A 288,358-nucleotide genomic window follows, 5' to 3' on the forward strand; every position below is an offset into this window, starting at 1 on the left:
AGTTTTATAATCAATGAGTAATGTAGTGAGGGCCTCTAGAAAATTAATCCAACCCAAGGGGGGAGTATGAGAACACCAATTTACAGGTGATCAGTTAATGTGTTGGCAATGTTACTTGTAAGAACATCTGAAGGGATGTTCTGGAAGGTATCTTATGAGCCTAAACCCTCCAACCTTGGGATCTGATGCACTCTCCAGGTAGACTGCCTCAGAATTACACTGAATTATAGCATGTCCAGCTGTGCCCACCACAACATTGTTTACTGTGTGAAACAATCCTCACAACGTGTCGGAAGCCTTCTGTGTGGTGTCAAGTATAAAAGAGATCAGGAAAGGCACCCATACATATTGCATGACATTTCCAGACAGAGTAAATTTCTAGAGAGAAAGTCGATTTCTAGAAAGAAATAAGATGGGTGCTGCAAAGGGCAAAGGGGAGATGATCACATGGTGCGTGAAGGAGCACCTACCACCCCTCCCATGGTGTCTTCTTCCAGTTGCCATAGGAGGCTGAGGGGTAAGTTGAGCCTGGGAGCACAGGCTTTTTCAGCCCTGGCATCAGCTCTCTCTCACACACTGATAACTTCTGGCCAAATTTCAGAGCCACCCTTCTCTAATGTCCCCCCAGAGGACGTGAGAAGGTGCTCTCTTCTTTGACATGGACCTTCTGGTCTACTAGATCCTTTCAAGGAGTAATAGGAGGTACTGTTTGGGACCAGATTCATGGAAAGGCCAGCTTTCTGCTCTTCAACGTTCTTGTACATGGAAGGGTTTCATACATGGAACTTTCAGGAAGAGAAGCCCACGACTCTCTCTTTTCCACCTCTCCCTGGGTGATTATGGCTTCTATTCCTGCAGCCTGAATCCAAAAGCCATCCTGTGCATTAACATGATTGAGTTAATTCACTCTCATTTGGATTAGGCTCCTGCCGAGCTCTGATTGCACAAGGAAAGAAAATGTCATGGCAGAAGATGGTCCTCTGGGAAACAGGAAGTGTTAGGCTTCAGAAGAAGAGGTTGCTGCTCATCCCAGCATTCCACAGGCAGCAGGGGGGGAGGGGTCCTCTCCTTTACCTCCAACCCTGTGGATTTCAGAGTGTGACATCCTAGCCCAAATTGCACGTAACCATACACTGATTTTGCCCCCCTCACACTTCAAGGCTGGCCAGTGATTTTTCAGATATTCCCATTCAGACATTTTATAAGCAAATAAAATGAGACTCAATCCAGAGTTTCCCCAAGAGAAATTGTACTTTCCCTCCTAAAGAGATTGCTATGACTATGCTCATCCAATTGTTTCATTTACACAAGTATGATTCCACTGAACAGGTGTTCTTGAGATCAATAACCTTCAAGTCTGCCCCTGCCTCTAGCCTTCCTTGGTGGGGAGGGAATGCTATATGGGTGAATTCCCCCGCTGACCTCATCTTCATCCTCTCCCTACATGGGGAAGGGAGGCAGTCAGAGCCAGGCTGTATACAGGACAGAATACGCCCTGACAGGCAGTAAGCTTGTAGCACGGGCATTTTGAAGTATAAAACATACCACGGACTGAGCAGGAGGCATCTTCTCTGGAGCTCCTGTTACCAAAATGGACACTAAAGGCAGGGGTCAACAAAGATGCTAGGGGCATTAGCAGAAAAGATACGGGCACCTAAGGAACCTCCATAGGATTGGGCTGGTCCATCAGTGGCTCTGCAATACACTCGGCCAGTCACAATGTAGCATCAAGAGGTGATAGGTATCTGCTGGGTACTAGTGACTCACACTTGCAGTCCTACTTACTCAGGAGGCTGAGATCTGGAGGCCCATGTTTCTAAGCCAGGTTGGGAAAAGTCCTTGAGACTCTGTCTCCAATTAGCCAGCAAAAAGGTAGGCTGGAGGTATGGCTCAAGGAGTAGAAAACTGCTAAGCAAGCAAGCAGAACAAACTCATTAAAAAAAAAAAAAGGCATTAAGGCAGTTTAGTTTAGGAAGGTTCACGTCCCTAAAAGTGAAGAGCACATCTGAAACCTCACAAGTCTGGTGGGCACTCCCAGGTAGTTCTCTAATTCTTGGCTCATTCCTGCCTTCTGGTGTTCATGTTCAGGGCCAGCAATGTCCACCATGGACTGCTGGAATATGAACCTCAGAGCTCACCTGTCACTAGTGTACAGAGCCCAGGGCAGGCAGGTGTCCTCCAACTGGGGATCCCTGTGTGCTTGTTATCCCAGCTGTTTGCATGAAAGGATAGAAGCCAGAGGTAGTGGGAGCCTGGTTCACCTCTGTGCTCTGCCAAGGGGATGTAGGACACCCAGAAGTTTACCACTAGATTGCTCCCCCCTCTGCCTCTCTGCTTCCAGTACAAGAGCATAGGATAGAGGGAATTCTGGCTGCAAGTGGCAAGGATACTTCTTGCAGAGTTAATGCAGGAAGGGAACCGGATTCAGTTCACATACAATTGGCTTGGGAAGCCTCCACACTGATGCCCTATTGGAGGAGCTTCAGCCTAATTTTGTGTGCAAGTTCATGGAAAGCCTAACTTGAGGTGGGCGAAGGACCCCACTTATGGTGGTTGCTGAACAATGAATAGGGATCGACATCCTGTAGAGCCTGTGGATTGCGAGATAAGCTGACAGACCAAAACCTGCCTGACAATGAAATGGGTAAGAGTGCTACAAAAAAATGAGCAAGAAGGACAAAAGAACGTGGAAATAAAGATAGGATAGTAGATCTTTGGCATCATACTCTTACAGGAAACAGCAAAGAAACCCACCAATCAGAAAGCCATTTTTTATATTTATTTTCTTTATGTAGTTGTACAAAGGAGTTTCCATTCAACAAAGGATTTTGTGAATAAAATGCATCTTGATCAATGTCACTACCTTCAGCACCCATCCCTCCCCAACCACCCCTTCCCTCACTTTTCTTCATTTTATAAGCTACATATCAAAATTTTTACTGTATTCTCCCCCACATCTCTTCATTCTTCTACCTCCCTCCCCTTGACCCTCCTCTGCCCCACAAAGCCATCTTCAAGGATCCCAATTCTAACTACTTCGCCCAAGGCTAGCAAGAAAGATGGCTAAAAACTACCAAGATGACAGACATAGGCCAAAGTTTTGCCTTCTTCATGGTATATCTATGCCATGTACTCTCTTTCTCTCCCATATTTTTTTATTACTTTTCTGTCACCTTTACTTACATTTCCTTTTTGTGTGAATTCTTCTTTGGCAGTGTAAGGAACAAGGTAAACTTAACTGCCCTAAACTTTCTGGCACCATTTGTTGCATTGGTCAGGAAATTAGGGCTTATATATGTCTTCTGACTTGGACTCAATGAACAGTTACAGTGTAAGGCCTGTCTAGTGCTGGATCTCTCTGCATTCCTTTGAAGGATGGTTTGCCCACTGTGTCCCTCAGGATCCAAGACTTCCACAGGAATAGGAAGATAACACAGCTTGATACCCTGATGGTACCTGTTTCCTCCACACATCTAAGCTGACCTAAGTACTCACAAAGAAGTCACCAGCTTTACAGGAACAACACAACCATCAACACAGAACACTTGGATCACTCCGCATGAAACCATCAGTTCTGCAGTGATGCCAGATGGGCAGCCTCTAATCCAAGCCTTTCGGTGTTACCTGGACACACTGTCAGACCCCATAGGATCTGAGCAGGCATGGGCCCACTTCAGATGACAATCCCAAACCCCTCGCTGTGACTGTGATGTAAGCTGGGGCTCCTACACCCCTTCTCAGGTTTAATTAGTTTGCTAGAATGGCTCCTGGAACTGGGGCAATCATGTTTAACATATTATTGTAAAGAATAGTACAGAGTGTGCTGTGAACACAGAGATGAGACACACAGGGGCAGAGCTTCCTGTACCCTCTCTGGAGTCAAGTCCTTGCACCTGGTCAGTTCTCCGGGTGTTGACTAAAGCCTGTCATTCTGAGGGTTTATGGAGTTTCCATTACAGAGGCATGAGTAATTAAATCATTGACTTGGTGACCAGTTCAGCCTCTCCCGAGAGGCTCTGAGTGGAATTAAAAGTCTCACTCCTCCAATCATGGCTGTCCTGTCTTATCCTGAAGCCACCCCTGGGCCCTCAGCTGCCAGTCAAGCTGTTAGCATACAACATGTCATATCATTGTGGAGAGTCCAAGGATTTAAAAGTTGATAAAAAGAAAAAAATTGAGGTGTCCTAAATTTAGTTTCAAAGCAAGGAGAAGAGAAAAAAGGGAAATGAGTTAACAGCTATTGGGCCAAATGGATGAAAGCATTCCACATTCCTGAGATACCTTGGCTTCAAACCTTAAGCTGCCAATCAAGCACCAGGTACCCTGTTATCCTGCAGTGATGATCTCTGCAGACCATGAACACAACCTATCCAGAGGCACTCCTACCTGGAAACTTTCTCCAGCTTAAATTACTCTTCCCTTTCTTACTCACAGCCATCATAGGGTGAGTAAAAACAGTTAAATCTTCTTTCCCTAAATCTCTCTCTTTCTCTCTCACTCTCTCTCTCATCTGTCTGTCCATCCATCCATCTCTCTCTCTCTCTATCTATCTATCTATCTATCTATCTATCTATCTATCTATCTATCTATCTATCTTTGCTACTGGTCCTGGGGCTTGAACTTAGGGTATAGACACTTTCCCTGAGCTTTTTTTGGCTCAAAACTGGTACTCTACCATTTGAGCGACAGCTCTACTTCTGGCCTTTTCGTGGTTATTTGGAGATAAGAATGTCACAGACTTTCCTGCCTGGGCTGGCTTGGAACCATGATCCTTGTCAGATCTCAGCCACCTGAGAAGCTAGGATTACAGGTGTGAGCCAGTGACACCATTGCCCATCCCTAACTCCTCCTGCAGCTGACTTCAGGCAGCACCTGGAGGACAGTCATCTTCACTCTACAGCTAGGAAACCTACCCAGTCCCAGGGGCATGCTCCAAGTCCATGTTGTCAGATATTGATGTGGCCTCCCTGGCCTTTCCAGGCATAGAAAGGGAGCTCAAACAAGTTGCAGAAACAATATTTTAAGCCTAACTAAATTATTAGCATATGATGTAGAATCTGTTCCAGGGGACCACAGATGTCTTTAGGACTAGTCTAAAGGAATTGCTTTAAGGCTTGTCACACTACCTACAAGTTGGTATGAATAGTTCGTGTGTGAGTTTAAGTTTATTCTGGGTGATTCAGTCCCACAGCTTTTGTGTCTTTTTTTTCAGGGCGGGCAGAGGAGTAACAATTTGAACTCAGGGCCGTGTCCTTGCTAGGCACTCTTCCCCTTGATACACACTTACAGTCTTTTTGCGCTTCAGTTATTTTTCCAAGAAGCTTTTACATTTTTGCTAGAAGCTGGCCTTGAATCAAGATCCTCCTCCCTCCAGAATAGTTGGAATTACTGATGTGTATCATTCTCAACTCATTGTTGAACTGGCCTCATCTTGAGCTGGCCTAGAAGTACAACTCCTCAAATCTTTACCTCTTCAGTGGCTGGGATTACAAGCTTCAGCCATTGTACCTGGCTTTTAAGGGAAACTTTTTTATGGGCATCTTAAGGACTCTAAAGATTCTATACCACCATCAGGTGTTTTTTCCTCTTCCTTCAGAACACCCATGATTATGGAGACAAAAGTTGCAAAGAGTAACATGCATGAATAGTTACAGTCATCTTGAAATTGGTATGCCTGCTTTTCTCCTCTACTAAACTCCTGACTAGTAACAGAGTCAAGGTTAAGCCTTATTTCCTCCTACCCCTTGCCATATAGTAATGAGTTGGTTTAAGCAAGCAGAGGTTGACCCCTGGAAGAAGAAGTTCAAAGAGATTAACCAGACCTTCCTTATGCCCTGGCTGAGGAAGAATGGCTCTGTCCAAGGAGGCCAGTGTGGCCCAGGGATTCTTGTCAGTCTCCTGCCTTGTATCTTTCCCTACAAAATTCTGAAGACAGAGACCCCCCAGCCCCATGGCTGTTCTATGGATAGAAGTGATACCAACTGGGACAAGTCAGTCAGACTGAGGTGGCAGTCACCCATGCCCAGGGGTGCTACAGGTGACAAAAACAGTTCTGCTGGGAGCCAGAAGAGGAAATCTATTGTCTCTTAGTTTAAATTGAAAGTCAGGGAGTCAACCAGGTACCAATGACTCATACCTGTAATTCTAACTACTCAGGAGGCTGAGGTCTGAGGATCACACTTTGAAGACAACCAGGGAAGAAAAGTTAATGAGATTCTTATCTCCAATTAACTACCCAAGAAAGTCAAAAGTGGAGCTGTGGAGCTATGACTCAGGTGGTAGAAAGCCAGCCTTGATCAAAAAGCTAAGGGATAGCATCTAGGCCCCAAGTTCAAGCACCAGTAACAGCATGCATGTGCACACATGCGCACACACACACACACACACACACACACACACACACACGGACACAGGAGAGGAAAGTAGACAAATAGACAGAGTAGAGAAGACAGAGGTTTTGCTTAGTATCAAAAAATGTGTTTTTGCTAGGCCTTGGTGCTTCATGCTTGTGATGCTATGTATTCAGGAGGCTGAAATCAGAAAGGTTCAAAGCCATCCTGGGCAGAAGAGTCCTCCAGACTCCATCTCCAATTAGCTAGAAAAATCTGAGTTGAAGGCATGGCTCAAGTGGTAGACTGTCAGCTGTGAGTACATATTCCAAGGAAGTACTATGTTTTGAAGTCAAGCTTTGGTACCAACAATAAACAAATAAACAAGCAAGCTTTCTACCCCTTTATAACATCCCAGCTGCTCACTCTGTAAGAGAAAATAAAAGCCCTTGGGGGGGGGGATGATTTGTTGGAAACATTCATTTAAAATGTCTTGTAGTATTGACACTATCATTAGACTTTGGCAGTGGCAGCCTATTATTGCCACTCATGTGCCTTTGTGGTGAGAAAAGTCTGATTGCTTAGGAGGGAAAATAGAAGTCTGAAGATAATGTACCTGACATACAAGCCCGGAGGTAGCAAGTTAATGGTTCAGGAATAAGGAACAAGGAAGCCTCTAAGCATATTATCATCCACCATCCACCCCTAATTCTCTCTTTCTCTTGCATTCTCTCTCTCTCTCTCTCTCTCTCTCTCTCTCTCTCTCTCTCACACACACACACACACACACACACACACACACACACACACACACACACACACACGAGTTGAGCTCAGCTGGGCAGCCATCCAAATGATTCATATTAAATTCTAGCTATATTCAGCACAAAAGTCATCCCGCGTCAGAGGATCAAAGTTACATCAACTAACAAGCACTGGGGAATTGATAAGCAGCTAAAATTAGGTCATTGCATAGCAGCGGCTTTTGATGGATGAAGTGAAATTTAGCCCCGGGTTTGCTATTTAAAGATCTGTTACAGCACCCTTTCCTGTAGCCACAATGAACACACAACAAAGCAGCACGCAGCTGATTAAATGTTTAATCGTTGCTCCTTCCCTGCTGACTCTGGCAGACTTACAGGTTCCTGAGAGCATGCTTGGCTCTGGGGCCCGGCCAGCCAGTGTGTTCAAATTCCTACTTCTGCCTTCTCCAAGTGAATTCTATAAAGTCATTTTGATCACTTTTATACACATGACCTCCACCAAACATTTCAGCCCCCAAGTCCTGACCCAATTCAGTGTTTCCAAATTCTTCAAGCCTTAAAATAAATACATGTAACCCCTAAACACTACATGTGTTCATCCATTGTCCTACTGGCCTCATTTCTTGATCTTGCTCCCTTTCTTCCATTTTAGAAGCTCACATCCCTCGCAAATGGCTGGTCCTCTCTCTCTCTCTCTCTCTCTCTCTCTCTCTCTCTCTCTCTCTCTCTCTCTCTCTCTCTCTCTCTCCCCCCTCTTCTCTTGGTTTATTTATTTTTGTCTGATCCTCACAGCCAAGGATAAAATATAATTAATACAAAATATTTTTTGTACACTGAGCATAATGACATGCCTGTAATCCAGGCTACTTAGGATGTAAAGATCAGGAAGAGCTCAGTTTTCAGGGGGAAAAAGTTAGCAAGACTTCATCTCAATCAACAATCCATGGTAGTATGCATGCCTCATTCATCTGAATCAGGGGATCACAGCCTGAGACAGGGAAAATACAAACTTCATCTGAAAACCAACTAAAGAAAAAAATAAAAGAACATAAGGCATGGCTCACATGGTAGAATACGTACCTAGCAAGTATAAAACCCTGAGTTCAAACCCCTCAGTACCACCAAGAGAAGGGGAGAGAAATCCTTATGTAACCTCTGCTTTCTTTTTTTCTTTTCTCAAAGCCTTTATTTTGCTTGGCTACCTCGCTAAATTCAGATTACAATCTTCCTTGTACCGTCACTCTTCACACTGTCAGCTTCACCTCCTTTGCTTTGAGTGCCTGCTCCCTGGTCACTATACATTTCCCTGTCCATACTTTCCGCAAGGCTTGAGATTGATGTTCTCTTCACCCTCAAACACACAGCTCTCTGTATGTGTTCTTCATCTGCCTTTTCTTGACCAGTGGCTCCCCTGTTTCAATCTTGCCAAGGTCCTTATTGACTTTTTTGTTTTATATTATTGGTAGCTTTTATTTGGGGGCATATTCAAGACAGACCAGTTATCCCTGAGCTGTATAGCTGGAAAGTAATAAAAAAAAATAAACTAGATTTACCCTGCTTAGAATGTTCTGAGATTCTTAACCCACAGCAATCTTGCACTATGCACCAGTGATATGGATGGGGTCTCCCTATTATACTTGTCACTCTCCCACATAATGGTCTGCCTAGTCCAGACATATCTGTCTGCTCTTGGATGGTTCTGGCTTTGCTTTCGAGGCATCAGCTCATTGAGGCTCTCAGGGTCCATCTGTGTTCAGGTGCCTTGTTTGGTCTGGCCCTGGGATGCTTTTGCTATAACAGAGGCTCCTAGAACACTCCAGATTCCTCCTGGATTCCCATTTTTTGGTGATTCTTCTTTTTAGCTGGAGGGGTGTCAATCTCTGAGAGTCATGAAAGAGGGATTTCTCACCTCTCCTCCTTGCTCTCACATACCAGAATACACCTTCTTTATTCTCTCAGGTCTTCAAGGTCAACCATTATTTTGACAGCTGAAATATGACTATAGTATGATATAGGAATGTGCACAGAACACACTACCTATCTTGATGACTATTTCCAAACTGGAAGTCCATGTTCATGTAGCAGAATCTTCAGCTAGAGAGAAACCCTCTCCATCATCCCTTGAAGTCTCCTCTACTGGAAGCTCCTTAGGTTTAAAATTATCCACAGATCCTTCCCTCTGACAACAAGGCCCCGTGCACTCTGTTCAATAAGCAAGGAAATACATAATCATTGCATGTAGTTATATTTTACATACCACAGCAACTGGCCCACAGTAGAGTAGTACATCTCTGTATAGTTTAGAGGCCCCCAGACAAGACAAGGTGTGTACCCAAATGGATTCTTATGCTGCCATCTGCAGTTTCCAGTACAGCTGGACAGACAGATGTTACCTTCCCCATACCAAAGAAAGTATCAAAGAATAACTGGGGATTATAGAAGCCATACGAGAGACAAATTACAGATAGTCCTTGATTTACAAGAATCAAGAGTTGCCAACTGGGAAATTTTTCCATCCCATAAAGTTCCCTGTTTCATTGACAGTTCAGGGTCTTCTGGAGTCTCACCTGGGTGTCACTGCTGATGAACCATCCAGACATCCAGGGCCTTAGAGTTAATGGCAAATGTTGTAGTGGATACCATGACCCCATCCTTCCTGCAGGGACTCAGGGAAGCAAAGCTGCTGTCTTGAGCTGTGTGCAGGGGCAACACCTGCAGTGGTAGGAAGAAACCAATGCACCCTGCAACCCTTTAGCAGAGGTCATGGCCAGTCAACTCCCAGCAGAAGCCAAGCAGACAGCATAGACTGGAAAGAGAAGGCCTAGCTGAATGTGGGGAGGAAGCACTGCCAGAAGAAAGGCAAGAACCAGCAAGTCATGTTTATGGAACCACAACATTTTGAAAATGCCTGGAATGTAAAGCTGTAGCAAGTAGGCTTTAAGCTATTTGGGTTCCATCCAAATAGAAACAGAAGCAAACATGTTGTTCTAAACAGAGTAAGGAAGTGAAGGCATTCTTAGCTTAGAATGATAGTGAAAAAAGAGTGATCAGGAAGTGGTAGCAGGGGCACTGGGTAGGCGTGCTGGCAAGACCCAAGGGAAGAACGTGGTAGCTTGTGCCTGCACAGAGACATGATCATACAGGAGTGTGGGAGGTGATGTGGGAAGAACATGGTTCTTCACTAGAGGGGATGAACACGGTCACCATGGGAGGTGGGATTGCTAGCATCAGGGCCATTATTGTCCAAGCCTCTGTGGTTGGCAAAGTGATCAATAAAGAATTTAGAGCCCCAAGGAAGAGTATCACTGGAGGCCTATGAGAATAAGATGTGAGCTAATGGGTGAATCTTAAAATTACAGGTGTCACAATAGCCCCAGGACTACCTGTGATCTGAGAGGGCCAAAGGTCCCCTGCATTTTAGGAATGCAAGGAGAGTGGAAGTTTAGGGAGAATGAAGATAATTGAGAGAGAAGAGATGTACCTGGGTTGCACAGAGGGGGAGCTTCGTGTCCCATCTAGTACTCATCTACCCACTTCCTCACCTCCTTCCACCTCCCTCTCCTGGTGCCCCAAGACGGGGCCAAGGGACCCCAACACCACAGTTGTCTATGGCCTTAGACTGTGTCTCCTAGATGTACTAAGAAAGGAGCAGTGGTTTTTATACCCTTGCCCTTTGATTTTAATCTATTGGCCTAGTCTCCCAGTATCTGTTCAAAATTTCTTCTGGTATTTCTTCCAATAAACCTCCCTTCAAGTCACTCTGCAAAGAGGACTTCTGATGGATACAGATAAAGCCTCACAGAAATACATGTTTATAAAGTTCTGTACAATTCTGAACGATAACATAAACACAGTCATTTGTCTCTTATTGACTGAGATACTTCTGGGAAGTGTGTCATTGTGCAATTTCCTTATTGAGCAAACATCACAGAGTGTACTTACACAAATGTACGCAGCGTAGTCTACCACCTATCCAGGCTGCGTAGTACAGACATGGCCCCTCAGCCACAAACTAGACTTATGGATGTTATGGTGCTGAGTCCTCAAAGGAATGTGTGTATGTGTGTGTGTGTGTGTGTGTGTGTGTGTGTGTGTGTGTGTGTGTGTGCACAAGTACTAGGCTTTGAACTTAGGGCCTAGAACTGTCCCTCAGGTTTTTCATTCAAGGCTGGCCCTCTACCACTTGAGCCACAGATCTACTTCCAGCTTTTTGGTGGTTAATTAAAGAGAAGAGTTTTGTAGACTTTCCTGCCCAAACTAGTTTCCAACCCCAATGCTCGGATTGTAGCTAGGATTACAAGCATAAGCCACTAGCACCCAGCCCCTGAGGAAATTTTAACACAATGTTATATATACATTCAAACAGAGGATGGATCCAGGGGCAATTCTAGATTACAGGAATTTTCTGAGTTCGTTGTCACTCTGTGGGACCACTGTCACATGCAATCCATTGTCAATGGGAATGTCACTATACAGCCATGATCATGCAGGACATAGGACAGGCAGGGGAGACCAGAAGTGGAGATTCATTCACTCTGAAAAAGTCCTACACAGAATTTTTATAGTCATGCATTCCACACAAAACCCTCAGACAGAAAATCCTAGCTAATATAAAATCTAGGGTTCTGATAGTCTAGAAGTCCTTAGGCTTTTGCATAAAAAAATGGGACAGACATCCTTCATCTAGCTGTTGAGCTAAGATACAAAAAAGCACTATGCTGCACTATTTAACAAGTAGCTTTAGAATCCCAAAATCTAACAATGAAAAAAATTTAATGAAAATCATTTATGTCTTTACCACTGCCTAAGGATGATAGATTATTCCCCTTCATAAAACCTACAGCTATAGTCTAGATGATGAATACCAGCCAAGTCTCATGTGTTGAAGGTTTGGGTCCCAGCTTATGGCACTGTTGGAAAAAGGAGTGGGGCTAGTAGAAGGTCATTAGGTTATTGGACAGGTGTCATTAAAAGGTCATGCCCCAGCAGAGGATCTCAGCCTCTTCTCACATTTTGTTTCATGATTTCCATGAGGTAAATAGGCATCCTTGCCTTGAAACAACACAGCCAAAGCCTAGGGACTGATGAAAATCATGAGACAATAAACCTTTCCTTCCTTTAAGTTGATAATCTCAGGAACTTTGCCACAATGACAGAGAGCTAAGAAGTACACTTACTGGTAGTTGTTGAAATAAATGTGATTTATAAGTCATGCAACTACTAGCACCTTCCTTAAGAATCTCTCTTTTTCCCGCTTCCTCCAAAGACAGACCTTCCAAAGACAGACTCAACTGCCCACTCTGATGCCCATCTATTGTGGGCAGAGCAGATAACCTCTCTCTACTGTCTACTGCTCTGCATTAGGTCCAAGGCTGACCAACCACTCAGGCTAGAAGATTTGGTCATCAAGCAAGCAAAAGTCCTGCCTTCTCCAGCAGAGTGACCGAAATGGATTTCTGTCACTGACAAGTTACACAAATCTATTTCATCTTGCTATGCCATGTCTTCTCATATAGAAAGAATGGCTTCAGTGAATGATCTCCTGGGGGAAGATCATTTAATTGTTTCAATTATGTCAATTATCTACTTGAGGGGTAACATTTGGTTCCTGTGATACAGCAACTTAACTAATTAAAAAGATTAGCCTTGGATAGAAAAGTAACTTGAATTTAAGTGAATAACATGAAACAGTAACTTGCACTCAGGATAGAGAGAGGGCTATGTACATATAGGCACAATAAGACCATGCAGCCTCTGAACATGTCACCATACACTGAATGCTGAGCATGTGACACTCAGACCACCACAGCCAGCCTCAGAAGGTGACTCAGGCTGCTGGAACTTTCCATAGCTCTCAAGTGTTTAAGTCAAAACTGGAGTTTGGGTACTTGGACTGGCATTCAGAACCTTTTTCTTCCCAACACTAATGTTTTAGAGGCAACCTCCAGCTGATTAAAACTCACACAATCACAGGTAGTAAGAATGGGGAGGGAGCTGCAAAGAATGCTAGTTAGGAAGAGTCCTTGACAAAAACTATGCCCTTTTCTCTCTAGGTGAAGTGATTCTTAGCTTTTGCTACTTCTAGACTTCTCCTGGGAGCATGAAAAAAATACAAGCATTCATGGGTCACCTTGGAGCTCCTGGTTAAAGGGTTGAGGCAAGGCTTGGACCTTCCCAAACAAGTTCACAAGTAGAACCACAGCCCTAGCACATCAATCTAGTTGTGTACAGGAACCTAGTTGATTTAAATCACTTGTATTAGTCCAATTCTGTGGCTATCACAAAATATCTCAGACTGGGTAATTTATGAAGAGTAGAGGTTTGTTTAGGTAATGGTTCTATAGGCGAGGGAGTTCAAGGTCATGGTGCTGACCTCTGGTAGGGCCTTCTTATAATACATTGCAAGTGAAGAAAAGAGCAAATGTCCTTCTTCAAGTCTCTCTTTTTCTCCCTATAAATCCAATAATGGCATCATGGGATCACCCTTACAATCTCATCTAAGCCAATCTCCACGAGGCACCTTCCAAATGCCACTAATTTATAAACTGGGGGATTAAGTTTCTAACATGAGTTCTCAAAGTACAGCATATCCCTGACTTTAGGGTAACTTTGGATGGTTAGAACAGAAACACACAACTACTCAAGGTCAAATGTACTCATTCATCTAAGTAGTCATAGATAGTCACGTCCTATCTAGTGCTGAGCACCTGCTAGGCACTAAGGAAGAGACCATAAAAAACAAGAATCTAGACCCTATCCTCTATTCCTTCCTTTATCTCTTATATTACATTGTATTGTAATTTTACAAACTAGTTCTTGTGAGAACAAGTTTCTTATAAACAAAATAATCACAAGTGGTAAGCCAACAGAATTCTGATATATGAAGTAATTAGGGGGGATCTTTGAGAAATATGAGGGCAAATACCTTTGGTCTGAGGATAAGAATCACAGAAGTAGGCAACCGTGCACTCTGAACAGAGAAACAAGATCTATACAAACCCCTAGCTTCTGTTAGGGTACATACTCCCTCCTCAGGCAAGGGCATCTGAACCCCTGAGGAGCGAGCTGCTCCATGGAGAAGCCTACCTAGCCAGGAGTTCTGTCCCTTGCCCAAAGCCACAGAGGGCCCTGCCAATAGCCCAAGAGGACCTCTAAAGTGGATCTCCAAAGCAAGCCCACACCCTGGTGATAGCCTCCCAGGAGACCCTGGGCCTCCAGACACAGCTAAGATCCTGAGCCACAGAATCTGTGAGGTAAGCCACTTTGGGGTCTCTACCAGCCTATTTGGTAGTCTCTTGTCTTGGGTCACTGGACCCTGCCGTAATACTTCCTCCTTCATCCCTACCCACAATTGTCAATGCCAGTCTGTGGAGCTGTTATGCTGAAGTGATCGATATATACAGTGAACTTTATGAGTAGACTTGTCTCTGAGACCTCCTTTCTTTGAGTTGGCTTCTATATGCTTTGTCTGTCCTCATTCAGGGGATCTAGGTGGAGGCTGTGCTAGGTCCTGGTCTGATCTCAGGTGATGTCTGTGTCTTCTCCTGGAGTGATGTGATGGTTGGTCCCACGCATCACCTGATATTACCATAGGTGGGGCCCATTGGCTCAGTCAGCTTCATCATAGCCACATTCTCCATCAGCTGTATGGCTCTACCAGCCTATTTGTCTTGGGTCCCCTGTCTTGGGTTTCTGGACCTTGCCTTGGTACTCCGTCCTTCGTCCCCACCCACAATTGCTAATGCTAGCAACTCTACTATTGTTGATCTGTTGTCTCCACATTTTATGGGGGAGGGGTGACTTGTCACCAGTTTTGTTTCACACATTGGCTAGGATTCCTGGTTTTGCTGTCTGTCACTCTCTGTATGTGGAAGGTGGCATTCAGGGGAGACAATAAAGGCTAGAAAAGAGAGAATATTGAAGAATTACCTGTCAGTGTAACCATGATGCTGTCCTAAGGGAAAAGTAGGTTAAGCTCAGAGCCAATGTCTCACATCTGTAATCCCAGCTATTCAGCTGAAAGATCACTGTTCAAAGCTAGTCCAAGCAGAAATGTCAAGAGACTCCATCTTTAAAAAAAAATTCCAATTTGGATCCCCTTTATATTCTCTTCTTGCCTAATTGCTCTGGCTAGGAATTCTAGTACTATGTTGAAGAGCAGGGGAGAGAGTGGACATCCCTGCCTTGTTCCTGATTTTAAAGGGAATGGCTTTAGTTTTTCACCATTTAGAGTTATGCTTGCTGTTGGTTTGTCATAAACTGCCTTGATTATATTCAGGAATGTTCCCTGGAATCCCAGTTTTTCCAGGGCTTTTAGCATAAATGGGTGCTGGATTTTATCGAACGCTTTTTCCGCATCCAGCGATAAAACCATGTGGTTCTTTACCTTGCTCCGGTTGATGTGGTGGATTACATTAATTGACTTGCGTATATTAAACCAGCTTTGCATTTACACAATGGAATTTTATGCCTCTATCAGAAAGAATGACATTGTTCCATTTGTAAGGAAATGGAAGGACTTGGAAAAAGTTATACTAAGTGAAGTGAGCCAGACCCAAAGAAACATGGACTCTATGGCCTCCCTTATTGGGAATAATTAGTACAGGTTTAGGCAAGCCATAGCAGAGCATCACAAGGCCCAATAGCTATACCCTTAGAAACACATAAGATGATGCTAATTGAAATGAACTCCATGTTATGGAAACAAGTGATATATCACAGTTGTAACTACTTTCAACGTCCTATGTGTATGTGTAGTTTCTATTATTGATAATGTTTTGTATCACCTTCCTATGTTTGTACCTACACTATCTCTGTAATCTTATCTGAGTATATTGGAAACCGTGTTTACTGGTATTGGAAGTAGGAAATTCAAAGGGAATACCAAATTCGAGAGACACAGGGTAAAAAAAGAGAAATAACTACAAAAGCAATACTTGCAAAACTCTTTGGTGTAAGTGAACTGAACAACTGGGGGGGGAGGGAAAGGGGGGGAGGGAGGGGGGCATGAGGGACAAGGCAACAAACAGTACAAGAAATGTATCCAATGCCCAACGTATGATACTGTAACCTCTCTGTACGTCAGTTTGATAATAAAAATTTGAGAAAAAAAAATATTCCAAGCTGGAGACATGAGTCATGTGGTAGAGCACTAGATGAGCAAGTAAGCCAAGTGAGCAGGAGACCCTGAATTCAAACCCTAGTACCTGGAGGGGAAAAAAAGGAGGGAAGGGATGGGAGAGGAGATGAAGGAAAGGAAAAGGAAGGGTGACAGAAGAGGAATGGAGAGGAAAGGAGGGGAGAGGAGGGGAGAGGAGAGATCAGGTTGTTTAAGAAAACATTTTAGGAGAGAAGGAAGTCTAATATGGCTTATAACTATTTAAGTTTACAGAAATTTATTTTGCTTCCAAAATATTTACTTTCAAATGTAATTTTGTTGCCTGGGGCTATAATGTATGTGGGATACTCAATTTCCATTCTCCCTGAGCAAAGAAAGGTGTGTAGGTATGTGTACTTTCTGTAATTGAAATGTAGACTCCAAGACTTGACAATGTTATGTGTCACTGATTGAATCTGTTTGGAGTCCTTCTCTGATTGGCAAGCCAAAGCTAGATTTTTTTATTTGGATTTGCACTGGCCCATCAGAGCCCACATTTGTCAAAGGCTGTTGGTATTGGATTCAGAGGTGGCCCATATACCATCCTAACTCATAGCTGTGGTGGCAAACAGCAAGGATTAGTTGTCTGGGCAGAGTCAAAGGCCCAAGACACCTAGGTCAAAACAACGCAATTCTTCATTTTGTTTGATTACAACTGGTTTGCTTCTCTTTTCTGGTTAGCTTTCATCCTACAGTACTGGGCAGTGTCTCCCACAACCCTCTGTTAATAAGCTTTTGTTAGCTCAGTTAATTATGCCACATTCCCACAAGAGCTTTCTGAGTGTAAATGGACTGGCTTTGGGCACCTGCTTGCCAAATTTCACACATCCCTGGAGTGTCAGATGTCCTATATTCTTTCTTGTATTTCTGAAAAGATATCAGATGTCTGAGTTCTGCAGCACCAGAATAATTAGACAGAAGGTTCAGCCCACTGCAAAGGTGATCACTCTAAAATGTCACTCCAAAGGCAGTCAAGAAATGCCAGTGATGCCCAAGCACACACTCGACCCAGGAAGAGAAGCTCCACTTAATAAAACTGGGAGTATATTGGCCAATTTTATGTTGCTATAACAAAATACCTGAGGTTGAGTATACTTCGTTTTGAGGAGAAGTTTATTCAGATCATCTTTGAAGATAGAAAGTCCAAACAGAGCCCCTTGTCTGCAACAAAATATGGTGTGATATCATGGTAAAAACACATGAGGGGAACTCATGGTGAGGTAGGAAGCCAGAGACTAGAGACAGGCCAACCTGTCTTTATTATAATAACAGTGCATTTTCATCAGAAGTAACACTTTCAATACTACTTATAACTGTACCCATAGACTTAGTCATTTTCCACTAGGCCTCCATCTTTTATAGATGTCACTACCTCAACACTACCACCGTGAGCACCAAGCTTCCAGTAGGTGAACCCTTGGGAGACACTCGGATCACATGAAACTCACAGCACTGTGTGAGTGCTTTTTAATGATTCCAAGCAGGGGTCATGGCTCAGTGGTAGAGCACCTAGCAAGCACAAGGCTCTGTGTTCAAACCCCATTACTGCCACATATACATATATGTGTATATATATGCATATATGTGTATGTGTATATATACACATATATTCTCTTTTTATATTTATTTACATATGTGAATCAAAGGAATATGTGTGAGATGAATATAACAGGAAATCTTCATTAAAAGTTGGAAAAAAAAAACAAAAAACTTACACTGCAGACAAATAAATCATTCCCCATTAGAATACAAAAAAATAAAAGAGAGATGGTGATTAACCTATGGGCAGTGAGCATGGAGCTGTGTCTCAAATATCTGTTGCCGGGCTACATTTGCTTGTCCAAGGAAAATCAGAGATCTATGCAAGGAATGTTTAGGAAAGCAGCATACTGAAATCTACATCAACAGGGATGTATGGTTGCATGGATGGATGAAGAGGGGAGTGGAAAGATGAATGGGTAAGACATAGAAATGGATGGATTGACAGTATAAAGCAGGTGAGATTTTTTTTTTTTGCCAGTTCTGGGGCTTGAACTCAGGGCCTGAGCACTGTCCCTGGCTTCGTTTTGCTCAAGGCTAGCACTCTGTCACTTGAGCCACAGCACCACTTCAGGCTTTTTCTATATATGTGGTGCTAAGGAATTGAACCCAGGGCTTCATGTATGTGAGGCAAACCCTCTACCACCAGGCCATATTCACAGCCCCTAGGTGAGATTTTTTTTAAAGTTAATTTCAAGATATTAGTGATCCCAGTACAATTCTTTTAGTGTTTGAACATGTTTGACATTTTCATAGTAAAGTGTCAGAGAGAAAAATCTGTACCTGAGTATCCATCATGACATATAGCCTTTTGAGTATTTAAGAGATTGGTTCAAAAGAAAGACTATCAAGTCTTCCCTCAGGCCCCCCCATTAGAGTTGGTGGGAGTGAGACCTGGGGAGCTGCAGTTATAAAGGTCTTGAGGGAGGAGGGAAGTCCTTGAGAACCTTGGAGTTCTATAAACATCACAGAGGGGTCACCTTGGGGAAGTTCCTCACAGCTTAGCAAGGCTCAGCTCTACGTCTGACACATGAATCAACAGCAATGGCATCAAAGCAGCAGCTGCATGCTGCCACCCTGCCACCAGGACTCAAACCCAGATCATCAGCCTCCACAGAAGTAGAAACATTCTAGTCAATAGGTATTTGGTGGTAAATTTGTGAAAGCAGACCTCAAAGAGCCCAGTCCCCAAAGTGTGTTTGATCTTGGGTTTAGTTTAAACTCAGGGCCTCACACTTGCTTGGCTTGTTTTCTCAGCTGGCACTCTACCATTTCAATCACAACTCCTTCCAGTCCAGCTTTTGGCTGGTTAATTGGAAATGGAGTTTCATGGAATTTTCTGCTCGAGCTGGCCTCAAACCACAATCCTCTGTATCACAGTCTCCTGAGTAGCTAGTATTGGGAGGTACCAGCACTCAGCACCCACTGTCATTCCAATTTATAAACAGTACTAGCTCCTCCCCCTTATAGATGGCAGGAAACTCTGCGATCTCATCCCTTCCTTTTACCTTCTTCCTCTCTCCTCCCTTCTCAGTTCCAGCCAAACAACCAAGCCCCACAGGCCCCAACAGATGGCCACCAGCCACTAGATATGTGCAGCTCTGCACCCTTGCCACACACAGGCTGGACAGAATGGAAATGTGTTCTTTGTGTGAAGCACATAGCAGAGTTAGAAGACCTGGAATGAAAGAGTGTAACACATCTCACTAGTGATCTATATCAGTAACATGACAAAATTCAATATTCTCTATAGATAAGGTTTAATAAAATATATTGTGAGAATTGGTTTCACCTGTTGCTTTGTCTTTCTCTTTATTGATGTAGCCACTCAAACCCTTTAAAGAGGGTATATGGATCACATCCCATTTGGGGAGGTGGAAGGGGACTGCTCTGTCCCAGGCAAACACACCAAAGCCCCAAGCTCTCTCTTAATCTGTGCAGTTTTGCTTGGACTATTTCTCCACCTCTGTGTCCTCCTTCCACTGCCCACAGAGCCCACCCTGTCTCATCCCAAAACTCTGGCCTAAGCATATCTACTGGAGTCAAACCTGAGATCTGCTAAGCTTTGTTTTCTAAATGCAACCCTGCCTCTGGTGTGGAAGTGTATGGAGGAGCCCATCAAAGTAGAATCAAGGACGTCACCTTCCACTGATGCCTTCCTCAGAAGAATCCATATTCTGAGCAATATTTGGCATTGCAGTTGGTAGGCATATAGCTTTTCCAGATCCCCACGTGCCAGTAAAATTTGTGGTTCAGGCCCTGGGTAACGCTAGAACAGTGCTAGCAAGTCACATGGTGCATTTCCCATCTGAAGGTCCCTGGACACTGGAGAAAAATGCTTCCCAAGAAGACACATGGAGCCCTTGTCAGCAAAGACCCCCAACTTGATCCATTACCAGAAAAAATAGAGGTGACTCCTCTTGCTCTATAATCGACCTACAATATCAACACACGGACATGAGATGTTGTAGGCCTTCCTCCTCCCTCATTAAATGTAATTTATTTACTTGGACTTATATGTTAGCCTGTTTTGTGTTGCTATGATAAAGCACTCAGGGCTGGGTTACTAATGAGGTTTCTTTGGTTCATGATTCTGACCCAAACAGCATGTTACTAGTGTCTTGATTGGTGACCCCTTGGCCACATCACATGGCAGAGGACCTTATGCAGAAGGGGACAAGATACAAGGTAACATCTTCATAATAACTCTCTCTAGTGAGAATTCAGTTCTGTGAGATAGAATTAATCCGCTCAAGAAAGTAGAAACTCCATGACCTAATTTTCTCTCCCTAAGCCCTACCTCTTAAAGGTCTGCCATTCCTACACCACCTCACCACCAAGCTTTGCAGGTCAAACAAGTCAAGTTCAGAGCACCTGGTTTCTAATAGAGGCACCTAGTCCCCCCACCCCACCCCATCAACACAAAGTAGTTTTCTGACCTTAATAGTTTGTTCATTTGGTTGATCTGTAGGTTTTCCTACCCCTTTACATTTGTGTGGATACTCTTGCTATCTTTCAGCCTAGAAATGACTTGCATTTGGAAATCAAAGAAGGCATTTTTGAGACTTTTCCTCCCTAATAAGCAATACAGCAGTTGTAACCCTCACTACTCATGAGGCTGAGATCTGAGGGTTGCAATTTGAAGCCAGCCTGGCTAGGAAAGTTTGTGAGACTCTTATCTCCAATTAACTAACAAAAACCTGGAAGCAGAGCTATGGCTCAAGTGGTAGAGCACTAACTTTAAGTGAAAAAATCAAGAGTGAGTACAACGCCCTGAGTTCAAGCCCCAGGACTGGCACCAAAAAAAAAAAAAAACATTAAGAATTCAAGCCACCCTTGCCAGGCATTCAAAGTGCTCACTAGTGAGAAATACATAAAGGAAAATCTCTGTCTCTCTGTCTCTGTTTCTCTTCCTCCTCCCTCCCTTCCTTTTCTCTTCTCCCTCTCCACCTTCTCTCGCTCCTCTCTTTCTCTCTCTTACACACATATACACACCCTTTCTCTTACACACAGACACACTTTCTCAAATACAAACTTGCATGAAAAGATACACTACTTGAACTCAAAATAGGTAATGTCAGACCATCAGTTTGGGTTTTCTCCTCCAAGAGGCAGTTCAAATGGACAGACAGGAGCCAAGGACACTCACTGATACTCTTTTGGTGCTCATTATAGATCCACTGCACCCTGGGCTACTGACCTTCCTTTATGTCATTTTCATTCAGTTCCTCATTCTGTCGCAGTAAGTGTGATGACAGGTAGGTAAATGAAGGCAGAAGACACAAATAATTGTGGAATTTGCACAAGGTCAATGGCTGTACTAGAATCTACTCTGAGCTTCCTGCAGCAAAGAGCACATGCTCTGGCCATCAAATATAACTTTGCTTGAGGAAAATAGGCACAGGAATTATTCATTCATCCACTCATTTATTTTATTTGCAATTGCCTAATAGCCATTAATTAGATATCATGCTGGTTCCTGATAAGAAGTATTAGTTTGGAGCTGGGCAGTGGTTGTTCATACCTGTAATTCTAGCAACTCAGAAGGCTGGGATCAAGCGGATAGTTCAAAGCAATCATGGGCAGAAAAATCCACAAGACTTTATCTGCAATTAGGCAGCAAAAAGTTGACATCAGCTAAGCAAGTTCAAATCTCTAAGCTCAAGCTCTAGTACACTGGTGTGTGTGTGTGTGTGTGTGTGTGTGTGTGTGTGTGTGTGTGTGTAGCTTGAAGACACTGGAGTATCCTTAAAGAGTAAGTAACTGCACAAAGGCCTCTGTCCCAGCCAAACCCTGCATTTAGGAACACCTACTGCCTCTCCAGTTGACAATGGAATTAGCACAGGCTTACTTCTCCCTGCAAAGGATAAAAGCTCTACGTCATTCAGCAAGGAGGTTAATAAGAAGGGCTCACAGGGCTAGGATGTAGTTCAGTGGCAAAGCACTTCCTAACAAGTGCAATATCCTGGGTTCGACCCCAGTGCCAATAAAGAAAAGATTAAAAAAATACAGGCAAGAAGGGCCAACATTTGTGAACATTTCCTTCCTGTGAAGCTCAAAGCTAAGCACATTTAGCATTCAGAATTCCATGCAGTAGGGTGGATCACTGTTCCCAGAATCATCTAAGGAAGCTAGAGAGTAGAGGGCTCACCTGCCTGCACCACACACACATGCCCACATAGAAAGAGAGGTTTCTTGAGTGGAGTCCCCATCACCACCAAAACTAATCACAGGATCCCAAGGACTGAAGTGCTACCCAGAGAGGAGGAAGTGACAGCAGCCCTGAGAGCCTCTCCTCTTAAAACAGCTCCATTAGTTCTAAGTCACAGGCATTGACCTACTTATTTCAACATATATTAAGGGCCTGGAATGTTTAGCATGTTCCAGAAATAGAGTTCAAAATCTCCAGCCTATTAAAATGTATCATAATGTGAATCTCAGAGTCCTATAACCAAAACTCATTTATTTGAGCTGGGAATGGTAGGGTGCCAGCTAGGGGAAAAGATATCAAGACAGTATTTAGAAACAAACAAACAACAACAACCACAAGCTGGCCATGATGGTTTAGACCTGTAGTCCCAGCTATGCAGAAGGCAGAGGTTGAAGGACTGTCACCAGAGGCCAGGTCAGGACAAAAACTGGAGACCTTGCATGTAAAACAAAACAAAACCTTTAAGAGCAGAGAACTATATGAATAAGTGGTAGCGCAGCTGCCATACAAACACAAGACACTGAGTAAAACCTCTGGCATGCTTCTCCCCATTCTTTGCTATTATTGTAACTGCTTCCCAAGCATACTGGCAAAGGACTCTGCGAGGGAAGATGGGGCCCTGACACCTCCCACTCACCCCCTCCGCTTGGTAATTGAAGCATCCACCCACTCCAGAAAGCCACAAGTGACTTCCTGAGTATCCCAGGTTTTGAGAGGAAAGAAGGATAAGGGGACACAAGCTGGAGTTCAATCCTGACATGATGCCAAGAGAGACCAACCTTTAAATGCCAAGTGCAGATGTCTTGAGGGTGCCATGTCTAATGATTTAATCAGAAGAATCTTCCTAGAAAGTGCATTAGTTCATGATAGTGTACAAAATTGCCCAAGTTGGTGCATGTCAAACTTTGAGAACAGAGACAGGAAAGAAGGAAACGTCTGGAACTGCCAGCTGTGGTGATAGTTCAGGAACTCACATTGGCCACATGCCTGGTGAGTGAGTCTCCGGGGTATCAGGATTTGAGATGCTAGGTCTAGAATGGAGGAAACTCAGTCTCTGAAAGCCCAGTATTAAGTTTCTAATGTAAATAGGAATCTATGAACTCTTTGGGAAAGGCTACTGAGGGTGATGACTAGAGGAATGGATCTGTTTACCCTTCCCACCAAGGAACTGAAAGGAAGGAACCAGTAAGGTAAACAGTAAGTTGATTTGAAAGTGAAGGAAAATCCTTGAAAGAAAGTAGAAAGCCTCTTTTTCGCCCAGAGGGTCCCAAAGAGGAGTCCAATGGAGTCCTCTCAGAGGATGGTGTTTTTAGAGTTCAGACTCTTCTCATATCCCCTCCCTTGGGCTTTGCACTGAATGCCTGGTGGTTTGAGCATGATGAACCTCCCTGGCACTTGTCATAAGTTGAGTGATCACCCCAAGCATTATGGAAAGAAGCATTTGAGCAGAAGCCCAAGGCACTATAGAAACAAAAAGCACCAAGATGGATCACGTTATCTGCCATGTGTTATGACTATCACTTTTTATCCTCATCTACCTAACGGTTTTCATTTTTCTCTCTCAAAAGGGAGCCAGAGAAGGGATGGAGATGGTAAAGGACAACTCACAGCCTTCTACCGCTTCCTCTTACAAGAGGACATAAAAAGAGACCACAAGCAAAACCACAAGAAAGCTCAGGGCAGGTTTTAGTAAGTTTGTTATTGGTAAATATTCTCAGAGGTGAAGTTCCCAGATTCTTAGCACCTCCAACAAAGAATTGAATAAAGACACACACCAAAGTAAAGTGTAAATCAAGGAAGGAGTTTAGGGGAGAGACAGACAGACAGAGAATACAACTTTAAGGGAAATGAGCAAGAGTTAGGTGAGTCGAGAGAAAACATATGATTAAGTGGCTTTCAGCTTTCTAGGATTTGGGGGGAGTAGGAAGAATCTATTTTAATTGAACAGGTTGGAGAGAAACATTTCCTGCTCCCCATGCAGGAACTGTAAGTTAAAAGACTGAGAAATGGCAGTTGTCATCTGCTGTCCTTATTCTTTTAGAGCTGGGGAAATACACACAGAATATACGTAGTCATCTAGAAACTCCCAGCCAGCCATGGTTCTGGGTAGCCAAGATGCATGTCACTTATTAATCTAAAACATGGAGATGTCTCCAGGCCTATCCAAAACATAGGAACATCAGGTGAGCTGGAGGGCTTCCTGTCCTCACTACGCCTCTCACCTGCTGACGCCAACCATTCACCAAGAGTTTCCAAGTTGTTACCTTTTCAAAGGGCAGGTTTAGATAGCTAACTCTACATAGGTCTCCCACACCGTGTAACTTGGTATTTAAATGGAGGGAAGCTTAGCTGCTTTGTTAGTTGCTTCCTAGTTCTAACTTCTCACTGGGCCTTTTTATATTTATTTCAAAGAAGAGAATTTCCTTGTCTTCCCACCTATCTCTCTCTGGCCATATTTTCCCTTCTAAAGGACTTTGGTCTCTTTTCATCATAAAAGGGGTTACAGAAGAAGAGAAAGCACTGCTGAGTGTCTCTGGGGTGTGGCTAAGAGAGGGGTCTGCTTTGTGCACTCATTCCCTGTAGCTAACCCGCCTCAAATTCATTCCTTCCTTCTAATCCGATGCTTCACACCAGTTGGGAATTTGTTCCCGGTCCTGGAGGACCAGGAAGGGACAGGCCCCAGTCTGTTTGTGCTGCTATAAATATTTGTGACTGAATAGCTCCCGTGGAGCAGGAGGTCACTTCTCACAATCCTGGAGGCTGAAGTTCAAGATCCAGACATGGGCATGTGCAGGATCTCCTCTGAGGCCAAGAGTGGCCTTGAACTCAGGATCCTCACAGGGCAGAAGGCCAAAGGGCAAAAAGAGGCAAAGGCTGCATAAGTAAGTCCTCTTCTATAAAGACCTTAACTCCACTGCTGAGGGCTCTGCCCTAGTGACCTAACTAACCATCACCTCCTACTGTCATGCTGGCCCAGAGGAGATACGGGAGAAGCCCTGTACTATATAAACCACCCTCGGAGAGGACTTCACTGGATGTCTCTCCACTCTCTGGAGGGAAAGCCTCACTACTTTTTATTATGGCGTCTATTATTCTTGTTTTTTGATTCTTTCATAAGCAAAGAAAAGTCTGTTCCCCTAAATAGCATCAGCATGATGAGCTGTGCCCTTCCTTCACTTAGCCCATTGTGTGCCGCCCTCTAGCACTGTGACAGTCACAAGTCCCTGTCCCTAAAGCAAAGGTAGCTTGCCTCACGATGCAGTCAGCTTCCATCCTCCTAGAAAGCCCACACTACATTCCACACCAAAGACAGGAGGGCAGATAGATGTTCAATTTTCACACTTCCCCCTCCAACAATCCACCCTCCCTGTATGCCTGTGGTGGTTTGGAATAAAGGGGACTTCTTTAGCACGCTGTGTATTCCGAAGGGACCCAAGGGTCTCCCTCCATCGTCAGGCCACTAGACACCAAAGTCCCTCTCAGAGCAGCTGCTCCTCTGTCCAGCCAGGGTAGCTGGCTCTTGGATTACAACACCACACAGGGAATCAAGACCCCAGGATGGGGGGGCCAAGTGAGAGGCCCAGACCCTCTCTACCCAGAGCTGGCAGCCCCACAGGGCTCTCATTTCAATTCTCATTTCTTATTTTGAAACCCTTTCTGGATTTGAGGAATGTTCCGACGTGCCCAGTTTTAAGGCCCAGAGTACAGCATGGTCACGGAGTCTGGAAACAAATCGCTGTACCCAGCAGGCAGACCAGGCCCCACCCTCAGGCCTTTGAATGAAAGCAGGCAGGAGGGTGGAAGGCTCCTGTGGGTGACTGGAGTTGGCTGCTGCCAAGCTGTTGAGAGAAGCAGGCTTTGAGACTCCTGAGCAACTGTAGGCAGCGCAAACTCAGCCTTTTAAATGAGGTTAAGTACCCCAGGAGTGATGGCAAACAGAGCAGGCAGCTCTTTAAGTGGAAAGAAAGTATGTTCAGGGTTGCCATAAAGCTTTTGCAGCTTAGAGATGGGAGAAGTGGATTCCATTTGGGAGAGCTGGAAAATGAGAAAGCAGGCTCAAGAGCAATTGAAGAGGCCCCTTCAGGAAAGAAGACAGTGAGAGGAAGAGAGGCAGAGAAGACTGGGGGAGGGAAATTGGTGGATGGATGGGTTATGGGCAGCAGTGAGAAGCCACAGGTCACACTCTAACCTCTGCTGCAGCTCACCTCTCTCCATCTCCTCCAGCTGAAGTCAGCCCTTTCAACCTAAAGGAAAACAGTTGGAATTTATCATATGTGTACTCTATATGGGGTGAGAGGAGGGGGTACAGGACCGCGCACTCTCCCTTGGCTTTTTTGCTCAACCACTTGAGTCACAGCTCCACTTCCTGCTTTTTGCTGGATAAGAAACTCATGGACCTAACTGTTCAGGTCGTGATCCTCAGATCTCTTGAATAGCATGGGCCACAGCAGTTCAGCATACTGTACTCTTACCTCTAAAGATTCCTCACCCATGGAAAGATATTTTGAATAGTTTCTCTAACACCTCCCCCCCCCCCCCCGTCCCAGGAGGCAATGCAGTATGGCAGGGGGGTGGGATGGGGAGGGTTGCATTCTTTTTAACCTCAGAGCTTGTTGAAAGAACATTTCAATCTCTAGATCTCAAGGAGTGGGGGGAGGGGGGCTGCCTAGTACTTCTGAGTTTGACTGCTCACTGTCCCTCTTCCCAGAGGAAGTCAAACTAAAACTAAATTGAAAAACAAAGACAATGCCACTTTGTGTTTTCTTGGGATAATGACAAATACTAAAGGCAGAGTTGATATGGTAATGAGACTACAGGTTTGCTAGATCTGAAAGAAGCAGGATGTAGTAGTAACCTCTCCCCAAGAAGGTGGCTGCACCCCTTATCAGTATGTTTTCTTTGCTGCAAGAACGTCCATAGGCAATGTCTCAGCTCCAGCAGAAAGGTGGGTACGTGGGTACTGTTAGCTTATGCCTACAATCTTGGCTACTTAGGAGGGTGAGATCTGAGAATCACGGTTTGAGGGCAGTCTAGGGAGACAAGTCCATGAGACTCTTATTTCCAATTAACCAACAAAAAGCCAGGAGTAGAGCTGTGGCTCAAGTGGTAGTACATCAGCTTTAAGCAAAAAGGCCAAGCAAGAGTACAAAGCCTTGAATTCAAGTTACACACACACACACACACACCATGCATTTAAAAGATGAAACGGTTGATTTTCAAATAGAAGTCAAATCCTATACAAACAGCAACAACAAACAACTAGCCATTGACTGTGCCTACTTGGCGCATGAGTAGAGTGAGACTCTACTGGAGTTCCTTTTTTTCTTTTGGCAAGAAAGTGCAAAGTATTTAAAAGTTTCAAAGTGGCAAGAGATTCATAAACTTGCCTTCAAAAAATAACTTCATTCCATTCTAAAATTAGAAGTGGGGAAAGTCAAGGGAACAAAAACAAGTTGTTAGGTAGGATTAATGTTGGAAGAGGTCTTTTTGTTTGTGTGTTTTCAGCTTCTTTTATTGATCCTTGCTAAGCCCCAAGGGGTGGGGAGTCAAGCAGCTCCCCCTTAGCATAGGTGATTAATGACCTAGGTCTCAGGGTACCCCTCTCATGGGGGACAGGGAGTAAGGGGCAGGAGGCAAAGGGTAAGGGGGCCAGGGACATGGTCTGGCAGCCTCTTCCTCTCTTGGAATGCAAACTGTGACTGTGGAATGTAAATTGCATGGATGATAATTTTGTGCTTTGACTGTTGGAAGAAGCATCAGGGAAATGTGCCCTGGGCATACTTAGTTTGTTGAAAAATAAAAAATGTCACATATACGATTCGGCCACCTACTTGGCAGTGGTAACTTAATATAGCATTGTTATTTTTCTGTGGAGCCAGAATGCTAAATTGAACAGTTGAATAGTTCTGGGCTAAGTTTCAGAAGGAAGCAACTATAGTATGCTGAGCAGCTCTCTGAAAAACAAAAACAAAAAGCAAAAAACAAACAAAAAAAGGAGGTCATTTTTCTTAGGAAAAATCAACAGCACAGAGTTTTTGAGCCAGGGAAACAGTTACCAATCTGTTCTTCGATCCCCATGCCCAAGATTGAAGTAACACATCAGTGCTCTGGGCCTAGGCCCACCCTTCTGCATGCTGGAGCAGGTTCCATGCCTTAGGCATGCATCTGGGCTTTGGGGCCTGACTGCAGACATGACCACTGCAAGTTCTTCTTTTCTTCACTCACCCACCTCACTATTCTTACATTTCTGTATCTCTCTTTTCCCTCAACTGGGAATGGAATAGAGTTGTTGCTTTTTTCTTTTTTTTTTCAAATACTCCCTTCACTTCCAATCCAATGTCCTACAAAAACAATTTGTAATTCTCTAAGGCTGCATTATTTTCTACATGTTTACTGTCCACCTGTATTTTATTTTCTATATATTGCCTATTTATTTTGCCCATTTTCTCTTGCATCAGCTACACTATACTACTGTTTTTGTGATCTTGTAAGAACTCCACATATCCTGAATTCTACATCTTTGATTGTCAAATGTCTCTCCCTCTCTGTTACCTACCTTCTCTAAATGTTCCAGAGTAGTATTTTTGTGTACTTTTCTTGCAATGTAAACTTGAGTATGAGTTTGCCAATCCCAGCTGAAGAAGGAGGAGGAGGAGGAAGGAGGTCCTGTGCCAGTGAGGCTGTGAGTGGCTCTGTGCCAGTGACTCAGGCCTGTAACCCTAGCTACTCAAGAGACTGATATCCTAAGCCAGTCCAGACAGAGACTCCATCTAACAAAGAAAAGAAAACAACAACAACAGCAACAACAACTAAAGGCTGGGCTGGAGGAGTGGCTCAAGAAATAGAGTATCAGCCAAGTATGCAAGTAGAGCAAACTCAAGGTCCTGATTTCAAACCTCAATACCACCAAAAAAAAAAAAAAAAAAAGCCCCAATACATAAAATTATCTCACTTAGAGTTTGGCTGTGATTGAAATGAATGTGCACTATTGGGAAGAATTGAAATGTTCATAGTGTTAAGAGCTCTTTTCAGGAGAACAGTGTGTCTTCCCAGTTATTCAAAGTTCTTTATGTTCCTTAAGGTTCAGTTGTAGATTTGGGATAGATTGCTCCTATTAGTTTGAGGGAATACATTCTTTTAATAATTAAGTATTTATAGAATACATATGGAATTTGAACACAGGGTTTTTTCCTTGGCAGAGGTGGGGGTACTGTTATCTAGTTTGAGGTTAAGACTACACACTAGCTTCAATGAGTTGGAATGCATGTCTCATTTTCCATTTACTGGAAAAACATGATTAAGTTAAGGATTATTCCCCTTGAAAATTTGGTAAAACCCATGTGAAAAGCTTTCAAAGAGTAGATTCTCCTAATAAATGGATATTTAGGAAGCTAGTAGCCTACTTTCTCCCATAATTCTCCCCTTGCTTCCATGTGGCATAGTCTAGATTTTAAATACCCCTGCTCCATTAAAGGCCCGTGTGTTAAAGGCTTGATCACCTGCCTGTGATACTACTGGGAGGTGGCAGGACCCTTAGGAGGTGGAGCCTAGTAGAAGGAAGTTATGTCATTAGGGGGTGGGCTCTTCCTGCCCCCCCCCTTCTCTCGCATTCTGTTTCTGCTTCCTGATTGCCATAAGAGCTTTATTTTACCCCCACCACGATGTGCTGCTTCACTGTAAGAGCAAAGACAACAGTCAATCAACCATGGACTGAAACTTCCTCCTTTAAGTTGACTTATCTCATGTATCTTGCTACAGAGACAGAAAGCTAACCAACACACATGATTTAAAGTAAGTGCTTACCAGCCTTCAGTTGTGGTTGATCTCAAATCTATTTATGACAAGTGTCCTGTAATAATTATTTTATTTTATCTAAACCAATGGAGTAAATGCAAAAGAGATTTTTCCTTTGCTTAATGAAGATTAAGTTGAATACTTTAGGAGGACTATAGAGAGTTGAGTTGCTACAATGCATGGCCTAGATTTAAGTGTACTAACACAACTGGTAACAGGTTGTAAATGACAGGAATTGTAACTTTGTTACTCAAAGTGTGCTCTATAGACCCTTACTCCCTGCAGTCCTGGGAAGCCTGTTAGAATTACCAAATCTCAGAACTTCTCCACACTTTTTGGTCAGAGCCTACATTCAAGCAGATTCCCCAAGAGATTTACAGACACATTCCAATGTGAGCAGGTCATATTTGGAAATGTTCAGCCATCAGATTACATTAAGTATTATAGCAGTCTCCTTCCATAAAAACCTGAACTGGAAATTGTTGACACTGAATTACAGTGTGTATATATAAGAACGATGATGCAGGAATCCAGTCAGCAAGTCATTCCAAAGACAAAGTTTAGGCCATACATTAAAAGATCATTGAGTAAGCTGAATGCTGATGGGTCATACTTGTAATCCTAGATATTCAGGAGGTTGAGACCTGGAGGATCAAGGTTGGAGGCCAGCCCAAGCAGAAAAGTCATCGAGACCCCACTTCCAACATAACAAGCCATAAGGTAGGTTGGAGGCATGGCTCATGTGGTAGGGTGCCAGCTGAGCAAGTACATGTCCCTGAGAGAGCGAGAGTGAGAGCAAGAGAGATTGGTGAGTAGCCACTCACATGTATTTTTATGTTAGCAAATTTAAAAATGGCAAAATGTTTAGATCGGATAGACTTTTTATTGTGGTTTCTGTCTTAACACACTTTTTCTTACTTGACTAACACAGTCTGGATTGTACTAGATGAGAGATTCTATTCTAATTTACATTTTCCTTGGTTCAAGTGTTGTTTTCAAGTAAAATCTCAAGAACACTGGCATATTGATATTCAAATGTAATGTTTTTTTTGTGTGTGCCTATCCTGGGGGTTGAACTCAGGGCCTGGGTACTGTCCCTGAGTTTCTTTTGCTCAAAGCTAACACTCTATAACTTGAGCCACAGCTCATCTTGTGGCTAGTTTATGTCATGGACTTTCCTGCCTGGGCTGGCTTCAAACCATGATCCTCAGATCTCAGCCTCCTGAGCAGCTAGGATTGCAGGAGTGAGCCACCAGCATCCAGCAGTGATCTTTTTAATATGCAGTTATAAATAGTTTTCAGTTTTAGAGCTTGTATTTGTGTATTGTTACTGAGTTCTGTTTCGTTTTTTTGAAACGTTCTCTTTTGTTGTTTCTGGGTTTTTTTTTTTCTTTCACTAATACTTGTACTTTATTATTTTCCTGTCTTGGGGTCTGTTTAATCATACATTGTCTCTCTTGGTCTTTAACACCAGGAATAATTAGACTACAGAATTTTTTGGGAGGACTCTTGTGTTCACGTTCTTCTTGATGTGGTTCTCACCAAGACTTTCACTTCTAAATCTATAACACAAAGCTTTAGCTTTTCTTTTTGTTTTGAAGGGGGCTGTCTTTCTTTGCCCTTTTCTTCTATTGTGGGGTGGTGCTCAAATTCAGGTTCTCTCACTCTTGCTTGGTTTTTTCACTCAAGGTTGGCCCGTTACAACTTGAGCTACACCCCCACTTCTAGCTTTTTGCAGGAAATGGAGGTAAGAATCTCTTTGGTCTGTCTGCCCAGCCTGGCTTCAAATTGTGCTCCTATGATCTCAGCCTCTTGAGTAGCTAGGATCACAGAGGTGAGCCACCAGCCCCCGCCAACTTATTTTCTCAGTTACTGCTTAAAATATGCATTATTTTCTAAGCAGATTCCGTCTAAACAGAGGTGAAAGCTCAAGACGCAGAGCAGCCTTGCCACCCCAGTGACTTTCAGTGTAGATTTGCACAGCATCCACGGGCCAGGCTATGCTAATTCCCAGGTAATCTTTTCCTCAAATGCAAGTCTGGTTCCCAGCCAACACCAGAAGTAAAAGCCTGTGCTCATGGCTCAGGCCTCCCAGATTGGGCTATGCTGAGGAGGCGGCTCCAGTATGATAGACCTAAACCCTAAGAGGTCAGGACTACAAAAGAGTCTAGTTAAGCATGTTGCACGCTCAATGCCCATTGTCCCTGCATTATCAGGGCAAGCCCATGAGATGTCTCAGACCCCATGGCCTTGACCATGATAGTGAACCACCAATGTATGTTTCCCTTGGCTATTTTGATGGTAGAATGCTTTGTACGGTGCTGAACCATGGCCAACACCTGTGATACTATCCTTGTTCTGTTCTCCCTGTGATATGCAAGGATTCATCTTTGTGCCCAGCCTCTCATTTCAAAGTGATGCCTACATTAGGGAAGTCTCCAAAAAGCTAGAGTGTAATGCAATTGCCTGTGGCTACAGAAAACCCAAGATGAATTGCCCAATGGGTGTGTGTGCTTCAAGAGCATTGTGTACATGTGTGTTTCTGATGGTTTACCACCGAAGGGCTCTGACTTACAGTGGCTCCATGGAACAATTTTGAGACTCCCAGAGGAGTTGGTGTGAAATTTCTGGTACTGGATTTAGTAAATCATGAGACATTCAACACTTCTCTATAAGGTAGCCTTTGTGTTAGACAATTTTGCTAAACTGTAGGGTCATGTTAGTGCTCTGAATTCATTTAGAGCAGATGAAGCCCTCTAGGATGTTCCATATGGGATTTGGGCTGAGGTCTTTTCAATATACATAGGGGTTCTTTGGAAGGGAATCCATTGGAAATCCAGTAGTATTTCTGTGTGTGTGTATGTATGCAAATGTGTGTGTCTATGTGGGCACATGGACTGCTGTTTCAGAAGTGTGTGTATGATTGTATATGCTGCATTGTATAGATTGTGAGTCTTGCAAAACCACTGAGAAATACATCTAGGCTGATGCTTACTAACTCAGTGTCCAAAAGAATGTCCTGTTGTCTTTACAGGCCTGCATTAGCATACATTTTGCATTAGGGGCACTGCTTAGACTGTGCTTGTCTCTCAAGAGACACCAACACAGCCTTCAAACTCTGGAGTCTGACTAATGTGGATCACATTTAAATACAGTACCAAGACAACACAGTTAAGTGAATGAAAGCCAGCCAGGGAAGGGAGGCACTGACTTTTTTTTAAGAAAACATTTATTCCTAAAATATTTATGGATGAGTTTCCTAAATTGCTTTATAATCTACAGAGGAAATTGTCCTTTAAACATCGCCCATAAAATTAGATGTCCTTTAAAAGCCATAATCAATTTTCTCTTCCATCTACTTCATAAGTTTTCCAAGTTGGCATGAGTTATAGACTGTTCCTTTCTCTCTGCTTTTCCCTAAACTGCTGTGCAGTTCATCGGTGACCTGATATGCAATTTTCTGTGTAACTGGAGACACTGTCTTGAGAAAATCAGAAAGAAGTGTATTTCATCACATTTGTTATCAATGCAGTGGCTGGGGCTTCCCCAGCACAGAAAGTAATTTAGAAGTAAATTTGTAAATGCATTTTTGGGATGTGTGTGTGTGTGTGTGTGTGTGTGTGTGTGTGTGTGTGTGTGTGTTACTGGGGCTTAAACTCAAGGCCTCATGTACTCTCACTTGGCTTTTTCACTCCAGGCTGCCACTCTACAAGTCCACCACAGCTCTATGTCTGGCTTTTTGCTAGATAATTGAAGATAAGAATCTCACAGACTGTCTGCCTAGGCTGGTTTTGGACTGTGATCTTCAGAGCTCAGCCTTCTGAGTATCTAGTATTATAGGCGTGAGTAACCAGCACATAGCTGGAGGTGCTTTTGTAAGTGTATCTCAGTCACCATGTACAACATACAGGCAGGAGTGTCCCCAGGACTCTGTCCACCTGTGTGAAGATCTGCACTGTAGTGCCAAAAGGTAGCTTCAGAGGCATCACAGCTCACTTGCAAAGAACAGAGTTCACGGGAGCCCCTTGGGTAGGCAAGATGCAGGACAGGGCTTGAAAGCGTTGTGGGCAAGCTGCATGAAGAAGCCTGCTAGAAAGCTGCTCCTTTTCCCCTACAAAGCCAGCTCCCCTACAATGTAGCAAAAGCCACAAACTTCCATCCCCACCCCCCCTCCTCTTTAGTACTGCCAGAAATACCTGAACCCAGGTGCTCAGACACCTAGGAAATATAGGCAGCCTCCCAGCTACAGGGAGACTCATGGGAGGTTAGATGCCACCAACCTACCAGCTTGGGCCACATGATAGGAGACAGAGATAGATCAAAATACCTGATGTTCTGGGCTGGGGATATAGCCTAGTGGCAAGAGTGCCTGCCTCGGATACACGAGGCCCTAGGTTCGATTCCCCAGCACCACATATACAGAAAACGGCCAGAAGCGGCGCTGTGGCTCAAGTGGCAGAGTGCTAGCCTTGAGCAGGAAGAAGCCAGGGACAGTGCTCAGGCCCTGAGTCCAAGGCCCAGGACTGGCCAAAAAAAAAAAAAAAAACTACCTGATGTTAGATTCTTTATAAAGAAAAAACAGTTCATTTAACTCACATTTCAGGCTGTAAGAACCTCTCTAGGTATATGACATCGTGATGAATGGCTTTGTGACAAGAGTGTGTTCAAGAAGAAGAAATCAGAAAGATTCCAGTGTCCTGAGTGCTGGGATTATAAGTAGATATTACCACACCCAGCTATGGTCTTTGTTGGTTGTTGTTGTTTGGTACTGAGATGGAACTCAGGTCCCTGCATATGCTCGGCAAGTGCTGTATCATTAAGCCATATCCATGGCCTTTGTCAGTATTTTTTTCTTTTTTCTTTTTTTTTCTTTACCATTATCTCCTGAAGCAGGAAGCATAGGAGCTTCATTAATCTCTTCCAGTGCAGGTAGGACCCCAATGACATAGCAACTTCCCACTGGGCTCTACCTTTTAAAGGTCTTATACAATCCCTCTGGAAGCCAAGCTTCTAACCCATGAACTTTTGGAGAGCACTCCTAACACCCACCCCCAAATCCCAGCCATGGAATATTAGGGAAATCTAAACCAGATCTATCATTTCTAGCATTGGATCGATATTATTTCTGAATTTTGTCAGATGAAGATACCGTGGCCACATTGCTTGCCTCGTCAAGCACTCGCATGCCATTGGGCCAACTGATTCTTCACTGTCTCTGATTCCCCTGACTCTTCTACTGGGACCCCATCAATGCCAGCCAGAGGTGGGAAGCTTGAAGCACCTCATTTCTACTTCAGGAAGGATTGGAGCTTTTTTGTTGCTGTTGTTAGGTAGATTGTAGAGATCCTGCTACTAGACTTCATTACATGATAAGAGCAATACCTGATCACTGTAACAAATCAGAGAATAACACATATGGTATAAAGACACCAGCATGACTCATGCTCCCAGAATCCATTCCTACCCAGTGACAACCACAGACCTTATCAGGCAGCCCACAAAGAACTTCTCAATACTCATCCAAGCATAGGCCACAGATTTGTGTGGTTTTTCTCTCCTACCTATACCAAGAAATAACATCATAACACAAATATTGTTCTGACACTTGTTTTTTTTACCTAACAATTCATTGTGGATATTTCTTAGATATAGAGATTTATGATTCTACCTAACTTCCTATTTCAGTGTTCTGCAATACATACTATAACTGAGCCAACTATAAATCTATTGGTAAATATTCATACTAAGCCCATTTTGTGGCTACCATAAATAATAACTCTGTTATTATCTATTGACACTTTTATTTTATTAAAAATTTTGTCAGTATCAGAACTTGAATTTAGGGCCTCACGCTCGCACTTGGCCTTTTTCACTTAAGGCTGCTACTTTACCATTTGAGCCACAGCTCCAAATCTTAGGTTTCTTGTTTTTGTTTGTTGTTTAGTCAATTGGAGTTAATGGATTTTTCTGACTGGGCTAACTCCAAAACACATTCCTCCTATCTCAGCCTCCAGAGTAGGATTATAGGCATGAGCCACTGGCACCTAGTTGCGAGGATGTATTCCATAGTTGTTTGCTTTTATGTGTTTGGACAGTATACATGGTTGAGGACACTGTTCACCTGACAATAGACTGAAAATAGCGGGGTGTAGGAGATGATACAGCACCCAGGACAGAGCTCCAGTGACGTACTTCCTTCAGCTAGACGCCAGGTCCCAATGTTACCACCAGCTCCCAAAATAACAGCACCACCTTCAAGGCAGTCTTCAAGGCAAAGGCAGGAGGACCCTGCTGGCAGAGACACAAAGTTCTTGTTTTAGTGCTGGTCCTGGGGTTTGAACTCAAGGCCTGGGTACTGTCCCTGAGTTTCTTTTGCTCAAGGCTAGCACTCTGCCACTTGAGCCACAGCTCCACTTCAAGCTTTTATTTTTTATTTTTTGGTAGTTTATTGGAGATAAGAGTTTCACGGACTTTCCAGTGCAGGCTGGCTTCAAACCTCAGTCCTCACATTTTAGTCTCATGAGCCACATGTGCCTGGCTCTGTTGGTCATTCTTACACTCTCTACCAGAGCTAGGAAATGAAAATGCTTCTTGGCCCTCCCCTGGTGAAACGATTCTTTTTAGAATGAAAGGAGCTTGATTGGGGTCTAGATAGACAGCTTGATGGATAGTGGACTCCATTGCTGAGCTGCAAACATCAAGGAGACAGAGCTGAGGCTCAGGCCCCTAAGGTGTTCAAGGGAGCCTCAGGCCATGGGTCACGTGGAACTGACACCGATGACATTGGGAGGAGGCCATAGGAGGGTGGACTGACTCATCAGCTCAGATCATCAAGGTCGTCACACAGAGATAGAAGCTGAGAGGGGAAGAGGCTCAGGGAGGAACTCTGACCCTTGAGACCCCACATTTCCAAGTGAGTATGAAAGTGGAACTTGCTTACTTTGGAAGCTAAAAGGGGAACCCCAAGCAAGAACAAGATCAGCAAAAGTGGTTAATAGCAGCTCTAGGCACTCATCAGCATGGTGGGTGCTTCTGATGCAGTAGTTTGATACAGTACAATATGTATAATGACGGAGAAAGTAAAGTTTCAAAGCAAAAATAAAAGCTTATTTTTATACTATTTTATAAACTTTGCTCCTTGATGTGTGTGTGTGTGTGTGTGTGTGTGTGTGTGTTTGTGTGTGTTGCTACTGGGTCTTGAACCCTGGGCTATCCCTTGGGTGCTATCCCTATCTCTTTCTGCTCAATGGTGGCACTCTGCCACTTGAGCCATGGTTCTACTTCTGGCCTTTGGCTGGTTAAGTAGAAATGGACTTTTCTTTCCAGGCTGGCTTCAAAGCATTATCCTCAGATTTCAGCTGAGTAGCTACAATTTCAGTGTGAGCCACCAGTACCCAGCTCTCCCTGCCATTTCATAAAAGAATCAGTTACACTCAATTGCTTATTCTCACAGAGCGCTCATAGGTTCCAGTCCCCATGGGGAACACCACTGTGTCAGGGACTCCAGGGTCCACAAGGCATCCCCCAGCCACTTGCACCCATATCGGGCCTTGATACCTCCTGTGTAGTCCCCTTTCACCCTCAAGGGTAAGCCACCCGTCCTGCAGATGGCAAAGCTGGAGTGAGGGCTACGTGCAAGCCTTGGCGTGTGTGGCCGAGAGACGCGCCCCCCCCCCCCCCACCACCTTACTCGCTAAGAATAAGGAGGCACGACAAGGGGGCTGTCTCGGGGAAAACCTCTGGGAAATCCACCAGTTTACTCAGGGGAGGGGTTTATATGACAGTAATGGCGGCAGGAAGGGGAGGGATCTGGAGTCACTAGGGATAGGCTGATCTGGGCTGTCCATCACAGTGATATCACCGAACTTCCCCCAGAGGCAGAGATCACAGCCCACAGGACCACTCCCTGGGCTCCGGCCAGCGCCATTTTGACACACACACGTGCAGTGCTCCGAGACTAGAGGCGGGGCTGGTTTGGGCCTCTTCCGGTTCCAACCCGGAAGGGGGTAGGAGTGACTAATAGCCACTCAGCCCCAGGGCCGGAGAAAGGGGCGGTCTCTCAGGACCTGCCAAGCCGATGTCCCAACACACCCAGATGCCTCTGTGTCTTGCCCTTGGGACAGTTGAATCTAAAGAATGGATAGGTCCCATCTGCGACTGATGGTACCACAGAAGGGAATGATGCAGAAGGTGAGCGGCCATGACAGAGCAATGCCTTATAGGAAGGCCCACATGTATCCAGGGGGCTCCTGTGTTCTCCTTCCCACTTAGGGAATCCCATGTCCTACATCCCTAAATTCCTCAAGTCTTCACCAGGAAGGCACTTGGCTGTCACCAAGACACATCCACCCCACACCAACTCTCTTGAGAGCCTGGGGTGGAGGCCTCTCCTGTCCTCCAGAACTGCACCTCCCCTCTGGGACTTCTGGAGGCCTCTGCTCCTGCTCAGATGCCAGCTCTGTGCAGGAAGGAAGGCAAACCTGTCATTTTGTCACACACAAAGCTAAACGAAGGTAAACAGATAAAAGGAAATGTGTGTGCTCTGGTTCCAGGCAAAAGGAGCCTTCTTACCCCTTCTTAAACATGGCCGAGAGAAGGATTGAGCTGCCCCTTCCGTCTGCCTTCCCAAGGCTCACAGAGCTTTTAAATCATCCAAAAGGAAGTTTGGGGGAAGGTGAAGAGTATCAGGTGAACTTAGATGCTGACTTGATTATCTGTAAACACACACAAAACACACACACACACACACACACACACACACGGTGGGAATGAAAGCCAGTAGTCTGGGAACATTTTTTTTCCAGAAACTTCTACAGAACCGCTCACTAGGCAAGAGATGAATCATTCAAGATCAGAAACCATTACTTAGAATTTTCAGTTGTACTGAAACTACTGAAGTGTATAATATTATATTCTTCATGCATTTTGTGAAGATGAATGCCTTCTAACAAGTTCATAGTAGGATTTCCTTCATGGGACACCCAGGAAATGCTACAATAAAATATCAGAGCATGCCTTTCCTTTCTTCTTTCCTTCCTCTCTCCTTTCTCTCCCTCCTTCCTTCCTAGTGTGTGGTTCTTTCTGAGTGAAAGAAGCAATGGTTCAACTATAGAGAAAAAGGAGAAGAGGCACTTAAGTTAGGGTTTGAATAATTGTTTTCAAATGGAGAGATGATTGTAGATCCAGAGTAAACATAAGACAGCAGGATGTGCTGAAGTAGAGAATTACCACAGGCTAAAGATCTTCATTGGGGCCAGGTGTGGTAGTCTATGGCTGGTAATCCCAGGAGGTAAAGAACGGAGGTTTTGGATATGAGACCAGCCTGGGCAAATGCACAAGACTCTGTCTGAAAAACAAATTAAAAGCAAAAGCACTGGGGATGTGGTTCAAGTGACAGAGTACTTTCCTAGCAATGATAAGGCCCTGAGTTCAATTCAAATCCACCAAAGTAGTAGTAATAATAAAAACAACAAGATCTCAATTGGCTTTATTTTCAATTGAATTAGACAACATTTGCATTCTGTAAAATAATAGAGTGAGTTCTCTGGTGGGTTGAGGAGTGAAGAAAGCAGAAATTTAAAAAATAAATAAGATGGAGCTGGGACTGTGGCTTAGTGGTAGAGTGCTTGCCTAGCATGCATGAAGCCCTGGGTTTGATTCCTCAGTGTCACATAAACAGAAAAAGCCAGAACTGGTGCTGTGATTCAAGTGGTAGAGTGCTAGCCTTGAGCAAAAGAAGCTCAGGGACAGTGCCTAGGCGCTGATTTCAGTCCTAGGACTGGCAAAAAAAAAAAAAAAAAAAAAAAAAAAGTGGAGCTAGGGCACCAATAGCTCACAACTGTAATCCTAGCTACTGAGGAAGCTGAGATCAGAGGATCTTGGTTCAAAGCCACTCTGGGAAGGAAAGTCTATGAGACTCGACTCCAATTAACCACCAGAAAACCAAAACTAAAGCTGTGGCTCAAGTGGTAACGCACCAGACGTATGGGACTGCATAGCCCCTAACCTCTCAGTTCAGCCCCTAGTACCAAGATAAAAGGAGCGGGCTGGGGGGATTCATTTCAAAGTTACTTTCCTTCTTAGGCAGAATCAGGAGACAGGATGACAGGGCATTTCTGATGGGTCACTGTCAGGGCACCTCAGGTTCAGCACCGCACCCTTGAAACTGGCTTGTCGGGCAAGATGGCTGCTGTTTTTCCAGTTCTGAGTTCCTGCAAGCTCAAATACAACTAAGTGTCAGCTTGGTGACAGGAACTTCAGCAGAGGTGACTGATCTGATTTTGTATCTGGTCTTTCAGAGCCCAGTGCAGGAGTATAGTCTGAAACAGACTGGACTTCTGGAAGTTTCTAATTAATAGAAGGTACAGGACTGGTCTGGGAGTGTTGAAGCCCTAGTGGGTGATAGAGGAAGTCCTTGGGTGTGTGTACTGGGAGGGCAAGAACAGGGTTAAGGCTATCCTACATCTGTAGGTATAGAAGACCAGGTGGGTTTTCTCAAAAGGCAGTAGCATGATCTTGAATGCTATAGAAATGATTGTGACTGGCACAAAAAATGACATTTCAAAGGTAAATTTTGATCCTTGAAGCCAGTGCTGGTGTTCTCCACCTTATAAACCTAGCTACTCAGGACCTAAGATCTGGAAGGTTGCCCTTCAAAACCATCTTATCCAGAAAAGTCCACAAGACTCCATCTTCAAAGTAATCAGCAAAAAATCAGGCTGCAGCTGTGACTCACATGGTAGAGCACCATCTGTGTAATCACGAAGCCTTATTTCATACCCCTGCATCCCCCAAAAATCTTTCCTTGGTGGAAACCGACAACTTCCTTATAAACACTAAGGAGTACGCACCCCTGTGGAAGCAGGCACCCAAACACAGCCTAAATCTCATCTCTGCTTTCTGCAGGAGCCCTGGAGAGGTTGAACATGCACCTCTAAAACAGGCCAGTTTGACGTAGGGGTTTGGGTTAGCTGAGAGTAACTGAAAAATAGTAGAGGCCAGAAGTCTCTCTGCCCTTCCTGAAGGTATTCTGATCACTGCACAAATCAGCACTGCTGGGTTAACTCTCCCTCCTAGAGTTCCCCTTATCCATGCCTCCCCTCCATGCCCAGTCCCCTTTCTTCCAACCCCCTCCCCTTCCCCACACTTGGATCATTCTGTTAAAAAGGCCTAACTGGTTCTTAGGTGTTTCACTCCTTTTCTGTGGTATTACACCTAAAATTAAAGCATTAACATCTAGTGATATTTGAATGCAGACCCCGCACTGGTGGCTCATACTTGTGATTTGAGTATCACAGTTCAGAGCCAGACTGGGCAGAAAACTTGCGAGACTTTTTATCTCCCGTTAACCAACTTAAAGCCTGACGTAGAGGAATTGCTAAAGTGATAGAGCACCAGCCTTGAGCAAAAAAAGCTAAGTAAGAGCATGAGGCTCTGAATTCAAGTTCTTGTACAGGTACAGTAAATAAATAACTGTTTGAATTTGTTTTCTCTGATTTCTCTTTTGTCCATTTGGTTTGCAGGGTCACAGACACAGGATATAAGAGGGTGGAGGAAATGGGTTTTTTTCTTCCCCTATTTCCCCAACATTGTGTCTGGGGTGAACCCTTCATCCACTTTAGCTAAGGATATGGAGTGTGTGTTTCTGTGCTTGGTCTGGACATGACTCTGACACAGCCCTGAGGATGCCTGTTCTGTGCTTCCTGAAGTCCTTAGCTACCTTGAAGACAGAGTAGACCAATTATGGCACACAAGCCAGATCTGCCCACTGCCTATTTTTGTGAATTCAATGTTATCAAAGCACCCCACCCACACTGCTCCATAGTGCTAATGACTGACTTTAAAATGTCAGCGTAGAGAAGCTGAGCCAGAGGCTACATGGCCTTCAAAATTAAAACTATTTGACTCTTTGTAAGAAATTTTTCTGAATCACAATTTTAGAAGTTAATCTACCTGCAAGTACAGTTGCTCACGCTTAGAATTCTAGTTACTTGAGAGACAGACTGGGAGGACTGTGCTTCAAGGCCATCCTAGAGAAAAAAGTTCAAGAGACTCCCATTTCAATGAAAGAAGCTGGGTGTGGTAGTACATGCTTGTCATCTCAGCTGTGGCAGGAGGCAGAAAATAGGAGAATCATGGTTCAAACACAGGACCAGGCACAAGTGAGATCCTATCTCAAAATAACCAGTGGAAAACGCTGGAGGTGTGCCTCAATGGTAAAATGCCTGCCCAGCAAGAATAATGAGTTCAAATCCCAGTACCACCAAAACATACAAGTAAAGTCCATCTCCCTGCTAGAGAGAACACATAGACCCTTGGACTACAAGGCAAGAGATGAGCAGCTGGATGTTCCTCTTCCCAGTCTCAGCATGGGTGGCTCAGCCCTTTCACTGCTTTACAGGATGGATGCCAAGAAAACCAGCAGAGCCCACCCACTGGCCCCAGAAAAGACCTGCGAGAGCATGGATAATTAAATGGTGGCTTGAGGGCTGGGGATATGGCCTAGTGGCAAGAGTGCCTGCCTCATATACATGAGGCCCTGGGTTTGATTCCCCAGCACCACATATACAGAAAATGGCCAGAAGTGGTGCTGTGGCTCAAGTGGCAGAGTGCTAGCCTTGAGCAAAAAGAAGCCAGGGACAGTGCTCAGGCCCTGAGTCCAAGCCCCAGGACTGGCCAAAAAAAAAAAAAGCAAAACAAAAAAAAATGAATGGTGGCTTGAAGATTCTTCATTTTGGGCAAATCATTACACAGCAGCAGAAAACTGAAAATCACACACACACACACACACACACACACACACACACATGCTCTGAGCTGTGACTGTGAAGAGAGACAGCATCATGGAACCTAAACCCTATCCTACAGCTTAACCAGTCCCTGAAGCTGTTCATTGGCACAGTGTCATGTCACAGTTTTTCTGGAGAAATGCCACCCGTCATCATGAAACCACTATGAACCACAGAACTTCTGTTTCCTTCACCTTGGACGTCACCCTGACTCTCAGCAGTAGGTTTACCACATTTTACTCCGTAGGTTTTGCCTTATGAATCTTATCATTACAAACACCCTGAGGACCTTAATGGTCCCCCAGGTGAGAAGTCACTTTTCTTAACATACAAGTTGCATTTGGGTGTTTTATCTCATCAGGCCATACTGCTCTGAATTTCCAGGAGATGTTTTGACAGAATTTGCCTATCATTTCAAAGTATCTCCTTGCTAGGTTGGGAAAGAAAGATGGGGAAGAATGATGGAAGAGGTGACATTAATCAATACTGTACTCATAAATCCATACATTGAACTGAAACCCCTTTGAACAACCACTTAAAGATAATAATAACAAAGAACAAAATATCTCATTTTCAAGTGATATGGAGCACAATGAATCAAGCCCTGGATCTTAATGGTTTTCTCCCCTAAAATTCCATCAAGGACATCCATTCTTAGTAGACAGCAAAAATCAGAACAGGTTCTGCTGCTCTCACTTTCCTTAACCAAGTTTTGAGAGGCTCAGGAGAGTACCTATGTTTTCCTTCCAGTGACTGCTGCTGGGCTCTACCCCACAGTGGCCACCACATATGTTCAGGGCCTTCAGCCTCCCACCATCTGGAGCCTGTCCCCAGACTAGGTATGGCAAGTTAAGCCACCCCAAAGGGGCTACATTGGAGCCTGAGTGTGATTGAGTGTTACTCTAAATGACAAAAAGAAAGACTCTTCAAGACAATAAGGCTACTATTATCCTGCAACACTGGAATCTGAGTGTTCCATAGCCCTTTGACTTTTAATCTTTTTATAAAATTTTTTAAATTGTAAAGGTGATATACAGGGGGGTTGCAGTTACATGAGTCAGTTAATGAGTACATTTCTTTTTGAATAGTATCACCTCTTCCCTCATTTTCTCTCAGTTTTTTCCCTTTTGACCTCCTTCCCCCACAACTTGTATAGTTCATTTTCAATATAGTGTCTAGTGACTATCACTGCTGAATTAGTTCATCCTTTGTCCCATCATTTCTGAGCTTTTCCTTACTCTCCCCAAATCAGATGAACTTACATATAAGACAAAAGGTACAGAAATAAAAAATAGCAACAAAAGGAGGAAAACAGAAAAAAAAAACAAAAAGTAAAATAAAAAGCTTATTGTTTTAATTCTTGGAGTTCATTTTGATAAGCATCATTTTATATGATCGTATGTGCATAGCTATTGATCCTTTGTGATCCTCTCCTAAGAATAGCATCCATTGATCTCGCTGTATGAACATTTAAAGCCCTGTTTAGCTTACCATGTCCAAGTGTAAGTTTTTGTCCTTTACTATCCATTGTGTTTATATGTCGATTTATAGATATGTTCTAATTATTACAAATGAGGGGAAACATGCAACCTGTGTTTCTTTGGGTCTGGCTTACTTAGCTTAATATAATTTTTTCCGAGCCTTTCAATTTCCTTAGGAATGGAGCAATATCTTTCTTTCTGACAGTAGCATAGAATCACATTTTCTTGATCGATTTGTCTACCAAGGGACATCTGGGCTAATTTTGTATCTTGGCTGTGGTAACCAATGATGCAATGAACATGGTGGTGCCAGTGGCTTTAGTGTAGCCTGATTTGTGGTCATTTGGGTAAATGCCCAGAAGTGGGGTTGCTGGGTCATAGGGAAGCTCTATGTTGAGCCTTTTGAGGAACTTTCCAGAGTGGTTGAACAAGTTTACACTCCCACCAACAGTGTAATTAAGTTCCCTTTTGGCCATATCCCTGCCAGCTGTTTTTGTTAGTTTTCTTTATAATGGCCACTCTAACTGGGGTGAGGTGGAATCTCAAGGTTGTTTGATTTGCATTTATTTTATGGCCAGAGCTATTGAACATCTCTTCATGTGTCTATTGGCCATTCATACTTCTAAGAAGTTTCTCTTTAAGCCTTTAGATCATTTACTAATTAGGCTGCTGTTTCTTTGTGGATTTGTTTTGGGGGGTGGGAGGGTGATTGGGGGAGTAATTTGGGTAGAGGTAAGCTCTAAGTATATTTTAGATATGAGGCCCTTGTCTGATGCATAGCGGGTAAACATCTCCCATTCTGTGGTCTTTCTATTTATTTTGCTAGCTATGTATTTTGCTGTGCAGAGACCCTTCCACTTGATACAGTCTCTTTTATCCAGTCTTTCTTTGAATTGTTGTGATTCTGGATCTTCACTTAGGAACTTTCAACCTATGCCAAGGAGCCCTAGTGTTTCCCTATCCCTTCCTGTAATACTTTCATGGTATCTGGTCTTACAATGAGGTCTTTGAGGGCCTCAGTTCGATTCCCAACACCAACACCAAGAAAGAAATAAAAACATAGTAGAGTTTAACAGAGGAACTGAGGAAAGGAATGTGAAAAGACATTACCTTGTAACAAGGGGCTCCAGAGAACTTGCATTGATTGAATATACTGTAAAACATGGAGAGAGGAAGGACAAAGACCAACACTGGCTGATATCCAGAAGTGACCGAGGGATGCCTTGGTAGAGCGGAGGCCACTCCAGCAATCCTTTCTGACTTCGCTGAGCAGTCGCACAAGGCTTGCTCAGCAATTCTGTTAGAGTCACAAAAAGCTCCATAACTATAAATTGCCCTCTCCAAATAAAGCCCTACATGTGTCTTGTGTTTCTTGTTTTCATGAGGTTGTCTCAAAGGAATGAACTAGTTCTTTCAGCAGAAGACCAAAATAATGCCAACCCTCCCTTTGTTTCCCCACCGTTTTTTCTCTAAACTGGGAGGTGGCAGACAGAACAGGACCACCCCCTGAAGTGTGCCTGCCCACCCACGTTGACCTACTCACCAAGATGTTTACTATTCTAGAAGTTTCCATTCTGCATTGAGTAGAAAATCTTCAGTAGTCAGTGGTTCCATGGCTACACCATAGTCTAAGAAATTGATCCTTTTGGGGGGTGGGGAGCAGTCATGGGACTTGAACTCAAGGCCTGGGTGCTGTTCCTGAGCTTTTTGCTCAAGTCTGGTACTCTACCACTTTGAGCTACAATGCCACTTCTGGCTTTCAGATACTTAATTGGAGATAAGAGTCTCATAGACTTTCCTGCCTGGGTTGGCTTTAAACCAAGATCTTCGGGTCTCAGCCTCCTGAGTAACTAGGATTAGAGGTGTGAGCCATTGGTACCCAGCAGAATTGGTCCTTTTTATGAACTGAATGCTCATCCCCTCACACAGGGGAGTATTACCCAAGCCACTGGCGATGACTACAGAAAATGACATCAGGATTGTGTGCCCACCATCCTCCTAGACAGTGGTTTTCTGGCTCTTCCCACTCACTCTCTTCCAAATGCTGTGGCCACTCCTGGCTGCCCACTACAATGCATCTCTTTCCTCCTTCCCTTCTCTCTGACACTCTAAGAACCCAGGCAGGACCAGATAAAGTAAGAAGTCCAGCAAGGCTCCCTAGTCAGGCATCACTTCCCATCACATGTGTGTCAATCAAGTCTCCAGAGATGCAGAGCCAGCAGGATGTAGACAGCAAAGAAGTTCACATGAGGAACTCACTACCTCTGTTGAAGAGACAGAAGTCGCCAGCCCTGCTGTCTGTATGTTGGAGACCCTCTAATTCAAGTCCAAAGTCACGAGAACTGGAGCTGCTGCTAATGTGAATGCCAATCCAAGGCCAGGAAAGAAAAGAACTGGATTTCTCCTACCTAGCCTTTTCCCTCTATTCTCTTCAGGCCTCCAGTGGACTGGAAGGGAACTCATCTAGCTGGCTTTACCGGGTTCCTTGATTCAAATGCTTATCTCATGAGAAATACTCTCCTGGACACACAGAGCAGTGTTCAATCTGGGCAAAGTGACCGGTCAGAGTGTGGGATTACTCCCGGTATGGTGATGGTGAGTTTTCTGTCACAAAGAACCAAGGGCTCTTGTGCTTAAAATTGATGAATGTTTATCTAACAGTTGCTACCAAGAAGTCTGAAACTCCAGGATGCAGATTCTTTGTCCTCAAGCCTTGCAGTAGCCCCAATAAGGGTTCTGAGGTCAGGGAAAACAGAGGCAGAAAAACAGCATAAGTAGAGAGTGGTATAGCATCCTTGGTAAATTATTTGCTAGAGAATACAACAACCAATCAAACCTGAATTTTATTGGGTTTCTTTATTTTTATTAGCCTTTAGTAGTTATTAAAAAGCATTTCAATTAACATGTCAGTTTGTGAGTATGATGTATCTCAATGTCACACCTTTCATCATTCTCCCTATTTCTCCTAACCTCATCCAACCCCTCAATTTACCTAGTTCCATTTTCTCATATATATTATGGCTTCATTTGCTTACCCTTCCTCTTTTTACTGGATGTAAGCCCATTCTTTGGCGTACTAACACAAACCCACAGGGGACAAATATCAATCCATGCAATGAGATATCAACAGAAAGACAAATTAATCACCTAAAATCAGACTGTCTCAAAACACCTCCTGTTTTTGTCTCAAATTGAGAGTTCAGTTGATTCTAGTACTATTAAGATACGTTTCCTTAAGTATTTACATCACTGGTCTGCTGCAATGCACTAAGATATGATGGCATGACTCATGGGCGGAGGGGGGACTCTGCCCAGGAGGACTTGGTGGAAGAAAGGCTGTGTGTTTACCAATCACTGTGGCCTCACCTTATGATGCTCTCCTCTTAAAGTGTGCGGGAGACTCCTATTGTTCCTTCTCAAGAACCATTCTACCTGACTGGCTACCCAAGAGGGACTGGCTGACATTGGCAGCCCTCAGAAGTCTGCCATCCTTGAAATGTTCTAGGCTCCAGGGCGAACCTAGCTCACATTTTCGCGGTTTCCCCTCCACATGGAGTCACACACACAAAAAAAACTCATCTCAACATGAGGCCCTGCTGTCTCTGCAAGCTGAAGACAGGCTAGGTGAAATGTGATGTCTGACAGATGGTGGCTGTAGGGCTAGTGCTTCCCCTCCCTGAGTTGGTGGCTAAATAAAGAATGAGACTAAATATGCCCTATAAGACACATCTGGTCTAAGCCCTGTCCCTTATCAGTTCTGCCTCACCTGTCCAGATTGGGAGGCTGGCACCAGCCAGGAAGCTGACTGCACAGTCACAGCTGCAACTCCCCTACAGCGTTTTGAAAGGAAGTGGAACAGCATTTTTAAATAAAATGGAAATTGAGTGCCTGTATCTCACCCTTACAATCCCAGTTACTCAAGAAGATGAGATCTGAGGATTGCTATTCAAAGCCAACCCAGGTAGGAAAGTCCATGAGACTCTTATCTCCAATTAGCCCATCAACAAGTCAGAAATGGAGCTGTGGCTCAAGTGGTAGAGTGCTGGCCTTGAGCAAAATGCTAAGGGACAGCTCCTAGGCCCTGAGTTCAAGCCTCAATACACACACACACACACACACACACACACACACACACTTAGATGGTCTTAGCCAATAATAATAATAATATAGTTTGAGTTCAGGGCCTGCTCGAACTATATAGTGAGTTTAAGACCAATTTTGGCTACTAAGTCTCCAAAAACCCAAGGGCTAGAGATAGGATTAAGGAATGGTGCTTGCCTAATATGGACAAGATCCTGAGTTTCATCCTTAGCAAAATACACACACTTGCCAGCATCAGGCAATCTCCTGTAAAATGATAGATGATGACCAACTCTGAAGAATCACTGGGCAGCACTTTTTAACCCTCTGCTGTCCCCAGGGATTTTACAAGTGCATGCCTGTAGAGACCTAAGCAGAGTTCTTCACCATAAATACTTATACAAAGGGTTGTTGATAAAACATATAGCCAGCTCGTGGGTTTGAAAACTCAGTTCTAACAAAGATTTCCCTGTACCAGTGGGCTTTGAGCAATGAGACTTGCTCCAGACATAGTTCCTGGACAGTCTAGTAAGGGAGTGGGAGACTAGGAGCAAAGGAAGGCCAGTGTAAGTTCTTACTCACACCGTGCTTTATCCTTCAGGCATCCCCCAAATCTCCACTTGCCCATGCAAGTGTTATACACTAATCCCATCCCCACCCTCTCCCCAGATGACTGCATCAGAAAGTCTGGAGTGAATGGGCCTCATAAGTATGACTAGTGCCAGGCACCTGAGGATTGACTTAGACCTAGTAATGTCTGAGGAGTGATGGATGTAAAAAGTTACAGCTGTATGTATCACTTGAGGGTCTTTTGTTTCCCAAAAGTCAGATCTTATGTTACCTCAATCCTTACATCTGGCCAGAAAATTCAGGCAATACACAAACCTAGTGTAAGAAGTCAGAGAAAGTTTATTAAGAAAGAAATAAAGCAGAGAAAGGCCATTGCCTGGCAAATTGCATGGGAGATGGCACTTTAGTTCATCTTCAGCCATCTTCAAGATACAAACATGAGATTGAGGTTTACATAGAGGAAGAATTAGAGGGAAGAGATAAAGTTATGCATAGGTTAAGAGTCTCTGATAACAGTGGCCTGTCTGGTCATCATCTCATTTCTGGTTCTCCTGCATTATGGAGAAATTGTTAACACTGTCATCAGTTTGAGGCGAGCATTCTGCTTCCCAGGAGATGATTCCTCTGGCTCCAGAATACATCTTGTTCTTTTATAGGTAATTGTTCTGGTTTGGGCGTGATTTATCTTGCAAGGCTTTGCCGTTCCTTAGTGGTAGTTTTAGTCCTCCATCATAAAGATGATCAGTCATAAAGATTTTATGATCATCATCATAAAGATTGATCAGTCCTGTCTTTCCTGGAACCCAAAGTGATTGCAAAGTGACTGCAGAAACAGTGGCTGAGAACAATGACAAACACACAATGCAGCAGAGATGACAGGCTTTGAGCTAATATGTGGCAAAACAAAAACAAAAAACAATGTATCGGTTACAAATACACTTTAAATAGACTGAAACTGGGTTGTTGCTAGGGTGAGGACAACAACATTAACTTCTGGGGTTCAAGTACTTATCGAAATCTACAGGACTAAGGCTTTGTGTGATTTGGGATGTTTAACTGCAATATTTTTCTCTGAGCTCTTGTGATTTCCATTTCCTTCCCTTTGCATTTCTCCCCTTTGTGATCTTCTCATTGCATTTCCCAATTGTTCATGCACGACTAGCTGCTGATGATCAGTTAAAATGTGGATTCTGGCAAGGAAAGTCTGGAGCAGGCATGTTTCTAGTAAGCGTCCTCCATGCTGAGCAGCAGGAGATGCATGCAACCAGAGTTCTTGGATTTGAGTTCCAAAGTCCACGTCGCCCCCAGTGGCCATAAAACTCACGTGCTTTTTGTAACCTTACTTGAAAACAGTACAATAAATGAGATATGCCTAAGACCTAGCATCTACAGGAGAGGTCAAAGCTCTGACTAGTTTTCTCCTCTCACAGCTTACAACCTGTAGATGCCCATGGGGTGGCCCCACTGCACCCACCATCTGGGAAGGTTCTGGGAAGATTATAGAGACAGCCAAGTTGCTCTCCTGGTTTAGCTTCATCACCAAACCATATGTGCTAGCTGACCTCAAAGGAATTAGGGACTTTTGAACTTCAATTATCTTTGAATCTTTTCCAGAAACTGCCCAAAGATCTTTGACTTCCTTTGACTTCCAGGAAAAAGGCAGGTGTCCAACAGAACTTTGTATCACTGGCACCCAAACCAATGTCTTTCCAGACAGTCACCTCAAGGCGAAGCACCTTGCTGTAGGAAGAACAGTGGATCAGAACAGTGACTGCTAGGTATTTCATCCATATAGGTGGTCAGATGATCTCCCCCACCATGCAGACCAGAAACTCTCCAGCTCCACTTTCTACCTGTACCTGTGTGGTCACAAATAAGCAAAGGGGCATGCCAGTGTTCAGAGATATTACTAAAAAGCAGATCATAAGAATACAGGTCTAGGGCCGGGAATGTGGCTTAGTGGTAGAGTGCATGCCTCACATGCATAAAACCCTGGGTTCGACTCCTCAGTACCACATAAATAGAAAAAGCTGGAAGTGGTGCTGTGGCTCCCATGGTAGAATGCTAGCCTTGAACACAAAGAGGCTCAGGGACAGTGTCTAGGCCCTGAGTTCTAGCCCAGGATGAGGAGGAGGAGGAGGAGGAGGAGGAGGAGGAGGAGGAGGAGGAGGAGGAGGAGGAGGAGGAGGAGGAGGAGGAGGAGGAGGAGGCAGGTCTAACTGCAGAATGCCCGACAGTAAAGTCACTTGCACAATCATGTTCATTGTAGCACTATTTACCATTGCCAAAGTACGGAAATAGCCCAGATGTCAGATCTAGTCCAATAGATGAATGGATCAAGAAAATGTGAATATATATATATATACATATATAAATATAAATTTTACTCATCTATTAAGGAGAATGATATTGCATCATTTGCAAAGAAATAGATGGACCTGGAAAAAGTGGTTAAGTGGAAGAAGGCAGACCCAGAGAGATAAAGGACATACATTTTCTCTCATATTTGAAAGCTAGATCTAATTTATAAATGTACAAGTAAACACATACAGGGAATATGCAAGTGCACACAGACATATTAACCAAAGTCTGGTATTTGTAAGGGGGAATTCAAATGATGTAACTCCTTAGTAAAACTCAGTCGTTATCCAGCAAAATAAATATCAGGAAGCTGGTACTTGTGACGGTGGGGGGGGGGGGTTGTGAGATAAAGGGGAGGGGAACTAGAGAATGAAGAGAGGTAGGAGGAGAAAGCAATTATAATATCCAGTGCATATCCTATGGAGGGGAGGATGCTTGTATCCTAGCTTCCTCCTCCTCTTCTTCTTCCTCTTTCTCTTCTTTTTCTTCCCCATCCTCTTTTTCTTCCTTCCTAGATGCCTCATGAAGGAAAGAGCTTTCCTCCACCACAGGCTTCCAATAATGTTCTGATGCATAACAGGCCAAAACCTATGAGGCCAAGTGACTACTGATCATTGATAGACATTATGAGCCTAAATATTTTTGTCTGTTGTGTTTTGTCACAGTAATGGGAAATTAAAACATTCTAATTTGGTGTAACTGAGCCAAGTGAGGAATATGTTAGGTGAAGTTCCTTCCATAACGAAAAATATCTAACAGGCTTGGACACTAGCCAGATACCAGCATGAGGAAAGTGGCTTGGGAAAATGTCCATGACAGGTCTCCTGCCCACCTAATGCAGTCTTCTGGACTCGCCTAAGTATGGTTTTCAGGGCCTGGAGCACCCCTGCAGAGGAAGTCTCCAGAGGACAGGCTTTGCCCATGCTTCTGCCCAGGCTCCTATCACCAGGTTCCCTTCTATATTCAGCCCATCCCGAACACAGGCAGCCTTGGGAAGCTCAAAGGCAGTTCACAGGTAGCCCTATGATGACAGCCCTTTGAAGGAGCTAGAGGTGCTAGGCATGAAGCACATGGATTCTCCAGGTCAGGGGATAGACACAATAACCATCTGAGGGGTCTGGCAAGAATGACCCTCAGCACAGTGGCAGCGTGGAGGAGAGTTGTGATTATTTAGGATGAAGAGATCAAACAGAGCTCCATGGGCTTTACCACTGTGGCACCTTCTGCCTGGCCTGAGCAAAAGTATGGTCCATATGAAGGGCAAAAAAGCAGAAGGGTACAAGCTATCCTTCACAGTACTCAAATAAGGCATAATTTAAAAAGTGTGAGTTCTAGTCAAGCCAATAGTCCCAGTCACTAGGAGGCCAAGGATCACTTGCAAAAGGAATTTATCCACGACAGTTTCCACTTAATATTTTCAGATCTTGGATAGCCTGAGATAACTAAAACTACAGAAAAAGGAGGAAAAATAATAAAATATAAAATTAGGAGAGTTAATAACTCTTCTTAAATGCTCAGTTGACATCCTGCCTTTGAAGGACTCAGATCTAAAGTAACCCAAAGACATAAAGTAGATTTAGGAAAGGTACTTCAAGGGCAGGAAGGTTCTAGAAGGTTGACATGGTTTTACAGATGGAGCTGGAAGATGGATAACAACAATGGCCCCAGGTCAGACAAAAACAGCCCAAGGACCAAAGTCCAGCTTCTGTCTTCCTGGGAAGACTAATAGTCTCGTGGAAAAAGTGATGGAGAAAGCTCCAAGCACTTACCACTGTGTCCGTCAGCCTACTGTCACGTAGCGATCCATATAGATTCAGAACTGTTTGTCAATGTTGTTTGTCACCCAACCACAGAATCAAAACCACGAACTGTTCTTTATTGAGCTTCTCTGTTTGAGGTTCGGCTACAAGCTTTGTAGACAAGGATCCTTTTCAAGCTTCTAACACCTGGGTAGGAGTTGGCAGAGTCTGCATTTCACAAGTAAGACAGGGAAACCGAGAGACAGCACATGTAAGTTAGATATTCATGAGGACCTGTGTCCAGTCAGAGCCCCTATGGCCTAGATCCCTCTAGACTTGGCATGGGCATAGGACAGAGACCTGGAGGTTTTCTTCCTTTTTATTTAAAATTTTTAATTGTTATTAAAGGTGATATACAGATGGGTTACAGTTGTATAAGTCAAGTAAAGTACATTTCTTTTTGGACAATGTCAACCTTTCCCTCACTCTCTCCCAGTCTTCCCCTCCTCTCCCCACCTACAAGTTCTATAGCTCATTTTCAACATAGTGTCTAGAGTGTATTGCTGCTGTACTTAACCAACCTTTGCCACCCCGCCCCAGATAGATAAATGAATAAACAAGACAGAAAAGAAAACAAAAACAATGAAGAAAAAAACCCTTGTTTCCATTCCTGGAGCTCATTTCCATACATGTTATTGTGTGTGATCAGAGGGGCAGGGACTTTGCACCCTTGTGTTCCTCCCCTAAGAGTATATGAAGGAGGCTTTCTATACTCAGAAATCTACTTTTTATGCCAGATTGGCCTCTACAAACAAAAATTTTTCTTTTGAGATCCTTTTAGTTCCAGGGCAATCAACACAAGCTTACCAGAACTGTAATCATGCCTTTTTATTAGTTGTAGTAATATAATAGTGAAGGACTCAGATCTAAGACAACACAAATACACAAATCAAGTTTAAGAAAGATAACCCAAGACCACAAAGGCTCTGAAAGTCTGACGCAATATTGACACAGTGTTTTATTAGTGGCAGTATTGGAGTTTGAACTAAAATTAGCCTCATGCTCACTGAGCTGGCACTTTACCACTTGAATCATGCTTCTAGTCCTGCTTTGTGCTGGTTATTTTGGACACAGACTTTCCTTCCCTGGACTGACTTCCAATCATGATCCTCAAATATTGGTCTCAATATTGGATTACAGGCCTGAGCCATTGGCATCCAGCTTCACCTCCCTTTGTACCAAGAAAGGAGAACACATGTGATTTGATTTCTCCCCCATTTCCTTTCTTGCTCCATATGCTCTGCCTTGTCCTGAGTCTTTGCTGTTGAAGAGCCTGGACATGAGCCAAGCTGACTCCTTCCTGGCCACTCTTATTGGTCTCAGCAGTCTTTCATTTTGGCCTGTGTCTCCTCGTCATGTGGCAGGAAAAGCCACACAGACTGAAGTGTGAGCACGGAGTCTTCCTTTTGTCTTGGAGATAGAATGATGCCAAACTGACCCATGCCCCATCTCATAGACAAGGGGATGCAGATGCTTGAGAGATGATTATGTTCAACTGTGGACAACAGACCCAAGCAGGCCCTCTTCCTACACCAAAGGCCTCCTCTGTCATCAGAGATCTGTAGACAAAAATCTGTGTGGCTGCACGATTTGTACTGGAAGAGACCTGGATCAGGAGAGACTGGGGTGAAGTCCCCACTACCATAATGTCTGTTGGCCACAGAAAAGAGAACAGGACTTATGGTGCCAGAGTGCAGAAGGAGGGCAGAGCCCACACTCAGAACCCACAAGCCATGTTCCAGGAGCAGCGGATATATTTAGCACAGCAGGATGCTTGTGGGCAAACCAGCATTTTGCTTGAGATAAAATTCTGCAAACTGGAGGTTTAGCCAAGGATGGCATAGGCATATTTTGCTTGCCTGCTGGCAAAATGCTATTTCCTTCACACAAGCTCAGTGGGACCCAGTGTCAGAGTCATGCTGGGTGCAGAGCTCGGGGGTCTACTTGGTGTGGCTTGAGTGGAAGCCTGAGGAACTCAGAGGATCTTGTTCTGGGGAGCCCATCAGGCATGTCTGTTCTGCTACATTGCATCAGGGTGAGGTGATACTGTGCCCCTTTTTCTAGGATGAAGTCCTGTCTCATTGAATAGGACTCATGGGACCATAGCAGACCATATTCTAGGAGTGACCAGGGGACCAACTCTGCACATATTTACAACCTAGTTATGTAGCCAACAGAGACCCCTCACACCGAAAACAGGGCCCTCCCAGGGTTTCCTGTCCCTGACTTAGATTGTGTTTGGTTTATTCCACTGGTCAGCAAATAGCTATGCATACACATCTAATGCAGGGGAGAGTGTGGAACTGTAGACCACTCCAGAGGAAAGCCATGAGGGAGGCTTGTGGCCTCTATGACAGAGGAAGCTCCAAGAAGGGACCCCCTCTTTGTGAATCAAGCATACAATTAGCTATTAAGCCAACGAAAATGCTGCTTATGTGACTCGTGGGAGGTCTCCACTCAGCCACAAAAGCTCCAAGGCTTCTGCTGTGTGTGTTGGAACGTTTTGCTGAGCTGGTATATCTTCTGTTACTAATTTTGTTATGAGACTGGGTAACTGATGAAAAAAATAGAAGTTTCTCTTGATGCTAGTAGCTCATGCCTATAATTCTAGATGCTCAGGAGGCTGAGATCTGTGCACCAAGGTTCAAATCCAACATAGGCAGGAAAGTCAGTGAGACTTAGCTCCAATTATCCAGCAAAAAGCCAGAAGTATAGCTGTGGCTCAAGAAGTACAGCACCATCTTTGAGCTAAAAAGCTAAAGGATAGAACCCAGGCCTTGAGTTTAAGTCACAGTACTGACACAAAAAAAGAATCATAGATGTTTACTGAGTTTACAGCTCTGGAAGCTGGGAAGTCTGAAAACGGGGTGTTGGCATCTGCTGGAACCTAGGTACTATACCAAGGACAGGACAGGTGAATTATTCTGGCCACCTGAACTCCTGGACAAGAGGCGTATCTCAGACCAACAACGTGAGTGTAGTGTCTTGGGTGTCTGGCTCCTATAGCTGTCAGATGGTAATCCCGGGTGACATCTCAGGAGAAAAGTGAAGCCCTCTATGAGCTATTGGCCTGTGAAATTGTGAGCAAACCTAAATGGCTGTTCAAAGTCACTCAATTTGGAATGGGGTTTTTGTTGTTGTCATTGTTTTGCCAGTACCAGAGCTTCGAATCAGGGCCTTGAGCTATTGCTTAGCGTTTTTGCTCAAGGCTGGCCCTCTGTTTCTTGAGCCACACCTCTACTTTCAGCTTGTTGCTAAGTAATTGGAGATAAATCTTTCGGATTTGTCTGTCTGGGCTGGTTTTGAACCTGAATCCTCAGATCTCAGCCTTCTCTGTTGCTAGGATTATAGGTGTGAGGCACAATGTCTGGCTAGCTTCACCATTTTATACAACCTGCTGCTGGAATTTTGCTTGGGTTGTTTTAACTATACCAGTCAACAAGAACTGATGCTCATGTCTTAGTGCTATTTAACATTCCCATCTAAGGGATATTTGTTATAGTTCAAGCCTTCTCAAATCTTTCTCACAGCATTCTGCAGTTTTCTTTGAAGAAGACTTCTGTTTCTTTTGTCAAATATGTGTTCAAGTGTTTTAGTTAGGGTTATTATAAAAATAATTTCACAATTACTTGCTGCTAGTCTATTACATATACAGTTGATTTTTATTATATCCTGCCATTTATACTAGTGGTTATGTAGATTCCTTGATATTTTCTGTATAAGTAATCCTGTCATGCTCTATAGAAAGTCTTGCCTCTTCCCCACCAGCATTTGTGGTTTTTAGATTTTTTTTTCTTATTATACTGCCATAGCTCATTTCTCAGAACAATGTTGACTAGGAAAAAAAGGATGGTGTCAGGAGAAACTTCCTTATCTTGTTCCTGATGACAGAAATCATTCAATGTTAGCTGTCAGATTTTCACAGATAGCATTTATCAGATAGAAGAAGTCTCTTGCTTTGCTTAGTTTGTTAGATAAAGGAACAATCCCACTTGTAGTGGGATCTAACACTCCTCTTTCTGACACTTAATCAGTTAGGAAAATACAGTCCAATGTAGATGCTTATAATGTGAGATTCTCAAAACATTTAAAATACTAGAAATCACACAAAGTAGGTTCTCTGGGCACTATAGCATTAAATTAGAAACAAATAACCTGTCTAACACTAACATTTTGTGAATTAAACTAGAGACTTCTAAACATCCATGTGTCAAAAAAATAAATCAGAAGGAATTGAGAAAATATTTCAAATTGATTCCTAATGAAAATAGAGCATACAGAATGTTTGGAAGGCAGGGGATTGCAGACCCAGGAGGCATATTTGTATTTTGAAAGACTTAGAGAAAATCAGAGCTCAAGAGAGAGAAAAAAAGCAAACCCAAAGAGGAAAAAATAAACAGAATCCCAGAAACAGAAAATTAAAACCAGAAAAAAAATATATATATATATACAAAGCTAAGTCCTTGGGAACAGTTGCCAAGATTTGAACTCAGGGCCTCTCTTTTGCTAAGCTGGAGCTCTACTGCTAAGCTCCAGCTAAACTTGTAATTATTAGTCAAGAAAAAAGTAACATAACATAAATCACAAGTATGAAAAATATAAAACAGTGTTGCTTTAGATACTGCAGTTATTAATGGGATAGTAGGCAAATTTGTAGGGTAATTTTATGCTAATCACTTTGGCAAGCTTAATGAAGTTGATAAATTCCTTGCAAAGGGCAATTTGCCAAAATTTACACTTGATGAAAAAGAAAATCTGAATAGCCCTGTATTCATTAGAGAACTTAAATTCCTTGTCATGCACTTTCCCATCAAGGAACCTCCAGGCCTAGATGCTTTCACAAGAATTTCGCTGAACACTAAAAGAAGCAATAAAAGCACACACACTGTTCCTGGAACAGCAGGGAATACGGCCCACTGTGTTTTATGGGAGCAACTCAACCTCACACCAAAACATTACAAAACATGACCCACCAAAAAGAGTGTTCTGACCCCCTCTACACAGAAAAAAAAAACTCATAAGAGGTGTTTCATTAACATCCAACTTAATCAGCTAAATGTCACCCCAAGTGTTTTAAGAGTTTGTCATATTTGCTACTACATTTTATTTTTTGTGCTGGTCTTGGAGCTTGACCTCGGGACTTGGGCACTGTTCCTGAGCTTTTTTGCTTAAGGAGAGTCCTCTAGCACTTGTGCCACAGCCCCACTTGTAGCTTTTTGTGTGTATGTGCTTAATTGGAGATAAGAGTCTCATGAATTTTCCATACCTGGGCTGGCTTTGACCTTCGATCCTCAGATCTCAGCCTCCCGAGTAGCCAGGATTACAGGTGTGAATCACTGATGCCTGGTCACATTTTTTTTTTTTAAGAAGAGGAACTTAAATCTGAGTGAAGAATGAAAATCCCAATTACTTCTTTAGCAGAAATACAATATAGTAACTAGGACTCAGAAAAATGATCAGGAAAAGATTAACAGATGAATCATCTAGAAAAATACAAGGTACCTGTATTCAATTGAAGTATTGTATTTTGCAGAATTTAATAACTGCACATGGGAATTCCTCAAAGAAAGTCTCGCAGTTTCTATTTTGGCAGATGCCCTCAATGTGCTCTCCACCACACAGCTAAGGGACCTTCCTTTTTTCAGTATCTGAGATACAGCCATAAAATAATGCAAATGTCTTTTATTTATAGTAAGAGTTGGTGTGTTGGGCCAGGTGGAGGGGGATAGCTCAGTGGTAGAGCACTTAGGCTTACCACACACAAGACTCTAAGTTCATGTCCCCCCAGAAAAAATGGAACAAAGGGGTAGGGGTGGGGAACCAGCTAACTCCCTGGAGAATAAATACCAGTTCCAGGAGTTGAAATTGTTACCAGGACTACATGATGCTCAAGAGCCAGCATGGCCAGCAATCACACAAAGAGCTTCATCAGAAGCCAAGCACTGGTAGCTTACGCCTGTAATTCTAGCTACTCACAAGGCTGAGAGATCTGAAGATCACAATTTAAAGCCAGCCTGGACAGTAAAGTCTGTGAGATTCTTATCTCCAATTAATTACCAAAAAGCTAGATGTGATGCTATGGAGCACCAGCCTTGAGCAAAAATCTAAAGGAGAGCTTGAGGCCCTGAGTTCAAGCCCCAGGACTGGCACCAAACCAAACCAAACTTTTTTAGAGGCCCCTGTGAGGGAGGTGTACCATGCTTAGAGGGAAACAGCGTTCCTTTCTGCCTGAAAATGCATGCATGTTCTAATAGAGTCATTCTGGATGACAAGTTTGACAGCATTGGTGGTTTCTAGAAACAAGAGGAAGATTGTTCCTGGCTGAAATGGGGACAGGCATAGAGTCTCCTATTCAGGCTACCCGCTCTCCCCTGTGTGATCTATGGACTGGGCCACCAGTAAATGGCCCATCTCTGTTCCATTGCAAGAACACTGAAAGCAATGGAAAGAAACACTGAAAACTGTCACAGCAATGAGATATTCCTGCAACATCAAAGCGGTGACCACGTTTTCTCGAGTCATGTTTATTGTATTTTACAAAGCATTGATCCAAGACAGATTGGGGGAAGAAATGAAAGCAGAACTAATCCTCCTTAGGATTGTTTGTGGCATGTTCTAGAATATAACTTTATGGAGTGGCTTGAGGGTATCAGGCCTAATGCTGGATACTTTATTTTATTTGTGTGTGTGTGTGTGTGTGTGTGTGTGTGTGTGTGTGTGTGTGTTTTGGTATTGGGAGTTGAACTTGGGCTACATGCTCTTGCTTAGTTTTTGGGTATTTTTTTGCAAAGTTAGGCACGAACCACTTGACCCACATCTCCGTTGCTGGCTCTTTACTGGTTATTTGGAGATAAGAGTCTCATAGACTTTTCTGTTCAAGCTGGCTTTGAACTGTGGTCCTCAGATCTCAGCATCCTGAGGAGCCCAGCTAGTTTTCCACTTTTTGAGACTCAGAATCCTAAATACAAGTTATCCTGCTGCCTTTGCTGCCCAAACAGCTGGGATTAAGGAGTACAAGATACTGCCTTGATAGTAGTGATTAATAATATACCACAGCATCAAACTTCACAGCTGAAATAAAAATAGATTTTTTTCAACATTGCCAAAGTCTTCCTTTTGCACATTTTATTCAGATCCTCTTACTCCTCGCCTTTCTTTATTTTCTGGGCAAAAATAAAGAAGGTTTTGGTCTGCTCAGCAGGGGATACCAAATTCTGAGCTACACCCAGCCACAGGACTACAGTTAAGATACGGGAAAACATATGAAATGGCTCCAAGAGTCCCTCCACAGATAAGGGAGACACACATGGGGTGGATATGATTTTTCTACTGAGCACTCGTCTGTGTGCAGTCAACAGCCAGCTGCAGCCCTTGCTGCTCTGTCCTGCAGCCTCATACAGGGCAAAGGGCACAAGGCACAGGGCTCCATCTCCACTCAGGTCTTACAAGACTGCTTGAAACTTCTTTGTTTCTGAGTCAGCTCCAAGCTCTCCAAGCTCCACGTGACACGTTATTTGTCTTTTACAATCCATACACTGAGCTGCTGCAAGCCTCACTGTTCCGGGCTCACGTGCTCATTGGTACTGGGTGAATTTTATTTTTAATGTCCTAGAAGGTCTGATTTTAGAGTCCATAGACTGTGACTTGCTTTCATAAACCTCCCATCCCCAGTGACCCGCACCCCAGCAAGAACCATCCAAAACCCAGCCAACTTCACTGTCAAATATGATTTCATGATAAACCTATTTGTGGCTAGCCAGCCCAGCTCTGGAGATGTATTTACTAGGAAGTAAGCATGTGTCACCTCTGTGGCTTGGCAAGGGGAATTTTCTGCGTTGGGTGGATTTGGAGAAGGTCATGAGAGGGTCTTGCTGACTGGAAAAGGGTGTAGTGAAGTCCTGGTGGTCCTTGGAGTGACCACACATTAAGGAAGGTTGCTCAACAACCGACAGAGGTACAGTCAGCCAATGAGATGCAGCCAGAGGGCTCCAGACACCACACTCAGTGGGCCCTGGTGCATGGCCCTGCCTTCGGTGCCTCTCTCCCCTCCCTCTTTGGGCTGCTCAATCCCAAGGCAAGGAGACTGCCCAGAGTATGAAGTAGGCACCTATGCATCAGGACCTCCATGTACAAGGAGCTCAACCTGACATAGCAGATCCTGCCATCGCTCTCTGGCATGTCCAGGTTGTCAGGGGCATCTGTTTACAGGGGACCTCACTGCCATAAAAGGGGACATCAGATTTGTGACAAAAGAACCGTTGTGGTCTCAGCAAAGACTGACAGTAGGCAATGCCAGAGTTGCATAGAAATCAACATTACTTCTATAATCCACTCAGATTGGTCAGGAGTGCACAAACATAAAGTAAGCCACCAAGCAGAGAATGAGTGGCGGCCAGGTGCTCTGTGTGTCCCATGTCTTGTCCTCAACAAAGAGAGCCCTCCTCTGAAGCCCACAAAGGCTTTTGGCACCACCAACTAGAGGTTGTGCAGTCTGGGAGGAGAATACCTGAAGCCCCAGAGGAGCAGTCAGCTGAGGCAAAAGGGTGACAGCTTAGATGGAGGTCCCCAGGGGTCAGGATGGGGGTGCTATAACACCCACCATCACTGCCAATGACTAGAAAACAGGGAGAAAATAAGAAGGAAGCCTGAGCTGGGTGCCAGTGGCTCACACCTGTAATCCTGGCTACTCAGGCAGCTGAGACCTGAGGATCCCAGTTTGAAGCCAACCCAGGCAGATAAATAAATGCCAGAGGTTCTTGTCTCCAGTTAACCAGGAAAAAAAAAGCTGAAGTAAAGCTGTAGCTCAAGTGGTATAGCATCAGTGTTGAGCAAAATGCTAAAGTACAGCACCGAAGCCTTGAGTTCAATCCCCCACCCCCACCCCCTTACAAACACAAATGAGGAGAGAAGAACCCTCAAGAAAGAACCAGCTCTGCTGTACCCTAACACTAGCCCAGTGCAATTGATAGTGTTACTTCTAGAATCCAAAGAGAAAGAGAATAAATTTACTTTTTATAATGATTTAAATTTTTTATTACTGTTCAAGTGATACATAGATAACTGCACGTGTTTATGGAGTATGATGTGATTGTTCCATATATGTATACGTGTGTATAGTGATAAAACTAGGGTAATTAATATTTTCATCCCCTCAAACATGAATTATTTTTAGGGCTGGAAAATTGTGCTCAGTGGTAGAGTGTTCTTAGCAAGCTCAAGGCTCTGGCTTCTACTACTACTACTACTACTACTACTACACACACACTATGTATTGAGACTTCAGATTCTCTTAGTTATTGTGAAATAAGATGTCACTTATTTAGCAATATCATGTTGCACATGCACCACCATGTATATGCAGCTATGAAAATGGACAGATGGAACCCATCAAACCAAGATGCTTCTGTCCAGCTGTGGACACCCATGACTTGTCACCATTCTCAGTGGAGCACCCTGAGTACTCGGGAACTTGTTTCCTCTCCCAGCCACACTGTCCAGTCAAAGCTGCCTTATGTTGACACAGCTACATTGCTGATGGCCTAAGTTGAGTCCTGAACCTCCACCGACTCAAAGACAGATGCCATCTGCCTTGGATGGTAGCTTGGCTTGGAGGGAAAAGTTTCAATCCAGGATGAGCCACCAAAATCTTTCCCTAGTCAACTTCAACTAGGAACTGGGCAAACAAGAGCAAGCCCTTCACTAGCTTGTGTAAGAGGCAGACATGAGAGGGACTAAGTTCTGGTTCTGGGGCAACTTAGAGCTGATTGGAGGAGATCATTAGCACAGCTGGCTCTGTTCGACAGGCAAGACTTTGCCTGGACTCAAAGGACCCAGAGTGGGTGCATACAGTGTCACAGTGTGAAGGGGGCTGGTTGGTTCTTCAGCACTGCCCTTGAAGGAAGCTGGTAGGTGGATGGTGGGTTTGATTTTCTCCCAAGATCTCTGTCTGCTTCTTCATAAGGATCGGTACATCATTTCCCACTTACAGCACAGATGCCATGGGAGCGGCAGAAATGGAGGCATTGACCTCTAGTCTCATCTGCTCATCAACCCTGTGTGACCTCCACACTACCCTAGGTGAGGACCCAGGGAAGCTGGGATAAACCATGTTGTAACAAATGACTTCACACTTAATTATTTGATTAATATGATGAGCATTTCAAAAACATTACCATTTAGTCAAGTGCTGATGACTCACGCTTGTAATACTAGCTACTTAGGAGGCTGAGATCTGAGGATCTCAGTTCAAAGCCAGTCTGGGAAACAAATCCAAGAGACTCTTATTACTTTCTTTCTTTCTTTCTTTCTTTCTTTCGACTCTTATTTCTAGTTAACCAGCAAAAAGCTGGACATGGAGGTATGGCCCAGGTGTTAGAGTGCTAGCTTTGAGCAAAGCAAAACAACAACAAAAAAAAAATTACAGTGTGAGGTCCTAAGTTCAAGCCCTAGTACTGGCACATATACCAAAAAATAAAAGTTAATTTAATTAAAATATTTAATATATAATTATATAGATATATATAATTTGAAGAACTGAGGGTTCAGCTCATTTATCTCCCATTCTTGATGTCCTGGAATTTAACCAGTACTGCAGAAGAGAGAGAGAGAGAGAGAGAGAGAAGAAGAAGAAGAAGAAGAAGAAGAAGAAGAAGAAGAAGAAGAAGAAGAAGAAGAAGAAGAAGAAGAAGAAGAAGAAGAGAGAAATTTTTTAAAGGGAACAATATTAGGGTCTTTTCTACCTATGTGTGCTAATCTGATTGCCTAGTTCATGAATTTCAGTGTATTGTGGATTGTCTCTACTCCGTTTGGGTTTGAACAAAAGGAATTCAGGTACAAAACAAACTGTCAAAGCCAACAAATACATTGACAGTTCACAGTGGTGTTGCACAAGATCAGTTAGAAGGCATTACATAAATAGTGATTGGGCAAATGCAGATGAAAACAAAAGAGCATTTCCCAATGAGTGAGTGGGTGGACTTCAGTGTCTGCCTGCACGCCTGGCCAGCATCATGATATTGCCTCTCAGCAATAGTTTAGCTGTCATGAACTCTGAAGAATAAGTTGACAGTGTCCAAGACATTGAAAACTGTGCGTCCCCATCCATTCATCAAATGTGTGACAGTGAAACTTGGAAACAGTAGAAATGTCTATCAAGGCAGGAAGGGTTAGTGTCATGGCAGGCCTATGGGCAGGTTTAACCAGAAAAACGTCCCTTACCTTCTGTGACATCATAAGATGCAAGCTCTAGACCTCTATGCAGAGTAAGTATTCTTGTTTTTAGGGAGAAAGTACATGAAGTCACTTGTGTGTTACACATGTGTTGTTTGTGCACGTGTGCATGTGTGCGAACATATGCACCAATACTAGGACTTGAACTCAGGACCCCATGCTCTTGTTCTGCCTTTTTGCTCATGATTGGCACTCTACTTCTTGAGCCACACCTCACTTCCAGTCTTTTGTTGGTTAATTGGAGATAAGAATCTCTGCTTTGTCTACCCCTATTGTCTTTGAATCAAAACCATCTTATCTCTGCCTCCTGATTAGCTAGGATTACAGGCATGAGCCAGAGAGCACAGCTTCACCTATTTTCTTCTGAGCACAGAAAGAAGTCAAGAGTAGGTACCATAGTGGTGATAAATAGAAGTACTGATATCCACCAGTGAGTGCACAGTTCCAAGTTAACCTTCACAACAATGTCATAATGGGTTACAGTTGTTTCTCCATTTCATAGATCAGGAAACTAAGGCAGGGAGTAGCTAAGTAACCCACCTAAGTGGAATTCTGAAACAAGACAACTATGCCTAAAATTGTCACCAGAATCTTTCTGTTTGACTTCCATACAAAAGGCCAACCAGACTTTGTGATGTACTTTTGTAATCTCAGTACTCAGGAGACAAAGGCAAGGAGATTATATGTTTGAGGGCAGTGTAGGATCACATTTTGAGATAGTGAGACCCTGTCTCAAAACTTGAAAAAGGGGCTGAAACATACTATGAAACAGTGAAGAGGTGGCTGGGAATATGGCCTAGTGGCAAGAGTGCTCACCTCATAAACATGAAGCCCTGGGTTTGATTTCTCAGCATCACATATATAGAAAATGGCCAAAAAGTGGCGCTGTGGCTCAAGTGTCAGAGTGCTAGCCTTGAGCAAAAGGAAGCCAAGCAAAGTGCTCAAGCCCTAGTCCAAGCCCCAGGACTGGCCAAACAACAACAGTAAAGAGAATCCAGGCTTTCCTTTTTCTTCTTACTTTTTTATTTTTTCCGGGGCTGGGAAGGTGGGGAGAGGTGGAGAGTCCTGGGGCTTGAACTCAGGGCTTGGGTTCTGTCTCTGAGCTTTTGTACTCAAGGCTAGTACTCTACCACTTGAGCCACAGCTGCATTTCTAGCTTTTTTAGTAGTATATTGGAGATAAGAGTCTCATGGACTTCTTGCCTAGGCTGACTTTGAACCACAATCCTCAGATCTCAACTTCTAAGTAGTAAGGATTCCAGGTATGAGTCACCAAAGCCCAGCTTATTGTTGTTTATTGAGCATTTCTTATCTTGAAGGTTCCTAATCTAAAAATCAAACGAAGTTGCGAGTTTTCCTTTGTGTTAGCACTGTAGGATTTCTCCTCCTTGATGAGATTGTGCAAGTGAAGTGATGGGCAGAGGCCCCAAATGATGCAACCCATCCTGTCTCAGGAGATTCAGTCACCAGAGATCTGATGAAATCCTGGGAGCATAGAACTGTCAAATGGCAGGGCAGGCCACTTTAAAAAATAAAAGGGATACACCCAGCCCACACCTTGCTGTAACAACCTATAATTAATTAGAGGAAAGAAAGAAAGATCTGTCTGCTTTCAGGATTTAAACTTTCTACTCCGGGATATGAAGCTCTAAGAACTTCATTCATCTTCATGCCCTCACGTGCTCCCATCTCTTGGTTTTCGGGTTTCTATTTTCACTTCTGCTACTCAAATGAAAGTGCAAATATATCCCACATAATTTCTACACTATGTCAGAGAACTGCTATGGATATAAGTATTTGAAAGACCTCAATTCCAGCGTGAACACGGCACAGACAGTTGCATTGGCTGCCTCCCTACTGAGTCAGCCAATAGAGTTGAACTAGACCAGAAAAACTCCAGTCTGGCCTTTTCACTTCAAATGGTATGTTTATTTATTAAAGAGGTTTAAAATTCTCATCTAAGATGATGAATAAGCATGGTTTCCTTGTTTTTTTATTCTATCTATTTTTTTGTGTGTGTGCAGGTGCTGTGTCTTGAATTGAGGGCCTCATTCTCTCACTTGGCTTTTGGCTCAAGGCTGGTACTCTACCACTTGAGCCATACCTCCACTTCTGGCTTTTTGCTGCTTCAATGAAGATAAGAGTCTTAAGGACTTTTCTATCTGTGCTGGCTTTAAACCATGACCTTCAGATCTCAGCCTCTTGAGTAGCTAGGATTACAAGCATAAGCCACTAGCACTGGACTTGCATTTTTTAAAATTGTTTTGAGCAGGGTCTCTCTATTCCTCTCAGGCCTGATAGTCTTCATCTCCCAAAGCCAAGAGATCCTTGTGTCACCGCCCCCTGAGGCACAGGGGGTAGCACAAACCAAGAAACAAGCCCCCACATCTGGTTTTCTTTTGTTGATGGGAAAGGCAGGGCTCCCAGGCTCAGCTCTGCACAGCTCTGTATCCTAGAACCCAAGGCCTTGCCTACTTGACTGAAATCCATCCAAAGTGGCTCTTACCACGTTATGGTCTTAGCTGACCATGATCTAACTTGAGGAGTTTAAAAGGAACTCTTGCTAGAGTTCTACCCCTATGAGGGCACAGGGTAGAGGAGACTTGGTGAAGGACTTTCAGTCCAGGTGACTGAAATATGAGCCATGGCTCAGAACTTTCCTGACAAGCAGCTCTTAAGCACACGGTTTATCCCTCAGACACTGTCCTCTGACATACTGGGTCCCTCCATCTCCAGGGCCACCCTTCCACTCAGCCTTAAGACTCGAAACTTCCAGGGAGACACTGGCTGGGGTAGTCCAGACAGGCTCAGGATCCACCTGCCTCATAGAGGAAGATGGATGCGCCCAGGGCAGAGCTGTACATCCTGGGGCCATTAACATGTAGGACACAATGGTAAGTCCATACAGAGTGACCTGGGAAGAGGGGGGGGTGGGGGGGGTGGGAATCAAATCTTAAACCATGTTAAAGGTTGACAGAGCTTTGGGCCAGGATCTGCCCTCCTTCTGGGAGGTGGCTACTCCTATTTCCCACTCCCTCTATTGGTCCTTTATTGATCTTGGCCAGGAGACCCTGTGGAGCTCTGCAAGGTAAGATCCCTGCTCCTGTGGACAGGGTGGACATATGATGAATGTAACATGTTAACCAAAGATGCCACAGTGATACAAACTGCTTATATACATAAGTTATTTACTAAGTTTCAGGCATGTGCTTCACATTGTCTTCCCCACTTTGAATAAAATGTGGTGGACATGAACTTCTGGGCATCTGAGCCCCGGCCTTCTGTGCACACCCAGGCCTTGTGGAAGAAGGAGGCCCTGGAGGATTGGATGTTGCCTTATACATTCCCACAGAGGCCATCCCTGGCTGAATGCACCATTGGGCAGGCCCAGCTGACACCACGTAGGGCAGAACCACCTGGATCAACCCAGTCCAAATAGTGACCCACATGAATAAGGAAGTCAACACCACTGTGGTTTGTAGCATTGGAGTTAGGGGTTGTCACTGAGCAACAACCAAAACATCACAAGATTCCTGTGTACCTCCAGGGGCTCTGATGGCCCAGGCACCGTAAAAAAAAAAAAAAAAAAAAAAAAAAAAAAAAAAAGCACACATGTCTCTCAGGGAATCTCTAAGAATTTCATAACCTGAAGGTGACACTGCAGTAACACACCTATATCAGTTTGTTTTTATTGCTATAACCCAGTACCTGAGGCTAGAGGATTTATAATAAAAAGAGGTTTGTTGAGCTCACAGCAAGCTGTGGTAAGGGTGCCTGGGCAGAGCTGTTTATATAGCTCTTAAGAGAACACATTCATGATCTTCAGTCCTTTTGAATGTTGATGAATCAGCCACTTCACATTAGGCCCTAGCTAGTAAAGACTTCTCTACCTCTTCTGACCACCATGCTGGGAACCAGTTCTCCAGCATAGGAGCCCGGAGTAAGGGGCACTCAAGCTAGACCCACAACACAGCAGGGTGTGTGTCTAGCATTTTTCTCTCCATGCTTATTTCTGTTGCTAGACTTTGAGAATCAGCAAATTGGGATGTGCAGATCCCTAGACCACAAGAAGCAGTCTCCAGCAAGCAAGCCAGCCTTGCCAGAACCAAGACTAATTTTTGTGTGTGTGCCTGCACCAAGCTTGAACTCAAGACCTGGGCACTGTCACTAACTTTTGCCTCAAGAATGGCTCTCTACCACTTGAGAGCGTCACTTCTGCTTCCAGCTTTTTGGTAGTTAATTCAAGATAAGAATCTCACAGACTTTTCCTGCTAGGTCTGTCTTTGAACCATGATCCTCATATCTCAGCCTCTGGAGTAGCTAGGATTACAGATATGAGCTGCCAGCACCTGGCAAGACTATTTTCAGGATTCCAAGATATTGAAAGCCATTGGCCTATTCCATTGCATTTTCAGAGTATTTTATCCTTTGTTCTCTCTGATTGCTTTTCCTCTAAACATGGAACAAAACAACTGTTCACATGGCATTTACATTGTATGAAGTATTATTGTAAGTAATCTACAAAGGAGGAGGTGAAGGTTAATATTGTGCTGTAGTGACTCAAGTCAACAGCAGGTGCTGAGATTGCTCCTCTGGAGCCCCACCCAGCTGGCTGAGGCCATCTCTCACCTCAACCTCACCACTCTCTCCAGGCTTCATCTGACTAGCAATGAACATGCTCTGGCCAGGCTCCTAGCTACTACAGGGGGTGAGATCTGAGGATCACAGTTCAAAGCCATCCCAGGCAGGAAAGTCCATGAGACTCTTATCCAATTAACCACCAAAAAGCTGGCAGTTGAGCTGTAGCTCAAGTGGTAGGGAGCCAACCTGGAACAAAAAGAGCTAAGGGAAAGCACCCAGACTCTGAGTTCAAAAACACACACACACACACACACACACACACACACACACACACACACACACACACACTGCTCTGGCCATATCTTAGCCTCTTGTTGTAAAGCTGCAAAACCTTTGGCCAGATCCTTCATCAGAGCCAAGCCACAGAGCAGCTTTCTGGCTGAGCGCTGTCCTCCTCCACAGCTAAACCTGCTCTCCCAAAGAGACAAAGCATCGCTCTCTGGCATTAAGCAGAGGCCTGCTCTCTTCAATTTGACTCTCTTAGAATAACAGATGGTAATTTGTTGACACTTGAAGATGTAAGGAGACTCAATTACAGCCCCACTGAAAAAGCTCTCTCTAAAATAGGAAAGTATACAGACTCCTCAACGCGTGGAAATTGCTGACAGCTTTGCTTTCAACCCAGCAGGAGTAAAAATGAAGCTGACAACTTATTTTTGCAGGTTATGCTCATTCAAGTCTATTTTTAGCTCTTTTTCCTAAGTCAGGGTACCAGAATAGCATTAGATTTGAAGATCACCTTCTGTTCACAGCTCTGGGCTGTGGCTCACAGGCCTGAGCTGGCATACCTGGAAACAACTGGAGCATTTTGTGTCCCTAGAGATGATTTTTAGGGAGGCACTAAAAATAATCACAGGGATTTTATTTTGTATGCCAGTACTGGAGCTTGAACTCAGGACTTCGAGCTCTCTTAGCTCAGGCCTGATGCTCTACCATTCAAGCTACATCCCTACTTCCTTTTTGTTGTTGTTGTTATTTAATTGGAGATTAGAATTTCATAGATATTTCTTCCCAGGCTGGCTTCGAACCTCGATCCTCAGATCTCAATCTTCTGAGTAGCTAAGATTACAAATATAAGCAACCAGAGCCCAGCCAGTCCCTGGGACTTTTTTTTAAATGCCCATTAAACAACTATTAATATATGCTATTTATAAACTAAGAACCACAGCCGCTCCCCCAAAAGTCCCAGTCTTTTTTTAAAAAAGCAACTCAAATAATCCCTTGTATTTAAATATTTTTCTTACGTATTTTTATTTTTTAAAGGCTCAATCAACCTTATCTGGGTTGTTCAGATAAAAATTAACCCATGGAAAAGAAAACCTACTCAGAAAGCTATAAAAAGGCCCTTGTCCTCAATGTTTTTCCGGTGGTGGATGGCGGCTCCTCCCCCCTCTTCAGCCTCTGTGGGTGACTCATGCTTTTCGATGGAAATGTGCTTGTGCCTGAGATACTGCCAGAGGATGGAAATCTGACCCAAGTACCCCGCTGACGTTAACAAGTCGGTTACAATCACAGGGTTCTCCCTCCAGGAGGGCTGGCTGAGCTGGAGGCTGGAGGTCCCAGTGTCCAGCAGGCCTGACCCGCCTGGCCACAACTCCAGGCTATATTTAGCTGCTACTTAACTTAGTTCTCTCCACCCTCTTGAATAACCTAGATCTTTAATGCCATTTTTCACCTGACAGTTCAAAAGGAATTCTGCACAGAAGATTATAGATTAAATTGCTCGTGACAAGTATTTAAGGTTTTACAACCCAGATAATAAACCCATCCCAGTGAAACAGCTCTTAGGCCCACAAGGGCCCTTGTGGGGAACCCTCTGCCTCTGTGTCTTGGTCCTGGATGCTTGTTAGCACAAGCCCTGCATGCCAGGAGTCCTGGGACCTCACAAGGGAGCCACTTCTAGCTGTCACTGTCTGACCTCTATGATTACAAAAGGGAAAACACACACACACACACACCAGACTAGCACCAGAAACAATCCTGAGATTTGGATCCAGGGCTTGGAACTCATAGAGGGTTCATAGGAAGCACAGCAGGTGGCTTCCAGGAAGTAGCTCTGCAATGGCCTTTCAGAGCAGCCTACACGTGGGCAGCAACAATGGCCACCGAGTGAGCGAGCACCTGCTCCAGGAGAGAGAGAGAGAGAGAGAGAGAGAGGAGAGAGAGAGGGGAGGGAGGGAAGGAAACAGAGTGGGAGAGACAGGGTGTGGGGGGAGACATGGGTGGTGAGGGGAGAGGGGGAGAGAGAGAAAAGTGAGAGAAAGAAAACCATTGGCTTTGAATGGAGTCAGCATGTGAGAAAGCAGTTGGATGGGACTGAGCCCTCCCCTGAGCTAAGACAAGCTTGTTCAAAGCTCTCTCCAGGAGGCAGAGAGAAAGCCCCAGCAATCCCAGTCAGGGCTGTGATCGGAGCCACACAGCACAGCTACTTCTCCAGCCACAACCCTCCTAAGTACCCTCACACAGAACCATCAGACACCAATAGGAAAACCCAGATCATTTTCATGACTCTTAGAAGAAAAGCCTTGGAGGCCAGCGCTTCAGGGAGGGAAGGTGGCTAAGTTCCTGTTCCTCCCCCTTTTTTTTTTCAACACTTTTTCCCCCCCACAAAAACTTGCGGCAGCATTGCTGAGTGAGTCATCTTACACAGTCAGTGTTGTACATTAATTGTTCAAGAGAAAGAAGAAACACGTATCCTCTTCTTTGGAAGTTTTATTTAGCAAACAGGCAGTGTTCTCTAATGTGGTTTGATCATTTTGCAGTAGAAAGTCCCAGAACAACTCCTGAGCATCAAAAACCAAGGCTCCAATTCTTTTTTTTTTCTTTTATGAGCAAACATGAGAATGTTTTGAGGAGTTCAACATAAGAATAACTGGACATTGGTCATCCTCTGAGAAAATGCATAAAATGATGAATTACCAACATCACATGAGAGAAATCAGTACTTCACTAAAGTCCACATCTCCTATGGCCCTGGGAACTAGTGATGTATCTGTGGCACTGATACAGAACTTTCTGCTGTTGCTAGTGGCAAGCAGAGCCCACATAGCCCTTCTGGCTCCAATGTAGGCCGAGACCACTAGGGTTGACACACACCTGTTCAGTGGGGTCACTCAGCAGCAGACAATGCCTGCCATTGTTGCAGCTCTATCGCTAGTGTTCCTGTGGCCTCCTTGAGTTCATGTCTCAGGAGGTCTGATGAATGAAGTTTGGGATGATGGAAGATGAGCATAAAGAACTTCATTCAGAGCGAAGTATCTAGCTTGAAGTTCATGGTTGCAGCCAGTCTTCCATCCTCTCCTCTTCAAGTATCTCTCAAGGTCTCTGTCTCCATCACTCTGTTGGTGGCTCTGAGTTATTTCAATGGAGAGAAGCTTAACTGCTTTGTTAATTGTCTTTAGTTCTAAGTTCTGAATCTGTCCCTTTTCATATTTATTAAAAATAAATAATATGGGGGCTGGGAATATGGCCTAGTGGCAAGAGTGCTTGCCTTCTACACATGAAGCTTTCGGTTCGATTCCCCAGCACCACATATATGGAAAATGGCCAGAAGGGATGCTGTGGCTCAAGTGGCAGAGTGCTAGCCTTGAGCGGGAAGAAGCCAGGGACAGTGCTCAGGCCCTGAGTCCAAGGCCCAGGACTGGAAAATAAATAAATAAATAAATAAATAAATAAAAATAAAAATAAATAATATAATTTATCTGTCTCCTTGCCTATCTCTTCTGTTGCATTTCCCTTCTACTGGAATTTAGTACATTTCATTCTTAAAAGAGCTGCACTGTATTTGATTTTGGTACCCTGGGTATTGTATATATGTTTGTCTGAATCAGGGAAGGGAAGAGGAACATCAAAACAGTGAGACAAAGGGTAAAAGGTGAACCAATGCAACAGCAATAGTTACAAGACAATATGCTGTAAACAAATTGTACAATGGGGGGTGGGGTTTAAGAGGAGGGAAGGTGGAAGAAAAATGAGGGAAGAGGTAAAAAGTTTGACAAGAAATGAACTCACTGCCTTACATATGTAACTATAACCCCTCAGTATATCACCTTGACAAGAAAAAAGAAAGAAAAATAAAAAGAACTACAGAGGAAGGAAAAAGAACTCCTGTGTGTCTCCTAGTGTGTGACTAGGAGAGGCGTCAGCTGGGGAAGACTCAGCCATCCATTGTCAGCTTTCCTAACCATCAGCTGAGTCCCCTTTGTCAGCTCCACCCCAAAGTTCTTGCTGATGATTTTCCCTTTCAGGAATAGTGAAGAGAATTTCTTGCCTGAGGTCTTTATCACCCTGTTGCTCAGTAATTTCTATGTATGCCATTTGTCAAGAGTCCTGAGGATGTTACAGGCTATGATTAGACCCTGTAAGGCCTTGCTTGGCTTTCCAGAACAGGTGTCTGTTTCTAAGGACTAACAGCATCCGATCTAGATTGGACGGAGTCAATGGCCTTCTGCCTCTCAGCAGTTATACTTTGAAAGTGGTTGCTCTCCTCTTCTCACCTCACCTCTTCTTTCCTCTCCTCTCATCCTCTCCCATCCTCTCTCTTTTTCCCTCCCCTCCCTTCCCCTCTCCTTTCTTCCCTTTTCTGCTCTTCTTCTGCTCCTCTTCTTTTTCTTTTCTTTTCCCTTCCCCTCCCTTCTGCTTCCCTTCCTTCTTCTCTTCCTCTTCTCTTTTTCTTCTCTATTCTGTCTCTATTTCTGCCTCTTTTTTTTATCTCATGATTGTTTTGGCCTATGTCAGAGAGTAGTGGGAAGGAGAGGGCTTGGGAGACCATGAAGGGGCTACTCCTCTGTAGCCACCAAGACCAGACTCTAGACTTATCCAGAAAAGATAGACAGCTTGTCTATTCTCAACAAAGGTGTCAGCCCTGATGATCAGAGCCTGGGAAGGTGCCCACATTTGTATCAGAGCTCTCCTAGGAATGAGGGACAAACTGGGTTTGAACAAATTTAATTGGGAAAATAGTTTGTGGTCCAGCCAGTATCATGATGAAATAGGGACTTTGGGTCTGGATGGCACCCTCTTGGCCACACAGTGGATGGTAGAGTCTGGCATCTTGACTTCATGATGAGGAAAGGTGAAGCCCTACCTCCCAGGAGAGCACATGCCAGAATACCTGGAGGAAGGGGCAGGCACTTGGCTGATAGGTTACTAAAACTGTCAGTCCAGTGCCTGGGACTGAGTTTGCTGTGACCCTGCCCCCTGACCTGAGCCTATTTAGGCCTGGACCCAGCTCAGGAACCATAACACCATGCCAAGCCACGTGTCTCCATGTTCATGTTCTGTCTCCTGGCTCTTCTCCAGTCACCATGGCATCCCACTTCAGCTCTCCATTGGAACTGAATTGGTTTGTTGGTAGTGTTTTTTTTGTCTTTTCTCTCTGGCCTTCATGGCTCAATTTCCTAACAGTGCTAAGTGTATCTTCTGGCTGTTGGTGTTTGAGATAGAAGTCCACCATGCAGTCACTGGCCTTTTAATAAAGACTCCAAGATTTGACCTCTTAAAATGTGGCTTCTCCATTTTCTCACCTTATATCAATGGGGCATCTGGACCTGTGGTCTCAGAAGCTCCAGAGCCCTGCTTTTGTCATCTGGCTTCCCTTCAGGAGAGGACACACCTGTGGCTGCTCCCAGCTTCCCAGTCCAGAACAGGGTGCACTCTCTTCCCTGGACATACCTGGGCTGCAGTGGGGTGCTGTTCTAGGCATCCCTATTAGGACTCAAGAGACTGCAGTTATGAGGACAAACAAGAGCTGCCCACTATGTCTAGTTGTGTGTGTGTTTTTTTAATTTTATTTATGTGTTACTAAGGAATCAAACCCAAGGCCTCATGCATGCTAGGCAAGCACTCTACCATGAAGCCACATTCCCAGCCCTATGTCTAGTTTTTAATTCCTACAGCTGGCCATGGAGAATGTGGTGGAGCTGGTCCATATTCCTGTGTCTATCAGTGGTGAGTGTTATGCTTTCACTGTGTGTCCAGAACCCTCAGGGGATGGTTCAGGGTTCCCAGAAAAACTGTTTAACATGACCTATTACCACCCCTGTTGTTTGTTTTTAAAGAAAAATAATAATAAATAGGACTCAGGGCCACTGGACATCATCTTAGCTTAACTTGAAACAAGATGCAAAAGTGACATTGTCCCAGAACATCTGTTCTCCCTAGTCCTTTCTAGTTTCAGTAACCTTCCTGTGACTCTGGAGAGATGGTTTGCAAAGGGACTTGATAAGGAGTTAACAGCCACTCAGAATGTTGTGAGACCCGACCAATAAAGTGTTACCTTACAAAATATCTAATCATAGGAAGGGCAACCAATCAGAGCACAGGCCAGAGTATAAGAACCCCTAGAGCAAAGTGGGGCTAGCTCTCTAAAAATGCCCTCTCCTTTGAAATAATAATAACTTGGAAGCTTTGTGAATGGGAAGACAGTAAAGTGAGAGGCCTCTCAGAAGAAAGGAACCTTTAAAGCTCACCTATGTCCCCATGTTTTGGTTAGGCTCAGATCCATCTTCATCACTTAGAATACCAAATAACACCTATCTTGGCTATCTAGAACCATTGTCTAAGGGTCTGGGGCTGCTAGATGACCATATATATTCCCTTATCCCAGAAAGTATAAAGGCAGCAGGTAATAGCTGCCATTTCTGAGTCTTTAATTCCCATTTTCTACATGGGGAGCAGGAATCTCCCCTCTCCCCAACCCCCATCTCAACTCCTTGCTTTGCCACTTTCCATTTGTTTACGTGTCTCCATTCAGTTCTTTGTTGAACATGCCAAGAGTCTGGGACCTCCACCCCCCGAACTCATCAGTTCTACAAGTCCACAGACTGTCAAGTTCCTTCCCATCGTGTTTGGTACCATAAGGATGGGATCTGTGAGTGATGCTCCCCATTTGGTAGTGGCTTCCCATCTTTAAGGCTCAACATGGAGGCCACAGGATGCATGCTTTGACAGAGCCACATATACCCTCAATGGACAGAGCTCTGGGTGGCTTTCCTGAGCAACATGTTGGCTTTTGTCGCTCTGTGTGGAGAACATGCCTCCAGCTGAGTGGTGGCAACTTGAAAGAAGAATTGGGTTGAGTCAAGGTTGGCCCTTGGTGACTGTAGTTTCATGTCCAGGAAGTGTGGTGTCTCACCTCTCTGGCCTCAGGGAGGGCCTATGATCTGAGCCAGGCCCATCACAGGTCTCTCCTTGGAGTTGGTGGGTAGGAACTGAATGATGAGTGTCCCCTTCAGCTAGGAGCTATTGAGTGGAGCAGAGGCAGGCTCAAGGGAAATGGAAGATGTCCCCACAGCCCAGAGATCTTGGCTTCCTATCCCTAAGGATACTTCCATCAGGTCTTCCACTCTTGTGATTGAGAGTCAGTGAGGTTCCCTTTCATCCAGGTGACTTTGAGCTTTCACCCCTGACAGCAGAGTCCTAATACAACCATTACATTGGAGTGCACCTCATTGGTAAGATTTTTAAAATCCAGAAGAATCTAGAAAAAAATGCAGAATCTTAGCTTTACTTTTTCAGTGAGAGACTCTTTGGGATAGTCATCACTGTAACTCTCTATTGTGTGTGAGAATATGTCAGTTGTAGCTTTGTGGCTCAAAAATATGTTGGGTTGAGACAACAGTCTAGGTAGTCTTTAGCTCCTCAGATAAAGTACATTCAAGGCAGATCTGACATTTCCAGCAGCAAACTGGGACTTATAAAGGTGACCTCAAAGGGGAGCTGTTAAGATAGGTAAGGATTAAAAATGGGTGAAATAACAATGGCCAATAACATGTGTCCCATTGTGGCACCTGTTCCCATAGCGCCTTGGGCTCCTGTTTAAATGCTGCTTCTTCCCACAATGCTGTGAGTTCCAGCTCAAATGTTTTATTCCCATAATGCCTGAGGTGTCTGCTCAACCAATGAAAAGATCCATGGGAGTGCATGCACAAGCCATCAAGCAAACAGTGCAAAGCCCAGAGCAGGAGATATGAGATGAGCCCTGTACTACATGAACCACCCTCCAAGATGAGTCCTTTGGACTCCTCTTTGGAAGCCCTCTCTTGATAGAGAGCCTCACTACTTCCTTTTATGGCTTTCCTTTTACTTTCAAATAAACTTACTCTGTTTATCTTAAACACTGTTTTGCCTTCTAATTATTTAATGGGAGGAGAAAATGAATTGATTCCCTTGGATGACCAGTCTCATATGAAACTCCCACTTACTTGGGCAGCCAGTAAGAAGCCAAAAACACTCCTTTGTTGTTTCCACAGTACTTTATTTTGAAGCTCTGTTTGGATCTCCCATATTTGTGTGATGAGAGTTATGTCATGAAGTTAATCATTTCCAGGATGCTTGCAGTCCGGGTAATGAAAAACTTCTTGTGCAAGCAGCCATTAATCAGGGGGTAACATTGCATAATGTGTCCCTAAGCACGTGGCACGAATCAGAGGGTACACTGCCTGATGCAGGCCGAGTCTATGCCTCCTGCTGACCTATTCCAAGGCCTAACTGAACCATGTGATGCCTGACTCTTGCCAATAGTAATTGATTGCCAAAAATTCATTTGGATGTTATGGAGAAACAGAAATTTTGGTTCTTTCTGAGCTCCAAAGGAAGAGTCTTTGAAGTCCCTGTTTGCTGGCAGCATGTCACTGCTGGACTGGATGTTCCTTATAAAAACTATCCCTTAGCACTGAAATCAACTTTTTTTTCTGCTCAAATAGTTCCTGGCATTTGTATTGGGAAAAAAATGCACATAGCCTCACAATAAGATTATCCATAAGAAAAGCAAAAAGACAAAGATGCCGGTAGCTAGTCATACGACTAATACCCGAAATCTCTATCTACCATGTTTGTTGTTCTTGGGCAATCACATTAGCGAGAAACTATTACTTAATCTTGCCAGTATTATCCAAAGAGAACACTTGCGAAATACTTAAAACAAATATGCTGTAATTATTACATGAATAAAGAGCTTGTGTAGCGTAAACTGTTTTTGTAACATCAACACCGACTCTGTTGCTCTCCTGGAACACAGTGGTAATTAGCTTGGGCAGCAACAATGGGCACTGTGTATGAGAAGTCGAAACAGCCAGGCACATAACTCCCACCGGTAAGTCTTGTGATCCAAAGGGCTTTGTTCCAATATCACCCCAACCTGAGACTTCTGCAACTTAACCCAAGGCCAATCACACATCCTAGAAGCCAGCTAGAATATACTTGTTCCCTAATATATATTCAGAGCAATGATTCCATAAATTGCTCCTAGTTTTCTTTCTCCTTCCTTCACTGCTTCCTTCATTTTTTCCTTCCTTCTTTCCTTCCTTCCCTTTCCTTTCTTTCCTTCTTTCCTGTTTTCCTTTCTTCATTTTTTCCCTTTTATTCTTTCTCCTCTTTCTTTCTCTCCCATTCATTTTTTCTTTTCCTTCCTTCATTTTTTCTCTACTTCTATTTCTTTCTTTCTCATTTTCTCTCTCCTTTCCTTCCTTCTTTCTCCTTTCTCTTTCTCTCTCTGTGAGAAAAAGACTCCCTTAGATTCCATCACCAGCACACTTTTACTGAACTGAAAGCCTTATGCAAGAAGGTTTGGCAAGTTGAAATGAATGAATACTTTAGTCATTCTTGTATAAATGTCCACTCATAAGCATCAACTTAATTGCCTGGAAGACAATGTTTTCTTTAAAGACAAGATAGGAATTCATACTTGAAAATTAATAATTAACTTCTGATTTCTTTTTACCAAGCCACTTACAGATCGATTTGCTTTGGTTCACAGTTGTTTGTTTAGCCACTGGGAGCTGAATGAGTTCAAATACTTCACAGTCCATCTGGCTTCATGATAAGGAATGTGAGCCTTGGCTGCAGCAGGGTATTTCTATTTCTTGGATCTATCCTCAAAACCCATCTAAAAGATAATGCATAGCCAGGAGCTCATGCCTATAATTCTAGGTACTCAATAGGCTTATCTGAGTACCAAGGTTCAAAGACATGCTGGGCAAAGAAATCTGAGAGAGATTCTTTTTTTTTTTTTTTGCCAGTCCTGGGCCTTGGACTCAGGGCCTGAGCACTGTCCCTGGCTTCTTCCCGCTCAAGGCTAGCACTCTGCCACTTGAGCCACAGCGCCGCTTCTGGCCGTTTTCTGCATATGTGGTGCTGGGGAATCGAACCTAGGGCCTCGTGTATCGGAGGCAGGCACTCTTGCCACTAGGCTATATCCCCAGCCCCTGAGAGAGATTCTGATGTCCAATTAAAAAAAAATATAAGTGGTAGTGCAGCTCAAGTGGTAGAGTACCAGCTGTGAATGATAAAGCAGAGAGTGCAAGGTCCTGAGTTCAAGTTCCAGCACCAGCCTAGAAAAAAAAAAGAAAATACACAGTAAGCCCCAATCTTTGACCACAACTCAACTTTTCATGTGAGAAGCAAAGATATTAAATATTTTACCTGCAATGAAAATTATTCAATAATGTCACTGTGATGTGCCAGTAATCTAAAAATGGCCTTGCACATAGCATCCATCAGTAGCAGCCTCAGCACTTACCCACAGCAGCTGTGGAATGACCTGGGCAGGGGGAGTGACTGCAATGGCACAGACAGTAAGCACCACCAAAAAAACCCAAAAAAAACAAAAACCTGTTTTCCCCATGAGCAGGAAGAACACTGGGAATCGTGTTTGTTTTTTTTTTTGGGGGGGGGAAACTTCTTCAAAATCTCTGTTTTTTGGAACAATTTGAGAAGCTTTTATTGAAGAAAAAAGGCTGGATCTAAATGAGAACTGGGCAGTTTGTGGAACTTTAATATAACTTATGCTGTTCTATATCCTCTGCCCACCTTCATCTTGCAAACTAATACCCCAGACCATATGTCTATGTGGCTAATCCATTCCCATGGTTCTGACAGGATCCCCAGCCATATCTCACAGTCTTGAACACCAGGGAGTCTAACAGAAGATACTGACATCAGCCAGGCTCCTCTGGCTACATCATAACATGGTGTCCCATGATGAGAGGGGACAGAAGGTGCAAAAATGGCTCCCTCAAATAAAAAAAGTCCTCTCCCTGAATAACCATCTCACTCGCATGGTGACAACATTCATTCATTCATGGAGGTGAAGCCAGCATTTCTCAATCACTGTGTGTGTGTGTGTGTGTGTGTGTGTGTGTGTGTGTGTGTGTGTGTGTGTGTGTGCATGCACATGCACATGTATGCATTGGGATTTGAAATTAGAGCCTGGGCATTCTTTCTTAGCTTTTGTTCTCAAGTCTGGCACCTTACCACTTTTAGCATTTTAGTGGTTAATTGGCGATAAAACTTGCATGAATGTTCCTGCCTGGGCTGGTTTTGAACTCCAAACTTGAGATATCAGCCTCCTAAGCAGCTAGGACTACGGGTGTAATTGAGAGCCAGCACCCAGCTCTCAAGCACTTCTTAAAGGTCTCCCCTCTCAATATCAATATGGTAGTAATTAAATTTCAACATGAATTTTGGAGGGGATGTTAATACCACAGTAAAACAAAAGGGCACGTGTGAACATGTCTGTAGCCTCCCTAAAACTTTACTCCTATTGCTATCTGACCTGTCTGTTGGTTCGTTTAAGATTTAGTAATAAAGAAAACTCCACCTCACCACATATAAAAGTTTGTGATCAGACTCAGGTCCTGACTCACTAGAAACTGCTTTTTCCTGCAGTGTGTTTATGGAAACAATCACTGACAATTTTTTTTTTTTTTGGCATCAAAGCTACATTAATAGCTACTGGAGAAAATAAAGAACTGATCAAAACACTTAAAAGGAAAAACTGGGAAATGAGATGAGCTGGAAAAAGTTCTGACATATTCCTAGGAATCAAGAAGGCCATGTACAGGCTGGGTGAAAGTGGCTCATTTTTGCCTGTAATCTTGGCTACTCAGGAAGCTGAGATCTGAGGATCATAGTTTGAAGTTAACCCAGGCAAGAAAGTCCAAGAGACATGGAGCTGTGCTCAGGGTTAGTGCCCAGACTCTGAGTTCAAGCTCCAGGATTGGCCCCTTCCTCCCCCCAAAAGGAAGAAGGTCGTGTATATATGCAGGGTTGTATGTAGGCCCCAGAAAAGCCAGAAGAAGTTCTGCCTCTGCACAAGAGCAAAGTGAAGGCTAAGTAGAGTTGTCAATTGCTTTCCAATAGCTTGCCCTGCAAACCGATACCCTCAGCAAGAGCTAGAGGAATCCAAGGAAATCTCATACCAATCACTAGTTGACCATGAAGAAGGCAGAGATTTCGGGATCATATACAAAGAAATACATAGGTAGGAAAGTCAGTAAATAAACAAACAGCAATGACACCTATGAATCTGGGTGGGCTGGAAGGGAGAGGTTTGAATTTTAGATCTGCCCATGGTATTACTTTCAGTGTCCACTCATTCTACAAACATTATAAGACATGCAAAAAGCCAAAGACGACTCATAAGAAAACCTTCACCATGTCTGAGAATGTCTAGATGTTGAATCAACTAGAAAATCTTTTAAATAACTATTTTAGATATCTTCGAAGTACTAAGGAGAATTATGAGAATGATGCTTTAATGACATGAATTAATGAGATCTGACCAAGTAAGGACTTTCAATATAGAGAAAGTGGGGGAGGGAGAAAGGACTAAAGGACAATTTTAAAACTAGGAATGTAATAATTATACTAAAAATTTCACCACATGGCCTCAAAAGCAAATTTTAAATGGTAGAAAAAGAATAAGGAAACTTGAAGTCTTACAAAGAGAAACTATTAAATCTAAAAAATAGAGGAGGTGTTGGTCATTTAAATATAAAACTTTTGTTCACCCTAATATAATGATATAATATACATAATATAATAAACATAATAATTTAATTAACATAATATATTAGCCTATCATTAAACATGGACATCTCAGAAGGAGATGAGAGAGGGAAATGGGTAGAAAATACATGTGAAAGAATGGCCCAAAAGTTTCCAAATTTGTCAAAGACAAAACTTGACACATCCAAGAAACTCAAAGAAACAGCATCATAGTTAACTTTCTCAAAGGACAAAGAATGGATTTTGAAACCAGCAAGATTATGTACAAAGTATTATCCACAAGAGTGACAGCTGATTTTTCATACAAAATCATGAAAGTCAAAGACAGTGGAAATGGAAGAAGCCTGCCAATCAAAATTGTGTATCTAACAAAAATATCCTCCAAATGTGAAGCTAAATTTAAGACATTTTAAAGATTAAAACTCTAATGTATCTTTCTTATATGAAAAAATCAAAAGGAGCCCATAAGGTAAACATGAAAAGATACTTGAATGTAATTCAAATTCACATCAGAAAAATACAGAACACAGATAAAGGCAATACTTATAGGTGTAAATGTGTGTGCATGCACATGCGTGCACGTGCATACACACACACACACACAGAGTCCTCCTGGGACTTAAAGGATCTGGGCCCTGTCCCTGAGCTCAAGGCTATTAACCTACTTGAGCCCCAGCTGCACTTCTAGGTTTTTGGTGGTAATTGGAGACAAGAATCTCATGGACTTTCCTGCCCACACTGGCTTTGAACTGTGATCCTCAGGTTTCAGTCTTCTGAGTAGCTAGGATTATAGGCATGAGCCACCACTTCCTGAGCAAAAATATTTTTATAAAAGAGAGTTCAACCGGGCTGGGAATGTGGCTTAGTGGTAGAGTGCTTGCCTAGCATACATGAAGCCCTGGGTTGGATTCCTCAGTACCACATAAACAGAAAGAGCTGGATGTGGTGCTGTGGCTCAAGTGGTAGAAAGCTAGCCTTAAGCAAAAGAAGCTTAGGGACAGTGCCCAGACCCTGAGTTCAAGCCCGAGGACTGCAGAGAGAGAGAGAGAGAGAGCGAGCGAGAGAGAGAGAGAATATTTCCCATTTGTAATTATTTTCTTTTTCAATCAGAATTTAAAAATAACTTCATGAAGTAGTACTCAGTTTTTATGATGGCCTTATAATGCATAAATATTTAATTTGTATGACAAAACCATTAAGAAATCAAGTCAATGAGATCCAACTCTAATACCACCAAAGAAATTAAGGAAATTTAGTAAGATATGTAATATTATATAATACATGTAATATTAATATGCTTATATAGTATATATACTGTATATATACTGTATATATAATGTTACATATTATATATAGCAAAACACATGACAAATGAATTCAAAAGGCATGCTAAAAAATATTTGTTAAACACTAAGAAGGCAGGAATAAGGAATCAAAAAAATATCTAATATGGCTGGGAATGTGGCTTAGTGGTAGAGTACTTGCCTAGCTTGCATGAAGCCCTAGGTTGGATTCCTCAGCACCATGTATATTGAAAAAGCCAGAAGTGGCACTGTGGCTCAAGTAGAGTGCTAGCCTTGGGCAAAAAGAAGCCAGGGACAGTGCTTAGGTCCTGAGTTCAAGTCCCAGGACTGGAAAAAAAGTCTAACATGTAGAAATCAAATAGGAAAGGTGACTATAAAAATCTTCCCTTATAAAAAATTACATGAAATACAAATGGTTAAGCACTCCAACCCAAAAGCAAGATGTGTTGGCAACTATTTGTTGTAACAGACAACTATTCATTGTTGAATAATAAACAATTGAATGACAGTAATTGCAAATTCCCAACATTGCACTTTTTTTAAGTTTTTATTATAAAACTGATGTACAGAGAGGTTACAGTTTCATACGTTAGGCATTGGATACATTTCTTGTACTGTTTGTTACCTTGTCCCTCATACCCCCCTCCCCCCTCCCCCTTCCCCCCCCCTGCGGTGTTCAGTTCACTTACACCAAACAGTTTTGCAAGTATTGCTTTTGTCCAACATTGCACTTTCAAAAGTGGCTAAAACATGCACTCAGAAGACCAACAAGGAAATAAATGAAAGTAGATCTAACACAAGTGTATTGTATACTTCCTCCAACAAGAGCAGAATATATACTCCTCCAACTGCACAAAGAACCTCTCTAGGCTAGTTTATATATTGGGCAATAAAATAAGTCTTAATATAATAGAGAAGATTGAAATTCTTCAACTTTTCTTTGCCATCTGCAATAGAATGAAATTCTAAATCAGTTAAAAAATTGTGGGATTTACAAGTAGGTAGGCTGAAAAACAAAATTCTAAACAAAAACAAAAATAGGGTCAAAGATTAAAAAACAAAAAGAAAATTAAAAAATACTTTTAAGATGAATGAAAACTAAATCCACGTTAGAGGACTCCAACACCCTTTTCAGATCTGATAATCCAACTCGAAGGACACACAGGTCACAGCTCCTGGCTAGTATTCATGGCTGTGATTTCTAACAGCAAAAGGATACTGAGCATGAGCAATGAAGGGAAAAGGTGGGTAGTGAAGATCAAGGGAGACCAGTCATGGCCAAGTGTCCTCTGCGAAGTCACACAGGATGCATTTAATTTCCCCAACAATGAACTATAACACAAGGGAAGTAAGTATTGCCAAAATCTCTTTAGATATTGAATGTCCAGCATTTTCAGTGAGGACTTGTTATATAGGTACAGTCTGCCTGACAAATCCCCAAATTCTGTATTCCTAAAGAGAAGGCAGGAGCTTCACATATACCTTATTGTGTATACCAACAAGTCAGGAATGACTCTCATCAGTTCTGGAATAATGGGAACTTCCCCAAACCTAAGTTCTCAATATCAGCCAAGGGCCAAATTGTAGCCAATTGATAGACCCAGGATATCAGTTCAGGCCCACTCTGCTAACTCTCCTCTATGAGCAACATAGCAAAATGTGCAGGGTGCTATTAAAGCAGTGCTTAGAGGAAAGTGTGTAGTTGCAGATGGCTACCTTACAGGAAATAACCAGCATTCCATGTTAACATAAATTAATAAATAACAGCAAATTAACCAAAGAAGGCAAACAGAAGAATGTAAGGCTTCCAATGGGACTAAAGGAAACAAGAAGCAAAAGTATAAAGGAAAATAAAACTTTGTTATTCATGAACCCAACTAGACTAGAAAAAGGGAGATAGACATCGAGAGAGAGAATACTAAAATATTACAAAAATAAAATATTAAAAATCAGAAACAAGAGGATTAAGGTGCCAGAATAGAAAGGAGAATAAAGAAATACTATGTACAATTATATGTAGTGGGAAAAGAAGAAAAGGACAGGAAGAGAGGAAAGGAAAGAAGGAAGGAAGGAGAGAAAGAAGGAAGAAAGAAAGGAAGGAATGGAGGGAGGAAGGAAAGAATCACTGAGATGATTCTTCCTCAACCTTGTTTCCAGGTACATGCCCAAAGGATGCTTGCTGAATGCACTTGTCCCAGGCACCAGCAGCTGTGGAAAACTATTCTGGGGTCTGATGAATAGACAGTCACAGAGATGTGTTTATGTTGTGGCCTCCAAGATGAGTTTAGGGGCTGAGGATTGGACATGATTTTAAATGTTCAAATCTGCCCCCCCCTTTTTTTTTTTTTACAGGAAATCAAACATATATGGTCATATCTATACTTAAAAGCATGAAGCATATGTGGGCAGATACAAAATATAAGTCATGATATTTAAGACAGCAGACAGGACTTGGAGTTTGAGGTTACCAATCTTTTCTGAGCCTAGACTAATGGCAGGTTCACTGGGAAACAGCATACCACAAGTGATCTCAGGAGTACCAGCACTGTGGGTGGGCCAAGATAAATACCATCTGTCAGGTCTTTTTAGGAAAGTGGATTAACAATCACAAGTCAAACACATTCCCACAAAGAGCAAACTAGAAGGAAGCAATTTTCCAGTGTATTGTACACGCTTATTTAGGGGCTAAGCAAGCTACCAATAGGCCAGTGATAAAATATTAAAAATAAGAGCTGGAAAGAAAAAAAAAGATAAAAATGGGCACTGACAGCTCATGCCTGCAATCCTAGCTACTCAGGAGGCTGAGATCTGAGGATCACAGTTCAAAGCCAGCCCAGACAAGAATGTCTAGGAGAATCTTAAAATCCAGTGAATCAGCAAAAGCTAAAAGTGGAGCTGTTGTTCAAGTACCAGAGCACCAGCCTTGATTGAAAAAAGCTAAGGGACAGTGCCTAGGCTCTGAGTTCAAGCCTTAGTGTGTACACACACACACACACACACACACACACACACACACACACACACACAGAGGGAGAGAGAGAGAATCAATCACACCTCTCCAATAATCACAGTTTCTTACTGTCAGGTTGAATTATTGTCATTTCTTATCTCTTATATGGTATGTCCTGTGTATCTTCAATTATCTTTTCATTTCTTTTTCTTTTTTGTACTAGGGTTTGAACTCAGGGCCTTGGACTTGCCAGTTTGCCTACCACTTGAGCCACACCTTCAGTCTGGCTTTTTGCTCATTATTTTGGAGTTGGAGTCTCACAAACTTTTCTTCCCTGGCTTGCTTCAGACATCTTCTGGATCTCAGCCCCGAGTAGCTAGAATGACAGGTGTGAGCCACCGGCACTGGCTTTGTGGTTATATTTTTCAAGCATTCAAATCATGCCTACTCTCAAACAAGTTTAGACATCATGAAAAGCATGCTTCAAGAGTGCTGAGACAATTCAGAACTACTACTCAGTGTGGGAGAGGCCGTTAGGAGTTTGAACTTACCTTGCTTGCCAAACACTTCACTTTTGGCCCACAAAAGATTCATTCAATACTCGTTTGAGGCTGAAAGTGAAAGGGACTCAGATTGTTAACAAGGTCAAGAGAGTGACCTTGGCAACATTCAAGTTTCTCTGAAACCTTCTGTGAACATCACCACAAAAACAAAGTCCTGAGCTGCGAGACCTAAGGCCATGGACATATTTCTAATCCTCTCTGGAGTTTCTGGCACACGGTGTAATGGCTCTCAAGGCTCAATCAGGGAATACTTGACACCTGTCAGTCTTTCCAAAGATAGCTGCAGGTACTGACAGTGGAGTCAGTAAACATTGGGACTCTGAGTGCAGAACTGGAATAAATTTTGCGCTCAGCCTGTTTCTGTTTCCTCCATCCCTTTTCTTTTGTGCTAATACTGGGGTTTGAACTCAGGGCCTAGGTGCTGACCTGTAGCTTTCTTGCTCAAGGCCAGCACTCTAACACTTGAGCCAGTGATTGATAAAAAGTTTCAGAACCTTTAAAGTCAGTCCAGGCTGGCTTTAAACAGCACTCCTCAGATCTCAGCCTCCAGGGTAGCTAGGATTATAGGCGTGAACCACCACACACAGCTGGCCTGTTTCTTCCTCCTCTTTTGCCAGTCCTGGGCCTTTAACTCAGGGCTTGGGTGTTATCCCTGAGCTTCTTTGTACTCAAGGCTATCTACCACTTGATCCACAGCACCACTTCTGTCTTTTTCTGAGTAGTTCATTCGAGACAAGAATCTCATGGACTTTTCTGCCTGGGTTGACCTGCAATGGTGATCCTCAGATCTCATCCTCCTGAGAAGCTGGAATTACAGGCATGAGCCACTAGTGCTGTCTCAGCTGGTCTGTTTCTTAAACAAGAAACTGACAAACCCATTTCCCAGCTCTAGGAGTAGGAACCATATAATAACTGGTGTAGAGTGCCAAGGAGTTCTGTTACCCTGCCTGCCTGTGCTATCAGATCATTTAATAAGTACACTTATCTCTCCAAGTGATGAGGTAATTGGCAAAAAAAAATTAAGAGCAAAGGGCATCAGTCCCTATGCGTTAGCAGTTTTTGGTTAAGCTGTCTGGTTTTATCAGCTCAGTAGCAATGAGAAAGTCAACAGCTCTAGGTTCAGTCCTGGACTCCACCACACACTGCTGTGGGCATGGGCAACCATCAAAGGCCAGGAGTGACTGCAGGGAGGATATGGAGAGGAAGCAAAGCAGTGCTGTACAATGTATCAGACAGGTGTGTGGGCGTATAATTCAGTAATTTCTTCCATGACAATATCCAGCCATACTCCATCATATCCACAGGGTATGTTTAGTGACGATGCCAAAATGGCCCCGAAAACCTAGACTCTTTTTCTTTTCCTGTAGTGCTGGGAATGGAATCCAGGGCATCATGCATGCTAAGCACAAATTATATAAACAAGTTACCCTCCCACCCCCCCCCAATCTGGTTTTCTTCTGATAATTTGATTTGACATGCAGTTCTTTTAAACCCTTGTCCATCTCCAGAGAATAGCTGACTTACTCCGGAAGGGCATCTTCCTACTGGGTCTCCTCTTAATATAAGCAATGTAGACAAGTGTCCAGAGGCTGGTCCTGGCCAGGTGCACAGTCCATCTGTTTTTGGTACCCTTTATCTTCCTCATCGGGTACCCCTTGGCTCTCCCAGAGAATTAGTTCAGAAAATAATAAACACTGCCGAACAAGTTGAGGATTGGATCCTCCACTCTAAGGGGTAATGGATCTTTTAGATTCTCCCAGACAAGAATTATAAACTTTGAAAGGCAGAGATTTCAAAGAGTGAGATGCATAGATCTTCTGAGCAGAGGTTTAAAATCTTCCTCTTCCCTATTTCCCAAAGCACCCACATCACAATCTGCACAAGCGTAGCACAGCATTTACCAAAATATCAGCAACTAAGCAATAACGTTAAAATGCTATTTTTGTCTTTGGTGACATATGTATATCAGGTGTACAGTTATTCTTTAACATATTATGAGAAAAATAAACTTTATTGCTATTTTGATAAAGTCCAATAAACACTGATGTATTTATCAGTTAAAATGTAACTAGGTTGGTAGGCAATAATGACCTGATTATTTTAAAATGTTGACCTGCTGGGATCTTTGGACCCTAAAAAGAGCCAATGTAGGGCCCTATCACCCCAGGTGAAAGTTAAGGTCAAGTGATGAAGAGTTACTAGCCAGACAGTGATGAGCTCATAGGAAAACAAGTATTTTCTGTAAGAATTGTATCCAATAGGCATTCCACTACTTTGGCTCATGTACAAAGCACTTCCCTAAGTATTACTTAAAAATGACACTTCATTGCTGGGCACAGGTGGCTCATGCCTGTAATCCTAGCTTCTCAAGAGGCTGAGATCTGAGGATTGAGGATCAAAGCCAGCCCAAGCAGCAAAGTAGATGATTATTTCCAACTAACCAGCCAAAAGCTGAAAGTTGAACTGTGCTCAAATGGTAATGTGCTTAGTCTTGAGCGGAAAAAGGATAGGGCCAAGGCCCTAAGTTCAAGTCCTAGTATTTGCACCAAAACCAAACCAAACCAAAACCCTTGCTTCTTGACAAGCCAATTTTTTTGATAGCTGAAGCAGGTGAGGGGACTTGACTGATGAGAAACTAGATCCATTATTACAAAAAAAGTAACAATTCTGAAGCAATCAGAAAATTGGACTTCGAGTTTGAGACTCTTCCCTTGACTCAGAACTCTAGTCATTCAGAGACCTGTGTTTGGGAGGTAAAGTTATAAATTAGCCAGTACTGAATGCCTGCCAAGCTAGCAGGTCTCCTGCTCTGAAGTAAAGCAAAATGTTTTTCTCTTCACTTTGCTTTCATGTCCTGGATTTTAAGTGAACTTTACCAGTCCTTCCTGGGCATTCTTAACCTTCTTTCCCCTAATCTGAATGCATAGATACAGCCATCATATTTCTAGCTTGTTTCAAAAGCAACAGGGTCAGAGAAAGATCACACATAGTTCCCAGGCTGGAAGAGAAGAATACAGGCAGCTCTTGATGTCATCACAGCCATGCCCATGCAGGAGTCTTGTCCCTAAAGCAGTGAGCCCCCCTCCAGCAACAGCCAAGTGGGGTATGGCCAGAACTTCTCATCAGCAAGACTGTTCTGAGAATGAAAACCAAGGGGGAAGGGAAGACAGCCATAGAGAATTAGCTATAATTCTCACAACATTACAAATTACAGTAGAACTTAGTGACGTTAGAATTTTTCTTAAGTAGTATTGGGGCTTGAACATAGGGCTTGGGCACTGTTTCGTAGATTTCATGCTCAAGGCTAGCTCTGTATCACTTGAGCCAAAGTTCCATTTTTTGGATGGTTAATTGGAGATTAAGTCTCATGGACTTTCTGCCATTGCTGGCTTTGAACTGACATCCTCAGATCTCAACCTCTTGAGCAGCTAGGATTCCAGACCTAAGCCACAGATGCCTGGCTTAGTAGAAAATTAAAGTGATTAATAAGCAACAGTCATCTGGTGTACCTCAGGAGACACAAGTAACCTGGCATACTTTTGGGGGATTTTTTGGTGCTGGTCCTGGGGCTTGGGATTCAGGGCCTGGGCCTTGGGATTCAGGGCCTGGGTGCTCTCCCTAAGTTTTTATTTCTTTTTGCTAAAGGGCTAGCACTCTACCACTTGAACCATACCTTTACCTCCAGATTTTTGGCTTTCTTTCCTGAGCTGCTTTTAAATTGTGATCCTCAAATCTCAGCCTCCTGAATAGCTAAGATTACAGGTGTGAACCACAGGTCACTAGTACACTCTTCATAATCTCTTTTGTTAACATAATCATTTCCCGCTGTTAAAATGGAAGTGACATTTTGGCTTGCCACAGAGAGGACAAAATGGTCCTGAAATCTTTAAAGGATTATTTGCAGATTATCATGTGTAAAATGGACAGCTCAGCAAGTTTATCAGTAAACAAGCGCACATACCACCAAATACAATTGCTAGACTCTGCATATGAATTTTAATGAGCTCCTTTTATAGGACTCAGATCAGCTATCATCTACATCTGCAGCCCCTCAGGTGATGAAAAAGCAGCCTCTTACACAAGCCTCAGTGGAGACAGCCAGCCTTCCCACTTTGGTCGGGGGAAGCAGCAACTGGCAGCCATTCGCAGGCTGGTCCACATTTGCATCTTGGAATTTTAGAATTATGGTGAGAGTTCAACTCGCAAATTAAAAGGCAAAGCTTTTGAGAATTAAGTGTACATGCTTTCAAAGAGCAATGAAGTCCTGGGATAAGGATGGCATGCTCAGAGGAAGAGGCAGGATGCTGTTGTGAGAGCATCTGAACAAGGCAGGGCAGGACCTTCTCAGCTGGTGTCAGCATGACCAGCCCATGCCTGGTGCCACTTCAGAACACATTCTGCCTGGACAAAATGAACGTTAGCAAAGCCATTGCCTTCTCACAGTAGAGGCTTGGGCACCACTCTTTGATTAGAATCTGTTTGGACAAGTTGGTTTTGTAGTCTAAGACTAGGAAAGGAAGCTGCCTGATAAAATCAGCATGAAAGTTTCTCTTAAAGCCAACATGCAATAGTGTGTTCAATTCACAAAGGATGGGGTAAGAGAAAAGTTCCCAAGGGTTGTTTTCACGTATTTTATTTATATTAGGTAGTTTTCACTCAGAAGATCAATTCATTTTTCTAGTTGAGATGTACATATGTGTACTTGTTCATATGTATCTAATCACTTAGAAACTTTATTTGGTATAACTTCACATTTTTGGTATACAGAAATGATTTTATTTTCTTAATGCAGCACAGTAGACATACAGTCAATATTATTCCCTAGAGTGTGCAATATATAAATTATTCACATTAAAAAATTAAGACCAGAAAGCCTCATATGCAGGAAATATTTAAAAACATATACCTAATTGTAATGTTTCTGACAGTACACTATTAGCCTTATAAATATGAATGACTATGACATGATACACTTGGCAGGAAGTACAGGGTGGTCATTTCAGACACAAACTCAAGACACGAGCAGCTCCTCACTTTGGTCATGGTGGGTCCGTGGGCTGAGCTGAGGCATAGGGTGGATCGCAAAGGTACTTCCAGAAGTACCTTCAGTACAGCAGCACTGTACCAACATCTGCTCCTTCTATTCACCTTTAAAGCGAGGAGGCCTTTTCTCTTTAAAAGCAAGAAGACCTTCAAGTCTGTCTTTTGTAGAAATGGTCTAAGAAAAGGAAGACATTACAAAAAAATTAAAAACAGAACAGTCATAGCTTAGCAAGTATAATGTAAGAAAACTAATTAAACACTCATCCAAAACATTTGAAATCTGCAAGCCAATTGATCCATTTGTGTAATTATGTGATTATTTTTACTCAATATCTTTTTTTTTCCATTTACACTGTAAATTATCTTTTTAGATGGAAACATTTTACTTAGTGACATATATTAAAGGTTCCTTCATGGCATTTTGTAGTTTCATAGCTCCTATCCTTTTATCACTGTGTAGTATTCCACTGTACAGACATACCACTGCCTGTACATTCACCTACAGTTTCCAAGATCTAGTAATTATGAAAATTTGGTATGCAGGTTTTTGTATAGGTATAAGCTTTTGAGTTTGTTGAATAAATAAACACCAAGGACCACCACTGCTAGAAGGTATGTTGAAGATATCTGGCTTTATAAGAAACTCCCAAACTGTCACCATGTGGCCTTGCCATTTAACAATCCCTGCAGCAATGAATGGGTCTCTGTAGCGCCATACCTTGCCATTACCTGTTTTCAGCTCTGAATTTTTAGCCACTCTAACAATTTATATGGTCATTATAGTTTAATCTGCAGTTTCCTAATGATAAATGTTTCTGGCATCATTTCATATGACCATTTGCCATTAGAGTATATACTTGGGTATCTACTTAAATCTTTTGTCCATTTTTCACTTTTTCTTAACACCATAATTGTATGTTCTTAATAATTTGTATATAAGATAAGTGTTCAGCAAATTTTTCTCTAACCTATCTTTTACCATCTTAGTGGTGATTTTTATTGAGCAGTTAATTCTAATAAAGTTAAACATTAAGTTTTTCTTCCATGGATTCTGCTTTTAATTTATATCTAATAAAATGATCACATCCGAGGTCACTAAGATTTTCTCTACACTATCTTCTACAAGTTTTAGAGTTGCTCATTTTATATCTAGGTTACTGATCCACGTTAAATTTCATTCTGTATACAGTGCAGGGTCAGTGGACACAGGCATTTGAGTATGTGTGTGTATGCTGGCTTGATCTCAGGGTCTGGTTGCTGTCACTGAGCTTTCTTTGCTCAAGGCTAGTGCTCAACTTGAGCCACAGCTCTACTTCCAGATTTTTGGTTATTAATTGGAGGTAAGAGTCTCAGATTTTCCTGCCTGAGCTAGCTTCAACCTGCAGTCCTCAGATCTCAGCCTACTGAATCACTGGGATTATAATCATGAGCCTCGCCAGCGGGCAGGACGCCTTCTTGTGCGTGTATATGTTCAGGTGTTCTAGTCCCATTTGTCTTCAAGACTATCCTTTCTCCATGGAACTGCTTTTGCTCCTGTCTCAAAAGTCTCAGCTGACTATATTGTGCGAGTCGACTTCAGGGATCCTGACTGTTCTTAATCTACATGTTCATTCTTTCACCAGTACCACAATGTCTTTGTCTTTGATTACAGCAGCTGTTGGTAAGTCTTGGAGTACAGTAACATCAATCTTCCAGCTCTGTTTGCTAGCAAATGTATGCTGGTCAGTCTGTCTTTGGACTTGGCATTTCATAGTTCGGAATCAGTCTATCAACATCCACAAAGTAACTAGTTGAGATTTCTACTGAGAACTAATCTCTTCACAAAGATTAAGTCTTTAGATCCATATACATGGACTATTTTTCTACTTATTTACATCCTCATTTCTTTCACCAGAGTTTTGGAGATTTCCTACTTATACAATCAACCTTGTCTGTGAACACATTTATTTATTTTTCCTTCTAAACACGTACAATTGCTAATTCTTTTTCCTACTGCATACCTAGAACTCTAAGTATGATGTTGACAAGGCATAGTGAGAGAACAACCATATTTTATTCTGATCGTACTTAAGTGTGATGTCAGCCAGTTTTTTTTAATAAGCATGTCCTCAAATTGAAGAAGTTCGACTTCATTTGTAAGTAGATATTGGATTCTGTCAAAATCTTTTTTTGCAGCAGAATTTGAACTCAAGAGTCTCACATTTACTCAGCTTAATTGTTCAGCTGGTGCTTTACATCTTGAGCCATGCCTTTAGCCCATGCTTTTTATTTGCATCTACTGATATGACCATATACTGACTGATTTTCTAATGTTGCATATATGAATAAATCTCACTTGGTTAGGTGTTAATCTTTTGAAATTATCTCAAAGGATTTTTCTTTTTGGCCATACTCATGAGATACATATGTCTATAATCTTCCTTTTTATTGTAATTTCTTTCTCTGGCATTTCTTTTAGGTATTAAGATAATGCTGGCCTCATATAATAAGTTAGAAGTGTGACTTCAACATCCATTTTCTGGAAGACCTTAGAGAAAAGTAGAATTTCTTTTTAAATGCTTGGTGAAACCTTTGACGTCAAAGACCTGTAAAGTTTCCTTCATTCATGGCATGTACATAATGGTGAGTAATTGATCTATGCAGCCAGATAAGGAATAACCAACTCATGATTCCATCATGTAAGTTCTAAAAACTCTGTGAAAGAGCAGAATGAAACTCTTTTGTTTCAGATGCCCTAAAACAAAGTTATTATGTTTCAGGAAAAATAAAAAGGGAAAACATTTTTCATAAAAAGAACCAGAGCTGGAGCTAGAGTTCAAGTTTAAGTAGGCTTGTCCATCATGTACAAGGTGCTTGGTTGGCAGCCCCTCTCCACAAAACAAACCTGCTAACCTGTATGTAATGAACATAATATAATGATAATAATTATAAATATAATTCCATTAGTGAACTTCCAATGTAGAACCTCAGAAAAAGCCAGAGTGTCACAGAGTATCACCACATGGTAGGTACATATTCACACCACATCCCCTGCCACCTCTCTACATGGGACAAGAAGCCAAGTACACAACCACAAAGAAGACATGAGCCTAGACAAAGTGTTACAGCCAAATGCCACGAAGTTATAACAGTTTCTAAGTTACGTAGACAAATCATCAATTTGTGGGAAATAGTCATAAGAGCTAGTAACAGTCAAAAGTTTGAAGCAACAACCAGTTTTAACCAATTTGCACAACCTTGGAATGGCGGTAAAGGAGGCTATCTTGTTTAGTAACATGTCATTTGTTTGCATTGCCCACAAGGTAAAGATAATAATGAACTTGTGATTGAATTACATACCTGAGCGTAACAAGCTTCTTCTATGGCTAATCCCGTTACTAAGTCGACCTGGGAATTTTAAAACAAAACACCAGAATTCATTTAAGCAGAAATAACTTTTTAGAATATGGTACATCCAATATAAATTCAAATTGAACGGGTCTATTACAAAAGAACAGAATCTTTTAATACAGTACAACTGTTCAGAATGATAAGACCTCAGATCAGGCTTCCTGACTCCACTACTTGGTGGCTATATAATGTGGAAAAGTTATGCAACCTCTCTGTGCTTCCCAGGCATGTCTGAACAAGGAGCTGACTGATAGTAGCAGTCACAAACTTTAGGAAGGAGGATACTAGAAGGATTAAATGAAGTAAAGCCTTTTTAGAGCAGCAGTAATAGCTAAAAATAGATAGCTAAATAGATAGCTAAAATAGATAAAGCCTGGTACATGGAAGGGTTATCTAAGATGTTTGCTATTAATAGTTACTATTATGAACATACTGAAATAAAAAACAATCTAATACTTCTAGATTTACAAAACTACATTTATTGCAAACAAATTCAATCTCTTCTTCTACTGGCATAAAACTGAGGAAGTATTGGTGGTTCCTGTGCTTGCAGGGAAGTATTTTTCTTCAAGATTCTTGTATCCAAAAATCCTTTAACCAAAATATAACAGCTCTCAGTAGAAGCCTGAAGCTTATCAGGAGTTGTTCAGTTCCTTGCCCAAACCACTGCCCAGGGCCCTGGTTTATGTGGTTGTGTTTCTCTCAGAAGAAGACACAGTGCAAAGTTGAAGGTGGAAAGAGCTGGACACAGCTTGGAGCTGGGAAGTCCTCCTGGGAATTCTTTTTATAATATGATGCCGAGAATACACAGAATGCCTCTTGTTCTTGGCTTTCTATGAATGAATAGCCTACAAGTCTATTAACGCAATGGCAAGAATAACAAGCATGTCATAGCTGTAGGGCATCCATAAAATTCCGAGTTCTGTGGTTATGATGCTTGCTACAAAAAAGCCTAGCAGCTTTCAATAACATAAATACTCAAACTATTACATTTCTATGTAGAAATCTAAAAAACTATGTAGATGGCCAAACATGGTTCTTTTGGATTAAATCTCTATTCATTCCAATAACAAGGGAAGGTACTTACCTCCATCCCTTGATTAATGGCTAATTTCGCCACTCTCATTGCAACAGGTCCCTAAAATTCAAATTAAACAGGCAAATTTTTAGTTACTATTTATGCAAATTATGTAATATACCTCGGGGTTGGATCTGTTATCTCAATGACTGAGCTATCAGATGAAAATTTTCTTTACTGAGTTCTGCAATATATTAAACACAGAGCAATTGTAACAATTGTGTTGCATGGGCAAGTTATTTAGATTCCACAGTGTTCTGTTACATTGCAATTAGATCTTCCAAGGTAGCAGGCAGTCCAGTTGAAGGCCCAGCATTCTGCAGTAACTCTCTCTGGAGGCTAAGCAGGGAAAAGTAAAGCAAATCTTTGCCTCAGAACCACAATACTGACCAAGGCAGAGTTTTGTCCTAGCCATTTCAGGTGCAGTTGATACCACCTTACCACAGACAGCACTGAAGCGATGGTGGATACTTCTTAGTACAGCCGCATCCTGGGTTATGGAGGGAAGAACTGGACACACTCTGTGAGAAGGGCAATATAACCTATGTCCTGCAGAAGACAATCTCTTACTAAGCTATCCCAATGAGGACAATACTCCCCAGATGGAATTTAAGTGTTTTTTTTTTATCTCATTTTGTGTCTAAAATATTGTTTATACGTGGTAAATGCCAATTGAATGGCATAGTTTGAGCTGAACAGTCAAATTCAAATAGGTTCTAAAACCAGGCACAAGATCAGGACCCTAATAAGAGAATGGAGAAATAGAGGAATTCATGAAAAATGCCTTTTTTTCCCCACATACAGGTGTTTCTACAGTCAAATCTTATCTAACTAAATTCTCTAGAAATAATAATCTTATAGAGGCTTTTTAGTTATATAAAGATACAATAATTTAGAAACAAAGTAACAAATGTAAAATTAAGATTATTCCACTCAAATATGCTTGGGTAATTTGTGCATATAGTTTTTACAAGTCAAACATTTTCTGAAGTCACTGAACTCTTCCCATACATCCAAAAAGTTAATGCTAACCATTAATGTTCTTAGAGGAATATCTTTCAGATGAGAGGTCATGAAACCTGCCCAAGATAGTGAAGGATGCCTGGCTTAAGGGGTATGCAGCTCAGTGTCACATTGGCAGTGGGAGAGATGGAGGCAAGAGGAGGTAGCTGGTGCCCGCCTGGTCTCATAGGGTGACTTGGACTGATGTTATGAACCACGTGAAGGCTCAGGGAGAGATGCTAAAGAGCTGATGAGCCTTCTAAGTGAAGCTCTGAAGCACTGAGTGCGCTCATGCCAATCATAGCCAGGAGTATCCAGCATCAGAATGATGACAGGACTTTTCTTAGACACAGCCCTTGATTCCAACTGAGAGATGCTTTCATCATAAAATTTTAAGCCAAAAGAGGTCTCAACACCAATGTTTAGGTACCATTGTCTTCCTCTTCTTAACTGTATTTCAATTTCTCTTCAGGTGAATACTTAGTATTTGGGGGCAAATACTATAATGAAAGTCATTATAAAGCAGTTAAAAAAATTCCTTGCTCTCTCTCCACCAATTCAACGATACTTCCTTGGACTCTGCTCAGAAGAAGGCTGGATGCCAAGTAACTCATATGAAGAATTACTTAAAAGGGCTATTTCCTGAGAAGCCAAGAGCTCGTAAGTTATTTAAGAAGGACTAGAGTAGCATCAGCAGTCAGCACCGTGGTTTTAGAAGGCAACTCCACAATGCAGCCGGTCTGGCCAATCTCAGGATAGCTTATCATAGCAAAGCAGTAAAGGTTCTCAGGCTGAAGGCCAAGAATACCTTCTGACATTGGAAGCAAAGGAGAGAAATGGGGCAATGTGCTGTGTTTGGTGGAAAGAGACCTCATGACACTCCAACAAGGTTATAAATCCTGTTTGAGGTAAGTGACCTGAAGTTAGAAAATAACTTGTCTTGGCTCCAGAAATGGCTAGAAGCACTATAAAAACTTCCAGCTCCATTAGGATAAAGAAATGATCATTCATCACTTACACAGCAAAAGGAGACTCTTTCTGTAAAGTTTAAATCCTTTAATCTTTGATTTCAGACCAAAAGGTATTTGAAAAATGTATCTGAGGGACAGAACAAAGAATTCCTTAAGTTGGGCACCAATGGCTCATGCCTGTAATGCTAGTTACTCAGGAGGCTGAGATCTGAGGATTGCAGTTCAAAGCCAGCCCAGGTAGGAAAGTCTGTAAGACTCTTAGCTCCAATTAACCACCAGAAAGCCAGAAGTGTGCTGTGGCTCAAAGTGACAGAGCTCTAGCCTTGAGAAAAAAAGCTCAAATCAGGAAAATGTGGTACATATACACAATGGAATTTTATGCCTCTATCAGAAAGAATGACATTGTTCCATTTGTAAGGAAATGGAAGGACTTGGAAAAAGTTATACTAAGTGAAGTGAGCCAGACCCAAAGAAACATGGACTCTATGGTCTCCCTTATTGGGAATAATTAGTACAGGTTTAGGCAAGTCATAGCAGAGCATCACAAGGCCCAATAGCTATACCCTTATGAACACATAAGATGATACTAAGTGAAATGAACTCCATGTTATGGAAACAATTGTTATATCACAGTTGTAACTACTTTCAACGTCCTATGTGTATCTGTAGCTTCTATTATTGATGATGTTCTTGTATCACCTTCCTGTGGTTGTACCTACACTATCTCTATAATCTTATCTGAGTATATTGGAAACCGTGTTTACTGGTATTGGAAGTAGGAAATTCAAAGGGAATACCAAATTTGAGAGACACAGGGTAAAAAAAGAGAAACAACTACAAAAGCAATACTTGCAAAGCTGTTTGGTGTAAGTGAACTGAACACCTCCGGAGGGGGTGAAGGGAAAGGGGGGGAGGAAGGGGGGTATGAGGGACAAGGTAACAAACAGTACAAGAAATGTATCCAATGCCTAACATGTGAAACTGTAACCTCTCTGTACATCAGTTTGATAATAAAAATTTGAAAAAAAGAAAAAAAAAAGGAAAAAAGCTCAAAGACTGCACCCTGGCCCATGACACTGACACACACACACGCACACGACCATAGATACATAGCTATTAATATTAAAAACCATTATACTTGAATAAAAATGTAGTGTTCTGGATCATATGAGTGGATTTGTGAAGAAGTATATACTGTACTTAAATGCTAAACTCACCAGCAAGCAAATACACATCACACAATGTACAACTGCAGTTGTTCATCTCAAATGCAGGCATCACAATGAAAGCCCACTTGAGTTTAACAGACTGTTAGGTCCCCTTATGAGGAAACTGTCTTTCTTTCTTTTTTTTTTTTTTCAAATTTTTATTATCAAACTGATGTACAGAGAGGTTACAGTTTCATACGTTAGGTATTGGATACATTTCTTGTACTGTTTGTTACCTTGTCCCTCATACCCCCCTCCCCCCTCCCCCTTACCCTTTCCCCCCTCTGAGGTGTTCAGTTCACTTACACCAAACAGTTTTGCAAGTATTGCTTTTGTAGTTTTGTCTTTTTTTACCCTGTGTCTCTCAATTTTGGTATTCCCTTTCAATTTCCTAGTTCCAATACCAGTATACACGGTTTCCAATATACTCAGATAAGATTACAAATGGGCTGTGATGTAAGGGCAGTTTACCTCACCCATTGCTGTCTCTCCTCATGGATGACTTAAGTGGGACTGCTCAGTTGGTAAACAAATTAAAACAGTTTGCAAGGGAGCTGTGCCATGTGTGCCAAACATGGTTGTGTGAAATGTTATCAGTATGTGGCTATCATAGATCTTTCCTCTGATTACCTTCTAATCAATTGATTCTGAAGGATCTTAAGGGTGATCCAATGTAACATTACTAGTGTTTTGTGTGTCTGTGTGTGTGCCTGTACTGGGGTTTGAATTTAGGGCCTGGGCAATGTCCCTGAGCTTCTTTGGTCCAAGGCTAGCATTCTACCACTGGAGCCACAGCTCCACTTTTTGCTTTTTTTGGTAGTTAATTGAAGGTAAGAGTCTAACAGACTCTTACTCTAAGACAGACAGACAGACTCTACTGCTAAGACAGACAGCAAGCTCCTGAGTAGCAAGGATTAAAGGCATGACTACCCGCACCTTGCAGATTCCTAGTTTTATAGCTACCATGTCCTCCTTTAGTTGGAAAGCACTGCAGGTATTCAAGATGACTGCTATTTTCATCAATGCATTAGGAGGTTCTCTAAGCAAAGGAACTCTAGTTAGAAGTACCTGAGGTAGAAACTCTCTTGCCAGGTCCAGGGCCTTTCGGTAGGCAGCGTCCCCCTCCTGGTTCTGCTCTAGAACATGGCTGATCAAGCCCACTGCTTTGGCTTCCTGGCCATCCAGCACTCGTGCTGAGAAGATGAGCTCCTTGGCCAAGGACATCCCGATGGCACGTGGTAATCTTTGTGTGCCTCCTGAGACATGAGGAGAAAGCAAAGACTTTGAAGCGTTAATATTCCAGTGCTTCCTACGTCCATTTACAAAAATGTATCAACTTATATATCAACATTATTCACTGGAACATCACTCCAAGAAATAATCTGATAGTCACTTTGGACAATAAATAAAACCGAAAAAAGCACATGGAATTTTACGTCACTATTAAATGACTGGCACCTTCAACACAGCTAGTACCTTTCTGAATCCAAGCCACAGCCACAATCAGGGCAATAAGCAAAAGCCAACAGTACTGGACAAGCAATGCTGCTCTGGAAGAGGCTAGAATACAGATCTCCATCAAGTTTAGCCTATTTCTTTCAGCTTAGATAAAGCTTACCAGATTCTGACAAATAGAACTCCCAAACTTCTGGAGTCTTTTTTGGTGAATGAAATGTAAACTCATTTTTTAATTTCATAAAAAAAAACTGGTTTTGTCCTGCATGCATTATTTTCTCAGTGCTAGTCCCATAGCTCCTGCTGGCGTCTCCTTTGAAGATGCTATGCCACACGGATATTGCTTCTCCTCAGTTGCTAGAAAAATCCACTCAGTGGAGTCAGAACCACACATTTGATTTTGACTTTGAGGTTTAGTGACTTAGGAATTTAGAGAGTCAACTGACTCTTCAACTCCAAGGGAATACAGAGGCAGAGCAGCATGAATTAGGCTAAACTCAGGTCAGAGGAGCTGTTTTGTTAAGGACTAAACAACTAATTCAGTCCATCTGCTCTACTCAGCACAGTATTGAAGATTCACTACACAGAAACCTGAACAAAAGCAGGTGATACAGGTTTACCGCTACAACTACCAGTTGGAATAGGAAATGATCATCGTATCAGAATTCAACCACTCCTTACCCTTCAAGTGATTGCTGAACAGGCAGATTGCTGAACATTTGGCCAAGAGGCAGAGGAGAGGCCAACAGACAAATTTGATGAGAAAAAGGAAATAGATCTAGTCTGCCTACACAAATTTACAGGGTTTCATTTGGAGCCAAATTTAGTTTTTTGGCTCCCCCCGCCCCCGCCAATCTGCATTAGATACCAACATTGAAGATTGAATGGTAATCTTAATTGAAAACGAATGTCTACTTGAAACCAGTTGTGTCTTTTATTGCAATTCTCTAGTCTGCCAGTCTCTTTCACTACATCACCCCACACTTCAGACTGGGAACTTTGTCTTTAAAAGGATAGGGAAATCACTTTTTATTCACTTCTCTATGAAGAAGTAAAGGGAAAAATAAAGACCAGAACTTCCAAGAGGTTAAATTTTCCTTTAAGTTTTTGTATTTTTAAATTTTATTTTTTTGTTATTATAAAGATGATGTACAGAGGAGTATGTAAGTCAGGTAATGAGTGTATTTCTTTGTGGACAATGTCACCCTTCTGTTGCTCTCTCCTAGTTTTCCCCTCTCATCCCCACTCACAAGTAGTATAATTCATTTTCAATATAGTATCTACTGAGTACCATTGCTACATTTGTTCACACTTTGTCCCCCCATTCCTCTCCCAAAGACAGATAAATGGACAGAAAAAAAAATCAAAATCAATAAAGAAAAATAAACTTGCTTCTATTTCCTGCAGTTCATTTTGATAAATACTATTTTTTATAATCAGAGGCATATAGGCATTATGCTTTTGTGTTCTCCCCTAAGAGTACTCTCCTTTGGTCTCACTGTGTGTGAATGCTTAGAATTCTGTATAATTTATCATGTTCCTGAGTATTTTAGATCTAGCTTCTACATATGAGAGAAAATATGCACTGTTTGTTTCTCTAAGCATGGCTTACCTCAATATGATTTGTTCTAGGTCTATACATTTCCCTGCAAATGACACAGTATTATTCTTTCTAATGGCTATGTAAAATTCTATTGTGTATAGGTATCACATTTTGGGGGGGTCCACTCTTCCATTGTAGGGCATCTGGGTTGTTTCCATAACTTGGATATTGTGAATAGTGCAGCAATGAACATGGATGTGCAAGTGTCTTTACAGGTATCCGGCTTGTGATGTCCTGGGTAGATGCCCAGGAGTAGCTGGGTTATAGGGAAGATCTATGTTTAGTTTTTGAGGAACCTCTAGACTGCTTTCCAGAGTGATTGTACTAGTTTACATCCCCACCACCAGTGCAACATCCCCACATATATTTGTTGTTCAAATTCATGAAGTTGGTCAATCAAACTGGGGTGAGATGGAATTGCAGAGTTGTTTTGATTTGCATTTCCTTTAAGGTCTAGGATGTTGAGTATTTCCTCATACATTTATATTCCTTTAGTATGAAATATCTTCCTATGTGTTCAACAAAGGATGCCTGAGTTGGAAGAATAGAGCTTAAAATGCTGTTTCTAAACAAACTACATTTAGAACAATGACTAGAATTTAGAAAATTTGAGTAATCATAATTATATATTAAATGTATATTAAAACACCTCAATAGCTGTAGCTTCTTAAGCCGGTCATCTCAAAGGAAACTGTCAAAAGGAAAGTAACTCACCTTGGTGGAACAGACTCAGGTCTCCTTACTTACTAGGAGACTATACATTTCAATGTGCTTTTGCTGGTATAGTCCAGCTTAACAGCCAAATGGGATTCTTCCCACTTGATCATGGCAGTCTTATTAATGTGCTGTTATATTACATTTGCTAGTATTTTATTGAAGACTTTTGCATTTATGTTCATCAAGGAGACTGGGCTACAGCTTTCTGCTATAGTTTTCTTATTGTGCATTTGTCTGATTTTGTTATTGTTGACCTCATAAAAGCAATTTGGAATTATTCTCAGAATAATTTAAAAATGAGTATTAGTTCTTCCTTTCTATTTTTTTTCAGTGTTTTTAGACAAAGTCTTGCTACATAGCCTAGTCTGCCCCAAACTCATGATCCTTTTGCCTTAGAGTGCTAGAGTTACAGGCATGTGCTACCGTGTTCAGCATACCTCATCTTCAGATGTTGCTTGGCAATGATGGTGGTAGAAGGTATCTGGTCCGGGCTTTTCTTTGATGGGAGACTTTTCATTAGTAGTTCAATCTTGTTACTTATTATTAGTAGTATTTATGCTACTTACACTTTCTTTGGTATTTTCTTTGTATGGAATTTTTGCTATCCTTTTACTTCCAGTTCATGTATGTCTTCAGAAGTTGAGTGAGCTTCTTATAGTTAGATCTTATTATTTTATCCAATTATAACTATGTTTTGTTTAATTCAGTCCTGATAATGCATAGGTACCCAATAATTTGTCCATTTCTTCTGCTTTATCAAATTCTTTGTCACATTGCTGCTATTCATAATTATTACCAGTTATCCTTGGTGTTTCTGTGGTATTGGCTGCAATGTCTCTACTTTCAGTTGATTTTTGTCTTCTCTTTTTTCTTAGTTGAAGGATTTGAAGATTGTTAAAAAAATTTTTTCAAGCTAATCATGGGGTCAGTATTCAGTGTCTGGGAGCCATCCCTTAGCTTTTGTGCTTAAGGCTAGTAGTGCTCTACCTTTGAACCACAGCCCCACTTTTGGCTTTCTAGAGTTAGCCTGGAGATAAGAGTCTTATGGGCTTTCCTCTCTGAGCTGGCTTCAAACCACAATTCTCAGATCTCAGGATCCTGAGTAGCTAGTTAGAATTACAGGTGTGAGCCACCAGCACCTGGATTTGTTCATATTTTTGAAGACCCAACTTTCATTCTGTCGATCTTTTGTACTGTTTTTACATTTTTGCATTTCATTTATTTCTTTTCTGGTCTTTATTATTTCTTTTCTTATACTAATTTCAGCTTGATAGGTTCTGATTTTGTAGTTCCTTTCCAGATTGTTTATATGTGAATGTTCTAACTTTTTAGTAGGCATTAATGACCACAAACTTCCCTCTTAGTGTTGCATTTTTTGGATTCTTTTTTTTCATTTTCACTTGTTGGGAGAAATGTTTACATTTCTTTCTTCATTCTTTCCATAACCTACTAATTATATGAAAATGGGGTGTTTCACAAATTTGTATCATTTTCAAAGTTTTGCTTGTTACTGATTTCTAGTGATATTGCATCATTATGAGACAAGATACCCAATATGATTTGTTTTTTTAAAGTTTAATACAACTTATTTTGTGTCCTAGTATAGAATCTATTTTACTGAAGGTACGCTGTAGTAGTTGGATGAAGTGTTTTGTAGATGTCTGTTAAGTTCATTTGGCCTAGGATGCAATTTAACTCTGCTGTTCCATTACTTTTTTTATCTGAAAAAAACCTGTATTGCTTAATGAAGGATGTTAAAATCTCCTATTATTGTATTAGTGTTTATTTCTCCTCTTGGGTCTATAATTATTTGCTATTTATATTGAAATACTGGAAATCTCCAATATTTGGTACATATATAATTGCTTTTTCCTCTTGCTGAATCAATCCCTTATCATTATATAGTGCCTTCTTTGTGCCTCTTTACAAATGTTAAAGTTTATCTGTTCTGATATAACTTGTGCTACTTACTTTTTCTTTGTATGGATTTTTTTCTATCTTTTTACTTCCAGTCCAAGTATGTCCTTAGAATCTGAGTGAGTTTCTTATAGACAGTATATAGCTGGATCTTGTTATTTTATCCATTCTGTCACTCTAGGACTTTTAGTTGGATAATTTAATTCCCTTACATTTAGATAATTATGAGCAGGTATGGTTTTACTGTAACTATTTTGCTACTTGTTTTTTAGTTTACAGATTTTATCCTTTCTTTATGGTCTTCATTTACAACTGCCTGGTTTACCTTGGGTATATGGTTTAGCTTCTTGCTTCTTAGTTTTGATTTTCTAATTCCAAGTTATTTGCTTTGTGGTTACCAAGAGGCTTTAGAAAGTATATCTTGATTAAAATAAGCCATTGTGAGAGCTTGACAACACAACATGCCCATAAAGAAGAGAACATATACTAATTTTTAAAAATCCTCTACTTGTGCACTTCATTCTTCCCCATATTTTGAGGTCCCATTTGCATCTTTTATATTGCCTATCTCTTAAAATATTAATGCAGTATAATTACTTTTAAGTCTTTACTTTGTCTTCATTCTAAAGATATGATTCACTTCATTACGTTCATAAGTAGTAGAGTATTATGAATTTGTTTTCACAGTACTCTTAACAGTGAGTTTTATTCCTTCCCATGTTTTCTTCTTACTAATGTCTTTCTTTCATTTTGAAGAACTCCCTGTGGCATACCTTGTCTGACAGATCTGGTAGACATATATGCTCACCTTTTCCTTATATGGGAGTCTCTCTTCCTTTCTTCTTAGCTGCAAGATTTTGTCCTTTGAAACTGTGAAAATCTCATATTATACTCTCCTGCATGCAGGTTTCTGCTGACATGTCTGCTGTCAAGGCAAACTGGGACATCTTTATATGTTACTTATTTCTCCTCTCTTGCTGCCCTGACAATCTTTATCTTTAATCTTGGAGAGTTTGATTATAATAGTTGATTGACTTTTAATCCTCCAGTATTTGGTTATCTGTACACTTATCTAGGTTTTCTGTTATCATCACTTTGAAATAACCTTTCTTAGTAATAACCCTTTGGCACTGAGCCCAATGTTTTTTTAATGCTGTATCAAAAGCTTCTTGAACTTTCTTCATTCCTCATTATTTTCCCTCTGTGTATCTTTAAATAGTCTGCCTTAAGCTTACTCATTTTCTCTTCAATTTGATCTATTCTGCTATCCTTCTACTGTATTCTTAATTGTCCTTAGTATATTTTCAGCCCAAAGAATTAATTATTTGTTGTTTTTTAAGTGCTTCCATATCTGTTAAGTTTCTCTGTTAAAAGTAATGAGGACGGCTGGGAATTTGGCCTAGCGGAAAAGTGCTTGCCTAGCATGCATGAAGCTTTGAGTTCAATTCCTCAGCACCATATAAACAGAAAAAGCCAGAAGTGGCACTGTGGCTCAAGTGGCAGAGTGCTAGTCTTGAGTGAAAAGAAGCCAGGGACAGTGCTTAGGCCCTGAGTTCAAGCCTCAGGACTGGCGCAAAAAAAAAAATGTATTGAGGAGTTTTTTCGTGGTCTCTTGAAGATCACTCAGTTTCTTTAAACAAGTGTTTAAAATTTTCCATCAGAGATTTCAACCATATTACTCACCTTACTGTGATTATTATATGAAGTCATAGTCCCCTGAAAGTTCCTGGTGCTTTTTGATATGTGACACCACCTCAACGTTGAAGGGTTGGATATTTATTCCAGTCTTTGAAATTTGGCTTTGTGTCTGTCGTTCCAGAAATTTAAGTAGATAAAGCATCTCCTTTAAGTGTTGACTTCTGCTATTTTTGCACTAGATGATATCTTAAGACTAGCATCACTTTGATACTGTAGTTGGTGTGCAATCTCTCTTTCAGCCCTAGAGGGCGATTTGAGCCCATGTTTATCCCAAATATGTAGCTGATAGTTGTTCAGCACAAACTGGATGAGTATCTAATAGAGGATGTTTGTCCCTGCAAGCCCCTCTCTGGTGCCAGAGTAAGCCCAGAGTATCAATCAATGGCATAAGCCTACTTTGGCATTCCAAGGTTGGTGCATCCCTGGGTGCGATCCATTCTTATACTGTTATGGATTGCCAACTGCTGAGGTAGACTCATAGCCAAAACTAATTAAATCAGCTACAGATTACACTACCTAGAAATCTGACAGAACTGAAACCATATATTTCTACCCAACACCACGGCTGTTCCAAAGGCTTCTTCATGAACACAGGGTTGTGGGTGAGGAGCACCAGGATCTGCCCAGTGTTAGGTATGACCCTCTAGCACTGAGTTTCAAGGCAAAATCTTACTGATTACTACCCTGCACTACTCCCATCAGAGTCTTTCTCCATACTACACTTACCCCATGTTGAGACACTGTGAATGAAGACAGTTCCTTGGCCACCAAGACTGACACTAAACTGGGTTACACCCGAAACTCAGAGCCACAAGGACCTATATAGTCTTGGGGTGCATGATGTCCATTTTAACACTGCAACTCCTCACGAAGCAGGCAGGAATGAATCCATTCTATCAAGGAACTCATCTTTGCCTGTGCCTAATGATGTCTACAGCTCCATCTATTAGCGCTGATCTAGGGTTATGCTGCTCAAGGTGGTAGAGACACTCCCTTGGCTACCAGGTTGATGCTAACCTGGGTACACTTGAGTCTCATAGCTACAGTGACCTGTGTATTTCAGTGCAGACCAATGTTGATAATGATGCAGGTCAAACGAGTCTGTTTCACTGGTGTGAGGACTTTTACCCATATCAGTCTCTGAGGTCTGGTATATACAGTGGGGCCTTTAGTTTCTACTCTGCGCTGCTCTCGCTATGGTAGGTATGGAGCTGAACTCCAAGGCAAAATCTCTCCACACTCCTCTACACTTGGTCCTCAAGGTTGGAAGTGATGAATAAACTCAGCCACCTGAATAATGAAGCTCCAGAAGCTCAGCCCCAGGTCCAGTCTAGGGCTAGGTGGAGGGGATTCTGCTCCACAGTGATTTCCTAGCATTCTTAAAATGTGGTCAGTGACCTTTTAAATCCTTGAAAACTATCATTGATTTATATAAATTTTAATCTATTTGCTGCATGACAATGCCAAACAATTATCTTTACTGAAGCACAAACCACCCCATCTTTGGCCAGTGGCACATAATTGGACTGGCTTTGAAATCCTTCTGATAATACTCTACCAGTGGGAGAAAACAAAATGCAAAACTAGTCTAATCAGGCAACAAGTGTTTCCATGTTTACATACTCATATGAATAAAATATACTTGAAATGTCATACACTTGGTCATAATTTTTCCATCATGTATAATCTAGTATTTTGGGAAGGCATAAAAATTCCCTAGATAAAAATATTCTGAGATTACATATATAAAATAAGTGACAACATCTATTGGCAAAGGCTTACATACAGCAAACTTTTGCCAAAGAAGGCACGAAGTAGAATTTTTTAAAGCCCAGTAATTTCTGCCTGCTCTGACTCTTGGGTATGCAATGTAATACTGGTAGCAATCAGACTTCCAGCTCTTCTCCTAGACTAAAGCCCTCAGCTCAAAGTGTAAAACAGGAAAGCCTGGCACCAGTGGCTCACACCTGTAATCCTAGCTACTTAGAAGGCTAGAACCTGAGGATCAAGTGTTTGAAGTGAGGTAGGCAGAAAAGTCCATGAGACTCTATCTCCCCATTAACCAGCAAAATGAGGGACTGAAGGCCTTCCTTGCAGTGCCATCCATGAGTAGAAAAAACTGAATAAGAGGCTGAGTTCAAGTTCTAGTACCAGCACCAAAAAACAACAAAACAAAAACAAATACCAAAGACATACTAAAATAGTTTAAGCAAGCTTTGACATTTCATAATCAAGTACAGTATACTATATAACTGAATGTAATTTAGGATTTTGTATTATGAGGTTTATTTCAGTAAATGTCAAGGTGGAAAATGTCATTTTGTTTAGCCTTTATCTTTTTTCTTTTCTTATGACTTCATGGGAAGAGAAGCAAAGGACACTTAAAACAACTACTTTAAGTTGAAAGGTACACAAGACACTGCATTGAGGATGTTTGTTGATTAGCAGTGTGATCTCTGACTTCTAAAAGTAAATATTACTTGTGAATTACTTATACATTCCCTCTTTAAAATAGAAAGCCCCACGAAGGTTATTTTCTCCTTGAACTGTGAGAGGAAACACTGCAGTAAAATGCCAGCTTTGGATTACCATGCCCTTTGCAGTGGCCTCCCATAGAACTCTGTTCCCAGAGCTTTAGGCAAAGCCTTCTGGGTAGATCCAGGCTCAGTGCTTACAAAACTGACTTCCTCTTGCTAGTACAATGAAAGACTCAGGGTCAGAAATGAGTGACTACGTGCACAAACAGGGCTTGTTTACTGGTATTGTAACAGACTATGTCACAATCAAACAAAAACCACAAAAATATCTATCATGCAATTTGTGACCCTTGCTTAAAGTGGCATTATGCTTTCTATTCCAAGGCTTTTAACATGCTGTTAAGCAACCACCTCTCCCCCCTCCCACACACAGACAGTAAGAAAGAGAGAGAATGTGAGTCAAGATTGGAATATATGAGGAGAACTCAACTAGCTAAAGCCTTCATGGCTTATGCTAAAGCAATATTTAGAAAAAATGTAAAACTTTTAAGGACTGGGTCAGAGGAACACACGTTAGATATGAAAATTATTTGTGGGCTGGGAATATGGCCTAGTGGCAAGAGAGCTTGCCTTGTATACATGAAGCCCTGGGTTCGATTCTCTAGCACCACATATATAGAAAATGGCCAGAAGTGGCATTGTGGCTCAAGTGGCAGAATGCTAGCCTTGAGCAAAAGGAAGCCAGGGACAGTGCTCAGGCCCTGAGTTCAAGGCCCAGGACTGGCAAAAAAAAAAAAAAGAAAATTATTTGTACAGATTAAAGTAGCAGCCTGGCAGCAAATTAAAACCTCTGTGATATAGCTTTTTAGTTTGGGTAGTTATCAAACCCCCCTTCAACTATTACCCTTTACGTTGTTAGAAACACACCCAACTTTTATTTATTACAAATAAAAGTATACTTTCTTTTGAAATGTTTACATATACTTGTTTACAAGAAATATTTGCTAAAAGCATAGTTACATCTTTTTAAACTTTATTTGTGGTATAGGGGGATCAAACTTAGGGCCTAATGTCTGCTACGCAATTGATTTATTACTGGACATAAATCCCCAACTGTAAGTCCTACCTTTCTTAACTTTTGAAAAACATATTATAAGTCAGGTGAATATAAAGTCTTACCTTTTAAAATAATTTTACAAACTGTCATGATGCACACCTGCACATTGTTGGTCCCCAGCATCTACCATTAGCCCTGACTCTGCCACTGCATAGTCTGGAAGGCTGGACATGCTAGTGCTTGCTCTGGGTCCTTTAATGGGTCTCTGGAGACGTTTCCCACCCAGCCCTTCCTCCCATTCTCTTACATTCAGTCCTCAAATGGAGCAACAGAAGAAATGGATGGGTTTGGAAACTCCAGTGAAGGATGCTAGAGAAAGAGAGAGAGAGCTTTCTGTGGTGGTAGCAGTGGTCTGTGCCAATGCTGCTTTGACACAAGTTTTCATTTTAGTTCATTTCAATCAAGTTAAAATTCAAATCACCCTTGGGTGATAGCAGCTACTGAGACTGATCTCAACTCTCCTGTCAGAGAGGGCCTCTAGTGGCCCCTGTTCAGACTCCCATGACTTTCCATAGATCTATAGTTCATTGCAACACATCAACTGCTGTCTTTGTGTCCCCTAGTCCACCCTGAGAGGTCTTCCTAACATTCCCACAGCATGCCTATCTGGGTAGGAGGGTGTTGTCTGGCACAGAGAACTAAGAATCAGCAAATACCTATCTACAATACAGCTGCTCCCTGTTTGTTTTTTAAGTTGAAATCAGGAAGCCTAATCTAAACTGAGCTTTCTAAAACATCTTCAACATAAACCAATCCTAAACTGGTTTTAAATGGAAGCCCAAACATGACTAACAGAAAGAGTTGAGTCAAGGGGCTCTTCTGCAGGAGCATGCATGGGTCAGCTTGCTAATGTGGCACCTACAAAGATCTCCTCTTCAAGCAAACACACTGGACATTATGTGCCCTGTGACCATGTCCATTTTGAAAGCTGCAAATTTCCCATTTTAATCCCTAGTTACTTAGACAGACAATATGTTGCATAGTGTCAATAAACACATGGATGATTTTAAAGTCATATTAGCACATAAACTAGGCTGGGTATTTCTTTTCATAATTACTGTATTTCTTTATACAGACACTGTAGGTATTATGGATTCATACTAGGTACATCACTGTAGTACTAAATGAACATAAATAAACAAATCTTAAAGAAAATTCTTAGCTTAGGAGAGTGGCTCAAATTTTAAGAGTGTTTGCTTAGCAAGTGTGAGGCCCTAAATTCAATCTCCTGTACAAAAGAAAGAAGGAAGGGAAGGAGGGAGGGAAGGAAAAGAAGGAGAGAGAGAAAGAGAAAGAGAAAGAAGAAAGCTCCTGACACCGTGTCTTTGCTAAGAAATACAGCACTTCATATCATGATTACTGAAATGAGTTGTCAAACTTAATACACTGATACTTACAAAGCCACTCTTAAGAATTATATTTACCACTTCGTACTTTAAAAATACCGTAAGTGTTGAAAACCAATTATGCAATGCTATTTCCTAACCTAACTCAACAGTGAGAATACTAAGGCATAAACCTACAAAGTTCTTTACCAAGAAATAGTTTCATCATCTCTAAAGATCAAATGATAGGGACCGTATTAGTCATTAATTGTGCATCGCAAATTTCCACAAAATGCAGTGGTTTAAAACAATAAGCATTTGTTCTTTGATGGATTCTGTAGTTCAGAATCCAGGAAGGGCTTGGAGGCCTCTTCTGAGTCAGTCTCTTGAGGCTGCAGCCCTCTACCTCCATCTCCCTCCCTGCTACTGGCTATTTTGTTCCCTGAACCAGAGAGAAGACCACAGAGCTCTGTCTCTTGATACAGCATGATGAGGTCAGGTGATTCAAGAAAGACAAGACACAAGAAGGCTAGGCTTTATCTTTCAGCAGTTTATCTCAGAAGAGGCAAATGAGTGCCTCTGAGTCTACACATATGGCTACACCTACAGAGTTGGATTAATCACTCTGGGATAGTGAACACCAGGTGGATGAAGACTGATGAGTCACTATACACTGTAATGGGCATCTCTTCTTCTACCACCTCATCTACTAAATAGCAGCATCAGAGTACTTCCTGACAGTTCAAACTCATCTCCATTCTTTCAAATCTAAGAAGAAGTGACTAGAATATGTGAAGTCACCACTCCTTCTTAAAAATAACAATGGAAGAGAAGTGGCCAGAGAATGCCATGGAAGACATTCCCTTTGGAGAGCTCTTCACAAGAACACACAGCACTTGCCAACCACAATGAAAAGTAGAAAAGGTGACACATACCTCAAGGGTTTTTCTGACTTAATAAAATGTACTATTTGTAACAATAAAGAATATCGCATTTCATTAAAATTGGACCTTGAAGCTTTCCTTAAAAGAGGGTCTAGTAATATCAGATGCATGTGAAAAAATCTCTAGCATCTAGAAGTCTTTTTTCCTGTTAAGCAGATGTAATCATATACACAGTAAAATGTTAGGGATAAAAGGCATGGGAAATACTTAATGATACCGAAGAATGGCCAAACAATGGGATGGATGGAGATGAAACCCTTTTTTATTTTTCCTTATAAAAAATATGTCATATGGTGAAAATTTGAAGATTCTGACATAGTAGCAACATTAATAACAGATAACCACCATCTACTTAGAACTGAGTATGTACTATGTAATTCAATGCAACATTCAGTATATTTGCAAAAATCCTATGAGGTCACTACTATTATGACTCTTATTTAACAAAATAGAAAATGGAGCTCTGAAGGGTAATGTGAACAACCTAGCCATGTGCACCAGTCCTTGGGCAGTGGGGCAGCTCCCCTACCTTGCCAATATTAAGTTATTTCACATTAGCGGAGACCAGAGCCACAAAGCTTTTCATTTTTTCACACAGTTCTTTTGTGTTGTTTTTTTTCTGGTCTGAGACCAAAACTTAAACTTAATATCTGATGCTTTCACTCACTGGCTAGTGCTTTGCCAAATGAGCCATGCCTCTGACCCCACGATTCTCCTTTGGTGGGACAAAACCTCAGACTTAATCAGGCTAAGACTATAACTGGATAGATAGAATAAAATGAAAAGTGAGTCATTATCCCTTTCATAAGGTTTCAGAGGGAGTAAAAATGGCAGAAAACTTCAAAATGCAACTGCATGGTGGTCAGGTCCCAGTGGGCAAGTGCTGCTGAAATGAGTCCATAAGGCCCACTACTTGGGAGAATTAGAGACAGCTGTGGCTCCTCTCCAGGACACACCTGCCTCCTGCTCAAACTTCCCACTCTGCATGGGCTGACCTCTACCCTCTCCCGTATTCTTAAGATCTGGCCCTACAGGAAAAGCTGTGGAAGTGATCGCAAGGAAGGAAACCTGTGAGGTGATTGGCCTACATGCCTCATTCTCACTATGCACTTTCTGGGGATGCCTGCTTGAACAGTAGCATACTTTTTATTTCCTTTTAACTTTGAATAGAAAACAACTATGAGGTTCCACAGTGACTAAAACTATGAAAGTGGATTGGTGAGTAATTCCTCATTGGGAAATCGCCAACACTTTGTAAATTGCCAGTACAAGAAAATTTTGTTATTTAGGAAGCTAGTCCCCGACTGTTTTACACTAGGAAGAGTGAGTGACTAGCTCTCAGAGCATAGCCACGTGAGATGAAGTAACTCCAATTTACTGGACATAAATTATTTTTGTAAAATACGTCCAACAGCTAGTCATTTTTTTCAAAATGAAACTGTATCTTCAGAAAAACAAAACCAATGGCCTTCCTTCCTAACCCCAAATTAAAACAAAATATACCATAAAACAACTACAATTCTTATCTAAACCAGAAAAAAAAATCTATCCACAACATATACCATGATGCATGTGTCCATCCACACCTACTGATTTTTCCAGCTCTGTGGGCTAACAAAGAAATCATATGGAGTCGGGGGGTGGGGGAGAAAACGAGAGAGGGGGTAACACTATTCAAAAACAAATTTACTCATTACATCATTTAGATAACCCCCTTGTACATGACCTTTACAATAAAATAAAATTTTTAAAATTAAAATTAAAAAACAAAACCAGAAATCATCCGGAATGTACCAGGGTAATTCTCGACATATGCAGCAGTCGTCCCTTAGCCTTGGTTTAAGTTTTGCATTTTGAGATTTCAGTCACCTATGATCAGCTGCAGTTGGAAAACACTGGTGGAAAGTTCCAGAAAGAAATACTTTGTGAATTTAAAATTGCTGCTCTGAGTTGACTGATAAAATTTCATACTATTGTGCTCTGTCCTGCCCAGGATGTGAAGCATTTCTGTCCAGCACATCAGTTTTGTGTTCTACCTGTCTGTCCCATGGCAGGAGGAAGGAGAGGAGGAAAAATGAGCATGGGGGCTGGGAGATCATTCAAATATGTAATTTCCACTGTGGTATCCTATTGTAAGTGATCTAGTTTGTTACTTACATATGGTTGTTAAGCTCCTACTGCCCTCCCTATATGTAAATTAAACTTTATCCTAAGTATATAGGCATTGGAAATAAACAGGACATAAAGGGTTATTAGTTTCAGGCACTCACTGAAGGTCTTGGGCTTTATACTCCCTTAAATAAGGCAGGATAACTATTCACAGATTGTACATTAAAATAACATTGTCATAATAAACAGTGGGAGAAATCCCACAGCAGTGGTCACTAATGACTTCCTAGCCACTGAAATAGCTCAAAAATAAACAGCAATTTAAGTTCTAGGTTTAATAAACATGTTTTTATACATTGGTATCTCAAATAATTTTAAGGCACAGTTGGAAATAAAATATGTATGAAATTAACCTGTCGAAATGTTGACACATTTCCCTTCCCACCCAATCTCACAATCTGCTTCTTAAACACACCGTTAAATATGTGGGTAATGAATAGGCCACAGCAGCTAGTCAGCAACATTTACTGGCTGCAATAATGGAAGGCTCCCAGGTACAAACCATCTTCCCTGTGCCAGGAAAACATGAAGGGAATTATTAATGCTGCGAGTAAAAACAGTGGAAGTCTGACACCATCACCACACAAAACATGGCTTAGGTCAACAATAGATCTAACGTGGCATTTTTTTCAAAAGAACTGTTTGAGATACAGAGATTAAAATCAGGCCATATTGTCAGTATTTTAAATGGGAAACTCTTAAATTTTGAAACCATAATATTTATTCACTATAAATTTAAGATATATACTGCAGACTTTTCTAGGGTAAATACTTAGTTCAGAGTCAATTCCTATGCTTTTTAAATCTGTGAAAACGATTAGTTAAAAAATCAATAGAGAAGCTAGGCTCCAGTGGCTCACACCTGGAATCCTAGCTACTCAGGTGGCTGAATGCAATCTGAGGATAGTGATTTGAAGCCAACCCAGGCAACACTCATGATAGAAAAGGTGGAGAAAAAGAAGCCATAGTGTCTAAGTCTACAGAAAAATGCCAGCTTGCCTACTTCACAAAGCAAACTAAGTTAGCCACAAGCTGAGCAAAGCAGGTACACATTTCTGCCATAGTGGAGATTCTTATCTCCAGTAAACTAGTCAGAAAACGCTGGAAATGGTGCTGTGGCTTAAGTAGTAGAGCACTAGCCTTGAGCACAAAGAGACTCAGGGACAGCACCCAGGCCCTGAGTTCAAGCCCCAAGACTGGCAAAAAAAAAAAACAACAAAAAAACACAACAAGCAAAAAAGCACCAACAGCTGGGTCAAAGGAAGCGGTGGGTGGGACTTTACAGCTTGCCTAGTGCAAGGCAGGGTCAGGAAATGCACCACAGACTTTAAGTATAGGTAGAACAAGTGAGGCTCAGAATCATAGTCTCAGGATCCTTGTAGGTAAACAAAAACCTCTAAAGGTATACACCAGAAAGGGGCATGAAGACCTCCCAAAGAGATTTAAAAATCAAAAAACCTTTTTTAAGAAACAAAGCCCCTCTTTTCATCAAGCAGTGTCACAGAATAGGCAGATGGCTATTTTAAAAACGTTTATAATTATTCTTAAGCTATTCTGGTTTATCTGACAAAAGGAAGTTGGGAGAAAGAAGGCAAAAAAAATATCATCACCTATTCACTACTCTCTGTGAACAACTGAGCAAATGGGCAAAAAATGGAGCAAAATTAGTAAAATGGAAGGCAACTGTACAAGCCCAGCAAGTCCAGAATAAAAGAAGAGGAAAAGGGCTTAAGCAACAGGTCTGCCAAAGATCAATTCTTGGAGATGATTCAGTCTTCCACAAGCCCTCGGTATTGAGACTGTCACTGTCCTTCACGTACACAGCAAAGTCAGGGCTTATCGAGCTTGGCTAGACTGTTCTTGCTCCTTTTCTCCTGCTCTTTCTCGAGAGGAGTGTGTCCTTGAGCCCTCTCAACTCTAAAATGTACATGTGCACACACTCCAAACAGCTACATGCTTTCAATCTAAAAGCTATACCAGAGTTGGGAGGTAGGAATGGGAAGAACAGGCCAGGAACAGCAGAGGAATTGTCCTAAAATTCACAACTCACTGTAAGTTGTAAAAAGTGAACGTTTCCTGGGACTCAGAAATGTTCTGAGATTTCAGAGACTGAAGGTGCCCTGGGTGAGAATTTTATAAAAATGTGTAATAAGACTGTCTTCATCCTCCATTCAACCAACTCCTGGTCCTCTCTTCCTATTGTTTCAGATGACAAAATAAACTCCAAGAACACCAAGCAATCCTGGACCCTCAACCTGAAGTTCACTGAGTATGAAAGAACAACAGTCTTGATGGAGACTCATGATAGAAAGGGTGGGGGAAAAAGCAGTCATGGTGTGGTAAGTCTACAGAAATATGCCAGCTTGCCTAGTTCACAAAGCAAACTAAGTTAGCCACAGCTGAGCAAAGCAGGGAGCAGGTCTAGCACCATATTGAAGGGAAATTTCCATAAGTTCTTTGATGTGAGACAAGTCAGAGACAACACAAAGCCAGAACACTCAACTCACAGAGGTGAGGATAAATCAAGGTGCTGAGATGAAAAGTGAGAAAAATTGTGGAAGACCTGAATAACACTATTACAGAACTAATAAATGAATTAGAAGTCATGTGGCTCATGAAGAAGGCAGAAGCCAGACTAAAGAACATGAAAGAACAGACATGAAAGACAAGCAGATCAAGAAGAGTGCTGTTCTCCTACTACATTGTTGGTGGGAATGTAAACTTGTTCAACCACTCTGGAAAAAAGCAGTATGGAGGTTCCTCAGAAGGCTAAACATACGAGCTTCCCTATCACCCAGCAGCTTCACTTTTGGGCATCTACCTAAAAGATTACAAGCAGGAATACACTAAAGCCACCAGCACAACAATATTCACTGCAGCACAATTTGTCACTGGTAAAATATGGAACCAACTCAGATGCCCCTCAGTAGATGAGTGGATCAGGAAAATGTGGTACATATACACAATGGAATTCTATGCCTCTATCAGACAGAATGACACTGCCCTATTTGTAAGGAAATGTAAGGACTTGGAAAAATTTATACTAAGTGAAGTGAGCCAGACCCAAAGAAACAGGGACTCTATGGTTTCCCTCATAGGGAATAATTAGTACAGGTTTAGTCTAGTCATAGCAGATCACAATAGCCCAACAGCTATGACCTTATGAAGACATAACATGATGCTAAGTGAAATGAACTCCACGTTATGGAAACAAGTGTTATATCATTGTTGCAATTATTTTCAACATGCCATGAGAAACCATAGCTTTTTTTGTTTCTCTTGTATTCCCTTCCTGTGGTTGTACCCCTGCTATCAATGTACCTCATCTGAGTACCCTGTATACTGTATATATGTGTATTAGAATTAGGGAAGAGAAAGGGAATGTCAAAATCAAGAGACAAAGGATAAAAAGACAAACAATTCCAAAAGTAATACTTAGAAAACCATTTGGTGTAAACCAACTGTACGACTCATGGGGGGTGGGAGAGAGGCGGGGGAAAAAATGAAGGAGGAGGTAACAAGTTGAACAAGGAATGTACTCACTGCCTTACGTATGAAACTGTAACCCCTCTGTATATCACTTTGACAATAAATAAGTAATTATTTAAAATAAAAAAAGAAGAGTGCTGTTCTGTTTCATAGGCACAAACTTCCCAAATCTTAGAAGCAGGAGACAAGACGTATAAGTAGAGCAGTGGCCTGATGAAGACAGTATAAGTGGGTATTATGAGGCCCCGTGGTGTGCCATGCTGGCACTGCACTTCCCCTGACTTCTCAAAGGTGCTTAGCCCCTCACTTCCTTTCTCTCCAGTCTGTTCTTCCCACTGCTGACATGGCAACCATATTCTCATCAGCATCCTCAGCCTTAACCCAGTTCCCTCCAACTTTCACCATACAACCAACTAACACCTGGCCATGCACCATATCATTTTTCACTCCCTGATTCACTATGTGGGCAGCACAACACTCGGCAACTCCAGTGAATGAAGCAACTCTTGAGTTCAAGAGCAGCCAGGGGTGGCTGACTTACCCGCACAGAGGCTATTCCCTGGCACCACATAGCTTCCTTGGTCCCTCTCTTCAGTCCCGTGCTTCCACAGAGCCCACCATCCCTTGGCCTCTGCCTTGTCACAAAAATATACCCTCTTCTACCTTGTCTTGTCTTCCCCCGAATTTAACACCACTGGGTCAGAAGGAGGGGGAAGTCCTTCTCCACATTAAAAAGAATTCCAGGCCTGAGTCCTTGAGTCACCACACATATTTCTGTTTATTGGCTACTTTTTTCACTGGATCAAATCAAGTTCTCTTTTCTACAGTTAAAAAGTCAGTATAGTTGGGTGCTAGTGGCTCACACCTATAATCCTAGCTAGTTAGGAGGATGAGATCTAGAGCCAAGTTAGGCAAAAAAAGTCTGAAATTTCATCTCCAATTAGACAGCAAAAGGCTGGGCTGGAGGTGTGGCTTAGTGGTAGAATATTTACCGGGAACCTAACTAACAAACACAAGAAAATTATGTCATCATTTTGAGAAGGATTTCCGCTGGCCTACCTGACAGCTTCTCCAACTCAAGTAAGCCATTTTCATAAAAACTAAATTTAGAGGTCATATTATTTTGACTTTGGTAAATGATTTGTGGTGAAAACAAGACATCTGAGAAGCAAAGCTAAAAGTATTCTGTTTAGGGGGGTGGGGAGAAAAACATGGATAAAATAGCTACTTTCTCTGTTTTTGATAACATATATATATATATATATTTATTTAATTTTTTTTTTTGCCAGTCCTGGGTCTTGGACTCAGGGCCTGAGCTCTGTCTCTGGCTTCTTTTTGCTCAAGGCTAGCACTCTGCCACCTGAGCCACAGCGCCACTTCTGGCCGTTTTCCATATATGTGGTGCTGGGGAATCGAACCCAGGGCTTTATGTATACAAGGCAAGCACTCTTGCCACTAAGCTATATTCCCAGCCACATATATTTCTTAATTAGGAAAAGTATTTCCTCATAACAGAAGAACTGGCTGAAAGAACTAACAGAGAGCAGGGTATCACAGCCAGCCCTGGCTGTCACAAGGTCTACCCTGCTCCATCCACACTGGCCAACAACTGGCCCATATGAACTCAAAGTCATTCTACTCTTGTAAAGAAAAACCCTAAGCAAAGTCAAAAGACAAAAGCAAACAGAAAGAAAATGCAATTGGAAAAAAACTAAACATCTGATTCTTAATATGTAACGAAAGTCTAAAAATTGAGAGTAGCTCAATAATAAAGGAGAGGGGGGCAAAGGCAATGAACAGAGTATCAAAAATTCAAATGGACTTTAAGCATGAAGCCTTCTGTCCTTGCTCATCTGTCACAACAGTGAACAGCCCAGAGTAGTCAGTAGAGGCTAATGAAAAAGCAAAATGTTACACTCCAGTGAGGAAAGGTCTACTTTTTTACTTTTTCCCTTCCCCTTCCCCTTCCTCTTCCCCTTTCCCTCCCTTCCCTTCCCTCTTTTCTTCCTTCCCTCTCTCCCTTTCTTCTTCCCTCCCCCCCTCTCTACTTCCTTCCTTTCTTTTTCGGCCAGTCCTGGGGCTTAAACTCAGAGTTTTGGCACTGTCCTTGAGCTTCTTTTTGCTCAAGGCTAGAATTCTACCACAAGAGCCACAGCTCTACTTCCAGCTTTTTTGATACTTATTGGAGATAAGAGTTTCATGGACTTTACTGCCTAGGCTGTTTCTAAACCACAATCCTCAGATTTCAGCCTCCTGAGCAGCTAGAATTATGGTCATGAGGCACCAGCATCCAATAGAAGGTTCACTCATAGGAGAAAGGTAGATTGGTAAAAATGTGAAACAATACGTGAAAAGGCTTGTCATTGGGACACTATTTTAATAACAAAAGGAGAACCCAAGTCCAGCATTTCCCATAGGTACATATACACAATGGAGAAGAAAAAAGTGAGAGGATATTGGTGTAGCTGTAAAAATAAATGTTTCAGAAATACATAAACTGCTATTCAAATTTACCATATGCTCGCCATATGGCTCATACAATAGGTATATGTTTAACTTTTTAAGAAAATGCCAGACTGCTTCCTAAATTGTTTGTTCCACTTAGCATTTGTGCACAGCTTGTGAGGGCTCCAGATGTACTGCGTCATCACCAACAATTATGAGCATAGCTTTCACTATTCTAGCCGTTCTATTAGGTGATGAATAGAGTCTCACTGCAGTTTTCCCTAATGACTAATGTTACTGAGTACTTCTTTGTGTACGTTTTGCCCATACTTACATCTCCTTTAGAGGATCTATCTGCTCAAGTCTTCAGGTTGTTTAGTTTTCTTATTATTGAGTAGACAGGGTCTTCACATACTTTAGATACAATCTGCCAGTAAGATAATGTAGGAAAAAGAACACATTTTTTTCCCAGTCTGAGCCCTGCTTTTCCATTCTCTTGTCTTTTGATAAGTCATTTTTAATTTAGACAAAGTCTAATATACCCATCCATTAGAATCATAGACATATTGGTTCTAAGACCATGAATTTTAGCACCGACCTAATGAAAAGTAAACTGGTACATAAGGCCTATGCACATCTTGGTATATACTTACAAATCATTTCTAGATTACTTTTAAGTAATGTGATATAAATGCTGTATAAACAGGTGTTATACTGTAATGCTTATGGAACAATGACAAGAAAGATGTTTACAGATGTTCAGAACAGTCTTTTTTCATATATATGATCTGAGGGTGGATATATGGTTGAATGTATGGACGAGATACAGAGATATTTCCATTTTTTGTAACGTGGATCATGCTTTTGGTATTGAATATATCAGACAGTTTTCTTTTATTAATCTTGTTGCTGTTATTAAGTACTTACAGAAAGGAGTTACAATTCCATAAATCAGGTTATGAGTACAATACTTCTTGTTCATTGCCACCTATTCCTTTGTTACCTCCCATTTTCCTCCTCCTGTCCTACCCTCAAGACATCTTACTTTCTAACTCAAAAGCAGAAAGATATTTTTCTTCTGAACTTTGATGTGAGAGGCTTTCGGTTTAAGTCTTCAATTTATTTGTTAATTTTTATATATGATGAAAGAAACAAATTGAAGTTTATTCTTTTGCATATGGACAACTAATGGTAAGAACACTGTTTCTTCTTCCAATGAAATGCTTTTGTATTGGGCTTTAGTCTTAAATATTTAAATTTGTCTTATTATTTTTGTCTGTAAAATACCAAGAGTTTCAAAGCATGAGAATTTCTCTAACAATGCCCACAGTTATTAGAAATACAAGAAAAGGAAAAAAAATCTATTCCTACCAATGCTGGGCCAACAGCAGCAACGGCCTAGTAGGTACCGTAAGAAAGAAACCTGTGGAAGGTGTGAGCTTGTGGGCTCTCTGGGTTGGGATCTTGAAATCTAAAAGGCCGTCAGGTAGGCTGTGTGCTCTGCTTGCTTCTGACTTATAGAATATTTGGTTTGCCTCCTCATTGCTACACATTCAAATACAATTATATACACAGACATGTGAGCATTTTCTTTTTTTTTTTTCTTTTTTTTTCTCAAATTTTTATTATCAAACTGATGTACAGAGAGGTTACAGTATCATATGTTGGGCATTGGATACATTTCTTGTACTGTTTGTTGCCTTGTCCCTCATGCCCCCCTCCCTCCCTCCCTTTCCCTCCCCCCGCCAGGTGTTCAGTTCACTTACACCAAACAGTTTTGCAAGTATTGCTTTTGTAGTTATTTCTCTTTTTTTACCCTGTGTCTCTCAAATTTGGTATTCCCTTTTAATTTCCTACTTCCAATACCAGTAAACACGGTTTCCAATATACTCAGATAAGATTACAGAGATAGTGTAGGTACAACCATAGGAAGGTGATACAAGAACATCATCAATAATAGAAACTACACATACACATAGGACGTTGAAAGTAGTTACAACTGTGATATATCACTTTTTTCCATAACGTGGAGTTCATTTCACTTAGCATCATCTTATGTGTTCCTAAGGGTATAGCTATTGGGCCTTGTGATGCTCTGCTATGGCTTGCCTAAACCTGTACTAATTATTCCCAATAAGGGAGGCCATAGAGTCCATGTTTCTTTGGGTCTGGCTCACTTCACTTAGTATAACTTTTTCCAAGTCCTTCCATTTCCTTACAAATGGAACAATGTGAAGCTGGAGCCAACCCAGATGCCCCTCCATAGATGAATGGATCAGGAAAATGTGGTACATTTACACAATGGAATTTTATGCCTCTATCAGAAAGAATGACATGTGAGCATTTTCTACTCATGGTCAACACTGTGGCAAGCCTCTACATCTACAGGGGAGTGCTTCATGTAAGTAATGAGAAGAGAGAAGAGAAAAACACTATTGAACACTGATGCGGAGGACTGAAGAAGCCACGGTGGCTCTGTGACAGAACTACATGCCAGTATCTCGGGAATCATCCTATCAAGCCGTGCTTCCTGTAGCCTCACTCTTGTGGCTGTCCTTTCAGTTGATTACACAAAAGTTGTCTGTTCAATGTTTTTGTAGCAGTAATATAAAACTGGTAAGTGGAAGATACATTAATACCCAATGCTCAAAAATCTTCTATATTTTTGCTTATGATTATGACATATATTACATATAAAAGTTTAAACACATTAAAAAAACTACTGTTTGTCTTCATTTTAAATGAATTTAATAAGAACTTTCAATTTCAAAATTCAAAGGTTCCTTTCAGAGTGACAGTCTCCACTAACTTCTTCCTTCAGGAAGGAAACAAGCCGGACATCAGTGGCTCAGGCCTGCAATTCTAGATACTCAGAAGGCTAAGATCTGAGGATCCTGACTTAAAGCCACCCCAGCAGAAATGTCCATGAGACTCTTATCTCCAATTAACCGCCAGAAAACTGCAGTAGAGTGCTAGCCTTGGGAAAAAGAAGCTCAGGGATTGTACCCAGGCCCTGAGTTCAAGCCCCAAGACCAGTTTTTTAAAAAAGAAACAAAACAGAACTTGAAGGAATTAAAAAAAAGTGCCTCCCAAGGCAAATGTAGAAGGGACTGCTGTCCTGGGAAAGGGCAGGGAGCTTCCAGGCCGCCCCAGCTTCCAGGGACCCTCCCCAGGTACTGATCACCCACTGAGGAATACACCCATCCTAGCTTGCCATACAGTGCAGGTTATCCTTTCCCCTTTTACAATCCTGAGCCATCCTGTCATATCATGCAGCAAGCACATCTGTGCACAGCAGGACTGAGCTGTGTTCTCTGCAGGTCCCTGTCTCATACAGGGCTCACCAATCACAACAGGAGAACTTGCCCCTGTTTCTGAACACCTTCAGGGATCCCCAGGGAGTTGCCAGATACCTACACGAGTAGCACAAAATGCGTGGTTTGCTAGTATTTGATTCTAAATCACGCTGAACTATTTTTGTCATTACTATAAATCTGTAATAACTTTGTAATCAAAATAACCTTACCCAACTGCTGAACAACAGGTTAAAAAAACCAAAAATATGTGAGGACATAATTATGTCTTTTCTCTGAAAAAGAGAATCTATATTTTTAAAATTCACTAAGTAGAGGAAAAATTCAAAATTTCAATATCTAACAAATCAATGGTACAATGCATCCTTTTTGTTGTTGCTGTTGATTTTTGTTGTTGCTGCTGTTCCTGTTTTCTAAGATAGGGACTCTCACTATACTGCTCAGGCTGGTCTCAATCTCCAAGTCTCAAGGAATCCTCCAACTTCAGTCTCCAAACTGCTGGGATGACAAGCATGGGCTACTTTGCCCTGACAATCTTTGTCATCTTCTGATGGCAGACAAGCCTCTATTAGACTGTCTATGACCATGTGTGCTGACCTAATATCTCTATTTCCCCAAATGCAGAAGTGGTGTGGCACTCTGAGCTAGAGGACCTCAGATACCATCTGTGGTTGCAAAGGCAAGTGATTACAAAAGAGAAGACTCACAACAGACTGGCTTCTTTTTCAGTACAGGATGAGGCACCACCAACATGTCTGCTAGGCAATGAGAGAGGGCACTATTCTGGGAGTCTAGCTTGGAGGTGCAGGGTTAGCATCTAACTTTATGCCTCTTAGTTTCATCAACTCTGAATAAGAAGACAGAAAGACATAGTGCTGTGAATATTCTACATCACTCACACTTTCTCCTTGCCTGTCCACAGTGCTCTGAACCCCATAGTGATAGTAAGGGCCCCCAATGGTGGGGTATAGTGCCATAGTTCAAGTGCTGGGCTCTCACCAAAACATGAAAATTAAATCTAATCTCTTCCATCAGAGCCAATCCTTCTCCAGTAAGGACTCTTTGCCTCCTCTCAAAGGTCCTTCTAAACTGCACAGGCTGCCCGTGTGAAATGGACACAGTGCAGTGCTGTGTGACTAACAGGAAAGAGGGCACTCAGGTGGGGTCTGTGCTACTTACAAAGGAGCTGGGTTTCTGAGAGGAGCCACTGGAGAATGGTAAATACAAGTCAATCAGAGCTGATCAAGTATTCATTACAAAAGCCAGAAGCTGTGGTTTCCACTGATATAAGCTCCCAAAGAGCCTGTAAAAGAAAAAGGAAAAGGGGGCCAAATGTGGAGTGCATGCCAGGACAGAGGGAACTTTCCATCTACTCCTGAGATTCTGATAATAGTGCAGCCTTCATAATTCCCAGTCAGCAACTTTTCTGGGTAGTTCATATACTGATCAAGCAAAGAAAGACTCATACTGCTGAGATTACATACAGTTGGTCCTCCACATCTGCAGGGTCTATATCCATGGCTTCAATCAACCACAGAATGAAAAATAACTGTGTCTCTATTGAACCTACAGACTTCTTTTCTTGTTATTATTCCCTATCAATACAGATAACAACTATTGTAGTTACACTGTCTCAAGTATTGTAAGTAATCTGGAGATCATTGAGTATGAGGTAGGATTTGTATAGGTTGTATGCAAATATGCTACTTTTTAGAGAAACATGAGCATTTTGATGACAAGGGAGTCAGACACTGGAGATAAAAGGCAGATGAATATGTGAAGGATAACATTGTTCAAGATAAAGTATCACTGGTTGTGGCTACAACATGGTTGGCCATATCAGAATAAAGGTATCATAAAACCCTAAAGCAAAGAAATGAAGCCATCAACACTTACTGGCCTTTTCATATGGAGGTGTCAAGGCAATCATAATTCTCATCTTCTTACTACAAGAATTCTTACTTTGTTTGTTTGGTGTTTTGGGTTTTTGTTGTTGTTGTTGTTGTCATTGTTTTGCCAGTCCTGGGCCTTGGATTCAGTGTCTAAGCACTGTTCCTGGCTTCTATCTGCTCAAGGCTAGCACTCTACCACTTGAACCACAGCGCCACTTCTGGCTGTTTTCTATATATGTGGTGCTGGGGAATTGAACCCAGGGCATCATGTATACAAGGCAAGCACTCTTGTCACTAGGCCATATTCTCAGCCCTAAGAATTCTTACTTTGTACAATATGGTACAGAGACATATTTAGAGTAGGCAAACTTTCTGTTCCTATAGCTATTATTGTTTCCTGCTTTTTATTAATTTAATCTTTTCCTTAAAAGTTAATGTATGATTTTTACTTTAAAATGCATACTAGAACCCATTATTATTTGTAAAATAATTAATTATACAAAAACAAAAGTATTTGGTAACTTAAAATGACTAAATTTACAGAAAGACAATAATCTTGCATAAGTTCAGAATGAAAAGCAAGCTTGTACTTAATAAATGGTTCAACCTCAGACTAAGGATGAATAGCTTCTCAGACAAGGAAAATTTGGCACCGTTAATTTGTCAGTTATCACTCTGATATTTAATAAGGTGCACAGATTTGGGCTTTCTACATGGTATACCATGAAGTAAGCAACTAACTACAACTCTGGAAATACATTAGATATTCTGATTTCAGATGTTTGTATTTATCAGTAAATCTTGACGTGTACCATAAAAACTATGTCTGTAAACTGTATTTTCTTTTGTACCATGGAAGTATACAAACACTTAAACTCCACTGAAAGCAAAAAATAAATGATGGAGCACAATAAGAAGCTCAGAAAGGGATGCAGTTAAGAGTATCATTTCTCGGGACCAACGCCACCTTCCATGCTTATCATAGGAACCTCCTCACGATGCACCAGTATCTCTGCTTACATGAACCAAACTTCTCAGGTGTTATGAGGAAGTGACTTCATGGATATGTGGTCCTTGTGTGATCTCAAGACAAGAGGGCCTGCAGCCAGCAGGAGCTTTGAGAGCTGTACCCAGAGGCTGGCTGCTTCTCCCCTTGTGCAGCTAGCTCCTTGGGAATCTGTACTCATAATCTCCCCTCAGAGTAAATAACCACATAGTGGATAATCTCTGTGTGTTTCAGAAGAAAATGTTAAGGAAAGTAATTCATCTGCATACAGCTCATATTTAAATGGTATGAAATGTGGCATAACTCAAGGAGACAAAGTACCAATGTGTTGGCAGAAATTAACATAAGAAGCCAAGCAAGGCAGCTAAGTAAAGAGGGAAAATAATTACATTTCAGACTAATTAAAATGGAAATAAAGCCAATGTCTTTTCTGGCATAAAGATTAATCCATAAGAAAATTAACAGAACAAATGTTAACAAAGTAAATGTGACTCCTTAAGTGCACAGGCCAACTCCAGAAATCAGACCAGAAAGGCTGCCAATGTGTGCTCAGCTCCTCTGGAGGGTGTACATCCATGTGTGCTGACTGACTAGATTCCCAGATCTAGGGACTTAGGAGGGCTGAGAATTCATGATAGAAGTCACTGAAGGTTTTGGAGTAAAAATAATCTGGCAGTTACATGTACACAAATGTACTGAGGAGAGGATGGAATCTGAGTGTCAAATTACAAGATGGATGCTACAAAAGCTCAGATAGTAAAACCAAAAGTGAATTTTAAACCTGGACAGAGAGAGGGAAGGCGTGACATTGTCCAAAACAAAATGTACTCTTTACCTGACTTATAAAACTGTAACCCCTCTGTACATCACCTTATAATGCATTTAAAAAAAACTTTAAAAAATAAATTTTAAACATAAAGAAACAAGTTTAAAATAACAAAGTGACCAATATCCCCTTAAGTAATACAAAAAAATCAAAAACTGTCTTCAGAGGCAACCATTTAATGTGCTATCAAAACAATATATTCATACTATGATGACTATTTTCCTAATGTCAGAGCATCTCTAACCTAATGAAACTCCTAGGTGATAGAATGGTACAATCTATGTATCTAGTATCAAATATCTTTTTTTTTTTTTTTTGTCAGTCCTGGGCCTTGGACTCATGGCCTGAGCACTGTCCCTGGCTTTTTTTTTTTTTTTTTTTTCCCTCAAGGCTAGCATTCTGCCGCTTGAGCCACAGCACCACTTCTGGCCATTTTCTATATATGTGGTGCTGGGGAATTGAACCCAGGGCTTCATGTATACGAGGCTAGCACTCTTGCCACTAGGCCTTATTCCCAGCCCTCAAATATCCTTAATTACCTATGTTATCTCTGGGGAAATAAAAGATGACAGAGTAATTCTTACCTCAGGATCTGATGCCTAGCACAAACTCAAAGTCAACTGGAATAGAAAACATGTCAAGCTGCAGGTACAGCTCAGTACCAGAACAATTGCCTTGTATGTCCAAAGCCCAGGGTTCAAGGTCCAGCACTTCACAAAGATAAAGAAGAAAAAAAGAAAGCTAGAATGTATCAAACTATTACCTACAAGTTTTAAGTTTGTACTTTTCTTTGATGCTATCCTGAAATGGAATGATGTCACCATGAGATGGAGTGACATTTTCTTGCTCTACTAGCTTCTAGTTGCTGTCCACACATGTAATCTGAGTGAAGACAGCAGTACAACATTGTTGTTGTTTTTTAAAGAAAAAGCTTTGCACAACTGCTTACAATAAAACAACCAAACCTCACAGCAAAGACTAAGATGAAGATAAATATGGTAATGTACACAAGTCTGAAACAGATCTGAGAAAAACCATTACAGAGGACATTTCCATGATGGTCCTGAGAAGCAATTTTTAATAATTACATACACCTATGCATGTGTGTTTTTAAAAAGTAAACATTATTTATAATGTCCTACTATAGCTTAGGAGTGATAAACTTCCTATTTTAAACAACCAAACACAAAGTTAGTGCTTAGTAATCATTTGGAAATGACTTTATTTAAAGCCAAGTATAACGTTAGAATGTGAATTAACTTGAAGAGCATCATTTTTTCACTTTGAAAATCAAGCTAATTGATCATAAATGGAATGCACTGTAAATTATGCAGCTTTGTTTTAAAAATGGACAATTAAAGAGTAAATTCTAAGCTCTGCCATTTTATCTCGCATTTAACAGAAGTACAATCAAATTTAAATACTGTTATACATCCTACTTCATTTTCATTTTATCTTAGAAAAAAACATATATTTATAATTTGTAAAATAGAAAAGTATTTGAAATTGCTTTTGGCTAGTCTATTAAAACAGTGAGGCGTAAGCTAAACTGTAAAACAAACATATTTAACCAGATTGCACCAATTAAGCTTATTAATTCTAAAATGACCTTTGTTGTGAAAACCATGGTTAAAATGATTCTTAAATCATTCCTCTCATAGGAATGAGATGACAAGTAAGATTTTGATGTGCCCGGGCCAGAGCCTGATCCAACTCAAGGCTGAAGAATCTGAGGGCTCCAAAGACAGCTATGAACAAAGGCCTCTCCCACTAGGCTATAGCATGCATTAGCTAGACCCACACAACACTACAATGATGTGAGGATAACAATGGAGTTTGAACTCATGGCCTTGCAATTCTTAATGGCAAGTACTCTACCACTTAAGCCATGTGTACTCAGCCCCTAGTTTTCTTTGTGATAAATTTTAAGCTATAATTCAGAATACACAGGTATTTTGATTTTCTATTCCTCATACCGGTTTTAGTAACTTTATGTCCTGCAAGCTGGGGTGTAAAGTTGTTCCTCATCTTCTGGTATCACCCTTTAGTGTCTTAGGATCTGTAGTGATGACCTATCTTTCAATCCTGACATTGGCTGTCTCACTTGTGCTGTCTCACTTGTCTGACTCACTTGTGCTCACTGACTTGTGCTGTCTCATTCCTCCAACAGCTCAGCTAGCAGCAGCTCATATTTTATTTTATTTTATTTTTTCCATCTTCAAACAAAAAATCAGCTTAAGTTTCACTGACTTCTTTTTACCATTTGTACATAATTTTACTAACTACTGTTTTTAAGATGGAAATAATTTGGAATTTTTCCAACTAGACCTTTCATTTTTTTTCTACCTTAAGTATTTAAAACTATAATTCCCCTTCCAAGATTGCGGTAGCTATATCCAAATCAACTTAAGTTTGAATTTTTCCAAATTTAAATGATTTTCTAATTTATCTTGTAATTTTTTTCTTTGACCCATGGGATACTTAAGAAGGTATGTTCTTTTGAATTTCCAAGTATCTAGATATTTTTCATATTTTTTCCTGTTGTTGAATTGGCTGGAGTCAAAGGATATAGTCTGCATTATTTTCATTATTAAATTTGAGATGGTTCACTGACATACATGTTCTGTTTGATTAATATCCTGTGTACAACCTGAAAAGAATGTAAACTCTGGTGGTCATGTGGAATGCTATGAAAATGCCAAGTAGTATAGCTCAATTTTTCTATGTTTAAACCTTTCTAACAGTGCTGGGGATGGAACCCAGGGCCTTATGCGCTCCAGGCAAGGACTCTAATTAAGCTGCACCTCCAGCCCTATATTTTCACTGACTTTTCTTGCTCAGCTATCTAATCTTAAACTAGATTTCTTCTCTCTTTAAAAGTGCTGAATATTTTTATTTCACATATACCGAAGCACACACATACTAGACTACTGTGTCTCTTTGGAAAATTCACTCGTTATTATTGAATGTTTCTGTTTGTTTATCCTTGGTAATACTCCTTGTCCTGATATCTAGTTTGTCTCTGTGCTTAACGTATCTATTCCAACTTCCTTCTGTATTATTACCAATGGCATACCTTCTTCCATCTGTTTAGTTATAGCCTATATTATATCTTTATCATTAAAATAGCTCTTATGAATATCATATGACTTTTTTGTTTAATCAGTCTGATGATCTTTTCTTTCTCATTGCACTGTTAAAAAACTTACATTTAATATGGTTATCAATATGGTTGGCTTAAACTTACCACCTTGCCATGTTTTCCCATTTTTATCATCTGTCCTTTGTTATTTGCTCTTTCCTGATCTTCTTCAGGCTGAACATTTCTAGTATTCCACTTTGTATTCCCTACTTTCCTATTAGTGATATTACTTTAAGTTTTTAGTACTTGATCTCCAATTGCCTTTCTCAACTGGGGTTTTGTGAGACAAGAAAGCTGACCGGAAATGATATAAATTAGTATTCTCATGACAGCACATACAATACACTGAATAGCAGTCTTAAGGAGCTAAGACTTTAATTTTCACCAATTATGGAAAAACACTGGACATGGCTTTTTACTCCCCCACTTTCTCTGCAAGCACTGTAATTCTAACTTGTATGCCAGATTACCTGACACCCTGAAGGTCTCTGAGGCACTCTGAATTACTTTTATAAAGAATTTTCTTTTACGTGCTGTGATTTAAGAGGGCTCCATTTCTGTACTTTTAAATTCACTAGGCTTTTCTTCTACAGTTTCTATTGCTGTTATTTCCATCCGGAAAATTTTCATTTCAGAGATTAAATATCTTAGTCTTGGATATTTCAAGTAGTTCTTTTATCAAGTAGTTCTTTCACTAGGTTTGTCTTTTTCTTTTTAAATGCTTGAGCACAAGTATGACAGCTGTTTTAAGACTCTTTTCTGCAAATTCCATCATCTCTTTCTACGACTGCCTCTTCTCACGGATCCTATTTTTCCTGTTTTGCCACCATAAGTCTAATTTTTTTTCAGACATTATGTGATGTCTCTTATGTGGTTGATTATTCAAGTAGGCAGTTAAATTCCTTGGAGAGCAAGGAGTCTTCTGAAGTTTGTTCTTAAGCTTTGTTAGGACAGCTCTAGAGACCTCATGTCTTAAGAATAAAGTAGTCCTCTTAAAGCACAATCCTTCTGGGTTTCAACTAAATACAACATGTTCTATGTCTTCTTTACTCTTCTATTCTGATTCAGTGTGAACTTTGGGAATTGTCTGTATAGTTTCCTAACTGTTCTTTGTCTGGTTTGATGTACACATCTTGGTATTCAAACAACAAATTAAAGATAACTTCTATTAAAAGTTCTGGAATGGTTCTTCTGTGCATTTACTTCTTCCCTTATACTATAACTCACCTATTTAGTCATTCCCTCCTTAGAGATGCTTACAGACTACTGGGATGCTTCTTTCTTGTACTATAATTTAGAAAATGATTACACACAGAGAGACACAGTGATTTTACCCTTGTTTGAGTCTTTTCTCTCAAGATTAGAGACCTAGAATTCAATGTTTAAAATAGTTGTCTCATATATTTGCCAATGTAGTCAGTTATTTTAGGTTGAAAAGCAAACCTGGTCTTTGTTAATCCAGCATGTCTAGAAATAAAGTAAGATTATACTCTTGAATTAGACATGAGTCAAGTTTTAAATGGGGAAAATAAGAGGGTACTTTTCTCTGTTGAAAAACAAAAAGTGACTAGGAAAGTTACTGGATTACTTGGTAACTCAGAGATGAGTGAAAAAAGAAATGTCAAAAAGCTCAGGTGACGCAGTAATTGGATAGAATAACAGCATTCCATGTCCACTCAGTTCACGCTGTTCAACAAAGTGCTTAAGTAAGATCATTGCAAATGTCATGCAGATACATTAGTATATGTGCTGCTGAAGTGAGCACGATGCAGATACATTAGACTTATCTAATATCTCTATTTTTGATATCCTACTTTGAAATGTATTTAATTAATTTACTCTGAAGTCATTGAATCCTTGAATTACTTACATATGAAAAATTACATTGATTAAATACTTATATAAGAATTCTAAATTATTCATTGTTGGTTTTTTAGATTCTTTTTAATTTAATTTTTTGTCATGGTGATGAACAGAGGGATTACAGTTACATATACAAGGTAAATGAGTGCATTTATTGTATGGTTTATATATGCCAACTTTAAATTGATGAGTTATGTTTACATGGTAAAGCTCAGTGCCACCTAAAAAGGTTTAAGTCAAATTTAATATTGTGTTAAATTCCTCATCACAAAGAGGTTACCTAAAATCACAGGATCATACAGACCCTTATCCCCTTAGACACATTAATCAGGCAGCATTATTTCCACAAACATGGCACTGAATAGTCTCACCAGGCTGAAATAGCATGAGAGCAAATTAACAGTCACTAATACACTTTTCTTTCACAATAGCTAGAATTTAATGAGGAACTGTTTGTCCTCAAGCTCTATTCATATAATATTGTATTTAATTAAAAAACTGTTCATATTAAGGATCAGAATATAAGTCCCACAATTAGCTAGTGGAACTAACTAGTTCTAATCTCCATGTCCACAATTACCACATCAGTAGTTGGTGACTGGCCATGAAATAACTGCCTGTTTCATAAGTGAAGAACTTCTGCCCAAGTGAGGGAGGATGGAACTTTTTTTATAGTCACATAGTAGAAACTTATTGCAGAAAGGTACATAGGAATATTGAGGTGGTGGCCATGGCAAAAGGTGCTTTCCCTGAGTATAGCAGACTTATGTTTTGCTGAAGCAGGTATGTCTCTATATTCTCCTTAGGTCCTTCCAACCATGAGTTGCTCTTCAGAAACTGGGAAGAGAACTGCACCATGACTGCACACAGATGATTGTGTTGAAGTCATCTCCAAATGGCCAGTGGCATGTATAATTGGGATAACATACTGGGAAGGACTCGGCAGCCCTGCACTCACACCTGCACCAAATTTACCACACAGACTATAACCTGTGTCAGCAAGGAATGAGTTTACCACACGTGAAGCTGAATTTCAAGTGTCTTAAAAATAAAAGTGAGATGACTCATCTACTGTCTTTTGAACTGCCTGCCTAAATGCACAAATGTTTTCAAAAAAGGAAAATGTATAATTCAATACTGTGACAAAAAACTGTTCATTTAACATTTTGTTGTCCAAACCAATGATTCAATTTAAAGCCAAGAATGGAGTACAAACTGCCATCTTACTTTATCTAAGGTACTATTGACACAATTCATTGACTACTATTTAGATAATTCTCTTTAGTAAAACTTATTTATAGGTCTGGATCAGTGAAACCCTGGCCTAGGAAGTATCTAAAGTTGAACTGGAGGTGTAATTCAAGAAGTAGAGTACCAAGCTTAAAGAAACATGCTAAGCAAGAATGTAAGGCCCATAGTACAAGCCCCAATACCAGAAAACACATAAAAATATATATGTTCTGTTTTATCAAAACATGTATATGTAGAATAAATCTAACACATGAGAACATTGCCTTTCCACATATTCTCCCCACACTATGTCCCACTCCCTATTAAAAATTTCTGACTATTCTTATTTTTCATTTTCTGGCAGTTATCTCTATGCTTTAAAGAATAAACTCAAATATAAGTTTCAGGATTTAATGACTTTATGTTTACCTATTGATTTTCCTAAACTTGAACTTTTGAATTTAATGCTTCTACACTAATCTCCTGCTACCCCTTCCAATCTTGTCCTAATTGTGATTACAAGAGCAAATTAAATTAAGTTCCATTAGGCTAATTGTGCAGTGAGCCACACACTTCTCTGCACTTCTACAACCCTCCTTGATCAGCTACACTTCTCCTTTAACAATGTCTAGACTGTAACCATTCATGCCTTGAAGTAAGCATCAATCAAGACTAATTCTTGACCAAGGACTTGTCCTAACTGGTGAAAACTATTGTGATGCCAAGAAATGTGCTAAAAGTTACATTTTATTCTTTATAAATATAATTTCATGATCTCACTACTCCAAGAAATTTTTTAAAGTCTCTAGATTCAAGATTAAATGGAACTATTTTTCTTGCTATTGTTTAAATAATGGCTTTCCTCAACAAGATGAGGCAAATTATGGAGGTTTTAATGGGGGTTCTAATTGCTTTCTTTCTGTAAACACAGGGTTCAAGAGAGATAGAGGTTATATTCAGGTTGCCCTGGTTCAGGAGTCTCTTTTATTCCTGGTCCAATTTAAAATGGTTGTTGACTGGACTTACTTTTTATCCTTTATTCTGGAAAGAATTTGACCAATTAGGTTGGTCACTTGAACTATCTTTCTAAAGTAGGGGCAGTTAGGAGGCAATTATTCCTATATGTTGCCCGTCCAAAAAAAAAAAATGTCTTTTTCTGCTGCTACTCCTGAATGGTAGTTTTATCAGGTACCGAATTATAGATTTAAAAAATCTGGTTACCTTGTTGGTTTTTTAGAAGATACATTTAGTACAATGTTGCAGATGAAACAAATTATGCAAGTTTGACAGCTCATTCACAGGCAACTTGTCTTTCTTAAAACTTTTGTGATTTCAACCCTTGGAGCACTAACATGTCACAAGTTTATACCCATGGATGGTTCTTTGTCATTAATTTTATTTGTTCTCAGTGGATAAATATAAAGAGGTCTCTTTTCTGTCTCTGGAAATTCCCTCCGCTCACTGTTGTTAACTTCCTGGCCTTGGTTTTTCCTCTCCCCTACACTTGAATAAGTAAATATTGAAATATACACACTAATGTCCTATAAACCTATTCTTGAAATTTTTTTTGCTTTTGCTCATAATTTTAGACTACTTCAAATTATTTTCTAATAATTTCAAATTTTCATTTGAGCTATCTTAAAAAATGAAATCAAATTAGGTATGTCTTATATCATTCCTGCATTCTCTATTTCTTTAAGGCTCAGTTATTTTTCTCTCATGCTGTCAGCTCTCCTTACAAAGTTGATGATGCTACAGGTTGTATATGCATCAAAGATAGAAGCACAGGGGAGTGACAGTGGCGCTCTCTCAGTGGGTGTATTCAGGGGAAAGGGAATTCTTCCTGGGGTGGGAATTCTATTTGCCCAGGGAAAGCAGGCTTTGCTTGATATGAACAGAACAGAGCTGTTACATTGAGCAGTGGACCTAAGCTGCAACACTAAAATCCATATCATAATTCTGTTTTTCTGAATTTCCATGTCTAATTTAGTTTTTATGTTTTGCTTGAGAATACATGCCAGCTGCCTGTGCTAAAGGAAGTGGGGGGGGGGTGCACATGCATGCATGCATGTATGGTGTGTGAACTGAACACTTTGGGCACTGGAAGAATGGGAGAGAAGGGACTAATCCATAGGAAGTATTATAAATACCCCAATTAGGCCCAGTTTTGGGGAGCCTAACTTCCAGACTGTATGTTCTAACATAGTTACTGATCCTTGAGCCTCTACAGGCATCCTAGGAAAGAGTGACATATTTCATCAGTAGCCCCAACAAGCCATTCAAGCTAGAGCTTTCCAACCTACCTCATCTTTAAAATATAACCTACAATGGTTACATTTTAAGTATTGATAGTTAAATTCCCATTTTCTTTGGTATTTTTTGTTCTAAGATTATGGGATTGTTTCTAAGATTATGGGATGCTCTCACTTTGGCAAAGCCTTAAAATGAGCAGGAAGCAAATGATAACATCAAGCCTGCATCCTGCATTCTTACCCAGAAGTATTCATGACCTTTGAGCTCATGATGGAAAGTCATCATCACACAAAAACGTCGAGGGAAGACCATAATGGATGTCATGTACCAATGACTAACCTTCAAAGGTATTTTAAATAAGTACAACATGTTACTTTATGACTGGTTCATGTGGATAAGGATTACACAAAATCTGAAAACCCATAAAATTAAGTGTGTTATCTAGTTTAACTTTGTAACCAGGCCAAGATTCCTTGTAACCTGTCACACAGGATTTAACAGAACTTTCCCAAAGGGGCTACCAGGCCTCACAAAGGCAGTATTTCTTCCTTAACACATAAGAGCTCAGGGGCTAGAGGTGTGCTCCCCTAAGACTAGGAGTGTACAATTAACAGAGCAGGCACTGTGCTTTCTTTCTTTTCTTTTTTTTTTGGGGGGGGGGGCGCAAGTCCTAGGACTTGAACCCAAGGCCTGAGCACTGTCCCTGCCCTCTGCCACTTGAGCCACAGCGCCACTTCTGGCCATTTTCTATATATCTGGTGCTGAGGAATCAAACCCAGGGCCTCATGTATAAGAGGCAAGCACTCTTGCCACTAGGCCATATTCCTAGCCCAGGCACTGTGCTTTCTTTCTCTCCCTCCTTAACAGCTTAATCATAGACAAAGTAAATTTTATTAAATTACAAAAGAATACATGATTTTAGAGACAATGAACATGGTGGCTTGCATGTTCTATGTGTTTCCCTCTGGGTGCATTTGGCTAAGAAGTATGAGAAGTACAAAGCTAATCGGAAGCAAACCTGTATCTCCAAAACCAGGTCTCTTAACTTTCAATCCGGCTAGCAGCAAAGGGAGTACCCATTGAACCCAGTTAAAGATATGTCACTCTCACCTAGAACTGGTAGCACTAGAAAGGTGCCAGCCACAAATATAAAGCTCCAAAGCAAAATTCCCATGCACCTAGTGCTTTACAGAGTAGAAAGAGGTTTTAAAAGGCAGCAAATGTGCCAGGCAGGGTAGTTTAGGCTATAATCCTCGCTACTTAGGAGGCAGGGACTGGAAAGACAGTGGTTCCTGGGCAGCCTAGACAAAAATGTTCACAAGACTCCATTTCAATGAATAGCTGGGTGAGGTGACACTCACCTGTTATCCCAGCCAAAGAGGAAGCATAATGGCTAGGTGCAGTGGTGTCCGCATGTCTTCCCCAGTGACATGGCAAAGCACAAGTAAGAGGATGGAAGTTCAGGCTGGCAGGAGCATAACGCAAGACACCACCTTGAAGATAGCCAATGGGCTGGAAGCATGACAGGTAAAGCACCTTCCAAGGCCCTGAGTTCAATCCCTAGTACTGCCCCCACACCCCCAAATATTACAAACCTTTAAGACAACTTCATAATGTAGCTAGTATCATTTTCATTTTACAGAAAAAAGCTGAAAGAACTAAATATCCTGCCATAATTAATAAATTAGTAATTTGCCACATTAATATATGGCTTAAACTCAGATCACATTATCTCCAAATCCTTTATCCATGTAGGACAAATGCCATCTTTTACTGACTATTTACTTATTCTTTTTTTTTTTTTTTTTTTTTGCCAGTCCTGGGCCTTAAACTCAGTACCTGAGCATTGTCCCTGGCTTCTTTTTTGCTCAAGGCCAGCACTCTACCACTTGAGCCACAGAGCCACTTCTGGCTTTTTCTATATATGTAGTGCTAAGGAATTGAACCCAGGGTTTCATGCATACGAGGCAAGCGCTCTACCACTAGGCCATATTCCCAGCCCTACTTGTTCCATTCTCACAGTACAGTATCTTATTATTCCTGTTTAATGACTAGAGTAGATTAAAGAGGTTTTTTTCAGATTTGTGCTTTCAGTTTTCTGCATTTTCTGACTACTTTGGACCCTGTGAGTAGAAGCAGACACAGCTACCACAAGGGATGTGTGTCATTCTCTTTAGGTAGTGGCTGTAACTAGAGGAGTAAATTCGATGGCAATGTCCCATTCTTGCTCTTAGTGGTTTAAAGGAACATATATGTAGCATATGTGGTACCCTGGGTTTTCTGGCAGAAAGCACAGAAAGGTGATGAAGGGAGTTCACTTCCACTTGTGGTTCTCTTCTTTTCCCTGTTCTGACCACTTCCCTTCTCTTCTTGGAAGAATGACAATAGTATGAATTTGCTAGTCCCAGCCTCGCCATCCTGCCCAGAAGGCCTACTCTGGAGGCCTACTCTGGCACTCACACATCTGTCCTCCTAACTTTCAACTTCAGCTACACACTGTTCTGGTCTTCAAACTTAACTCCAATGAAAGTAAAATTACAACCAAACTGAAAATCCATGTGTGTCAACCTCCTCTCAAAGGCTAACAATCAGACATACAAAATTCTAAATGAAATTTACTATTTACCATAAAAAGTCTCTTCACACTTTATTGCTTGGGCTGGAGGTGGCTCAAGGAATAGTGCCTCAAAAGCACAAGTTCCTGAATTCACACCCTAGTATCATCAAAAAATAATTTTAAAAAATCTCTTCACACAAAGACACTATTTTTTTATACTTGAAAAGAAATACTTCATCTTTCTGTGTTGAACTCAGTTTTAGTATAATTCCACTGTATCCTCAGCCAGTGAAATAGTTCTGTATGTTCCCATTATAACTTCATGCCAACATCACTCATTTTAAAGCTGAGGAAACAGAATCTAAAGCATTTGCAAATGGTATGAGTGTGCACAGAACACACACACACACACACACACACACAAATGTACAGATGCAAAGACATATTTTCAAAATCCCAAAGGATTTTAGTTTTAGTGGTAATGTATCAGTTACAACTATTTCAATGTCTTCTTTGAAAATATACCATACATATTCAATTGTGATGCATTTAAATATATTCAAGGACTTGATAAATAATATATTTAGCAGAAAATCATTAAAAATTAAAAAAAAAAACCCTGCTGCTGTGACCACTCCTGTGCCAGTTTATCCTACTGGAGTGCAATAGTTCAGATAATTAACATTTCCTAAATATTCAAGAAAGCATTCTTCATGAATGCCCACATAAAAGATGGATTTGATGGCTGTTACAAGACCCAAGGTGAAAAGATGTGAGAGAGACAGACAAAGTGATCTAAAACCAACACTATGAAGTGACAGATCTAAATATAAATGTTCACAGTTTCCATTTCATTAGTTCATACTCAGACTGAAAGAACAATGTTTAATTTCTTTTCAATACATAATTCTCCCAGAATATCTTAGTTTCAATAGGAAACAAATGCCTTTCGCCACCCCCTCCCTTTTTGGTGCTGCCTACAGAGGTGGTTGCCATCAAGGCTATTTCCTGGTGAAGCCCAAAATGGCCAGAAAGAGGACTAAGAAGTCCACCAAGTACCAACCATGCCCATATGTGAAGATTAAGCATAGCTAGCAGAAACCCAGGGGTTTGTACAACAGGAAAGGAAGATTTAAGGGCCAGATCTTGATGCCCAACTCTGGCTATGAGCAATAAGAAAACAAAAGGCAAATACTGCCCAGTGGCTTCCAGAAGTTCCTGGGTGACAAGGTCAGGGAGCTGAAGGGCTTCTGATGTGTGAAGAATCTTACAGCACTGACATGGTGCACACTATTTCTGCCAGGAACTGCCACAATGCCCTCATGCAAAGAGCAGCCTAGCTGGACTTCAGAGCCTCTAATCCCAATGCCAGGCTGCACAGCTAAGAAAATAGACAGCTTATGTGCACATTTTATTTACACTTAAATATTATCACACAAACTGCCAAAAGGAAAAAATGAGTGGAATAAAAACCCAAATGCCTTCAGTGATCAAACTGCATTTTATTCTAAATGAATGAGTTTCAAGCTGCAGTTCTTTAAGTTTGGTCTTCCCATATTTCTAACCCTAAAACTATCATTTTAAAAGTACAAAAGAAAAGAGCACTGATTTTGCTTATTTTCATAAAACTACAAAACATAAAAAAAAAAATCAGGGTAAGCAATACTTTAGTTTAGCTTACCCCTTAATAAAGACACACAGGCAAGTAGTGGCCAATCATGGTTTTCAATTGTAGAGCACTGGCAAGTGGAACTATATGCATCTATACAATTCATAGTTTCCAAACTACACTTCCTAAAACAAAGTTCTCGTAAAAGTTGAAGGCAATTAAAATAGGCAATTAAAATAGTATAAGAATAAGGGACTTGGAGAGCTGAAGATGTGAGGAGCTGGGATTTTTAGAAGGTTCCCAGAGGGAACCAAAGGGAGGCTGTGGAAGACAACAGGTAGAGACAAGGAGAATGGCAATGACCAGAGGAAGGAGTGAGCATCCACGTGAAGACCTCTGTTGTCACTGCTGCCTCCCCCAGCTCGCAATGGAAAGCCCAGATGGAAGAACAGTTTCATCACCAAGATGGAGGAGGCAGAGCAGCTGTGGACCCCCTCGCCCCAGTGTGAACTGGCCCTGTGCTTTCCTCATGGATATTAAGAGTGTTTTTAGAAAAGGAGAGAAATGCAGGGCTGCTCCAAAGTAACAAATGTCTACTACAGATTCTCAGATCTGAGAGATGGTGAAATATTTCTCAGTATAAGTATTTAGATAAATTTAAACTTTTAAAAAAATTTTTTCTCCTACCTTAGAACTCAAAATAGATGGTCCCTGTGGTGCCATAAGGGAGTAAGATTCTGCTATTGGGAGGGAGGGCTGTGAAGTTTCCCTTTACAACTGGGGACTCTCCACTTAAGGTCGTGGACTTCAATCTCAGAATAAGAATTTCTAGCTAAGTCATAAAGCAACGAAGATAGTGCTTCTCAATACTCAGTCTGTTTCTGAGTTCCTGGATGCCATTTCCCAGGCCATATTTTTCCAAAGTCTCCTGCATTTTCCCCTGAAACAACTTTGGTCCCCTAATCTTAAGGAGAGTTGATAAGTAAAGGTCAGTCTTCTGTATTTGCTTCAAGATGAGTTTTTACATTCCTGGAGGCTGTTTATCATGCCTAATTTTTTCTAATCTATACTGCTCAAATTCAGATTTTAATCAATACAAATAAGCAATCTATTTTAAAGACTGGTATAGCCTGCTTTAAGTCAAACAATGCAGTCACTCATCTCCAAAATACACTGCACAGTTCAAAGAAACCCCCAAGGTGGTTTTTATCACTTTGATATAGACAGTAACCCCTGTGCCTTGGTGCTTTTCAAAAGACTTTTACCTTGTGAAGACTAAATATTGATTATAGAGAAATCCAAATGAAATTGAATGAAAATAAATTTCAAATATAATCAAAATGCAAACTGGAATTCTGTAAAGACCTAAATACTAGTTGTCCATAAAGGAGGCTCCAGTTTCCTTGGGAGCATAGGTGGGAGGATTGGGAGCTGACATCCTATTTAAAAAATAACTAAAGCAAAGAAAAAGGGAGTGGGGTGCAGGTTTAAGTGATAAGAGTTTCTACTTAGTTAAGTAGAAGATCCTGAGCTCAAACTCCAATATCACCAAAAAGAAAAAAAGTAGAAAAAAATAATACTTATAATATTCCCTCCCCCAAATGGTTAATTATTTTAAAATTTGGAAATAGCACTTTTATACAGAAACACAGGACTTAGCTAAACAGACTTCTGTTTGTTAAAACTAGGGCAAAAGATAAATCTGTACTTATACAGCATTCATTCAAACTCAATCAGAAAGTCTTTATAACAAATTATATGGAAAAGCATCTACTTCCAAATGGTGACTACAGTATGTGCATTTGCTCGCAGAGACAATTAATGCATGCAGCTGGTGTCAACCTTCAGTAAGTTTCAATCAAAGCTTGACAGCTAACAGTTATACACAGGGTAATTATAGCAAATGCTGTTCAGGCTTAATGTTCTGTCATTTCTTTTATTTTTTTTCTTGGAATGTAATCAACAAGATATTAAGATTGCTTCTGCTTAACTTTTCTTTAATATTCACACTGACAAAAATAAATATTCAGTCATAAGGTATTTAGTATGGGTAAAGAAAGAAGGCCTCCATAATGAAGCACAGAATCTCCAACAAGCTTCTAACTTCTCATAAGTTCCAGACTTGGCCACAAAAATGGCATGAGTATTAGTCTGGATCATGTCAGTGCTTCTGTGTGTTAAATAAGGAAGTACAACAGCAGCTCCCCCTGGAGATTATGTTATTTGAAAACCCAGTGCTCCTATACATTCTTTGTGTGTAGTGCAACAGCTAAAATAGACATTAGGCTAAGTAGCATATGGTCCAGATTTAATACAGCATGTGCTTAAAATTTTATAGAGCAGTATTTACAATGTTAATTCTAATCTCATATTCACATGGACCTTCTTTTTTTTTTTTTTTTTTGCCAGTCCTGGGGCTTGAACTCAGAGCCTGAGCACCGTCCCTGGCTTCTTTTTCCTCAAGGCTAGCACTCTGCCAACCTGAGCCACAGCACCACTTCTGGCCTTTTCTATATATATGGTGCTGAGGAATCAAACCTAGGGCTTCATGTATATGAGGTAAGCACTCTTGCCACTAGGCCATATTCCCAGTCCCTCACAGGGACCTTTAAAGCTCCATTCTAGGGCAACTACATATTTAATTTCATTACACCTACCCTAGCTGTAATGAACCCAGGCAGCTCCCATATTCCTTGGGATAGGTGATGTTTTAAATGATGCTTCTGCTTGCCCATCAAGAGTTTGGAAAAAAACACTGAAGGGAATCATTGTGGGGAGGGGGTTCCAAAGGGCTCTGGCACAGCCTTCCCACGTCTCCTTTGCTTACTGCTATAATTCTAGACACTAGCAGGGTCTGGTACAAAACTGGTACTCAAAATACTCAGTAGCACACACCTCACAGACTACTATACTGAAAAATCAGCACAAAATACTCTTAAGAGAAAAGTCAGAAGCATTTTGAGTATGTGACAATTGGCTTTGGCATCAATATACTTACAGATTTGGACTGAGGATAAGAGAAGGATCAATAGCTTTATTAATCAAAAGCCGCTAGCCACTAGTAATGCTCACAATAGGAACAAACTCTGGATATACAGAAAAGGAAATTACTGAGAAGTGTTTTATTTGGGGGGGGAGGGGTGACTATAAACTAAGAGCAATGATTTTTAAAACACAGGCAGCAACCTAGACCCCCAAGAACAAGGATCAAGCCCCAAACAATTCCTGAGAGGCCTGCCTAGGATAAGAATCTTGCCGTGCAAGACAGGTGTTACCCTAAGAGCTGCTGCCCTGGACAGGGATAAAGCAATGGAAATTCAGCCAGCAGCCACCCAATACTATACTGCAGTGGCCCAGAGGCTTAAAGAAGAGGCAGATGCCAATGGCCACAAACTTTGTTTTTGGTGCTTCTTCACCACACCCTTCACTTGACACAAAAACCAATAGGAAAGCTCTTCCTAGTATTTGTTTTCATGATTTTAAAAATTGTATTATAAAGGTGATATATAAAGAGAGTTACCATTTCTTATTTCAGGTAATGAGTAACATTTCTTTTTGGACAATGTTATCCCTTCCTTTGCTCACTTCCTAGTATTTCTGTTATGTAGCTCTTTCCTAAAGACCCCATGAGAAAGGAGTGTGCTGTGTAAATGACTCTTATGAAAGTGTTACTTGAATGGCTATTAATTAGCATGACAGGTGAGAAGTTAATATGCTAGATTTCATGTATTTGAACAGCAGTTCAGATTTCTGCAATATCAACTGGCATTAGAAATGTTTCACTTGTATAAGGTCATATAAAATAAAGGTTATAATTGAAATAGGTTTATTAAGGTATCAAAATTAATATGCATATGTGCACATTCATGAGGCCAATCAGCAAAAAATAATTACAGATACTTAAGTAATGGGCACTGAGAGGGAGGGGTGGCTCTGAGTCATGAAAATGGAAGGGTTTGCATTTACAAAGGGTTTCTGAGGTTTCTTTTTACTAATTCTTTGTGCCCCTTTTAATTTGCTCCTTTAAATTTCAGCAGCCACAAAATACAAATAAGTCTTGATTATTCATTTGTCTTCTTTTCTTTTTTCTCAGAGGTTCAAAAGTGATGGCCACATATATTTGAAGTTTAAAAAGACAACTTGCTACTTAAAGACAATCTGTTCCTTCCTTTATTGGCCAGGACCAAATGAGGCACACAAAGAAAGGGCTTCTCAAGGTCTGTGTTACTCACAGTAGGGGAACAGTTGCTGCAAGTTCCCCAGAATCTGAGTCTTTTGTCACTGAAGGACAGGGAAACCTGTCTACTTACAAACAAGCCAAGGGCAAGAAAGACAACAAAAACCAAAGTATAGACATGCAGAACACACTATCAGCAGAAAAAAAAATATCTAAACATATAAACATAATTTCTGGTAATGCCTCTTAACTGTTAAGATTTAGAGAATAATCATTTATTTCAACAACCCTTTACTAAGCATCTATCACTTAACAAGCACAAACTAAGGTATTGCTGATACAGGAGTCCAAAACAAAGACCAGTCCCTTCTGTCATGGAACTCTTGAGTGCCAGAAGGACACATTCAGACAAGCAAAGAGATGCAATTGCAAACTGCAGGAAGACAGGATGTTTTGAGGTTCTTATTTCAATACCAAAGGACATGCTCTTAACATGCCTAAGTAAAAATTTCAAACCCTTCCAGATTTTACAATACTTATTTTCTACTGAATTCCTAATCTTAGTTGTAAAGCTTACCAGTTACAACTGGGCAAAAGTTCTGCAACTGAGAAATTTAAGTTTCTGAAAATTAAGAAAAAAAATCAAACACTAGACTGGCCCTCAACTCTTTGAATAGGACTTCATTCACAATAAATAAACTATTACGTAGGTTAACAATACTGATAAGGTGAAACTGAACTTTACATAACTCAAGGAAGAAAAACAAAGGAAAGGCAAGCAAATGAGAGAGAGAAAAGAAAACAGGTCCATACGGATAAAAAGTGGCAGACATAAAACACAGCTAATAACATGGGGCCCATTCTGGTGTTTCATGTTTCCATAGAGCCTTGGGCTCCTGGTCTCAAATGCTTCTTTTCCTTGCTCAAATGCTGCTTCTTCCCTTAATGCCTTGGGGGTGCCTGCTCAATCAATGAAAAAGAGCCAGGGTAGTGCATATATAAGCCATCCAACAATCAGCATAACGCCAAGAGATATGGGAGAAATCCAGTACAATAAAACCATCCCATGCAGAGTATTCCACTGGACTGACTTTAGGCTCCTCTCCAAATAGAGAGCTTTGTTACTTTCTTTCATGGTTTCCTTTCATTTTCAAATAAACTTACTGTTCACCTTACACACTTTCTTGTCTTTTAATTCTTTAGTTTATAGAGAAAATAAATCACAAAGAAAAAGCCCAAATTCATATGAGTCAAGCAAGATGAGAACACAGGAAAATTGAAATTAATAATTAAAAGTGTGAGACTGAAACATTAGAACCAGGAAGTAAAAACGGAAAAACCAGAGGAACTAGGTCCCCTCCAAGCACCTTTTAAATATTTAGTAATAAGAATAAGGAAACATGGAGGGATCTTGGCATCTGTCTCCCCTTTGGCATGTAGTCTCTCCTACTAACAGGTAGACAGAATTAGAAGGCATGTCTGGCCAAGGAGGACCTTAAAGTTACCAAGTGTGCCTATGTTTGGAGTAGGTTTGATCAATTTCCATGTTTCTATTAAATATCACCCATCTTGGTCACCCAAAACCACTTCTAATAATTAGGGGTTGCCAGACGGCTACATGATGACCTATTTCCCCACACCAGAGCAAAACCAATATTTTAGCTCGTCTGCTACTCCTGAACTTTCAGCAAGAAGTTCCTTTCTCTCTTTTCTGCTCCTCTGTACTTTTATTCTGTTTTACCATAAAAAATTCTTGCTAATACTTGCCCATGTCAGACTCTCCCTTTTGTGAGATACCGTGTTATTTTTTTTTTTTCATGTGGATATATCGAGTTCCTGGATTTTACTGGAAACTGGGAAGCTTAAAAGAACCTCTTTATCCTTCATCAGGTGAAACATAAACCTGCCTTATCCTGTAATGTTTGGGAAAGTTCCTATTGATTATGCTTTGGTAAGCTACTGGCCAATCATACAAAATTTTTACCTCTTAAAATATTCAAAATGATGCTATTCCTAAAACGTACCTTCCATTATTCCTAACTATATAGGAGAAACAATTTAGTAGGCAAGGAGGGGGAAGATGGTCGAAGAGAAAACAAAGCATCTATAAAACACACTAAAACAGCACCTCTATCACTACTTACAATGGATGGTAATTATCTACACGACCTTCTCAATATCTTGAAGATGCATTTATTCCCATTAACCTCACAATATTCCGATGAAATACACTTGAATACTGACATAGATTAGGAGACAAACACAGAGTCAAGTCACTTTCCAAGGCAAGGTGTTAGACCCAAGCAGCCTTTAAGCAGTCAAGTAGTTTTCCAAGAAATCATATTTCCTCTATCCTCTTCTTAACACTTAACTGATATAGTATCTCAAAGTACCTAACTGTAGGTACTAATTATAGGTTCTACAGGTGATATTCCAAGGGACTTATGGTTATTTTGCATGTGTATATGGTGTGTGTGGGGTGTGTGTGTGTGTGTGTTCAAAATGCCAACCACTTCAACAGAAAAAGCCTCCATGCTTAACAGAAACATTTAACATCATCTAAGGGTAACTGTGGCAATATCCAGGAGTTTCCTCAGGCTCTGAAATGCTAGTAATCAAGTAATCACTCATAGGTTAAGAGTATATTAATTCCAAAGCACTGTACAAAATGAAAGTGGCCTTGCTGACATTGCATCACTATTTCTAGACAGCACACTTGAAGATCAAATAAATCTCACAGCATGGACCTGTGCCAAAGCCAGTGACCTAGTTTCACTAGGGTGGGAAAGGAATAGGACTATGTCCTTTGAGACTAGCACTAAAATAGCTTCCTAAAGCACAGTCTCATGTACTAAGTTTTAAATAATTTTTCCATACAAGAGCATAGAGAACCAATATAAAAATGAGCTTCCTATTTGCTCTCATACAGTTATTTTTAATTTCAATTTTTGAAAAATAAGGAAGACTTACTGATTTGAATATTTTCAATATCTTATTGCCTCAACTAGAAATTGAACAAAGATCATTGGCTGATGTTACAGAACTATAACAGGTTCTTAAAAGCTGCTTTTGCTAAGGGGCAAAATAAATTAATTAAAAGTAGGACAAAAAGCTAGACATCTGGTTTCCATTTTGTTTCTAGTTTTTTGTCCTGAGCCATTCTCTCCAAAAGTCATTTTTGTAGCCATCTTGGAAACCTAGGAGGAGGCAAGAGTAGAACCACCAAGGCCTACCTAACCAGGCCTGAGACAATCAGCCGTTAGACAACTTCCAGCCTTCCCAACCACTTCCAAACAGGCCTATGACTGGAACGTATTATTATTTTATTTATTTATTTTTTTTTTTTTTTGGCCATTCCTGGGCCTTGGACTCAGGGCCTGAGCACCTTCCCTGGCTTCTTCCCGCTCAAGGCTAGCACTCTGCCACCTGAGCCACAGCGCCCCTTCTGGCCGTTTTCCATATATGTGGTGCTGGGGAATGGAACCAAGAGCTTCATGTGTAGGAGGCAAGCACTCTTGCCACTAGGCCATATTCCCAGCCCCTGGAACTTATTTACACATACATTTTGCTCTCTCTATTTACTTCTATGGTCTATGTAAACATATAGTACATGTCTGTAGCCCAAAGACAGCTGAAGATATACCGAGGTGCTGTCTTCCCATAGCATGTGTAGCATGGAATAAATCTCCTTTCTGTTCTTCACCACATCTCTTTGTTTGGCACATAGGGGTGAGTGCTCAGACCTGTCATGTGGAACTCCTAGAATTGGAGCCTGGAGACTAAAGGTCTGATTTCAGCTTTACATCTCAGAAAAAATACAAGCAATAAATGTAAAACATAAAGAAAAAAGTATCTTTATGTTTCATAGATATAAACAAATGCAGAGCTTGTATGTACCAGCATGTAAGCAAAATCAAAGACAATACACACTGATAAGACTCTAAAACAATAACTTTTAGAAGACACTGAGCAAGAAACAAGCATAGAACACATTGGTCTATAAACATAGTTGCTATGTGGGTTCCCTCATGAAAGAAATGTGAAAACAGATCACCTAGAAGAAATGCACACAGAATATTACAAAACTCTGCATAATATCAGTAAGGCACATTTCTTTGCAACTCCAAAGTGAAAATAAGCCAGGTATCAGTGGCTTACTTCTGTAATTCTAGCTACTCCAGGAAGCTGGGATCTGAGGATCAAGTTTAAAGCCACCCAGGGCAGGAAAGTCCCTTAGATGCTTCCTCCAATTAATCACCAAAAAGCCAGAAGTGAAGCTGTGGTTCAAGTGATACAGCAACAGCTATGAATGAAAAAGCTTAGGGACAGTATCCAGTCCCTGAGTTCTAAAAGGCTAAGTCAGACCAGGCAGTACATGCCCAAGATCCCAGCACTCTGAGAGCTGAGGCAGAGGGATCTAGAACTCAAGGCCAGACTGAGTGGGTTACATGGTGAGACACTTGTCTCAGACAAAATGAAAGAAAACAAAAAAGGGTGGGAAAAGATGACTGGAAAAATGATGGTCAAACTCTGGAAAGCAGTATGGAGGTTCCTCAAAAGGCTAAACATAGAGCTCCCCTATGACCCAGCAGCCCCACTTTTGGGCATCTACCCAAAGATTACAAACAAGACCACTCCAAAGCCACCGGCACAACTACGTTCACTGCAGTACAATTTGTCATTGCTAAAATATGGAACCAACCCAGATGCCCCTCAGTTGATGAATGGATCAAGAAAATGTGGTACATATACACAGTGGAATTCTATGCCTCTATCAGAATGAATGAACAGCACTGCCCGATTCGTAAAGAAATGGAAGGACTTGGAAAAATTTATACTAAGTGAAGTGAGCCAGACCCAAAGGAACAGGGACTCTATGGTTTCCCTCATAGGGAATAATTAGTACATGTCTAGGATAGTCCTAGTAGAAGACCACAATAGCTCAATAGCTATGTCCATATGAACACATAAGATGATGCTAAGCAAAATGAACTCCAAGTTATGGAAACAAATGGTATGTCATTGTTATTTTCAACATACCATGTGAAATTATTCCCTTCTGTGTACTTCTTTCCCATGGTTTTACCCTTGATATCACTGTAACTGATTTTAGTTCCCTGGATATTGTATATATACGTATTGGAACTAGGGAAGGGAAAGGAAATACCAAAATCGAGAGACGAAGGATAAAAAGATAAACCAATGAAACAGCAATACTTACAAAACCAACTGTACAACTCATGGGGGAAGAGGGAAATAGGGAGGGGGAAAGTGGGGGGAAAATGAGGGAAGAAGTAACAAGTTGGATAAGAAACGAACTCATTGCTTTATGTATGAAACTGTAACCCCTCTGTATATCACTTTGACAATAAAGAAATGAAAATAAAAAGATGGTCAAATGGATCGGGAATCATCAAATAAGCAACAAAGGACAGAATTGAAGGTAAAAGCATTTAGTGGGGAACCAATCAAGTCTTCATAATAATGAGACTACAAATAGTAATAAAGACACGAGTTCATTGGGCACAAAAAAAAGTAAGGAAGAAGGGAAGGAAGGAAGGAAAGAAGGAAGGAGAGAAAGAGAAATAATATGTTAAGGTACTGGTGGCTTATGCCTGTAATCCTAGCTAGTCAAGAGGCTGAGATCTGAGGATCGCAGCTAAAGCCAGCCTGGGAGGAAAAGTCCCTGTGAGACTCTTATCTTCAACTAACCACCCCAAAACAAGAAGTGTTGCTGTAACTCAAGTGGTAGAGTGCTAGGATAAAGAGCGAGGAGGATCATAGTTCAAGGCCACCCCAGACATAAAGCTAGCAAGATTCGAATCCAACCAATAAGCTAGCCATGGTGGTTCACATCTGTAATTCCAACTATGCAGGAGGCAGGAGGACCACCTACCTTACAAGTGCAAGGCCCTGAGTTTTAACCCCAGGACTGGAAGAAAAAGAGGTTAAATAAAAGATGAGATTTACCTACCTTCCTGAGGAACCAAATGGTCAAATGCCAGATACCAGGCAACCAAGAAAGGTTTGTGGTAGCTGAAAGGTAGGAAACAAGTAGTAAGCCCTGCAATTGACTGACCTTATAGACTTGAGATGAATATGAAGCTGAACCCATTAGACTGTCACTTCAAGAGAAGGAGCACAAACAAGAGTTCCAGTCATCTGGAATGTGTAGAACAGAGAGAAAGCTCCAGGACCCTTCCACATACATTCCTCAGAACACTTACTGATCATTGTTGTGTACAGAGACCAGGGAAAGATCCACCTGAAGGGAGTTCAATAAAGGCTAAGCAAAAGGAACCTGAAGAAAACCACGCCAAAGCCCAATGAACTCCAACCACTCAGAACTAAAATAAAGAAGTCTTAAAAGCAGTTGCAGAGTAGGCATGGGTGGCTCACACCCAGGCCCGGTGTTCAAGCCACAGGACATGCTCGCACGCACATGCACGCACACATACACACACACACACACGCACACACACGCGCACACACAGCTGCAGAGAGCTGTATTTTCTATGCAGAGAACAGAGAGCAGAATCCTAATCAAAAAAACATTTGCAATTAACAAAGCAGCCATGCCCAACACAAAAATTTTCAAATATAGAAGTAAAATAAAGGCTTTCTTTTTATCACCAGAAAACCTGCACTGAAGCAAAGAAGGAAATAACAGAGGAAATAAAGATCTACATAGAGAAATAAAAAGATCTGGAAATAACTACATAAGGCTTTCCCTAAGTACTTAAATTTCTCTTAAGAACAATTAACAAAATAAGAATACAGTGTGGATGCATGACATATGTGAAACTCAAATGCATAACGATAATAAAACAAAGAGAAAAAAATAGATGGACTTACTATAATATTCTCATTTAAGAAATGCTTTTATTACTTTATGATAGTCTGTCATAATTAAAGATGTACATAATTAAAGAGTATACCCTACAATAATTTTTAAAAATATAAATGAGGGGCTGGGAATATGGCTTAGTGGTAGAGTGCTTGCCTTGTATACATGAAGCCCTGGGTTCCATTCGTCAGCACCACATACATAGAAAAAGCCAGAAATGGTGCTGTGGCTCAAGTGGTAAAGTGCTACCCTTGAGCAAAAAAGAAGCCAGGGACAGTGCTCAGACCCTGAGTTCAAGCCCCAAGACTGGCAAAAAAAAAACCTCCAAAAACATAAATGAGTAATAGTATACAAGCAAAATAAAAGGGTGATAGTATATAAAGCAATAAAGACCATATATAACCACAGAAAATATTCAGCCAATCCAAATTATTGCTAAAAAGGAAAATGACACAAAATCAGATGGAAAAAAATAGGAGACAAATGAGAAAATGGGAAATAAACCACAATAATGTCAATAATCACATTAAACTTAAATGAATAACCCAATTACAAAGTGGTGCTTGTGAAATATAATTAGAAGAGGAGAAGAAGAAAGAAGAAGAGGAGATAAGAGGTAAAAAGAGCTGGTTTCTGGTGGTTCACGCCTGTAATCCTAGCTACTCAGGAGGCTGAGATCTGAGGATCAAGGTTTGAAGCCAAACCAGGCAGGAAAATCTGTGAGACTCTTCTCTCCAAGTAATCACCTAAAACTAGAAGTGGAGCTGTGGCTCAAAGTAGTAGAGCCTTAGCCTTGAGCAAAAAAGCTCATGGACAGTGCCCTGGCTCTGAAGAGTTCACGCCCTATTTTGTGTGTATAGCAGGGAGAGGGGGAGACTGAGAAGGTGGTGAAATACAGGTTAAGAAGAAAAAAAAATCACATTATGACCTAGAAATGGTTGTATTTGGCAACATTGATTGATACTAATGGATCCAAGACTGTATCATCCAACCTATAAAGAGATGCTCTTAACTCTATCTTTGAAAGCCATCCAGAGCCTGACCATACCTCCATCTCCATTACTAACAGCCCAGTCCAGTTCTTGCTTCAAGCCTTAGCCCACCATAGTCTCCTCTTAGCACAGTGATCACATAAACCTTTAAAAAGCTAAGAGCATGCCAAACCTCTGCTGATACACCAGTGTGGGTCCCCTTTTCATTCAAGGTAAAAGCTGCAGTCCTTACAATGGCTGTAGAAACTCCACGTCTCCCCTGCTGCTGAGAGTCTCCTCTCCTCCTGTTCCCACTGCTTGTGCCTGTTCTGACTGAGTGAACATTCTAAGCACTCTCTCACATAAGCCCTTCTTATAGAATGTTACTTTTTCTTATGTTCTTCCTCAAATCTGTCTGATTAATTTACTCAAATCATTTAAGTCCCCATGGCAATGTAACATTCTCAGTGAGGTTTGCTCAAGCCTCCTTATTCTCAAGTAGAAACCCCCCCCCCACTCACCCACCCACCCATCAGATTCATTCTCCTTTCTTTCTTTATAGCACTTTCCATTTCAGCCATTACACAGACTCCTCACCTGCAGTGTTCCTGTGATGGAAGACAAGGTGTATGGCAGCAAACCTTGTTCCCTCAAAGCCCCAATGTTTATACCAAGGAAGGATTCAACAGAAGTGTACTAAAGTAAGTGAATGAGTATGCCCAGTACAGAATGTGCACACAAGGGGAACAGAGCCTATTCTACTGGCCTAGCAAACTAAGATGTATCAACTCTTCCTTCATGGTGCCTGACTGAATCCATGCTATTTTCTCTAAACTCAAGAATCCTAGTTTTAAAATTGCCTTATTTCTGTTTGATTACAAACTTTACCAAAATCGAGCAGTTACAATACGGTCACATTTAATCTCTCCCACCACATGTAAGAAAATCAATTCTCAGGGAGCAATGCTGAGTCCTACAAATATCTGTTTCCTCCACAGCAACTACCAAAACAGTCCCCCACACAGTGGGAAGTCAACAAGCAGCGCCCAGAGCACTTAATAAGGTGCAAGCAAGTGGTCAGTGTGCCACATGTCAGTATATAATGAAATGAGATTTTACATATGCTAGTTTACAGAAAGGTGCCCAACCCAACAGTTTCTGGAAGTCACCTCAGGAGGCACTGCACTAAAGCAGCACTACAGCCTGCTGTGCACAGCACTGGTAACAAGTTTTCACATTACATAAGCCTCTTAAGAAATCAGTCATCTTTTTGTTATTCCTCCCTCTTAAAGCACTATGACCTTATTCATCAGATTTGGCACAGAAAGATCTTTTGCTATTTATGAAAGTCAAATTCACCCTCACAAAATAAAGATGAGTCACCCCTGAGGATATTCAAAAGATAAGCTCAGATTCTGATGTAAATTCTAGGATAATTTCAGTACAGGTTATAAAGAAAGTTTCCAAACTCAAGATTGTGTTCAAGACTACCAACATGCATTCATAGGGATTTAAAATTCATCATTGCTTCAGAGTTCCTGGAAAACATGCCAAGAAACCGCCTGATTGCTAAATACAGCCTACAAGGATGTTCAGTGACGTGCTCAGCCATCACACTAGAGAGATGAAAAACAGACAACACTGGAGGTGGCTCTTTTTCTGGTTCTCTAGAATCTGGGTACTCCAATATATTCTCATACTCTCTCCTTCTTTCCACCCCCATTTCTGTCAGGGTAGTAACAGAATGCTAAAAATATGGCTGCAGTGAGTCACTACTTTAAACAAGGGATTCAAATTATCATCACCAAAAATGGGACAGCCGAATATTAAGTGTCACATAATGAAGTGCTGCACAAAGAACTGCCAAATGCAACATATAGTATCATCCATTTAACACTCTTAGAAAAACTTTTACCCTAAACCCAAACCATGGGAGAATACTATTCAGAGTCCAGAACGTGCAAACTTCAATACAGTACATTGCTTATTCTTAACAGAAATTAGTGCTTGGATCTGGGCATGGTGGGGTGTGCCTGTGATCCTAGCATTCAGGAGACTAATAAGTTCCAGAAGACCAAGAGTTTGAGGCCTGCCTCTACTATACAGCAAGATCATGCTAGAAGAAAGGAAGAAATAAAAAGGGAAAGAAAGTGTGAGGAAGTGAAGAGAAACAGAATGGGAGGAAAGAGGAAGAGAAGGGAGGGAAGAAAGGAGGAATGAGTAAATTAGTGTTTCGTGGAGGGATTGATGAGATGGTGGTTAAAGGAGATTCCCCACCCCTCAATTAAACCAAACAGTATACTCAGACAGCCTTCTATCACTCTGGTGTTCTTAACACAAAACACCCCACATTCACACATGCACAATCTAACTCACAAGTCCATCTTCTTTCTATCCTGATCTGTCATCTAACTCTAGTTGAAAACACTGTCATAAAACACATTAAAAAGTCACTACATCAATTTCCTAAGGTACTGTAACAAATTACTACACACTCAATAGTTTGAACAACAGAAATGTAATCTCTCACAGTTTGGGAAGGCAGAAACCTGGCATGGAGGTGTCTGCAGGGCTAGTTGCTCCTGGAGGCTCTGAGGAAGCATGGATCCCAGGCCTCTCTCCTAGCTTCTGGCAGCTGTAGGCCAGCCTTGACACAACCTGGCCTGCGCATGGATTACTCCCCTCTGTATTCCAGAGATTGTCTCTTCTGTTTCTGTCTGTCCTCCCCCCATTACCACCCCCAACCTCCAAGGACACTTTGTCATTAGATTTAAGGCTCACTTAGATAACCCAGAGGACTTTTTTCTCTAGAACTTTTAACTGTCTGCTGATTTTTCCCCAACAAAGTCACAGGACAGGTTCCAGGTTGATGTTTCTTGGGGCAAGGAGGGACGCACAGCCTTCAAAATACTACAGCGACTATCTTTCTAGGTTTAGTTATATTCTAATCTTAGTAAAAGCTAACTTCTAAAAAAAATTTTAATGTTGAGACAGAGTTCAGTAGTACAGCATATGCCTAGGATTCACAAGGCTCTGGATTTAATCTCTAGCACCACACCAAAAACATACTCAGAAACATATCATATCTACTTTTCCCAACTTAGTTTAATTTCACATATTAATTTTCTGCTAATTCTCTTCAAGTAAGTCCATTCTTATTAGTCCTTCTTTCATTAGTCACTGTGAAATAGGTAGAGATGGCAGAACAGCAGGTATTATATGCTTTTGGCCTATAAGAACACTATTTTCATAGATTACCAAAATAGAATAACCTCAGATGTTGACCTGAGCAGCTTTTCACTGTATTTCACTGTAACTTATGTTTAATTTCTACCTACTCTAATCAGAATACACACTCTTATAGTTATGGTTTTAACTATTCATACATAAACATGTCTGCCCTATTTATTCACTATCTTTAATCTTTACATTGTTAATTACCTGATTTATATACTAGTAGATTGTCATATATATGTACAAATTAAATTACATAGAAAGATTACTAGAATGTGTTAGTTCTTAAGTAAAGTCCACTTTTAAAAAGTATAACCTCAAAAACTGGCAATTATCTCCAAATGATCTGAAACAAAATTGCCACAAAAATGTAGACTTCTTCGGGGGAATGCAATATTCCATTGTTAGTGTTGAACATGAGCTCTCTTAATGAGTCTTCAAAGAAGATGCTATTCAATTTACCTCTCTTTTCTAGAAACAAAATAAAGAACACCTTGTAAGCTTTAAATTCAAGCTACCCACTAAATCCAACCTATGCTCTGCTGTATAGGAACACGAAAGGCAGCCAGAAGCCTGGGTACTGCTAGAGTTTAGATCTAGAGTATCTCCAAAAGGCCCATGTACTGAAGGTTTAGTCCCTAGGCTCTGGCACTATTGGAAAGTGGAGGAACCTTCAGGGGTTAGGGCCTACGAGAGACAAACCACTGGTACGCAAAGGGGATACTGGGGACATTGGCCCCTTCCTCCCTCGCTATATATTTCCTGCTGCCATGAGGTGAACAGTTCCTCTACATTTTCCTGCCAAGTGGTTCTACCTCACCAGAGGCCTAAAAGCAACAAAGTCAATGAATCATGGACTGAAACCTCTGAAACTGTGAACAAAATAAACCTTTCCTTCTTTTAAGCTGTTTAAAATACTTGCCGCAGTAACACAAAGCTGCTAAACAGAAGCCTTGTCTACTGCTCTACTCAGTCTGTGTGCATGAAGCTCCCAGTTGCAGATGTACACATTTAAATGCACAAACAAGTTACAGAAGAGCTGCATAATCCTTTTAGAAAATAGAAGCAAACAATGTGGACTATCAATAATTTAAAATTTAAGAAGAAATACAGAAAAGCACAGGAGATGGTAGAAAAAGAAAGCAATGGTGGGCAAAACTACCATCTATATCATCTACATAATATAAATAAGAGTGGGTTTTGAATAGAGACTTTGTTAAAACAACAAAGCAACATTAGTCTCTTCCCCCAGTATGTTGCCTTTCCCATTTCATGCTCTTGCACCATACTGTCTATCTGTGAACAAATCAAAAGTATTGCGATGGATGAACTATTCCTACCTCCACCAGGAATAATCGCCAGCTTTGTTTCAACCAGGCCCATTTTTGCAGAAGAAGCTAAAAAGAAATAAAGAAAACAAAGTAATATCCATATCAACACATTCAAATATGACAACTTGAAAAGATCAGTAAAACATGATACACCAAAAAATATTCTGTTTACTACTCAAACTGATGTCACAACTTTTTAAAGATCACTTCAAAAGATACTGAGTTAAGGAAATATGTAAACATTCTAAATGACACCCATAAGGAAAAACATAACATTTTCCATTAAAAAAATGTTCAGCAGTGACTTCATTTTTTGATGGTGAAAGAGCAGAGTTGTAACTGCATTATTAGACCTGACACTGCCAACTCATGTTTGACAGCTTAGATTCTATTAAATATTCAGGACTGGGAGAGGGATTTGCCTGACAAGCATGAATTCTTTCACTGCCAAAGTAGTCCCCCGATCCAACAGCTTAATATATGATACCAGCTATGGCAACTTCTTGGGCCAAGTCCTGCTACTTGAGATAAGTATTTTTACTGTTCTCACAGCTATACAGTCTTCTTTCATGTCTGTTTATAAGGACACCTTACAACATCTTGATTACTTCTTCACTTGCATGTCTACCTGTATGTACACTACTCACATCCTCCTCATTCCATGAATTTTTTTTCAAGATAAATTATGTGTACTTTAGCTTTTTAATTTAAAATCTACTAGATCCTAGCAACAGAAAGAAAAGCAAGTAAACCATATCTAGTGATTTTACCACAAATGTCTAGTGATTTTATCACAAGAAAACAAGGCACTAAAACAGGGTAGAAAGGAGGTAAAAGTATACATGGACAAGAAACTACAACTCCTAAGACATGATTCACATCAAATTATTAAAGGCTGAATTGCACTGATTTGGGAAATGACGTGAGAACCACAGGAAAAACAGTGACAATGATATGCTGTCTGCCTCACTGGGTTCATGGTGCTGTGGCCCAAAGAATAGACAGTACTAGATTTTATGCAATACTATGTCCAGAATAATGGCATGGAAAATCACTACATGAATTGGCTCTAGTGGGATAACAGAAATATGGGCTTTGATGCCAGATCACCTGGATTCAACTCTCAGCTCAATCATTTGTTTTGGTCTCTCCTATATCTGTACTAACTTCTTTCTGTACCCCAAGGTATACCATGATCCTGGGGTTTCAAGGCACACCAAAGGAGCGAATACACATCAACTGTACATGAGGTACCTAGTCAAACCCAGAAAGTAGTGAGTACATACTCAGAAAAACATTCAGGAAGTATGTGAACTTCAAAGGAATCATCAAGTCATTATTATTGGAGCTTCAAGTCATTACAAGTGCTTGGACTAAAGCACATCCATAGATTAACTCCATGGGTTAAGTGCTCATAGCCATTGTCATTATTCCCCCCATTTTACAGAGAAGGAGACCTCTAAAGGACAGGACCTAAGGTTCCAACTCAATTATCTGGCCCAAATATTGTATGCTACCACTCCCAAGACTGAACAACAAAAATCTTCCTCCTCTTTCTTTTCCTCCCCTCTCCTTCCCTTTTCTCTTCTCTTTTTCTTGTTTGTTTGGTGTTTTTTTTTTTTTTTCCAGGCATGGTTTCAGCCCAGGTTAGCCTCAATCTCGTGAATCAATCTTGTGAATCTCAGACTCCCAAGCTTAAAAAAACTTCTCTTTAAGTGGGAGTTTCAAAGGCACTAATTAAACCCCAATATGTCAAGTTTTTAAAAAATGTTATGTACAACAACAGACAGCAAAACAAAATACTTGTAATTATGTGAAAACTAACCTATGCATTAATTTAGTATTGGAGATCAAACTTAGGGTCTCACACATTTTAGGTTTAAGAAATAGCTACATCCCCACTCCCCACTTTAAAAAATTATGTTCTGGATAGGAATCTCACCTGCTACTCGTATATCACATGCTAGAGCCAGTTCAAGACCACCACCTAAAGCAAGTCCATCTATTGCTGCAATCGTTGGCACCGGCAGATTAGCTGAAATAGAAAAATGTTACTTGTCTTCACTTAGATCATTATCTTACTATGGAGTTCACTTTAGACGATTTAATATGAGCATATTTTTAAATATTATATGCAAATGTTCAAACCCTTTGACCTTTAAAAAAAAGTAAGCAGTTTACAAAAACTTTATTAATGATTAAGAAGTAGTCCATAACATAAATGTGCAACCAGTATTTTTTAACTTCCCAAATTAATGAATTACTTTCTTGAAAAATTTTTATTGGGTTAATGGGCTCACAGTTCTGACTGCATAATCTTAGATCTTAAAGTCTTTTATGTGATCTTGGTTCATCTAAATCTCAAGTTGAAACTATCTGTGCATAATTGTAAAACTCCTGACTTCCTATGGGGTACTTTGGTGTTAAAATGGCACTCACTCCAAGAAAGAGATGTTACATCTGCTTAGAGGGAAGTAGCATTGGTCTCTGAGGCCCAGGCCCATTAGCTTCACCACTTAACAAGAACCAACAAGGAGCACTCTGAATGAGCACCACCACACCACTCCTTCTGGGACACAACCTCTGAGTACCTGCCAGAAACACTGCAGGTGAAAATATCTAATCACACAACTCCAAACGAGACTTGCTAGACTGAGTTGATTATTTTAACAAGATGTTTGTACATTACAATGTGCAGATTTCATTTTTATAACTCATTCTAAAATGATTGGTTATATTAGATATCCTGTGAAATGGAATGCTTTTTTTTTTTTTTTTTTTTTTTTTTGCCAGTCCTGGGCCTTGGACTCAGGGCCTGAGCACTGTCCCTGGCTTCTTCCCGCTCAAGGCTAGCACTCTGCCACTTGAGCCACAGCACCACTTCTGGCCGTTTTCTGTATATGTGGTGCTAGGGAATCGAACCTAGGGCCTCGTGTATCCGAGGCAGGCACTCTTGCCACTAGGCCATATCCCCAGCCCACTGGAATGCTTTTTATTAATTCTGACTACAGAATATGAAGCTAATCCTAATATAAAAACAAAACACGGATTTTTATAAAGTATCAGCATCCAGATCGCTCTCTTCTATTGTACAGGTATTCTAATTTACTTAGGGAATTCTAAATTTCCCCAAACTTCTTTTAAGAGCTATATATCCACTCAAGTACACTTGAGTGCTACTCATTCACACATAATGGAATCTACCAAGGCTGGCAAGTAACACAGGCAGGCAACTGCCACCCAAAGCAGAACAACCCCAGAAGAGTAGGGAGTGGACTTTAACACCAACCACAAATCACCATTGTGGACCTGTGTGAACATTAAGGGGAGGCAAGAATTTGAAAAGACAGGACCAATTAGTTTAATGGAACAAATCTTATCTAGTGGATTTTTCATGAAAATAAGACAAGTGTTAAAACCAGTAAGTTAGCCTGGGTGGTTCTCAAACTCCTAAGTGAAATGGAACAACTTTGTTACCAGCTTCAAATTCTTTTTCCTTCCTAATAACCTGCCTAAAGAGATTAAGCTTCTAGCTTTCTCAGTCTACTACCTCTCCAATCTTAAATCATACCCATCAAAATCTTTCCCCAAACACAGTTATGGGCCCTGAGCTGACCTCTCCTTAGAGACTAAAGCTAAATCCTTGTCATCCATTCCCACTCATCAAAACTTACCAAGACTGTTCTGGCTCCAATTACAGCAACACTACAATGCTGTACCTCACTAATGGACAGTCTTCAATTGTGGTTAAATATATTGCCTCTAAGACTAGAGATTCTCCTCTGGGACAATTGCTTCCTTGCCCTTCCCTCTACATTTCCCTGATGGGTCCCTTATCCTCTTGTCTTTCCAGCTCCCTCTGGCTATTTCTCAGCTTCTTTCCCTCTCAATATAAGCTCTACTAAACTGTACAGAGTCACCCGCCTGGTGGATATCTCCAAACCAGTTAGCATCCTAACCCTTTGAGTTCATAGAGCCTCCTTCACCAAATTGGCCAAGAAGTCATCCCAGAATGCCCTGCTTTCCAACACCCTGTACTCAGTGGTCTACAGAAACTGCACAGCTTGCAAATCTCTAAGCCCTTTTCTGTGACCAAAGTTCTGGTTTCATCATTTCTCATCAGCTAAAAGTCCCAAATTCATCTCCTTTACCTGCAATTTGCAATCCTCCAACACAATTTCCACATTTCTTTAAGGCAATCCTTCTACAATGTAACCATAGTCATGTGACTACCCTATTTATATTACAACTTGTAAGAAATATGTAACGGGAAATGACAGAACAAGTCCTTACACAAAACAACAGAAAAAATAAATAGCATCATCAAATCACTAACCAGACTAACTAGTTGATATTTTCCAATATTAATATAAATGAGCACTGTGGAAAGCTATAAAATGTCTTCTACAAATGTATTATTTAGATAGAATATCATAATATTTAATGGAATGTCAACTATCTTACAATATTATGAATTCTAATGATCCTGAATTTTTCCCTCAATGATGTTTGTCATAGCAAATCTTTTTAGGAAAATATGCTAGTTTCACGATTGCCTATCCAATACTTCTTCTACTTCGGAGCATTTAACAATTACAGAGAAGCTCCACTAAGCACATTTTAAGAGGCAGATGGGTCAGGCACTGGTGGCTCATTACTATAATCCTAGCTACATAGAAGGCTGAAATCTGAGGGTAAAGGTTCAAAGACAGATTTGGCACGAAAGTCTTTGGGATTCTTGTTTCTGACTGAGCACCAAGAAAACTGGAAGTGGAGATGTGGCTCAAATGGTAGAGCACTAGCACTAGCATTGAACAAAGAATCTAAAGGATAGCACCCAGGACCTGAGTTCAAGACTCAGGACCAGCAGAAAAGGGGAGGGGGGGAGGGAGGAGGAGGAGGAGAGGAGGAGGAGGAGGAGGAGGAGGAGGAGGAGGAGGAGGAGGAGGAGGAGGAGGAGGAGGAGGAGGAGGAGGAGGAGGAGGAGGAGGAAGAAGAACAACAACAACAACAACAAGTAGTGGAGGAGGAGGCGGCATCAAGTCCAGTTTCAAAGACCCAAAAGAATATGAGAATGGCAGTGGTGCATGAGCACCAATGACTGAATCAGGAACTGCAGATCCAATAGGCAACAGCTAGTCCCAGCAGCAGTAGGAGATATTATGACTCAATACATTACGCAACCAGCAGGGTAAGTATCTATTTTGAGTTTCATTCCAGGAAATGAGCCAGGTATGACAAAGAAGATAATAATCCTTTGAAATGCTCCTAAAATATAATTAAAGCACACAAACAGTTTTGCTATGTACAAAAGGGAAAGCAGTAGACTAGGCCCTGGGTGCCCTGAAGAGTTTTCAGGTCACCACAGCACAGGGTAACTGAAGACATAGTGGGGCTAGGAGCTACAGTGCCCAGTCTACTCTCCACATCATGTAGGATTATCTATAACCCTCCACAAGCGCATACAGTCTCAGTATTAAAGAAAAATGCTACTGTAAGTCATATGATTTGTTAACTTTTGCTCAAAGACTAATGTTCCCATATAATAAATAGAAATGTATTTCAACAGAAAGAATCCCCCTACAGTATGAAAGCCTGAATACTGAAATCTTCAGAATCAAAAGTAAATCAACATTAACCAAATATGACAATAAAGTCCTAATTACTCCTAAATTTGTAAAACTGTACTTTTGGCTTAATGTCCTTTCTCCCATTCCCATTAAAATTTAAAGGACCACAAAATCCAAACTCAACAAGCGCTGGTCAAAGCCTGCCAGCTGGCTGTATGTGCCCTGGCTCCTGGAGGCCCACTCCAGGCCCACCGCACAGATGCATGACAGGCACAGCACAGAGCGGGGAGGGGAGATTCCCCTTCCCAGAGTGAAGCCCTAGACACCCTGGGCCTTAAACACAATGTGTGTCCAAAAGCCAAATCTAACCATCCTCTACGCACAACAGCTCAATTGTCCGCAAATAGAGAAGTTCAACAAGTTGTTGGGATGAGAAACAGATGGGCAGCATCTTTAGAACAATCTAGTATTTGTTTATAAAACTATCTGATATGACCTAGCTAGTAACCTCCTTAGACAACCAAAAAAGAATACTTGCCACTTTTTCAGGTTTCTGAGTTTTGTTTTGTTTCTTATTTTGTGTGTGTGCTAGTCCTAAGGCTTGATGTATAGAGGGATTACAGTTATATACATAGGTAGTGAGTATATTTCTTGTCAAACTTGTTACCCCTCCCTCATTTTTCTCCCACTTTCCTCCCCTCCCTAAACCCCTCCCCCAGCTAAGTTTAGTTTGAGTTCATCAATGTTAATCATACTATGTTGACACAATGTGACAGCATCACAACAACTTTGGAAACCAGCGAAGTCTGAATTCAGTTGAACTGATTAAATTCAGTCACTGCTTCAAACATGCCAGGCACTAAGCCAAACGCTTTAAAGGGGCAACAGAGATGCTGGAATCTTGATCTCCTATCTCCTCCACCACAGTAGCTGGGATTACAGGTGCAAGCTACCATTACCAGCCTTGAGTTTTCCTTCTGTGCTCTTCAACATACCATAACTGGTCCTCTTTAACTCACACCCCAGACCCAGAGACCCTGAAAAAGACTTGGCATTATAAGCCATCCTTCCATCCTGCCCTAAGGATCTGCATCCATGTATTTGAAAAAGGTAAACAGTGGCTCCAGCCTCTGCTAATTTCTGGTGACAAAGTTGGACAGTTCACTGTGTTCAACTTGGGTGTCTGGGAACTAGCTGCAAAGCTGCCTGTATCCAGTTCTCAACAGTTTTCTCTAGGCCTCTCTAAGACTCTGCTATGGCAATGTCTCCAGAAAAGGCTAGTAAAGTAGGAAAAGGAGCTGAGAGGAAGAAGACTCATGATAGTTTATTGCTGATAGCCACCTGTCTGTTCTCCTTCAGACATACAACAGGTATGTGACTTAAAAGAAAAGCCATTTTATGTGACGGTGCCAAAAAAACTAGACAAATTACGTAAATACATAACTAATTTGTCTAGTCTTTTCTGTGGATATATACTGTATGTATGCTCTTTATATAGAGAGAGGAGTGGAAAACAAAATATTAATCATATATCTATAAGAGAACTAAGGAATCAACTGTAGACTGAAGGAACTTGGATTAGGGGGAAAGGCAAAAGTCCTTCCTGTACATGGGTTCTATTCTTTCCATATTTCCTTCTTATGGATGCTGTGGTGATTATTTCTTAAGCCCCCACACATGAAATGCCAGCAGAAGAAATGACTGGTAGTCCAACAGCCCAACACAAAAGACTTAAACTCATTGAATCCAGGGCTCCAGGAAAGGAATGCACTTGAGCACAGAATGCAATACAAATAAACAGAAAACATCTAGCACCTTTGCAAACCCTAGGGAGTTCAGCTCTGTGTGATCAGCTCCCCTGAGGGGAATGCAGCCCCTCATGCCCAGCTCCTAGGTCTAGCTTTCTGGTGAACCCAGGAGAGGCTAGAACCATGCATCTAGTTCTTGGAAAAGCTCTATACCAGTTCATCCCAGATTCCACAGAAACTAGCTCAGGAAGAGTCAAGCCATGTGGGGGATTGAGTAAGCCAGGCAACAGGCAATCTCCTCTACCATAAGCAGAAAAGGAAGCTAGATTTTCTACCTTCTTTTCTCAATTTGTTCTCCTTCACTTCTTTTACTGCTAGAGGATTCGAATTCACTCTATCTTTGTCCTGAAATTTACTGATAGTTAACCCCCCTCCTCTAAAATATCTGCTATTACTACCTGCTGCTATCATTACATTCAACCCCTCCTTTTCCCCATCTTCCATATCTTTATCTTCTCTCTCACACTCTTCTTTTCTTGGTAGCTAAGTTCTATGTAATCCTTTAACTAGTATTCTCATCTGCCTAACCTCCCAATGGTACCATAAATACCTGAGATCCCTACAAATACAACAGGATTGTTTGCGTAGACATCAAAAAACAATCATATCCTACTGTTTGTAAAAATCTTGGTAGGATTTCAATTAATAAAACTGTTAAGTGAGAGATACAAGCCCATGAGTGATTGGCAGGTAGAAGCAAAACATCTTAGCCTATATCCAAATCCTGTGAGACTACAGAGACTAATGCAAAGGGAATACTCTAGATGATTAGAGGCCTAGTACATAAGGTCTCTTTGAGTGAAACCCAGAAGAGAAATATGAGAAGAGAAGGAAATGCATCACCTCAAAACATCACCAATACCACTACAAAGAACCAGAATGACATCAAAGTGGAGGAAATTCCAAATGCTTAGCTCAAAGACATGATAGAGTGTTCAATAAAATGAAAGATAGCTATAATCAATTACAAAAATCAAGGACACATGCAAACAAATAAAAGAACCCAGTGAAAATACAGATAAAAAGCCTAATGAAAATCAAGCAAATACAAACCAAAGTTTAAAAGTCAGTACAAAACATAAAAAAGATCTCAATAAAAAGAGAGAAATCAGAGGGAAAGACCCAATTGAAATTAGGAAATTAAAGACAAAGTGGAAGGCAGTGGCCCACAACTGTAAGTCCTAGCTACTCAGGAGACTGAAATCTGAAGATTGCATTCATATCTCCAATTAACCACCAGAAAACCAGAAGTGGTGCTGTGTCTCAAGTGGTATAGAGTTAGCCTTGAACGAAAGAGCTCAAACACAGCACCCGGGACCTGAGTTCAAGTGCCACAAATGACAAAAAAAAAAAAAGTGGAAAACCTCAACAATAAGAGTAGGTAACATGTAAGTCAGGATTTCAGGGCTCTAACAGATTAGACATTGTAGAGAAAGTAAAGGACAGAATAAAATATATATCACCTCTAAGACATATGAAAGGAACCTACAGGAACATTAGGACTCTATTTTAAACCCTAATTTGTAAGTCATAAAGGTACTGGTAAAAGAGATGTTAACTGAAGGTACAGAAGACATGTTCAACAAAGCAATAGCAGAAAACTACTAAAATCTGCAAAAAGAGAAGCTCATTCAAGTACCACAGGTATTTAGAACAGCCAATAGAGGAGATGAAACTAAAACATCTCCATGACATATACAGACTCATAACAATAAATAAAAAAGCCAAATTAGCAACAATGAAAGTTGTAAGGGAACAAAAGATATAATCCGCAAAGGGAAGTCTATTAAAAAATAACAGCAAAGTTCTCAAGCAGGGCTTAGAACTATGGTTTTCAATGTCTTCAAAGTCACCAACTGCAAACTCAGAATACTTTCCCCAACAATACTACTATTCCTAACAGAAGGATAAATAAAAATGTTTCATGATGAAACCTAAAACAATTTATCACCACTAAACCAACACTAAAGAGAATACTAAAAGACATACTACACAAAGAAGAAGAGAAAAAACAAGAAGAGAAAAGAAAACAAATCCCAGCAGGTAAATAGACAGTTGCAAGGGTAAGAATATAAAACCATTATTTTTTAAATGGTAGGAGCTACTATGCATCTATCAATCTTAATACCAGATATCAATTCGTATATTAAAAGATACAAAATAGTAAGTTAGATCATTAAAAGAAGAATACGTAATTTTTCAGGGAAATGGATAGATTTGGAGAAAACAACATTAGATGAAGTAAACCAGGCTCAAAAAGACAAAGCGTTTTCTCTTTTATGTGGATTTTAGACCTAAACAACTTATTATGTAAACATGTGTGTGTATATATATACACGGTCATGTGCATAAACAATTCAATTGGCTAAAGTCTGGTATATGCACAAGTGAGATTTCCAGTGTAATTCACTGAACAATTAGAAGACAGTTTAACAAAATGAATAGCAGGAAGCTGAAACCTATATTTACAGAATATACTGATGAGAGGGAGCAAGAAGACACCTAACTAAAGGTAAGAGGCAAAAATGTAAAGATGGTAAAGACACAGGAATGTCTACAGTAGCTTTACACATAAGCGCTCCAAACTGGACACAATCCAATACCCATAATACACTATCTTCTGATACACATTGCAAAACCAACAAATCAAAAGAAAATTATGCTAGGTCAAAAAATATACAAAAATTATTAATATATATTATTGACTTCTAGGTGTGTGTGCTGCTCCTGGAGCTTGAACTCAGGGTACTGAGCTTTTCTTTCTTTCTTTTTTTTTTTTTTCTTTTGCTCAAGCGAGTGCTCAGCTCCATTTCTGACTTTTTAAGTAGCTAAGGAGATAAGAGTCTTGTGGACTTTTCTGCCCAGGCATGCTGTGCGATAAGTATCATTTTACATGATAAGATGTACATGGGCATTATGCCTTTGTGTTCATCTCCTGAGAGTCCTCCTCTGGTCTCACTGTGTGTGAATGCCTAGAGTCCTGTATAATTTATCATGTCTCCATGTATTTTAGGTATTGCTTCCCCATATGAGATAAAATGTACCGCTCTTTGTCTTTCTGAGCTTGGTCCACCTCACGTAACTTGATTTGTTCTAAGTCCATCCATTATCCTACAAATTATTTTTTTTTCTAATGGCTGTATAAAATTCCATCGTGTGTAAGTACCACATTTTTTAAATCAACTCATCTACTGTAGGGTATCTAGGCATATTATTAAATTTTGTAAAATTCTAAACTATGAAAATCAATTTATAATGAAAGCAAATTTAATAACTGCCTAAAGACAGGTGGGGATGAGAGGATAAGAGAAGGGAATTATAACAGGCAGTGAGGGAATTCCTAGGAGGAATGGACACAAATCACTCATTACGACTGTGGTTATGTTTTCACACATCAATATGTACAATTTATAATAGGTCCAATTTCAAGAAAGCGCTTTAATTACATGAAGTAATTGACATGAAAATAATACCAATAAAATAAAGTACAACTGATTTGATTTTTTATGAACAACCAGATTCATAGTTAGAATTCATCAAGCAAGAAAAGGAGGCATGTGAAAATTTAAAAGTATAGGAAAAATGGTGGAAGTAAAAAAGTGGAAGGGAAATGAAGATATGCTCATTTTGCCACCCATGGTAAGAAAGCAATAAAACTTTCCTAAGAAAATATGGATCAGGTACGTTATCTAAAGTATAATAAAGACAATAAGGCAGTTAAAAAAATAGAACCTTTTCACACTATTGGAATAAAGCCCCTAGAATGAACCACAAAAGCATTCAGTAGAGTGAAAATAAATAGCAAAACAAAATCACCAAAATCAAATGGTACTGAAAAATTGCAACAGGACTAACACTACATAGCTATATGAGAGTTGTAATCAACCAGTAAGACAGACTTTGCCAGTATCACAAAGCAAAGGTCAACTACTAGCAGAATACCAGAGAAAAAGGAGCAGGAGAAAGAAAAAAAGGGTCTTATCAAATCCTAGAGTAATAATTTACTATGGCAACACTTGTTTGTTAAACCCATTGTTCCAGCTTAACAAAAACAATTTTTCCCTACACTGTCAAAATCACAATGTGATTAACAACCTATGAACAACAGCAAAGGCAGTAACATTTAAAAAGAGGAAAAAGTCATACATCCCAAACTAGACACAGAAGTATGGTTTATGAGGAGAGGGATGTTAACAACTCAGAAGGAAGATGATGATGACAATGACCTCCTAAACACCTGCTTTCATCTCTCATTATTCTTGGCAAAAGATCAAGCAAACTAAAACTCAGCTCTGTAAGTCACTATGAGAAAAACAATTAACTGCTGTTCTATCAACCAGTTTCTCAAATCCAGGACTTTACATTTCTAATCACCACAACAAATGAGGGAAATGAAAAAAATACATAATAGAATACAACTAATTTAACTACATTAATTATGTATTTTCATTTTGTTCTTTGGTCCTCAACACCTAAGAAACACTTAAAGAACATAGACATTGACTTCTGGGAAGACGGCGGAGGAGCAGCAGAGCCCTAGCTGAGCTCCTTCCGACATCACAGTTTTCTCCCCCCATAGAAACTTTTACTACTAGAAAGACAGCCAGAGTAAGTTTTAACAGTACAGGGATTCTGGCCAGGAAGGAAAAATGGACTTTGCTCGTCTGAAAACACAGATTTGAGTTCCGGGCAGCGTCCCACCACCACGCCAGTGCCGGCACCGGCATAGCGCCCAGCACAACGACCCACACTCTGCGCAGCTAAAGCACACAGCATAGACCAGGGAGAAATCTTCCAGATGGCAGCTGAGCATGGACGGGCTGAAATCGCAGAGAAAGCCTGAGTACCCCACGAAAGATATTCTCACTCGTGCCCACAGAGCAGCTTCTGGAAGGTAGCCCTTCCCCCACTACCAGAGCAAAGCGCCATCTTTCACATTACCATAGGGTCAAAACACACTGGAACTAAAGCGGGCCTGGGGAAAGCGAGGACAAAGGAGCCATCTTTGAAAAGGGCAAGAGGGACCAACCAGTGAGAGCCAGCTCTGCCCAGGAGAACGCCCCCTGCCCAGGCGGGAGGGTGGCTTAGCCAGAGGTGCCCCGCCCTGCCCGCCGGCATTTCTAAATTTAAAGCGAAAGTGTCAAGCAGCTACCGGCAGCACAGAAACACCATACCCGGGAACAAACAGTTACTGAGACAGATAAACGGTCCTGTCACAGAGGAAGCCCAATTCCCAGCCTGAAACGGAACTGAATTCCATAGCCAGCTCGACCAGGCGGCCGCCCCGCCCAGGAGGGAGGAATGCCCCCCAGGCAAGCAACTCTCAGACAGTAAACCAGGCCAGAGGCGCCCCGTCCTGCTGAGTCCACAGCCTATTCAAAGCCAGGCTTTAAAGGCCACGGCCCCACAGCAGACAGAGTAGCCACAGTTCCTGACTGCTCACATCCCGATCTACAGAGGACGCCCAAGGCCTACCTGCAAGCTGTGCGAACCACAGAGACCCAGGATTGCACCAACATGGGAGAAGGGTCAGAACAGATCAATCCCCTGCAAACTGAAAGCAAGTCAAACCAGCCAATCAGGAAAACAGACTGCAGACCATTGCAAGGAAACCAGACACTGGGAAAAGACTACCCAAACAAGGAGGACTCCATTTTTTTTTCTTTTCAAACATTTTTTAAAGTTTTTTTTAAAATTTTTCACTTCTGAAACGTCGTTGGTTTTTTTGTTTTCCATTTTTACCTGTTTATCAAGTTTTTGGTTTTTTTTGGTTGTTCGTTTTTCTGTTTTTCCTTTTTATTTTATTTTTTTAAATAATTTTTCTCTGTTTTGTGCATCTGTCTTCCAGTATTTTTTCTTTATTTCTCTCTTTGTGTTCTCTTTCTTTAAAAATTACTTTCCTATGAAAAACACCGCCACTCTTTTCTGCTAACTCTCCATTGTCTATCATTTTAACCTTGTTCTTTCTACTGATTCTACTCTTTTCCACATTTCCACGTCACTGAAACTAAACCAAAATCATCACCCCCCCACAATACATTTTACTCTCTTCTCTTTACTACCTCTAACTTTCCCTCCTGACTTACTGCCAGGACCTCCAGGTTCCATTGACTCCTGGTTATTGGATACAGGGTATCCCTGCTTAATCTGAGTGAATCAAAGGGGTTCACAGAGAAAGCCAGTCCTAAAAGAACTTAATATAAGAACAAGAGTTGCTCATAGGGTTGTAACAGTAAATAAGTAACTACTGAATACAGGGCCCAGGATCAGTTGTTATACTGAAATTGTATTCTTTAGGAACACCAAATCTAATTTTATAGACAGATATACAAGGTATCTGTATATAATTGTGAACTTGTAAGATTTACACAACAGTGCCTGGTAAGGGCTGCGTTGGGTCTTAAACGGTGCTCACAGGTGCTTGTAGATTGGCATTGCCAATCCAAATGGGCAGAAGAAACACAAGAAGGATGGCAAACGGTTTGAATCAATACAGCAATCCGTCCATAAAGTAAAAGATGATTTCAAGGAATCAAAAAAATAGAAAGATAAATGAAATTCAAGAGTCAAATGAAAAGATAGTTCCCCAGGTAAAAGATTTGAGAGACAGCACTCAAAACCAAATTAACAAAGTAAAGAAGTCCATGCAAGACCTAAGAGATGACATGGAAATCATCAGGAAAGACCAGTCAGAAGGAAAAGAGATTCGAAATCAAGTAGTTAGCCTACAGTCCTGACTAACTGAAGCAGAGGATCGAATCTCAGGAGCTGAAGATTACCTAGAATCTATGGAGAAAGATCAAAGATCAATACAAATCTAGTCCAATAAACAAAACAGATCGCTACAGGAGAATCAAGACATGGGCAAGAAGCCCAATTTAAGGTATTGAGGAAAACTTGGAGAAAGAAGTTAATGGGATAGGCAAACTATTTAACAGAATATTAGCTGAGAACTTCCCAAATATCCAGAAGGATAGGCCTATACAGATACAAGAAGAATTTAGGACCCCAAACCGACCAGACCAGAATAGGACATCCCACCGACACATTGTTATCAAAACAGGATCAGTAGAGTACAGGGAAAGAATCCTTAAAGCTGTTAGGGAGAAGAAAACAATCACATATAAAGGAAAAGCAATCATAATTATCCCAGATTTCTCAGCAGAGACCATGAAAGCAAGGAGAGCCTGGAATGACGTATACCAAACTCTAAATAAAAATAACTACCAACCAAGAATACTGTACCCAGCCAAACTCTCATTCATACCCAAAGGTCAAATAAAAGTCTTCCACAGTAAGGAAAAACTGAATCAATATATCTCCACCAAACCAGCTTTACAGAAAATCCTCAAAGATGTACTATACAGGGATAACAATCAAGATCCCAATACAGACAGAGAAATGAACCCTAATTAGTAAACATCAGATCAAGAAATGGGAAGACACAGCGTTTAACAAGATAGTGATAATGAAAAGAACAAACAATCATCTCTCAACTCGAACTCTCAACAATAATGGACTTAATTCTCCAATCAAACGACATAGGCTCATAAGTTGGATCAAAAATTAAGATCCATCTTTCTGCTGCCTCCAAGAGACACATCTATCCAGCAAAATAAACATCTTCTAAAAGTGAAAGGCTGGAATCAAATCTATCAAGCAAATGGCCCCCATAAGCAGGCTGGAGTTGCAGTCCCAGTATCAGACAAAATAGACTTCAAATTAAAAAATGTAAGAAGAGACAAAGAAGGTTACTACATACTAGTAAAGGGATCTCTCCTACAGGAAGATATAACCATTCTAAATCTCTACACACCAAATGCAGGAACACCCAACTTCATCAAACAAACACTACTGACTCTAAAAACACTCATAGACCCAAACACACTGATAGTTGGGTAATTTAACACTCCACTATCACCTCTGGACAGATCAACATGCCAAAAACCAAACAAAGAAATCACAGAACTAAGTAACTGCATAGACCAACTAGACTTAACCGACATCTACAGAATATGCCACCCAGCAACAACAGAATACACATTATTCTCCACAGCACATGGAACATTCTCCAAAATAGATTACATCTTAGGGCACAAAGAAAATCTATACAAATTCAGAAGTATCAAAAACATTCCCTGCATTCTCTCAGACCACAATGGAATAAAATTAGAGCTCAACTCAAAAAGCCACCACAGAAATTCCCACAATTCATGGAGACTAAACAACACACTGCTGAACCGTCAATGGGTCACTGAAGAAATTAAAACGGAAATTCAAATGTTTATGGAATTCACCCAAGATGAGGACATAAAGTACCAGCTCCTTTGGGACACAGCAAAGGCAGTACTCAGAGGAAAATTTATATCTCTGAATGCATACACCAACAAACTGGAGAAACAGCAACTCAATAATTTCAGGAAGCACCTTACTTTCCTTGAAAGAGAACAACAAGCCAAACCCCAAGTCAATAGATGGAAGAAAATAATTAAAATCAAATCAGAATTAAATCAAATAGAGACGAAAAAAACCATCGAAAGAATCAACAAAACAAAGAGTTGGTTCTTTGAACAAATCAACAAGATAGACAGACCCCTGGCAAACCTGACCAAAGAACGAAGGCAGCACACTCAAATAAACAAGATAAGAGATGAAACAGGTAACATCACCACAGAAATAACCGAAATTCAGAAAATGAGGGACTATTTTGCAAACCTTTATGCCAACAAATTCGAGAACTTGGAAGAAATGGATGATTTCCTAAAAAAAAATTCATATCCCCAAACTCAACCATGAAGATTTAAACCTTTTAAAAAGACCCATATCCTGTATTGAAATAGAAATGGCAATAAACGTTCTCCCATACAAGAAAAGCCCAGGTCCAGACAGATTCACTGCAGAATTCTACAAGGCCTTCAAAACAGAACTCACACCAACATTTCTCAAACTCTTCAATGAAATTGAAAGAGAACGTTCACTACTGACACATTCTATGAAGCCAGTATAACCCTCATCCCAAAACCAGGCAGGGACTCATCACGGAAAGAGGACTATAGACTGATTTCCCTGATGAACATAGACGCAAAAATTCTCAACAAAATTCTGGCCAATCGACTTCAACAGGTCATGAAAAAAAATCATACACAACGATCAAACTGGATTCATCCCAGGGATGAAAAGTTGGTTTAATATACGCAAGTCAATTAATGTAATCCACCACATCAACTAGAGCAAGCTAAAGAACCACATGGTTTTATCTCTGGAAGCGGAAAAGGCGTTCGATAAAATCCAGCACCCATTTATGCTAAAAGCCCTGGAAAAACTGGGATTCCAGGGAACATTCCTGAATATAATCAAGGCAGTTTATGACAAACCAACAGCAAGCATAACACTAAATGGTGAAAAACTAAAGCCATTCCCTTTAAAATCAGGAACAAGGCAGGGGTGTCCACTCTCTCCCCTGCTCTTCAACATAATACTAGAATTCCTAGCCAGAGCAATCAGGCAAGAAGAAAATATAACGGGGATCCAAATAGGAAAAGATGAAGTTAAACTTTCTCTATTCGCAGATAACATGATCCTATACCTAAAGAATCCCATAGACTCTACCCCCAAGCTACTAGAGCTGATCCAAAACTTTGGCAAAGTTGCAGGATATAAAATAAACCCTCAAAAATCAATGGCCTTTCTCTATGCTAACGACCCGAAGACCGAGGCTGAAATCAGGAAAGCAACTCCTTTTGCAATAGCCCCCAAAACCATAAAATACCTAGGAATAACCTTAACCAAAGAAGTGAAAGACCTCTTTGATGAGAACTTTGAAAGCTTGAAAAACGAAATTAAGTGAGAACTAAGGAAATGGAAAAACCTCCCATGCTCCTGGATTCGGAGGATTAATATAATCAAAATGGCAATATTGCCAAAGGCTATCTACAAATTCAATGCAATACCCATTAATATCCCAACACCATTTTTTAATGAAATAGAGGAAGCAATCCAGAAATTCATATGGAACAATAAAAGACCTAGAATGGCAAAAACAATTCTAAGCAGAAATAACAGTGCTGGAGGAATTACAATACCCAATTTCAAGCTGTATTATAAAGCTATAGTAATAAAAACAGCTTGGTATTGGCACCAGAACAGGCCTGAAGACCAATGGAACAGAATTGAAGACCCAGATATGAACCCACAGAACTACGCCTACTTAATCTTTGATAAAGGAGCTAAAACAATAGTTTGAAAGAAAGATAGCCTCTTTAACAAATTGTGCTGGAAAAACTGGCTCAACACATGCAACAAACTAAAACTAGATCCTTATCTATCACCCTGCACCAAAATCAATTCCAAATGGATTAAAGACCTCGAAATCAAAACAGACACCCTGAAAACACTGAAGGGAGGAGTAGGAGAAACACTTGGGCTCCTTGGCGCAGGACGGAACTTCCTAAACAAAGACCCAGAAAGGCTACAAATCAAAGAAAGGTTGGACAAATGGGACAGCATCAAACTGCAGAGCTTCTGTAGGGCAAAGAACACAGCTCGCAAGATAAACAGAAAGCCCACATACTGGGAGAAGATCTTTACCGGCCATTCAACGGACAAAGGCCTCATATCTAAAATATATGCAGAACTAAAAGAATTACCTTCCTCCAAAACAAAACCGCAAAGAACCAATAGCGCCCTCATCAAGTGGGCTAAAGACTTACAAAGAGACTTCTCTAATGAGGAAATGAGAATGGCCAAGAGACATATGAAAAAGTGCTCTACATCACTGGCCATAAAAGAAATGCAAATCAAAACAACATTGAAATTGCATCTCACCCCAGTAAGAATGTCATATATCAAGAAAACTAACAATAACAATTGTTGGAGGGGATGTGGCCAAAAGGGAACCCTACTTCATTGTTGGTGGAAATATAATCTGGTACAGCCACTCTGGCAAGCAGTATGGAGATTCCTCAGAAGGCTAAATATAGAACTCCCCTATGGCCCAGCAACCCCACTGTTGGGTATCTATCGAAAAAAACACAAACAAAATCACAGTAAACCACCAGCACAACAATGTTCATCACAGCGCAATTTGTCATAGCTAGAATCTGGAACCAACCCAGATGCCCCTCAGTAGACGAATGGATCAGGAAAATGTGGTACATATACACAATGGAATTTTATGCCTCTATCAGAAAGAATGACATTGTCCCATTCATAAGGAAATGGAAAGACTTGGAAAAAATTATACTAAGTGAAGTGAGCCAGACCCAAAGAAACATGGACTTTATGGTCTCCCTTATTGGGAATAATTAGCACAGGTTTAGGCAAGTCACAGCAGAGGATCACAAGAGCCCAACCCTTATGATCACATAAGATGATGCTAAGTGAAATGAACTTCATGTTATGAAAACGCTTGTTATATCACAGTTGTAACTACTTTCAATGTCCCATGTGTATCTGTAGCTTCTATTATTGATGATGTTCTTGTATCACCTTCCTGTGGTTGTATCTATACTATCTCTGTAATCTCATCTGAGTATATTGGAAACCATCTATACTGGTATTAGAACTAGGAAATTGAAAGGGAATACCAAAATTGAGAGACACAGGGTAAAAAAAAGACAAACAACTACAAAAGAAATACTTGCAAAACTGTTTGGTCTAAGTGAACTGAACACCTCATGGGGGGAAATGGAAAGGGGGAGGAGGGAGGGAGAAATGAGGGACGAGGTAACAAACAGTACAAGAAATGTATCCAATGCCTAACGTATGAAACCGTAACCTCTCTGTACATCAGTTTGATAATAAAAATTTGAAAAAAAAAAAAAAACATAGACATTTCAGATCTGCAATGCAGAGTGACAAACCAGAAAACTTTTGAAACTTATTCATTAATTCATTCTCCACACAATACATCTAAAATAAAAATTTTTAAATCACTTGGATAAGAGAAAAGAAAATACAAATGTGTAACCTCTCAACATGTAGGGCTAGTTATTGAGTACTAATGCAGTATTTCCAAAGCAAGTTATGTTTTATTTCAGATAAAGTAAAACAAACATTACTTAAAAGGGCTATGACTAGAATGAAATGGTGACAAACATTAAAGTGTGAAAAATCAATAATCTGTTTTTATTAATAAAAATAAGTTATCTTTAAATGTAATGGATAGCTTAAAAGAGATATACCAGGAATATATGTGAGCTCTTTAGTATTCAGTACTCATAAATTTCCAAATGCTAATGTAGAAGGGAGAGTTTTAACTATATTTATTTATATCTTCGTAAGTATATTTCCTACTTTGACATTTTATGCAATTAAGATGAATATAATGACTAAGTTTGTTAAATGACAAGTTCAGTATTTTAGACAAAAAAATTTATTCATTCCTTATTTATGTTCATTCTGGAAATTATTTCAGAGACTATGACTAAACCATGATAACTCAGACTGTTATTCTCTATGCACGTGTACACATATATCTTTTAGAAAAAACTTTCCAAATAATATTTATAGTTCATCTATAAGAAGCTAAATAATTAAGTATTACCAAGCATGATATGTTTTTTTAATAGGACCTACATCAAAAAAAGCCAAGTAGGACTGGAGAGGCATGGAGAGGTTGCCCTCAAAATTGTCCAAGAAATTAATTTTTAAAAAGCATTTGCCAGATAGGGCAGCAGCTGCTCATAGCTCTAACACTCCTCTATTTAAAGAAGGAAACGAAAAAAAGGAGGAAGAGAAGTGAAAGGGGAAGAAGGATGAGGAGAGAGGAGGAGATGGGAAAAGGAGGAAGAAGGAAGAAAAGAGAAAGAGGGAGAAGAGGAAAATGAGGAGTTAAAAAAAAAAAGTCCTCAATACTAAATAGTACTAAATCCAGCAGTCAATTCTTAATGCTCATTTTATTTGGCCTGTCAGCAGCATCTGCTCATCTAGATACTCCTTGAAACATTTTCTCCACTGGGCTTTCACAATATTCTTTCTACCTCCCATGTAGATTAGATGGTTCCTCATTTTCCTTTCCAGTTCTCATCTCTGTGTAGTAATTTCCTGTGTTCCTCTCCCAGTGTTATGACTTCACACAGAAATCAGTGTTCTGATGACTTTCAAATTTACCTCTCTCAGGTCTGAACCTAAATTTGAAATTCCTACCTAGCTAACCTACCTGATATCTCCACACTTGGACGGGAGAACACTTCTCACCCCAATCTAGCTCGGGGCAGCGATTCCAATTTACTACCACTAACTTCCTAGGAGCAAGGGGGAGCTGGGGTAGAGGTAAGAATCAAACTCAGACAAGTTTCAGCATGATTTCTGGAATATTAGGGCAAAGACCAAGGATATTCACTATTCACCTGTTACTATGCTGGATACAGGCATAAGTAAAAAAAGCAATCCACTGTAGTGGTTTTCAAGGAAGAGATATGGAAAGGAGGAAATGGCAGGAAACACTAAAACCCAATATGTTGCAATAAACGAACCAACACAATTCAGAGGAGTTCATATTTTATGTATAAAATGTAACTTTTCTACAACAAAATCAAAAAGATCTAATAGCAATTATCTTTGAGAAAATGTTAACCTCAGCTTATAATATCCTCAGAGGACAATTACATTATTGAATACAATATCTATGTGTTTAAGATAAAGATGATAGAAAAGATAACCATGTAGCTACTAGATCCTTAAAGAATAGTCATTTGTACAAAAAACAAAACTACTAGGCTAGGACAAGAATAGAGTTTGAGCTTAATAAAAACAAGCAAACAAACAAACACTGTTGGACAGACAAAATAAAATTTGATGCGTACCTGTCTAAAGTTCAAATGTGTCCCAATTCTAAAACATGCTAACAAAATTAAAGCACTACTTGAAGAGGTTTAGCTCATAAAAGTTACATCTAATTTTTCATACAAAATATTTTTGTTCCATTAAACAATTTTTTTTCAGTACTGGAGTTTGAACTTAGGGCTAAGTACTTGCTAGGCAGATTCTCTTAACAATTAAGACATGCTTCTAGACCTTTTGGCATTCACTATTTTTTTTTAAATAAAAACAGACAGTATCCATATAGTTTATTTCTCACAGTTCTCCTGACAAATGAACATTGTTCAAGAACATACTGTATACAGTTAAGAAGGAACATATAAAATGCTTTAAATGATGCACAACAAAATCCATCAGTATAAAAGAATGCGTGTGAACACTTGCTCACTGCGCAAACTAAATTTAATCAATTGTTTAAATAGTAATAAAAATACAATCTTTTATGGATGTTGTGCAGACTACAAAAGAGGGACATTATTACCATATATATGATTTTTATATTAGGCAGTTTTCTTTGATGAGTTGCACTCACAACTCCAAATACAGAGGCAGAAGGCTGTGTATTTTAAAAGAATTAATGTTGTGAATTAGAGACTTTACACAGTTACTACCACTGGCACTTTTTCACCATAGTTTGTACACATCACATGATCATCCTATATAACATAACATTTAAAAAATATATCTGAGTGACAACTTTATAACATTCACACACCATGAGCTGGTTAAGGAAGCAATGACACAGTTGCCGCCTGTAGTGCTTCACTGTTGGTAATAAAGACAGTTCATTGTGGTTAAAAGAAGTTAGATATCAATATGTTTAAGGAGCTCCAATTTACTAACGGCCATTAATGACCACCACTGGGACAGTGAGTTCTTTTAGAGTATATATTCTAGAAACAAACACCATCATTGGTTAAAACTTTGTCTAAAGAAGTCAGTTTCTGCACTGATAACTGTTTCCACAAAACTGAAAGCTACTAAACTGATTTTAATATAAATACTTTGTCTTCTTATCATATTTATTACCAAGATCGTTGAAACCTTTGGAATTTACTCTTACTTTAATATGTGCTCGTTTCCATCTCGCCCATTTACGATCACCACTTACAAGGCTTTCAGGTGGTGGTGCAAAATTTACTAGGGAAACCTTTTGCTCACCAGGAATGTTCAGCTGCTGAACAATTATCTAGAGCCACACGGTGCCAAGCTATACTTGACGAGAACACTCAGGAAGCTTTCATGCTGTGAGTGTCATTTCAGGGAAAGCAGAGAATCTTTCCAAACTGTGCACATAATTAACAATGATACCATTGCTGTGTATTGAAGAGGACTAGTAAGTGATGCTCTCTTCCATGTCATCTGTTTGCTGGAAAGTAGTTTGGGTCAAGGTAATTATAACTGGTGCCCTGGGACACAGTAGTCTCTGTCTAAGAATGTCTCCGACCTATAAATAGGTTCTAATTGGTGATCTTCCTTGTGAATATCTGTTTCATGTAGGCAGTCTGAACAAGAATCACAGAAATCCAAAGACATTTCTGGAGGACAATCTTGGCAGTGCCACCTAACACCTTGGATAGGTTCTACGCCACAGTTATCACACTCGAAGCCAACATGCTGCACAAACCCAATTTCGGCTTTCATTTGCTGAAGTTTCTGCTTCTTCAACTTTTTAAACTGCAATAGTTCTTTACATTCAGGTAAGTTCCTACACATGATAGGAATACTTTCTTCATCCGAGGCTTCTTCAATAGAAGTGCTCATGTGGCTATGAAAACAGGATCGGTCATCATCCTCATCCATATATACTGGTGGTTCGTGTGAAGTCATGAAAGTGGAAGGTTTAAAAAGATGCTTATTAAGGGGGTGCTGTTGTCTGCTTGTTGAAGACTTTTTGGAGTAAATATATAAGTTTGGTGTTCTGCCAGGAACTGGAATGCCAGCTTTCGTTAGCTTTATAAAATACTTCTGTACTCGACTGGCAACCTGTTTTGCTGTCCTGTTGCCCAGTTCATCTGCAATCTTCTGCCACCGTCAGGATTCCACTTCTTCAGGAGGGTATTTTAGTAGTAGCTGTTCAAGTTTTTTCTGTTCTTCAACAGTCCACAACTGGTTAAATGTTTCAGGCTTGGTATCATCGCACAGGCATCCCCTTATCATCTGAGGACGACTGTTTGAGGCTTCTGGACCATCACTCAAAAGCAACAGAGTATGAAATGGACTCTCCATCCTTCTTAGGATCTAAAGGACTTTTTGGTCTAGCAGGTAAACCTACTTTATCAAAAACTAACTTAGCTCTTCTAGTATGTCTTTTACGATTTTTAAATTCTCTTTCAAAGTTCCCAAGGCTATTGGTATATTGGTCCCATACAATCTCAGACAACTGAACAACTCTCTGTGGATATGGAAGCCCTGTATCAGCCTTCTTCTGGAGCTTTTCCACAAATCCAATGGGATTTTTTAGTGCTTCTCTATGATGCTTGCCTAAACTTTCCAGGTCCTGGACTGCTTGAGAACGCTGAGCCTCAAGTACAGCAATTGTCTGTAGCAGTCTCTGATAATCTTTGTTGTGTTTCAGTGCCACATGATCTGATTCAAAGTAATAAACATCAGGATCATCATCTTCCTCTTCTGTAATGTGCTGACTGGCACTCTCTTTGGCAGATGGTAAGTGTCCAATATTGAGTCTTGCCTCTGAGGATGACTTACTTAGTCTTTCACTTCCATAGTTTGGAGAGTCACAACACACAACCTTCTCATTCTAAGAAATTTCACCGGGATTTGTGGTAGACTCATTTACATTATCACTAAGAGTTGTATTTGTTTCACTGGGACTAAGGTTATTCTCCTCAAATTGTCCATTTTCTCGGCAAGGAGAACTGTTCTTAGTGGGACTAGATCTGGAAGGGGCTGCCCTTCGTGGTGAAGTTCTCAAGGTATAGCGATGTTCTTGAGGTTCTGATAAAGACATTATTTGAGTGGAAACACAGTCTAGAACAGAAGATTGTTCTGGTTCTCCGGAGACCGGCATACTGTTAACAATTGCGTCCAAGATGGTACTGGTGTTTTCGTTACACTGCTCTTTTGCGGCACTGCTATCTCCCACCACATCTACTTCCTCCTCAGAATCCCTTAAAGATGACTGAATTTCAGAAACAGGGGCTGAAGCTGGCTCAGTAGACAGCTGATTAACATGTTCCACAGGTAGGCAGGCAGTTACTATTTTGTGGTCCTCCAACTTGACCTGCACTTAGGAATTTGTGCAAGGCACATTATGGTCTATATAACCGTCCTTCCTACTATCAAGGAACATTGAAATCTGGGTTTCCAAATCCCCATTTCCAGCTACTGATTTTTCCTGCAACAAATAGGAACCAGTGCTATTTTGTTTAGTATTCCCATCAGGCTGACAGTCATCACAGTTTATAATAGCTGGATCACTGTCATCAACACCATTGACAGCCAAATAGCTTATGATTTCTTCAACTGTTGGGATGTGGACGATCCCTTTCTCCCCAATTTCCCGGGGAGAAATGGTTGAACTCCAAAAACTATGAGAGAGCACTCGGCCTTATTTCCCCGCCCACAGGAAATGAAGGCATACCCTCGTGGACTTGTGCTAAGTTGAGGAAAGGTTGCTGAAGCCTCCCCACCCCCCAGTCTCCTAACATGTTACCAGAAGCAGGGGGAAGAAGACACCAGGGAAATGCCGCGATGGTGGGATGCGTCTCAGCCCCCAGAGGGCGGGCCAGAGAAATTTATTACAATGACAAAGGTGGAAGGGGAAGGACTTGGGGTGACTGACTGATTGGCTGACTGGGCTGCCCCTCAAGTGATGTCATGGGACTTCCTTTGTGGGCTGGACAACCCTATCATGGTGGCATGCACTAGTTCGCCTCCCGAGGGGCGGGGGACTTCTTTTCCTGTTGAGGCCAGAAGGTGGGAGGAGCTCCCTCCCACACTGTCCCAGGGCTGGGGGAAGGGCAGCGTCTTGCTCTTGGCACCCTTCCTCCATCAAGGCCAAAACAGTCCCCAACATTCAACTACTACAGAATTAAGTGGCCCTTCCTCTCTGACATTCACCTTTTTAATTTCCCTTTTCTCACAATCATTCAGTATAAGACATCGACAAGCTCATTTAGTCCCTTGAAATTCTGCATCATTGTCCACTACTGAACTCCTCTGTTCTATTGACTCCTTGTCTGATTTTATAGGTGAATCTTCTTCTGAACTGTTGGGTGCTTCAGATCTAAGACAACGCTTAATTCTCTCACAATTTTCTACAGCCTGCCTTTCTATGTTATCCTTTTTAAAGAAGAAAGTCCTCTTTTTCTAGGGCTTACCCATGATTCTCTAGTATTTTGCTGCTTTAAATCAGTGGTTTTTCCATTATTATTATTTCCTTTCTGAATCTGTATATGCTCTGGTCTCTTCTTTGGTGATCTTGGTCGTACTTGAGAATGAGAAGAGATTTCTTCCGGGTGAGCAATGCTACTATTCCTTAAAGTTCTACCACAAAAAGATTCATCCAAGCTGTTTAACCCCACTGTTGATCTTGTAACACAAGTAGATCAGGAAGCAGCCATACTATGGCAAGTCCCTATAATACGGTCATCATAATCCACTCATTGGGAAACCTGTACAACCAAAGATCTATCATTGTGGAAATATTATCTCTCTTCCTCATATCCTGAAGGAGTTGGAGCTATGATCTACAATAGTTTAAGCATCAGGGTTTCAGACTCTCAGGTTCAGCATGGAGAATACTAGAGCCTCTCAAATTCTTTTCTTTTTAAAAGTGTTCCACCTAGTATTTCGTTCCCATATATTCATATGTTATCACTGTTAATGTCCATGTTACACTGAGACTTCAGATGTTAATTATATATATGGTTGTACCAGCACAACTTGGTTTGGTATCTTGTAGAAAGAGTTGCAGGTCCCAGGCCCCCGGAACCCAAGGCTCCGCCATCCAGGACAACTGCTCTGCCTGGCATTCACTATTTTTCAAGTAGGGTCTTGCTTTTCTTTCTTGGGCTGATCTCCAATCTCCATTCTTCTATGGTATGCCTCCTGCATAGCAAGGATGACAAGCACACACCACCACACCTCGCTTTTTCCATTGAGATGGGGGCTTTCCTAACTTTTTGCCACAGCTATCCTGTGTAAGTAAATGTTGCCAAAAGAAGACTGCCATGTGGTTCAGGCAGAAGAGCTTTTATTTGGGAGAGCCAAACCGCAGGGCCCCATTCTAGGTGTAGGGTGTAGTGAAAAAACAAAGGGGAAGGGGTCTGTGTGGTTTTGCATGGAAAGAAAGCAAAGGGGCCATTTTTTCCAGGCAGACCTAACATCCTCAGACCACCACAATTTTCAGGTCTCTGCCTCTGCTAGGATCTCTGCTAAGATTCCATTTATAAGCCAGCATATGTCCTGCCTCAAAATAGTTTGGGGTTTTTTTTGTTGTTGGTTGGTTTTTGGGTGTTTTTTTTTATTTGAAAGAGGCAGCTTTTTAAAAAAAAAGTGTACAAGAACAGTAGAGCTTCAATAGAATGAAAGAATGTTAACAGAGAATCTGAAAATACCGAATTGTATTATTTCTTTTTATAAGGCCATATAATAAAATGTTCAGGACAAAAAGATTATTTTTTAAGCAAAGGTATTTCATAATCTAATCTTTTTAAGATAATCATCTAAATTTCAATAGAAAATGAGCTTTGCACTTACAAAGCTAAGTGAGAACTTTTGCTTATCAGAGAAAGAAAAAGGAAATTTCTGTTATTTTTAAGAATTACTGTAAAAGGTCACTGAGAAAAACAATATTCAACTTACATTAGAACCTGGGATCTAAAATTCTAGAAAGAAAAACTATTTTAAGGATTTAATACTAGATAACAATTCTTTAGGGCCTCATCTAGAGACAACAGGCCATATCCTTCCTGTCCCCTGGGAGTTTCTCCTTATTTTTCTAAGAATGTTTTCTCTTTCTTCATGAAATGCCACCTAATCTAAATCCTTACTAAAGACAAGCACGACCATCAGTAACCAGGTAATTAACCTGTATTCTGTTAATCTACACAAATGGGCCCCAATAATGATGAACTAAAAACTAGAAGGTAGTCCATGCCAGGAAGCCTGGTAAATTAAGGACTACAGTAAGTAGGAGACTCCTCATCATGAAATGTCTTTGTATCCATTCTGAGTCTATTTCAAAATGGTCACTTTTATTCATTTCAACCAGATATCTCATATCTGAAAAGGAGAAGGGATCTCTAAAGTGATTAACATTTTAGACATCTGAGAATTTACTATTTCCTTTGAATGAAACATATTTTTTTTTAAGTTTTAAATGCAAAACCTAGAGCTTAAATTAAGGGCCTCGGCACTGTCCTTGCACTTTTTTTGCTCAAGGACAACAGTACCACTTTAAGCACATCTCTACTGCAGGAAAATCCATAAGTGTGTGTATGTAGTTATTTTAGAGATACAGTTTGGCTCAAAATCTTATGCCAAATCTTTCAACTTTCTAAAAAAAATACGTGCACTATTTTCATATACCATCCCATCATATTTGGGAGGCATCTGTAATAAAAGTATTTCATATGATTTTCAAATTAAATATATCAAGTGCTGTTCTATGGCAATCATCTCTTCTAGATCACTGGGTAAGTATTTGACTAAAACTTATAGTATATAAAGAATACTTAATTTTTAAAATCAAACATTAAAGACTATCTCAACATGTTGGAAGGATAATGTCATTATGCTTACCAATATCATTAATTACTGCTCTTATTTTGGAGACAAAAGGACCAACTTCACTGGAATGCATTTTAGCTCGTTCCTTAAGGTCAGCACCTGCAAAATATTTCAGTTACAAATATAATTTAGTTATAAACAAAATCTTAAGGCAAAGAATTGAAATTTTACTTAAGGATAATATATAGTTTGAAGGTCAACAGAATTCCTCTATAAAGGGAATTATATTATTTCAAGTTGGACATCAGCAGGAATATTTGCTTATTCATTCATCTATGTCTTTAAGTCAGTGTTTCTCAAGCTTTCTGGTCTCAGGAACCCTTCACATTCACAGGACAATTTTTACTACTATAAGCTGAAACTAAGGAAGTGTTTTAATGTTTATGTACTACAAAATTATAAGCACACACACTAATGCTGGCATAAAGGACTACAAATTAGTGCAGTGCCTTGGTTTTCACAAAGACACTGACAGTTCTATTCCCCACCACACACAATGGCCTCAGCACTAAGGCCAAGCCTGGGAAAGTGCAAGTCATGCATCAGTAATTTGAAGCCATTCTGTCTTCCTGATGCCCACCTTGATGACTACAAACCCTATTTGAGGAAACACTGGCTTTAAATTATTAACAAATAGACAACTTCATATTTATGGCTTTATGAAATAATTCTAACTTTGGAACAGAGAAAATTACACTTACAGACTTCCCTAAGTAATCATTAACTCTAAGCTCAACAAAGATACTATTTCAATAAAACTAAATCTGAAAGCTGGTCCCCATTTAAATAAACAAACAACAAAGCAAAATTACAGTTGACAAGGTTTATGCATGACTATTTATGCTCTTAGTAGCTCATTATGAATTAATCTTAACTGTGTATAATATCAAGCATGGCCAAGGCTGGGGCATTCAGAGCTCACTTATTTTTCTAGGGGTGGTGTGACAAATAGAGTTGACAAAGTTTATAAAATGTAATTCACCAGTTCATATGTGCACATACCACAGGAACTTTCAAGTAACCAAAAACATGTACGATAACATTCTATGCAGCATATACAAAACAGGTAAGAATTGAAAATAACCTAAATATCCACCAACACAATTAACAAATCTATGACCAATTTATAACAATATTACATATGCAACACACAAGTGAAAGAATTGACCATACAAACAGGATTAAGTCAACTGAGAAAAACATGCAATTACAGAAATTCAAACAGAATAACCAACACATAAAAATTCAAAACAAAATTCTATTTAAAAAATATATAAAGCTGATCACATCAAATTAATGGGCTTCTGCACAGCAAAGTAAATTATCAATAAAGGAACAGCCTGCAGAATGGAAGAAAATTATTTGTCTGACAGGGGTTAATACCCACAATACATAAGAAACTGAAACAATTCAATAGAAAGAAAATAAATAGCCTGATTAAAAATTAGGCAAATGATGGCTGGAACAGACATTTCTCAAAAGAATACATGGCCAACAAGCATCTGAGAAACAATGTTCAGATCACTAACCTCAGGAAACTAGAACAAGACATCGCCTCATATCAGTTAAGAAGGGCTACAGGGCTGAGAATATGGCCTAGTGGTAAAGTGCTCGCCTTGTATACATGAAGCCCTGGATTCGATTCCTCAGCACCACATATATAGAAAAAGCCGGAAGTGGTGCTGTGGCTCAAGTGATATAAAGTGCTAGCTTTGAGCAAAAAGAAGCCAGGGACAGTGCTCAGGCTCTGAGTTCAAGCCCCATGACTGGCAAAAAACAAAACAAAACAAAAATTCACAAGAAGGGCTACAATGTGAAAGATAAATGAGATCTGAAGGCATGGCTTAGTAACAGAGCACCCACTTAGAGAGGGAGGCACCAAGTTTAAACCCAAGTACCACCAAAGTATAAAAATATACTGAGTTGGGTACCTGTGGATCATACCTGTAATGCTATTTAGGAGTACTCAAGAGGCTGAGATCTGAGGATCAAGTTTCAAAGCTAGTCTGGGCAGGAGAGTACATAAGGCATCTATCTTCAATTAACCACTAAAAAGACAGAAGTGAAGCTATAGCTCAAGGGCAAAAGAGTAGAGACAGTGTCCAGGCCTTGCGGTCAAGATCCAGGACTGGTACAGAAAAGATAGACAGATGATAAATTAGATAGACAGATAGATAGATATACAGACATACTGACAGGCAGACAGACATGATGAAAAGGAAACCTTTGAAGACTATTGCTAGAAATGAACATCCACAGGGGAAAACTCTATGGAAATTCCTTTAGAAATTAACAATAGTAACTATCATATTTTCAAGCAATCCAATTACTGGACACAAGTACTCCCTCTAATCTAGGATTGTACTTTACATTAATTGTTATTCACAACCAGTCAAAAATATCAAATGGAAAATACTAGAAATAACTGATTTTTAATTATATGCCATTCTGACCTGTGTAATGAAATTTCATGCTGCCCTATTCTTTCTTATTCCAAACAGCACATTGTGCTTTTGCCCAGATTATCCATGCTGTCTGCATTACCAGGGGTGAGGAACCTTTTCTTTCTGCCAAATGCCAATTAGATTTTTATAAAACCATTCAAGGGTCAAGATTTATGGAATTTCGTGTCCCACCTGCAGTTGCCTTGGCAGAGTCAGATGTTCCCCACCCTGCTAACCAGTAGTCACCTGGGTTATCACAGCCTTTCATGGTGCTACAGTACTTAGATTCAAGTAACCCTTATTTTACTTTATAATAATCAGACAGTCCAAGAGTAATAATGCTGGCAATTAAGATATGCTATAGGAAAAAAAGCCATGAAGTTGTCTTTAAGCAAAAATGTGAAAGCTTTAGACATAATAAGAAAATCAATCATATGTTAAATCTACAGTAAAAACTAAGATCTACAGTAAAAGCAAATAGAAAAAAAGTCAACATATACTTCATTTCGCTGAGTTCACTCTATGTACTTCACAGATACTACTTTTTTTATGACTGAATGTTTATGGAAACCAACATCAAAAGTCTTATCAGTGGGGATGGAGGTCATCAAGCTAAACAAAGCAAGCCTGGTTCAGAAAGGCAAAGGTCCAATGATTTCCCTATGTAAAAGCTACACCTAAAAGACAAACTGTACATACCTGCCTGATTATGCAATATAACACAAAGAACCAATCTGTAACTGTATAACTGTTAGAAGGGATTTAGACAGGAATGGGAAAAGAATATTGGAGGGTAAATAATATTGAAATATACTGCATCTATATATAAATGGCACAAAAAAATCACAGAAAATTGTTCAATAACAGGGGGATAGGAGGGATGAACAAAGAGAGCAAAAGGTTTAATCTTATTTAAAATACAACATAGGCAATGGGGATACTGCTTTAAACAATACATACTTAAGAAATGAATGGCATTCATCTACCCAATTATTAATGAAAAGTCATTAAAAGATGGAACATTCTGCAGTTATTTCCACCAATTTATTTCTGCACTGTTGATAGTGATGTATACATAGTATTTTGTTAAGGCCACTATGGACTTACAAGCTTTAATGGACTAGTAGGCCAGTATGAGCTTGCCAAAAAAAAAAGGGGAGGGAGGGGCTTCCACAAAGCCATTTACATCATGGACGAGATAACTTAAAAGAAGTAAAACTGTGTTTTTCCACATTTGAAAGATAAATCTCTGAGAGTAAAACTACATAAAATTTATCAAATGGATGGGAGGTTGTTTTACTTTTAGATCAAAATGAGCTTTTAAACAGAAACTAGAACTTCTACTTGTCTTGACTTCTGGGAAGGAAAACCTAGGTTTTTATTATGGGATGCTTCTTCAAGTACACTTAATATTATGAAGTTCCAAGTCTGCTGTAAAAATCATGTGGTTTTTTTCTTCAGAGTTTTCACTGTGATTAACTGCATTTCAGGCTGTATGATAGAATATAAAGAACTTGAAAGGGCTCTTGATTACTTATGCAAGTAGAAGAGTTAAATCTTGACTGAAAGACTTAAAATATTGACAATCTTAAACCAAGGTATGGAGTGTTTACAGAATGAGTAGCTGCAAAGGTTTGTGAAATATCTTTACTTTGAAAAAGATAATAAATTATAGACATTTAAACAAAAGAATGACAGGAATGTGAAACAGGTCCTGTTTGGGTGTGGGTACTAGAGGGAAGGAAAAGGGTAAACAGAGAAGATAAATGAGGGTGAGTATGATCCAATGTGCTAATGAAAAAAATATTTTAAAAGAGTACAGCTGGAGGTGTGCTTTGCCTGCCTAGCCAGCTTCAAGTCTGGTGTTCAATTCCCACTACTGAATCAAGGAAGAAAAGCTTATTTCTATCAGGAGCCTATGACTCTCACTTGTAATCCTAGTTTATACAGGAAGCTGAGAGCCAAGGATTGCAGTCAAAGCCAGCAGGGCCAGGAAAATCTAATATTCTTATCTCCAAAACAGCCAGCAAAAAGCCAGAGTGGAGATGTGAATCAAGAGGTAGAACACTAGTCAAGCAAAAAGGCTGAGGAAGCATAAGGCCCTGATTTGAAGCACCAGTACTTTTTTTTTTGCCAGTCCTGGGCCCTGAACTCAGGGCCTGAGCACTGTCCCTTGCTTCTTTTTGCTCAAGGGTAGCACTCTACCACTTGAGCCACAGTGCCACTTCTGGCTTTCTCTATATATGTGGTGCTGAGGAATCGAACCCAGGACCTCATGTATACAAGGCAAGCACTCAAGCACGAGGCCATATTCCCAAGCCCTCAAAGACCAGTACTAAACAAATAAACAAAAAAATCATGATAAGGGTAGGAAAGACGCTATCTCTTATCAAAGTGAAAGCAGTAAGAATTAATACAAAAGCTGCAGCAAGTTACCCAGAAAGTCTAGCTAAGAGTATCAATGATGGTGGCTATCAATTTTCAAATCTAGATAAAAGAAGAAACTGTCAAGGATTTTTTTTTCCATACCTAGAAAAAAATATGCCTGGCTTCAAAGCTTCCAAGATGAAGCTGACTCTCATTAGGAGCTAGTGTAGTGATGACTTTCAAGTTAAAACCAATGATCCTAGCCAGGCCCTGAAGGCTCATGCCATTAATCCCAGATACTCAGGATGCTGATTTCTGAGAATTGTGGTTCAAACCCAGCCCAGGCAGAAGAGTCTGTGAGACTCTTGTCTCCAATTAACCTCCAAGAAACGAGAAGCAGCGCTGTGGTTCAAAGTAGCAGAGTACTAACCTTGATCAAGAGAGCTCAAGGACAGTGCCCAGGCCCCAGACTCTGGGCCCCAAGTTCAAGACCCACAACCAACAAAAACAAAAACAAATAACTAATGATCCATTCTGGAAAACCCTGGGTGTCGGGGGTTTTAGCCCCCCCCAACATTCCCCCAACCCGCGGGAGAGACAGGGAAGGTACGCCCTGACCAGATAAGCCAAGAAAGGAAAGGGTCGGCAGGCCGCCCACACCCAACCCTCCCTCAGCAGAGGACAATCAGAGGGCCTGGGAATCAAGTCGGCGCAAGATCTCGTTTATTGGGGAAGTACATGCCACTAATATAAGGCACAGGAGCCAATCAGGTCTAAGATCAGCAGGAAGGGGAGGCATGAACTGTCCATCAAAGGCAGAAGAGCCGGGGCTTCAAACCCCACAGAAACACCTCCAGGTTATAACCAAAGACACTTGTAGCAGCTGCGTGTTGTTGTTAGGCGCCGCCATCTTAGCCACACGTGGCCCCAAGACTGAGCAACAGGCGGGGCCAGCTAGTTGACTTCCAGGTGTGCCCCACACCTCTGCCTTCAAGGATTATACCAAATCTGCTCTGTGCTATAAATGAAACAAAGCCTGCACACAACTGATGGCAGCACAACTGTTTACAACATAGTTTACTCTTTCAAACCCACTGTTGAGAATTACTTCTCAGCAAAAACAATTACTGTCAAAATGCCACTGCTTATCAATAGTGCACTAGTCTCCTAAGAGCTATTCTGCGGAATACAACCTGTCCATTCTGTAGTCCAAGGATCAAAGAGGCATTTTTACTTCTAAAGTATCTCATTTAAGAAATACATGTCAGGAGGTAGAGCCAAGGAGAAAGGAGTAGACAAATGAAGGGATGAAAGAGGAGAATGTATTCAAGAACTTGTTTTATATACCATAAAACTAAGAAAAATAAGTGAAGGGATGGGTCAAAGAGGTATAAAAATCCTGAAGGGATGACACAGATTAAGATTCATTACATACATAAACTGCTTTGTGAAATAGCAAAAAATATTCCAAGCCCTTAAAAATTAAGAAAACTTAGGGAAGGGGTAGACTGGAGGGGTGGGTGAGAATGTTGAAAGGGATGACATTGATCAAGGTGCACTGTATTCATAAACTGCTTTGTTGAATGGTAACTGCTTTGTACAACTAAAGATAAGATAATATTATGAATGAATAAATAAATAAATGTCATAAGACCATACCTACCACTGATTGGTGACTCCTCTGATGAATCTGGAAAATGTTAACTAAAAACTTTCTGGAAAGTATCCACCATTCTAATTGCTATTAAGTAAGTACATTTGTGACTCAGAGGAAGAGGTAAAAATACCAACATCAATAGGAGTCTGGAAGAAGTTCATTGCAAACATTATGGACTTTGAGGGGTTTAAGATTTTAGGGAGGTAAAATTTTAGGGAAGGAAGTGAGAAGTAGAATTCAAAATGGAGCCAGAAGATGTGACTGAAATGTGGCTGAGCAAAGAAAATGGTTCTTTGAAATTAAATCTACCCTTAGCAAAGGTGTTGTGACATTGCTGAAATGACAACAAAAACTTCAGCATTACATACACTTACTGGATAAAGCAGAAGAAGGGTTTGAGGATGGACACAATTTGGAAAGACATTCTACTATGGGCAAAATGCACTCAAACAACAAGGCAGAGAAACATGCTACAGAGAAATCTTTATAAAATCAACACAGCATACTTCACTGATGTCTTCTTGTAAGAAACCTACCCTTCAGCAGCCACCATCTTGGTAAGTTAGCAGCCAGTAATATTCAGGCAAGATTCTGCACTGGCAAACAGATTCAACCCGCTAAAGGCTCAGGCAGTTATTGGCATTTTTTAAGCACTAAAGTATTGCCAAAGAAAAGAGATGCACAGATATGTAAAACAAGTTATAAGTCTAACAGATGACTTCTCAACAGAAAATGGAAGACATCTTTAATTTCTGGGAGGGGTAAAGGGGGAACACAGTTGTACTTTTTTACCTGCAGCCTCACTTTCCAGACTGTTATCTGAATCCTCAATCTAATAATACTAAACAGAAAATTTTATGCATTTAATAAACTATGGTTCAGTGTAAGCCTAATTTTATATGCAGTGGAAAACCCAAATCATTCACATAACTCGCTTTATGTGACAGTAGTTTCACTGCAATGTTTAGTTCATAGTAATGGTCTAGAAAGGAACCCACAGTACATATGTAGGCTGCCTCAAGACTGTCACTATAACAAATACTTAAGATAATCTATTTATCAAGAGAAATGGTTTATTCTGAGTCATAGTTTTAATAGTTTCACTGGGCCTAGAAGAAGGTAGCAGAAGTGTGAAGCAGAGAAAAATCACTCACCTCACAGTCAGAAAGCCAATGAGAAGGAAGAATTAGGGCCTACAATCCCCTTCAGAAATATGTCCCAAGGACTTTAACAACCTTTCATTTCTTAAAAGACCCACTAGCTCTAAACAGCAACATTCTAGGAATCAAACCTTTAGCACATGGGCTTGGAGGACAGGACATTTGAGATCCAAACTATAACACCTAAATACGGTTCAGGCGTCTACAGGAGGTTATGTAATATATATACTGCATAATAAAGGGGGAGGACTACTATTCTAAAAGAAAGAAATCAGTACATCAAAGAGAAATTTGCATTCCCACATGCATTATAGCATTATTCACAATAGGGAACCAAACTAAGTGAGTATGAACTAATGAATGGATAAAGAAATTGTATGTATATACATACAAATGCTATTCAACTTAATCCTGTCACTTACAACATATATGAACACTGAACACAGTATATTGAGTGAAATAAGACATATACAGAAGGACAAATGCAATATGATCTCACTCATATGTGAAATTTAGCTGATCTCATAGAAATAGAGAGCAGAATAGTGGTTAGAACGCTAGGGTTGGTGAATGCTGTTAGACCACAGAAATGAGTTCAAAAGATATATTACACAGCAAAGTGACAATAAGAATATTTAATACCCACTCCCAGCACATGATAAGACAGCCCACTGAACAGTATGCAAGTTTCTCTGTCAAATCTAAGTTTCTTAAACAACCTCATAAAGATGGAAGAAAAATTTAACAATGTAAAACCTGCCAAAGAAGAGACCTCTGAAGATTAAATCAGAATAGGGTAAGCAGCACACTGAAATCGAATGCAAAAAACCTCAGAAGGTAACAGATAAGCACAGGTATCTTAAACAAGTTATAATTCTGACGGGTGACTTCTCAACAGAAAATAAATGACATCTTTAATTCTTAGAGGGGGAAAACACAGTAGGACTTCTTTATTTACAGTCTTACTTTCCACAGTTTCAGTTATCTGAATCTTCAATCTAAAAACGTTAAACAGGAAATTCCAGAAAAAAATGTTTTAAACTGCAATCCTTTTAAGCATCGTGACAAAACCTCACAACAGCCTACTCCATCTTGCCCAGAGTGTAAGCCCTTTGTCCCTCCTATCTACACATTGTATATGTATGCTCCCCACCTGCTAGTCATTTAGTAGTCCTCTCATCAGATCAACTGTCAATAGTATATCGCAGTGCCTGTGTTCAAGCAGCATTTATTTTACTTGGAACTCTTTTCTTTGGACACAGGGTGTCAATATTCAACCAGGCTGACCTCATACTCTCAATCCTCCTGCCTCGGCCTCCCGACACAGCTAGTATGACAGGCTGTCAGCCACCATGTCTGTTCTGTTGTGTTAATAATGACCCCAATGCTGGTAACTCAGATATGCCAAAGAGAAGCCATAAACTGTAGAATGCTTCGCTTAAGTGAAAAAGAGGCCTCAACAAGGAAAAACACAATATAGACAATTTACTATCAGAGTTTTAGACATCCAGTAGAAGTCCTAGAACAAATCTCTGGGGTAAAAGGAACTACTATAATTACCAATCCAGAATTACACACACAAATGTACTTTATAACCAGAAGACCTACAGTAAAACATTAACAGATATTCTTCAGGTAGATTATGAAACTAAATGTCTAAGTCTTACACTGCTTTCAAGAGTTGTAACAAATAAAATGGGTAATAAATGGCTAATGTAAAAAAGGTTAAAAAATACAAGCATATATTTATCAAAAGAAAACTTATAGAGAACTTAAATGTTCCACAAGAGATCAAAAGTGAGAAACATAACTCAAGCTAGAGATCACTGTACGGTAGTAAGATGATCTACTAAAAGCCATACTAAATAGACAACATATATACAGCAAGACAGCTCCAGAACACAGAAAGCAAAATCTGACAGAACCGAAGGAAAAAAAAAAGAGTAACAAGTGGACTTTTAGTGGACCTCTCTTGGTACCTGATACAAAGAGGCAAATGTCCTTATCAAGTATCTCTATCAAGGGAATAACAGGGTACAGAAGAGAAAAGGCAATAGTAAAAACTGAGAAATCAGGAATTCAACTGGAAGATACAGAAAAGCCACATTTTTAGAGGTCCAAAGCCAGCAACTGGAGGCAGACACATGTCTCCAAAAATTCTACAGCCTTGAATATACTTAATACTGTTAGAAAATCGAGCCACCAAGGTAGTAAAGCAAAGAAAGAGCAGAAAAACGGTGTAGTAAAACAAAGAGCAGAAAAACAATCTCTACAAGCCAAATCAACTCTAATGGAGAACTAAAGAGGAATGCCGTGGTGACCTGAAGAGAGTCAGAAGACAGGAGACATGGTACAAAACAGTAGTTGAGCTGGTTGGGCCTAAATAGGGTCATAGTCAGAGGGCAGGGTGACAGGAAGCTCAGAGAGTCTCTGAAATTCATGGTATATGTCTAGAAAGTCCAGTAAACTATTGTCCAAACTCCTACCCCTGCCTCCAGGAATTCAAGCATGCCCATCACCTGGGGGTGGGACTTCACCTTCATCTACCAAGAAGCCAAGATGGTGTCAGTTAGATCTGGTATCCTTATTTCACCAAGAGCATAGCACTGCATAACAGCAAGAAGCAGCCTGTTTGTAACTGCCCACTCTACAGTCAGCTCCAGCAGGCCTTGGAGAATAAACCTAGGTCACTAAGAAAGACATTAATCTCTCACAATGGATGTCCTGAAGACCTTGCTTCCCATGTGATTAATCACATTTCTATGTGACTTCTGGAAAACTATATTCAAACAGCAACTGAAATAGAGAGGTCAGGTCTGGCCAGTGCCATATTTGGCCACATGGTGAATGGTAGGGTCTGGCATCTTGTCTTCATGTTGTGGGAAGGTGAACCCCCACCCCAGGTGATGGGCATGCCTGAATCCCTGGAGGCAGGGGCAGGCACTTGCTGATAGGTTACCTAACCTGTCAGTCCAGTGCCTGGGACTGGGCGCGTTCTGTGACCCTGCCCCCTGACCTAAGCCTATTTAGGCCTGGATGAGCTCAGGTGCCATTATGCCATGCCTTATGTCTCCCTGTTTGCCTCCTGTCTCCTGGCTCTTCTCCAGTCACCATGGTGTCCCAATTCAGCTCTCCGTTGGAGCTGTATTGGTTCCTTGGTATTGTCTTTGTTCTTTCTTTCCTCTCAGGCCTATTTCCTAACTATATTAAGTATATCTGCTGGCTACAAGCCTTTGTAACAACTGGCTGCAGACCTCTACAGCTCTAATAAAGATCCCAAGATTCAATCTCTCAAAATGTGGCTTCTCCATTTTCTCGCCATACAACACAACTTTCCTATAACTTTTTTCCATTGATGTCATTGGTCATTGTGCTTTAAAACCTGTTATTGATAATCTTGTTACATTTCTTTGAATGAAAATATGTATGTAAAGTAACTCATCTTATTAAATTCCCTGTAACTATTAAGTAGTAGTTTTTTCCAGACTGTATTTTCATTTCAAGTCAGCACAGAGCTGACCAAAGCAGAAACAGATTGCAACTCTGTTACCTATTTAATACTAAATGTAAACTTGCATTAAAAAATGTATCTCAATTCAAGACCATCTCCTATCTTCCCATTACTTCATATATCCATGCATGAAAGGCATTTATTTCTAAAACAAGGCAGCTTTACTGTACATTTGACAATCATTTTCCTACAACTCAGTCACTCCTTTCGAACTAATTGTGCTCAAATGACACAGTGATGGAGAGACACTTAACAATTAATTCCCTAACAATGCTACTTAATACTCTTTAAGTTATGTTGAAAACAAAGAACTGGAAACTGCCAGATAAGGATTCCTACTGAAATGCTCAACATTAGTAACTTTAAAAGTGTCCATTGGCAACATCTTTTCTTCCCCTTGGAGCAATGTAGCAAAGATCAGGATTGGCTTTCTATGGTGCAAATTTACAATCAACTGTGAAAGGAACATGAGGAACCACTGTAGTTACATATTAGCCTCAACAGTTTTATGAATGAATACATGTGTAAGCTGTATGTAATGTAGATATCTTCAAAATTAACTTCACCTCTCCTGAGTCCCTGAACAAATCCATCCTATCTGGGAATTTGAAGACATTTCTTTCAAAGACTACTTGCCAAGTTAGATGAAATGCAAATGATGATCTGCAGATCATGTGTGTTTCACATGATCTTATGGACAGCAAATGGCACTTGCACACTTAAACTGTAATTGATAGTCATTTATGTGTTAACTAGACTGAGCCACAGGAGGCCCAGATTTGATTAGCATTTGAATCCCTGCACTGAAAAAATTGCTTTCTCATTGTGGCACCATCCAGTCCACTGAGGAACTAAATTCACCATCCAATCCTCTGAGGGGCTAAATTCACACTTCTCCCCTAGTCTCACTGCATGAATTGGAATGTCTCATTTCAACCTTTCCTAGCCCTTACACTGGAATTACATCAATGGCTTCCCTGGCTCTTTGGTCTTTGGACTTGCCTTCCTGAGGTTCCAAGCATGCATTTGTACACTGTGGGACTTGTCAGCAACTATTAATGAACCAGTTCCTCATTAAAAAAATGTTTAACTTTTTATATATCCTACTGGTTCTTCTTCTCTTGAACCTTAATGTGCTTAATGAACTATACCAATCTAGTAGATGAGAAGTTGTGTTTTCCTCAGTAATAAAAGATTAATAAATAAGCAGAAGTTTGAATGGTGCTACTGTGCCAAGTAAGCCTATGGTTTCTAAATCATTTGTTTTCATACACATGGTACCAATGCAACTACCTTTGACTTTCTGATTTTTTTTTCTTTTTTATGGTACTGGGACTTGAGCTCAGAGCCTTGTCATTGCTAGGCAAGCACTCCACCAATTGAACCATGTCCCCAACCCAATCAAGCACTTTGGTCAGTCTAAACAAAGGACAAAGCCAGTAAGAACACTTAGTTTCTACACAAATAAATCTGCATCTTAAGCTATCCACAACACTAAATGGATTCTATCTGTGTTCTGAGATGTCTCCATCTAAGTTCAGCAAACTAGTCTGCTGTTGCCTTTTCCTATGCTAGACCTGGGTAGCTGTTATACCTCTAGTCTCATCAGCCGAGCCAGGAAAGGTCATTATCTACTTTCACAAAAAATGCATAAAAGACTAGAATTGTCTGCTGCATGAATATCTGGGTAAAATGTTCCTTTAAAATCATCATAACCAGGTATTCTCTGTATGAAGACATTTAACTATAGAATACTTTTCTAACATTACTAAGATTTTCTACTTCTTAAGTTAGTTTTGGTTTTATTTTCCAGTAATGTATTCATTCTCCCTAAATTCCAAAAATCATTGGAATAGAGTTACTCTTGCAATTTTGTGAAATTTGAACCTACCCACCTGGTCCTTCTTTTTTGGTAGTACTGGGGTTTTAACCTGACAATGTTGCACTTAGTAGGCAGGTATGCTACTTAATCCATGCACTCAGCCCTTTTAGATTCAGTTCTTTTGTCAAATAGGATCTTACATGTTTTAGCCCAGGCTGGCCTGAACCACAATCTTCCTATTTGAGCCTTGCATGGAGCTGAGATAACAGGCACTATTCAACAGGCCCATCTTATTGACTGAAATGAGCTATCATGAGCTTTTTGGCCAGGCTAACCTTGAACTGTAATCCTTCCCATTTCTACCTCTTGAATAGCTACAATTACAGGGTCAAACCACCATGACCAGAACACCCCTTTTTCAATCTGATTATTGTGTATTTGTTCTCTCATCACTGATTAATCTTGCCAACAGTTTTGACTACTTGACTTTCCAGAAAATTAACTCTGAGTTTTATCATCCTAACTATTCTACGTATGTTTTCCATGTCATTAATTTATGTTCACTTCATTTCCTTCCTTCTGTTTGGGGTTTATCCTGTAGTTATTTCTGTCACTGAAGCTGGATACTTAGTTTATCCCTGTGAGACTTTCTTCCTTCCTAAAATAAACTACTTTAGATAGCTTTTAACTGCAAATACACAACTTTTAAAGTATTTTTGTTAGTATTTGGCTTTAAATATTTTCAAATTTTCATTAAGATTCCTTTGCTGAGCTGTAAGTTATTTGCAAGTAATCTTAAATTTCCCTATGTAGGGGGCTTTTCCTAATTACCCTTATATAAATGACTTCTACCTCACTTAAATGTAGATAAAATTTTTATCCTTAAAAAGTTACCTAGTTCATTTTTGTTTTGTTTTGTTTTTTTCCAGTCTTGGGGCTTGAACTCAGGGTCTGAGCACTGTCCCTGGCTTCTTTTTTGCAACTAAAACCTTCCACTTCTGTCCAATATCCTGATATCTCAGGCTTACCTCAAAGCATCTCTACTAAAAGTGGTGGCATCTTCCCCTCTCCACCATAACCAGATCAATTCCACTCATACAAACTGTGGTGATACTTCATCATGAGTCTCACTACCCCTGTACATTCACAGGTATCATCACATTTCTATGAACTAATATGAAATGATTTCTAGGGTAATGTGCTAGCTGCAAAAAGTAAGGTAAAGAGAGTATGTACAGAATGCTACTTGTACAAGAAAAAATGAAAATACATAAATATTTCCTTAATTTTTCAAGAAAAAATGTATAAAGGATCATCTAGAAATTAATATAATTCACCATGAACATCTTCAAAGATAGGTACTGGAACCAGGCACTGGCAGCTCATGCCTGCAATCCCAGCTACTTAGGAGGCTGAAATCTGAGAATCACAGTTCAAAACCAGCCTAGCGAAGAAAGTCTATGAAATTCTTATCTCCATCTAACCTCCAAAAAGTGGGAAATGGAGCTTTGGCTCAAGTGGTAGAATTCTAGCCTTGAGTACAAAATCTGAGGAACAGCACTCAGGCTCTGAGCCTTTGGAAATCATGTTTGGATTTTATGTAATCAAAATTAATAGGAGGAAACTAAGCTTAGTTAAAATGAATAAAATATAACACTGAGGAAATAACCTATGTAACTTTCAACATAGTATTTTAGTACTACATGTTGCAGAGCACACTCTGAAGACACTCACACTGAAGATAAAATGCTATAAATAAACCACTAAGAAATTGTGGTTAAAGAGAATGTCTATCACAGTGGTATGGATCAGCTATGGAAAAAAAAAAAAGCATTCCTTTTCTTTGGCTGTACTTGAGTGTTTGAACTTAGTCCCAGGCAAATGTTCTATCACTTGTTAGTCTCAGGCAAGTGTTCTACCACTTGAACCACACCCTCAGTCCTTGTTTTAGTTCTTTTTCAGATGGGGTGATATAACTGTTTTTGAGACAGGGCTCACTAAATTTCTATCCAGGTTGGACTCTCATCACAATCACCTATCTCTGCCTCTCAAACAGTTGAGATTACAGGTGTGTACCATCATTATGAACATGCTTTCTGTTTGGTTTCTGTACAAGGTGGGCAACAACATGGGTATAGAAGTGGAGAAGGCAAACAATCTGTGGTAAAGTGCTAGAAATGCAGGATTACACAAATTCATAATATTCAACACATGAATACAGAAGCTGATTGCATATACATGTGTATATGCATGTTATAGTTTACTTACTTAACTATTTTATTCTAGGTTTCATCTCAGCCTAGAAACAAAGATACTGAAGTAAAAAACTAAGAAGAGTATGGAGACCATGCAGACCTTAGTTTTTCAGGCTTCCCCATGAGATGAAACCAGGGACTTGTACCTTGAACTGGGATGGAGTAACTAGACCTGGCCATGAAAGTATAGTTTTCAGCATATTGGTAGGTAGGGATAAACAGTGATCTGGGAGCCTGTGACTGCTTCAGCTTCTTTCCAAAGGCATGGTACAAACTGGTACAAGATAAGGAGCCCACATAAAGCAGGTGGCTTTGCTGACCTGAAGCCAGAGATCAGGAAGGCTGAGCTGGACGTGTGGGCAGGAAAATGGATGAAGAGCCTCTCAGAAAAAGAGCATCAAGAAATAGTTTAGGGATAGTATGAAATTACCTATTCAGAGAAAGAAAAGCCAAGGCTCAATGACCCAAACCAATCCAGCAGACTACAGAAGACTGAAAGGTACTCAAGTAAGGACCCACAGGAACAAACAGATCTGTCAGATCCAGAACACAAAGACAATGCTGTAAGACTCACACCAAAAAGGACTGTGTCCTGCCTGCCACAAAACAAATCCAATTCAGAGATTTCATATAATTCAGGAGAAGAAAACAAGAAGAGTCTGCAAAGTCTGGTATACTAGTCTCATCCTTGTAATGGCTATGATATGGTTTGGGTGTGTTCCCCATAGCTTCATGTGTTCAAATTTAATCCCTTTAGTGAAATAGTGTTTGAGGGATAATTTAACTATGACGTTCAAAGGTAGAATGTTTGGGAAATAATTATGATAGACAAGGTCATTAGGGTGGAGACTCTACATCTGAATTCTAGTGACTTTACACAGAGGGAGAGACTAGAAGATTCTCTTCTTCACTTCCGCCCTTACCTTACCCCTCTCCTTTGTCTTTTGTGTCATGCTTGTATCACCTGGCACTCTGCTGACAAGGCAGCCACCCATCTGGTGGTCTGTATCCTGGAGATATATCCAAGTTTTACACTTTCTGAACTGTTAGCCAAATCTCTTCTTTTTAGAGAAGACTGCCTTAAGCATTTTATTGTAATAATAAAATACAGACTAATATATCTTCAAGCTGTAACTCGTCTCTCTAACGGGGTGTAAAAATAAAATAAAGAATGTGTAATGGAAACAGAGCACTAGTGGCTCACACCTGTAATCCTAGCTACTCAGGAGACTGAGATCTAAGAAAAGCAAAGTCCATGAGATTCTTATCTCCAATTAACCACCAGAAAACCGGAATGGCACTGTAGCTCAGAGTAGTAGAGTGCTAGCCTTGGTCAAAAGAGCTCAGGGACAGTGCCCAGGCTCTTAGTTCAAGCCCCACAAACAGGAAGAAAAAAAAAAGAGTATGTAATGGAGATTGTTTGAAGTACATAAAGCTTAAAATATACAGGCTATAACTGAAAAACTTTACCATCCTCAATCTAGGCTAATAGCTAATAAATGCCAGTACAGACTAAAATAAACTATGCTGCTCAAGATCAACTTCCAGAAATGGACTGATAAAGGCTACCTTTTCCTAATTTAACTGTTTTTCTAGATGAAGCTCTACCCAACCTGACCCAGTCAATAAGACAAACACAACCCCCATTTATCTTCCTCATGTACGAAAGGCCTGCTACAAGGAAGATCCTCAAGGCCCTTGCTGCATCTAATCCTTCCTCCTCCCTATCTAGCTGTCCAAGCTGGAGAGAAGAGATTGAGGGAGAAAAGCTGAGGCCCTTTGAGCAGCTGCTCACTCTCTACAGGGACCTGTTCCATGCTCACCCCATAGGAGCAGCTTGGCTCCTCCAAGTTATGCCTGTTCAGAGTAGGAGACAGAAAATTATTTGGGCACATAGTCATGTCACATTTTCAAACAGTTTTGACAATAAGTCATAAAGCTGATGTTTTCATCTCTACTGGTCCTTGCTTCAAACTCATAAGGGGAAGTGACTGGATTTACTGATATCCTATATATAATCTTCTAGCTATGCAACTCTGACAATATCTTAAGAATAAGTCATTTCTTAGTCATACAAGTAACCTACACAAACTCTGAGGCAAAGTTTATTTTTAAGCATGCTAGGGTTACTTCCTCAACAATAAAAACTGTTCACAGTCTTCTCATGAACTATTTGCTAAGTGCCCCCTATGGGCCAGGCACTGTTCTGATAAAGGGCCCTGTTGGAATTCCAGGGAAGGAGCTTAACTGTGAGTAAGCAGGTTGATAATAAATAGTTGCAAGTAATTCAGAAACTGGAAAATACCAAGAGGGAACTCCAAAGCAGGAAAATGTGATGGAGGTGGGAGAGCAAGTGAAGACTGCTTTGGCCTTAGTGACCAGGGCATGATTCTCTATGGAAGTGTCATTTTAGAGAGGCCTTTCTGAGCAATGGAAAGAGTTCAAGGAGCCTGCCAGGAGAATAAGCTTTGTCTAGTAGAGAAAGCAAGCAGGTCTGAGGGAAGGAGTACAGTCAGCAAGAGGGAATATAGCAGGAAAGCAGGTAGAAGGTGATATGGCCAGTGCAGGCCAAACCTTACACACTTGGGAGCTACACTTTCCAGTCACTGCTAGAATAAGTACAGCCTGTCTTACCCCTTAGTTCTAGTTAAAGGTCTAAAAGCAGTAAACAGCCCTCCAATCCTCTGGAAGAACCAGGGTAGGATGAGTGTCCTTGCTGCTTCCAGCTTCTTAACATGGATCCTCATTTCTTAGCTCTTGGCCCTTCCTCACATCACTTCAACTTTTTCCCATCTTGACATCTTAGATTCTTCCTGCCTCCAACTTACATGGACCTGTGCTTTTTCACTGGGCCCACTGGATAACCGAGGAAAATCTCCCATTTCAAGATCTGTAACTTGCATCTGCCAAGTTCCCTATGCTATGCATAATCCTATGTTCACGGGACTCAGGGTTTAGAAATGGACAATTCTGCAGGTCATGAGTGTGACTTTAAAACACTTCATTTCAGATGCCTGAGACAAGGAAATAAAGTGGGCCATTTGTTCTTTAATATCACTTGGGATTCTTGTAGGAAAAGAGCTATACATAGACAAGAATGGAAGAAAGGGTGAGTCAGCAGGACATTACGAAAGTATTTTTCCTACTTGTTGAAAGAAAATAGTATCAACAGAACTTAAAATAGTAGTCAGATAGCTTTTATAAAAATGGAAATAGACTGAAATAAATTAAAATGAGCCAATCAATTCGTTCTTCCCTGGATAGGGCTGAGTACTAAGAAATTACTAATGGCATCTCTGGCATGCCCAAATCAAGAGCTTAACCTTAAATTAATTATGGTAGTAAAAGGTCATATAATAAATAAGGTTTTATATCAGTGATCTAGGTTTCTACCATATGAAGTTAAAAAAAAGATTAAACACATAGAAAAAAACAAATTAATAGAAAATTTAAAAAAGAAAAAATTATAAGTAACACCAAAACCAGCTTGTAGAAAAGAATTAAAAATGTTTAGTGTTGTGCCAGTATTTTAAGGAAGAAGACAAAACCTACCAATATTAAATAAATAAATAAATAAAGGTATGGTAGGTAGTACAGGCCTAAAATCCTAGCACTAGGAGGCATCAAGAATTCAAGAATAGTCTGGGCTGTTCAGCACTCAAAAAGAAATTTTGAAAGAGATGATGAATCATTAAATATATATTCAATAGATAGTAAAAGGATACTAAACATATTGATAGTAAAAGGATACTAAGTACTATAAACAACTTAATGCCAACAAAATTGAAACTTAAACAACTTCCTTAAAAAACAAAAAATTACCAAACATACTCAAAACAAATAGATAACTTGAATAGCCTTTGTATACTAAAGATATTAAATTCAAAATTAAAAATCTTCTCACAAACCAGGCACTGGTGGCACAAGCCTGTAGTCCTAGCAACTCAGGTGGCTGAGATCTGAGGATCGTAGTTCAAAGCCAGCTGAGGTAGGAAAGTCCATGAGACTCTTATCTCCAAATACTACTCAGAAGAAGCCAGTTGTGGCACTGTGGCTCAAGTAATAGAATCCTATCCTTGAGCAAAAGAAGCTCAAGGACAATCCCCAGAGTTCAAGCTCCAGGAGTGGAAAATAAAAAAATCTCCTCACAAAGAAAACACTTAGACCACATGACCTTTGTTGGTGAGTTTTTACCAAACATGTAAGAAAGAATATCAACTCTACACAAACTCTTCCAGAAAAATAGGAAATAGAAGAAACACTATGAGAACAGCCTGACTAGGATGCTAGAAAGAGACATTACAAGAAAATAATTTTCCTTATTACAGTAATTGCAAAATTCCTCAACAAAATTTTAGCAATCAAACCCTGACATATTGCTACTATCTAAAAAGAATAATACATCAATAATATATCATGAATAAAAGCAGTTCACTCCAGAAATACGAAGTTGTTCAATATCTGACAATTCATCAATAATTTATCATCATATTAACTGAGAGAAAAACATGATTTTTAATAGGTAATAAAAAAACTGACAAAATTCATCTCACACTGAATGAAAGCAAAACTGTTCAACTTGGTGAACTGCACCTATGTGGACCTATACTTAACCATTAATACTTACTGTAAAAGACCTTCCCCCTAAGGTCAGGTAAGAATGAAGGCTCTCACTATGTTTATTCAACATGTAAAGAAGGTCCTAACCAACACTGTAAGAATAAGTGCAAATACCTTGACACAGAAGTAAAACTTTCATGCACAGGTTTGACTACCTATTTAGAAAAAAATATATTTCCAAAAACAGGCTTCTAAATCTAGAATTTAACAAGATCACAGGATACAAATACAATATAGAAAAATCAACTGTGTATACTAGCAACATATTAGGAATAAAACTTAGAGTGAGTTTAAGAAAAAAATATCACTTACAGTAGCATCAAAACCCATGAAATAGTAAGAAGTAAATGTGATCCAACATGTCTGCTATGGTTTACATACTGCTGAGAGTGTCCCCCACAGGTTCATGTTTTGGGAACGAGGTCCCCTGTATGGTGGTATTGGAGGTGTTGGAACACTTAAGAGGTAGAGCCTAGTATAGCAGTAGGATGTTATTAGGTCAGTGGAGAAGAAGAGATGCTCATGCTCTTGGCAGAGATTAAACTAGCTCTTACTGAACCTCCAATTCATTCCTGAGAGTATAGGCTGTTATTAAAAATTAGACTTCCCTGGCCTTTCCTCACTCTCTGGCTTCCAGTGTTTCTCAGGTACTCAGGCCACTGTGACACCATCTGTGGTAAAGTGATACAGCAAGGGAAGAAGGAATCCTCAAGAGCTCAAACTGGAAGGAGTGACAATCTTTCAGCTTTCAAAACTGGAAGGAGTGACAATCTTTCAGCTTTCAAAATTGTGTGCTAACTTACAAATGACACAGCCTCAGGAATATTATTATACAAAAGGAAAATGTACTAATACAATGTCTAAGACCTATCCACAGTAACTAAGACTGTAGTGCTGGCATAAAGACATATGTATACATCAATGGAATAGTATAGAGAAATTGGTCATAATACATACACATACTGTCAATTGAGTTTTTTTTTAGTAATGTCTCAGGGAATTCAACAGGGGAAAAATTATCTCAACAAATGATGCCAGAAGAATTGGATACACATGCAAAACAAAATCACCCCATGGTATAATTTTAAATACATCTGGTCTTGGTTCAAGGTTGTAGAGTACTAAAATCCCTGGAATTTCCAAGCCAGGCAATCTTTTGTAATTCAGTGTTAGCCTTTTTCAACCAAACCAGAGTTTATGTTAATTAAGTGAAGAAGGGAATTGACAGCTTCTAGACAAGGATAGGTCACCAGAAAGACCAAGTCATGATTATACAGTTGGCAATTACGGCTCCACCCCATCCTCACTGGATGGGCAGGGGTGGGGACTGGAAACAGTATTCAATCACCAAGGACTAAGAATTTAACCAATAGTGAAATCTTTATTAAATAAAACCTCTCAAAACAAAATGTGGGGATCTTCCAGACTGCTGAACCCCTCAGTCTCCATGGGAGAGCAGTGTTCCAATTCCTATACCCCAACTTCCCTAAGCATGCCTTTGGGTTAAGGACTCATCCAGGTATCTTGGGTTTTATCCTCTACAAATCCAGTAGTAAGTAAAATCCTTTCCTAAGTTCAAGTTGGTTTCACAAATCCCACTCATGACATGATTGTTATGTCATTTTGCTATTACGACTTCTGATGCCAAATATATAGGTGGGGACTATGTACTAATTCTCTGATACCAAGTGAGAGACAAATAACTCAATTAAATTCTGACACTAACTCCCAAAGTTACTACAGACCTCACAGATCATAAACTGCTTAAATGGCAACTGCTTTGTACAACTACAAACTAGAAGATAATAAAACTACAAGATAATAAAAAAGAAACTAAGTAAATAAATAAACCAAGTAACAGCTGTATTTGGTAGTTCATGTCTATAATTTCAGAAGTTAGGAAGTTGAGGCAGAAGGATCAAAATTTTGAGAACACTTTGGACGCCATAGCAATACTTCCCTTCAAAAAGTAAAGGAAAAATCCAGTCAAGAGAGACTTTAGTCACTTCAAATGTCAATTGTAACTCCTATGGGCAATTTATACTTCTGACCAACCAACTATAAATTTGGGGATTTCTATAAACTCTTTCTCAGGTTGACTAATTCACTACAACAACCTAGGGACTCAGGAAAACACTGTTCTTGTATTTGAAACTTTATGACAAACTCAAGAATAGACAATGGAAGAGATATATATTAAAAGGTATGAGAGAAAAGGAGCACATCACTTTTCTGGCTTCTCCAGGCAGGCCATCCTCCTAGCATTTCTCAAACTAATGGAGGAAGCACAATGGCTGGCTGGGCACAGTGGCACAAAAGCACAGATAATAAAAACCATAGTCTAGGCCAGTCCAGGCATAAAGTGACCCTATCTCAAAAATAACCAATGCAAAAAGGGGCTAGCAGAATGGTTCAAATAGTAGAACTTCAAATCTAAAACAAAACAGTAAGACCATTACAATCCCCTTGTGTTAAAGGTATAGTCCTTCAAAGTAGCTTTACTGGTAGGAGAAGAGTCTGAAAGGTTTGGAGCTATATGGAAGATCCTTGGGTCACTGGGGACAAGCTCTGAAGGAAATTGGGACTGTGGCATCTTCCTCTTTCTCCCATGTTCCCTGTCATGATGTAAGTAATTTTGTTCTGCTATGGGCTATGGGTTACTGTCATGACATGCAGGCCTCACTACAAACACAAAACAATGGGGCTAAAAGATCATGAACTGGAACCTCCAAAACTCCAAACCAAAGTAAATCTTCTTCTCCTTTTAAGCTATCTCAGGTCAGGTATTTCACTCATGACAGAATGCTGATTAACACAAAAGCAAAAAAGCCAAAAACCTCAAATGACTATCAACTGGTGATCAGATAAACAACAGTGCATACAAAATGAGCATATAAAATAATACATAATGAACACATGGAATAAGTACTCAGCAATAAAATGTGAATCACACTCAGCAAAATATAAAACTACTGAAACATAGAATATGGGTAAAAGCTCATCATTATGCCATGTCAAACAGATTAGCTAAAATAGACCAACTACAGCATGAGTCTACTTGTAAGAAATTCTACAACAAAGCTAGGTATGGAATACATACCTATTGTCCCAGCCACTGAGGAGTCAAAGGCAAAAGAAATGCAAGTCCAAGACCAGGAACAGCTAAAAGGTACTAAGACCCTAATCTAAAAAAAAAAAAAAAAAAGATAGAAGAACACACAAAAAGCTAGAAGGCATAACTCAGGTGGTATATCATTTGACTAACTTGTATAAGCACCCTGGACTCAATCCCTAGTGGATTTTTGTTTGTTTGAATGATTGTTTGTTTTAAAAAAAGGAGTCACATGTAAAATCCTAGCATTTCAGGAGGCTGAAATCTGAGGATCACAGTTCGAAGCCAGCCCAGGCAGGAAAGTTTGTAAGACTCTTATCTCCAAAAAACACCTCAGAAAAGGCTGAGTGTGACACTGTGCCTTCACTGGTAGAGCAATAGCCTTGAACAAAAAAGCTCAGGGACAGTGCCTAGGCCCTGAGTTCAAGCCCAATGACCTGGACAAAAATAAATAAGTTTTTTAAAAAAATTTAAAAAGGAAGGAGGGAAGAAATTAATTCTACAAAAGGCAAAAGGATGTCACAGTAACGGAAGGAGATAATAAAGAATAGACACAAGAAAAAAATTTAAGTAAACAATCTATATCGTGAGTGTTACCATGGTTTAAACATTTGCTGGAACTCCTCAATTACATACTTAAGATTGGTAAAATTACACTGTAATTAGTATCTCAAAAAACTTTTTAATCCTAAAAATTATATACAAATGCCTATGTGCACTGATCAAAGAAATATTTATCTAAATGAATCCAGGGAATGGAAACGAGAGGTTTTTTTTCTTTGTTGCTGTTTCCATTTTCTTTTCTTTTTGTCTTTGTTTATTCAGTTATATGTCTTAGGGAGTGTAAGGGGAGGCACAAAAAATGGAGGGACAAAGAGTAAACAAATGCAGCAATGGTATTCACTAGACATTATGTTGAAAATGAACTATATAACTTGTGAGTGAGGGTGGAAAGAAAAAACTAGAAGAGAGGAAGGGAAAGGGTGACAATGTCCAAAAAGAAATGTACTCTTTACCTGACTTATGTAACTGTAAACTCTCTGTACCTCACCTTTATAATAACAAGAACATTTAAATGATACACAACTATGCTGAAATAATAAAATAGATAGATAAATGTGGGTAATATAAATACTCTTTTATTTTTCTAAAAGACTAACATGAAAATACAGCAATCTGGATTCTAAAGCAATCTTAAGTAGATGATTTCATTTATCAGAGATAAACTGCCACAATCTATTCCTGTCATGACATCTGTATTCATCTGAATAATACACAAAATATTCAATAACACATGTTGACAATTTTAGTGAGAAGTCTTTAGTCATAACACAATTTACTAGAATTCAAAAGCAGAAGCAAAATGACCTTTAATTTTTTTGGGGGGTGGGGAAATCCACACTAATATATAATTCAGTTAAGCACTCGATTTAGAGTTCAACACAAATGAATCAATTACCAAGAATTGCTTATTGTCTATTTTAGGAATTTCAAAGAGGGGGAAAAAAAACAGTAATTTCTCCTAAGATTTCCTTTAAGATATTATAAAAAACAACGCAAAGTAAGAATTCTGCTACTTAGAATAATTGGACAACAACCAAAAGATAACTGTGATTACATGTTTCTGTTAATGCATAGCCTAACCAAAAGGCTTTTCTAGAATTTCATTATAGGTACTATATTGAAATTCTATCTTAAATAACTTGAAATAGAAAATTTATTTTAGCTTCCATGTATGTTTCACATGATAGAAACAAGAAGAGAAAGACAGAAAGAAATAACCTTAAAAATAAAGGATTTCTAGAATATATGAAAAGTGGCAGACATTTAGACCAACATCCTCTATAAAGCTATACAGCCAATGCTTCACAAGTAGCACTGACTATCAAAAGAGATAGTCAAGCAAGTCAAAACCAGACACAGTGTACACAACACATATACTATGTCTGTAGAGCCACTATAATGTGTAAACACAAAATTTTAATTTAGAAGCCAAAATACAGTAAAGAAAACCCTGCCTGGGGCTCAGGATATAGTAGTGTGCATGTGCTCACTCTCAGGATCTCTCTCTCTCTCTCTCTCTCTCTCTCTCTCTCTCTCTCTCTCTCTCTCCCTCTCTGTCTCCTCTCTCTCTCTCTCTCTCTCTCTCTCTCTCTCTCTCTCTCTCTCGTCCCCCCGCCCCCATGCTGGAGTCTAGGTAGGTGCTGTCCTTGAGATTTTTTTTTTCCCCCTCAAGGCTAGAACTCTACCACTTGAGCCACAGCTTCACTTCCACCTTTTTGGAAGTTAACTGGAGATAGGAATCTCATGGATTTTCCTGTCCAACTTGGCTTTGAACTGCAACCCTCATCCCAAGTAGCTAGGATCACAGGCACCAGTGCCCAGCTTTATAAGATCTCTCTTTAATCCAAACTTTTTTCCCTCAAATATTTTAGCAGTAATTCAGAAACTTAGAACTCAGCGGCAAATTTAAAGTTATCAAAACAGTTAAAATATATGAATATATTTTATACTTGTTTCAAAATTGTTCCACATGTTTATGTAATATAATTTAATATAATTTTCATTCCTGAAAGTTTCAAGATACAGAAAAGAAGATAAAACCTCTAATACATGGTTTTATGTAGAGACATGGTTACACAGATATAGCTTCTCTATGCAATCCTCTCTACTTTTATGTGTTTTCCACACTATAAAATAGCATCCAAGCCAGCTGCTAGTGGCTCACACCTGTAATCTTAATCAGACTTTCCTTCAAAGCAGGATCCTCAGATCTCAGTCTTCTAAGAAGCTAGGATTACTGGTGTGAGCCACCAGAACCTGGCTATTTTGTTCTAATTTTAAAGGAAATTTTGACTTAAAATGTAAGAGAAATATAATTATCAATTCTAAATAGTATGTTTAATGGTAAGTCAGAAATACCTGGCCCAACTTCCAGTGGAATACAGGGATCCTTTCAGAAGTGCACACATTTAATAGTTATTTGTTTTCCTAGCATTTTAGAAAACAGATAGAAGGAAAATGAACCAACTCAACATTCAGAAACACTATTAGTGAATAGAAAGGGGCCTGAGACAATTCAAAGAAACTGCTTTAACACATGCCAAAAGTCCCTGAAAAAAGAACCAATAAATTAGAACAATGTTTAAAGGTTGACTGATTTTAGCAAATGTATGCAGAGTCCATTTTATGAACTATGTTCTGAGAATACAAAAGATGATTCTCAAGAGTAAGAGAAGTTTTTGTGCTCAAGAAATTTTTGAGGGAAGGCCACTTCACATGCTTTGTTTTTAGAAATGAACAAACAAGATACCCCTGGAAGGCGGATACACAAAAAAGAAATCTTTGTGAGGACAGAGAGGTAAGAGGAAAAATCTGTGACTTTGGAGGACAAGGCGCAGAAGGATAATCAATCAAATAGCTATAATGGTTTTCAGGACTTTACTTTTGATGAGTCTACTTCAGGGTAGAAATTGAAGACTTCATTACATGGATGACTAAACTCTTCAAGACCTGATAAATGTGAAATGATTAAAATTCAGACATTTATATTAATATAGGCTATGGTAAGTTCTTTTTTTTTTTTTTTTTTTTTTTTTTTTGCCAGTCCTGGGCTTGGACTCAGGGCCTGAGCACTGTCCCTGGCTTCTTTTTGCTCAAGGCTAGCACTCTGCCACTTGAGAAAGAGCGCCACTTCTGGCCGTTTTCTACATACTATATATGTGGTGCTGGGGAATCGAACCTAGGGCTTCATGTATATGAGGCAAGCACTCTTGCCACTAGGCCATATTCCCAGCCCCATAGGCTATGGTAAGTTTATTCTTACCTTATGGTAAGACATTTTAACTAGATGAAGAGGTTTTTCTTAACCTAGAATTATATCCCATACTTACAAATACAAAACATATCTTTCAGACTGCCTACTTCAAATATATGTAAGGAAAGGACAGTCCTTCAGTGAGATCAGAAAGAATGGTTAAACACTGAATTATTACAACTTGCTCTAATTTTTTTATAAATCCAACACTGATATTCTGGTAGAATACAGAAAAAAAATCTTATGAGTTAAATTATAAAAGATTACCCTGATCATGCAAAAAATGTTAAGCACATAAAGGGAAGACAAAAGCTTCACTTAGAAAAACATGCTCAGGGTTAACTTCTTAATTAGATAAATATAGCACTTGGTATGTTATTTAATATGTTACCAAAAGAGCAATGTAAAAAACTACAAACTACACTTAAAACATCAAATTCTTTTTCAAACAATATTACTTCTGCAGAAATGCAGACCAAATGGATAGTCAAGAAAGCAGAAAAATTAAAGAATCCTAGAATGATGGAGGAGATGTCTCTGATCAAGATGCGCTGCACTCATCAATGGACATGTTAAATTGAAACAGCTTTATAAAACTAAAGATCAACAACTGCAGTGTATTAATTACAAAGTCTGTTACCAACAGAAAGACAATGTCCATATGAACTCTAATGTTTTATTTTTACAGTATTCAAACTATCCTGCCTTTAAAATACCACTATCACTTCCCCAACAACACTAAACATTCTACTGCTTTCTGATAAGTTAACTCTTATAGTTCCAAGAAGACCTCAAACTCACCAATCATGGTCTCAGAGCCATTCACTCTAAAACCATGTTCACCTACTTCTGAAAACTGCAGACATAATAATCCTAATTCCCTTGATATGCATTCTGCCTAAAAGAATTCAGAAATATATGTAAAAGCTTTATAAGGAATCAGAGCTATCATTTATCAGTCATCCCTCTACAGCCATGGATTTGACATCCTCAGAAGCAACCAAATGCAGATAGAAAATATTGGGGAGAAAAAACTTCATTTGTTCTGGATATGTGCAAACTTTTATTCTTGCCAGGGTTCCCTAAACAGTATAGTTTAACTGCATTTTCATTGTACTGGTTATTACAAGTAATCTAAAGATAATTTAAAGCATATAGGAAGATGTGAGTAGATTACACACAAACACTACACCATTTTAAATAAGGGGATTGAGCACCCAAGGACTTTAGCATACATGGGAGAGGTATAGAAGGCAAGAAACCTAGAACCAATCCCCCAGGAATACCTAGCATCAACTACAGTGTCCTGTGCTAGCTCTACACTGCCACACCAAAGTCTCTAACAACCTTCCTAGGCAGATAGTACTACCATTTACAAAATTAACACCATAATCCAAGCATTTGAGGAGGGTAATTCTGCATTCTTGGATTATATGACTACAGAAAAAGCTAATTCTTTTTAGAATGTTATATCACATTTAAGAAAGCAATTAAAACTCCTTTGTACTAAATGTCCCTAAGTATCACAAATTGTACAATGTTTCAAAGTGGAAGCCTCAGAGATTGGAGCTTTAGATTTCACACACTAAAGAATATGAGCCACAATAAAGATATTTCAAAAAAAAATACTCTGGGGCTGGGGATATAGCCTAGTGGCAAGAGTGCCTGCCTCGGATACATGAGGCCCTAGGTTCGATTCCCCAGCACCACATACAGAAAACGGCCAGAAGCGGCGCTGTGGCTCAAGTGGCAGAGTGCTAGCCTTGAGCGGGAAGAAGCCAGGGACAGTGCTCAGGCCCTGAGTCCAAGGCTCAGGACTGGCCAAAAAAAAAAAAAAAAGAAAAAAAAAAGAAAAAAAAAAATACTCTGGCCACAAATGCTCCCCTATGTTCTCAGAATTGTTCCAGATATAATTTTCTAAGCATTTAGTAAATACTTGTTCAATGACTAAAAACACTATAGCTGGTTCCCTTGGATTACTCCATTTATAATTTTACTGGAAAAAGTATTTTTATGCTCCAGTCAAAATTTAATCTTCATTTGCTTACTGGAAAATCACTACATGCTACCAACCTTTTTTATGGCAATACTGGGATCTGAACTCAGGGTCTCCCACTTGCTAGGCTGGCACTCTACCACTTCAGCCATGCCTCTAGTCCTACATTTGGGTGAGGCTGTTTTGGGGAGACTGCCTCACAGACTTTTCTACCCAGGCTGGCTCAGAACCTTGATATTTTAGATCTCTGCTCCTAAGTGGATAGGATTACAGGTATGAGCCAGTAGTATGTCACTTTTTTTTTTGCCTTGACCACCTGTATTTTTTTAAACTAGATAACAGTTTCAGTCAACACTGTGATTTAGAAATACCAAGAAATAGGGAAAATGCAAATTAACTTAAATCATAAACTCTGAATAATATATCACAAACAGAAAAGCATATATGGGAATTAGCTTTGGCTTAGATATTCTAAGGCCACTATGAAAACCCCCATGGACACATACCCACCTCAAATGGGTATTACTATCAGCATCAATCTTTAAAGCAAATGCCCATATGTAATATACTTCGTGATAGGACAGATATTGCTACTAGATTGTAGTATTTTTAAGGAACTAAAAATAGCAGAAAGCTGTGCTAGGTGACCTAATTTTTCCTTCCCAAACGATGTTTCATAATGTTGCTCATTTACCACAAACATTTTAATGACTCAAAGTATTTTTCAACTTGCAAAACAATCTACATGTTGCAAAAGTTGCATATGTTCACAGACTGAGCCTTTTGTTTTTCTTATGAAATATAAAATATAAACAAAGGGTTGATGATAACAAGAGTTCAAACCACAGAACATTTTTAAAGAGAATGGGCAGTTATTGAGAAACAATTGGTAATGTTATTTCATAATAAAATTCATTTACATACCAGCACAGAATATTCCTGGGACCTCACTTCTGATTATTATGGTCCGAACTTTCTTATCAGACTTTAAAGCATCCACAGCTTTTGATAACTAAACCAAAATAGGGAGAGGAAAGAATAAAAAGTAAAAGAAATCATTTTCAGATAGATGTTAACATTATACCTTAATATTAGAAACACTTAAACTGTATACTTACCATTTTTATAAGATTTTTACTGAGTGAATTTTTCCCATATGCTCTGTTTATTCCAAGTACCACAATTCCTAGTTAAGAGAAAGGAGGAGAAAGCACACACATTAATTAGTCAAGTATTTAGAGAACACAGACTTCAGCTCACATTTACCTAACTTGAGTCTCTACCTCAAAGGTCTTGGCAACAACTTCTTACTTATTTAGCATTGTTTTAAAGATGCATATTTCTTGTCCAATACAATAGGTTTTAAAATTTATAAAACTAAGCTGGTATTTCATACTCATCACTTTCACTTCACATTGAAGTGAAAGAACTTCATGCTGTCATACCCTTTCCTTTCAAGTTAGCTCTTCATAAGCACTGCCAAGATAATTCGCAAAATTTTACTGAGATTTACATCACTAAATCAGACAAACTTGAGAGAAGGAAGTACTTATTAATGAAAACTCAATTAAAGAATACTACTCAAAAGTCTGGATTTTTTTTTCATCTTCAAGAGTATACTATAGAGGATCACTTAAAAAAAAAAAAAAACAGAAAGAAAACTTTGTCACATTCCATTGTAAACAGCTCATTTTCTCTTTTCATTACAGGACATAGTTTTCAGTATATCCAAGATCCTCTCCTGACATCTGTTCCATATACGTAACCTAAGGACACTTCAATTTAGAATACCTACAAGCAATACTAGTCTACATAAAAGAAAGTTCATTTCTCTCTCACAAAATCCAGCTCTCCTTCCTAATTGCTCTATTTTTTGTTATTGTTCTGACTTTTTTTTTTGTATTTTGTTTTCTTTTTAACATATCACTATGTAGTTCATGGTGGCCTTGGACTCACAATGTAGCCCAGGTTGGCTTCAAACAGGCATGTACGACCCATGACGAGGCTCTAACTCCTCTACTTTATCAAATACACCAACTTAGCATTTCATTCTGATTGCAACAGTCATATCAACTTTCTTTAAAAAAAATCTATAGCAGGGCTGGGGATATAGCCTAGTGGCAAGAGTGCCTGCCTCGGATACACGAGGCCCTAGGTTCGATTCCCCAGCACCACATATACAGAAAACGGCCAGAAGCGGCGCTGTGGCTCAAGTGGCAGAGTGCTAGCCTTGAGCGGGAAGAAACCAGGGACAGTGCTCAGGCCCTGAGTCCAAGGCCCAGGACTGGCAAAAAAAAAAAAAAAAATCTATAGCATTATAGAATTAAATATAGAAGTATAGAATTAAATTCACATCTTATATAAAATCCTTTATTTGTTCTCAAATGTCTGAATTCAAGAATCTTCATTGGATATACAAACTAAAAACAACAAAAGGTACACATTCTCTGTGCAAGAAAATGTACTTTTTTTTTTTTTTTTGCTTGTCCTAGGGCTTGAACTCTGGGCCTGGGTGCTGTCCCTGAGCATTCATGCTCAAGGCTAGCATTCTACCATTTGAGTCACAGCTCCATTTTTGGCTCTGTGTGTGCGGGCGTGCAGGCATGCAGGTACATGCATACATGGTTAATTGAAGATAGAGAGTCTCATTTTCCTGCTGGGCTGGTTTCAAACCACAATCTTCAGATCACAGCCTCCTGAGTAGCTTGAGCCACCAGCACCTGGATATGAATTCTTTTTTTTTTTTTTTTTAGAAAGTACAATGATGACCAGCTCACAACAAAGTATATCTGTAAGAATTCTAAATGATCTCAGTGGGGGGAGGGGGGACATATACGAAAAGTAGCATCTATGACAGGCTTGTAATAAAATGGTTCATGGCCTTGGGAAGGTCCAAACACTAACAGTTGCCACTAACTGAGCACTGAATTCTGTCAAGCAGTGCTCCAGTGCCTAGGATTATTAACTCACATAATCCCCACAACAACCCAAGAGATAGCCACCATTTCTATATTGAGTTAACAGATAAGGAACTGAGACTAAGATGTGAAATAAGTACCTTCAACTAAGACATGGCAATCTAACATGAGTGACTAGAATATACTATTCAAGCTTTAGTTTCTCATGAAGAAAATACTGTAGATTAGATGTTTTCATTCAAACATACTGAATATGCATATAATGCTCAGCTCTCAAGGAGCTAACATCTAGAAAGACAAATATTAGCAATGACTGAAGCATACACAAGCCGAATGGTTCTAAAGTAACTTATGCCTAGATTTGATGTGTTCTGGGGCAAAGGAAGATTGTCAAGGAAAGCTTCCTCAACACAGCTATTTGAAGTGAGATGAGGAGTAGAGGGAATGAGAAAGAGCTGAATTCTAGCCAGAGGAAACACAGAAGAAAACATAAACCAGCCATGGCTCCATTTATTTCACAGGAAGAAGCATGATCCAAAAAAAGAAGACTAGTCAACAAGAGTGAAGAAGTCAGCACAAGCCAAATAATGGCTTCACTGCTAAAACTACTGCCTGCAAAATGCCCAAGAACAAGAAGTAACCAACCATAAAAGAGTTTTGGCATGAACACACATGTAAAGCCAGGAAGGTATCATTTCTAAATTAGACGATCATACCAGAGCTAGATAGGTTAGGCACTCAAAGCATGTAGAATCCAGTCAAGAGATAACAGGTTTGGCTGAGACTGTAAGTGATTGAAATAAAGGTACAAGAGAGGATTCAAGAGGTAAACATTTATTTATTTGCTGGTCCTGGGGCTTACACTCAGGGCCCAGGTTCTGTCCCTGAGCTTCTTTTTTTTTTTTTTTTTTTTTTTTTTTTGGCCAGTCCTGAGCTTGGACTCAGGGCCTGAGCACTGTCCCTGGCTTCTTTTTGCTCAAGGCTACTGCTCTGCCACTTGAGCCACAGCGCCACTTCTGGTCATTTTCCATATATGTGGTGCTGGGGAATCGAACCTAGGGCTTCATGTATACAAGGCAAGCACTCTTGATGATGTTCTTGTATCACCTTCCTGCGGTTGTACCTACACTATCTCTGTAATCTTATCTGAGTATATTGGAAACAGTCTATACTGGTATTAGAACTAGGAAATTGAAAGGGGCATACCAAAATTGAGAGACACAGGGTAAAAAAAGAAAAACAACTACAAAAGCAATACTTGCAAAACTGTTTGGTCTAAGTGAACTGAACACCTCATGGGGGGAAAGGGAAAGGGGGAGGAGGGAGGGGGTATGAGGGATGAGGTAACAAACAGTACAAGAAATGTATCCAATGCCTAACGTATGAAACTGTAACCTCTCTATACATCAGTTTGATAATAAAAATTTGAAAAAAACAAAAAAGAGGTAAACATTTTAAATGTAAGAGTGCTGACTCAACTGAGGCCAGCCATTAACAATGTTTCAAGGGAATGAAGATGGAGGTAATAAAGCTCAGAGTATGGTTTTGGAAGAAAGTTAATCTGAAGAGCCTCTGAAGCATCCAAGTTCAGATCAACTCTTTGGGTTGCCCACGGGTCTGACTGCTAAATGATAAAATCCCAGTCTGCCACTTACTATTAGACTATGGGCAAGTTACTTCTTTGATCCTTAGTCTGTTACTCTGTTAAGATGTTTAGTAGTTCCAAACAGTATAGGGAAGGTTTGAGGACCAGATCTTATGATACATGCAAATTTTACAACTATATTATTTTCATCCTTTCTAGCACAAACATTTTTGATGAAATAAGTACTAATGTTCTGTCATAATGTACATGGAATAACATCATTACTAAACCATTAAATGCCATCAAAATACCCTCTACCATAGTTAATTCCAGCACTTTGGGATATACATATTGAGATTGACTATTTTACTATAAATTATTTTCTATTATTCCTTTTACTGTACCTAGGGTTTTTAAAATTATGTGTGTGAGCAGCTCACATTATCTATTAGGTAATCTTTGTAAACACAGACCAATATTCATTCCTTAAGGATATAGATGCAAAATTCCTCAGTGAGAATTGAGAGTTGAGAAGCCCTATCTGAAATACTTCAGACCAGAAGAAATTTCATATCTTGGAATATTTACATACAAATAATGAGATATCTTGAGTATGGGACCCAAGTCTAAACACAAATCCATTTATGTTTCAAATATACACTATATACACAAGCTACTGCAATTTTATACATTTGTTTAGTGCCACTACATATTGACTGTCACTTGTTAGATGAGATATGAAATTCTCCATTTCTTCCAGCAAGTTCACACTCACTGAGTTTCAGATTGTGAAGCACTTCAGTTTTTACATTTTCAGAATAGTTCTGCTTAACCTATACTAGTACACAAATCCAACAGTGTATTAAGAAGCCATAATCCTATCATAACTAGGTGGGGTTTATCCCAGAAATGCAAGAAAAATTCAACATTCAAAAATCAAAGTAAGGGGCTGGGGATATGGCCTAGTGACAAGAGTGCTTGCCTTGTATACATGAGGCCCTGGGTTTGATTCCCCAGCACCACATATACAGAAAACGGCCAGAAGTGGCGCTGTGGCTCAAGTGGCAGAGTGCTAGGCTTGAGCAAGAAGAAGCCAGGGACAGTGCTCAGGCCCTGAGTCCAAGGCCCAGGACTGGCCAAAAAAAAAAAAAATCAAAGTAAAATAACACATGAGAGAATAAAGGAAAAAGTCTTGAAATCATATGATCATCAGCTCATGAAGAAAAGCATCTGACAATATGCAAGAGTCTTATAAGATTTGTGAATGTGTATATGTATATATATACATAACTAGTAATAAATGACCTTTAACTCAGCCTGATAAAAAGTACTTATGAAAAACCCATACTGACATCATATTTAGTGACAAAAGACTTAAAAGTTTTCGGTCAAAGATAAGGAAAAGAAAGCCTGCTTTCAGCACTGCTATTTCACAGGGTACTGGAAGTTCTAACCAAGCAATGAACAAGAAAAAGAAGCGAGTGACATATTGATTAGAAAGGAAAAAGTAAACTATTTCCATTGACAAAAGTAATAAGCCTATATAGAGAAAAATTCCATGGGGGGAGGGAGGAGAGCTACAAAACCAACAAGTGAATTCAGCAAAGTACATGATAGTTAGCCAAAATGAATAATCTAAAATGAAATTAGAAACATAATTCAATTTGCAATAGCATTAAAAGAAAGAGGAATACAAATTCCACTTTGTAATGCAGCAATGTAGGAAGCTGGAAATCACTTAATTTCAAAAAGTAAAATACTGTAAAAACAAAATCCCTTCTTAAGTCTATCAGAAAAAAAATGAGGCCTAACAGTTATAACTGCTGCCCCCAAAATCATAGGAACTGACAAAAGAACACACAGAGAAACCAAACGGCAGACACCTCTACAGGAACCAGTGCTAAAGTATGGAAATCTAACTGTAACTAAGGGTTCCTTTGGACAGACAAGGAAGACAAAAACTCCAGAGGGAACTCTCATTGGCTAAGGAAAGAACTACTGAACTTCTGGAAAAGAAATATCCCAAACTAGAAAAGAGAGACAGAATAAAAAATGTAAGACAAACTGACAGGGCATAGGGCAGTCTCTCCAAGAACTGTGGGACAATTACAAATACTGTACTATATATAATGAGAATTAAAGAAGAAAAAATATTTAACAATGATAATTTCCTCATATCAATGTCAGACATTAATCTAAAAAGCCATGGAGGGCCGAGGTCAAGGAAAATGAATGTGAGGACACTACACCTAGGCATATCACTTTTAAACTGCAAAAGACCAAAAGATAAAGGAAAAAGTCCTAAACAAAAACAGAGACATAAAAACAATTCACCTAAAAAGGAGTAAAGAAAAAGAGTCACAACCAGCTTCTCCTCAGAAACCAAATAAGAGGAGTCAAGGCAACAGGCTAAAAGACTATAGTGGAATGACAATTTTCCTTCACTCTCTTATGTAAGAGAACGCGTGATGATGCTGAAACAAAACTACTATGCTGCCAGTCATGTAAAAGCATAATACTGTAACTGGATACTGCACATAATTTTTGGTAACTGTAATAAATGACTGATACTTGTTTATGTATTACTATACTATTCTATTCTACTAACAAAAAGACTTACTGTAAACAGTATGCTATGTTACACCAGCAGTAGCCTCATTTATTTCCTGCTATCCTTTTCTCTTGATTGCCTCATTTTCTCCCATGTATGACTGTTGCTTTGTTCATCATGGCCTTAGGATCAATTAACCCTCTGGCACACTGCACACACACACACACACACACACACACACACACACACACACACACCATACAGCCTAGATCTGAAGTAGACTATACTATCCGGTTTTATGTAAGTGTATTATGTGAAGATCAGACAATGACAAAAGAAGCTAATGGCCGAGTTCCAACATTAAGCAATTCATGAATGTATTTGAAGTGCTGGGAGACAAAAATAACTCACTAACCTACAATTCCAAAAACTGTAAAATTATTACTCAAAAGTAAATGCTGAAGAAAGCCTTTTCCAAATTTAAAAAATAGCCCCCAGGAGGAAGATTATATAGGTCAGTAACACAGGCTAACATAAAGAAAAGTGTTGGAATAGGAATAAGTGAAAGTAAAATAAAAACCTGTTTTCCTTATTCTTAATTAATCTAAGATAATTTGTATACAATAGTAATCGCACCAATGTAGGCAATTATGTGTGCTTACATAGAAGTCAGAAGAAAGAATACATTGCTATTATGAGCATTATGAGTATTCAAAGTACCAGCCAAATGGAAGACTGTTATTTGGACACATATCTGTAAATGCACACTTCAAACTATAGGGCAATGAGATAGTTTGGATATTGAGTGCACCAAGCGCACGTGTTGAAGGCTAGTCCCAAGGGTAACAGTGCTGAGAAATGCTTTAAGATGTGCAGCCCTACAGGAGGTTATTTTATCACTGGATGAATGCACTCAAGAGGGACTACAGTACCCTGGCCATTTCCTCTTCTTTTGCTTCTTGGTACACTGGGTAATCTGTTTGCTCCACCACACATCCATGCTGTGATACCAGAGGTCCAAAGAAATAGGACCACTGATCATAGATTAGACACCTCTAAGAGAAACCTCCTTCAAAAAACACAGACTGATTTTGAAAGGTAGGTCATGCCAACACTAATAAATAAAATTTGAAATTGCTATATTAACATCAAAAGAAGTGGATCTCAGAGGGAGTAGTTTCAAAGAAGGCGTATTATACAATATGCCTAAAACATAATAATCCTTAATGTGTTTACACCTAACAAAATAGCATCAAATTATGTGCATTAAAACCAATAGAATGGCACGAAGAAATAGACAAATCCATTATCACAGTTGCAGATTCCACTCCCTCTCATTCTAATTGATAGATCCAGAGCAGGAAGAAAATCAGTACCATGATAGTAGAGCTGAACACCATCATCAATCAACTAAACCTAACTGAATAGCAGAGCTGCATAAATATAGAACACTTCATCCATCAATGGCAGAAAAACAGTAAAGGTAGAACTGAACTGTATCACCATCAATCAACTAGATCTAATTGAATAAAAGAGCTAACTCAATATAGAATACTTTAATCAACAACAGCAGAATACACATCCTTCTCAAGTTCACAGGAAATATTCACTGAGGTAGACCACATTATGGTCTAAAAACAAACTTTAGCCAATTGAAGGAAAAGAAATCATACAAAGTGTAGTCTTAGACCACAAGCAAATAAATGAGAAATCTCTAATAGAAAGAATAGGAATATAACTGGAAAATCCTCAAATACTTGTAGATTAAAATATTTCTCAACAATACCTGGGTCATGAAAGAAATGGCAAGGCAATTTTTGAAATATGAAGAATTTGATAAATATTATTTTATAATCAGATGTACATAGCTATTGGGCCTACGTGACCCCCTCCTAAGAATATCCTCCTTTGGTCACACTCTGTGCCAATGCCTAGAGGCCTATATAATCTATCATGTCCCAGTGTATTTTTTTTTCTTTTACCATCCAGTGTATTTACTGGCAGATTTATAGACACAGTTATAGGCACAAATGAGGGAAAACATGCAAACTACTTTTCTTTGGACCTGGCTTACTTCACTTAATATCAATTTTTCCAAGTCTTTCCATTTCCTTACATAGGGCGTAATATTCTTTCTGATGGATGAGTAGAATTCCATTGTGTATATATACCACATGTTCTTGATCCATTCATCTACTGAGGGCCATTTGGGTTGATTCCATATCTTGGCTATGGTAAACAAAGCTGCAATGAACACAGTTGAGCTGGTAGCTTTAGTGGGGCCCTGTGTTCTATTGGATGCCCCAGAGTAGAATTTCCTGGGTCATAGGGAAGCTCTGTGTTTCGTCTTTAGAGCTTTTTTTTCTTTGTTCATGTTTTTGTTTTCATTTCCTTTTGTCTTGTTCCTTCATCTATTTGTATTTGGGAGGGTAAGGGGGGCCACAGAAATGGTAGGACCAAGGACAAAGTGAGCAGATATGCTCACTAGACATTATGTTAAAAAGGAACTATACAAGTCATGATAAGGATGGGAGGGAAAAACTGGGAGTGAGAAAACGATGACATTGTTCAAAAAGAAATGTACTCTTTATCTGACTGATCACCTTTACAATAACAAATAAATGAAAAAAACAATATGAAGCATTCAACTGAAAACTCAACTTCTGGAAAATAAACATTAAATGTGGGATGATGATGGGTGTGTAGCTAGGCAGCAGAGGGCTTATCTAATATGCATGAGGTCCTTCTTAGGTTTGAGCCTCTGCACTGGGGGAGGGGGTGTTAGAGAAATAGAAAAATGTATGTAATGTAGCAAAAACAGTACTTAGAAGAAAAACTATAACATTAGGTACATTTACTAAGAAGAAAGGGCTGGGAATGTGACACAAATGGTAGTCTACCTAGCAAGCACAAGGTCCCAAGCGCAAACCCCCATACCATCAAAGGAAGAAGAAGAGAAGGTAAAAAGACGAGGAGGAGGAAGAAAATGATCAAGACTAGAAGCAGTGATTCATACTTGTAACACAACCCCAGTTACTCAGGAGGCAATTGGGAGAACCATCGATTAAGGCCACCTGAGGAAAAAAATGAGACTCCCATCTCCATCAATAAGGCAGTTAAAACAGTGGTGTATAGCTGTCATCCCAGTTATAAGGGAGACATAAATAGGACAGCAGTCCGGGCTGTCCCAGGTACAAACTGAGAGACCATATTTGACAAATAACTAAAGCAAAAGGGGCTGGGGGTATGATTTAAGTGGTAAAGCACCTGTCTACCTAGCAAGCCCAAGGCCATGAGTTCAAGCCCAATACCACCGAAAAATAATAATAAGGATGGAAAATCAACAATCCAAGTGCTGAACAAGGTGAATTGATGCATGCCTATAATCCCAACATTCAGAATGCTGAGGCAGGAAGATCCTGAGTTAAAGGACAGCCCGGGCTCCAGTGGGGGCAAGGAAAGGAGGAAACTATGGCAAGAAGAGCAAGTTTAATACAAAGGAAGCAGAAAAAAAGAAATAATGATAAGTATAAATCAATGTAATTGAAAACACAAAAAAATAGGGAAAAAACATAAAAAAACTGTCTTTTAAAAAGATTAGTAAGTTGACAAGCCTCTATTCAGGCCCATTATTAAAAAAAAAGAACACAAACTGGTCATATCAATTTGAAATGAAAAAGAAGTTTGGATTTGATGGTACATGGCTGCAATGTCAGCTACTCCAAAGGCAGAAAGATGGAGAGTGTGAGGTCAACCTCAATGGCTGCAAGGGTAGCAGTGAGGTTCAATCTAAAGGAATAAAAACTAAAAAAAACAGGAGGGGGTCAATTCAATTCAAGGATGTAACTCAAGCAATAAAGCTCTTGCCCAGCACACATACAGCCCTGGGTTCAAACCCCACCACTGAAAAATAAAAAATAAAAGAGTCATCACTACTAAATCTGATGAATATTGAAGGTGTATTTTAAACTTCACAATTGCAAATTTGGTAATATTGATGAAATGGGACAATTCTTTGAAATATACATTATACTATTAGCTCACATCAAGAGAAATCGAGCTGAATAGGCCGGAATCTTTAAAGAAATTGAACCAAACATTTTTAAACAAATCTGTATATCAGCAATGAGCAATCTAAAAATAAAACTAAGAAAAAGCAATGCCAAACTGGGTGTGTAGTGGCTCATCCTGTAATTCTAGCTACTCAGCAGACTGAGATCTGAGGATCATGATTCAAAGCCAGCCATGGTAGGAAGGTCCATGAGACTCTAATCTCCAATTAACCCCCAGAAAACTAGGAGTGGTGCTGTGGCTAAAAGTAGTAGAGTACTAGCCTTGAGCAATAAAGCTCAGCAGGGACAATGCCAAGCCCTGAGTTCAAGCCCCATGACCAAAACAACAATGAAAAAAAGATATAACCTGCATAAATATATGAAAATACTTATTTTTACAACATAAAAGATATATGATCAGACCTCTGCAGCAATCCAGTGTACTAACATGGATAAGGCTAGTGTGTGAATAAAGAAGGTAAAAAGATCTTATAGAAATTTTTGATCAAGGTGGCTATGGTGCCTCATGGGTATAATATTAGCTATTAAGGATCCTGAGATTATAAGAATTAAGGTTCAGGGTTGGGAATATGGCTTAGCAGTAGAGTGCTTGCCTTGTATGCATGAAGCCCTGGGTTCAATTCCTCGTACCACATAAACAGAAATAGCCAGAAATGGTGCTGTGGCTCAAGTGGTAGAGTATTAGCTTTGATCAAAAAGAAGCCAGGGGGGCTGGGGATATAGCCTAGTGGCAAGAGTGCCTGCCTCGGATACACGAGGCCCTAGGTTCGATTCCCCAGCACCACATATACAGAAAACGGCCAGAAGCGGCGCTATGGCTCAAGTGGCAGAGTGCTAGCCTTGAGCGGGAAGAAGCCAGGGACAGTGCTCAGGCCCTGAGTCCAAGGCCCGGGACTGGCCAAAAAAAAAAAAAAAGAAGCCAGGGACAGTGCTCAGGCCCTGAGTTCAAGCCCTAGGACTGGCAAAAAAAAAAAAAAAAATTAAGGTTCAAGGGCAGGCCAGACAAAATATTTGTGACATCCCATCTGAATAGAAAAGGCTGGACCTGTGGTCACACCTGTAATCCCAGCTAAAACAGGAAGAGCGAATAGGAAAGTTGTGGTCTAGGCCAGCCTAGGCAAAAATAATCAAACCAAAAAGGGTTGGTAAGCTAAAAGAAAAAAAAGGAAGAGAAATCTTCAATCCTTTGATATAGATGTGAAGGATGAAGACGTAGCAAGGATGACTTTGGGCTAATTTACTCATTTCCTCTATTTCTGTCAAAAACTATTCCAATAGGCTCACAATGATGATCTCTGAAATGGATCAGAAATATAATAGAAGCATACTACTCTGAGGGAAGGAAGGTGGGTAGAGGAAAAGAAGGGGTCATTCCTGGAGGTGTGCAAAAGAGAGAAAAGAGCAGCAAAAGGCAAAGCTTAGGAATTCTTATGAAAGGAGAAGGAGAGGGTGCAACAGCAAAAAAAAATGTTTTGGAAGAAAGCCTTAAAAATTTAAATAAAGCACTGTTCTAACAAGTTTTTTTTTTTAAGAGAGCATCACCAATTTTAACACACTAACAATTTCTTAAAGACAGCAATTATGATGTTTTTGTTTTCCAGTCCTGGGCCTTGGACTCAGGGCCTGAGCACTCTAGCTTCTTCTTGCTCAAGGCTAGCACTCTGCCTCTTGAGCCACAGCACCACTTCTGGCAGTTTTCTATATATGTGGTGCTGGGGAATAGAACCCAGGGCTTCATGTATACGGAGCAAGCCAAGATCTTGCCACTAGGCCATATTCCCAGCCCTAAAACAGCAATTATGACTTACTCGTTTTTTCATTTGTGCTTAACAGATTGTAGGTGCTCAATGGATGTGTGCCAGAATTAAATATCTGCTCCTGCACTGAGCTGAGCTCTTAAGTGATTCTAAGCTTGGCACTAGTGCTCACATTTGTAATCCTACTCAAGAGGCTGAGATCTGAGGATCCCAGCTCATGGCAAGAAACTCTGAGCCTCTTATCTCGAATTAACCAGCAAAATGGCAGAAGAGGAGCTGTGGCTCAAGTGGTAGAGTACCAGCCTCGAGCAAAACCTCAGGGACAGTACACACAGACACAAACTATTCCACCCTTCGGGGTTCTTTTATAATAATGTTTGTTTCAGCACTGCAACTGAAAAAGTAGCTTCATCAGTATTCCCTCTGCATCCTAACATCCAACCCCTCTTTTCCGAGGCTTCCACCCTATGCGACATATAGATAATATATGTCTCCTCCACGCTGGAACTCAAGGGCAAGATCATCCTTATTATTTGCCACAGAGCAAGACCCAAAGTGCTCAAAATCACTTTAGTAGAGTCGCTCAAAACTAACTTTCTAAGATCAAACAGACGGGGGGGTGGTGCTTTAAACTGCACATTCTTCAGAATTAGTGTGTGGGAAAGGGGGCTTCTCATTGAAGCAACTTTAACCACTCCATCAGTGATACCCGAGCTGAGAGAAAGCCATTACATAGCAAGAATAAAACCTTGGGGGGCGGGGGGGGGGGGGACTGAATTCCCAGTGTGTTGACCTTCACTCTCCTACAGAGCATCCTCCCGCTGACCCAGGCCACCCTTACAGGCTCGTGGCTGCAGAGCTCGAACTCGGGGATTGCAAACGCCACACAGACAGGTGCGCGAGAAAAAGGCTAGACACGGGTTGGGGGTTGGGGGGGTGACGAGAAGGGGGAGGGGCAGGGTAAGGGTGGGGGAGGGGCCTGGGGTGGAGCGCGCCCCCCCGCCCCGACCTCGGGGCCTGAAGGAACCGAGGCGGAGGCGCAGCCGCCTCGGCGGCACGGCTCACCTCGGTTCTCGTCCTCCAGGTGCCGAACCCGCAGCTCGTCCTCCGTCTTCCCCTCAGCGCTGTAGCCCCTCCTCGGGGCGGGACCCCGGACCGCGGGCGTCCAACTCTGGGCCCAGTGCGCTGGGCCCATCCGACCAGCCGCCCAAGAACCTGACAGCCTCCCCCCAGGACCGAGCCGCGTGCAGCAAGCGGCCACTAGGCGGGCCCGGCCAGCCTGTAGGGCACCCAAAGCTCCGGGGGCCGCTGCTACCGCCATATTGTCTGTTTACAGCGTGGGTCCAGCACGGCTGCTCCGCCCCCCGCCCGCTCCGACGCGCATGCGCACGGAGTCCCGCCCCCGCAACCCACTCTGGGCCCTGCCTCCTGACCACGCCCCTCCTTGACACTTGGCCACGCCCCTAATCCGCCCCTCCCTGCCTCATGGCCACGCCCTGGTCCCTGGCCGAACACACTTGGTTTCAGCCCTCACACCATTGTGAGGGCCAAGGTTTGTCTGCACCGGAGCGGAGGCATGATATAGTTACACTATAGTTCCCACTACACAGAGGGAATTAGTCACTTCTCTGTACTTCTTGGCCCGTGCCCTGGAGTTCTGCGGGCCGAGCGCTGGTGGCTCCAGCCTGTAACCCTAGCTACTTAGGAGACTGAGATCTGAGGATCGCAGTTCAAAGCCAGCCTGGGAAGGAAAGTCCCCATGAGAGTCTTATCTCCAATAAACCACCAGAAAACCGTGGCGCCAGTGGTAGAGCGCTAGCCTTAAGCTGAAGAGTTTAGGGACAGTACCTAGGCCCTGAGTTCAAGCCCCGAGACCCACAAAAGTAAGCAAAGTAAATAAATAAAAGTAAGCTGTGAAAAATACACTAAAATGTTCTGTGTCCTTAGCTTTGGCTGAAAACTGTGGCAGCTCAGTGGAGCACTGCTTTACACTGCTGGAACAGACACAGGTTGTCTGTTAAACAGGCCTGATAAACCTAACCAATGTTTGTTCCATGAAGTTTCAGAAAAGGGTGAGCACAACAAGCAAAATAGAAATTCACACACACACATACTCACACACACATACACACACAGGTATGCTACTTGAACATAATTCTATTGCGACAGGGATTCTGCTATACATTATGTTTTGAGTCCCTTACAGATAAGTGCTTAGCACTTATCTAAAGTGGAGGGAAAAGGCTGGTAGAATTCTATCAAAACTTCTACAGTAGGAATGACTTTAGAGGCACATTTTACTGTGTCTTTTGCAAAGTGAATCATGGGAAATTTATCTGGAAGATTGGGTAGAGGGAAAAATTTTGCTTCCATTGTGTCTTTCTTTTCTAATAATGAGGTTCACTTGGGCTGCTAGGCCTTGAGATTTTTTTGTTGTTGGTTTTTGTGTGTGTGCAGGTTACTGGGGCTTCAACTCAGGGCTTCATACTCTTACTTGGCTTTTTTGCTCAGGGCTGGCTCTCTACCACCACTGGTTCTTTTATTGTTAATTAGCAGTAAGTCTACCCAGACTGGCTTTGAACCATAATCCCTAGGTCTCAGACTCCTAAGTCTGATTTTAGACATGAACCACTCATGATCAGCCTCAGTGCTGAGACTTTTTTTTCTCTAATCTGGTTTTGTACTCTCTACAGATCAATAGGAAGTCTAGAGATGACTGGAGGTCATCTAGTGGACAAAGTAGAAAGAAGATAGATAGATAGATAGATAGATAGATAGATAGATAGATAGATAGATAGAGGCAAAGCTCTATTGAGTTCCAGGGCTTTATCCATGTGATTTCCCACAGAGGTTTCTAATTGGTAGGTTCAGAGCAAGCTACGAGGAGTCCTGATATGACTAAGAAGGGGTTGCTGTGGCTTGTCTCAGTAATCCATTTGGGGTGTAGAGGTCCATAGTCCACAGGAAAATGGTTACCAAGGAGAAGTTTTATAAGCAGGATTCTGGAGGAGGCACACTGAGGAGTTAGGAGGAGCTGGAACCCAAGCCTGGCTGACTGAATCTGTTTCCTGAGTGAGAGAATTCTCTTTAGTATGGACACTGAGGCAAGAATTCATTATACTAGGAAACCCAAACTTTCTTATTTTTGAGGCCATGTCCTCTTCCATTGCCAAGCCTGCCCTCTAAGAATCTTCTGCCACAGTTGGCCAAGTAGCTAGGATTATAGGCTTTCTCCACCATGCCCTATGGAAACTCAAAAATTTATGTACAGCTCAACCATTGCACTTATTACTACTATTTCATCACTGCTGTTCATTTGTGTTGCTCTTCAATTGTTTTATATTTTTATATTGGCTCATTTAAATTATGGTATTATTCAGAGCACTTGACAGTACTACTTCTAATAATGAAACCTCCGGAAATACTTGTGATTGCTTTGGACAAAAATAATCATAAATTGCTAGGGTTATACACAAAAAGTGGGAATTCCCATTCTTCCAATGACCATAGGGCAATTGGAAAAAAAAAGTGCCTTTGTCCTTTTTTTAGAATAGACATGCTAGTATGTCAAGTCTTGGGCAAACTTGATTCTTTGATTTGGTTTTGGCTGACAGTGGAAGCCCAGGCCTTTCATATAAAGCACAGACTTTACCACTGAACTACATCCAGGTCCCAAATGTTAATTCTTACAAACTAAAGTATGAATACTAGAATAACCATTATAACCTGTCAAAAATGACAAATAATTCAAAATTGTCAAATATCAGAGAGTGATTAATTCCAAACCAACAGACATGGCTTTGGATCTCAGTTCCAATATTGCTTTACGTTGACACATCAGTGAGACATTTAAATACTATATACTTCCATTGCTTCATTTACAGAGTAGCTAAAAATTATTTTCTCATTAACTCTTTAAGTTTGATTTCTTCATTTATAAAATGAGGAGATTTTTGCACACTTTATGTGGTAGAATAGATAAGTATGTGACATATGCAGCACCAGTAAATGAGGCCACAATAAATAGTTTTCTCTACCACTTATCTACTCCCTTTTTAATCTTTTCAAGCTATTAGACATCTTGTTTTATGTAATGGCTATGAAGTTGGCAATATTTCCCTGAGTTGTATAAACAAGGAAACTGAAGTTACATTATATGAGTAAATCCCACAGCTAGAAAGCCAGGGAGCTGTGATTCAAATCCCAATATATCGGACCCCAAAGCTGTTGTAATTATTAAATGTTGCTTTTTAATATTGTAATATTGTTTTTCATAGGCTTTCAATGAATATTAAGATATTTGATGAAATTTAATTCTCTCTGGTTGTTTTCTTGCTTTATTTTACTTTTTTTCAATTATCATTAAGTTGTTATACAAAGGATTTCCATTCTTTCAGTAAAAGAGCCAGCTGCAAGAGAGTGTGCATCTTGGTGATGAAATGACACAAATGGAAATGTGAAGGCATTTAGAGCATTAGAACTAGTAATCTCCTATTGCCCAGGGCCCAGATACTGCACCACCTGATGAAGCTCCTGATAAAGTATCTTCAAGAAGAGCTCTACTTGGCTGTGCAGTACATTCCTGTCATCATCATCACCTTCATCACCATCAGTTCAGCACAGCTAAATAATTCATGATCTTCATCATTCAAGTTGTAGTATACTTTACTTGTGAGTAGCCATATAGAATTTTTTGTGTTGTTAAAATTACATAGGTGTAAGAGTTTAGGAAGTGTTCAAGAGCATATGAAGTATTTATAAGAGTGTGGGAAAGGTTAATAAGAGAGTGGGAGAGGTTTATAGGACAGTGGGAAGGGTCTGTAAAGCCTTAGATAAATCTAATTCTGCTACTTCACAGATTTTCACCTATTGCCAGGAGCTCTGGAATGTAACTCCCACTATAGGGGAGGCATCATTGTATATCTGGGTGAATTAAATACAGATAAAACACTGAGCTCCTGGAGCATAGCCACGCTCTGTAGAAAGGACTTAATGCCAAGGCATGGATATCACCAGTAAAGTTCACCATTACCAAGGCACTACCAACCATCACTGGGGACTCACAAATAGGTAAATAAACACAATGGGAGCAATAAAGCCAGAACTCTGCACCTTCTGAAAATGGAAGCTATTTTGAAACTATTTTTGAAACAATCGAAGAAAAAGTAATGTGTTACAATGTGAGAGGTGACTCAAGTGGTAGAATGCTTGTTGAACAAAGCGGAAGGCTGTGAATGCAGTCCCTAGTACGGGAAAAGAAACATTTCCAGGTTTATTATGAAGGATACAAAGACAAGTGAGGGGGTACACAGGATGAGAACCAGAAGGTTCCTGATCTTCTGCCCTTCGGAGCCATAGCAGGTACCACCCTCTCTGCAGATAGATGTAATCACCAGCCTGGAAGCAATCCCAACACCTAGCTTAGGGTTTGGGAGATCCCATTACATTGGTTAGATCATGCATGGGACACAGGCCACAGAGTTCCTCTCATCCTCTCCAGGAGCCAGAGGTTAGGGAGGGGGCTAAAAGGTCCACCACTCTAATCACAGGATTGGTTCCTCCAACAACCAGTCTCCCCTTTTCCTCAAGAGTCTCTGCATCTTATGAATAACAAAAAATACTTCTCTCAACTTACCAAGGAAATTCTAGGGCTCAGGGGCTCTGAGCCAAGGAAAAGGAAAGAGGAATAAGTGTGTGTGTGTGTGTGTGTGTGTGTGTGTGTGTGTGTGTGTGTGTGTGTACTGCAACTGGGATTTGAACTCAGGGCCTAGGTGCTATCTGGATGCCAGCCAAGGCTGGGACTCTACCAAGTGAGCCAGAGTTCCACTTCTGGGCTTTTGGTGGCTTATTGGAATCTCTGGGACTTTCCTGCCTAGACTGGCTGGGAACTGAGATCCTCAGACCTCAGCATCCTGAGTAGCTAGGATTAAAGGTATGGGGCATTTGCTATCTGACCAAATGTCTTTAAAAAAAAATCAGACTCCATAACAGTTTTTGTTGTTTTTTTTCCCCCCAGAAGCTTGTTTTCCACCTGGGTCCAGATGAGTCCCTGACTTGGGATACTGTGTGTTGTGATTTTTCCAGTTCACTGTGGTGTGAAAGCTTTTAGTTCCTGTCTTCCTTGTGTGACCACAGTTTTTGTGAAAACTCAATGTCATGGTATTTGTTAGGAAAATGGAGGAGACAGAAGGAAACAGGCTGGACTTGATCTTCCCCCAAGTAAGGACTGTTTGTAGAGGTACAACAGTGAGGGGCAACAACCTTCCCATGGGATCAAGGATTGTGACAGAGGGTTGGGGTTGGAGTTAAAGCCTTTAATGAGCAAGGAGACAGAGGCTACTTGAGTTCAGTATAGGGGAGGTAACTGCAGGTATGGGCAAAGACTAGGGTAATTGACTCCCTTCTCTATGGTCTAAAGCTTTTTAATGTTCAAGCAGCTCTACATCTGTCTTGCCTAGACAGTTTGACCTTCATAGGGTCCAGTTCTCAGTCTTCCAACCTCTTTAAGCCTTTCCTGGCTTCACAGCTTGGCCTCAGAGTCTTACAGGCTAGGCCAACAATGGAATGTTTACAGCCAAGCTCAGGTAGGATTGCCAGGCCTGCCTCAAACATACAAATTTTGCCTGAGATCTGCATGCATCTGGGATAATAGGGTAGGGGTCAATCCTTCATATTCCATCTTAGGATACATAAAACAATTGGGCCTAGATGGGAAAGGCAAGACCTTTAGTATTGGCTTCTAGGCATATTGGAAAGTAAGCCCTTATTTTATTAACTTTTAAAAATGCATATACAAAGCTGAGTGTTGGTGGAGATGCTATGATTAACTGAGTTACTATATCAAAATGTTCAGCAAGTTAGACATATTGAATGCATTTTAAACAAGATATCTTTTAATTTATAATGAGATTCTTTTTTTAAAACATTTTACTTTTTTTTGCCAGTCCTGGGGCTTGGACTCAGGGCCTGGGCACTGTCCCTGGCTTCTTTTTGCTCAAAGCGAGCACTCTGCCACTTGAGCCACAGTGCCAATTCTGGCTGTTTTCTGTATATGTGGTGCTGGGGAGTTGAACCCAGGGCTTTATGTATACGAAGCAAACACTTTTGCCACTAGGCCATATCCGCAGCCCTTATAATAAGATTCTTAGAATATATAACTCATCATGGTCAAGGCATACCTGTATACTCTCACAGCAATATGGTATTATCCCCTGGTTTGAGCAGATCTAAGATAGGAATGAGCTATACAATTCTAATACTCAGAGGCCAATCCTATTGCTCTTTATCCCATTCAGGTTGTAAGGCAGATAATGTCTCTCTTCTACCTTTCCCAAAGAGGGAATCAGAGTCCCTGCTCTCTTCCAGGAACAGGGCTAGACTATGGTTTTCACCCTGCCCTGTTATATCCCTGGGGATCATTGTTCCAGGTCCCTTAAGCACCTGTCAAGTGGGTGGGAATGTTACACTGTCCATCATCCTTCTATACAGTGTAAAGGACTTAGGGAAAGTATATTTATCAACACACGCAGTCCATAACAAAACACCACATTTACAAGGCTTAAACAATGGACTTTATTTCCTCATAGTTATGGAAACTGAGACCCAATACCCAAGTGCTGGCCCCACTAGTCTCTTCTGAAGCATTTCTTCTTGGCCTGTAGATGATCACCACTGTGTCTACTCATGATTTCTTCACGTGTGTGTTCATCTCATCATCTCTTCTTAGAATGGTACCAGTTCTATGACAGTCAAGTCTCATCTTTTTTTAAAAAAAAATTCTTATTGTTATTATTTGTTGTTAGTTAAAATTTTTTATTACTATAATGGTGATGTACAGAGGGGTTACAGTTACACAAGTCAGGTAATAAATGCATTTCTTTTTGGACAATGTCACCTCTTCCCTTGCTCTCTCCCAGTTTTCCTCTCCCATCCTCACCACAAGTTGTATAGTTCATTTTCAACATAGTATCCAGTTAGTACCACTGCTGCATTTGTTCACGCTTTGTTCTTCCATTTTTGTGCCTCCTCTTATACTCTCAAAGACAGATAATGGAACAAATAAGACAAGAAGAAAATAGTAACAAAGAAAAAAAACTCTTGTTTCTATTTCCTGAAGTTTCTTTCGATAAATATTTTTTGTATTATAAGAGGCACATAGGTATTGTGTCTTTGTCCGGTCCCAACTTTATGATTTCTTTGAAACTGAATTATTTCTTATCCAAATAAAATCACACCCTTGTGTGATTCCAGTTCAACACATGAATTGGAGAGAGATATAATTCAGTTCATAACAAAGGAATTGTTTTCTTTCTTTGTGTGTGTGTGTGTGTCCACACGTGTATGCATACACACACGTGCATGTGTTGTGCCACTAGTGGTGCTTGAACTCAGGACCTAACTGTCCTTTAGCTGTTTTGCTCAAGGTTAGTGCTCTATCACTTGAATCATAGCTCCATTTCCATCTTTTTCACCTACACAGAAAAAGAGTACCGCCAAAGCTGACTTCAAATTTTGATCTTTACATATCAGCCTCCTAAGTAACTACTAGGTAACTAGGACTATACGTGTGAGCCAACAGCTCCTGGTTTTTGTGCGTTTTTTTTGTTTTTTTTTTTTTTGAGAAAAGGTCTCACTATGTAGTCTAGGCTAGACTCAAATTCACAATCTTACAGACTTAGTCTCCTGAGTTCAGAGATTGAAGTTATGTGCCACCACAGCTGACACAACAAAGGAATTCTTTGATTTCCTGTAATCAGTTTTTCTGATGTCTACCTTGAGCCCTAACCAGCCCCATCCCTAGAACAGTCTCTAGGTTGATGAGTGCTGGGACACATCCTTCTTGTGTTTGACAGCACCCTGTTTCATGCATTAAGCATCTTGGCAAACAAGAGCATGTTATCAAAGATCCCATCACTAACAAGTTGCAGAATCTTAGGCAAATCTGTGCAAGATATTTTGTCATCATTCCCAGCCGACCTATTCCTGTTTCCTTTTCCCCTCAGGAACTCTTGGTTATTCTTGTCAAAGTCTTTGTCACACTTAAGTTCAATGCATTGGTAATGTTATTTGTTATTCTTCCTTTTGCTTAAAGAATAGTCCCTGGTGAAGCTACTGATGTCAGCAATTTCAGTCCACTGCAAACAAGTGGCAGATGATAGTAGAGTTGGTTGAGCTCTTCAGTTTGTGCCCACCCAGAAATCAAAATCCCCTCCCAGAGAAAAAGTAGTAAAATAGAATCCATTTAAAGATGTTTGTTCTTTAAAACAAAAAGTACTAAGATTTGAATTCGGGTCTTGTGTGCTTGCTAAGCAGGTGCTGTACCACTTGAGCTACACCTTCAATCCATTTTACTTTTTAGCTATTCTTTTTAGATATGGTCTTGCATTTTTGACTAGGCTGCTGTACTGCACCACAATCCTCCTACATCCACTTCCCACATAGCTGGGATTACAAGCATGCACCACCACATCTGGTTGAAGACTGTTATTCTTTTAGTAGTGGTGTATCAGGGTCGTAATTTGAGTAAAGTAGTTTTCTATTTATGTCATGGGAAGAAAAAAATCCCTGGAGCATTACTGGTGAACCTTGCTGAGAAACAGCAAGATGGGGGAAGTTTAGCACGTGGTAGGTCCATTGATTGCTTCCACAGTTTTTCCTGTATGCTTGTGGGGGAGAAGGCAGGTCACCAGCTTTCAGGGTCAACTCTCCAGTCTGTTAGATGCTCATTTGTCTATTATAACAAGTGATTATTAGCCATATTTGTTCTTTGTATTTTCATTTAACTAGTAAGGCCTAAATACAAGCTTGTGTTTAAAGCCATCCAATTATCTGGGTGTTGGTGGCTCATGCCTGTAATCTTAGATGCTCAGGAGGCTGAAGCCTGGAGGATCACAGTGTGATGCCAACTCCATGCAGAAGTCTTCTGGACTCCAGTTAATCCACAAAAATACCTGATCAAAGGCATGCCCCAAGTGCCAGGGTGCCAACCATGAGCAAAAATAGCCAAACAAGAGCACAAGACTTGAGTCCAAGCCATGATATGGAAATACACACACATACTCACACTCACTCACACACACACACACACACACACACACACACACACACAGTTAGCCATTGTGATGTAGCATATGGAATTTCCAATTTTGGAGTAAGAACCAAAAAAAAAAACCTAGTATGATACATTTAGTCCCCAAATACTAGCACTCACTAAAAGTTCCTTTATGGAATCACCAGATTGAGAGTGGGGTTTTGTCCAGAATACTTGGTTTATTTCAAGCAACCAAATATATAAATAATCCAGGAAATGAGTCAGACTTTATTGTAATCAGCAACATTTCCATAGATGGGTCTGGTAGACACCCTGCACATATGTCACCTCCTCTGAAGTCAGTTGATGATTATCGGCCTCCAAATTTGAAATCCTGGTTCAGTTAGTCTGGGACCTGGAAGACATAAAAGGAAGAACTCTTGATAGCAATCGCCCTTCAACTACAGCAGTGAGGGCTGCTCCCTTTCCTGCCTATTTATCTCTCATTACATGATTGAGTGGCCACCATCCAGGAGACTGATGTAGAGTACCCATGATGTGGGAGCCTCCAACTTCATGTTTACCAAAAAAAAAAAAAAAAAAAAAAAAGTATGTGATTGAAGTTTGCAATAAAAGATACAATGTCAAAATATAAACCAAGAAGGGCCCTGGTGGCTCCTACCTATAATCCTAGGTACTCAAGAGACTGAGATCTGAGGAATGTAGGTTGAAGTCAGCCTGGGAAGACAAATCCAAGAGACTCTTACCCCCAATTAACATGCAAAAATCTAGAAGTGGAGCTGTGGCTCAAGTGGTAAAGTGCCAGTGTTGAGCAAAAAAGTTAAGGGACAGCACCCAGGCCCTGAGTGCCATCCCCAATACTGAACATAGAGAAGGTCAATTTTTTAATTAAATTTGATTGACAAGATGATGTACAGAGGGGGTACAGTTACACAATAAGGTAGTGAGTACATTTCCCATCATATTTGTTACACCCTCCCTCATTTTTCTTTCCCTTCCCTAGTTCAGATAAGCATATATACAATATCCAGTGTACCAAAATCATATATAGCAACCACCTGGGGTACGCCACAGGAAATTCACCTAGCACATAAAACCCAACGACAACGATAAAATTCTCCTCTTTTCATCTCTTGGAGTTCATCTTGCTTAACCTCATCCTATATAATCATATGTACGTAGATGTTGAACTCTTGTGAACCTCTGAGAGGTCTATCCTAGGCCTTTATATGCTTATTCAGTAGTTGTTTGGGAGAAAGTCAATTTTGTTTGAAATAATAAGTCCAAATTGTGTTCAAAGAAAGAGGAATCTCAAGAATATTGCTGCATCAGTCCATTTTCTTTGCTAATGGCATATCACCACAAAATGGCTCTTATCAAGGAAAGTGTTACAACTCTAGCCTAAAGTTCTCATCTGATAGCAAAAGACAGGGGATCTGTCTATCTTCTGATTTCTCCTTCTTATAAAGCCACCAGGCTTTAATCATGGGGCTCCCACCCATGAGTTTACTCCTAAATCACCCACAAAGGCCCCACCTCTAAGCGCCCTATTTTTTTTTTTTTTTTTTTGGCCAGTCCTGGGCCTTGGACTCAGGGCCTGAGCACTGTCCCTGGCTTCCTTTAGCTCAAGGCTAGCACTCTGCCACTTGAGCCACAGCGCCACTTGTGGCCGTTTTCTGTATATGTGGTGCTGGGGAATCGAACCCAGGGCCTCATGTATACGAGACAAGCTCTCTTGCCACTGGGCCATATCCCCAGCCCTAAGCGCCCTATTTTTTAAAGTTAGATTTCAATTCCCACCCAGCCATTCTCCAGAACAGTATTCTGCCTCGTTTTGATGTTTCTCATCATTGCTGAGATCATAGGAATGCACCACCACATCCAATTTCTCTCCCTGTAGATGGAATCTCAAAGACTTTTCTGCCCAGGTTGGCTTGGAACTGCAATCCAATCTTAGTTGCCTAGGTAGCTTAGGATGACAGATGTTCACAATTTTACCCGACTGTGAGTTTAGAAGGGGGTCTTACAAATTTTTCTGTCTGGGTAGGTCTTGAATCATGATCTTTCCAACTTCAAGTCTCCCAAGAAGATAGCATCATAGGTATGAGCCTTCTATGCCCAGCTAAAGGAAAAAATTAAAGGGAAAACAGGGTTACCTAAGCTATTTTGATGCAATGACCTTTGGTCCAATGAATCAATAATATGGGCATGCAGGGTTAAATAACATGGTGTTGGCCAGTCCAACATTGGACAGGTGACATCCTTGCTAAAGTATTTGTTGTGTATGCTTGTGGTGACCTTTGTGCAAGACTATGGTTTTTGTAGAACCTTCTTCTGGCTCCATTTTCTCAGAGGTTGATACTAGTGACAGCATCTTTATTCTTATAGTTTTATAATGTATGTCATTAATATTAAGAAGTCATTTTCCAGAGCCAGGCACGAGTGGCTCAAGCCTGTGATCCTAGTGACTTGGGGAGGTTAAGACCTGGAAGATTTCAGTTTTAAGCCAGCCTAGGAAGAAAAGTCTTCAAGACTCCATCTGCAATTAACAAAAAAAAAAAGCCAGGCTGGGTGGTATGGCTCACATTGTGGAGCACTAAGTGAGAGCAAGGAAAGATAAGCCAAGCAAGCACATGGCCTTGAGTTCAAGACCTGTTACCCAGGGGGTAGAGGGAAGTATAATTTTCTATTTCTGAGTAGTCATTAATTGCCAATGAAGTTATGATCAATCATGGACCATGGATACAAGGGTGGCCCCATCAGATTCAGGCACCTAGTGACATCATGGCCATCAAGATCAGAGGAAGAACATTTTTTCGATGGACATACAAGGAGAAAATCACCTCACAAGAAATTTCTCAGAAGATGTCCCTGCTGTTAAATGGCACATGACTGTACTAGGCAACTTTACAGAACTGATTGAACATGCTATTGGCTCTCAGCCCTAGCTGAGATAGCTCAGATAGCCTAGGAAGCTTTAAATAAAGAAAAAGAACTGGGCACTAGTGGCTCATGTCTGTAATCCTCACAAATCAGAAGGCTGAGATCTGAGGATTGCAGTTCAAAGCCAGCCCAAGCAGGAAAGTTTGTGAGAGTTATTTCTCATTAGCCATCAGAGCTTAAAGTAGAGCTCAAGTGATAGAATGCCAGCCTTGAGCACAAAAGCTCAAAGAAAGTACTTAGGCCTTGAGTTCAAGCCCTAGGACCAGCACAAAAAAAGAAAGAAAAGAAAAGAAAGAAACAAGCTAGTCAGGACCTCATGATGGATCCCTGAACAAAATCTCAGACTTGCTGGGGTCAGAAGTCAGGCACTAGTACTACATGGTGCATTTCCAATGCTTCTCTCAAAATAATGAATGAAAGGGAGATAAAATAAATTCCCACCCATTGATTCCTGACACACTGCTTGAGTCAGGCATTAAAAAGTACAGGCTAGATTAGAAAGCTTCCCTTCACTGTGATGAAAGACATGAAGAAATTTGCTTAAAGAAGAAAAAATGTTTTGGCCCAGTAAATCAGTCCATGGTCACTTGGCTCCATTATGTCTGAGCCTAGGAGCATTTGGTGGAGCAAAGCTTCTTAACTTGTGGTGCCTAAAAAATGAGAGGGAGGGAGGGAGGGATACAGGACAGAGAGAGAGAGAGAGAGAGAGAGAGAGAGAGAGAGAGAGTCACATAAAGAGAGTAAAGAGAGACAAGACCTGGACAGACAGACAAAAAGAGAGACAGATGTGAGAGAAAGAGAGAGAGAGAGAAAGCACTAGGTTGCTTTGGGGGAGTGCCTTTTCCCTTTATTTTAATCTTTAAGTAGTTGCACAAAGGAGGTGCCATATAATGAATTGGTTTATGAATAAAATGTGTCTGGGTCTGTGTCACCCACTTCAACATTTGCTCCCCCCTTTCTACTCACCTCTGCCCTTACTTTTCTTAGTTTTGTGGTATATACAATGAATTCTTGACTGCATTCTCCCCCCTCCCCCGCCTTCATTAATCTACCTCTGCCCTTAAATGTACCCATTTCCAGGTATTTATTTTGTTGAGTTTTTACCTACTCTTTCTAAATGATACTACTTGAATTCTTCATCATCTATTATGCTTCAGCTAATTCATTTGTGAGCCCTTGCATACCACCCATCCCATTGTTTACTTCTAGATTTACAGGTACTTCTATCTACCACAAATGAAGGAAACCATGCAACTTTTGTTTATTTTATTTTGGCTTATTTTATTTAGTAGAGCTCCTTCTCCATAACCATGAAGCTATGAATCCATCAACGGATGAATCTGTTCATGAGATCAGAAATTATGAACAGAATCTGTTCAGAGATCAGTTACCCTCTCCTAAGGCTCCCCTGACCTCTGTGCATTGAGGCTCAGGCCATTAACTCATAAGCCTCTTGGTATGGAACATCCATACCATAACAGATGCCTACCCTCTGAGATTCTAGCTCAATCCCCTAGGCTACAGCCAGGGCACCATTATTTTTTTTAAAGTCCTCCAAGTCCTTCCTAATGTACAGCCACAGTTTGGAACTATTTCATTAAAGTGGTTCCAGAAGAGGCAGAGTCTCCCACACTTTATGTATGATTTCTATTTACAGGGCATGTGGATATCTTAAAAGCAATTGTTCCTTACCTACATTCATCTAAGCTGTATTTACAGTTAGAAATTTTATTATTGAAAGGCACTATTTGCTCCATAATATCCAATGTGATAATTTTTTTTTGTAGTACTTGAGATTGAACGCGAGGCTTCATGCTTGCTAGGCAAATGCTTTACCACAGAAGCTATGACCCCTGCCCTTCTATTTTTAGATAAGGTCAGGTGTTTTACCCCAGGACTGATCCTAGACCACAATTTTCCTACCTATGGCTCCAAGCAGCTGGGGTTACAGGAACACACCCTAATTTCTGCCTCCCTGTGTAGCTGGAGTTATAGGTATGAGACACTACATTCAGCCTTACTTTGATCATAAAAGGCCATTTTGGCCTTTTCTTTTTGCACTTCATGGCATCAACAGAAATAATTGATATTTTTGCAGCATCCTTGAGGTTATTTTGATGGGCAGAAATGACTGGCCTAACATCTTCCCAGGACCCTCACTGAACATGTATTGCAATGTCCAGAGCTCTTTTGACCAAGAAATGCATAAAAATTCTGCTCTGGGCTATCCTCCTTTGAATTATTCAGCAAGAATAGCAGTCTGATATCTCATCTGTAATTGGTAGTCAGGAAAAGAGAACACCAATCACACCTTGATAATAACATTTTCTTTATCTTTGTTTCTGTCTCTTTAGTTAATAAGTCAATAAACTAATGGAAATCAAGCTGGTATTAATAAGTTGCCATTAGGATAAAATGACTTGCACTCTTCAACTTGGACCTTGTTTCATGGTTTCTGCTAAGAACGGCATCAAGAAGAACTACTCTGCCATCATCGATGGAGATCGTAAGGGGTTATTGATATATACAAGCATCAATAACCATCCATGGAGTAGGACTCAGGAGAGCTCTTGGGCATTCAGAGACATCTGGAAGTCAGCCATAAGGGAAAAAGGTCTCTAGATGTATACACTTGTACCAGCCTTAACAATGCTATCTGAGGCAATGGAATCAGGAAGTCTCATCGGTATCTATGGATGGTTGTCTAGGAAAGGTACTGAGGATTCATGCACAGGCTCAATCTCTTCATTACATACAAAGCTGTTAACACTTAAAATCTATGGATGGAGGTGGGCATTGGTGTCTCACATCTGTAATCCTAGTTACTTAGGAGGCTAAGATCTGAGAATCAAGATTCGGAGCCAGCTTTGGCAGAAAAATCTATGACACTCTTAGCTCCACTTAACCAGCAAAAAAGCCAGAAGTGGAAGTTTAGCTCAAGTGGCAGAAAGATAGCCTTGAATGAAAAAAAATTTAATCAGTTGTGGTGAACTCAGGTCCTGGGTACTGTCCCTGAGCTCTTTTGCTCAAGGCTAGCACTCTACCACTTTGAGCCACAGCTCTTCTTCCAGTTTTCTGATGGTTAATTGGGAGATAAGAGTCTCACAGTGACTTTTCTGCCCCAGCTGGCTTCAAATTGCGATCCTCAGATCTCAGTCTCCTGAGTAGCTACGATTACAGATGTGAGCCACCAGCACCTGACCTGAGTGAAAATTTTAAGAAAGAGCCTGGGCCCTGAGTTCAAGTCCTAATAACAGCACACACACACACACACACACACACACACACACACACACACACACACAAATATCAATGGGCAATGTTATATGAAAAACAACTGCTGATTGCCAGGGCTATAAAGCCACATACACATACTTGTTAACTTACTGATGCTGATGTCAAGGTAGCCAAGTTCACAATTATCTATCAATAAGGAATAGAGCAAAAGAGAGGGGACAGAGTGCATTGCTTATCAGTTTAGATGCCATCAGGTTAAATGGTAATTCTGTTTATACATTTCTCCTCTCCCTCTACCCAGAAGAGAAAGGTTACAGTGAAGACAGTTGTTGCTTGGCAACATGTAAGATTCCCTTTTTAACTTTATGAGATCAGATTATTACTTCCTATACTACACAAGGAAATAGGAATGTAGACTATGGTTTTTAAAGTTCTGTGACATAGTAATTTTTATAAGTAATATTTTTGTATTTGTAGGAAATACACATATTAGGCTGCAACATTTGAGACTTCATAAGCATCACTTAATTTATATGAGCTTTATAAATTATTAAGGTTGGACCAAATACAAAGTACAGTATAATTGGGCTCCTTCAATTAGGAATCCAGAGTCTATAATAGGTAAGCAGATATCTTTCTCTTGCTTTCTTTCTTGATTTACATCAAACCGAGAAGAAATTTAAAGTAAAATTGAAAGCAAATGAAACTTTTCTTCCATACCTGTGGAAAAGCTGTTCCCTGCCTTCCCCCTCTCTCTGTTCTTAATTCATCAAGTCTTATATTTTTCCAGGGCTCTGTGTTTGGAGGAATATTATGCAATTATAAAAAAAAAGAGTGAAGAAGTCAGGTATTGGTGGCTTACAATTACAATCCTAGGCACTCAAGAAGCTGAGACCTGAAGGATGGAAGTTCAAAGCCAGCTGAGGCTGAAAAGTTCTTGAGACTCTATCTCCAATTAGCCACTCAAATGCTGGCCTGGTATCTGGACTCAAATGGCAGAGCACCAGTCATGAGCAAATAAGCAGTGATACCTCAAGGCCCTGTATTCAAACCTTAATACTGGCAAGAAAAAGAGAAGACAATTCCAACATATATAGTTGGATAATAAAAATCAAAGTTAGCATGGCTATGTAGGGTTTGCTAAGTTTTATACAAAACATAAGAGGAAATAATAAGAAGAAATACCAACACATCTGCTTATGCTTACAAACAACAATTGCCAAAAGGATGAAGTAGGAAATACTGAGGTTACCTATATGTGACAGGGTGAGAGCAGTGGAAGGGATACTGACAATGGTGGCACTATTCTTTTCTTCTCATGTCATTCTTTCTCTTAGAAGAATGCTGATACTCTATGTAGTCAAAAGCTAATATTGCAGGGTGCTGGTGACTCACACCAGTAATCCTAGCTACTCAGGAGGCTGAATCTGAGGATCATAGTTCAAAGCCCACATTTCAAAGGTTCACTCTCGTTTATTTGCATTCAACTGGATGATTGTATCATCTGTTGTTCATTCTGCATTGATAAACATTTGGGCTATTTTAAGACTTTTTCACTATTGCCAGCAATACTGGAAAGAACAATTTTCATTATCTGTCTTCATATATATGCTTGCCAAAAATTTTCTAATATGGCTAAAACACGACATTTGTCAAATGCTATGCAGTTTTGGTTTCATAAGAAATTTTATAATGATTCTCCAAAGCAGTTGTATGAATTAACACCTCAAGGCATGAGTTTCCATTTTTCCAAAGATAATGGAAACAAGTGCTTTGTCCCCCCACTATTGGCTATAAGGTGGTTGCTCACTGTGGTTTTATTTGCATTTTTCAGATTGATAATGAGACTATTTTTATATGATTATGCAGCGTTTTTATTTCATCTGTAAGTCCTTTACTCCTGTCCTCTGCCAAGTTTCTTCTAAGTAGCATATCCTACTTTCATTGATTTGTAGGAGTTCTTTATTTTTTTTATCACTTCTGATTGGAGACCTTTTCTTACTCTTTGACTTCTACTTTCATTTTATTTTACCTTTGATTGAATAGGTGCTTTACATTAACAATATCAGATTTACTAGTCCTTTCCTATCAGATGTATTCTTTCTGAATATTACCCTTTGGGTCTTAAATTTTCCTTGGGCTAGAGGTATAGCACAGAAGTACTTAGCAGAGTGCCAATGGCTTATGCTTATAATCCTAGCTACTCATGAGGCCAACATCTAGAGGATCTTAGTTTGTAGCCATCCCAGGCAGAAAAGTCTGAGAGATTCTATCTCTAATTAACTAGCAAAAAGCTGGACTAGAGGCATAGCTCAAGTGATACAGTACCAGCCAAACTAGCAAACTCTAGTTCATGAGCTCACACCCCTGTACTGGAAAGTGTGAGTGGAAGGAGAGTGAAATGTTGAAGGGATGACACAGATCAAGATGCATTATATGCAGAAACTGCTGTTAAATGGCAATATAATTTAATACATACACTAAAAATTTAAGAAAAGTGAGGGTGAAATTTGTGGGTTGTTAAGCAATATAGAGCTGATATCCTTTGAATTGCAGGTGTGTTATGAGTTGTTTAGCTCCACAAAAGTTCCGCTCCAGAGAAAATTTGCCCTTGGTTGTCCTTGATTGTTCCCTCAAGATAGTTTGCTTCAGTAGAACATACTTTGCTAGTCCCCATACCATGTGACATCTACCTTGATGTGGTTTTTGCCCTTATAAGCTTTGTAAAAACTGCATTTGGTGCTGCAAGTTCTTTGGTATACCAATCTGCCTGAAGTCACTGGCTTTCTAATAAAGATTCCTGATTTGATTTCTCAAACTGTGGCTTCTCTGTATCTCACTGACTGAATTCCGGTATAACATTTGGAGGCCCCAGCAAGATACCAGTGTCAGGGGGGCACTGGGGTGTCTTGAAGCCACCAGCAGTTGGTCTTGATGGTTTGGCTATTGGAGGGTGGGAACCCCATTGGGGAGGTACCACCTGAGATACTCCAGGGCCCCATGGACTTTCTGCTGCTCCCACAGCCAGACTGCGGACACCTGGCATGCTACTACATCTTTTTGGAGTCCCTCAAGAGGCTTCTAGAGGTAAGCAACCTTCTGGTTTCTGGAGATCCACCTATTTGAACTGTTGTGTTCGGTGAGTGGACCCAATAACCCCCCAACAAACCCTCTGACTGTGACAACGCAGAGGGTTTTGACTCAGTAGCAGTCTGTTGTTGGTCTTCCTGAATTTGACTGGGCTTGGATGGGACTCTAGTCTACTGAAATTGTTCCTTGTCAGGTGGTCCTGACAAGAATATCAATCTGGTTTCAGGAAGAAATTAGATGTTATTTTATCTCTCTGTGAAACTGTAATTCTATGTAGTCTCTCTTTCTCTCTCTCTCTCTTTCTCTCTCTCTTTCTCTCTGTGTGTATATGTGTGTGTGTGTGTGTGTGTGTGTGTGTGTGTGTGACAACACTAGCTTTTATTTGTCTTACTCTGGTCTTACAGTACCTGTACAAACTGAGCTTGCGTCTGTCTCTTGAAATAGGGTTCTTCCCATAGTAAGCTCACTGTCCCCCAATGTATGCTTAAGAACTTTCACTGGGGATTCCAGGAAATCCTAAGGGAGACAAATTAATCTCTCTGTGTACTATAATCTGGCCTCAGCATAAATTGGTATGTAAAGTGCTCTAAATTTATATGCTAATGTGCCTTGCTAACAAAATTTCTCTAAACCTCTAGGCCTTTGTAATCTGCAAGAGAGATTCTGCTTGTTTTAACAAAAACATTTGTTTCTAAGCTTTTGTTTTTCTGACACTGACAACATGGTTCTACAGTACTATGGGCAAATGTATCTCTTGCCAGTGGAATTCCAGAAAACATAGGCTGATACTCATTTTTAAAACCTAAGCATGCTTGAAGACCTTTGTGCACAAGTGTGTGTGTGTACATGTAAATGTTCTAAAAAATAATCTGGTATTTTGATACAAAAACAAAAAAAAACTGTCAACATGATATAAAAAAAGGAAATTTTTCTATCACACTGAAGTGTTTTGTTTTGCATGGTAATATTTTTGGTATTGCTATTTCCTGAAATTGTTTGCTTTTTTACTTCAACTGTAACTAGTATTTGTACTGCCAAGTTTAAAAATGGTGGACTTAAACTAAAACTACAAAGAAGGTCATTAAATTTGGGTGTTAACAAATATTTCAAAGGATAAGAGTTATTTTAAAAGCAAATTAAAGCAAAGGGAATGTAAAGAAATATGAAAAGTCAGTTAAAAAAGAGCTTTGGGAAGGAAATTGAAGAGACAAAAATGGTTTCTTTGGATAAGAATGATTGTTACAAAGTGGAAAAAGTGAGAAATTAAGACTACTGAAGGTTTGAGTAAGTAGCAGGTAGTATATGTCTTAAATTTCTAAAATAGGGGTTATTAGTAAAGTTAGTCAAGTTGGTATGTAATTAAGTGTGTTGTGAGTGAAAAAGGTCAAGATGAATACACTGATGTAAAACTAGCATCTCATTCTTTATGTTCATCTATGAAAGTAATTGTTTGTATACTATTACATGTGTCAAGTTTGTAATAACAGAAAACTAATTGGTAACTAAACTGAAAGTTTTTGTTTGTGTCAAGGTCTTTCCAGTGAACACCTGTTAACTCAAATGCTGTTTTGCTGTATGTCTGTTTCCCAAAGATGTGAGATGCCTTAGATACAAAGCCATTTTCCTGCATTCTTCCTTGTAATTACAAAGGTTTGACTTAGTAACAGTGGTTTCAACTAGTTTCCTAAAGTGGTATATCTAGCTAAAAATTAAGAAAATATAATTGTTTGATCAGTTGCTGTTTCAAAACTAAATGGTAGACAGTTTGTCTTTACAGATCTTCTATAGCAATTATAGGCAGGCCCACAGAGGGACATATGACTTACAAGTCCATCAGATTTCACTTTTGACTTTTTTTTTTTTTTTTTTTTTTTTTTGCAAGTCCTGGGCCTTGGACTCAGGGCCTGAGCACCTTCCCTGGCTTCTTCCTGCTCAAGGCTAGCACTCTGCCACCTGAGCCACAGCGCCCCTTCTGGCCGTTTTCCATATACGTGGTGCTGGGGAATCGAACTGAGAGCTTCATGTGTAGGAGGCAAGCACTCTTGCCACTAGGCCATATTCCCAGCCCCCACTTTTGACTTTTAATAAATTCCAGGTAAGCCATGCTTGAAAACTATTTCTATTGATCTCCTTGTTACTTCAATTGTGAGTAAGGGGCTTTGGCAAAAACTCATTTGGGGATTGTGATTTGAAGCCAACTGGGGCAGAAAAGTCCCTGTTGAGACTTAAAATGCCTGAAAGAAGACCTTTTAAAAAGGAGGTTTGTTGGATAATGATAATGTCCCAATAGGGCAGTGACCTGAGGTCGTGTCCCTATTGAGGGCTGTATGGAAGCCTTCATGGATAACCTGGGCATTATAAGGGTCAGCAAAGATCAAGTTTTCTAGTTAGATGGGAAAACGCTTTTGCAAGCTGGAATGCTAAACAGGCTGCACTGGCCTGCTGTATAAAAGTGGCTTTTATACTCCTTCAGCTCAACTTTTACCTATGTGGAAGGGACCCTGTGCAGTTCTCAGTACCCTTACACATGTAACTCACTTTTACAATGGGTCCCAGCTTTAACAAAGCCTGAAAATCCATCAGTATGACAACATAGGTAGACTAGGTCTGTTTTCTCATTGGTATGATAACCTGGCCTCTGTCTTTGTTCCATCTGCTGGTTTGGAGGATACTGCTGAAGGAATCTCTTTATTAAATTCAGAGGTAATAGTGATGAGACAAGCTGTCCTTCAAAATAGAACACCTTTAGACATCCTTACTGCTTCCCAAGAAGCTGCCTTAAAACCAGTGGGGGTCCCTAAAAATGTTATTAACTGTTCCCAGCCCCAGCCTACCATCCAAGCCAGCATGCCCAGAGATAGCACTGCAGAAGAGCATTGGGAAATAGATTTCCCTGAAGTCAGGCACTGCTTAAGTCTCTGCAGAACTTACAAGTACTGCTACTTCCCAGCTTGGATCCAGCCCATCCCTTCCAATCTGGAGATTCCATTTGGATGAAAAAGTTCATAAAGGATGGCCTCACTGCCACCTGGAAGGGACGCTACATCATCATCCTGACCACTCCCACCAGGGTGAAAATAGATGAGCCCTTTCCTGGCTCCATCCCATGTGGCTGATTGGGAATGAGAGGCACATGCCACTTCAGTTCCACTGAAACTAAGACTTTTGTGTCACCCTTTCAGTCAACTCCTTCCCTGAAGCCTTCTTTGTGTGACACTCTTTCTGTGGTACACAGCTTTGTACCTTACCCAGCCTGACCTGGGAAAGGGTTGCTGGATATGTTTAACTTCAATGCCTCATTATATATCTACCAGTCATACTGGGCCAACTGCTGGAAGCACCTCAAACTGCAGCTGAGACCAGCCCAGGCTTACCCTTGGGATGTGCAAGGAAAAGGAACTTGTATTCTATCTTCTTCCTATACTTTCTAACGGTCCCCATACCAAGGACCTCTGCAATAACACAGTAATTATAAATTCATCCTCCCCCTATTGGCTAAAAGCCCCTAAGGATGCCTGGTGGGCCTGTATCAGTGGCCTTACTAAATGTGCCTCCTTACTAAATGTGCCTTCTTACTAAATGTGCCTGTGACCCTAGTTACTTAGGAAGCTGAGATCTGAGGAGCATGGTTCAAAATCAGCCCCAGCAAGAAAGTCCATGAGACTTTTATCCCCAATTAACTATCAAAAAGCCAGAAGTGGCACTGTGGCTCAAGTGGTAGAGTGATAGCTTTCATCACAAAAGCTTAAGGACAATGAGTTTGGATGCTTCATTTAAATATCTGAATGCAGTTGTAGATATAACATTTTACCCCTAAATATTTATTTTGTTGCTCTCCATCTCTGTAAAATAAGATACTCCTCTCTCTCTTTCTCCTAAGAATCACAATGTGAGTTGTAGATATTGTGACATTTTTCCATGTGTAGTTCGAGTACAAATCTCCCTGTCCTTATCTTTGCATAGGCACCATCATACCTAACAAAAAGGAATGGTTTCCCAAAATCTCCAATGTCAATATCTACTTCTTTTTTCAGTGATCTTAAGGCTTGTGCACACAAGAACCAATTAAGAATTTTCTATTGCATTATCATGCATAGTATAATTTCTCATAATAAAACCTATGCCCCTCCTCTGTACCCCCTCCCATGGGATCTTAATTCATCTCACTGAATCTCTTGCAATCATGGTTGGAGCTACCATATTCATGGTTTTTCCTCCTGCTTATCCATAACAGAGAGTGGGCAGAAAGTCCTTCTTGGACTTGGATTAGCCAATGACACTTCGTAAGAATTAGCATAAAGTTTGTATTATCCCTCAATGGCAGTCTCAGTAATGCCAATCCAGGCCACAGCGAGGGCCTTCCACAAGGGCTGCTTCCCTTCCCTGCATTCCTCTGCACTGGGTGTTTCAGTACCACATCAGTATCCCACAAAGCTACAAAAAATTTATATTTGAAAAAATTATCTTGGGCTGGGGATATAGCCTAGTGGCAAGAGTGCCTGCCTCGGATACACGAGGCCCTAGGTTCGATTCCCCAGCACCACATATACAGAAAACGGCCAGAAGCGGCGCTGTGGCTCAAGTGGCAGAGTGCTGGCCTTGAGCGGGAAGAAGCCAGGGACAGTGCTCAGGCCCTGAGTCCAAGGCCCAGGACTGGCAAAAAAAAAAAAAAAAATTATCTTAAGCAGTATGTTGAAAATGAACTATATAACTTGTCGGGGAGAGGGATTGGGAAGGAAAAAAATAGGAGAGAATGAGGGAAGAGGTGGCACTGTGCAAAAAGAAATGCATCCATTACCTGATTTATGTAACTGCAAAACCTCTGTATATCATCTTTATAATAATTTTTTAAAATTGTCTTAAAAAGTAAGATTAATTTCCATTTATAACTCTTCCAGGCACTGATTTTCAAATTAATGTAGAACACTATGAATATTAAGCAGATCACTCGGGGAAAACTGAGTGCCTGGATGTCTCAAGTTAGCTAGCAGAAACACAAATTCTTTTTATGATCTGTCTCCTTCTATTTTTCTCCTGTGATTGGGCCTTGAGCTTTTGTGATGCTCAAGCTTCTTGGTTTTTTCCCCCCAGCCTCTCTTCTGTATCCTTCAGGATATTGTTGATAGGTTCCTGGTCCAGAACATGGACTTCTTCGGGGCCTTTTCTCAGGCACTGTCCTCTTCATTTTTGCCATTATCTGCATCTCTGATTTCCATTGCAGCACATGAACAGGAGTCACAAGTCAGTGTGTATCTGCCAGAGTTCCTAGAGAAATTATTAGTAGGTTATGTGTGTATATTTATATGCATCATATACATACATAATACATATGCATATACATGCATACCCCTCATAGATGTATCCAGAAATAATGGTTATCTAACTATCAGAGTAACCAAGATGAGTCATAACTTTAATGACTTGATTAAGTATATTTGGCCACTTGTGCTAGCTTACTCATCCTGACCTATATGTAGACATATACTTACACACACATATATATCCATTTATATATATATACACACATAATACATTTATACGTATACATATATGCATACACACATACATGGAAAGGAGAGAAAAGGAATCAGGGAGACAGAAGGAATGGAGAGAGTCAGAGAGATTACAGGGATTGGCTCACATGATTTTGGAATCTGAGAAGTCCCACAATTTTCCTTCTATAATTTGGAGACTCAAGAAGCTGGAGATGTGACTGGTTTGAATCCAAAGGCTTGAGAACCCAGGGAATGGATGCTTTTAGGACCAGACCAAGAGCAGAAAAAAAAAAAAGACTGATAATCGAAGCTCAGTCATTAAAACAGAGCCAGGTACTGGTGGTTCACGCTTATAATCCTAGCTACTTAGGAGGCTGAGATCTGAGAACTGTACTTCAAAGCCAGCCCATCAGGAAAGTCTGTGAGACTCTTATCTCCAGTAAACTACCAAAAGGCCAGAAGAGAAGCTGTGGCTCAGTCTTGTGGCACTAGTCTTGAGCTAAAAGTCAGGACAGACCTCAGACTGAATTCAAGCCCAAGACTAGCACACATACAAAAACATTGAAACAAGCAGTTTCTTTCTGCATCATTTACATCTCAATGAATCCCCTCATCTACTTTCTGAGTTTCTGTTATCCATGGTTAACTGCAAAGTATTACATAGATCATTCTAGAAATAAACAATTCATAAGTTTTTAATTGCAAGGTATTGTAAGTGGAATGATGAAACCTTATGCCATCTTACATCATCCTACAGAGACATAAATCATTACTGGGCCCAACATATGCACACTGTATATGCTATTCAGCAGTTAGCTACTCAGTAGCCCTCTTAGATATCTGAGAGACTGTCTAGTTATCCCAGAGTTTGTGTATAGAATTTAGTATTATCTGAGGGTCTGGTATCCCCTGGGATCTTGGGGGGTATGGTCCTGTGTAGATGAAGTGTTACTACATTCATGTCACCAGTGGCTTGGTTGATGCCCATCTATATCAGCAAAAGTGATCTGTTTTATTGGGTCCCCCGATAAGAACACAAATCTCATCAGGAAATATCCTCACAAATGTATCAAAAGGAAACACTTAACCAAATGTTTGGGAATCCATGATTTAGTTAAGCTGAGTCATAAAATGAAGTACTGCACTTAGTATACCTGACCATTGGGCTAATATGCTGGCTTCTTCATCATGCATTGATGATGAAGAAAGTTCGCAAAACCGAATTCACTCTACAGCTCAGATTTGCCCAAGTATATCTCTTGTGTGTGGTAATGACTAATAGGGTCTTTCTCTTACTTTGTCTTCTGCTTTTAGGCAAAAAGAGACAAAACAAAAACAAACAAGAAGAAACCTAACTGAAATACCTAAATTCAAGAATCTAAAGACAGGTAAATGTCCATCTTTCTAAGAATAGATTCTGTCTCTTGGCTTACAATCTTTCCTCTCCTCTCCCAGTGTGGTATCCCTATGGAAGAGAGATCCAGGTGTTATGGTGGAAGAAACTGGAGGCTGGGCACCATTCCTGGTCTCTGCTCTTGTGAAGTGATGTTCTTTTCTATAAACTTTCTAGGCTCCACTCCTGGATGCAACTGGGTGCCCTTGTTAGCTTCCTAAGTGCCTTCTTAGAAACAAAGAAGGTATTGGAGCCAGGCACCAGTGGCTTCTCAGGAGACTAAGATCTGAGAATCGTGGTTTGTCACCAGCCTAAGCTGTAAGTCAGTGACACTCTTGCCTCCAGTTAACTACTAAAAAGCTGAAAAGGAGATCTAGCTAAAATGGTACAGTGCCAGCCTTGAGTGAAAAGGCTAAGGGAGAGCAACCAGGCCTTGAATTCAAGCCTTGCCAATATATATATGGCAATGGAGCAGGTACAGCTGGATATATAATTGTGGGATTCCCCCATTTCATCTAAAATAGGATACCACTTAGGGAAAAATAAAGGTTGGAAATGGGAAAGGTATGGGAAATCAGGATGCGAATAAATGGAAACAACACAGAATTAGAAGGCCCTGTGTTCCAGCATCTGTATTTTAGGGGGTGGAAAGAGGGATAGGAATTAGAGATGATTGGTGAGTGGCTATTTCTACAGATAAACAGAATCTACAGGCCTTATCTATAGCTCTCTACATTATCTGTTTCTCTATTGCTCCCTCTCACTCTTTCTTACCTTCTCCCTTCTCCCTCTCCCTTCTTCCTTCATCTTTTCCTTGCTATCCAGGATGGGTTTGTTTCAGGATCCCCTGAGAAATCCTCAAATCTACCTACGTTCAAGTATAGAATCTGCATATAGCCTATGGATACCCTCCTGTGCACTTTAAATTTCCTCCAGAGCAACTATACTATCTAGCACAATATAAATATTATGTAAGACCTTAGTAGATATTTTTTCAAATGTTGTTGATTCTGCATTGGGTTGAATGTGTGCATTCAGAATGTTCTCTCCAAAATAATGTTGAACTGGCTATCTGGGAATTCCTTAGCTCAGTAAAGTTGACATGGGAAACTAGCCATCACAGTGAGTGAGTGACAAAGTCTAAAAAATACAAGAAATTCAGCACTGGGGCTTCCCACTGTTACCAGTAAATGGAACACATGCCCCACCCCCCATAACACCCTATGAAATGTGTTGATTGTATATAATTTTGTGCTGCCAAATGCAATTCCACAGAAGTTGTACCATGAAAATGAGCTAGTATAGCGGGTTACTGAGAAAAGTAAAGTAGCTGTGAAAACACCTCCACATGGAGCCACTGCAGGGACATATGTTTCTGTATACATCTACTGATATAAGTAATTTTTCACATGGAAAACTATGCATGAGACTAACACTGGTCATCTTAAGAGATCAGAAGTACAGAGGAATGGCTTAATTTTTTTCTATATTTCTACATTATATTTCTTTTTTGTGTGTGTGGTTTTGAAAGCATTGTACAACCTTTAGTTTTAATCAAAGGGTTTTTAAACATTGCACCACCAAGGTCTTACTATGTAAAATAAAAAAAGTCACAGTTTCGGGTTGAATTACATATCTCCTCTAAATTCTTCAGTTGAATTCCTAATCCCTCCAGCACTTTAAAAGGTGACCATACTCGGAAACAGTCTTTCAAGAGGTAATTCTGTTAAAAAATGAAGTCATTAGTGGGGGTCTAATCCAACTTGACTGGGGTCCTTACTAAAATGGGAGATAGGAACAGACACACAAAGAGCAACAGCCATGGGAGGAGAGGACCCAGGAGAAGACACCATCTGCAGGCCTGGAGATAGGCCTCTGGAGAAACCAGTCCTCTTGACAACTTGACCTCAGACTTGCAGCCTCTCAAACTGTGGGAACATGAGTTTCTGTGGCTTGAGTCACTCTGTCAGTAGAACTTGGTCACCGCAACCCTGAAAAACTAATATAGGCACCTAATGCATGGTAGGCATTGGTTCTAATAGGGTGTTTACAAACAAAAATTATTGCTTCACAGTAACAGTTTTTAATGTTTTCAGCTTTTAAAAGTTGCCCAATGATTCTTCACTTTACCCTCAGTGTAGTCCAGTGTGATGATATACATCAAATATTCTTCTTTTACAAAAAGGAAACTGAGGGACAGATGGATTAAACGGTCCACCAATATTTTATCACAAGTTGTTCCCAGAACCATCAGCCCTTCCATTTGCCATTTTCAACCTCTCAAATTGAGTATTTTGTAGTAACTAAGGCAGATGGTGCTTCTTTTCAGACATGGCACATTCACTCAGCGAGTACATACTGAGCAACTATTTTGTACTAACAGCTCTCAGTTGTGGAGACAATGCTGGAAGATATGGCCTCTACTTCTGGGGGTGGGGGGTGGGGTGTATGTGCGCGCATCAGTCCTGGAGCTCTGTCCTGGGCCTGGGCCCTGGGCTCTGTCCCTGAGCTATTTTGTTCTATCACTTGAGCCACAGCTCCACTTCTGGTTTTTAAATTGTAAATCAGATTCTCCGGACTTTCCTGCCTGGGCTGGGTTTGAACTGTAACCCCCAGATCTAAGGTTCCTCCTCCTAAGTAGCTAGCATGGCACACATGATTCACTGGAACCCTGCTCTACTTTTTTTTTAAGGGAAATTATTTTTCTTAGTTTATATTTAATTTTAAGTAGTTGTACAGAGGGGTTTGGATTCCATAAGTCAGATTATTAAGTACAATACATCTTATCGCCCCTTCTGTTGTTCTCCTCATTCTGTTCCCATCTGCTCCATACCCTCAAGTTATATAGTTCAACTGTTGCATAATATACAATGCATATAATGACTCTTATTTGCTCACCTTTCCTCCCTCCACTTACATGCTTCCCCCTTCTGAGGGGCACACAGTGTAGGTGAGTTGACACACATCAACAAACTACTGAAGAAGGCTGGAATTTAACACTCTGAGGACATTTTCACGTATGATAGAACCGGAGCTGGCCTTGTAGAGTGTGGAGGAGGTGTCAGACACAGGATTCAGCAGAGAGGCCTTCATGTGTGAAGGCGTGGGGTTGCAGATGGAGTCTAGGACACAGTAACCAGAGAACAGATTGTAGGACTCCACCTAGCTGCTGAGGCTGGAGGACAAGTGAAGTTTCCAGTGAACCTTCTAGGGGAAGCTGGCCTTTGTGCCATATATCAATGGGTCCCAAACCTTTTCATCTCCCTCTTTAAAAAAATCAGTTATGAAAACATTATCTTAGTAGAAAGCTCACATAAGATTGACTTTTTAGCCAGGCATAAGTGGCTCACACCTGTAATCCTAGCTACAGGAGGCTGAGATCTGAGGATCACATTTCAAAGCCAGCCTGAGTAGGAAAGTCTCTGAGACTCTTCTCTCCAATTAGCTACCAAAAAACTGGAAGTAAAGCTGTGGCATAAGAGGCAGAACCTCAGTTTTGAGTAAAAAGCTAAGGGCGGGCACATGCACAAACATACACACATATGAAAAAAAGGATTGCATTTTTACTAAATAAGAAACCAAACTGTTATTGACAATTCAGATAATTTTATTCAAGAAATAATGCCAAACTGTTAGGACTTTGTCTTCCAATTGTCTGCTAAAACAGCCTTGGAATATATTTAACTTCCTGAAACATAATGTTCTCCATTTCCACTCATTTTACCAAGACAAATTTTTGGGGCCATTCCAATAGATTATCCTTTTTGAACTTTAATAAGCATGTATGATTCACTCCTGGGGATCTTGGAGAAGACAGATTCTCATACTGGGTGGGGTCTGAGATTCTGCATTTCTAGCAGTTTTCACGCCAGCTTCTGCCTGCTGGAGCCCAGACCATGCTCTGAGTAGTAAAGTTTTGTCTGTAGAGCAAGAATGTATAGCAAGAAACCAGTAGACCGGTTTGATCATATTTGTGTTTTAAGAAAATAAACCAGAAGCCAGGCATAGTGCATAGCGACTCACTCCTGTAATCCTAGCTTCTTGGGAGGCCCAAGTTTGGGATCATAGTTCAAGGTCAGCTGGCATAAAAGTGTGGGAGATTCCATCTCAACTAATGGCTGGATACAGTTGTACACATCTGCTGGTCCAGCTGCTGGGAAAGCAAATGACTAGGCACAATGGCATGTGTCTGTCATCCCTAGTGACTCGAAGTGCAAGTAGGAGAATCACAGTTCTAGCATATATGAAGACCTTACCTTGAAAAAAATGCAAACTATAGCTGAAGATATGGTTAAGTGGTAAAGTGTCTGCCTAGCAAGCACAAGATCTTGATCCAAAGTACTGCACATACTGTATTTATGATAACATACAAAGGACTCTATGCATTTACATACAAACTGACTAATGGATGGTATACTTCAGGGGGGAATCCAAAGATGTAACTCCTCTGAACAACAAATGAGCTGTTTATCAAAATGAATACCAATGTAACTTGAGGGTGAGGTGGGAGGGGGAGAAATGGGAAAAATTAAAAAGGGGTGAATCATTGTACTCATAACCTGAACTATGGAACTGTGACCTCTTTGTCCAACTACAATAATAATAATAATAATAATAATAATAATAATAATAATAATAATACAAAGCAAGAAGGAGTCATCAACAACCAACTCCTCACTGGCACGAACCCAATCCTCCCATACCTTGATTTTGGACTCTCCAGACACCAGAACTGTGAGAACATAAACATCTCTCTTTAAGTCACAAAATAAGGAAGGAGGAAGATAAGGAGGAGAAGAAGGAGGAGAAAGTGGAAGAGCATGAGGAGGAGGAGGAAAAGGAGCAAGAGAGGAGGTGGAAAAGAGGAAATAAGAGGAGGAAGAGGAAAGGGAGGAGGAGTGGAGGAGGAGAGATAAGGACAGGGAGAGGAAGAGGAGGGGAGGGAGGAGGAGGAGGGAAAGAAGGAATGGGGAGGAGTATGGGGAGGAGACTGAGAAGGAGGAGGAGGGGGACAGGTGAAACATGGAGGGAGAGCCTGAGTATGTGGAGAAGGAAAGGGAAGAGGAAGGTAAGTCAAATCAGACAGCCATGTATATAATGTGTTGTAAATGACTTTCAACGGGACTTAATGCCACAGCAAAGATCCAGTAGCCATGTACACATGGGTCAGAAAAGATGACTTGAACTTAGCTTGCTCCTCTCAGGAATTCCTCAGCTGGCAAGAATACCTCCAGAGCTTCACAAACTACACATTCCTTGAATTTATGATGTGTGTGTCTTCCTGATTTAATATTTGGATCTTAGTGTAGAAATGGAGTTTTAAGTAAAAACTTTTTATGTTAGATGATTTGTTTTAATAAAAATATCCCCCCCCCCCAAATGTGTTAAAGATAATGTAAATAAAACCAGCCATGGTTGGTTTGGTGCCATCTTCTCTCAGGGACATGAAGAGTGTCCGGGTTTCATCCGTGGATAACAGATTGTTCCATGCAAGACCCATTAGAAATTAACAGCAAAGCTGATGTTCTTGAAGCTTCTGTTGCCAGTATAGATCCAAATCTAGACAAAATGTCCTCATTCAATAGAAAGAAATGTAATAGTAAATTCTTACACTTACCTTCATTGTCAGAATGAGGATTCATTTGTAAACATCCATGGATGGATGGAAAGCTTAAGAATATTCTACTTAAAACAATACTTCCATTACATCAGAAACTGAGCCATAGAGAGCAAAGACAGATGGCAAATTTAGTATCTTACAAATATTGTAATGGCTTCTGGAATGAAGTAGAAAATTGCAAAACAGGATGATTTGGGTTCAGTTGTAGTTAAGAGAAAAACCCTAAACTGGGTGTCAGTGGCTCACAGCTGTAGTCCTAGCTACCCAGGAGGCTGACATTTGAGGATGGAAATTCAAAGACAGCCCAGGCAGGAAAGTATATGAGACTTTTGCTTCCAATTTTCCCAAAAGCCAGAAGTGGTGAAGCAACAGCTTTGAGTGAACAAAGTTAAAACATAGCACCCAGGCCTTGAGAGGAAGCCCCAGTGCCCGCACAATTCATTACTTAATTTTAAAAATATTTAAAAAAAGAAAGAAGCCCAACCTGATCAAGATCAGATGAAATTAGGTATAAATTCAATCCAGAGATATTTCACAATAAATTTACTAGATAACTGTGTTCCCCCAAAGCATATTTCAATGCCAGTTTCCAAAGGGGACCTATTTGGTCTTTGGCTTATACCCATTACTTTGAATAAACACAATTCTTGATGGAGCCCATGACCAACTCCGTGTAGAATCCCAATGCCTGTTAGTTTTACTGGACAGGGGAGAAAATCTAGGGAAACCTGAGATTATCCTGAACTTCTAGGTAATGAACAAGACTTAGGCGCCTTCTGAAACAATACAGCTGTACTTTCAAAATATAGTTCTGGTGTCCAAGAGTTCAGAGTGGTCAGTTTTCTCTAAGATTCTAGTAAGAAAAAGGATAGAAGAAATAGAGATGTGTGACTATTTGAAATCTGGAAATATGTGTACACTTAGAACAGAGATGCTGAATAAAACCTCAGAAAAATGAGAGAATAACTCTCCCAGCAAAGCGATCAATTGGGCAGATGAAAAGTTATTAGCTCTCCCCTCATAGGAAGCTTACAGTGTTTCCCTGTCTGTTCTCTGAGATTATCTCAGAAAGAACACTGGAATTTCACTTGATGGTTGTCTCTCAAAAACTTAGCTATATTTGTCAGGTGCTAGTGGCTCATGCTGTAAGCCTAGCTACTGAGAAGGTGAAAAAATCTGGAGGATCAACATTTGAGGCCAGTCCAGGCAGAAAAATTCCTTCGACTCCATCTTTAAACTAACAAAAGGTAGGACTGGTGGTATGGCTTAAGTTGTAAGAGCTTCAGCCTAGCAAGCTTGCAGCCCTAAGTTCAAACTTCCCCATGCCCCACCAAAAAAAAAAAAAAAAAAAAAAAAACAAAACCCAAACACCCCTAACACATTAAGCTTTGTTAGCATTTACTATTTTAACAAACTCTTTCTTTGTAATTTTTTTTTTTGTTACCATTGGAGCTTGAATTCAGCTTGTTTACCTTGCTTGCTTACTGTTGGTGCTCTACTGCTTGAGCTACAATTCTACCCTGGCATTTTGCTGATTATTTCAAAGATAGAGTCTCAAGAACAGGTTTGCCTGGCTTGGCTTTAAACCAAGATCTTCTAGGTCCCAGCCTGCAGAGTATCTAGGATTATAGGTATGGAATTACATAATTTCTTTCTCAGATAGATGCATAGACAATAGCTAGATTCATGAATAGGAAGGTAGTAAAAATCAGTAGGTCAATAGTGAACAGTTAAGGCAGATAGGTAGATATATTTTAATTGTTGACAGCTAACATTGAAAGATCAACAAGAAAAGGCAGGCCAAAATAATTCTATTTTACACTTCCAGGGCATAGCACAATGCTTAATTCGTCTTCAAGGAGTACAATCGAAGAGAACTACTTTTTAGATAGACCCATTATTAACATCAGTAGAACATAATTGGCATTATCTAGAAAATAATTGCCTCAAAATTGAGTCCTAACTTTTTTTTTTGCATTTGGATCTGTTTCCCATGCTTCTGTTGGAGAGGAGGCCTTGTTTGAGCTGGAGAGGTCTGTCAGGTAGCGAGGTGGCCTATGACTAAAGCCAGGGTAGGGAGAGCTGGGGAAGCTAGGTGAAGGAGGGACTTGAAGGATTTCAGGTTCTGAAAAATATCCTCCCCAAGGAGGGAGGAGCAGAACCCTTCCCTGGACAGAAACCTAATAAGAAACCAAATAATGGGAAAGGAGTGCCACTAATCAGAAGAGGGGCTCTGAAGCCTACATGTGGGCCAGATCTGAATTCTTTGCCTCACAGAGAGGCTAGATACCTCCTATAATAAGAGGGTTTTTGTTTGTTTGTTTGTTTGTTTTTTACAATGTGACTAGAATCATACCAGGAATTTTATTTCTCAGAAGTACAATTAGAACCAGGTGCTGGTGGCTCATGCCTGCATTGTTAGGTACTCAGGAGGCAGAGATCAGAAGGCTAGTGGCAAACCAGAACAAAAAAGTTCATTAGACGTCATTTTAACAGAAGCTACTGTGGTGACACTTGCCTGTCATCCTATCTATGTCCCAAGAGAGAAGCTTGGAAAGGTCAATATTTTCATCGTGTGAAGGGTTTTAAATTCTAGATTAGGTAGTTTGGCTATCGTTCTTGGTAAAGAAGAAGGTATATTCAAGATTTTAAGATGCACGGGGCATTTCTGTAATCTTTGCTGCTCAGGAGGCTGAGATCTAAGGATTGCTATTCCAAGCCAGGCCTGGTGGACAAATTCATGAGACTTATCTCCAACTAACCAGCAAAATGCCAGAAGTGGAGCTGTGGCTCAAGTGGAAGATTGCTAGCTTTGGGCAAAAAAGGGACAGCACTCAAGCCCTGAGTTCAAGACTTAGGACAGGTTAAAAAAAATCAAATTGCATGCTATTCTGAATGGGGTGATGAAATTGTGTTTTTTTTTTTTATTGCATTCCATCTGGGATGTGACTCAGACCATGTCTAGAACATCCATGCTGCGTAGGACACCCTCATGTTTGTCATTTCGCTCTCTCCATGATCAGATTGACTGCTTCAGCACAGACATTCTTTTCTGTGTGTGCTCATATGTGCGCGTGTGTATGTATGTGTGTGTGTGTGTGCTGGTCCTGGGGCTTAAACTCAGGGCCTGGACATTGTCCCTGAGCATTTGTGTTTAAGGCTAGCACTACTACTTGAGCCACAGCTCCACTTCCTACATTTTGTTATTTAATTGGAGAAAAGAGTTTCACAGACTTTCCTGCCTGGGCTGGCCTTGAATTGTCATCCTCAGATCTCAGCCTCCCACGAAGCTAGGATTATAGGCAGGAGCCCCTGGCACCCAGCCAGAATACTTCTTTGAAGTAGCTTCCAAATCTGCAGATACTGCAGCCTGGACTCTGGTCATCTGCTTCTCCCCTGCTGCTGGGGAGCAGGGTACTGTGGACACGTGTCTATATGTTGAAGTTCCCGTATATGTGAGTTCCCGTGAGGCACACTTAGAAAAAAGTGTCCTGTTGTCAGCCACTCTTTCATTTTGAACACTTACCACTGCACGTGTTGATCTACTTCAATCTCTTATGCTCTATTCAGAGCCCTTAGTTATCAGGGAACGTGAGAGAAAAACCAGCAGTGACAAACAAAAATAGCAGTAGTCACTGTTCCTTCTTGCTGCTCAGCCATTGTCAGTGGCTTTTATAGGGATTCAATCATTTTCTGTAACATGGAACCTAATGGCTTGAGGTTAATTTACTTTCAAATTCCATGGCTAGTAAGAGTACACTTTTTAGCTCTTCTGCCTTGATATTACACAACTCTATAGAAGTGTTAAAAATTATTTCCTGTGCCTAGAGAACATGAGGTAATTTGTTGTTGTTGTTATTGTTGCTTTGGTGCCAGTACTGGAGCTTGAACTCAGCCTGGCTTTCTAGCCCTTGGCTTTTTTTTTTTTTTTTCTCAAAGCTGGAGCTCTACCACTTGAGGCATAGCTTTACTTCCAGAAAATGTTTTTGCAAGCCTTAGCCCTAATATGCCAATGAGTTTGCAAATGAGGTGAACAAAGGCAATGATCAAGATATTCTAAAACCACATTCATTTCCAGTATCAAAAATTGTCAGGATTCCTTCACCTGAGTTTTTCAGGTGCTTTGTAATGACATGTGTGATTTGAGGGGCCACGCAAGGGAGACAATAAAGAAGCAGCTACTGACTGAAAAAGCAAAAAAACAGTTCATGATACTTATTGTACTTTGTGGATGATGAGGAAAAGATTCAGTATAATGTACCTTCCTCAGTAATCCTAGCTTGGTATAATCATAGTCGTCAAAGCATTCAGAAAAATGCTGGCTAACCTGGACACGTAAGAGCTTTTCAGACAAATTTTAAAGACTTCTAAAGTCTTGGCTAGTACCTGCGGGCTCTGTTCCAGGCCCCTCAAGGAAACCAACATTCCTTGTGTAAAATGACACAGTATTTTCCTGTAACCAACTCACATCAAAAGCCTATGTAAACTAGCTCAATTGTTTACAAGGCTTAGTACAATATAAATGCTATAAAATTGTTTTTACATATGTAAGGACTAATGAAAAATTCTTTACATGTTTGCTTCTGATGCAGTTTTTAACACTGTGTGTGGGGAGATGCGGGGGGTAGGGGTGTTCTAGTATTGGGGCTTGAACTCAGAGCCTAGGGGCTGTCCCTTAAGCTTTTTCGTTCAAGGCTGATGCTTTACTACTTGAGCCATAGCTCTACTTCTGGCTTTTTGCTGGTTGATTGAAAATAAGTCTCAGACTTTCCTGCTATGGGTAGCTTCAAACTGTGATAGTCAGATTTAAGCCTCCTGAGTATCTAGGATTACAGATGAGCCATTGGCACCTGGCTAAAACATAGTTCGCTTGAAGCAGTCTACATATAAAATAATTTGGTGGGAAATTCTGGGGATACAACTCTCCCCTGAACTCACCATCAACTCCTTTCCCAGCAGCCTTGCTGAGTTGGTCTTCCTTCATCCACCCCCTCCTGCCACTTTCACCAGCCACCACCAGCTCCCTTTCTTCCCCCAGGAACCTGACCTGTTCCCTCCTCCACTGCCCATGCCACCTACGCTCCTACCATCTTCTTCCTAATGATATGACCTCATCTTTTCCTTTCCCAAAGTGGTCTAATATTTCTAAACCATCTCTTGGATAGATTCTATCTTGGAAAAACTATTCTATCCTGGATAAACGAGTCCTGTGTAAAAGAGAAGGAGGTAGGAAGCCTAAATTTTAGAGGCAAAGTTTATTGGTCATTTGGTACATTTGGGAGGGATGGCATTTCAATCTTTTGACATAATGCAAAAAGGTGTGTGGAATGTTCCTTACCCCTGCTGGGGCAGGAGAATGACTTGGACTTGTGGCTGGAACCAGTGACTGTCATGTGTTTTGACAGGACAGAGGGGTTCACACTGCACTCAGAGATGCCCCCTCGGAGCTTTCGAATGAAGTGACGCTGAAGAACCTGGAGACAGAAGCATGGAATGGTTCAGCCTCACTCCCCACCTGATGAGTTTCCAAGGCTTTTGTTTATTTGCCTGAACATACCAGTCTTTCCTGCTAGCCCTCCTGGGCTGCTGTGGCCTCAAGATGGGTTTGTCTGTCTCCCTCAAGCACATTCTAGACCTTAATCCCCATTTTGAAGTAGTAAGAGGATGGAGAGTTAATCCCATTGTGGTGTTTAGAATGGAGACTTTGGGAGGTGGTTAGGATAAGATTGGGTCATCAAGGTGCAGATCCTAGGATTTAATCCTAGAAGGGAGAGAAATTAGAAGCGAAATCAACACATACACCCCCCCCCACACACACTCCCAGGTCATGTGACATCCAGTACTACCTCAGGACCCTGTTGGCAGGAGGCCAACAACAGATGTGGCCTCTCAACCTTGCACGAGAACTGTGAACCAATAAACTTTTTTGTCTTTATAATTTTTTTTTTTTTTTTTGGCCAGTCCTGGGCCTTGGACTCAGGGCCTGAGCACTGTCCCTGGCTTCTTCCCGCTCAAGGCTAGCTCTGCCACTTGAGCCACAGCGCCGCTTCTGGCCGTTTTCTGTATATGTGGTGCTGGGGAATCGAACCTAGGGCCTCGTGTATCCGAGGCAGGCACTCTTGCCACTAGGCTATATCCCCAGCCCCCTTGTCTTTATAATTTAACCTGGCCTGTGGCATTGTTTATTAGCAACAGAGAATTAACTAATACACAAGATTGTTCATAAATCCTTCTCAAATCCATCCCAAGCCTTCTCTCAGGCTGTTGACTTTTATTCTTGTCTCTTTTCCTAACCTTTACACCTGAATCCATTTTTCATTTCTCTGAATTTGTTCTTTGCTCAGCCCTTTTCAAGTCTTTTGTGACAGTTTTAAGATGTTTCCCATGGCCACTCCTAAGGGAATCCACAGCAATTTCTTAAATATGGAATTCAAGGCACAGTGGCAAGTGGTCCTATATTTATCTCTGAGCCTTATTTCTGAATATTTGTGAAAATAAATTTACTTCTCTAGTGATATAAAATACCTTAATTGCCTCTCTCCAGAATAGCATGTATCTCTTACCATGGGGACACAGTCTGAGAAATATATTGCCAGGGATTTGGTCATTGTCTCAATATTACAAATTAAGATGGCTATATAAGTCAGACACTGGTGCCTCATACCTATAATCCCTGCTATTCAGGAGCCTGAGATCTGAGAATCACAGTTTGAAGCCAGCCCAGGCAGGCAAAGCAATTAACCACCTAAAATCCAGAAGTGGAGCTGTGGCTCAAAGTAGTAGAGCATTAACTGTCTTGAGCACTAAAGCTCAAGGACAGTGAGTGCCCAGGCCCTGAGTTCAAGCCCCATGATGGATAAAAACAATTTTAAATTAAAAAGATGTCTATGACTTGTGGGGCTGCCATCACATACAAGGTCCATTGTGACAAAACCATTGTCATTCACGGGAGACTGTATCCTTCCACTTGGCCAGAAAAGTGTTATATTTTCCTCTCATCTGAGTTCTTTAGTTACCAGAGACCCTTTGACTCTGCATGACTCTAGCTCTGTCCTCTGAGTCACATGGGGGTATGTTCTTTTTATACTTGGTTGTGTACTCTGCTGGCTGTTGCTTTTATTATTTCAGCCTTTCTTCCACAAGTAAATATGAAGCTCCTCATTGGCCAGGCTATCCCCACCTTGTCCTTTCTTCCATGGCAGCTGGCACAGAACTGGGTGTCCATGAGGTAATTCATCTTTGCTGATGGTCACTGAGTGACCTAGATAAGCTTCTGTCCATGTCTTGGTGGCATGGGTTGTCAGATTCCAGGTCTCCTTCTAGATGTTGTGTGCCCCTCTGGGGTTCCAGCCTTCACAGTCATAGTGTTCAGCACCTATATGCAGGTAAGCTGCCTTGCTCTGCAGGACAAATTCAGATCCAGACAGATACACTGCCCAGCAAATAAGTAAACATCTGCTTGAATAAAGCATGTGAGTCTATCAGACTCACTAAAATTTGAGGAAATAGAGTGTTTTTGCCTTGTTTTCACTCAGCAATGGAATTTCAAATAACACAGTCAGCTTTCTGGGTCCTACCCTGGCTAGTTAGATGAGTCCTTCAACCTCAACCTCCTCATTTCAAAACTAACCTCAGACCACCCTCCTTGGTCCCCTAAAGAAAAGCAGCAATGCTATTTCTTAAGGTTAGTTATTCTAAACTGTCACTTCAAGGGCTATTAACTTGGGAGCTTCTGTGTGTGTGTGTGTGTGTGTGTGTGTGTGTGTGTGTGTGTGTGTGTCTGTACTAGGACTCAAGCTCAGGGCCAGGCATTCTCAACTTGGCTTTCTTGCTCAGGGTTGGCACTCTAGCACTTGAGCCACACCTCCACTTCTTGCTTTTTGTTGCTAACAACGGTAAGAATTGCTTGGAGTTAGCTGCTCCTGCTGGCTTTGCATCATGATCCTCAGACCTCAGAGTAGCTAGGACTACAGGTGTGAGCCACAGGTGGGGGGCTATTTGGGAGCTTCTTTTTTTCCCTCCTTGTTTAATCACTTTATTGTGGGAACAACTTTTCCCTCATTTCCCCTAGCCTCTTGATTTATTCCATATGCTCTTTCAAAGTGGTATGGTTTGTGATTTCCCTCTCCCCTCCCCGACCTTGGCCTTTCTTCAACACTTGCTTCCTGCAACCAAACTGAGGTATAGACAGCAGTGACCTGTGCCTGGGTTCTTTGATGTTAGTCTGGCTCTGCTTTCTTCCAGTAGCATTCCCAACAACCAGTCAACAGCAGCCTGTGTCCCTGGACATCACTTGGTCAGCTGCTACCCAGTCAGCTTTTTATGTTCTCTCTTTTATATTGTTCATGTGTCTTCTCCTGGTTCTTCAACTAATTCTTCCCTCTGTCTACCAGGACCGTACCAACCCTTTCTGTAAGGGACACCACCTTTAGCCTTTAGGCTGGGGGAATCTCGATCACAAACCACCAGCTCCAACAGGAAGGTGCAGTGTGCTGTGAGGTAGGTACTCTCTCCTGTACTGCTCCAAGAGCCATAGGGCCCCTCCCTAGACCTGGAGATTTGTTGTTGTTGTTTGCTTTTTATTTACATTTCCAGCTATCACCATGTTGCTTTGTCTTTCCTTCACAACTAGAGTATGAGGTTTATCCCCTTCTGGACAATTTACTAATAGTTTTCTTAATACTTTCACCGTCTTTGTGCCTGCCAAACCTCCTATCTCCTTTGGAATGTTTTCTATTGTATCTTCTCTTCATATCCAGCCTCCCTCATTCCCCAAGAACAGAAACCAGTTGTCTTTGTGGCTCGTTTGCTTTGACACTGAGCAAGCGTGAGTGAACTACAATTTTGTTTTGTCTTGTCATTCTCTATGAGTTGCTTTTCTCCTTAGAGTGAATTTAGATTCCTTCTCTCATCTTTCCCTTTCTCCTCCTCTCTCTGGCATTAGTCTTGTGTATGCTAGGAACATTATTTACCACTAACCTAGGTGTACTTTTAACTCTTGGATAGAGGTGTGTGTGTGTGTGTGTGTGTGTCCACCAGTACTGTGCTTGAACTGATGACATGAATGCTATCCCTTTTTCCACTGCAGCTTGGTGCTCTACCACTTAAGTCACAGCTGTACTTCCAGCTTTTTGCTGGTTAATTGAGGAGGCTCACTGACTTACTTGCCCAGACTGATTTTGAACCTTGATCCTCAGATCTTACTCCTATAAAGCTATGATTATAGGCACAAGCCACCAGTGCCTAGCTTTAGTCTTTTTTTTTTTTTTTTGCCAGTCCTGGGCCTTGAACTCAGGGCCTAAGCACTGTCCCTGGCTTCCTTTTGCTCAAGGCTAGCACTCTGCCACTTGAGCCACAGTGCCACTTCTGGCCATTTTGTTGTCAATAGCTTTGGGATCTGGACTCCATGACTCCATGACCAGTATTTTTGCCTTACAAAAGTCCCAGCTGCAGGGGATATAGCCTAGTGGCAAAGAGTGCCTGCCTCGGATACACGAGGCCCTAGGTTCGATTCCCCAGCACCACATATACAGAAAACGGCCAGAAGCGGCGCTGTGGCTCAAGTGGCAGAGTGCTAGCCTTGAGCGGGAAGAAGCCAGGGACAGCGCTCAGGCCCTGAGTTCAAGGCCCAGGACTGGCCAAAAAAAAAAAAAAAAAGTCCCAGCTGCAAATGAATGACTGAAGACAGCTCTGAATTTCCCTAAGAGCCAGGATGATTTGAAGAGCAGTAGTCACCAGTGGCCAGAAGACATGATAGATGGAGTATGTGTGTGTATTGTGCCCACTCTAACACAAAGCACTACGCATTTATAAAGTGTAAAAGTATTCCATGTGGGCTATGAGACTACAGACACTAGCTCCCCTTCCCCAGAGGGGTGCTTATTTTGCCAGATCTTTCCTGCCTTTGGTTTGCAGAGGTACCAATGAGGGCAGGTATAGAGCAAAAGCTGAGTCACTGTACATGTGACTTCTCTTTATGAGTAAAAAGGTCAGTATGGAAACAGGGCTTGGGTGAGGAAGTTACCCACTGAGAAAGCCTCACCTGCCTAGCACCCACCCTATTCCATTCAAGAGACCAGCAGCTATGAGTTAGATGCACAACAGAAGTACCCCTGGTCTGTCTTTATGATGCTTATGACTCAAAGCAGTGGTAGGTCTTGTACAAACACTCGGGAGTGGTCTTAATCCCAATCCAATTGTGATGATACCTTTTCAATTTATGTTTGCTGGTTTTAGGGTTTGAGCTCAGGGTCTTGAACTTGTTTGGCTTATTTGCTCAGCTGATACTATAACTCTTGAGCCATGCCTTTAGCCCTGCTTTTTGCTGACTAATTGGAGATGGAATGTTGCAGACTCCTCTGTCAGATCTGGCCTAGAATCACAATCCTTGAGATTTGAGTCTTCTAAGTAGCTAGGATTACCGGTGTGAGCTACCAGTGCCTGGCTAGAATTTTTATGCTTCAATTTTCAAACAAAATGCCTGATGACTTAGAGCTAGGAGGGATTGAACCCAGGGCTTCCTGCAAATGCCCTACCACTGAGCTATACCTCCAGGTTGTGAATAAATTTTTAAAAAGGCAATATATATAATACTCAGATCGTGGTAATTCATGGGTTCTTTGAAATTCTTTAAATTATAAACAGCATTTAGCTCAATTCCCTAGACAGTTATACTCTACAACTGTTAGGATTTACAATAACATAAAAAATACCTCCATCCTTCATCTTTATCCTCTCTTTTGAAATCAGCCTGTCATCCAGTAATGTGGGTCAGTGACTCAGCATGTCACTTAGAAAGGAGATGACTCAGGAGAGGCTGAAACAAAATAACTTGGATTTTTCTACTAAAAGAAAAAAAATTAGAGAAAACTTAGTCTTAGAGAAAACTATATAATGGGAAATCCTTTCATAAGTGAGTCCCAAATTCAAGAAAATTCACCATGTTCTTTTCTCTCTTTAAAAGGCCCCTAAATATCTTACAGCCTGGCTGGGGGGTAGGAGGGATAAGGGATTCTTTGCTGAGTTTACACCTCACTTTCCCCTTATCTAGGGAAGAAAATGCACTCCACTCCCCATGAAGTGAAATGTAGACTATATCAACATTGATTTTGGCCATTTAAATCACTTTTCCTCTTCCCAATCCAATCATGAGTGAAATGGAGCAGTACTTCTGTTTGTCACCATAGTTTATTGAAACTGGTAACTTTACACACTTTATTGTCGAACAACAAAAATAATGTTCAATATGTACAGCCTTTGTATGGACTATCTGACTATACACAAGGCAGAGTGAGGACATCATCTAATCTGAATCATTGTCTGTGCACACAAAGACACCAAACAGACAACATGTGCACATTACAGTGAAATGACATCACAGGGCCAGGGAGAGCTCAGCGTGATACAAAACGTTCTGATCTATGGCGAACAGCGTCAGGCATCATTCTCAATGCCTGGATGTGATTCAGTAGTCATTTAGACAGAGTCTGAAGCAGAGATTGGTTGTGTGGCTATTAGTCTCTTCAGTGAGACCACCTCTGCAGATAAGTTTGCAATCCCCTGCTTCAAGTATAGATTCTCCGCTTCAGAAACTTTGTAGCTACTGTCTTTAATCCCCACAACTCCAGTTTTGAAGCTGCTCTGAGTTTTACCATTGAGTTCTTTTGGATGCCAGTGTTCAGATCTAAGGGACCAATCTTGAATGTTCGTCACCTGTACTGAGAAAGGGGTGAGAGGAGAATGTACAACCACACTCGGGGCGCTGGGCTTCTCCAGTTCCAAATGTCTTTTAGACGTCATATCAATGGGCGAGGGAGGTTTTTGAGTGTTCTCGAACTCGTTATCAAAGGCTTCTACTTTGATCTGCATGGCTTTGGCTTTGATTCGGAGCTTGTGTGGCAGAGCAGAGGAATTCACTTCGGGCACTTTCACCATGGTGCCATGCACGTGTTTCAGATCCACCGGGGAATGGATGGGGCCCTTGGGTACCTGCTGCTCATCCTCTCCATCTGAGGCCTTGCCCACCACGCCATCTTCAGTTTCAGAGGTTCTTGGGGAGTTGCTGGAGGACCTGCTGGCCTGCAGGAGAGGCGGTGAGTGTGCAAAGGCTGGGAAGGAGGTCCCCATATAGTTCTGGTAAATGGAGGTGGTGTAGGCGCTCCGCTCATCTCTGGGCTCCCGAGGGAAGCTGTCCAGCTCCATGGGCTCTTGCTTGATGATCTGGAACTTGCTCTCAGGGCTGTCCCGGGCCAGTGCCAGCTCAGCAGAGGATGCTTCAGAAGCATCAGACAGCGAGCTGTGCGGGGAGTGTTTGATGACTGAGATGCATCCCGCAGGGGCCAGGGTGGGCTCGGGCTCATCTGCAAATGCCGCAGCCTTAGATGACTGGTACTCTTGGAAGTACATGGCAGCAGAGTTACTGAGTTTCTGGATTTCCTGTGCATATGCAGCCGAGCTAATTAGACCAAACTTCAACTTCAGGGAAAGCAGCTCGGCCTTCAGAGTCGCATTTTCCTCTCCCAGTGCTATCAGTTTGTTTTCTAAAACCAGGTCATTGAGCCGGCGCTTCTCCCGAGATCTTTTGGCAGCTTCGTTGTTCTTCCGCCTCTTTTCCCAGTACATAGCATCTTTCTTCTCGTCAGGAATAAATTCACGTTTTCTCCGACATGCTGAGGATTTGTTTTTGCCCACGCTGCCTCCTTCGTTCAGAAGTAGTTCTTCACCCACAGTCAGGTCCTCCGACACTTCTGTCAGAGCAGGATTAAGTACTACTATCTTGTCCACACTGCTGGATGGGTCCAGGGATGCCTGCTCTTTTTTAATGGTCTGCATTTTTCTCAGCTGCATCAGAAACTGTATGCACTGGACGACCAATTATTTCCCCAGTACTGTCAAATGCACTACAAACTGTGGCTTCAAATCCATCAATATTTTCCTTTCTGTTCTCCTGTCTGAGATCAATCAGCTCTTCTTACCATTGGTCTCCCTGGTTGTCTGCAAGATAGGAAAAGAAACAGTCATCCAGTTGGACAAAGGAACAGGGTGAGATTTTAAGGGTACAGGCACCAATGACATAACAATTTTTTCCATGAAGGAGGATGCAGTTCTAAAAAAAAAGATTTAAGCAAAGTGCCTCTACTGTGATCTAGGAGATTGTCTAAGAATGAGTAAGTGAATGAATGAATGAATGAATGAGTCCATGTCTGGCCTAGGAAAAAAAAGAGGAAGACTGCTTGATAAGAAATGGATGGAGTACAGCATGTTGCAGTGAGCCATGACAGCAAGGCAATGTCAGATCACCTCTGGCAGGTAAGTTCCTAATAGTATCTGCACATTGTAGTGTTTCTGAATAATTCTAGATAACGTTTTTATCACTACCAGCTCATCTCTTTAAAGGAGCTTCACTAAGAAAACTCTATAAACAAGTTCTAGTTATACTAAAACTGTAATAGAGCTAATTTTTTATTTCCACAAAAGAAAAGCCGTATTAGCAACTGAGCTGTTATTGGGTTTAATCTGCAATGGCATGTGGATGTAATCCAGGTGCCACTACTGGGTAGCTGTGTTTACAGGCTCAAATCTATACTCCTAGACACTTGTCATATGCTGAGATCTATGAATCGAGGTTCCAAGCCAGCCTGGGCAGACAAATCCAAGACACTCTTATTTGCAATTAACCACCAAAGAGCTGGAAGTAGAGTTGTGGCTCAAGTAGAAGAGTTCCAGCCTTGAGTGAAAAAGCTAAGGGACAAGTGCCCAGGCCCTGAGTTCAAGTCCCAGTACCAGTACAAAACCAAACAAAACCCAATAACAACAAGAAAACCAGGGACCATATCTCCATCTCAGACAATCTCACAGGGTGATTCACCAGACCCCAGTGGAAAGGACTCCTCTCCATAAAGCCCTAGATCCAGACGCACCTGTATTTATGTCCCTTTGGGTTCCTTCAAACAGACTAATCAAGCATTCAACCCTGAAGTGTCCAAAATTCTTTTAATGGCCTTTGAAAATTCTGTTGCAATGGATTCCAGTAAACAAATGTAGTAAGTAGCTTTGGAGAAACCATTCAAAGTCCTTTTTTTTTTTTTTTTTAAGAACAGTACCTTCCTGAAACTTGACATTACTTTAAAAGGAGATGATATAATTATGGAAAGGAATTCTTTCAATGTTACTAATTAGTTTCAAATAAAATGTAAGACCTCAAAAATAGAATATCAAATAGTGTCCTCTCCCACGGGTGAGATATTTATAATATTAATCTGTCCTGACACTTGCTCTTCCTTCCCTCCCTCCCTCCCTCCGTCCCTCCCTCCCTCCCTCCGGTATTGGAATTGAACCCAGGGCCTCTACATAGTCAAGACCTCTCTCTACCTCTGAGCCACATCCCCGACCCTCACATTTGCTTGCATGTGAGATAATAAATCCATACTTATGAGCCAATAATCCTCTTTTCATGGTAGTTTTGGGCCTGTGTTTCTATATGCGGTTTCTCTGCCTAATTTTCCAGCTGGTAATTTGCTTCATAAAGTAGATATGTACAACTGTTCACTCAGCACTATCTGCCACATTAAAAAGATTTAGTGCTTTGTTTTACGTCACTACTTCTTTTCTACACATACTTTTATAATGACTAATAAAGTTTAATTTTATCAATTGGAAAAATGCCAGTTTTCTTTTGTCTTTTCCAGTAGGAATAGAAAGCATGATGTAATAATTTCAGGATCATTAAAAGACTAAGGTTTCATGCCAGCCATTTTCTGTGCACTAAGCTGGGCCAATCATCTAGGGAACAGCTACCCGCAAGTTTCTGGGTTTGTTTTATTGTGCCAGTGTTGGGGCTGAACTCAGGGCCTGGGCACTGCCACTTAGTTATTTGTTCAAGGCTGGTGCTTTAACACTTGAGCCACAACTGTACTTTCAGCTTTTTGCTGACTAAGTGGAGATAAAACCTCATGGCTGACTTGGAACCATGATCTGATCCTCATATCTCAGCCTCTTAAGTAGCTTGGATTACTGGCTCTGCCTTCAAGGTGTAATGATGATGTTCCAGAAACAGAATTTTCTTATCAGTCACTTAGTAAGATATCCCATTTCCATTTCCTATTTTTTCCACTGAGGTTTTGTTTGCCAACATATAGACCCCCCCCCCCCAAGTCTTCCCTAACTGCATGGAATCTTCCTTGCTACAACATTGAATATTCTGTCATTCAGTCAGATCTTCACCCCTAAGGAGGAAGGACTGACAAAGCAGAATAAGAAATTCCAGCAAAGCAGTGTCTTTCAAATTCCTACTATATTATCAGGAGCTACTGTATTCCACACCTAGTTTTTGGACATATGAGGGTCCTGCATACTATTATTCTGAGTATATTTCCATTGAAAAATCCTTCTGTTCCATCTACTTGCCCCCCTCCCACACCCTTTTTGTGCAGGTACTAGGGCTTAAACTCAGGGCCTGGGGGAGGTCTTTTAGCCTTTTCACTCAAGACTGGCACTCTATCACTTAAGCCACAGCTTCACTTTCTGGCTTTTTAGTGGTTAGGTGGAGATAAGAGTCTCATGGACTTTCTTGCCTGGGATGGCTTTGAATTGTGATCTTCAGATCTCAGCCTCCTGAGTAGTTGGATTGCAGGATTATGGGTACGAGCCACCTGTGCCCAACTTCAATCAATCTCTTTATCCATCCTTTCTTTTGAAAAAGTCTATTTCATTTCCATTAGTCTACCATTCTGTCTTTGTTATTCTTTCCAAATCTCCTGTGATCTCTCTTTGCATTCAGTGGGCTGGGATCTTTTGAAACCTCTGGCACTACATACAGGTATGTACCTGGCACAAGTAAGGACAAGCAGGTAGGACATGCTGTTTAGAGAACTATTTCTACTTCTACTTAACAGAAGTAGGTCCAATTGTTGTAAAATTTCCTTAACCCTCAGTTAAGTACTAAGTACTTAAGGTGCCCAAGTGCTACATATCTGATTTAGCACCTCTCCAAGTTGATTTTGGTTTGCTAAAATCCACAGGAGCCTCACTTCTCTTTAATCAGCTTCCATTTGAATGCCACCACCTGTCACCATGAGCCTATACATCTTTATTGTGTGTCAGCACACATTATCTGAGGCTACTCCTATAATATTATTTATCTAATAATCTTGCCATGGCAAAGAGAGCTTATCAGCATCAGGTGATAATGGACAGGCTCTGATTTTGCACAATGTTTTGTTTTACAGGTTTATCTTTCCTGTCTAAATAAACTGCAAAGGGCTTTGGGGGCGGAAATTAAAGTATATTTTAATATATACTTCAGGGCGGAAATTAAAATACATTTCTATTCTTTCAGCAATAAACTGAAGATATTAGGCGTTCAACATTGGATTTGATGATCACCCGTCTGTTTACCTTTGGGATATTTTCTTTCCAATTAACTATTGTGGGACACTTTACTCATTAGCAGAGTTTCTTTTATTCATTACATTTTTTTCCCCTTCCCAAAACATATGAAGCATACACTGTGTACTTAACACCACAATAAACACTAGGGACCTGGCCTACTGGTAGTTCACTAACCTTCACAATAACCATTTACAGAGAGAAAACTAAAGGAAGGCACAAAGAAGGGAAGTGATTTGCCTGGTGTCCTGTAGCTTGTTAAATGGCAAAGCTGAGACCTCAGTCCAGCCTCCAGTACCGACTCAGGACCTTCCCTCCACTGGACAGGGTGCCTGGCTGGGCATACTGTCCTGAGACACTAGACACATAATCACTTCTTTTCTGTGTGTGTGTGTGTGCGCGCGCGCGCGCGCACATACAGGCGCGCCAGTAGTGGGGCTTGAACTCAAGGCTTCCTTGTTTTTGCTTGGTTTTCCTTCAAGGTTAGGGCTCTACCAATTAAGCCACTGCTCCCTATTTGTCTATTTGTTAGATATAAAAGTCTCAAGGACTTTTCTGCTCAGAGCTGGCTTTGAACCATGGTTCTCATATCTTCTTGAATAGCTAGGATTACAGGCGTGAGGCACCAGTGCGTGCATAGTTGCTTTTGAGTTCCTGGCTTCTGAGCCACACATATCCAGTTACACCATTTGGGGGGAGGGAGGCAGCAAGGCACCCTTAGATAAGGCTGTAACTTCAGATGTCTCAAACCAACAAAGGTACCACCCAGAAGACTCTCCTATATTCCTCAGAGTTGCTTCACATCCTGGCCATGTTTATTTCTATTAATCATTTTTATTTTTATTTATTTATTATTATTATTATTATTTTTTATTTTTGGCCAGTCCTGGGCCTTGGACTCAGGGCCTGAGCACCTTCCCTGGCTTCTTCCCGCTCAAGGCTAGCACTCTGCCACCTGAGCCACAGCGCCCCTTCTGGCCGTTTTCCATATATGTGGTGCTGGGGAATCGAACTGAGAGCTTCATGTGTAGGAGGCAAGCACTCTTGCCACTAGGCCATATTCCCAGCCCCTATTAATCATTTTTACTAATTTTCCTATCTATTAAAATTTTAATTTCCTGGATCCTATCTGTGTTTTTTTTAAAAAGTAAAAATATAGCTGTGGACTTTGAAGACAGAATGTTCTTATGTAGCCAGGTTGGCTTCAATCTTGGCATTTCTATCTAGGATTGCGAGTGTGTACTATGCTCCTGGCCACGACACCCAGAAGAACATATTTATTTCAACAAGAAGGCCAGTGGCTTTCTGACCCTTTCATGTTGTAGAGGAACCCACTAAACCACAGAGAGGCTGAGCAGCTAGCTGGAAATCACACAGCAGCTAGCAGTAGACATGGTCTCTGGACTCTGTCCTTTAACAATAAACTGAAAGCCAATTTAAAGGAACCTGACAATGCCTTCTAAAAACATCAGTTACTTACGCTAACCTAATGACTTTATTCCAGACACCAATATTTTCCTTTATGATTAATTTAACAATTACTTCATGGACATGTCATCTTGTCAAACCAAGACTTAATGCTGTTGGTACATTAGTCACAGCTTACTGTTTCTTCTTGGTGAATAATTGACATTAAATGCCAATTCTATGATGTTAGTATAGTCAGTACAATTAACATCATCACACCCATTAGATGACAGCACTCTTTCTTAAAGTCACAAATAAAAAAGAGAAATGTAAGAGCAGACATAGTCGTGACATGCCAGCAGCGGACTTTTCTACACCTAAATGCAAAGATGCCATTACCACGCAATGCTTTTGTATAATACCTCATACTGTTGCCAGAAGCAGGGGTTAGATTTCATAAGCCCAGAGTTTTAAAGTTTATTTGGGTCAGAGCTGGGCACTAGTGGCTCTTAACTATAATACTAGCTAGTCAAGAAACTGCTATCTGAGGATTGTGATTGGAAGCCAATCAGGGCACGAAAAGTCCTAGAGATGCTGAGCTCCAATTAACCAGCAAAAAATGGAAGTTGAGCTGTGGCTCAAGTGAGTACTAGCATTGAGCAAAAAAAGCTCAGAGACAGCACTCGGGCTCTGAGCTTAAGCCGCAGGACTGGCACACCCACACATACCCACACACACATACATCTACTATAAGAACATTTTCCTACTAATTACTTCCTGAAAGAGTAGGTTTGGGAGCTTCCATTACCTATTTTGGTTTAAAAAGTCGGTCAATATGAGAGGAAATATAATTTGATGCACCTAGTGATTGGGAAAGCTTTATATACAAATAGCGCATTTGCTTTCTACTCTCTGGTGTTAGATTTTTTTTTTTTTTTGCCAGTCCTGGGGCTTGAACTCAGGGCCTGAGCACTGTCCCTGGCTTCTTTTTGCTCAAGGGTAGCACTCCACCTCTTGAACCACCACAGTGCCAATTCTGGCTTTTTCTATATGTGTGGTGCTGAGGAATTGAACCCAGGGTTTCATGTATATGAGACAAGCACTCTACCACTAGGCCATATTCCCAGCCCTACTCTTTGATGTTAATAAAGAGAACATTTGAGAGACCTTGTTTTCAAGGTAAGCCCAAGTTATATTAGCCATAGATCATCCACTAAGAAGGTAGTCACTGGCTTTTCAGATGTGTCATTTTCATGAAAAAAATCACCAGTTTGGGGGTTCTCCTAGAGAGCTCCCACACTGTTAGGTTGTGCCCCTTCCTTTCTATTTGTTTGTCTGCTTTTTGTCTGCCTGTCTGCTTGCTTGCTTACTTACTCAATAAAGTTCCGCCAAATTTTCTTACCAAAAAAAAAAATCACCAGTTCACAGTGCATTTGTGTGTGTGTGTGTTTTTTGTGCCAGTACTGGGATTTGAACTCAGAGCCTTGCATATACAACACCACCACCCTCCTTTTTAAGGGCCTTGCACTCTTGCTTGGCTTTTCAGCTTAAGGCTGGTGCTCTGCCACTTGAGCCACAGCTCAACTTCCAGCTTATTCCTGGTTCATTGGAGATAAGATTCTCACAGACTTTTCTGCCTAGGCTAGCTTGGGAGATCCTCAGATCTTGGCCTCCTGTGACATAATTTAGGATCACAGCATAAGCCACCAGTGCCTGGCTAGTTCTTTACATTTCTAAACCAATGACACTAGTAAAATGCTAACATACATGTATCTACTGTGGGTAAAATTTTATTCACATGTATCAATAAATCGGTTTTTACTTCATTCATGGATAAGGAAAACAATCTAATGTTTAAAAAAAATGATAAAATAAGCACAGAATTTACATCTTCACCAAACAGGAAGATGGGATGTTGAAGGTGCCAGAGGATTCTCTAACCCTGTGGCAAAAAGCAAACAAAACAAAAATCTTTTTAAATTAAGAAAACTATGTTAAGCCTCCAAGCACCCAGCTGAGGGGCCCACACTAATAACCCAGCTGTCAGCAGTAAGCAGCAGTCAGGGAGAGGCGTGGACTGGTGCTCGAAGGGAACTCGCACGAATAAACACACTCTTACACTTTGCCAGAATCTGGCCTCACTGCAGTAACTGACACAGTTTTCTATTTAGGTACATTTGGAAATAAGTGTGTTCCAACCCAATCCAGCTTACCATCAATGAAAATATTTCAACAAATGACTACTTGGAATTAGATTTAACCTTCATAAGATGACAACACTGCCGTTTACTCTAGCAATGATGCAATTTAGTCACTTAGATATGAAACAGCATGACTTGACGTTCTCCCTAAGAAGGCTCATTTGTAACCTAATGCCCAATGAAATTATTTTGAGGACTGCAAAGAAAAAGGGCATTCACACAAACACAGCTACACAATCGACTTCAGGGCTTCAGAAATAAAGACAGGGCTTTCTACAATGAGAGAGAGGGTACGGTATGCATGGAAGAGTGGGAGAGGCTGAGGGGGAGGGATGAGACAGAAACATATTTTTTTAAATCTACAGTAACACATGTATTTGTGCATGTGTGTGTGTGTGTGTTTGTGTGCCATTAAGGGGGCTTAAACTCAGCTCCAGCTCTTCCTTGGGTCTTTTGCTAATTGCTGGCACTCTACCACTAGAACCACAGTTCCACTTCTAGTTTTCTGGCGGTTAACTAGAGTAAATCTCACAAGACTTTTCTTCCCGGGATGACTTTGAACTCTGATCCATAGATTTCAGACTCCTGAGTAGCTAGGATTATAGGCGTGAGCCAAAACTGCCTGGCTTTTAAAGTAACACTTAAAAAAAAAACTACAGACACTTCCAAATGAGGAACGGCTGGAACTTTCCAGTAACTGGTCCACCTAACAACTCCTGTGAAATTTTAAAGGACACTGACAATCGGGAAGCCATCTGAAGGAAATGCCACCATGAACAAACACTGCATGCAACAGTATGTAATGATGGTGGAAAAAAAGGTGTGGGCTAGGGCATGCTACAGAAGGTTCTAGAATATTCTCATCCTCCTGCTCAGCTTGGGCTTTATAATTTCTTGTTCACTTGCCCAATAAGCAGATAGTTGCCAAAAACCTGTATTTCACTATATCCCTTATGTGTGTGTGTGTTTTAAAAGTTTATATTTGGGGTTTATATGGAGGTTCCTTAAATACAGTTGAAGATCTCTGGAAAGTTAATAAAAGACACCACACTCTGATAACTAAAAAAGCCCTACAAACTCTCGGATTCCAGTGAAACTGAGTCCTCAAAGCACGGATTATTAATGCACGGTATCCAGTAAATCCTACTAGATTTAAAAACAAGCTTCTGCTCTCTAATTAAAGCCATCTGAGAAACTTTTTTTTTTTACTACAGGAAAGTTATTTGCTAAGAAATGTGAGAGATAATTGGAGATGGTGGTAATAAAAATTCATTTTGAAACTGAAAAGCCCTTATGTAATGTCTGTGATCAAAGGTCAATGTCTTTCGACATTCTCATACAACCAGTCCGATCTGGATAAAAATCAACTCAAATCTAATTTAGAAAAATAACAGGATACCAAACAATGTGAGACCCCTGTGAAATACAGGCCTACCTGACAAAAACAAGAAATGAAAATTATAGGAAATTTCAATGACATTGTTTGTTCAACTTGAATTGAATCCCAAGTGTGCTCTCATGGCTCAATACACATGAAAAAAATAAACAACTTTTTAACAGCCCAAACGCCATCTGGATTACAATGGAAATAATGAGGTATGTGTGACTTTTTTTTTTAAATTCGGTAAAAAATAAAGCGGAGGCCCTGTGACCACACCTTTTCCATCTAGGCTTCAATCACATCTACATCTCGGAACTGACTCTAATGACCAAGAGAAGGTCAACTAGAAAAATCCACTCAGCAGTGAGTCAGGCCCATTGCTCAACTTGGGAAAGGTCTCCCACAAGGGTTTTAATTTTCAGGTGGTTGCATCATAGGGATGTTATAATTGCACTTCACCAAGATAAACCCTTAACACAGAAAAGGAAACTCTTTCAAAACCTACAGCAAGCTTGCAGTCACTCTCAGGGAAGGAAAGGCCAGACAGAAGAGAGGGGGAGGGACAACAAGCATCTCTTGAAGCTCTGGCCTAGGCTGCTGATCAACTTCTCTGAGTCATTTATTTCCTCATCTATCAACTGGAGATGATGACCAGGCCTTCCACAGGGTGCCTGGCCCTGTGTGTTCAGTAAATATTAGCTCTTCATCTCATTTCTGAAGAATGGCCAGTATGGAGGCAATGAGCCCTTTCTGCCTCTCACCACTCCACCATTGCCTGTGTAGTCAGGGTCAGGGTCAACCATGCTTACGTTAGTTAAAAGAATCAAATAATGGTCCAACTGGGCTTGGCTTTAACTTTCATCCACACAGCTACATACATCCCAGTCAGGAGAGCTGCTCTCCAGTTCTCATCCAGCCCTTGCTGATCTCAGACCAAATTGTAGAAGCAGAGCACACCCAGATCCTAGAATACAATCACAGAAAGTTCCAGGGAACTAACTAAAGGCCAACAGCTTGCTATCACCAACTCATCTTTCAGCTCTTTCAAACAGTTCCCCCACACATTAACCCAACGATTTGGGATGTTAGAAGTTCTTTGACCCTGTCAAGAATTCCCTTAGTATTAAAATTACCACAGAACATGATGGCCAACAGTTTTCAGAAAATAATGAGGAGGATGATAGAACAAAAAAGTCCAGGCCAAAACTAATCCTCATTCCTACCCCACAGGAAAATAAAGTCAAGCATACATCTATGAATTAATTGGTCAGTTATGCAGGATGCAATTATTGGGTTCTCTCCCTCAGTTTACTGTGGAGGGCCAGTGGCAATGGGAAGGAAGCAGGGCAGCTAGGCCAGAGGGGCCTGGTTGCCTGCTGTGATCTGACCTAACAGAGACTTGGTCTCTAACTGAATGCCCATAATGGGGAGAATCTGGTTAGGGGCAGGGGTGTCAGCTGTGATCCCCAGGAGGCAGTTCCAAAGCTAAGATCAACAAAGAGCAGACTGTGTGGGAAAGGCTCTTAGGGATCACAGGCATGTCTCCAGGAGCTCGCCGAGTTACTGCAGGCTCACAAACCTTGTAAGTCTTCAAGCTAAAATGAAAGTACTGCGCAGGACTTTTACTGCGGGACAACAGCATCTTGGTGGATTCTGATTTGACTGACTTTGAACTTGGGACCCCTGAGTTCGCTATCGCCTTTGCCCACATAAATCGAAGATACAAAATAATAATAATAATAATAATAATAAAATATGGTCTCAACTGGCCACATTCAAGCTGGGGGCTGGGGCCTTGCTGTCCATTCTGATCCATCCTGGACAGCCCAGCTCCCGCCTCCCGCCCCGCAGTTTCTACGGTGTGTGAACCTTTGGAGGTTTTCTTATTCCAATGCATGAGTGGGGGGAGGGCCTGGCTGTTGAAATACAGCAACGACTTCCAGAACAAAGGTGTCAGTGGCTTTTAGAACCTCGCCTCGCAAAGACGTGGCCTCGGACCCAGGATTGGCCCACACCACGTCGGGCAGCCGGGCTGCTCCTCTCCAATCGGTGCCTGCGCCCGGGTCCCTCAGGGCACCGCGCCGCGCGGAGCGCACCGGCACCGCCAGGCCGCCGCGCCCCCACGCTGAGCCTCTCCCCGAGACCCGCCTCCCGCCGGGTGGGCGGCGCAGCGGGGCCTCGGCGCCGCGAGGACCCCCGCGCCAGAACAAAGGAATGTGGGGACGGGGCGGGGAGTGCCGCAGGCCACCGAGCAGCCCCTGCCCAACGCCGCGTCCGGAGTCAGGTCCCCGCCCACCACCACCGACCTCGGCTTCCAGCAGATCCCGCAGACCCGTGGAAGGGAGGGGCACAACGGGGGGCGGCGTGGACGCGCCCCTGGAGGTCCCGAGCCGAAGGAGACGCCACGCGGCCCCCTACCGGCCCGGGATTTCCACCCGAGGTCGCAAAGTAGGTCGGGGTCTGCCCTGGAGGGGGGCGGGGGTAGGCGGGTTGGAGCAACAGTAGCTTCTTGGAAAAGGGTCGCAGTCATTTGGAGTAAAATAATTTCAGGGGCAAATCTCTGTGTATCCTCGATTCTCCCCTCCCCCCCAAAAAAGTGCACTTGCATTATGTAAAGGTTATGTTAAAAATCTGTTCAAACATATTATATACATGCATTCACATATAATTACACTAGGTAAGCATCCAAGAAGAAAATTAATATCTTGGTATTTTGCATATTCATATATCCTCCTATGAATAAAAATAGCCTATTCAAACAAAAATTCTAGTCTATACGCTTTCCATAAATCATATCTCGTCTGGAGGGGGAGGTAACGTGGTGTGAAAGAAATACTTCTGACCTCATTAGCTGTTGTTATTTACAAAAGCCAAGAGCAGAAGATGACACTTGCTCATTCCCCGCGGTTCTCTTGAGAACAGCAGTTTCCCAAAGTGTCCTTTAAAAAGATAAATGCGAGCCAGCATCCAGCAAATCACCGGGCGCTGCGAAATGCCTTCCTAAAAATACAATCTTATCAAAGGTCTCCGAAGGCGTGGAGTTAAAACTACCCAGCAAATGGCCTTGAACTTGTATTTGCACAGCGCCCTGGAGAAAACACCAGAAATAGCACTGAGGCCACAATTGTTAAAATGTGATAGAGCTAAATTTAGAAGAAAAAACACGCACATTTCATTTAGGGCGAAAGGCACACATTTGGCAACACGATTTAATGCGGTGCTTAGCCGGTTGTCTACTTTTCCTGTTTAAAATATCTTTTAAAAACCCAACCCCGTTATAGTGACATTCTTGAACGCTGAGATTGTCCTACTTTCTTTGTAGCAAGATTATAAAATCACGTAATTAGCTCTCCACGCTCAACTGCCAGCAAATTCGGTAGTTACATAATGCAACATTTCCAGGAAACTATTATGTGATCTGCCTTCTCCTGTCTGTTTAAAAGCAATGACAATAAGGTGAGAAAAAGAGCAGATCGAATGGAATGCATTACAATTAGGAAGGGGTGGGGGGAGGTAAACGTCTCAATGGCTGGTCTCAGATTTAAAAATAACAGCTCTGAACGTTTATGGAGCGAACCTCACCACACACACACACACACACACACACACACCTCACCACACACACACACACACACACACACACACACACACACCCTCCCCTGGCCGCCGTACCCAAGATCAGTATTCAACCACCGCAGGAATTTTTTCTTTCTGTCTGTAGGATCATTGTTGGTTGTTTTTTTTTTAAAACATGTTTATCTAGGATGTACTACAGATGTAAAGAACGATCTAATAAGCCCAACGCTGCTCTAAAATGACCAAATCATCGCACACACGCTGCGCCTATTCCCAAATCTCAGCCCCGTAATCCGTGGGCAGATTATGCAATATAAGAAAGGACAAATCCTACAACCTTCCCGAGGGCTTGTAAAACACGCTGACGACAATCGGTGGAGAACGTCGGTGCAGGCACAAGCCGCCTGACACAAACAAACGCCGCGCAGGCATTCTCCGAATGCCGTCACCATTCACGCTACCAACCCTCTTTCTCAACAAGCAAATCAAGACTGTTCCCTATTACCCACCCCTCCCCCCGCCGTCCCCGTGCCGCCAGCCCCGGAGAACCAACGAGAAAGGGAAGATCCAAGGAGGAAAGAGCATCTTCCCGGCTCTGGGGCGGGCTCAGCCTCCCCGGCATTCCACTCGACCCAAACATCAATTTTTCCTGAAATTGGGAGACATTATGCAATCGCAGCGGGGGGTGGGGGTGGGGGGGGGGAGAGCGCGAACCAGCCCGGACTACGTGCCGGCGCCCGGGCGCTGCAATCAAAGCGGCCACCTTAAGGTGGCGAGTCCCATCCAGACAAGGCAGCAAAAGTTTATGTAACGAATGGCCCGCGCACACTCGCCGCCGCCGGCGAGCCCCGCGCCCCGTCGTTTTGCCCGTGCCCCGCGCCCCAAGCCGGCCCGCCGCGCGCCTTCGGGGAGCGGGCGCCGGGCCCCTCGGCCGACGGTGGGCGGAGCACTTACCGTGTTTCGGCTCCCCGGCCGGTGAACGCAGCCGACTAGGAAAAAGAAAAGGGCGTCCGAAGACACGCAGGAGGCCGCGCAGCTCCGGGCTGGGCCGGGCCGGCGGGACCGCGGCGGACGGCGGCGAGGGCGCGGCACAGAAGGCGGGCGGGCGGGCGGGCGGGCGATCGCGCCGGGTCCGCGGGCGCCGTGGCCGCGCTGAGAGATGTGTGTTAGTAGGTCAGTTCCGAGCGCCGTGCTACGTCGCCGCCCGCCAGCCCCGCCGTGACGGGCGGCCGCGGCCCCAATCGCCGCGCCCGCACCCGCCCCCAGCCCGCCGCCAATGGCCGCGGCCGCCGGGGGCGGGTCCCTCGCGGACACGCCCCCACCCACGCCCCTCTCCTACCCTCCGCGGCGGCGCCACTACCAGTCCGCGTTCTTCCCCGCACGGCCGCGGCCGCCGCCCGGGCGCCCGCGAGGTCTTGCGCACGGCGGGAGGGTTGCGCAATGGTCAGCATGGCGAACCCGACCGCCAAGAGCCTGGGGAGGAGCCCGGAGCCCCCAACTCGCTAGCCTGTCGCTGCCCCTGGAGCTCCTGGGCGCCACCCGACATCCCGGGTGACCCCCGGAGCCCTGGCCGAGGCGCTTTTTGTCTGCTAGCCGGACTACCTGTTGCCACCCGAGCTGGGGTGGGGAGGGCCACGGGCTGGGGCGAGCCTGGCGTGGCCGGGATCTCGGCGTCCCTTCCTCCACGCACACACTCTCAGGGGGACCCCTGCCACGAGGGGTGGGCCGGAGGTGGTGTGTTGCGGTGGGGAAAGGCAGGGGCTGCTTCGCGCGGTGTCAGCCAGGGTGGGCACGGCCCCTCGCCCTTCTTTGGAGAGGTGGGGACGGGGCCACTCCACACACGAACACCGCTTCCCCCACCCCATACAATCAGGGTGAAGATGACGACTGCAAAGTTGTTGCTTAACACGACCGGGAAACGAGGTCCATCTACCCCACCCCCCATCCCGGTCCGCTCGACCACGTGGTAAGGTGGTCGCTGCGAGGGCTTCCTCCGAGGATGGGAGGGTCCCCGTGCATCCTGCCAAATTTGAGAAGATCGTGCGCAGGGTCTCGGTGGGAGATCTTGAGCAAGTAACTCTTAGTGTCATTTCTGCCCCACAAGGAATGCAAATTACACCCCCACCTCCACCCCGGTTACCCATCTAGATAAAGAACGGAGAGAAAGGAAACCTGGCTGCCAGTCTTAAGCCATCCAGGTGGAGAGGGTAAAGAAGGAACGTGGCGTGTCCTCCAACTCACCCCACCTCGAGTTTACAGATAAATAAAGGTGCAGTGCCGGCCTTGGCTAGGGGAGCCATATTACTGACAGTGACGCACAGACTTGTCCAAATAGGGAATGTGGCAGCCAGTGGCCAGGACCTCCTCCAGCCAGCCCCCTGCCCCCCCCCCAACTCTGCTTGGGCTGTGTGGAGGCTGATGGGAGTGCTTCCTGAATGTACACTTTTACTTACTCATTTTTAAAAATACAAACGGCCAAAGTAGTGCGAACATGCCACTACCAGTACGAGTGCCCATTATCAGAGAATACTGCTTGTTTCTCTCCCATCCCTACACTACACAGATTCTGTGAGCACGCAGGAATTAATGGTTTACAAATATTTATTACTTATCAACTAGGTGTTTGGGAAGCCTTACAGGACACTGTTGTAGCTCAGAAAACACCCTTGTTTGGAATTTGGTGTAGTACACCTTTACCAACAATAACAACAAAGATACACAATTATGGGCTTTCTTTCTCACCCATTCCCAAGTGTGGACCAACTCTCAATTACACTTTTATTCCAAACACTTGATGAAATCCTGATTTGGTTACTATTTTCCACTTTTCTCCCATTACTGGTATTTCCTTTCCTCTAAACCATCACAATGCCTATTTATAACTTTGAAAACCTCTCAGATGAAACAAACAAACAAACACCCATCTCTATCAGCCTGTTGTGCTTTTTTGGGAGGGTGGCGTGGGGTGATTGTCAGTTATGCAGCTAGTTCCTAGTAATGGAGAGCTATATCTTCTCCTCCTCCCATCATGAGCTGGCCACATTGCTATGCATTTTGAATAATATCATCGGACTTCAAAACTGTTGTAGAGTAAGATAACTTTACAGCAGGACAACTGGACATATACAATCAGTTTAGTAGCAAGAGTCACCCCAGGCAGTGAGAATGGAGGAATGCTCTGACCCAGGACATGTGTTCTTTATGCTGGATTGTGAAACCTGATGCCCCTCGAATTCCCTGGAGTGTTTTAGATTGTGCTTCACTTTTTATGGCCTTGGAGATCAGAAGTGTAAAAGATGTCTGTGATCCCAGCTTAAAAATGACTCTTGAGCTCCTCCTGGTGATTAGGGAACAGCTACACAGCTAAAAGGAAGGAGCTGTCCCCAGGACCTGGAGTGAGGGTGTGTCCAGTCAGAGTCAGCAAGTATTTTCAGTTTAACCAGAGTAAATGGAGCATTAAACCCAAGATATCTGAATCAAATTAGCCAGAATAGAAGGTTTTTTGTAGGACTTCAGTGTCCTGATTGTGTTCTTTATCGTAATGAAGGGCCAGGACCAGGTTCTCAGGAGGAGAAAGAAGGAGTCCTGAAGTCAAAAAATATGCTTTGTTTTTGGTGGTCCAGAGAATGGATGCCAAGGCTTGGTGTGTGCCAGGGAAGTTATTTACCAAGTTACTTCTCCAGAATGAAATCAAAACTTTATTACTGTAGGTTGTCTGTTCCTCTCATTGTTGGTGTTGGGTGGATGCAGGGACGACGGAGGAGATGGTTGGGACGGGGATCAGAACCACCAGCAGAAAACAACCAGTCATGTTCCACTTCATTTGTTTACACCACCAACTTGTCTGATTGAATGAAGAGAAGATCTATAACTTGAGAACAGAATAAATAACACTGGACCCTCCTTCCTGAGATGGAAAGTTCCCAATTACAAGATCCTAAGGGACCATTCATATTATTTTCCTTTCCTTTCCTTTCCTTTCCCTTTTTCTCTCTATCTTTCTCTCTCTTTATTTCTCTCTCTTTCTTTCTTTCTCTTTCCTTCCTTCCTTCCTTCCTTCCTTCCTTCCTTCCTTCCTTCCTTCCTTCCTTCCTTCCTTCCTTCCTTCCTTCCTTCCTTCCTTCCTTTCTTTCTTTCTTCCTTTCTTTCTTTGTTCTGGGAACAGAACCTAGGGCCTGGGAATTGCTCAGCCACTAAGCTACAGCTTCACCTCTGTAACCAGAGGTTTTTACCTGGAGCCTCACTGAGCAAGGTAGCTTCAAACTAGGTAGATCATGAGAACTCAGCAGGTTATAGGCATGTGAACTGTGTCACAAAAAAGAAAATGTCCCATTAGGGAGATGTTGGCCCTTACTTGTGACAATGCTGGGACACAGTTCCAGAGGTTAGCTCTAGTGTTTCAAACATTGGCAATTCATTTTCTTTGGTAAATTATCCTGATTTTCATTGCTAGTAGCAAGCGATTGAAAAAAACAGTCTTTAGGCTTCCCAGACAGAAGGAAGTGTAAAATTCTTTGGGCAGCTCCACCTGGTCTGTATATATTGTCCCTTCCTTCCTTCCTTCCTTCCTTCCTTCCTTCCTTCCTTCCTTCCTTCCTTCCTTCCTTCCTTCCTTTCTTCCTTCCTTTCTCCTCTTCTCCCTTTCTCTCTTTCTTTCGCTGGTCCTGGGGCTTGAACTCAGGGCTTGGGCTCTGTCCCTGAGCCTCTCTGTGCTCAAGGCTAGTGCCCTATCACTTGTGCCAGAGCATCACTTCCAACTTTTTCTATTTATTTGGTACTGAGACGTCAAACCCAGGGCTTCATGCGTGCTAGGCAAGAACTCTACCACTA

At 40.9% G+C, this 288,358-nt stretch overlaps 2 protein-coding genes and 1 pseudogene across 3 annotated transcripts; all 3 read right to left on the reverse strand.

The window, feature by feature from the left end:
• Positions 1 to 91,465: 91,465 nt before the first annotated feature.
• Auh (AU RNA binding methylglutaconyl-CoA hydratase) lies at positions 91,466 to 228,125 on the reverse strand. Its single transcript, XM_048340342.1, has 10 exons — positions 227,814 to 228,125; positions 214,983 to 215,050; positions 214,789 to 214,876; positions 185,116 to 185,202; positions 159,091 to 159,183; positions 157,158 to 157,214; positions 100,609 to 100,796; positions 96,369 to 96,419; positions 95,231 to 95,278; positions 91,466 to 92,066 (listed from the first exon to the last, which is right to left on the reverse strand). The coding sequence occupies exons 1-10, from the start codon at positions 228,067 to 228,069 to the stop codon at positions 91,989 to 91,991; spliced, it is 1,014 nt and encodes a 337-aa protein (XP_048196299.1). The 5' UTR covers positions 228,070 to 228,125; the 3' UTR covers positions 91,466 to 91,988.
• LOC125347277 lies at positions 179,562 to 182,989 on the reverse strand (annotated as a pseudogene).
• Positions 228,126 to 269,745: 41,620 nt separating the features above from the next.
• On the reverse strand, positions 269,746 to 285,798 carry Nfil3 (nuclear factor, interleukin 3 regulated). 2 transcript variants are annotated; one of them, XM_048340569.1, is made up of 2 exons: positions 285,770 to 285,798; positions 269,746 to 271,570 (listed from the first exon to the last, which is right to left on the reverse strand). In XM_048340569.1, the coding sequence occupies exon 2, from the start codon at positions 271,421 to 271,423 to the stop codon at positions 270,053 to 270,055; it is 1,371 nt and encodes a 456-aa protein (XP_048196526.1). In that variant the 5' UTR covers positions 271,424 to 271,570; positions 285,770 to 285,798; the 3' UTR covers positions 269,746 to 270,052. The 2 variants fall into 2 exon arrangements, with proteins under 2 accessions (XP_048196526.1, XP_048196518.1); XM_048340561.1 differs by lacking the exon at positions 285,770 to 285,798 and adding an exon at positions 284,483 to 284,742.
• Positions 285,799 to 288,358: the final 2,560 nt, after the last annotated feature.

The sequence above is a fragment of the Perognathus longimembris genome, chromosome 1 (assembly GCF_023159225.1).
Source record: "Perognathus longimembris pacificus isolate PPM17 chromosome 1, ASM2315922v1, whole genome shotgun sequence".
Lineage (NCBI taxonomy): Eukaryota > Metazoa > Chordata > Mammalia > Rodentia > Heteromyidae > Perognathus > Perognathus longimembris.

Coding starts and splice junctions, on each gene's coding strand:
- Auh (XM_048340342.1), bottom strand. CDS start 228,069: ATGGCGGTAGCAGCGGCCCCCGGAGCTTTGGGTGCCCTACAGGCTGGC. Junction 157,215..159,090: donor ATGTGATATACGAGTAGCAG/GTGAGATTCCTA, acceptor ATTTCTTTTTAG/CTTCTTCTGCAAAAATGGGC. Junction 92,067..95,230: donor AAGAAGCTTGTTACGCTCAG/GTATGTAATTCA, acceptor TCCTTTTCTTAG/ACCATTTCTACAAAAGACAG.
- Nfil3 (XM_048340569.1), bottom strand. CDS start 271,423: ATGCAGCTGAGAAAAATGCAGACCATTAAAAAAGAGCAGGCATCCCTG.